We start from the raw sequence: 288358 nt of genomic DNA, 5'->3' as shown, positions 1-288358 counted from the left end.
TGGCTTGTTTCTTTAATTTAATAAGTGTTATTTAAAGTTACATTTTAAAAGGTACATCACTGTGATCAATTGCTCCATTACAAATTCCATAATATAATGCTGCTGCTAAAATGTGTCCTTTAATAACTAACCTATTAATAACAAGGTTCTCTCAAAAAAACTTATTTTGGCCATGTAATGACTATGTAATGCGAGCAGAGTCGCTAGAAAAATCTATAATGCTTGCACAGATCAGTGGCAAAAGAAGACCTGGCCGCCAAAGGACATGATGGCTGATACTGTCAGAGCTGATACTGGCATGAATATCACACAACTGAATGAATCAGTGCAAAACCGAAAAACATGGCAGGAGCTCACCTTTAGGGTCTCCGAGGGTCGTGAACAACTAAACGGCTGACAATAATAATAATTAATAAAAAATAGAAATTAATCACCTGCTGCTGCCATGCTGTCATTTTGAAGACTACAGGCTGCTTTATTACAGTCTGTATTCTCCATCTCATTTCCAGATAATAGAGTGCAGAAAATTGCATAAAGTTAGGTAATTGCTAATGAAAATTAAAATAAAAGTAAAGCAAAAATTCATAAAACCAGATTTTAGGTCATTTTACTATTACATTTAAAATTCCCTAAAAAGAATATTATCCTGTCGTGAAACACAATAATTTTGCAAGTTTGTAAAACTGATATTTTAATGTAACAACTCTTTCGTTAATCTTTGGATATTGTATTTGTTTTCTATTTTTTGACAAGATGGTCCATCCCAGATTAACACTGCCTGCCAACTTGATTTCACAGAGGAAATCCTTTCAGCCTTGCTCACAGCAGGTAGCTGATAAACCACGACCCGTATAACAATAAGAAGCTGAGAGTTTAAAAGTACAGTCTGTCCTGAGAGACCTGCCAGGGAAAGATGTTATAACGGCCATCTCATTCTTCTCTGTTGAAATATCTAGACATCATATGCAATTGAAAACCACAGGAAATGCTAGGACGCAGTTATTTATTTAACTTTTGTAGTTTGGTATTTTTGGGAGTCCATCAAAGCCAACAGGCCTGCTCCAGTCCAGTCTAGTTTGTAGATGTGCCTAGTTAATCACTGTGGCTCACACTGTATGAAAAATTTGGTGCATCTTGCTAGACATGCTTCAAATTTTTGTCTAAATCAACACCGCGTATTGGTTGGCTTTCTTGGTGTCCAAATTTTGGCCAAAACTTTAGAGCACGTGTCGTATTTTAGAGTATACCCTTTCCCATCAAGCTGCATTTTAGACCAAGCCATGCCCCTTATCGAGTAAGCAGCAAAAAGTGTCTAAAACACATAATGTGGTGCAAAGCACAAACAACAGTTTTTGGTGCAAATTGAGACAAAATGCTGGTAGATTTACTCTAGTAAATCTCCAACTATAAGTTGATAATTTCACTATGCTGTTTTATGAGAGCATTTTCATATTTGTACATAAAATGCATAATCATTTTTATGATCACTGTCAATTATGAATCATACATTTTTTATGTCATTATTTATATAAGACAATGCCAAATCAGATGGAAGTCCATAGACATATTATTTCATGACACAGCTATATATGATAAATACATGTATCCTTGTCCATTGTATTCTTTCAATAGTATACAGCAATTAAACAACAGGAGTCTTTCCTGACAACATGTTCTTATCAGCTGGAGTCTTCAAAGAACACAAAGCATTCTAGTACAGAGATGCAAAAATAGCTCATTGTGGTTTATGATTGTTATGGATAAAAAGCACCCTTTAAAAGCAAGAAAGATTAAGCTTAGTGAACTTAAGGCCCATTTAGACAACGATTGCTCAAAATTCGCTCGAAAAACATCTTTTGAGTAGGGATGAGCGAGTATACTCGCTAAAGCACTACTCGCTCGAGTAATGTGCTTTAGCCGAGTATCTCCCTGCTCGTCCCTGAAGATTCGGGAGCCGTCGCTGCTGACAGGTGAGTCGCAGCGGGGAGCGGGGGGGAGTGGGCGGGAGAGAGGGAGAGAGAGATCTCCCCTCCGTTCCTACCCGCTCTCCCCCGCAGCTCCCCGCCCCGCGGGGGCCCCCGGATCTTCAGGGACAAGCAGGGAGATACTCGGCTAAAGCACATTACTCGAGCGAGTAGTGCTTTAGCGAGTATACTCGCTCATCTCTACTTTTGAGCGATAATCATTGTGTCTAAATCTGCCCACCTTTCAGTTTTCTGCCAAACGATGGAATTCAGTTCTGCCTGAAATCAGTCATTCAGCAGAAGAGCTGATAAGACGGACCACAGGCTGTATTCTGCCCACAACCGGGGAAGAGCTGATAACAGCTGATTGCATTGTCTCAGCTGTTGTCAGCTATCAGCCCTGCTGGCAGAACAAAGCAAAAGTATGTATCAGTACCAATTAGTAGTTTATGCAAAATGATTGCTCAAAAGCCATCTTTTGAGTGATTATCTTTGTGTCTAATTGGGCTTTAACCTCTTGAGGACATGGCCTATTTTGGGCTTAAGGACCTAACGATTTTTGGCGGATTTTCATCTCCATTTTCCAAAAGTCATAACTTTTTTATTTTTCTGTCGACACGGCCGTATAAGGGCTTGTTTTTTGCGTGGAGATTTTTGGATATATAGACTTTATTGTAAAACTTTTATTATTTGTTTATGATAACAGCGAGAGAAAGCACATCAATTCTGTCATAGATTTTTGGGGTTTTCTTTACAGCATTAATCATGCAGCATAAATGACACAATACATTTTTTCTGCGGGTCGGTACGATTACAATGATACCAAAATTCTTATATTTTTTCAGGTTTTTCCTCTTTTCTGCAATAAAACCTCTTTTTGGAAATAGCTGCATTCAAAGTCCTATAACTTTTTTGTTTTTCCATGTACGGAGCCCTGTGAGGGCTTATTTTTGGAAGACGAGCTGTAGTTTTTATGGGTTCCATTTTTGGGTACATACGGCTATTTTGATCACTTTTATTGAGTTTTTTTGGGGAGGCAAAGGGCTTTTTAGCGGTTTTTCTTTTACGCTTTTTGCCATGCAGGATAAAAAGCACATGTAGCCTATTGTACTCGTCGTTACGGACACGATGATATGAAATATATGGGATGTTAATTTAAAAAAAAAATTATCCTAATATGAGAAAAAGCACAAAAAAGGTTTTATTTAACATTTTTTACATTTTTATTTTTTTGTACATTATTTTTGTCTTTTTTTTTTTACACTATTTGTGTCCCTCTGCGGGACTTACATCATAGCACCAATGATCGCTATGATAAGGCATTGAAGGACTTTTCTCCTGTAATGCCTTATCGCTTGTTATAGCAATCATAGGCAGTGGTACAGGTGGCATCCTGTTACCATGGCAACCAGCCAGGCTCTGTCTGCGATTACATCGCGATCTACATAGATTGCTGCAAGGAAGGGGTTAACAGCGGGGGTCGCTGCTCCGCTGGATATTATTGTATCTCGATGCCACCAGGACTGGTGGGTGTCCACAATGAAAAGGCTGTTTGACAGCCAGGTGACGCCCTCTGTTTCTCACTGGCTGCACGGCGCGCTCCCTTGCCTCGCCCTCACAGGTCCTGGCAGTCAGTAATCACTGCCTTATTACTTCTGGCTAACCTCCTGGGCTTCTCAGCTGCGGCCACAGAATGCTGGGGTCTCAGCTGATAACCTGCCTTTATGCAGCAGAAAGTGGCTGCACCGGGGACTGTGACAGAAGAGGCGGTAGGGGAAGGAGATGTGAGCAGCAGGGCCACCAGCAGGAGCTGTAAGGACGAGAACGGGGTGGCAGGGAGAGTAACCGCAGGGCTGCTGGGATGCCGGCTACAGTCACTGCAAGGTACCCAAGGACCAGAGGAGCGCTGATAGACATCGGCTATAGCAGGGGAGGGTTCGTGTTAGCAGCGGAGGACAGCACTTCCAGGACCGGAGGAGCGCAGCAATTGATGCTAGGGAAGATGGAGAGGGGGCGGATGAGAGTGTGAACAGCACTGCGGAGGGCAGTGCTCCTAGGACCAGAGGAGCGCAGGGGGGTGAGTGTCAAACATCAGTGAGCACGCTGCTAGGATCTGGGACCAGAGGAGCGCTGCAAACACATCCCTGATAGCAGGGGGGGGGGCACCGTATAAGCATTATACTGACCTGCCAGGACCTGCAGGGAAGGTATGTCTGCAGCCAATCAGAAACAGGGGGCGTCACCCCCCTGTCACTCTTGACTCCACCAGTAGTTCTTGGTGGCATCCAGATACAATAATAGCCCTCTGCTGTTGCAGCATGAGGCCTGCTATCAGTGACACATGGCTCCCACTGCTGGATAGCGCGAGATCTTTCTGATCTCATGCTATCCCCAGAACATAAGCTTACGCCCTGTTGCGGGAAGTACCCCGCTACCAGGACGTAAACGTACGCCCTGGAGTGGGAAGGGGTTAAGGCCATTTTCAGATGAGTGTAATTTTACTCTGTATTTGGTCTATGTTTTGCAACTGTAACACAGAGCTAATGTATCTATTTACATTGCTGCATTTTTCACACCCGTATTTTAAAAATGCAGCATGCATTACTTTTGTCCATTTGTGCCATCTGTATTTGTATTCGATAACTCAGCCATATGGTTGTATTATCAACTATATACAGGGTTTGTAGCACAGCTATGTGCCAGTCCCAAGCCTGTAAAAATAGGGAGGGGTGGAAAAAGATGTGGTGACCTACTCCACTATATACCACCAAAATAATTCATGGATGCGCTTGAAAACACAGTGCTGGAAGCTGCCCCTAGGCTGGAAAGTACCTAAAATGTTACCAGCGTGTTACAAGTTACTCTGGAATTTGTGACACGGACAGGAGAAACCCAAAAGAGTGCTGGACTGCTGATGTTGCCTGCTGCAAAAGATCACCCATGCTTTACTTAAATGCATAAAATTGGAACATGGAACGTGCGTAGAATGAAAATGGGTAAATTAGTTATTATAAAGAACAAAATGCAACGATTAAGCATCAACTTTGTGGAGATCAATGAACTTCACTGGACATGGAACAGACACTTTATCAGCGGCGACTTTACAGTTTACTACTCAGAGAGTGAAAACATCTGAAGGAATGGTGTTGCCTTCATCTCAAACGAAAAGATTAGTAAAGCTGTCCATGGTTTCCATGCCATAAGCAACAGAATCATGACCATCCACATCATTGGAAAACCTCACTCCATATCAGTAATACAAATATATACCCCTACCACTGACGTAACGGGGGAACAAATCAAAAGTTTTATGCTGACGTCCAAGAAACCTTGCTGCACATCCCCAAAAAGTACATTATTTACATCATCAGTGTTTTCAATTCAAAAATTGGTGCAGAAGAAGAAACACCAATAGTAGGAAATTTTGGCTTAGAACAAAATGATTCCAGTGACCAACTTTTCCAATTTTGCCAAGAAAACACATTGTTTGTACAACCAAAATGTCGCTTGTAGACCTGAAGTTCACAGCAATAAAATTGATTATATCTTGTGCCACCAAAAGTGAAAAAGTTCAGTTCTACAAACAAAAACGTTCCCAGGCGCAGATTGTAGTTCTGACCACAAACTGATTATTGTTAAAATCAAACTATGTTTCTGCAATTGCAGAAAAACAGCAGCAACATTGAACTCAGTGCCTCTCGCTTATGCAGTAGAAGTAAAGAATCATTTCGAATTGCTTAACCCTTTGCAATCCAATTTTGGATTCAGGGTTTCCTAGGGGGCTTTCTCTTTCTGCCATTATACAATGGCGCCATCTGCTGGCTAGAGCCAGTACCGTGGTATATGACATGCTGGAGAGGCCACCGACAACAGAGCAGCCAGTAATATACAGTAAGAATATCCTGCAAGAAATGTCTTCTGACATCAGAGCTGTACAGGCTTCAATCAGAATGTCTTTAGACGTCAGACAGTGGATTGGAAAGGGTTAATACCTTTGAAAAAGAGCCAGATCAACTATGGGAGGAAATTAAAAGCATTACAATTGAAACAGCAAACAAAAATATACCATGCAAAAAAGCAACAAGAAAAACAAACTCTTTGTAGTGTCCAGCGCTTGTAACTGCAGGCACGGCAGTGAAGGTTATTAAAATACTGTGGGTACTTGCGAGATATGTGATGATCTCGCGCATATGCAGAGCAGAAGTGTACCAACAGGCTGCCCTTTGCGCTTATATGGGCTTTTCATGTTATAGTGCAGCTAAGGGTAACCAATATGGCTGCCGCTAGTCCCGCGTTAGGGGTAAGTAAGATGGCTGCTAGTGTCGCGTTATAACTAACTGAGGTAATCAAGATGGCTGCCGCTGGTCTCGTGTCAGGGGTTAGCAAGATGGCCGCTTGTCTCGCGAGATATGGTGATTATGCGCAAAGCACAGTAATATCAGCCGGTGGATGAGGGCCCAGAGTTGCCGCTAATCTCGCGGGATACTCAGGTCCCATGCATGCGCAGTGCACAGGGACACCAAACAGTGAGTAATGGCGGATATACGTTCATTGTGGAATATTATAATGCACAGCACCACCCACGGAGTGTCATTCATGTGCCACCCTATGGCAAGTAAACAAAGGTAATTAACACATGTGAGAGGGAGGTTTTATTAAATTTGTTGATGTTGACGTGGTGACGCCGAGGGGCCTGAAACCCATGACTGAGATCTTAGATCAGTCTCCACCACAACCAGGGTCTTGGCTTCAGTATCTGCAGCTGAGAGGCTTTGTGAGCACGCTGACCCCGAAAGAGAACCTGACGGCGCCCCTGACTGAGTTTGAACAACTCTGCGTATCAAGCTCGAGCCAGAGGCACCTGATCTCCCCGTTATATAAAATTCTGCTGGATCGGGAGATGGGGGAGGAGACCCCGAACTATAAGGAGGCATGGGAACGGGAAATAGGGGAAAACATCACGGAGGAGGATAGGTGTAAAATATGGGATCTAACCCACAAGCTATCCACAGCTGGCAAAATACAAGACCTCAATTATAAAATAGTCTCAAGGTGGTATAGGACCCCTGACCAACTACAGAGGATCTTTCACCAGTCCTCCCCCGTGTGCTGGAGATGCAACGGGAGCCGAGGCACAATGACCCATATTTGGTGGGGATGTCGCCCAGTGGCCGACCTGTGGGACGAGGTAACTACCCTGTATAACCACATCAATCACTCAAGAGTGTTGATGACACCAAAACTTGCCTTGCTCTCATTGTTTCCAGGCAGCAAAAAAGCCGCAAAATCGAGTCTACTTAAGCATTTTGTCTTAGCAGTGAGAAGACTCGTCCCAAGGTTTTGGCGCACCGCGACCGCCCCAACCAGGGGTATGTGGGTAGAGGAGCTCCATACACTTATGAGATTTGATGAACTAGGAGCCAAGGACCCTAAATCCTGGGAAGCCTATTATAAGACATGGCAGCCATGGGTGGCATTCAGAGGGTCAGACGACCTTAAACGATGGTTAAACTAAGGCTCACTGGACTAAACCAACACAAGGGCTGGTGCCCAGAAGAAGCTCTACCCAGAGGCTTGCACCTATACATATCTCTCCCCCCCCCCCACTCTTCCCTATCTCCTCCCCCTGCCCTACCTGTCCGTGTGTGAGTTTTAGTTAAGACAAAGTTACACGAAGAGGAAGGTGGAACGTCTTATACACCCCTAACCGAGTTCGAGATAAGTTCCCCAGTCCCAAACAGTTAGGGAAAACAGAGGAGAGAAGATGAGGACACGCGTAAAAAATACCCCGTTGGACAGCCACTACCAGACCAAGATGGCTGCCTCAGGCATACTCCTCATCCAGAACCTTCCCCTCATTCACTACTCATCATTCAGTTTCCATCTTCCCTTTTTCCATATTCACTCTACCTTCCTTCCTTTGCTCTGTTGCAGTTTTTTGTAAAAGAATCTATAGTATTGATGCAAAGAATGAAGCAATATCTTTATTTGTTTGAGATGCAATTATTAATAATAATAAAATCTATTTGAACCTAAATTTGTTGATGTTGATTGGTGGTGGTTTTGTACTTAAACATGAGCAAGGTTGGTGTGTGTTAAATCAGCTTGGGAAAGACCCAGAGGGTAGGTCGAAACGTCGCTGTCTTGACCATGGAATAAAAAGAAAATTGCCATTTGATTTTGAAGTCATCCTGATTATATGGATTGCTATTAGAGATGAGTGAACCTACTTGGCCATGCGATTTTTTCACCCGAGCGCCGCGATTTTTGAGTACTTCCATACTCAGGTAAAAAGATTCTGGTGGCGCCGTGGGTGAGTGGGGGGTTGCAGCGGGGAGTGGGGGGGGAGAGGGAGAGAAAGAGGGCTCCCCCCTGTTCCCCGCTGCTACCCCCCGCTCCGCCACGCCTCCCCTCGCCCCCCGGCGCCCCCCGAATCTTTTTACCCGAGTACGGAAGTACTCGAAAATCGTGGTGCTCAATCGAGTAATTACTCGAAACGAGTATATTCGCTCATCTCTAATTGCTATGTTACATCTCTGATGCTGCTCCTACCATCGGACTAAGTGGATACTACTGGGATATGGGTCTAGTCCCATCTTGAAGCTTGCATCATTTCACTCTACCCACAGATTGGGGAATTGGTGAGTGCCGCTGGCTGCTTTTGCTTATTATATTGAAGGTTTGCAGGCACAGCTCCCATTGAAATCAATGAGAGCTGTGCCTCCAGTTATAAGTGCCGGTCACTACACAGAGGTCGGTGTGGAGGCTTCCACTTCGACCTCTGTATTTGCGGTGCTGACAGCATCAATAGTATTTCACTGGAAAACCCCTTCAAAAAGTCTTATGCTCCTTTTGCATCATGCAATGCATCCTTAATTTTTGATCAAAGTGACAAGGAATTATACAATCCTGAAAAAAATCAAGCATAGATGGTGGGAACATACAGAAGAAATGTATGCAAACTATCGTGGAAACCATCAACTGCATATAGAAAAACTAACAGAATTAGAGCCTGATATCCTAGAGGATGAAGTTGAGTGCGCACTGAATCAGCTACCAAATCAGAAAGCAGTAGATGCAACTGCATACCGGCTGAGCTGCTCAAGTCTCTGCCAGTCCAGACGCTAACAACACTCTGTTGCAAGATTTGTGAAACCAAATTATCGCCAAATGATTGAACAAAGTCAGTTTTCATGCCACTTCCCAAAAAAAGGTGACCCAAGAGAATGCTCAAACTACCACACGATAGCTCTGATATTGCATTCAAGCAAAATTGTACTAAATATTATACAAAAACACATGACAGCAATAGTGGAATGGGAAATTCCTGATGTACAAGACTGTTTTCTCAAAGGAAGAGGAGCAAGAGACCAAATTGCAAGTCTCTGATGGATCATGCAAATGAGGCGGAAATACCAGAAGGGTGTGTATATATGCTTTATCGATTATAGCAAAGTCTTCAGTTGCATTGAACATGACATACTATAGCCATGCCTAGGACAAACTAGAATCCCAAGACATCTGGGGCAACTCATACTGTCTCTATATGTGAACTAAGAGGCTACAGTCAGGATCTCCAACGGTAACATGGAATGGTTCAGAATTGGGGAAGGCATACACCAAGGCTTCACCTTATTTCTTGCATTGTTCAACCTATATGCAGAGGTGATCTTGGGACAATGCAAATTAAATTGCATTTAGATCAGTGTTTCTCAACTCCAGTCCTCGGGACGCCCCAACAGGTCAGGTTTTCAGGATTTCCTCAGTATTGCACAGGTGATGTAATTATTGTCAGCGCCTCAGACATTGCCACAGGTGTTCTTACTATAGGAGATCCTGAAAACATGACCTGTTGGGGGGTCCTGAGGACTGGAGTTGAGAAACACTGATTTAGATGGCTGCCGCACATTACAACACCACTCTCAAACATGTCCTAGATGAAGCAGTAACCCCCTGTGACTGAAGTCATCCATTGCAGACCGCGGCAACCATGTCTCACATCCCAGACACGCTTCATCAGGTGGTGCTCTAGGTGTGCTGAACGGCTGTGGAGAAAGTCGCAAAAGTCCACAGACTTTCTCCACTTCAAATTCATGCTCAGAACCTACAACCTAACCCTCCACCATGCTAAACAAGTCTATTTCAGCTCTCTCATCTCCTCACTATCTCACAACCCTAGACGACTCTTTGACACTTTTCACTCCCTTCTCAGCCCTACATTGGCTATCAGTACCATCTCTATGCTATTGACACCCAGTAATACACCTCTTCCCGTGACATCACAGCACCAGTCCTTCAGAATGCCATCGACTGTCTATCTGCTGTCTCTAATACTATGTCATCTCTCTAACTAAAACTGAAGCTCTCAAAAACTGACCTACTTGTGTTTTCACCCTCTGCTACCGACCTTATCCTAACATCTCCACCTCAGTGTGTGGCACCACCTTAACTCACAGACAGCCCGGGGGACCATCGCATATCACAGTTGATCACCCTTAGTAGTGGTACGAGGGACAATGATAGCTCAGTGATATGTTCAGGACATCCTGCAGCCACATGTGTTCCTCTCATGGCAGGGCTTCCAAGAGGCATTTTCTAGCAGGGTAATGCTCAGTGTCATAGGAATGCCTCCACATGTATGGAACCTTCTGGAATGCCAACCTTAACAGCCTACGAGTTTGCACGATCTAGAGACTGAGTTACAGCAAATGTGGACTGATATGCCTCAGGATACTATACAGAACCTGTGTGCCTCCATGCCCCCCGTATCACATCTTGTATCCAAGGTAGAGGTGGTACAACAGGGTACAAGAGTCTGCTGCATTCAAGCGTTCAGTTTCATTCCATTCCGACAATTCCTTCTAGGCGCGTGATTTTTTTGACAATGAGTGCATGAACTCAAAATTGTTGGTCTTTTTTACTGTAGTTTATGGTGACATAAATCATCATAATTGTCTGTTTACTATTTAAGTACAGTACAGCTGATGTGAGTGAAGTGAGGTGGTAAAATTATGTAAGAAATTCCTATAAAACACTCCCAATTGTATGATGTCTTTGCAGTAGTTTCATAATATTGTAAAACAAAGAGCTTCTGTTTACTAGCTATTACATAACCCACGTAGGACACTATACACATCATCAAAATCAAATACTGGCACTTTATTGCCAGAACACGACCTATTAATTAAATCAAGTTTTTATGTTAAAGGGCCACTACAGTGTTGTTGTTTTTTTAAATCATTCATTATGCAACTATTCCCATATATATATGTCAACTAGTGCTGCTTTGGTTAGTTATTCCTTTCTATCTGAAACTCCTGACCTCTTTTTCCATGGATGGTCATGTGATCTCAATTCTTTTCCAGCTCAGATCTGCTTGGGGTTATGGATTCATTTTCTAGTCAATTTCACGGTCTGCGTGATGCTATGACACAGGACCTGGCTACAGGGCAGCACAGTCATTTCTAGCAAGTTACTGATGATGATCACACAGCTCCTGTCACACAGCTATGATAGGGGCGATCATGGCTCATCCTTCTGATTGTATTTATGGGCTGTAGCTTATTTTTAAAAATTATATGAGCTATGAGCTAATGCTAATTAAATTGCCCCCTTTCCTGCAGAAATAAATTATATAGCTGTGTTGATGGTCAGGTGGAGCCAGAGATTGGTACACAGATATCTCAGGTTGCAGTACAGAGGAGCAAGCAGGTAGCGTAGTCTGGGGAAGCCAGAGGTTGGTACACAGGTTGCAGCTATTGTAGAAGGAGGAGCAGACAGGTAGAGGGGCTTAACTACAGGCTGGAAGCACAATAATAACGCAAGGAACTGGAGGAATGGCCAGGCTTTTATAGGAAGTCCAATTAAGGAAAAGGATGGAGCCTATTGGGATACAGGAACAGGAGCTAGGGACAAGAACAAGGTTATGCAGGGAGAGCTATCAACAAGCAGGGCCACTGTAGTGGCCAGAAGTCTATATATCTAGCCCCTCCATAATAGTCATACATGTCATGTCTTCAGTGTGGATGCAGCATGTAAAAGGTTAATGTCTGTGAATGTCTAGGATCTGTCTGGAAATTGTAACAAATTGTCATGGCACGTGGGTATGTAAGATATAAATATGAGTGCAAGCCAAAAGGTATGGTCTTTAGAGTTCCATTACTTTAATGGTAGACTGTGGAGGGGGAGTGCCGACCACATGGGTCACAAGAGAGGTTTCCTCTCTAGCTAGAGACCCAGGGTGCCAGGAGAATACAGGGCATGCCTGTGGGATACCCTCCACCGCAGCTGCGGTTTTATTGGGGAGATGAGCTGGAGCTCCTCAATTTGGCAACATCCTTATTGACCCCTCTTTCTCCAAAGTAGGATGCCGAGGAAGTCCACCGAAGAAATTTATACGGCCCAGAACCCTGAAACTGGCCAGGAACCCTGAAACCAGCCAGGCCCAGAAAAGAAACATGGCCTACCCGCACAAAAGAAGTCCCCGCACCGGCAGCAACTCATCGGATTTATGCTTATCAGAGAGGACCTCTGATCCTCCCATAGATCATTATCCACCAGGAGAACCGGGTGGCCCATGCAGAAATTCCCCCAGGGCTTTGTCCCTTTGGCAGGGACTTTGAGAACCCTGGGATCAAAATTTTGTTCCACTCCTGTGAGCACCTGCATCCATGGAGAGAGCTGCGGCAACCAATAGCAGGTCCCCCTCGACAAGGGACTAAAATGGAACAAGTCTCCCGGGAAGAGATCTTGCATCAGTTGGTAGGACTCTGTCCTCAGGACTTAGTGTCTTTTAGGAAAAAGTTAGAGAGACGAATTCGGCATCCAGATAGACCTTCATTTTTGGCCTCCCTGAGAATTTACAAGTGGTTAAGTTTGTCCACCACCACTGGCTGGCCTACCAACTCAGAATCGGATGAGTCAATCCCTGTCAGTAGTGTGCTCCCCTTCAGATGCACTTGCTGCTACTAATGCATAGACTCTTTACATAAGAGACATTCTCTTGTTTTGTTGTTAAGCCCCTTAAAATCCAAGGACTATAAAGTTTATATTTTTTTCTCATGCATAGCCCAATACTGCCAGTTGTTCATGCTATGTTTATACTGCTTTGTATTGACATGTTATTGCAACGTTAAAGTTAAAGATTATGTGCAGGAGGAGAAAACAGTAATGTGTTAAGTAAAGTAATTGTTAATATGCTAAAAGCTCCTGTTTGAATGTGACCGCACGAATGGTGTGACTGATAAATGTATGGAGGTTTTGTTCCCAACTGTGCTTCTTTTGTGCCAGTGTCTGCCCACCATCCTAGCTGTCCCAGTAGGTGGGGCATCCTTTTCACCTCATCCTCTAGTTCCGAATAGGAGGTATTGACTTAAGCTACCACCCATCACAGAGTCTTTACCTTTTCACAAAAAATGATGGCCATTCCACTTGTCTCTTGTTTTTCCTGCTAGTCGCCCTTCTCTATTCTCTAGTACCGCATCATTGTCGTATTTTCTTTTTCAGAGGAAGTGATATTCATTCCACTTATCTCATATCTTTTGTCTTTGGGGAGAAGAGTCGTGTATGTGACCCATAGCTATACTAGTGTATCCTGAATTCAGTTCAGCCTAGCAGAAATTTCTTCATGGTTTTGGTCAAAACCATTTCATACACACTGTCATAATGTAGAGCCTTACTAAGAAAGTGACATTCTTCAGGTGGTCTCAGAACACTAAAATGGGTTAACTTTCTGTATAAATAACCAGAGGGTACGAGCTGTCTTTATAGGTTTCGCCTTGCACACTCCAAGAATGTGCAGTGTTCCTAGAGGTGAACTAGATTAGTACACTGAGATACCCTTACTCCGAATATTACACTCTGTTTTGGAGGCGCCAGGGTCGGCTTATTTTAAGTAGGGGAGAATTGTCATACATGTCATGTCTTCAGTGTGGATGCACTATGCAAATTTTCTTGTCTCTAGTTATATGTATTGCACAGCTGCAACATGTAAGATGTTAATGTCTGTGAATGTCTGGGATATGTCTGCAAATTGTAACAAATTGTCATGTCCCGTGGGTATGGGAGATATAAATATGAGTGCAAGCCAAAAGGTGTGGTCTTTAGAGTTCCATTGCTTCAATGGTCCATTCAATAACAATAGAAAAGTTTCCCTGCGCTCTGGGATTGGAATAAATCATAGACCTAAGGTCTATATGTTGATTAAACAAGTTTTATTTATGCAACACGTTTCTGCATTAAGCAACGCCTTTTTCAAACATAAAATCATCTGATAACATTCATACATACATATATATATATAGACATATACAAATTAAAAGCACTTACGATGTTTCATGCTGACGTCAGTCTGGTGGAGGTGACGTCATACTGTGGGATGGGCAGTTGCTGCACGTGGACGTAAGTCACGTGATTCACATATTGGAATGCAATGTGCGTGCCACCTTCTGCTTTCATTCATAAAAAGAATTGAAGTGCAACCAGCACTTAAATACTAAAATTGCTGATGTCAACCTGCTCACCATACAGGGTTCGCACAGTGCATATACCGTTATTTAAAAACTTCTATGGTTTTTATCCATACACATAGAGAATCTCTTTTGTAATCATATAAAAAGATATTATAAAAAATAAATAAAACTCTTAACCGATCACAATTTAAATTACCGGATATTCACAATTGGAGGAAAAACTCTTAAAGTACACATACCAAAAAGGTGGATAAAATTTTATATAAACAGAACTTTCAAAATTACTAGATGTAACTAAAGTGGATCTGTGTATATTTGACCATCTCATATTTTGTATGGTCCTTTCTTTCAGTAATACTGTGTCTCGGGCATTATTATTGTATTATCAATTTAGAATTTTTTCAAGTACTTCATTCATACCCTGTGGGGTTAGTGTTTTGAGCCAATAGATTCAGAACATTTCTTTCTTTCGTAATTGGCTAATTCACACCCATCCACCATCTCCCATGCACAGAGGCTGTCCTGTATTAACCCCTTGTAGATGGCTTCTTATATATTGAGCACAATACATGCCCATAGCAGTACCGCCCGTCCAGTACAGAATACCAGTACAGAGACTCACAAGCCAGACTGCGTCCTTGACTACAATAGATACATGGGAGGGTTGATCTTTCCGGAGAAGTCTGAAAGCCATACAATGCCATGCAGAAAAAATAGGTATGGTATAAAAAAATGTCTGTTCACATCATACAGGTGGCACTGTATAATGCCTGCATGCTATATTCATGGGCAAGCAGCAGTGGTACCTTTCTTGAATTCCAGCAGGCGGTCATCAAAGCCTTAATATTTTGGGGCCAGGAAGCTTAGGAGCCCAGTACTTCTGGAAGTGAGGCCACACATGTAGTACCAGGGCAACACTTTCTTAGTGAAATTCCCTTCAATAGTAAGAAGGGGAGGACCCAAAAAAGGTGCCGAGTCTGTTACAAATGAAGGATAAGAAAGGTCACCATTCATCACTGTGAAACCTGTCCCACACAAACCATATGTCCCTGGAATTTTAATTCCATGACTGCGTTGGACCACCGTTATATGCTTTACCCTGATGTACTCCTCACAGCTTTTACATAAAGAAGCATGCTGCTCCTTCCCTTCTGAGCCCCCGATGTGACCAAACAGCAGTTTATGTTCACATATGAGGCATTTCCGTACTCTGGAAAAATTGGGTAACACATTACGGAGGTGTTTTATCTGCTATTACACCTCACAAAAATAAAATAATCGGGGGCTACACCAACATATTAATAGAAAAATTTTAAGCTTTCATTTTCAAATCAGAATTTTAACGAATCTTACTAAACACCTGTAGGCTCAAAATGCTCACTACACACATCGATGAATTCTCTGAGGAGTCTAGTTTCCAAAATGGGGTCGCCTCTTGGGGGTTACAAATGTACTTGAACCTCAGTATTTGGCTGCAAATACACCATGGTGATTTTTACTCTTTTGTCTCGCAGCGCAGAGAAAAAATCTTTGATATCGCTCAGTGTTTTCAATAGGGCCGGCGGCAACAGCTCCAGCCCCATTGAAAACATAGGGAGTATGTTGCGGACTTCTGCCACAGCTGTGACAGCTATGGCAGAGAATTCCTTCATCTCCGCGGGGACCACGGGGATAAAGGAATCCTCTGCCGCAGCTGTCACAGCTGTGGCAGAAGTCTGTGATGCTATCCCATTGCTTTCAATGGGGTCGGCACTGCTGCTGTGAAGTTAACCAATCACAGGCAGTGCTCAGCTGTTACTCAAAGTTGAGCTCATATGAAAGTTTTGGCTCAATAACTGTTAATAACCATGTGTTTGTTATCCAAATAATGTGAAAATACCACTGATTTACAGGACACAAAAAAAAATAGTTTTTTTGTTGCCTAATTAAATATGTCTCTAATAGGCTGATTATGTGGGGGCTGGATTGCCTAATACATTTAAAAAAAACTGCTATTCTATTTGCTCGGGTGGCTAGACCCCATACATTCCATGTAAGCCATTTCAAAGACATTGATATGTATGAAAAAATATATATCAGGAGGTAGCAAATATTTACCTCAAAAGATATAATGGAGACAATGCTATCAGTATATCAGTAAGAAAACATATGTGACAATGCAAATAAACTGTTAAACATCGATTAAATGGTCTTGATGTCTGGGCTTTATTCTACAGGGCCATAAAAACATGTCAGCCCTGTATAATAAAGCTGCAGGGTCAGGGATTGTGACAGCTCTCTGCTATCGGCTACTGGAGGCTGTGGTGTGATTTATGTTTGGCGTGTTGGTCACTGTATGACCCATTGGTAACTGCTTAGTCTGTAGCAGTTCTGGTTTATCATACGTGGTTATATGATACCCACAGTGTGATCAGTGTATTAGTTAGTAATTTAGACAGGGACCAGTATCCAGTATAGGGATAGTGACAGATTAGGCGATCGCTGGCCCATAGGGAGAGTAGTGGTCCGGTCATATTGGTAGACTAGATAGAGTTAAGGACCTAGTGTAGTGTAGCTAGGCTTGCCATCATCATTTGTCTGTCTGATGATTGATGCCAGAAGAAGCTTCTAATTATTATCATCCTCACTCATTCCCTGACCAGCAGCGGATCGTCCTGTTATTCCTGAGGAATCCTGCGTATTTCAAATAACTTTTATTGAAGAAGCATATCAAGATAAGTATATCTTTTCTTACCGGCAAACTATCCCCTCGCAGGGGGCCTAAGGTATAAAATTGTATACATTTTAATAACAGGAAGCTTATATACATGTAGCCTAAATATACTTATTCTCTTGTAATCACCTTCTTTATTCGTTTCTGTTTTGCTTATCTTATCTAGTGAATTAGGTGTTTATTGTTTTTAACTAAAACATTTGGAACAATAAAACTTAAACAATGGTCACATGTGGTTGTCTCTTTTTTTTTTCCCTCTCATGTATTACTCGGCTTACTCCACTTTGCATAATGCTACTATGAGTAGGATATTTGGTTACTTTTAGGTCGACTGGAGGACATGTCTGAATCCCAGGATATCTATCATCTCTATCCAGGGTCCCCAAACCTGCCCGAAATTTTCTAGTGAGTCTGACCTTATGGCATGCAATCTCTCATATAGCGCAATCTGTGAGACTCTATTCAACACCTCCTGGAATGAGAGGCTCTGCTGTTTCCATCTTGATGCAATATGAATTTTTGCTGCCATACAGATGACTTGTATCAGTTTATGTGTGCGGTAGCTGACTCCTGTTTGGCGGTCTCCCAGGAGGAACACTGTGGGAGATTTTTGGAGGTCGCCATCGCCAATAAACAGTCTATGTAGAAGTCTGTGTACCTGTTCCCATAGTCTAACTACTATCGGGCAAGTCCACCAGATGTGCACCTGTGAGCCTTCTTCCGCACAACCCCTGTAACATAGGGGCGAGGTGGATGGGTAGATTTTATGTAATCTTGCTGGCACCAAGTGAGTGCGATGTAGAATTTTTAGGGAGGTCTCCATCAGAGTTACTTGATGGCTACCATTTGATATTGTTTCACAGCAATGTCTCCATCTTTCTATAGACATATTGATATTCAGATCTCTCTCCCATTTTTCCATATAGGGTAGTTTGCTTTCTTCTGTCGGGTTGTTCAGGATACTATAGATTAGAGATAATGAGCCTTTTTTCATAGGGTCTTTTTGGCATAATCTCTCGAACATGGTTGTATCCGGGAGAACTCAAGGTAGTTGCAGTGAGCCTAGAAAATGGAACACCTGATTGACTCGGTAATTCTCAGATGGGGGTGGGTTAAACTTGGTTTGAAATTGGCTCATGGTCATCAGGCTTGATTTCTCTATCATATGGTGCAGGTTAGTGATTTCATTTATTTTCCACCACTGAAAATGAACCAGATCCATGCTAAGGGGAAATCTCTCATTTGGTATTAGGGGTAGTAATCTAGAGGGTTTTGTTGAAAGTTTATATTTATATTTGGTATTTCACCAGGTACTTAGTGAATAGTATGAGAAGGGACCCATGCCTTGAAGGTTCTTGATTATAGGGCCGTCAGACCAGATCAGTTCTGAAAATGTATGTGGGGCAATTCTTGAGGCTTCCAAACCTACCCATAGAGGTGCTCTCGTTCCCCCCAGAGTCTTGATCCATTGAGCTATTCTCGCTGCTGTATAGTACTTCCTCAGATTGGGGGACCAAGAGACCTCCCTGTTTTTTGTGGTAATGCATAACATTTTTTCTTATTCTAGCATGTTTATTAGCCCATATGAACTTAAAGATAAGTTTTTGTAGGTTGTTCAGTGCTTCATTTGGGATTGGGATGGGCAGGGTTCGGAAGAGATAGAGTATTTGTGGGAGAAGGTTCATTTTCACCGTGTGTACCCTGCCTACCCAGGACAGCAGTGGGTCATCCCACTTCTGCAGCTCAGCGGAGAGTTTTCTTATCAGGGGTGGATAGTTCCACTTATATAAGGTAGATAGTGAGGTGGTTAAATTAACCCCTAGGTATGGGATGTAGTGTGCCTGGTGTTGAAAGCCAAAGTTCAGGTCTACCAGTTTTGATATGGAGGGTGGGGTGTTTATGTAGGCTATGTCACTTTTATCCGCATTTACTTTTAATCCCGTTAGAATTGCCCATTTCTCCAATGTGTTCATTAAGTTTGGTAACGATGTCAGTGGCTGGGTGATAGTGAGTAAGAGGTCATCCGCGAAAAGACTTAATTTGTACTCCTCCTTCCCTAGGTGGACTCCTTTTATATTGGGATTATTTCTTATTGCTATCGCTAAAGGTTCCATAGCTAGCACGAAAAGCGCTGGTGAGAGGGGGCATCCTTGACGGGTGCCTCGTCTAATAGGAATTGGGGTTTCCTTAGTCGTTGGGAGTTTTAGAAGAGTGGATGGTGTGGAATATAGAGTTTTTAGAGCTTGTATAAACTCCCCGTTGAATCCCATGTGTTGTAATATAAAAAACAGATACTTCCAGGATAAGGAGTCAAACACCTTTTCAATGTCTAAGGCTAGGAGGGTTAGTGAGCTATTCTGTTTTTGCGTTTGGTCAATGATATTAAGCACTTTCCTAATATTATCCAGGGCTTGTCTTTGTGGAATAAAACCTACTTGGTCCTTATGGACTATTTTTGGGAGGAGTTGATTTACCCGGTATGCTAGAATACTGGTTAATAATTTGTAGTCTATATTCAAAAAGGATATAGGTCTGTAATTTTTTGGGGAGAGAGGATCCTTGTTTGCTTTGGGGATTACTGTTAGATTTGAATTTAAGAATTCCTGTGGTGGGATGTTTCCCTCCATCAGGGTCTGGAACATGTCGTTTAGGGGTTTAGTTAGTATATCCTTGTATTTCTTGTAGTAAATGGCTGTAAGGCCGTCCGGACCTGGGGCTTTCCCTGGTTTCAATTTGTCTATTGCCTCTGTTATTTCCTCTATTGTTATGGCCGCATTGATTGACTCTCTTTGTTCTTGGGAGATAGTGGGAATTGGTAGCGATTCTATGAATTCCTTCTTTAGGTTTTCTCCTCCCCCCTTGTGTTCTTGGTAAAGGGCAGTGTAGAAATTGGCGAATGTGTCGTAAATTTTATTTGGGTTAGTGGTTGTGGTGTTGTGGGGCGTGTATAGTTTAAATACCGAATTAAGCCTCTGTGTGTCCCTTAACTTAGTTGCCAGCAGCTTGTCCGGGTTTGTTGGCAAATTTGTAGTATTTATATTTGGTCCATTGTAGTGCTCGTTCTACTTTTTCTGATAGTAAAGTATTTAGTTGCATTTTGGTATCCCTGATCTCCTTAGCTGTTGCTCGTGAGGGGTTGCGCTGGTTAAGATTTTCTAGGAGAAATAACCTTCTTTCCAACGCTTGGCAAGCTTGTGATTTCTCCTTTTTTCTTTGGGAGGATAATCGAATTAGTTGGCCTCGGATATATGCCTTATGGGAAAGCCAAACCCATTGTGGTTTTGCTTCTGGGCCACTATTGAGTTCAAAGAATTCGGTAATTTGATTAGCGATTTTATTCGAGGTAGTGGGGTCCCGCACCAGGGCTTCATTTGGTCTCCATCTAAATATGTTCTTTGTGGATTTTTCTAATTCTATCTCACTCAACACTAGGTCGTGGTCTGACCAGGCACATGGGTAATGTCTGGCGGTCGTTAGTTGCGGTAAAAGTGATGTTGATATCAGGATGTAGTCAAGTCTTGAATACGTCTGACTTGTCGATGAGAAAAAGGTGTAACCTCTTTCTTTTCCGCGGATCTCCCTCCAGCTATCTGCTAGCCTGTGTTGAGATAGTTTTGCCTCCCAGTCTTTTCTTTGAGAAGCCAAGAATCTGTCTGGGGTGACACTTGATCTGTCTAGTGTCCCATTAAAGGGAAAGTTAAAGTCCCCCGCCCATATTATCTTGTGTTGAGGGAAACTTACGAGTTTTTTCACGACTAGTCGTATTGTGGGACATGGGTTTTCCGAAGGGGCATACATGTTAGCTATCACTATTGGTTGATCGTGTAGTGTTCCCCATAAGACAGAATCTCCCTTCCAGATCGCTTTAATCCTGTGTATTTCACCAGCTACATGACTTCCTGCATAAAGATCCATTTTACTTCTACTTCTGAGGTATTGTGCATGGGACTCCCTGCACATATATATATTCCCGGGTATATAGGTAAAGTTACTTGGGACTCCTAGCCTAAATATTGACTACAATTATATTGAATGTAATGTATATTTGTGCTGTCCCCAATTATGACTTTATAAAGTTGCTGTGATGATCTTTATTGTTATCTCAGTATACTTATTGATGTTGTATAATTTGAATAGAGAACAGTTGCTTGTTCATGGTAATGCATAGGTAATTCTCAGGAAGAGATCCTTGTTATGTCAAAGGCTCTGTCCTGAGTGGAGCAACTCATTTATACACCCATTTTCCCACTCAGTGGAGGTGCCAGGTCTCCGTATCCCATACGGGTTAGCGCCAGGTCCTGAGAATTATTATTCCTTTTCCCCCCAAGTAGGGTTACATCAGTTAAGGATGGGTTGCTGCTCAAGGTGCACAAAGTGCAAGTGCTGTGTACTTGCCCCCAGGCTAAAATTATGTGAGTCGGCACTTGCTTAGATTAAAGTTTTATACACCGTTTTTCTAGGCCCTTTTTGGCTCTTTTTTTCTTAATCTCACCCTTGGCCTGATACTACCATGACTGATTGGTGTGGCCTTCATTGATACAAATGGTTAAATATTAATACTCACACAAATATCTTCTGAGAAGAACTGTAATTCCTTATCATAGTGCATACAAGTAATAGTGCTAATCCAGGCAATAAACACTGCATCCAAATCTGCAGGGATTTTGTTGATTACAATACAACATAACTACTAAATGTGACTGAGGTGCTCAAGTTCCCAATACAGCAAAACATATTACAGATCTTGTGGAAAGAAATCCCTCTGTGTGATTTACAGTCATCAAAGACCAGCAGTAATGAACCGATACTGCTATTAATGTTTAAACGGTTTTGTAATTGTCCCAATCCCTAGTTAACAATTCTCTTCTGTTCCCTTGTATTTGCTGATATGACTCAATTTTCTACTGAGAATAATATATGCCTAAATATATAAATGCTCAAAAATAAAGCAAGCTCCAGTCTAGTTCTCAAAGCAAGTATTGAGGACATATAACCAACAAATTAGTTCTTAAAGTGATTAGTTTTGATCTCAGCTTCAGAGATAAGCTTCATCGCAGGTCCCACTACTGGCACTCCTAGCAAACTGTTGATTTTTCTTGTGGAAGCTGCAGCCTGACAGGCATTTCCCATATAGTGGCAAGTGCTAGGGAAATGCAATATTACAGGGTGGGCATCCGCATCAGGCCCAGAGGGGCAATCTGCCTAGCTGATGAGCAGATTCCCAGTGGGCTGTGCTGCAGTGGGCCTCTGAACCCCAGATATGCACTTTCAACTGTATTGACATCGACAGTATGCACATACAGTTGACAGGAAAGAGCCATACTACTCTACCCAGGAACGGGCTGTGCCAGAAAGGCACGTTACGCACTGGGCCTGGCCCCCTGCCAAGGTCTTTGGCCGCCATTCTCCTGCTCCTTAAAGTCTTGCTGCGGCACTGCTTGTAGAGCTTACAGCAGCTAGATGACACACAAGCATGCAGTACAGATGCCTGACGCTGCGCCCTATTGTACAGCCTCTGCCTCCATTCACTTGTACGACTATCACTCCTGTGTAAGCACAAGAGGGACAGTAAGGTGGTAGTCCGTGGAATAGCAGATCCTATTCACTTCTACTAGACAGTTTACACTAATCATAAAACATACTGCATTAGGATTGACCATATGAAGATTGCATCAGTATATGAATAATATTTCATACGGGTGATTTCTATAATATTATGAAACACTGTATAAAATGTAATCATGTTTAAAAGTGTGATGTATGAGTATAAGGTAAACTTTTGCTGTATTGCAACAACAGGCTGTATATCATGGAGGCAAATCTTTCCATTCTTAATGTTTATATTATGTGGTATACATTTTTGGGGAATACCAATGCATTAAAAAGTGCAATTTATTACTTTTTTTTAAGACAGCTAAGAAACCAAGTTATGCTAATGCATATCACCAAAATGTATGCCAAAGGGATACTCTTAGGCCTCCCTCACATGGGTGCTTTTTTCCACAGTTACCGCAGCGTTTTCAGCACCGCGGTAATTGCGTTATAACGCTCCCATTGTTTTCAATGGAGCCTCTCAGACACACACTCGATCACGGCGCTTTCCAGCGCCACAATTTTCGAATGGCGTGTGTCCTATTTTTGGGCGTTTAGCGCACCTCATCAATGAGGCAGAAAACGAAAGTAAATCACAGCAAAGTGGTGCTTTGCCGAAGGCCTGTTTGAGGGAGACCTTAGGGCTCACTCACACAGGTGTAAGTATTCCACGTATTACAGGGATTTTAGTTAACTGTAAGCTTAACTGGAGCAACCAGTGTCTGGCAGCTGCTGCCAAGGCAAATAGGATCATGGGGTGCATCAAAAGATGTATAGGGGCACATGACAAGAACATTGTTCTTCTTCTTTATAAGTCACTGGTTAGACCACACAAGGAATATTGTGGACAGTTTTGGGCACCAGTACTCCAGAAGGTCATACTAGAGCTTGAGCGGGTTTTCAATGGTGCTATTTAAAGTACCATATAATGTACTGAAAAACTTTTACAAAATTCCAAATGGAGTTATCAGGGTTAAAATTCTAAATACAACACCAATCGGGCCCACCCCACTTGCCCCGTTGCCGGCCGTAAGAAGAGACACCACACAGGGATCTGGTATCATTCCTCACACGGGACATGGCTCTCAGCTGTGCCCACGTCGTCGTCGTGCTTTATTACAGATTACATGAGATCTTATACCCTTTTTCCCATCCCCAAGGGGGTGATGGGCTCATAACCATATATGGGAAGTCCGGATTTGCGGACTGAGACAGTGAAAATCATATAACAGTCATTATCTTGATACTGGCGCCTCTGGCTTACGTACAGAAAATCACGTATTCAATTAACTCCAGTGCAAAGAATCACCCACTCAATTCTAAGAAGTCCGGATTTCCGGCCTGGGACAGTGAAAATTATGTACATGGTTGAACATCTTGATACGGCACTTCTGGGAAAACGGCCAAGTACATGCGTCCTTGTGTCTGGTTCCATGGTTTTCTCTGAATTTCTAGAACATCTCTCTCAGCCTTGGAATATCTGATGTAAGGCGACATATAAGTTTTTTCTCTCATTTGGAGTTGAATAAAACTTGCATACAGGTATAAAACATAAAAAAAAACATATGGCAATATATATATATACCCTCACAGAGTAAAATGAAAAAAAATGACATTCCGCCATCTTTCAGTGCGTTTTGTTTATACGATGCACAACCTGCAACATAAACGACATGATAACTTTATTCTATGGATGAGTACGATTACTACGATACCAAACTTGTATAGTTTTTTTATTGCTGTAGTACTTGTATTTTTTTTCAAAGACATTTAATTTTTTTAAATTACTTTCTGCTGCATCTTCTGCGTGCAATAACTTTTGTATTTTTCCATCGACGTACTTGAGAAAGGGCTCCTTTTTTGCGGGATATCCTGTAGTTTACGTTAGTACCAATCCAGAATACAGACGACTTTTTGATTGCGTTTTATTGCATTTTTTCTGGGAAACAGAGTGACCGAAAAAGTGCATTTGTGGCGTTCTTTTTTTTTTTTTCGGACTACGTTCACCGTGCGAGGTAAATCATGCACTACTTTGATAGATCGGACTTTTAAGGACACAGTGATACCAAATATGTATTTTTATTTTATGATTTAGATTTTTTTTTATTATAGATATGGCAAAAGGAGGGAGATTTAAACTTTTATTACTTTTTTTTAAGTGTGAAAAAGTTGTGAAAAAGAAAAAAAACTATTACAATTTGGTATGGGCATAATCGTACTGGCCTGTAGAATTACTTTAATATATTATTTATACTGCTCAGAGAATACAGTGAAAAATAAAAATAAAAAACATGCCAGAATTACAGATTTTGTTAAACTTGCCACTAGAAAAAAATGGAATAAAAAATTTTACATTTTCCAAAAAATTAGATAAATGAAGACTGGAGTTTATCCCGCAAAAAACAAGGCCTTCTAGAGCTCTGGCAATGGAAAAATACAATTAATACAGCTCTTAGAATGTGGCGACACAAAAGCAAACCTTTAAGAAAAAAAATGTTTTAAATGTACAAAAATAGCAAAACATAAAAAAACTGTATAAACTTGGTATCGCCAGAATCGTGTGACTAATAATGTTATCACACTATTTATTCTGCATGCTAAACGCCGTAAAAATGAAATCCAAAAAACAAAGGGCAGAATTTCTTTTTTTCCCCCAATCTCCCTATAAATTTTTTTACAAAAGTCATGCAATACATTATATATACCCAAAAATGATGCCATAAAAAAGTACAACTTGTCCCGCAAAAAACAAGCCCTCATATTGCTGTGTCACTGGAAAAATGAAAAAGTTATGGCTCTTGGAACTCGACTGGAAAATTAGTTGAAATTAAATGATTGGTCCATTTAAAAAACCTGCCCTGGTGGGTCTGACAGGGTGGTAAGAAACCGGCCACTCCAGGGGTTAAACACATATCAATTCTGAGGCAAAGAAGGAGAGTCTCCAACTCGCTTAAATAGAAGGGTAATTGCTATTTAAGCTGCAGCTGAACTGTGAACACTGAGAGGGGTTAACTCCTTCATCGCTGGTAGAAAATAGAACAAAGAGTACATTCAAACAGAAGAAGAAGAGCGATGTCCCCTTGAAAGGGGACAATTGGCTTCTATCACATTGTTTTTTTCTAACCTTCCTCTGGATCAACACTAGGGGGCAACAGGCTGAACTGGATGGACATATGTCTTTTTTCCACCTTACATATTATTTTACTATGTGTTTGTATGTGATGTTGTTTTAAAACAGTTTTCTGGGATTACAATAGTGATGGAGTATTCTTAGTGGATGGAAGATAGCTGCAATACCCAACAGAGCTGCTACGAAATACATGTCGTGCAAATGTACAGAACAATCTAAACAATGAATAGGTCCCAGTACTTGCCTAAACGCCACAGCCGCTTTCAAACAACTGATCTGCTGGGGCCAGCTGTTTGAAGAACTTGCTGTGTTACAAACTATAATGACTACAAGTGCAAAAATAGTCTTTTCTGCCCTCTAGTGGTACTAAAAGATAATATACTATTAGTTTTATATCAAGAAGCCAATGAATTAATTTACCGTATATACCGGCATATAAGACGACTTTTGAACCCCGAAAAATCTGCTTTGAAGTCGGGGGTCGTCTTATACGCCGGTAATACAAAAAAAAGAAAGTGTAAAAAAAATATATATTACTCACCTCCCCCGGCATTCTGCGGCGCTGCTGCAGGATGTCGCTCCCTCCTGGTCCCCGGCAGAGTATTGCTTTCTGGACGCAGGGCTTGAAATCCCCGCGTCCAGAAAGCTAATACTGTGATTGGCTAACACACGCTGTCAGCCAATCACAACCATTCAATGACATCATTGAATGACTGTGATTGGCTGAAGGCACGTGTGTTTTAGCCAATCACAGGCATTCAATGATGTCATTGAATGGCTGTGATTGGCTGACGGCCCTGCATCCAGAAAGCAATGCTCTGCCGGGGACCAGGAGGGAGTGAAAGCCTGCAGCAGCGCTGCAGAACGCCGGGGAAGGTGAGTAATGATTTCTTTTTTTTGCTCCGCTGTATTCCCGGCGTATAAGGTGACAGTTGGGGGGTCGTCTTATATGCCCTGTCGCCTTATACGCCGGAATATACGGTATATATTCTTAAGAATTGATTTTAACGGTGGGAAGATGGAAGAAAATCTCTGTCCAGAATGAAGCACCATTTATACCCAGTGTACTAGATACCAATCAAATAGATCCTTCTATCAAATGTCAACATTGTCCAATGATTACATAATGCATTATGAAGCCTGTCATGGTTACTGCAGAGTTGCCCATTAAGTAAGGAATAGAGATGAGCGAACGTACTCGTCCGAGCTTGATACTCGTTCGAGTATTAGCGTGTTCGAGATGCTCGTTACTCGAGACGAGTACCACGCGATGTTCGAGTTACTTTCACTTTCATCTCTGAGACGTTAGCGCGCTTTTCTGGCCAATAGAAAGACAGGGAAGGCATTACAACTTCCCCCTGCGACGTTCAAGCCCTATACCACCCCCCTGCTGTGAGTGGCTGGCGAGATCAGGTGTCACCCGAGTATATAAATCGGCCCCTCCCGCGGCTCGCCACAGATGCATTCTGACATAGTTCAGGGAAAGTGCTGTCTTGCTGAAGTTGCTATAGGGAGAGTGTTAGGAGTTATTTTAAGGTTCAAGAACCCCAACGGTCCTTCTTAGGGCCACACCTAACCGTGTGCAGTAGTGTGGAGGCTGCTTTTTGCAGTGTTGCACATTATTTTTTTTTGTATACCGGCCGTGCAGAGCATTGCGTCCTGCAGTAATTTTACATTGTCCAGGGCCAGTAGTGGTGAGGCAGGGACAGAAGACATATTTAGTGTATATGGGCAGTGGGCCTTTCCAAAAACATTTGGGAAAAAAAATCTATTTGGGCTGCCTGTGACTGTCCTCAGTGTACTGGGTCTCTGCTGGGGGTAGTTGTCCTAATTCATACGCAGCCAGCTAAGTGTTACAGCAGGCTTGCGCAAAATTCTTTTCTGCCTCTGTGTTGCCTCTTACATCACCGCTGTATTCCTGTCCACAAGTGTACTGGGTCTCTGCTGGGGGTAGTTGTCCTAATTCATACGCAGCCAGCTAAATGTTACAGCAGGCTTGCGCAAAATTCTTTTCTGCCTCTGTGTTGCCTCTTACATCACCGCTGTATTCCTGTCCACAAGTGTACTGGGTCTCTGCTGGGGGTAGTTGTCCTAATTCATACGCAGCCAGCTAAGTGTTACAGCAGGCTTGCGCAAAATTCCTTTCCTGCCTCTGCTGTGCGTTCCGTAAGCGAAGTCAGCCTTCAACCAAGGGCCAATAAGCGGCACATTTAATTACAGCGTACTGTTTCTGCACTACTAGTAATACAGCATGCTGAGGGGTAGGGGTAGGCCTAGAGGACGTGGACGCCGGCGAGGACGCGGAGGTCCAAGTCAGGGTGTGGGCACAGGCCGAGTCAGTGCGGTGGCCAGGGTTAGAGGCAGGGCCAGACCGAATAATCCACCAACTGTTTCCCAAAGCGCCCCCTCGCGCCATGCCACCCTGCAGAGGCCAAGGTGCTCTAAGGTGTGGCAGTTTTTCACAGAGACGCCTGACGACCGACGAACAGTGGTGTGCAACCTTTGTCGCGCCAAGATCAGCTGGGGAGCCACCACCACCAGCATGCGTAGGCATATGATGGCCAAGCACCCCACAAGGTGGGACGAAGGCCGTTCACCGCCTCCGGTTTGCACCACTGCCTCTCCCCCTGTGCCTCAACCTGCCACTGAGATCCAACCCCCCTCTGAGGACACAGGCACCCACACCCTCACCTCCGCTGTCCTCGGCCCCATCCAGCAATGTCTCTTAGCGCAGCGTCCAGACGTCGCTAGCGCAACTGTTTGAGCGCAAGCGCGCCGCCACGCACCCGCACGCTCAAGCGTTAAACGTGCACATAGCCAAATTGATCAGCCTGGAGATGCTGACGTATAGGCTTGTGGAAACGGAGGCTTTCAAAAGCATGATGGCGGCGGCGGCGGCCCCGCGCTACTCGGTTCCCAGTCGCCACTACTTTTCCCGATGTGCCGTCCCAGCCCTGCACGACCACGTCACACGCAACATTGTACGCGCCCTCACCAACGCGGTTACTGCCAAGGTCCACTTAACAACGGACACGTGGACAAGCACAGGCGGGCAGGGCCACTATATCTCCCTGACGGCACATTGGGTGAATTTAGTGGAGGCTGGGACAGAGTCAGAGCCTGGGACCGCTCACGTCCTACCCACCCCCAGAATTGCAAGCCCCAGCTCGGTGCTGGTATCTGCGGCAGTGTATGCTTCCTCCACTAAACCACCCTCCTCCTCCTCCTCCTCCAACGCAACCTCTGTCTCGCAATCAAGATGTGTCAGCAGCAGCAGCACGTCGCCAGCAGTCGGTGTCACGCGGCGTGGCAGCACAGCGGTGGGCAAGCGTCAGCAGGCCGGGCTGAAACTACTCAGCTTAGGAGAGAAGAGGCACATGGCCCACGAACTGCTGCAGGGTCTGACAGAGCAGACTGACCGCTGGCTTGCGCCGCTGAGCCTCCAACCGGGCATGGTCGTGTGTGACAACGGCCGTAACCTGGTGGCGGCTCTGCAGCTCGGCAGCCTCACACACGTGCCATGCCTGGCCCATGTATTTAATTTGGTGGTTCAGCGCTTTCTGAAAAGCTACCCACACTTGTCATACCTGCTCGGAAAGGTGCGCCGGGTCAGCGCACATTTCCGCAAGTCCAAGACGGACGCTGCCACCCTGCGGACCCTGCAACATCGGTTTAATCTGCCAGTGCACCGACTGCTGTGCGACGTGCCCACACGGTGGAACTCTACGCTCCACATGTTGGCCAGACTCTATGAGCAGCGTAGAGCTATAGTGGAATACCAACTCCAACATGGGCGGCGTAGTGGGAGTCAGCCTCCTCAATTCTTTACAGAAGAGTGGGCCTGGTTGGCAGCCATCTGCCAGGTCCTTGGAAACTTTGAGGAGTCTACCCAGATGGTGAGCAGGGATGCTGCAATCATTAGCGTCACCATTCCTCTGCTATGCCTCTTGAGAAGTTCCCTGCAAAGCATAAAGGCAGACGCTTTGCACTCGGAAACGGAGGCGGGGGAAGACAGTATGTCGCTGGATAGTCAGAGCACCCTCATGTCTATATCTCAGCGCGTTGAGGAGGAGGGGGAGGAGCATGAGGAGGAGGGGGAAGAGACAGCTTGGCCCACTGCTGAGGGTACCCATGCTGCTTGCCTGTCATCCTTTCAGCGTGTATGGCCGGAGGAGGAGGATCCTGAAAGTAATCTTCCTAGTGAGGACAGCCATGTGTTGCGTACAGGTACCCTGGCACACATGGCTGACTTCATGTTAGGATGCCTTTCTCGAGACCCTCGCATTACGCGCATTCTGGCCACTACGGATTACTGGGTGTACACACTGCTCGACCCACGGTATAAGGAGAACCTTTCCACTCTCATACCCGAAGAGGAAAGGGCTTCGAGAGTGATGCTATACCACAGGACCCTGGCGGACAAACTGATGGTAACATTCCCATCCGACTGCGCTAGTGGCAGAAGGTGCAGTTCCGAGGGCCAGGTAGCAGGGGAGGCGCAGAGATCAGGCAGCATGTACAGCGCAGGCAGGGGAACATTCTCCAAGGCCTTTGCCAGCTTTATGGCTCCCCAGCAAGACTGTGTCACTGCTCCCCAGTCAAGGCTGAGTTGGCGGGAGCACTGTAAAAGGATGGTGAGGGAGTACGTAGCCGATCGCACGACCGTCCTCGGTGACGCCTCTGCCCCCTACAACTACTGGGTGTCGAAGCTGGACACGTGGCCTGAATTCGCGCTGTATGCCCTGGAGGTGCTTGCTTGTCCTGCGGCTAGCGTCTTGTCAGAGAGGGTGTTTAGTGTGGCTGGGGGAATCATCACGGATAAGCGTACCCGCCTGTCAACCGACAGTGCCGACAGGCTTACACTCATCAAGATGAACAAAGCCTGGATTTCCCCAGACTTCTCTTCTCCACCAGCGGACAGCAGCGATACCTAAGCAATACGTAGGCTGCACCCGCGGATGGAAGCATCGTTCTTTATCACCATCAAAAAAGGGGACCTTTTTGCTTCATCAATCTGTGTATAATATTCATCCTCCTCCTCCTGCTCCTCCTCCTGAAACCTCACGTAATCACGCCGAATGGGCAATTTTTCTTAGGCCCACAAGGCTCAGTCATATAATTTTTCTAAACAATTTTCATACGTTTCAATGCTCATTAAAGCGTTGAAACTTTCACCTGAACCAATTTTTTATTTTAACTGGGCTGCCTCCAGGCCTAGTTACCAATTAAGCCACATTAACCAAAGCGATTAATGGGTTTCACCTGCCCTCTTGGTTGGGCATGGGCAATTTTTCTGAGGTACATTAGTACTGTTGGTACACCAATTTTTTGGGGCCCTCGCCTACAGTGTAATCCAATTAATTTTGTGCCCACCTGCATTAAAGCTGACGTTACATCAGCTGTGATGGGCAATGCAATGGGATATATTTATGTACCGCCGGTGGCTTCCTGGCACCCACCCATGCTGTGGGTCCACAGGGAGTTGTAACTGCATGTGTCCACTTCTAAAGAACCCCAGTCTGACTGGGGCATGCAGTGTGGGCCGAAGCCCACCTGCATTAAACATGACATTACCTCAGCTGTGATGGGCAATGCAATGGGATATATTTATGTACCGCCGGTGGCTTCCTGGCACCCACCCATGCTGTCGGTCCACACGGAGTTGTAACTCCATGTGTACACTTCTAAAAAACCCCAGTCTGACTGGGGCATGCAGTGTGGGCCGAAGCCCACCTGCATTTAATCGGACGTTACCTGAGCTGTGATGGGCACTGCAATGGGATACATTTATGTACAGCCGGTGGGTTCCAGGAAGCCACCCATGCTGTGGGTGCACACGGAATTCCCATTGCGGAGTTGTACCTGCCTGTGACTATTTATAAAAAACCGCGGTCTGACTGGGGCATGCAGACACCTTGACAGAATGAATAGTGTGTGGCACATAGGTTCCCCATTGCTATGCCCACGTGTGCAGCTCCTGATGGCGGTGGCACAGGATTATATTTCTCATTGCTTCTGTACAGCATTGTGGGCTATCGCCCCGCCCCTTTTAAAGAGGGTCGCTGCCTAGCCGTGCCAACCCTCTGCAGTGTGTGCCTGCGGTTCCTGCTCATGGCAGACGCACTTATAAATAGACATGAGGGTGGTGTGGCATGAGTGCAGCTGAAGGTTGCGCAGGGACACTTTGGTGTGCGCTGTGGACACTGCGTCATGCGGGGGGGGGGGGTTGGGCAGCATGTAACCCAGGAGAAGTGGCAGCGGAGTGTCATGCAGGCAGTGATTGTGCTTTGTTGGAGGTAGTGTGGTGCTTAGCTAAGGTATGCATTGCTAATGAGGGCTTTTCAGAAGTAAAAGTTGTTGGGGGGGGGGCCACTCTTGCCGCTATTGTGGCTTAATAGTGGGACCTGGGAACTTGAGATGCAGCCCAACATGTAGCCCCTTGCCTGCCCTATCCGTTGCTGTGTCGTTTCCATCACTTTCTTGAATTGCCCAGATTTTCACAAATGAAAACGTTAGCGAGCATCGGCAATATACAAAAATGCTCGGGTCGCCCATTGACTTCAATGGGGTTCGTTACTCGAAACGAACCCTCGAGCATCGCGATAATTTCGTCCCGAGTAACGAGCACCCGAGCATTTTGGTGCTCGCTCATCTCTAGTAAGGAACAATAGAAAAACATACAATCTAACCTCCATCAATATTGGAACTGAGATACACACACAGATGGAATTGCTTTAAGACTGGAGGACTGGAGTTCATCTTCCAGAGTAGCTGTGCAGACCCTGCCTCCCCTTATTGGGTCATATCTCATTTGTGCTGCTGGTGCAACTTCTATTTTGGAGAAACACACGCAGAAGACAACAATCAATGTAGCAGTTTAAAAGAAAATCTGTAATGTGCTTGTCCGGCGGCGAGCCACGCAGATCATCTGTATTACAAGGGAAAGAAAGACAGGTATGCGCGGATGCCACTGCTGCCAGGGCCTCATTCTGCTGCGGGAATCCGTCTCTGACGTATCTCAGTCTTCTTTCTGGCTTCAGGATACACTTGTTATATGCACAAACACAAATGGTCTGATGGAGGCTCTCTCCTTTAACCATGATCCTGATGAGTGAAGACTTTTCATAGATTCTTCAAAGAAGCAATCGAAAGCTGTTCTCCTGCACAAGGGCAACAAACTTCCTTCCATCCCCATTGTGCATGCTGCTCACATGAAAGAATCATATGACAACATGAAGGTTTTACTTAAAGGGGTTGTCCCGCGCCGAAACGTTTTTTGTTTTTTTTTCAATAGCACCCCCGTTCGGCGCGAGACAAACCCGATGCAGGGGTTTAAAAAAAAAAAACGCATAGTACTTACCCGAATCCCCGCGCTCCGGTGACTTCTTACTTACCTTGCGAAGATGGCCGCCGGGATCTTCACCCACGGTGGACCGCAGGTCTTCTCCCATGGTGCACCGTGGGCTCTGTGCGTTCCATTGCCGATTCCAGCCTCCTGATTGGCTGGAATCGGCACACGTGACGGGGCGGAGCTACGAGGAGCAGCTCTCCAGCACGAGCGGCCCCATTCAGAAGGGAGAAGACCGGACTGCGCAAGCGCGTCTAATCGGGAGATTAGACACTGAAATTAGACGGCACCATGGAGACGGGGACGCTAGCAACGGAGCAGGTAAGTGAATAGCTTCTGTATGGCTCATATGCCTTAAAAACGCACCTCTTCAGGGAAGCATACCAAATCTCCTGACATAGTCCCTCGCCACTCCCTATGGTGCCCCAACCTGTTTGCCTTCTGATAAATGATCTGTACATAAAATTTCCTATTGCCTGTGTTCCCCACCCCCTGCACCTCCTGTACCACCCTCAACCCATTTGTGTCTAACCCAATGTACCTTATATTGTAATTGTTGTATTGTTTTGCATTTATCTATGCCTGAAAGCGCTGCGGAATAAGTTGGCGCTATACAAATAAAGATTATTATTATATTATTATATTTAATGCACGATGTACATTACAAAGTGCATTAATATGGCCATACAGAAGTGTATACCCCACTTGCTTTCGCGGGACAACCCCTTTAATGCTATAAAATACAGAACTTCCGTGGCAAATTTATGGTGCCCTCAAAGTTATTGCTCTTCTTTTGGGATTGCAGTTGGGATACACCACATATTGTTGCTTAATTTGTGAATAGAACAGTAGGGTCAGTGAGATTTATTATATTAAAAAAGACTGGCCTGCAAGAGAAACACAGGATACCCCACAAAAATGTACAAAAAGAACTGTTGGTTGATTCTAAGAAGATTAGGGCTAATGAAAAATTTTGTAAGAAGCCTGCAACAAAAAAGTGAAGGTTTCAAGTTTTTGACATCAAAAGTTCCTCAATTAAGTCTTGCAAAGTTGAAAGAGGGTATCTTTGTTGACCCACAAATTAGGGAGCTTTTCAAGAAAAATCTGTTCCATGACCTTCTTCAGGCTGACAAGAAGGCAGTATGGAAAAGTTTTAAGAGTGTTTGTTTTTGAAGAATATCATTGAATTTTTCCAAGATGTATTTTATTTCTGTATTATTTTATTTTATTTATTTATTTTTTATTTTTTGAACTTTAATAAAAAATATTTGCAAAAGTTTAAAATAAAAAAAGATATTTGGAAAAAAAAAAAGAGTGTTTGTTCAGGATTTTTGGGAAACAAGCATCAATTACAAAGAGCTGGTGAATCAGATGCTCATATGCTACCACAAGATTGGGGTTTACATGTCTCTGAAGATTCACTTTCTCCATGTCCACCTCGACTTCTTCCAAGAAAATTGTGGAGATGTCAGTAATGTACATGGTGAGAGATTTCATCAGGACATTGCTGCCATTGAGAAAAGGTATGAAGAGTAATGGAGCCCGGCAACGACTACTCCATATCTCCAATTTTAAATACTAGAACTAATGATTTAGCAATATGGTAATATTCTATTCCCTTATGGTCAAAGGAACCTCATTTGAATGCATTTACGAAGACTTCATGAAAATTTGTTGAACATAATTTTCTAGAGTTATTGGAATTGGGATAGTAGAATATTTCTATAGTCCATTTAGCAGCAGAAATTATAAGGCTGACCAGTTTTCTAATATTGGCATTAAATAGGATAGACCAGAGGGTTAATTAAATATTAGTTCCAAGCCTGGAATTGATGAGTTTCTCAAGCCTCTTCCAATGAAAACATACAAGTGGGCAGAACCAATAAATGTAAGCTGTACTGCCCATATCTCCACAGCACCAGAAGTAGGACTTTTGAGTAGGACAGTTATTTCACTAGTCTCTCAGAAGTTAGATAACATCTTGTAAGGATGTTATAAGATGCTTCTTTTACGTTGTTAGAAAGGACTATGGTTCTGCTGGAGATTAGTTACTAAGAACGCACTCTGGCTCTAAACAGTCAGCCACAAGTGTAGATTAATAGTATCTCCTGTACCACAAGCAGTTTTATTTTGGGATATATTTGCCATTGGTAAAGTATGAGAAAAATCATAGGGGTCATCAGGAAAAAGTGATTCTGCCTACTGACAACAGATGTACTTGAGTTTGGATCTCATTGCCAAGGATGATGCCTGATCTGATGTGTTTGTGGGAACATTGGCCCACATTTATCACAAGTGATATAATTTTAGTCTATCTCTAAGTCAAAGTTAAATTACTTTATTAGCATATGTTGTGACAGATTTATGACTGCAAGTTCCCTTTTTGATAAATCTGTCAAAACAAACATCAGGGTAATTAATTAGCTAGAAGGAAACCAGTTTTTCTACGCCAAGCTCTTTGTGGATGAGGGTTGCGGCTTTTTTTCTCGATTCATGCAATTGTGGTTAATATTTAAAAACTTGCATTGAACCTTGGTAAAGATAGGTATGGGTCTCCGATTTCAAAACTGGATTATGGCCCTATACAAAAATCCAACAGCAAGGGTTTGAATTAACATATCGCTATCATCACCATTAGAAATTAGAAACGGCAACAGACAGGGATGCCCTCTGTCCCCCTTTTTATATATTCTCACAATGAAGGCAATGGCGAATCCACTTTAAAAAAAATCGTAATATGCAGAGAATCAAAATGGGATCGAATGAGCATAAGTTAGCTCTAGTCGCCGACAATCTCCTAATGTATGCAACAAATCCTAGAATTGCTCTCCCAACCATCCTAAAGGAATTAGAAAAAAATGGAAAAGTCAACAACTTCAAAGTCAATATAACCCTCCCAACCAAAGAAGCATCCGAATTAAAATCCATAATACTACTTCGCTGGAACAAAGACACCATTAAATATCTGGGGATATCCTTGTCAGCTGATCTGGCCAAGCTATTCAACGTAAACTATAAACCTATGCTTGTGACACTAGAAACAGATTTACAGAAATGGTAACCCCTTACGATTTCCTGGTTTGGTAGGATTAATATACTAAAAATGGAATCTCTTCCTAAATTTCTAGACATATGCCAAACTTTCCCCTTCAAATTACATAGCTAATACTTGTCCCATATCTGTAGAGTCACAATGAAATTCCTCTGGGGTAACACCAGGCCATGTCTCAGTTTCAGAACACTTACACAGAAAAAAAGAGAAGGGAACAGTGGGCCTGCCAAATTTAGCTGTATTCCATGGTGCTACATATGTAAGTATCTTGGATCTCACCCATAATCGCTCTTCCAAATTATGGGTAGAGATGGAACAAGACTCCCCACCATTCAAAGCACAAGGTATCTTTTGGCTATCTCACTAGGCATTCTAACAAATACCCACGTAACACCACTCATGAGCAATCTGTTAGATGCAGAGGATAGACTAGTGACGTGCTTAAATCTGGTATTCCAATCTGACTCACTCATACCCCTACTGGGCAACCCAAACTTTATGGCATTGTTTAGTGGTTCCACCTTACTCTCTAGATTGGAAACGCATTTGCCTCATATATGTGACTTGGTTTCAAAGTCAGGTAAGCGGTCGCTATGCGAGACAATGGCCCATTGGCCGGGGCATGGTTTCAGTACTTACAGATATGTACATACATGCAATATCTCAGTTCTAGTACACAACTCAAAGCTCCTTTATCTCAATTTGAAAAACTATACATGTCAAGCCCATTGACAAAGACATCTCTCAGGTGTACCATATTTTGCTGGCAGACCAGACAGGGAAATACCCATTGGTATTTAAGCAAGATTGGGAAAAATAAATAGGTAAAACTTTCACAGAGGAACAATGGGTCAAAATCTGTATCATGGAACAAAAGTAACATTAGGAAGAACTGGACGTCCCTCAAAAATTGATGAAAAGTATAAATGTACCATCTCCCGTGTTCTTCATATGTCTGGGCTGTGAGGCATGGTGGCAAGACGGGAGCCTTTTCTAACAAAAAACATCCAAGCCTGGCTATGTTTTGCCAAAATCTACATCAAGTCTGCAAAACATATGTCGGAGAACATGTTACGGTCTGATGAAACTAAGGTTGAACTTTTCGGCCATAATTCCAAAAGGCATGTTAAGCACAAAGCCAACACCAAAAGAACATCATACGGACAGTGAAGCATGGTGGAGGCAGTATTATGCTTTGCAGACTTTAGTCCAGCTGGAGGGAATTATGAATTAGAAATATCAGTCCATGTTGGTACAAAACCTTCAGGCCTCCCTCAACTAAAAGGCTGAAGATGAAGGAATTTCAGCTTTTAACACGACAATGACCAAAGCATACCTCCAAATCAGCAAAGCAATAGCTTTACCAGAAGATCAAAGTTTGAGAAAGGCCCAGCCAGACCAAATCTCATAAAAAATTTATGGGTTGACCTGAAGAGGGCGGTACCCACGAGATGCCCTCATAATCTGACAAATTTGAAGCGCTTTTGCAAAAAAGAGAGGGCAAAGATTGGCAAGTCAAGATGTATCATGCTGACAGATATCTACCCAAAAAGACTGAATGCAGTCATAAAGTCAAAGCAAACATGAACAAAGTATTAGTTTTAGGGTGTATATATATATATATATATATATATATATATACACACACACACACACACACACACACACACACAACCACAGTATTTGTGTTTTGAGGTTTTTTACACACTAAGGCCTTAGTCAGACGGGCGTTTTTTGGCGCGATTTGCGCATGCGCATGTGTCCGGCGATTTTATAAAACCATTGCACATGAGCGCTTTTTATGCGCTCGTCCGATTAATTATAGAACAGAAATCGCAGATCGCACATATCTGCGATCTGCGATTCCCGTTCTCTTCTCTATATGCGCTCAATGGGGCCGGCGGCAGCAGCGCCGACCCCATTGAGAACATATAGAAGACAAATCCTTCTTCTCTGCCACAGCTGTAACAGCTGTGGCAGAGAAGAACGATGTTTGCCCATTGAATTCAATGGAACCGGCAATACAGCCGACTCCATTGAAAGCAATGGGCTGCCGGCGTGCGCGGGATGAATTGTCAGGAAGGGCTTAAATATATAAGCCCTTCCCTGCAATTCATCCAGAAATGTGTTAAAATAAAATATATATATATACTCACCTGCTCCCGTCAGCCGGAGTTCCGTGCGGCCTACAGTGGGTGTGCTGAGCCAATCAGGGGGCAGGTCTGACTCACACCCCCTTCACACCCACTGCAGGCCGGCCGCGCGGAACTCCGGCTGCCGGTAGCAGGTAAGTATATATATATTTTTTATTTTAACACTTTTCTGGATGAATTGCAGGGAAGGGCTTATATATTTAAGCCCTTCCCGACAATTCATCCCACACTCGCCCGCAGCGCATTGCTTTCAATGGAGCGCGCTGTATTGCCGGCTCCATTGAATGCAATGCGCTGGACAGCTCCGGCCCGTTTCTAATGAAACGCGGCTAGGAGCAGATTTTCGGGCACCAGTCACGCGATTTGCGGATGCGCATCCGTCATGCGATCCGCAAATCGCGCGAAAAAACGCCCGTCTGACTAAGGCCTAAAACAGTTGACATTGAAGGTGCAAATAAATCTGAAATGATTCATCTTTGTTGGAATTTTTAACATGACAAAAATATGGCATTTTAACAGGGGTGTGTAGACTTTTTAAAGGGACTGTAAGTTTGGTGTTACCATAATCATGCCAACCCAGAGAATTAATTTATCACATTATTTAACTCACATGCTGAACACCATAAAAACAAATCACAAAATTACTGTTTTCTGTTCACCCTGGCTTCCAAAAAATAAAAAATGGTCAAAACGTCATATGTAAACCAAAATGGTATTGATGAAAACAACTCGCCTCACAAAAAATAAACCCTCCAATAGCTCTGTCGACTAAAAAATGTAAATGTTATAGGGCTTTGAATGTTTTTTTTAAAGTGTTTTTATTGTGCAAATGTAGTAAAAGATAAAAGCGTATATCCTTTTGGTCTCGCCGTAATTGTATCGACTAAGATAATAAACTTATATCAGAGGATAAACGCCATAAAAAAATAAAAACTGGCAAAACTACTTTTTTTTCCCACATACCGAATAAAAAAATTCATAGAATTTATAAATTATACAATGCATTACATGAACCTCAAATGGTGGGGTTAAAAAAGACAACTCAACTACATTATTATGCTCAACTAAAATGCTGGAAATGAACAGAAAGCGGCTAAAATGGAGAGAACAAAGCTTTTACCTTTGATCTTCATTTAACGAATACAAGCCTATGGTTCTAACAATGCTATTTTCGAAATTTTATATCTAACCCTGCAATGGAAACCATAGACAGGTTCACAAACACAACATTAACCTAGTCTAACTTGGACAATCCTTTTAATCCTATAAATTTTTAACTGTTCCATACCCATTTTCTAAAAACTGGATCACACTGCTGTTAACTCTCTGTTCTTCTGTTTCTTCATAAGAACACAAAAACAAAAATCAGGATCCAGACTATGATGGAACCAAATGGTGTTGGAATGACCCCATAGAATATAGTAGGGTCTGTCCAGCTGGTATTCTGTCCTCTGGCACTTTCCTGGACAAAAAAGTGCAGCATGCTGCGCTATTGTGTCTAGGATTTTAGGACTAATCTACACTGGAGGGGAGACCCCCAAACAAAACCTCTGATGTGAACAATCCCAACAGTTGAAACTTTATTTCGAGGGCCACTCCAGCAAAAATACATATTTCCATCCCTACACCCAGGGCCGGCCTTTGACGCGTGACACTGCACAGGGTATATCACTCTACCTAGGTGAAGACGAAACCAGCAGGTGCCCTGTTCTGATCCAGGACTGTTTAACCCTATTTCTAAAACTGTGGCTGCTAGAAAGAGTTAAATCCATCAACAGACCAGGACAGGGGACCTACCTCAACTTGGAAAATAATAATGCCAGCCATGGGTTCAGCCAGTGCTTAAAGGGCAGACAAACATATTGGATTTCATGAAATCACTGCAGTTAAAACAGCTCTGTCTGACGTGGGTCCAAATAGAAATAGCTGAAGATGTCTCTTCTTCGTATTCTTTATTAGATAATAAAACAGCACTATACATTACAAATTTGTACCAGATTCTTCCTCAAGTACACATGGGAATAAAAGAGTAGCATAGTATGTGTGGCTGAAAAAAGAGATTTGTCCATCTAGTTCAGCCTATTACTCCCCAATGTTGATCCAGAAGAAGACAAAAAGACCCTAATTAAGTAGTAGCCAATTGTACTCATTTAAGGAAAAAAGATCCTTCCTGATTCCAAGTTTGGCAATCAGAATAATCCCCGAAATAAACAACCCTTCTGAAGTAATCTGTGATTATAACATGCATTATTGTAACACTCAAGAAAGACGTCCCAGCCCCTCTTAAACTCTTTTGTTGAATTTGCCTGAAGCAGAGAACCTTCTAGACTTCCTCAAGCAGAGAATTCTCTAGACCTAGAGTATGCCCCTCACAGTCCTGGGTATAAACAGTTCATGAGAGAGATCTCTGTATTATTCCCTAATATATCTATACATATAGTTATTAGGTCGCCCCTCAGATGTCTTTTTTCTAGAGTGAATAACCCCAATTTTGATAACCTCTCTGGGTATTGTAGTCCAGCCATTCCATTTGTTATCTTAGTAGCCCACCTTTGTGCCCACTCAAGCTCCATGTCCTTCTTGAGTATCGGTGCCTAAAACTGTAGAAAATCTTTTTTAAAAGAATACTAGCTCCAAACCAACCCCTGCAGTTCCCCACCAGTAACGGTTAGCACTGTCACAATATATATTGAAGCCAGTTCAAATCACCCTGCAGTAGCGGGTTAAAAGTTAACTCAAGTATAAGCAATGAAAATGATATTATGATCATATTATTCTAAGATAATAAATAGAGATGAGCGAGCATACTCGGAAAAGCACTACTCGCTCGAGTAATTTGCTTTATCCGAGTATCGCTGTGCTCGTCCCTGAAAATTCGGGTGCCGCTGCGGCTGACAGGTGAGTCGCAGCGGGGAACAGGGGAGAGCGGGCGGGAGAGAGGGAGAGAAAGATCTCCCTTCCGTTCCTCCCCGCTCTCCCCTGCAGCTCCCCGCTCCGTGCCGGCACCCGAATCTTCAGGGACGAGCACAGCGATACTCGGATAAAGCAAATTACTCGAGCGAGTAGTGCTTTTCCGAGTACGCTCGCTCATCTCTAATAATAAATAATTAGAATAAAATAAGTGTACATTCACACATCAGTTAGGGCTGTCAGTTGTAATTCCATCTCTAGGCATTAAAACAGCAATAAACATTTTTTTCCCCCTTGATCTCAATAGGTTTAAAAAGAATTTAAAAAAACAAAGCAAACCGAAGGTTCTCAGTTTGCTTCTAATTCATTAATTTCATTTTTTAACTAAAAAAATAGCGTAGTCTGCAGTGTTATTTATTCAAAAACTAACAGAACAAAATCAAACTGAAAATTTGCTTTGCTTTCCGTTTTATTAAAAAAACATTGAAATCAATGAAGAAAATATGGGAACTTTTTTTTTAGCATTTTAATTCTGGATTCTCTGCTCCAAAAACAGAACAGAGAGATGGAATTATAACTAACAGTCCTAACTGAAGTGTGAATGCAGCTTGACAATATTTTATCAGAAAATAAAAAAATAATAGAAGATATGATCAGATAAAAAAAATTCATTCACAAATTTCAATAAAAAGCAATACATAAAACTTCCTTCTCTATAACATATAATAAAACTATATCAAACATGACTTTGATGTCTAAAAGTGTACTTCTATTAAACTAATTATAATCTGTTTCACCTTCCATTACTCAAATGCCATAGGGAAGATGGACGTTCCCGTTGGGCTACTGATGTGCTGACCTACAAAAGTCTGAATGGATCATTGCTTTTGCCCATATTTAGTTGTTTTATTGTTTTTTGGTCCCTAGATGTCACTCAAGTTCCAAAGAAAGAAGGTTGCTTGTATTCCTTGCTAAACCTGTGGATTGCCCGAGGCAAGATCTTTTTTTAAAGTATGAAATTTACTATTTTCAATGTAATTATATCTGTACAGGTTCAACTACCTTTGATAACTGCATGGAATAAACAAATGAATATGTGCAGCTGTTATAGTATATGAATTCCTAATATCAGTAGATAGTATAGTTTAAAAATGGTATGATCTCATTAATTAACCTTCTGTCTCTACTGTAGAGGTGGAGAATCCAAAAGATTTCCCTTCTTCATAAGGCCTAATGCTCACGGTCGGATTTCCACCACGCAAAATGCAGTGGAAATCCGCGGCGTTTCACTGCAGCTATTAGGTTCTATTGAACCTAATAGCTCAAAGTACATGCTGCGTAACTCCACCGCGGAATTCTGCAGCATAATATTACCCGCAGCATGTCCTATTACCGTAGGTATACACGCGAACGGCTTCCATTGTAGTCAATAGAAGCCGCCCGTCACACTATACTTCTGCTGTAGCATAGCGAAAGTATAGCGTGAATCCACACCCCGACCACCGCGTCATATGACACTGCCGGCTTGTCATGCACTGCACTGCACATGCGCGCCGGAGCGTCATGCAGGACTTCGGGCAGCAGATCTGCAAGTAAGTATGGGGTCTTTGGGTGGGCGCCATGATGGACTCCGCTGCGGTATTCCGCTTGTGGAGCCCGTCACGGCCATGTGCATAAGGCCTAAAGCATCAAAGCGGTTATTTACAAATACAGTACTGGGATGTGATCTACTGGAATAATAAAAAGGGTTGCTCAGTCTTGCTTCTCTCTCTGCTCCTCTAGGTATGTGGAGGAATCCCTGGTGTGCAGGGATCTATAGATACCAGGCAGCAGTTACTACAGTGAAGCAACACTGAACATGTGTGACCACCATAGAACATTTACAGAGATGGACACAGAATAGAAACAGCAGGTGGTGCAAATGAGACAAAAAAACAGAGCTCCAGGTGACTTACTAAAATCCACCGCCATCCTGCCTTTACTAAATATTCTGGCAGCTCCTAACAACCTCTACCATTCTCCCCATGTCGTGGGGATCCATCTGGGACGTGTCTCCAGCAGATCGGCTGCATGCAGCCCACCCACAGAGCGAACCAGCTCGGCTTTCTCCTAGATCGCGGCTTGGACACTGGGCAGTCCGCTGCAATAGAGGACTCTCTTTGACCAGCTCACCTGCACTCCCGCTTCAGGATCTGAAGCTCTTTACTGGCATTCCCTCTGTCTGACGGCGCAGTGTGAGAAGCTGGTGGTGTGACCTGGTCCTCCTATAGCCACCATTTTGCGGCGGTCACAATTGCTGACAAGTGGTCCCTGAGTGGCCCGACAGTTCTGCTTTTCTCCAGGTCCTTGGTGCTTCAGAAATCAACCAGACACTGTGGAAGAGTATGTTTCAGCCAGACTTTCAATTGTGTATATATTCTGGTCGCTGCAAGCCCTTGATGTTTAAAGAGGTTGTCCCGCGAAACAAAGTGGGGGTACATACTTCTGTATGGCCATATTAATGCACTTTGTAATGTACATTGTGCATTAATTATGAGCCATACAGAAGTTATTCACTTACCTGCTCCGTTGCTAGCGTCCTCGTCTCCATGGTGCCGTCTAATTTTCAGCGTCTAATCTCCCGATTAGACGCGCTTGCGCAGTCCGGTCTTCTCTGTGTTGAATGGGGCGCTCATGCTGGAGAGCTGCTCCTCGTAGCTCCGCCCCGTCACGTGTGCCGATTCCAGCCAATCAGGAGGCTGGAATCGGCAATGGAACGCACAGAAGACCTGCGGTCCACCGTGGGTGAAGATCCCGGCGGCCATCTTCGCAAGGTAAGTAAGAAGTCACCGGAGCGCGAGGATTCGGTAAGTACTACCCGTTTTGTTTTTTTTATCCCTGCATCGGGTTTGTCTCGCGCCGAACGGGGGGGCTATTGAAAAAAAAAAAAACCTGTTTCGGCGCGGGACAACCCCTTTAAGTTTCTACACATATTGATTGGCTCTTAGCTGAGATCAATACAGTTCCCCTTGTGATTCAATCCACAGCTAACAATAACTGAATATATATTGGGGACATACTGAAATTTGGACTTTGAGCTTATATTCTTATACATTCTTTGTAAAAAAAAAAAATCAAGCACCTAGGAGGAGTTGTGGTTTTGGTGTAATTAGATTAACAGAAGTGCCACCTATTTTAGAGGTTACTTATGTGTAGTGGAACTTTTTCTGCTTGTCTAGTGTTTGTTGACCACTAGTCAAGCCTCCACGATGCAATCAAAGAGATTTTGCCCCGGTTAACAGAGTTTGACAGGGGGCGCATTATTGGAATGCGAGAAGCTGGATGGTTGTACCAAGGAATCGGATGCCACCTGGACTGCTGTTTCCAGACTGTCAGGAGGTGTTGGGACCAGTGGATGTGTGAGTGCATGAATACAAGGCAACCGGGCTCAGGATTCCCTCAACAGACCACCAAATGTTTCGTTGTCCACCATCCAAAGTCAGGTGGCACAATCGTTACAGGCCCCTGTGACTGTTGGAACCATTTGCAGGCACTTGGCTGAAGGACATTTTCTCTCACAGCAGCCATTACATGTACTGTGTTTGACATTCATGTCTCCATTTGCAGTGGTGTCATAAATGATGAAACCAGATTTCTCGCTAATATAACATGTATGGGACCATCTGGAACACCAACTTTGATAGCCCATGAGTTTGCATCTAGAGGCTCAGTTACAGTAAATGTGGGTCAAGATGCATCAATTACACTATACAGGACCTGTATGCCTCCATGCCCACCCGTATCATATCTTGCATCCAAGTGAAAGGCGGCCCAACAGGATCCTAGAGCCTCCCTTCATATGTTCAGCTTTCTTGCAATAAATTATCCTTTTGCTCTGATATTGTAATCACTTAAGGTCCATTTACATGCAAAGATGATTGCTCACAATTCGTCAGAAACTGACAGTTTTGAGTGATCATTTTGCATTAGGCAATAATGGGCTAAACAGCCCATTAGTAGCTAAATAGCTTCATATGCATGTATTTAGAGAACAGCGGGTGGTCTGTTCTCTAAATACATCGCTTTTGTTCTGCTGTGGGCTGCTGGCTGCATACAATGCTATCTTCGCTCTCCGTGGAGAACACAGCATGCCATCCCTCTTATCAGGGATGACAGATTTTATGCTGAGCTGAACTCTGCGATGGTTGAAGAGTGCACGGTAAGTGCACGATGGGTACACATTTACAGGCAATGGCTATTGCTCAAAAGTTGTTGTTTGGACAAATTGTGAGCGATAAATCAGCAAGAGGGAGAAATTTATCCACTATACCTCACTAGCTGTACTAGAAGCAGGTATTATTGCACAATATTTTGGCCCATTGGCAACTCCTTCCAGTCCTAACAGTGTTTACCAGCCAATGAAAGATATGATTTCCAGGAGGGCGTTGCTTGAACATGGAGCTGTAAAGATGTTTGGACCCAGGCATCGCTACTTCAGTTGACCCTCGCCCGGTCACTTGCTGATTGCTCCCTAGAGGCACTGGTGAAAATGGGAAGTGCTCCAGGTGCAAGGGACTGCAAAATCCTGCATTTCTAGGTTTCTGCACTCCACGCAGCATAATCATCTCCCTCACTGCTTGCAGACAAGGCTCGACACCCGGCAGGTCCACTGCAAAAATGCTCGAGTCTCCCATTGACTTCAATGGGGTTCGTTACTAGAAAAGAGCTCTGGAATATTACAAAAAGCTTGGGTCGAATAACAAGAACCTGAGCATTTTGGTGCTAGGTCATCTCTAGTCTTTTTGCATCTCAGTTGTATAATTTCTCTCTCTGCTTTCTTTAAGTGATTACTTCTATTCCTGGATTCTTCAGGGGACCAGTATTTTTCAAAATCAATCTTTCTAATTGCAGTCACCTATGATCCAGTATCAAGCAAGGCGGGCAATGGCATACCGTCCACACATAGTGTTATCTCAGGACGTGGGCCTACATATTTAGATATCCCTTTCGGGGTGTGTGGACCTATTGTCTGTCCTCCTGGGGTAAGGTCCTTCTTCCCAGGGGTCAACCATTTAAACGAAAACACGTATTAATTTCATGTCCATATTGGCAACAATGCTCACAAAATGGCCACGAGGGGTGCGGATAACTTCCGGTTGGCCGAGGCGGTCACCTGTGCTCAGGTAGTGGTGGTCAGGATGTAGTTTGGGAACTCTCCAGCTCACTAATCTTTTTACATATGCCTGCAACACTACAAGTCAGCTCAGTCATCTGTCTGTGCATTTCTAACAACGGTTCAGGAGCAGCGTGCCTAGATTGCTCAGCCTGTCTGTATACGTCACGCTTGTGGAGGCGGGACACTTTATCGTCATTTAGGAGGTCCATCTCATGTTTAGACTCTTACCTCTCAGCTGTCTGGGGCTACATATCCAGAATAATTATGGCCAACTCTTTAAAATCAAGAAACGTGCTGTCTGGTTATTGCACCAATAACATTTTCAGTTGGCTCCGGAGAGTTTCATTTAATGAGCCCTCAATAAATTGTTCTCTCAGAGCATGGTCAGCACTGGCGGCCTATTTAGGGCCGGCACACACTACGGCCTTTATATCTTCCTGGAGGGATAATGCAAGCTCCCTCAATGTTTCCTTAAAGTTCAGTTTTTTATTAACCCCTTAACGACCAGGCCATAGTGTTTTTACGTCCTGCAGCTGCAGGACGTGTATGGAGGGAGGTAGCGCCGCTATCTCCCTCCATACAGCGCGGGCGTCAGCTGTTTATTACAGCTGACACCCGCGGGCAATAGCCGCGCTCGGCCGTTCGTGGCTATTAACCCTTTAAATGCCGCTGTCAATTCTGACAGCGGCATTTAAATCCCCCGAACACTGTTTGGGGGTCCCGCACGGCCCCCCTGCGGTGAGATCGGGGGATCCGTGCAGGTGTCGTGGCAGCCGGGGGTCTAATGAATGGCCCCCAGGGCTGCCTTAGCAGACTGCCTATCAAGCTATCCACACAGGGTGGCTTGATAGACTGCCTGTAATAAAGCAGTATGACGTAATTCTATAGCATTACATCATACTGCAGGAGCGATCAAAGCATCACATGTTAAAGTCCCCCAGGGGGACTTCAAAGTAAAGTAAAAAAAAAAGATCAATAAAGTTTTTTAAATTGTAAAAAAAAAAAAAGTTATAAAAGTTTAAATCACCCCCCTTTTGCCATATCTATTATTAAAAAATCTAAATCATAAAATAAAAATATGTATTTGATATCACCGCGTCCGTAAAAGTCCGCTCTATCAAAGTAGTGCATTACTTTTTCTGCACAGTGAATGTCGTCCGAAAAAAAAAATAAAGAACGCCAGAAATGCATTTTTTTAGTTACCCTGTCTCCCAGAAAAAACGCAATAAAAAGCGATCAAAAAGTCGTATGTATTCCAAATTGATACTATCAGAAACTACAGGACATCCCGCAAAAAATGAGCCCTTGCTCAACTACGTCAACGGAAAAATAAAAAAGTTATCGTGCGCACAAAATGACCGCAGAAAATAGTTGAAAAAAATGTAATATCTTAAAAAAATAAAAAATACAAGTACTACAGCAAAAAGAATACTATATAAGTTTGGTATCGTAGTAATCGTACTGACCCATAGAATAAAAATATCAGGTCGTTTTTGTTGCAGTTTGTGCGTTGTAGAAACAGGACGCACCGAAAGATGGTGGAATGTCGTTTTTTTTTCCATTTCTCTCCGCTAAGAATTTTTAAAAAGTTTTTCAGTACATTATATGGTACAATAAATAGTGCCATTGAAAAATACAACTCGTCCCGCAAAAAACAATCCCTCATACAGCGACGTCGATGGATAAATAAAGGAGCTACGATTTTTTAAAAGGGAGTAGGAAAAAACAAAAATGGAAAAAAGCAAAAAAGCCCGGTCACTAAGGGGTTAAAGAAGCGGTTTTTAATTTCAGACATGGTATGCATGTCAAAAATAGTTTGCAAGTGTTCAAAAATGTCCTCTACAGTCTTTTTGTGTTCGCACAGCCAAGTTTTGACTTCTCTGGCAGCGGCGCCTTCTAATTGTCCCATAAGGATTTCTATTTTCTGATCCGTTGCTAGTGGGTATAAGCAGAGCCCAGCTCTGATTTTCCCTCTAAACTCTGAGGGTATGTCGCTCATCACTATATTTAGGTAGCCATGGCGCTACTAAACAGTATGGCATGGTTAGAGGCGCGAAACTAGACGTGCTAGAAGCTATGGGGCAGCATCTGCAGGCGCTGAATACGGAAGAACTACCAGAGCATTTACTATGACTGGCTGGTTGCCAGCAGGGTTATCTCCATTATCTGACATTTTAGATGAGGATTTCTTGACTTTTGAAGGTGGTTGCTACTGAAATTTGAAAAATCCCTACATCCTGGAAGCACTGGCTGTGATTGACTGATGCTCAGCCAATCAGAGCCAGCACTCTATGCATGGCTGTGATTGGTTCATGGAGCGTTGGCTGTGATTGGCTAAGCGTTAGTCAATCACAGCCAGCAGGGATTTTTCAATCCCCGGGCAGAAGAGAAGATGATGATGATGATCAGTGCCGGGACCTGGGGAGACGACGCGGCTGGGCTGACAGCACTTCTCAGGTTATGTATGTGTATTTTTTCCTGCAGCTAGGGCTTAGATTATGTCTTTTTACAGTAGGATTTTCTACTGTCAAAGTTGCATCGGCAAATCCATAGCTCCATAGGGAAACATGGGCTACAAAACCTCATGAGTCGCGTGCATATCGCCGGACCCGCGAGGTTGTTACATGCTACAAAACATCACACATGTGAAGTAACCCACAGGAAAGCATCGGCTTCACATACATGCGATTTGTTGCATTGTAGCAATGCGACAAAATCATGGAACGTTGTCGTCCGTGTGAACGAGGCATAAAGAATACACCTACTATTCCCCGACGCATGACATTTACTCACAAATCAACTACTTCATCAGTTATCCGATGTTTCATTAATCCGCACCTCCACAACAGACCCCATTAGTTAGACTTCTGAACTAAATCTTTACTTTTTAGAGGGAGGCAACATTTTTTTCCAAGTATGGTAACAAGTATAGTCAAACCCTGGCGAGATCTTTGAGAGGCCAGAGGTCACATAATTTCGCCCCTCTAACTTCTATGAATACTGGTTCCACTTCCAATAACTCGGTAGGATTGTAAACACATTTGCTCATTATTATAGTAACCAAAATAATCTGCCCTCCCCACTCCCAGAGTCACCCAAAGAGAATAGCCTCATTGCCTGTATCTGCAGTTATTTTAAGGAGCTGAACCTCACCACCATATCTGTAGAATCTTGTAGGTCACTGGACCAACTATCTCTGGGGAGAAGGTATCTCATAATGTTAACAAATAAGGCACTGGGTGTGGATGGCTTTACTGCCAACTTCTTGTCTATGGTGCAAAGTGCAATGCTTGGATAATCCATGTTGTTGTAAATTCATGTGAATGTTCTCGCTATGTTTATTAATCCAACAATACATCTGCTGTGTGGTCAGTCCTATGTCTGATAGATGACATTCAGATTCCATAAGGTTTATGACAGGTGTTTGATTATCTAAAGTTCTGGTTTGGAGTAACTAGAATGGAATTTTGTTACACTGCGCTTGATCATTTTACAACACGAGCAACATTTGTGTCTGGATTTTGCACTGCTGTTGGTTTTCTTTATTTTTCCATCATTGGCTATATATGTTGGTGAAACTTACTTTGCACAGGTTTTATATTTTAGATTAGGAGCCCTATAGAAAGTTACTACTGGATTTCTAGATAGTATAGCGCTTTAGGTGTAACTTTTTAACACGACAATGTTCTTTACAAACTTTTTGGATTATTTTATATGAAATACTAGCGTACCCGTCGCGCGTTGCTGCGAAGACAGACATACATACATACATTCGTTTTTATATATCTAGATGACGGCAGCAGCGACCACTGAGGTTTTGTAGGCCGCTGCTTCCCCCTTGCAGGCTGAATAAAATAGCCGTTGTGTGGAACATCCAATTTATCCGGCTGCTGTGGCTTCTTGGGAAGATAGCCTAGTACATGTTTGCCCACTTCCAACTCCAATGGAGACTGACTGTAAATGGCTGGCGTGCTCTAGTATTTATGGTTTCAAGCTGTACGTGTCATTGCATACAGTCTATCTATCTATCAGGGTTATTGCATACAGTCTATCTATCTATCTATGACATCAGGAAATGAGAGCATTAGATTCCGTACGTAAAATTTGAACGCTAATTCTTTGGCGCTTTGAATTGAATAATCGAGTTGGGACCCATTAACTTTTCCTATTTATGACATAATCAATGCTCGTGCCAAATTTCAAGTTTCTATGACATTGGGAAGTGAGAGAATTAAGTTGGGATGAGACATAAGGCCTTGCCCATAAGCATTCCCCAACCTCCAAGAACTGAACCTACCTACCTGAATGAGATTTTGTAGGCCGCTGCTTCCCCCTTGCGGGCTGAATAAAATAGCCGTTGGGTGGTACATACAATTTATCCGGCTGCTGTGGCTTCTTAGGAAGATATCCTAGTACTTGTTTACCCACTTCCAACTCCAATGGTAATTGGCTGGCGTGCTCTAGTGGTTCCAAGCTGTACGTGTCATAATACAGCCTTAATGACATCACAATGCAGCTTTATAGAACATGTTGGGGCATGTTCAAGGGCGTCCGATGTTGATGACATCAGTGATGACATCACAATAGCAGGTGGCTTACTTATTCGATCTACGTGGGGGGGGGTGTAACTTTCGACGACGCGCGCGCCATTTATCGTAGGATATTTGTACTATGCCTATAATCTTCCCAGGAGTGTACTTAACAACTTCCCAAAGTTTCATGGCGATCGGATGAATGGTGTAGTAGCGCATAAAGGACAGACACGCAGACATTCAATTTTATATATATTGATTATAAGTATTAATGAAATTAAAACATGAATGTTCCTTTCAATGTTTTTTTTTTTAATGTAATGCATTTGAGCGCTTTTAGGCCACGCTCACACGAATGTGTTGTAAAACGCTGTGTATAATGCAATGTTTTACCGCTGTGTGAGCAGTTCAAAATGTGCACCAAATGGTGCAGATCAGCGGCAAAATCTGCCATGCACAATATTGTGCGGTTTTGCTGTGGATCGTCAACAAAATACACCACATATGAATGCACACCCTTGGGCAATTTTTACAGGGGCATCATATTTTACGCTCAGATAGTCTTGCTAAAAAACTCGTGACTATAGGAGCATAAAATCGCACTAAGAAAAGGAGCAACCAAGTCAAGGCTATTCTTTGCGTTTTTATCAGCCATTCACACATTGCAGCAAAATGCCAGACACCTGCGCAGCAGCCGGGGAGCCCAGGAAAGTTAAAATCTCCTTGCTCCTGGCTACCAAATGTTGCCGAGAGCCTCGAGCAGTGATCGGTGGCCTCGTGGAGCGGTCCTCAGTCACGTAATTTTAAAAGGTAGCGATCTACCTTAGGCCAGTCTCACACAACCGGATAGAAACTGCGGATTCTGCATGCGTTTGATTCACGGTAACACACGGATCAAATGCATTGGATTACACTCACATTAGCGGATCGGAATTACTATACGTAAACTGCTCGCAGAAAACAGAACGCAGCATGTTCTATTTTACCGCAGATATCTGCAACATGCAGCCCACTGTACTCTATAGTTGCGGATATACCCGCAAGCCCATATGCAACTACATTGTGTATGTGCTGCAGGTACCCGCGTCATCGCTAAGCGACGGTGCAGGAAATACAAACAACAAAAAAGGTGTACTGCACATGACCGCCTGTGTGAGTAGGCAGTTATGCGCAGTAAATTACGTGGCCGTACATAGGGCCACTGCCAGGCTCACAGCTGGGATCCAGTGCAGGACTCCGCAAGCGGATTCTACCTATGGCTGTGTGAGCCCGGCATTATTAAGATCGCTACCTGTAATATGTAATTTACAAGTAGTCCCCGGGAACGCTCACCTTTCTGCAGTTTCAGGAGCAGCTTGTTGAACGCCTGTGAGACACCGCTGCACCTCAGCAAACTCACGAAGTTTAACAGAGTGCCCCTTTTTACACCCCATACGCGGCACTGAGGTCAAAAAATACCCCCCAAAAAGTGTTGGGTTTGCAGCAAGCATGGGAGGAGGGGGGATACTCGGTTTTATTGCCCCATGTGCCCATCCTAACCAGCCCACGTAATTACCCGTTTTCAAACATACCACACAGATTACATTATTACTTATATCTAAGATTAAGGCCTTGTTCACACAGGCGATTTTGTTGCATTACTACAATGCTGCAAATCGCATGTATGTAAAGCCCATGCTTCACACGTGATGTTTTGTAGCATGCAACAAGCAGACACAAAAACCTTGCGGGTCTGGCGATATGCCCGCGTCTCGTGAGGTTTTGTAGCCCAGGTTTCCCTATAGAGCCTTCCTCTCTTTTGCATCGCATGAAAACATGATTTCCATGAACTGCGAGGCAACTTTGACAGTAGGACATCCTACTGTCGAAGCCATAACCAAAGCTCTAATTGCAGGAAAAAAATAAAAACATTATACATCACCTTAGAAGCACTCCCCGGCTCTGCTGTATCTTCTTCCCTGTCCCCGGCACGGTTTCTCTTCATCTCTTCTGGCCGGGCATCGAAAAACTCCCGCCTCCTGGTAGCACTGGCTGTGATTGGCTAACGCTTAGCCAATCACAGCCATTCATTGAGTGCTGGCTCTGATTGGCTAAGCGTCAGCCAATCACAGCCAGCGCTTCCAGGAGATGGGGATTTTTCAATCCCGGCCAGAAGAAAAGACTACCACCAGTGCCGAGGACCGGAAAGACGCTGCAGCGGAGCCCCAGACATATACTTACATTTTTATTTTTTTCTTCAGGTACGGCTTATTTTGGGGGTAGAGCTTATATTCCAAGCCACCCCCTTCCAATAAATCCTCACGTGGTGCTACAAAGTCATGGTATCACCACAAGAAACTGCAGTAATATCGCAGTAATTTTCTCACTGCCATGCGGTGTCGCCCTAAGGGAATACCAACAAGGGCTCGGAGGTGTGTGTGTGTGTGGGGGGGGGCTATATTTTTTCTGCACAAGTGAGCTTTTGGGCATGGAATTTATTCTGTTGTCCCCTGAAATCCAGTGGGTGTTCCCTCCATTACAGGCCTAGCCATGTGTCCAGTAAGTAGATTGGGGCGCAATGGGGCGCAATGGGTCTGTTTCTGAACATGGAACAAACGGGGATCCATTTTGGGGAGTAAGTCTTCATTCACATGTGTACAAAAAAAAACACATGTTTTTAAAATGCCACAATTGCCCAAAAATGAAAATTCTAATTTTTTTCCCTTCTGCTTTGCTTAGATTCATTTAAAAATGTGGTGTCAAAATACACAGTACACCTCTAGATGAATTCACTAAGGGGTCTAGTTTTAAAAATGGAGTCATTTGTGGAGGTTCTCCATAGTTTTGGCCGCTCAAAGGCTCTACAAGTGGTCAATGGGGCCTAAAACACCTTTAAGCAAAATTTGTGTTCTGAAAGCCACCGGCTGCTCCTTTCAGTTTAGGCCCAGTTGTGCATACAGACATAAGAATAGGGCCACATTGGGTGAGTTTCTGAACACCGGACCAACATGGGTATCCATTTTGGGGTGTAAATTCTAATTTTAATGTGCACTATAGAAAAAAAAAAAAAAAAACAGCTTTTAAAATGACGTTTGCAAAAATATGAAATTTTTTTTTTTCTTCTCTAAATTGCATAAACTCCTAAAAATAAACTATGGGGTCGAAATACTAATGACATCCCTCAGTAAAAATATTAAGGGGGATAGTTTTTAAAAGGTCATTTTGGGGGGTATCATTCTGACACCTATGAGCCTTTGCAATCTTGGCTTTGTGTAGGAAAACAAAATGTTCCTCAAAATGTTAATAATTAATGTTAAATTTGTACGGTTAAAAAAACACGACAGTTTTTCCAATGTGTGTCCAGAATAAGGTAAATAGATGGAAATATATATCTTATCAAAAATTGTACAGCATGTTTGCACACATTTAAGATATTGCAATTGAAAATGTGAAAAAAAAAAATGACAAGTTTTTCAAAATCTTCCTCATTTTGGAGATTTTAATAAAACAAATTTTATCAGGCGGAAAAACTATGTCAGAATCCCTTGGCTATGCAAAACCTTCACGGAGGTATTCTATGCCAAAATGACATGTCAGATTTCCAAAATTTGGCTTGGTCATTAAGGCACAAACAGGCTTGGTCACTAAGGGGTTAAAGGACTTTGACATGCCTGAGCTAGAAGAACCAGTCATTGTTTAGCAGCGCTCGCTGTTAAAAGGTAGGTCAAGACCTATCTTTTAACAGTTCGATTTTTTTTATGCACGTCAAAAAAATAGTTTGCCTGAAAGAATCCATAAGAAACCATTGGGTTTTATGAATGCGATTTTTGGATGTGCCTACATCGCGTCAAATTAACGCCAGTGTGAAAGAGGTTTTAAAAAGTGGTCTTATGGACATATACTTCTATCTCTGCTGTGCATCTAGGAGTTTTTTCAGAATTATCCTTGGTGTCTTTTTTGAATCTCTGATTAATGCTCTCCCTTGCTTGGTCTGCGAGTTCTGGTGGGGCAGCCTCCTCGTGGCATATTCTTTCCATTGTGTTATAATGGATTTAATGGTGCTCCCTAGGATGTCCATAGTTTTAAGATATTTTTATATAACCCAACCCTGATATATACTTCTTCACAACTTTGTTTCTGATCTGTTTGGAAAGCTACTTGGTCTTCATGTTGCTTGCTTAATGGTGTAGCAGATTCGGGACCATTTCAGAGCAGGTGTATTTATACAGATTATATGTGAAAGTGATTGCACACGGGTGAACTTATTTAACTAATTATGTGACTTCTGAACTTAATTGGTCAGACCAAACTGTATTTAGAGATTTCATAGTAAAGAGTGTGAATACATATGCACTCACAACATTTTAGTTTTTAAACAAGTTTTTTTGTAACAATTTCAACAATTTTGTCAGGTCTGTTACATAAAATCTAAATTAAAATCAATTTTAATTCCAGGTTGTAATGCAACAAAACAAAACCCCCACCAACGGTAGCACTGTATGAGTCCTTTGGGACCACAGTGATTCCTAAATCAAAGGGGCCGTATTGTGCCCTTATGGCTCATTTGCTACCTTTAGCTGCACTTTGGGGGCATCTCAGTATGGGACACAGCGAAAAAGTAAAATGCTAATATTCAATGGTTGGCTCTTCGCAAGTTTATCACATATACCACAGAAATGCTTGAACTCAAATGTAATTTTTTTTCTGTACAATGGCAAACAAATGTTGTAAACATTGAACTTGTGACTTAATGTAAGGCTGGTTTCACATCTGCGCCGGAACTTACGGCCGGAGGTTTCATCACAGATCCGGCTGCAAATACCGGAAGAAAAAGTGCTGCATGTAGCGCTTAGACTTCCAACCAAAAACCAGGCTGTTGGGCAGAAAGCAGACAGACACCATTATAGTCAATGGGGTCCGTCCAGCTCTGTCCGGTTCCATCCAGAGACTGAACCTTTTTGGCCATAGGGATTCCCCTTTCCTGCCCCTTGAACAGAGCAGGAAAGTGGAATCCCCAATGTAGATGTGAAACCACCCTAAGAAATGTATGAAAGTTTTTATTAGTAAGCAACTAAAGGGGTTAAACTGGCTAATGGAAGCCTCTGAATGGGTCCTATGTCTACAGTCTGTTGTCCATTCATCACCAGCCAGAACAAAAAACTTCAGTCTCCCAAAAATGACATCTGCATCCACAGCTTTTAATTTGTTGGAATAATAGTTACAGATAAACAGGGTCACTCCATGTACAATTACCAATACTTTTATACATGTCATATTTCAATAACATCAACACTATTTTATTTACAGAGTGCATATGTACATAAAAATCTTTCTAAAGTCAGTGCATTGTCAATATTTTTTATACAAGAATTTACAAATTGAACATAGTTAATGGTTAATTTAATAAATGTCCTGCTAATTTATAAGCTCATAGAATTTTATAATTTAAAAAATAATTACAACCAAGTATAACAAATAAGATTCAAAAACATAAATGTGCCAACATAAATAATGATTACCTAATAATCACCAGTATGTCCATTGTAGTTTGTTCATATCAGATTGATGCACTGTTATGTTCACATTTTGTAACCATGTAAGAAAATATAGAAGCATACATTGTAGTTTGTTAGACTGGCATATCCTATTAGAAATCATGGCTGGAGGCATGTTAATGTGGAAATGGGAATCTAGAACAGACTTGACCAACGCTGTTAACCTGTAATATCACTACCAATTAATTTAGTGGAACAGGTACTACATTTAGAATGCAGATTTTGACACATCTCAATATTTATAGTTTAGATGACACATAATTTGGTATATAGGCAAAATAAAACCTAGGGACTTTTATAAACGGATACAATCCATTTACTGGAGATGAAGGAGATATAAAGAGTTGAACTGTCGAGCACAATAAACAGACAACTTGTATGATATCTAGAAGTTCAGCAAAGTGTCCTGGATGAGATCACTGCTCCATATATTGTTGAAAGCGGTCAGCCAAACCACTTATCGGAGAACAAAATGACCAGGTGTTTGAAAGTCAAACTGTCCAATCTTTTTTTTTTTTACCCAATGTGTTGGAGGAGAATCGGTAGGCTCACATACACTTGAGAAAAGTCATCTGAATCTGTCAATTTCTATCTTATGTGTATAGGGGCCTTAAAGGGATTTTGTCATCAAGCTTTCAGGCACCATGAACCCCGGGACAGGAATGCCTGTTGCCCAGTGGGTGAGTGACAGCTCTCTCTTGTTGTGTATAGGGAGAGAGCTGTTGGTCTTCATGCAGCGGGTGAGGAGAGGCCGGCACAGCCCGCTCCCATGACTCGGAGCTCAGCTCGGAGTCGGACTTCAAAGTAGGTTTATTCTAAAATACTACAGTGTTTCAGAATAAAAAATCCATGTGGGCAACAGGCATTCCTGTCCCGTGTTTATACTGCCTGTGATTCAGGCAGCATGAAACCGATGGAAGAATCCCTTTAATGACACACTGCATATCTACACTTCCACAACACAGGCACAGACTTGCCACATTAGTGTGAAACACATTACCCAATTACCCAAATCTTGATCATTTGAGCTGGCGACCCAACAATACAATGGTTACATTTCAAGTAAGTGTAGGTTATTAAATTTCAGGAATGAAAGAACAGCTATTATATGTTTTTCCTTAAGATTCCTTTAGTAATTAAAAAAATTACACTATAAAAAGTGGATTCATAGCGCTGAAATGGATCTATACTGTCAAACATTCACAAAAAACACTATCTATATATATCTAACTTACTGATGTTATGTTTTCCAATCTTTGGGTTTTACCTCATTACTGTAATGCCTATACTATGGGAAAAAATACATGGAGAATGTAATCAATATGACAGATAGCAAAGATATAGGTTACAGTACCTGTGAAAAATGTTTTTAAAAACACAAGAGTTGGTAGGTTGGCTACACAGCCTAGTGCTGAGTAAATATTCAGCTATGCTTCACTTTAATTCTCATTGGTCAACCATTTTAATAAAAGGAAATGCATGGCACTATTGTTGGCATATTTACATAAAATAATTGTTTGGACAAACACAAAACAAGATAAGGTGCTAACCATATTTTCCAAACATTGTGCTTACTTGTGTGCTTACAAATGAATACTTTAAAATGAACGTAAGGTAAATTTTGATGGCAGGGTGGATGGACGTATGATATTGGTATACGAATGAAAGAGTCAAAACTAAAAGGAGCTTCTTTGTACCAGTTAAATTGAATGCAAAATATCAATGCAAACTTGAAAAAGACAGAGAAACCCGTCAACTGTAAGCCGAATCTCTGTAAGGTATCAAACTCCGGTAAGCAGAAGTACAATGCGTCTATTCAGGAATGTATAATGCAACCATTCAAGGCTAATGAGTAATGGTTGAAACCATGTCATATTCTGTAGTTTAAGTGCATAAATGACAGATAAGAGACATTCCTGAGAAACGGCCAATATATGCAAGGTGACACAGAAAGGTTTACTAACCAATGAGCAAAACTATGTATTACAGGTAGATATTTAACATTTTTTCCATAGGCTCCAACTTTTTGATTACAGTTTACCCAGAAAAGGGAAGTCCACCCTAATTCCAACCTTTACTCAACGAGTGGCATGTCAACCCTAATTTCCCTGGATGGCCTTATAACCTTAGAACACTGCAGCTAGCAGTACATTCAGATTACTCCCAGCCTGAATAAGTCTTCCTCCTGGGTAATAAAAACTCCATTCCCTGTCATTTCTACTGGAGGACAGTTGGCAATGTTTTATCATTAGCTTGTTGTGGACGATTAACCCAGTTGAGGGTGAATGGGGAACTATATAGACTATGACCACTTAGACCACAAAGAGGGAACACTACAATAAGTGATGGGAAATATCAGTCTCTTACAATGTAAAAGCAAATGCATGCCACTCAAAAAGTTATGCGTCCTGCACTTATCCGAGCATTCTGGAAAAAAAGAAAAAGAATTCCTACTAATTTACTTGTAAACTAAGAAAAACTCTTAATTGAATTTAATGATGTCAATAGGACACTTCACAACAATCCGAGCAGCTGTGTTTAGCCCTCTGGAATTTTTTTGATCAAAGGAGAGTTAGTTATCATTGTCACTGTATCTAAATGAATGGGACTTGAAGAAAAAGTGCCCTGGGAGAACTCTTAACATCCTTTACACTATAAACTTGTGGAAAGTCTCACTTGAATGTTACTTTTTCCTACTTCAATAATTTGTGCTTAGGCAGAGTATAGGGATAGGAGTGCAATCCTAATGAACCCTCTGTCTTTAATTATGTGCAACTTCTCATGTACCCTCCCCAGCGTCTCCCGCTCGTCATAAAATACAACTATCCTTATTATATTTAATTATGCTAAAATACAAGTTCTGATTTTTACACAATATTCGCATTAAAACACTGGGATTTCCTCATTCCATGTGTGATAAAACTATATATGTAACTGAAAAGCCATAGGGGTTGTATATTAGTAGTGTACTTTATATGACATGTTAGTTGATGCAGCTGAAAGCAGCAGTTTAAAAAGAAAACATCGTTTTAGTAGTTACTTACAACTTTTGTCTTAACTTGAATTTATTCATAGTGGAGCCTGTAACAGGCCTAGCCTGGGGCAAATGTTGCTGTCTTTTAGCACAAATTCTTGGTCTAACGAGATGCTCTATATACCTTAATACTGAAAATTAAAAAAAATATAAATAAAAATTGGCGCATTCACTGTAATGGTTTATACATTAATAAAAGGGCTCACATTTTGGAAGTAATATTTTCTCATCTATATCCACCTTTTTTCATTTATTGTTCAGTAGATAGGCCATAATGTATGTTATAAGGATCCCATTAAGAGATCCTCTGGATAGAGTGCATTCCAGCTTAACTATTATTTCATAGTATACAAATATTACAAGTAAAGGCTTAAAGATTGCAAAGAAATGAGTTCTCCATTTTGGCTGTCTGGAAAAAAACCTCCATAAATGGCAAAACCCCTTCTAGGACTCTGTACTTGTTCGTTATTGATCACAGAATCCAAATGCAAGAATACACATCTTTTTGTATGCAATGACATTACATTTTCTAATGTACAGCATGTATCCCTACACTGTATTATATGGACATTACTACTCATTTAGCTTTAGTCCCTGCGCGATATCACAGGGACCGAACTTCTAATGAATGTAAGTTACAAAGCTCCAGCCATTTATATCCGGAAACCAATGAAACATCTTAGTCCTGGCCAACCCTACAGCTTAATAAACATCACATGGCAGAAGAAAGTCAATACCAAATGTTTTACAGATGAGCCTTAAAACATTTAAGTAGTTTTGAAATTGCACAGAAAAAACAAACTCTTTAGTATCAGAAAAACGATGAGTAATTTTTGCTTGCCTTAGGCACATTGTTGGAGACAAAAGGAGAAATCAGGTTTAAATAAATAAAACAAACAACTTACAGAAAAATAGAAGGACATTTAAAAGAAACAATGTAATTGTATCTACTGTCTATTTTGTTGAATGGCCCTACATGCATTGGTGACCTCAACACCAAAATGTTTAGCTAGAATAATATCTCCATAGCATTATTCTCTCCTTCGATATACTTCTTTCCCCAAACCATCAGCTGAACATATTGGAAGCACAGCCAAGTTACTGCAGCACACAATACTTTTTATAATCGGATTCAAAGTCTTCATCCATGCTGCTTGTGTCTGCCATTTTTTTGCCGTCAATCTTTGGCAGAAATTGTGCATAGTCCACCCCTTGCTGCTCATAGAATAGGATGTAGGCAGAGTCTGTATCGATTTCGTCAGGATGTAGCTCCTGTGGAAGAGAGGAAAAAAATGATCACATATTGCCATGATGTTAAGAAAAACATCAGAAGAGACATGTTTTTAAACATAATCATCACGTATCCACCTCTGCATAGAATATTATAGTTTATATTAGCTTCGGTTCACACTTCCTTCACATCCGATGAGAGGAATAGTAGAAATTAGTGACATTCTTCCCGGCAAAATAATAGAGACCATGATGGAATCCAAATGGACCCTATAGTAAGTCAATAGGGTCCTGTCAGATGCCATTAGTATTCATCATACAGAGTGTCATTGCATCTAGATGTCACCTGTTCCAAAACACTAATTTTTGAATATTTAAAGTGCATTAATTTTCATTTTTACACCAGCATAGGAGCCGTGCTTTTGCAGTATTTTTGCTTTTTTAATTGCACCACTTTGAGTTACGTATAATGTGTTTTAAAACTTTTATTCACTGCTGCAGCATAATTTGCTTTTCTATAGTTTGTGTTCATGCCCTATATGCTCATCTTCAATGATCTACCGATGCCTGTGTGAGATACGTAGTTTCTGCTGCCATCTAGTGAGCACCCTTGCATCAGCAGGTCACCAAAATCTCCATATGTTAGTGAATATTTGCTGCTTCCTAGTGGCTACTCAAAACAGAACCCATTTTTTTACCTTAGAAGAATGTGTTATAATACCTAAGCCATCGGTGAACTGTACTATAATCTTCATTGCCTCATATAACCTGTTCAGCCCAGACACCAGATTCCAAGTGTGGTGATTATCCTCCACACGCTTCCTACCTACAGCACCACTTGAAAGATCTTAAGGTGAACAGGTACTCACCTATCGGGTTTCCTAAAAAATAGTCCCTACCCCAATAGTAAGACCTGTCGGGTTTCCGAGGGAGGTTTGAAATATAAGGCCTCCCCCGAAAATAGAACCTAGCTTTTTTTTTTTTTATAAACTCTTTCCCTTTTCCCTTCCACAGGTTAGGCTGTACAGCGATGCAGGGCAGGATGCAAGCGAGTATAATTTTTTTTAATTTTGCTGACAGAACCCCTTTAAGGCTCTGCCTATTAGGGCCGATTCAAAAACTCTTATTAATTGAATTAAGTCAGAGTTTTTTATCAGATTTCCAGACTAAGGGCTCATGTCCACGGGCAAAATAAGAATTAAAATCCGCAGCAGATTTTAACTCTTCTCCTGCCCGCGGATCCGCACCCCATAGGGATGCATTGACCACCCGCGGGGTAGATAAATACCCGCGGATGGTCAATAAAAGGGATTTTAAAAAAAAATGGAGCATGAAAAAATCTGGACCATGCTCCATTTTCATGCGGGTCTCCCGCGGGCTTCTATTGAAGCCTATGGAAGCCGTCCGGATCCGCGGGAGACAAAAATCAGGTTTTACTCACACGCTCCGTTTCTTCTCTTCGCCGCGGCGCCATCTTCTCTCAGTCGCGGCCGGATCTTTTTTCTTCGGGACGGCGCATGCGCGGGGCACGTCACCGACGTCATCCTGCGCATCCGCCGAGCCAAAGAAAGAAGACCCGGCCGCGACGCAGAGAAGATGACGCCGCGGCGAAGAGAAGAAACGGAGCGGGTGGGAGGTGAGTTTATTCTTATTTATTCTCATTTTCAGCCCTCATGTCCGCGGGGCAGGAGGGACCCGCTCCGGATTCTCCATGGAGAATCCGGAGCGGGCCTGATTTTCCCCGTGGACATGAGGCCTAAGGCATTCATCCTCATAAATTTTCTATCTATCGCCTCCTGTCAGTTACAGGAGAAAAATTCTAAGATTCTTTGCAGGTGGTATAGAACCCCAGCTTTGCTACATTCCTCTTACCCTGAATGCTCTGCATTATATGGGCGATGTGGGACAGAAAGGGGCATGTACATGCATATTTGGTAGAGTTGTGTAGACACGGTCTCCTTCTGTTCCGCCATTAACGCTCTGTATAATAAAGTATATTGTTTTATGCTGCTCCTTTCCCTGCAATGGCATTACATTTGATTCTTCCTGGGTCTATTTCCTCTTTGAAAAGAGGCCTGCTACACTTCTATTCACAAGCAGCTCAGCTGGTAATGCCGCAGTCTATCTGAATGGTATGAAACCTTTTCGGAGATATGTAGAATGAAGGAGCTGATTGCTTGGGACAGGAACAGATTTGACCGCTTTATGTGAACTGGGACCCTTTGGTTCTTGTTTAGTTATTCGCATGAGTCATCTGCTTGGCTAAGTAGTCTTTAACATACCATGTCCTGTGCCCCTTGTCACCCACTTTTTCTTTCTCCCCCTCTCCCCCCCCCCCCCCCTCCTTTGTATATTGTTACTCAATTATGTTCCCATGTTTGGGACAGGTCCTCATATTTAGCTTTCTTCCGTGCTGTGAAGGAGGCTTACCGTTGTATGTTTTCTTATCTCCTATGCATTTGTTCATGCTGTCTCTTTATTCGATAATTCTGACTGGGGTAGTTTATGTTTTTACAAGTGATTGAACCATAAAGAATAAAATACTTTCTCTGTCGCCACATTACAAGACCCAGAACATCTTTATTTTTTATCAAAAGAATTGTATAAAAGGACTTACTTTTGTGAGACCACCCATAGTTTCTATTGGTACCATTTCGGACTATAGATGACTTTTTGATTACTTTTTATTCTGCTTTTCAGAAGGTAGGAATAGTAAAAAACAAACAAAACCCCCCAGCAATTCTAGAATAGTTTTGTAGTTTTTTTTTCAGCATTCTGAAAAAAATAGATTATATCTACCCGATAATCGGGTTTCCAGTAGTCTCCACGACAGCACCAATTGAGATTGCCTCCTCCTGATAGGACAGGAACATACCGAGAGGTTAAAAGCTCCCCCCCCCTTCCCCACTTTCCTCAGTGGATTCTAATGAATTGCTGGGGTAGGAGCTTAAATTAAATTTTTTTCCCCCAACTGGGGTTTTGTTTTGTTTTTTTGAAAATTATATTCTATAATTTCTTTTCTATCAATTTAGGGGGGGGAAGGTACGGGTGCTGTCGTGGAGACTACTGGAAACCCGATTATCGGGTAGGTATAATCTATTTTTTCCCCAGTCGTCTCCACGACAGCACCAATTGAGACGTACCAACTAAAGTTTTTTCTAGGGTGGGATTGCTGCTGCACTTTTACCCTATAATGTTTAATGAACGTGTGGGGCTTCTTCCAGACTGCGGCTTTGCATATCTACTCGACCGAGGCTGAGCTATGTTCGGCCCATGAGGATGCTACTGCTCTTGTAGAATGGGCTTTAAGAGCTAAGAGGATTTCCTTCCCGAGGGCCTTATAGGACTCTATGATGGCCAGGCGGATCCACCTGGCTATGGAGCATTTTGATGCTCTGCTCCCTTAGTTTGGGCCACTGAACTGGACGAACAGGTTGTCGCCCCGTCTCCAGTGGCTTGTCGCATCTATGTAGCCTAGGACTGCTCTCCTAACGTCCAGGCAGTTTAGGGTTTTTTCTTCTTCGTTTTTAGGCTTACTGAAGGAGGGAATTATTATGTCTTGTGATCTATGAAAATGTGATACTACTTTCGCCATGAAGGCAGGGTCCATTTTAAATACTAATTTGGAGTCCGAGATTTTCAGGAACGAGTGGCGAATGGACAGGGCCTGCAACGCGCTAACTCGCCTTGCGGAGGTGATGGCTACTAGGAAAATAGTCTTGATCGTAAGCATTTTTATCGGTAATGCTTCGATCGGCTCGAATGGTTCCGTTGTCATGGCTTTTAGGGCCCAATTAAGGTTCCAGTCTGGGCAAACATTTATGGGCCTGGGTCGCAGTCTAGCTGCTGCTGTCAGGAACCTGCTGACCCATCTGTTTTCTGCGAACTTTGTGTCGCATATAGCGCTAAGGGCTGCGATCTGGACTCTCAGGGTACTTGGAGAGAGGTCCATTTCTAGACCCTCCTGCAAGAACTCTAACATCAGAGGGATATCCGGGATGGAATCCCGGGAATCCCTTCCCTGTCTCCGTGAGAAAAACCTTCTCCAAACCTTCTGGTAGATAAGGTGGGTCGTCTTTTTCCTGCTGGACATTAGTGTTTCGACCATTCTCTTGGAGAACCCCTTCCCTCTTAGTGAGGATTCCTCAAGAGCCATGCTGTTAAATGGAGCCTGTCTATGCCCGGGTGGTTCAGTGGCCCCTGTGATAGCAGGTCTGTCCAGGTAGGAAAGGTGACTGGGTCCTGGATGCTCAGTGTTGTCAGGAGAACGAACCAACTTCTCTTGGGCCAGAAGGGGGTCACCAGGATTAGTGTGCATACCTGGGTTCTGAAATGTTGTAAGACCCTGGGGATCAGCTATATCGGAGGATAGGCATACGCCAGCCCCTCTCCCCAGTCCTGGCCTAGGGCGTCTATTGCTGTAGGACAATCTCCTGGCCAGAGGGAGAAGAAGTTGCTTACTTTGGTGTTCTCCCTGGTTGCGAATAGGTCCAAATGGGGGGTCCCCCACCGGTTGGTCAGGATTCTGAATGCTTCCTGGGAGAGAGACCACTCTCTTGGGTCTAACTGCCTCCTGCTGAGAAAATCTGTTTTGATTTAGTGTCCCTTCAAATGTGTTGTCGTGATCGAAAGGATCCGGCCCTCTGCCCAGCGGAAATTTTTTTGCGCAATGTTTTGCAGGGCGGGAGACCTTGTGCCCCCCTGGTGCCAAATATGGGCGACCGCGGTGCTATTGTCCGACAATATCTTTATGTGCTGGTTCTGTAGCGAGTTTCCTAACTGCTGTAGGACCTGCCATACGGCCTGTAGTTCCCTGTAATTTGAGGATTGGTCTCTTATCCTCTGTGGCCATAAGCCCTGAAGGAACTGGTCCCCCACATGCGCTCTCCATCCCCAAGCGCTTGCGTCCGTTGTGATGTGCGTGGTCGGGTTCTGTATCCAGTGGACCCCTCTCCGCAGGTTCGCTGGGGATGTCCACCAACGCAGGGATGTTTTTACTGTGTTTGGGATGTACATTCTTGCCCCTAGAGAGGACTGTTTTTTGTCCCACGTGGATAGGACTGAGGCTTGCAGAGCTCTGGTGTGAGCCTGGGCCCATGCTACTCCTGGAATGCATGACGTCAGGCTTCCCAGGAGAGACATGGCTTCCCGAATTGTGCATGATTGTCTCCGTAGGGAGATTTTGACCAGCCGTCGGATTTTTTGTATTTTTTCCTCGGGCAGGCAGGAGCATTCAGATTCTATGCCCAGAAAGCTTTTTCCTTGCCGGGGTTTAAGCTGGATTTTTCCCAGTTTATGACCCATCCTAGGGACTGGAGAAGTTCTAGCACTATCTCCAGGTATTTTGTTAGGAGCTCCCTGGACTCTGCTATTATCAAAATATCGTCCAGGTAGGGTATTATTAGGATCGACTTCTTCCTCAGGTAGGCGGCTACCTCTGCCATAATTTTGGTGAAAATCCTGGGTGCTGAGGAAATCCCGAAAGGCAGGCATCTGAATTGATGGTGCTCTATTCCTTTGCCCATATCCACTGCGAACCTTAGGTATTTTTGGGACCCCTTGTGGATCGGCACGTGGAAATAAGCGTCTTTTAGATGGATGGATGCCATGTAGGCCCCTCTGGGAATCAACTTTATTGCTGAGGAGATGGACTCCATTTTGAATTTCCTGTATCTGACGCAGGCGTTCAGAGGCTTCAGATTCACTATCATCCGCTGTTTCCCGCAGGGTATTCTTACTAGGAAGAGCCTGGAATAATGGCCCTGGGTTTCCTCGTTTCGAGGGATATTGCGTTTAGTTGTTGTAGCTCCCGAACGCTTTGCCTTAGTAGGTGTAACTGTTGCCCTGAACCTCCTGTGGTAACGAATTTCCTTCTGAGGAGGGACACCAGTTCTATCTGGTATCCCTGCTGTAAGATCTTTGGGATCCATGTGCCTTCGCAAATCGCGGCCCATTGATCTGCAAAGCTCCCCAGCCTTGCCCCTACGGGGATGGCATCAGGGTCTCTGCTTTTTGGCTCCCCCTGGTGGGGGCTAAAGAATATATTCCTTCCTCTGCTCCCCTTAGGGTAACTCCAACGTCCCGTCTTGCCCTTGCCTCGGTAGGTCTCGGGCTGTTGCACTGGGGCACGGAAGAAGGTTTTCCCTCTCTGTGGCTTTTCTTCCGGGAACCCCCTCTTTCTGTCGGCCGCCTTCTCCAGGATCTTGTTTAAGTCCGATCCGAACAGAAACTGGCCGTAGAACGGGAAGGCGCATAGCTTATTTTTAGAGGCTAGGTCGCCTGACTACGACTTCAGCCATAACACCCGTCTGGCAGAGTTAGACCGGGCTGTAGCTTTCGCAGAGAGCTTGACTTTTTCGGCTGCTGCATCTGCTAGGAAATTTGTTGCCATCCGCAGGATAGGGAGCGAGTTTAGGATCTGTTCCCTTGGCGTTTTATTAGTTAAATGTAGCTCCAGCTGTTCTAGCCATACTCCCAGAGTCCGCGCTACGCAAGTGGCTGCGTTACCTGGCCTGAGTATGTTTGCCGCTGCCTTCCATGATTTTTTTGAATAATTCTAGTGATGTTTTTGTGGACAGGGAAGGTATGCTTATGCCTCTTCCCTAGTTCCCCGAATATTTCATCCTGCAGGGTGCGTTTTTCCCTGGGCTCTTCCATTTTTAGGGTAGCCTTGACTGACTTAATCAGTTCCGTTAAGTCGTCCTGATGAAATAGGTACTTTTTGTAGTCCTCCTCAGATGAGGACTCCTCGGCCGCCGGTTCCTCTTGCTCCGACCCGATTGAACTCTCGGAGTCGGAAGGCTCGTCGGCAACGTACGCCTTTTTCTTGCGCTTAGCTGGCGGCGCTGTGACATTAGGGCTGACCGAACCTCTTCTTTCACCAGCTTCCTAACGTTCTCCCGATTCCTCTTTGACTAGCCTAGCTACGCACGCCTTGCATGGAGGCCTCTGGTACGTAGCTGGCAGTCTTGTCCCGCACTCCACGCATTTTTTGAGTTTTGTTCGGGGGGGGGGGGGGGGGGGGGGGCATCTTTTTTATCCCCCTGACAAAAGAGCTTTTTTGAGGGTAAATATGCAATTTTCCATACACAATACACTGGATTTTTGCATTTGTATTTTTTGCTGCACTGGCTACTTACGGCCGCTGAGGCTGAGGTTTCAGCTGTCTCTGGGGCTGGAGCTCTCATTACTATACCGGTGCTGCAGACACCCTGCGACCTGTAGTGCTAGTCCACCTTCTCGCTTCTCTCAGGTTCCTTATTTTGAATTTTTTGCGCTCCTGCGCTAAGCCACGCCTCCTCCGTGCGTCTCCTGGTGCGAGCGTGATGACGTCACCACGCTGGACACGTGACGTCCAAGGGCTTCCTGGAGCGCCGCGCTGTGACTATACGAGGAGGAGGAGGGGGGCTGAGGCTCCCGCTTTGTACCCCCCATGGGCCGCCGCGGGAGGAACCTGGCCCGGGGGCTACCACCCCATGTGGCGTTCCGGGAGTCGTCTGGCTGGGAAGGGAGGACAGGCTGACCCACTGCCCTCCGATCTGCCCGTGAGTATGCTTTGGCTGGCTTCTCCACCAGCCCCTCTCAGAGATCTTGCCTCCTGGCAGGACAGGAATACACTGAGGAAAGTGGGGAAGGGGGGGGAGCTTTTAACCTCTCAGTATGTTCCTGTCCTATCAGGAGGCGGCGATCTCAATTGGTGCTGTCGTGGAGACGACTGGGGAAAAACACACTTTAAAGAAATAAAAATTGAATTTGCATTGCTGCATTCCAAGAACTATAACTTCCTACAGAGCCATGCCAGGACTTCTTTTTTGCAAGGCGAGTGTTCGTTTTCATTGATACCATTTTGGGGTGCATGCAAATTTTTCATCGCTTTTTTTGGGAGGCAAACAGACAGAAAACAGCAGTTCTGAATTTTTTAGATTTTTTTTTTATATCATGTAGCATAGATCACATTTTATTTGCTCATGTCATTACAAGTGCGATGATACCCATGCATATTTTTAAAAAAAAAGAAAAAAAATATTCAAAAATTGTTTTCTGGGGAAATGTAAAAAAATATTTTTTGCAGTGGATTTTGTTTTTACTAAACAGTATTTAGCTTTTTTGAATACCATTTTTAGCTACTCAAGGGGACTTAAAGATGTGATCATTCAATCACTAGCATAATACACTGCATTATTTCTGTAATGCAGTACACTATGCAAATGCTGTCAGCTTATCAGAATCTGCCAGAGGCTAAGATACCTGGCAGACTTTTAAAGCATATTCTGTGAATATGTCATAAAAGTCTCCAATGGGAACACTCCTTTAACTGTGCCTAGCTGAGGTGCTGTACTCCTGGTGCTATGTTTATAGCAGAGCAGAACTGGAGTCCTAGGTTCAAATTCAATCAAGAACATCTGCATGGAGTTTGTATGGGTACTGGTGCATCTTGTCCCCACCAGACAAATGGGTGGAGACTTAGTAATTGCCTGTATCCGTCCTATTAACGCTCCCAAGCTCCTGATTGGCTAGGGTGGCGGTCCGCAGTGGCAGGAGGGTTAGGGTTAGCCTAGAGTGGGGGTTTGCCATGCCTGGAGGGTTAGGGTTAGCCTTAGGGTTAGGCTTACAAGAGTGGGGGGACTGGGACGGAGGCTGCCTGAGGAGGTGGCTGAGAAGCACTGCTGCATCCGGGTATCGGACCGACGCCATGGAGGGTACCCATGCCAGCTGGGGAAGGGAGTGCAGGGTCTGAGCGCAGTTGTCAGTAAAGGGGCCGGGGGAAGGCTACACAAAGAGCGGAGCTGGCATCTGTGGCCCAGGGACGGCATTACATATTGCAGGCAGCCCAGTGGTAACATTCACAGCGGGGGACATTGCTCGGAGCCCGGCGGGGACAGTAGCAGTGGGGGATGGGAGCGCCCCTGCCACCTTCTGGAGCTGAGGCCAACGCGCCCATGACGCTAGCAACAACAGGGCTAGCAGCAACCAAAGGAGCCCCACGCATAGCTTCCATGGCAGAAGAACAACAGCGGAGAGAGACTGGGCCAATCAGCAACTGTGGGCATACCCTACCCTATACCTCCCCAAGGACAATCCCACATCTCCACCCATTCTTCTGGTGGAGACAAGATATACCAGTACCGTTTGTATGTTCCCCCTATGTTTGCATGGGTTTTGTCCCATACTCCAAAACCATACTAATAGGGGACTGCAGACTGTGAGCCCCCATGGAGACAGGGCCAAATGTAACTGATCCCTGTTCAGTACTACGGAATATGTATGTGGTATATAAAATGAATAAAAAAGAAAATATATACTGAGCTTGGTTCTCGTGCTGTAACTATGTTAGGCTACTTTCATGGAGACCTTTTTGGTCTCCAATTAACAGTTTCTATCATTGACAGTCTTTTTTAGTTGGATAGAAAGTGTCATTCTTGGTGTCTCACATATTAAACTCTATGGTTCCATCCAAAATCCATCCCTATGACGTGTTCTTCAAAGAAGATGTAAACCCAAATCAGAAATAGCATTGACAGTAAAATTATACTGTGAAAACTAGCTTTATTAGCTTGATTCTGGTGCTGTTTTTATGTCAAAAGCTTGGTTCAGGTACTGTATTTATGTTATGAGGTTGGTTCTGGTGCTGTATTTATTTACTAGGCTTCTCTTCAATGCTCATTGAATGGACTGTGCATCCTTGTGAGGCTGAATGTGAACACTATGTCTATAATGGATTAATTTAATATAATGATTGCTCGTAGGTATGTCATTTATCTCCATGTAAGTACTAGCAATATACTGTAGATTTTAAAATGCATATGATCAGGATTTTTACAAAACATATACACTTGTATTAAACAGACAGTCTAGGTGCACCCCAGGGTTTCTGAAAACTACAGTAATCTGGTAATTCGAAACCTCAGAACTTTAGCAATTTTGCTCTAACACAACGGGATTTGAATTGCGGATCCCACGACTGGTGTCCGTGCGGATGATCGAGCAGGCATTGAAAGACATGCATTTTTGAATTTTCCTTCACACTCCCGGGTACAAATTGCGTATTCCGCAGGCACAAAAAAATCAAAAATAGAAAATAAAATTGCGGCATACGCTACAAGTAACAGTCACATATTAGAGGTACATGGCTAGCAGTCACAAAACTAGCTTCATAAATGATAGGTTTTGTATTAATTTTACCAATCATTTCACCAGCCCCATAGATCTTAACTTAACAAAAAATAATAGACTATGAAACTATCATGTATGAAGAAGGGTAGAAAGATCCAAGCTTACCTTACAACTGCTGTCATTGTAGCAGTACCATTTATCATTTGGATTTTTGGCATAAGTAACGTAATGACCTCCACCCATTATTCCTGAATGGCACTAAAGGAAATAAACAGATAATATACAGAAATCACTGTCTTATTTCATTTCCCTCATTCCACATCAAATCTGCTTCCCATTGGGAATCCAAGCTAGCGCAGTTTTTTTCCGTTACCTTGAAGTCTGCAAGTCAGGAACAAAAAAGAGGGATGTATCACTTTTGACATTTTTTGCGCCATATACGCACAAGTGATCCTGTTTAAAAAGTCTAAATCCATGCACAGAAGTGCAAATTCATGGCTGAGCGAATATTATTTGTTCTGTACTAGTCACACTTATGTTGTGCCCAATGTTTATACAACACAGCTCAATGTGACAGGCACCTTCACCCTGGTTGTGTTATGCCACAGCCCTTTGCCAGGAAATACTGCTAATTGCACACAACACAGAGCTGTCAACTGAAACTTTCACAAACATTTGTATGAAGAACTGTCTGTGAGAAACCGCTGCAGGCTACATCCAGTTACCTCCAACCAGCAATACAAGAGTCAGAACATTGAAGAGGCTTATAACAAAAGCAGTCTGTTCGCTCTGTCCATGAGTATGTGTGCTTATTTCTCAGGGAGAGACTACTAGATAACATTTGTAATGAAGCCCCAGAGTTTAGAACATTCCTTTCTGAAGCGTTAAAGAGACAAACAGGAAGAATCACCTAATCACAGTTTGTCAAACACATTGCAAAATCTCAATGTAGAATATCTAGCTCTCTTTGCCTGCATTATAGACATCTATGCTATGTAACGAATAATGTAGCTAATGCAATTGCAGAGAGGATTTCTCTCCTGCATATTTTTTTCCTCTGCTGATTTCTATACATTTCCCTATTGAGTGGGTGTCTCTTCCTGGTGTGGGGCAGTAAAACTGTGCTGTATAGTCTGATCAATCAGGCATCTCTTCGTGCTGCTCCCTCTCCTCTCTCACAGCATGCAATCTCACAAGAGCGTATTGTTAAACATATGAAATAATATTCCACAATACGGACACATGATGAAACATGATGCATCAGTATTGCCTCCAGTGGCACTATTTTACAGATTTGTTTTTGCCCAATAGAAAATGATACAAATGAATGCAAATACAGATACAATACACATTTAAATTTTAAGCATTCTCTATTGTTTAATGGTCATTTTTCAGCTGCAAAACTGATGAAAATTAGTGCATACTACAATTTTGAAACACTCATTTTAAAACACCCATGTAAATAAATGTAGATTAATATTATCTATGTATTATAAGCAGAAACAAAAAGTTGACAACTTTCTGCTCTTACCTCTTTTTCTCTTCCTCCCATTTTCTTATTCAAACTCCCTTTACACATCCCATTCACCCTCCCATCCCTTGCTTTACCCCCCCCCCCCCCCCCCCCCATTCATTTTCCTGTATTATACTCTGGAATATTGTTCCTCTTTGCACTATGTTTTGATGGCTTGTTTTTGGTGTTCCTACCATTTTTTTCAAAACTATTTAGAAACTAGGAGTGCAAATACCACAGATTTTACTTACCGAAATTGCATAAAGGTTATAGATAGGCTGACAGCAGATGTCTTCTCTTTGGTCATCGGTGATCTCCTCTTCTTCCCCTATGTGGTTGTCAAGCTGACTGTTGTTGCAAGTGTTCTGCTCATGATTCAGTCCATTGGTTAAAACAACCTGAGTGTCCTGATTTGCAGCTAACTCAGTTTGATTTCCACCTAGCATGTGTCCTTTACTAGACTCTACCTGATCCAAAGTCTCTCTTGTTTCATTATCTGAGCCATTGTCTTTGCTTTGATCCAAGTTTTCTTTACTGCTTGAGAGTTTTTTGCCTCCAAGCTGAGGTAAACGTAGACGACCTTTGCCCCTTCCCAGGGTTTTAGGGCTACTGTTGGGACTGTTGTTTTTACTAGAAGAGTTTGTAGCAGCTTTCCTTCCTTGTAATGGAGATGCTGTAGGTAAAGAGCCATAAAGAATTATAGTACACCATAAAAAAAATTACATTTACAATTTAAAAACAATTCTTTTAGGATTAAATGGGTATTCCCAGCTCAGAAATCATTGTTTAATAGATACATAATGTACATTTAAAAATTTTTTGCAAATACCTGTATTTTTCCATTTTGCACTATTCTTGAGGTCTTCACGCATGTCCTTACGGATTGCACACTCCCTTTACTTTGGTACGGCCTCTGCCCCAGTGCAGTTCAATGTATGCATGTATCTTTGAGTATGGCCAGGATCTTGGTAGTATGTATGCTAGAACATGTGCAGTAGATCCCTTCTTAGCCACCTCTTTCTAGCACTACACAAGTAATTAGGACGCCTAGTGGTATGTGTAATGGCCTTGAAGCCATCCTGTACTGTTATACTCCTCCTAGGAGCAGCTGCGACTACACATATATATATATATTTATACTTGTACTCGTACGATTCCAGTTCATGGCAGAAAAAAAGAAATGTCTAAATTTCACCTCCACTTTGCTTCAATTCCTATGAAACACCTAAAGGGATGAACTTCTTAAATGTGGTTTTGAATACTTTGAGGGGTGGATTTTTTTAAAATGGGGTGATTTATGGGACTAATACACAGGAACATCAAACCCACTTTAAAACTAAACTGGTTACTGAAAAAATTGAGTTGGCAGAGTTCTTCCAAATCTGAAAAGTTGCTGCCATACTTATAATGTCCAGAGGAAAAGAAAAGTTAAAAAATGATGCCGATATATTTTGGACATATGGTAAATGTTATTTATTAACTATTTTGTGTGGTATGACAATCTGGATATAAAGTAAAAGGTGTTACGAAAAAATAAACTCATAACTTGAATAAGTAAGAGCATTCCAAAGTTATGACCACATGTCAGATTAGAAAAATTGGGTTTAAGTCACAGAGGCCAAAACTGGCTAGGAGGGCAAGTGAGTAAACAATTTTTCATACCTTTACTATTATTTGAAGTGGAAGAACTAATTAAAGGCTGAATTTTCCCAAGTACATCTCCATCTCCTGCAGGACTATAGTTCACAGGTTCTGCTTTCTTCAGGTCTCCCTGCGTTGAGCGTGTTTCTGCTTGATCTTCACAATGAAGTACTGGTTTTCTCTTTTGGTACTGCACTGGCCCTCGAGGTACCAAAAAGGCACTCGGGTCAAACTTCTCTCTGGGAAACTTGACAATTTTTTGAGATTTTATCCAGCGACCATTCACAAACTGGAACCGCTTCAAGTGGATAATCTATGACAAATTATATAGACCAAGAAAAAGTGAGAAAACAGCCAAAATCGTAAGTCAATCATTTATAATGCGAGAACATATACTACCCAATAAGAGAATACCAAATCCTATTACATAATCAGTCAGTGATGAAACTACAGAGAGGGGAAAGAAAAGCTACAGTAAGGGTGAATGCCCACAAACTGATTTCTACTGTGTTTCCCGCACGTGAATTACGCAGCCATTAGGTTCTATTGAACCCAAGAGCTTTCTGCCTGTCAATGCTCTCATGCGGAATTCTACCGCGGATTTCCGCAGGGGGAAATAAATAGCGGCATGTTCTATTTGTCGTGGATTTATGCCGCAGGAGGTTTCCATTAATATGACATTAATGGAGACCGGGGAATTCTGCCATCACTTGCAGGCACTTTTTTGGTTTTTAATCGTGGTACTCCTGCTGCGTAAATCCACTGACGTATTCCGCAATGATCAAAGGCATGAGCCCTAAAACATAACCAAAATATAATGATGCTGTTGACACACATGCTATTCAATTATTAATTAATATGCCAAGTTCGAAGAATGATTTATATACATAACCATAGATTAATTACACTGAATGCCTACTTTATTACAGACATTCAAACTAATAGTGTGTTGGACCTCCTTTTGCCTTCAGAACCCTGGCAATTGTTGTGGTGTCCATTCACAGTTATAAGAGGACTCGGTGTGCCTTAAAAAAAAAAAAAAAAAAAACATTCCCCACACCATTACTCCACCTCCACCAACCTGACCTGCTATAACCTGACAGAAAGGGGAGCAAGAGAGGGTGTGGTGGAAAGGGAGCAGCAAGAAAGGAGGAAGAGGGAGCAGCAAGAGATAGGGAGATGGGGAGCAAGGTGAGCGAAAGAGGGGTGGGGGGGGAGCTGGAGCAAGACAGAAGCATAAACTTGCTGAAACTCACTCAGATGTCAATACAGCTAATATAAATGGTTTACTGTGTTAGAGCTACGGGAATCGTCTCAACACATTACTCATTACTTCTCTAGTGTCCTCTCCTCCCTGATCAGGTTAGGTCTCTCTCTGTGTTGTATAAAGTTAGGGTACAGAATCTGTACTTTTCTGTATGCATGATGGATAAAATACAGCACAACAACCAGGTACGTCCCCACCAGCTCAGACAATTGAAAAACACAGATACACCCTGCAGTTGGGAACACTGCAAGATACAAGTCATAAAATGGCCAGAAATAATGTTATTCCCCAAGTATTCCCCAAAAATATCAGAAAGTGCAGGTACGCTTAATATTGTACATGAAAGATAAAAAAACTGTAGTACCAGAATTGGAGGGAGCCTCCAAAGGTCAAGTTTCTTTGTAGCTAAACAATGGGTTTTACATTTGGAACAATAATACATTTCATCTTCTCCAAGCTCCTCCTCAGTAGTAAAGGCGCGGAGACAACTATCGAGGTTGATGGGCTCTGCTTGTGCTCTACGGCTCTGCTCAACACTCTCATGCTCTTCCACAATCTGTAAAAAGAGAAAAACTTTAATGGATTTATACTAGGAAAACGAAGACTACATGATCGGAGCTCAGATTAAAAATAATGGTAATTTCCCAATTGAGGGAGGGAGGAAAGGAGGAAGAAACAGCTTCAGATAAACCACTTCAAACCTATCTATGAAATAATATAAATGCACTAAAATTCTCTCTTAATCAGAAGTCATTGATAGGCCGCACAAAGTTTTAGTTTTGACAGGAGAAGACAACAAAATTAATGGAAATCAATGATAACTTCTATTGTTACTCATATTTCTTACCCTTTCCTGTGAGGTCTGATAACGAAGATGTAGTGCTGTGGGATCCCAATCCACAGCAATGTAAGCATTACCAATGTAGGCACGATCTTCGGTACAGTCAATTTTACACCCTCTGCAAAACCTAGATTGGGAAGAACATTTAAAACAATAAAATATAGGACCCATTACAAGTACATTGTTTGCTAGTGTACAAATATCACATTCCTAGTGCACAATTCCTTCTTTTTCAGCTTATCTAAATATTTAAAGCCCATGCTCAATATACTTCTCCAAGTATATAGGCGTTTGTCATTATTTTTCCTTCCCTAAGGACATCTGGAGTACCCGAAAAAAGAAACATGTTGAAATGACAGGGCAAGGACTGCGAACAGGTTCCCAGCATAGGACCATGCTTTTTGGGGCAAAGCCCTTATTTGTCAAAAAAGTGGCAACTGAAAGGTATTACCAGGCATATTTTGACCGACCCCCAGTGGAAATAATAACTTGAAAAAGAAACTTGCGATTATGGTATGAGTGTAAATACCCCATCATTTGTGTGTGTTTGTTTTGGTATATTAAAAGTGTATAACTTCTACTTGCGGTTAGTTATTTAGTTTAATTATCTAGTTATAGGGACTGCCAAGTAGTGTGCACAAAAGTTAAAAATTGAATTTTCACAAATAGTATTTAGGAATCAAATGAATATATCTTCTACCTGATAGATGTTAGTCATATTTAGACACCTACCTTTTAAAGGGAATCTGTCAGCTTGAAAATGCCAGGCATGATGTTATAGAGCAGGAGGAGCTGAACAGATTTATATATAGTTTTATGGGAAGAGATTCAGCATAACTTGTATTTTTCTCATTGTATCTCTCCTCATTTTGAGCTGAACAGTCCAGTGGGCGGAGCTATTAGTAATTGACAGCTGTGTATTACTCTACATTCAGGGGTAGTTGCCAATCACTGATGGCTCCGCCCACTAACTGTTCAGTTCAGAATAAGCAGAGATTTAAATGAATACATTACAACTTATACTAACACTTTTCCCCAATAAACTATACATCGATCTGCTCGGCTCCTCCTGCTCTATAACATGCCTGCAGTTCGGATGGCATCTTCAAGCCGACAGCTTCCCCTTTAATTTTAACATAAAAAACCTCAGTATAGCATATACACACACACTGAATAAATTGCTAGATCTGTGAATTGAAACAGTCCTTGGTGCTCAAGGCAGATTTGTATTCTACATACCAAGAAAGTATCTTCCATACTATCCAAGCACAACATAAAAGGTAGGTGTTGACCATTTACCTGTACCAGGGGCACGATGCACAGGAATTACCATCTTTCTGCACCACTCTGAGTGTGAACGGATATTGATACCCCATACTGTCATCACTGCAAATGACAAGATTAGTTTAATTAGTGTGTAGCAAATATTTATATCCTTTTCCAAGTACAAAGAAAACAAAAGGTTTGTCCACAACACCAAAGCAGCTATTGGGGAGGAGAAAGAGAAGTTACACTTTACATAGTGTAGAAGAACAGACTACTTTATTCATGTAAGAGGTGTCACATAGGTTGATGGCATATCAATAGATCAATAAAGCAAGCAGGAAAGATAGAATCATCATGTCCATCAATTTAGTAATTTACTATCTTTTGACTAAATATAGTTCATTGGCAAGTTATGCGGATGTAGATATATGATCAAATGAGGTCATCGGTTTTATCCTTCTTATGTTCACCTTTGAGCTACAAGATAATTATAACCCATTTCACACCCACAGATACAGAATCCTCCTTTAGTGCAATGTATGTACAGAGCCCTTTCTGATGGTTTGTACTCTGTCCAGCATAGGTGTCACACAGGCAATGGAATCTGCCTTTTAAGGAAACTATATCTATATGTTCTGCAAAAGGTTTTCATTTTCAGTATTGTGACCTTTAATTAAAGGAATACATTTATTTATGCATAGTTTAACCCCTTAGTGACGGAGTTTTTGCTTTTTTCCATTTTTGTTTTTTCCTACTCCCTTTTAAAAAATCGTAGCTCCTTTATTTATCCATCGATGTCGCTGTATGAGGGCTTGTTTTTTGCGGGACGAGTTGTATTTTTCAATGGCACTATTTATTGTACCATATAATGTACTGAAAAACTTTTTAAAAATTCTTAGCGGAGAGAAATGGAAAAAAAAAAAACACATTCCACCATCTTTCGGTGCGTCCGGTTTCTACGGCGCACAAATTGCAACAAAAACGACCTGATATTTTTATTCTATGGGTCAGTATGATTACTACGATACCAAACTTATAGTTTTTTTTGCTGTAGTACTTGTATTTTTTTTTTAAAGATATTGAATTTTTTTCAATTATTTTCTGCAGTCATTTTGTGCACGCAATAACTTTTTTATTTTTCTGTTGACGTAGTTGTGCAAGGGCTCAATTTTTGCAGGATGTCCTGTAGTTTCCGATAGTATCAATTTGGAATACATACAACTTTTTGTTGCGGGACCCCCAAACAGCGTTCGGGGGATTTAAATGCTGCTGAGGCGCTACCTCCCTCCATACACGTCCTGCAACAGCAGGGCGTAGTTTTACGATAGCGCCGTCACTAAGGGGTTAAATGTAACAGACTGATATAGCTGCGGATTTCCTTGCAATTCTGCAACAAAATTCTCAAGTACTACATGCAGTTTTCTTCCTAAGCACTGCAAAAAAGGAAAAATGCACTATGAAATTCTAAGAGATCTGTAGCATGCCCCTAATTTCTGGTGGATTTTTTCTGCTACATGTGGATGGGGTTTTCAAAAAGTCACCATATATAGTACTGCAAGATACAATTTGGCAACATGTGAATTCATCAAGGAGCAGTCTCACCAAAAATATTATTTATAGGTAAATCCAGCCCATAATTAGAAACATTTTGGGGGATTATTCTGGATCTTCCAGGCCTAATGTTAGAATAGAAACAGCAGGTGTCACACTAACACCAAGTCAGTCACACTAACGGTCCCTTTAGGACTCATGTCCACGGTCAGGTTGGATTCTGCATGCAGGAGCCTGCAGCGGAACCCGACCCTGCCCACGGACGAGCAAGCTGCTTACCTGTCCGGGTCTTTTTGTACTGCGGATGTGTGCGGAAGCGCAGTGGAGTTTTATTTATTTATTCAAACTCTTTCCAGCTGAATCCGCGTCCAGTCCACAATATCACTTGCAGACAGGCTGCGGATGAAATGGAGCATGCTGCAATTCCAAATTGCACAAATCAAATCCGCATGCTTTAATTCAGTTGCAGACCCCAATATTTCTTTATGGGCGTCTAACTGTGGATCATCCGCACAGATTCCGCAATTCAAATCCGCCTGTGGCCATTAGGCCTTACACGGGTTGACAGTCAGGTAAACGACTACACAAGTGCCAGCATCACTGCTAAGGTCATTATCGCTAGTGCAAAGAGTTTAATCAGGCAGACTTCACCGCTGAATTGCGGGCTTCTTCAAAGCACCTCACCTTCTATGTGTAGTGCTGAGTGGGGAGCGTTCATACTGAAGAAGCCTGCAATACAGTGATGGTTTTTAAGCTGACTGAAAGTCAGTGATAAAAACCTTTAAATGAAAAGTGAGCAGTTTTTGTGCATTTACACTGCACGTTCGTTTGAACAAATTTTGAGCGATAATCTGTGTAAATGGCCCATTACTCAGCCTTGCTTCTGCACAGTAATGCTGCATCACTCTTATCACCTGCTCAGCATATCTTCTGACATCAAAGACAACACAGCAACTTCAAAAGCAGCCGCTCACACCAGGGACCCTCCACATACCCAGTGGAGCAGAGAGAGAAGCAAGACTGAGCAGGTGGAACAATTACTGAGGTAGGCACAGAACAGAGACAGCAGGTGGCGCCATTCTAACATTACTCCTAGAACATCTGGGGATTTATTTAAAAAAAAAAAAAAATCTAAGTGCAAATACAAAAATGATTCCCCTTAATAGGCTTAATTCATCTATAAAAAAGGTTTTTGTTTTTTAATGGAACAAGCCCTTTAACCCCTTGAGTGGCGGGTTTCCTACCACCCTGTCGTGCCCACCAGGGCAGGTTTTTTAAAATGGTCTAATCATTGAATTTCAACTAATTTTGCAGTTGCGTCTCAAGAGCCATAACGTTTTCATTTTTCCATTGACACAGCCATATAAGGGCTTGTTTTTTGCGGGACAAGTTGTGATTTTTTAAACAGGGGGAGGAAAAAAAGAAATGGGGAAAAAAGAAAAAAAGGGGCCATGTCATTAAGGGGTTAAATAATGTATTAACTTCCTTCTCTGGGTCATTACGACGCATGGATACCACATGTGTGATTATATTTTTGATTTTTTACAAAGTAAAGGGAGACAAGTGTTTTTATAATTTTTTTTTTCTTTTTCTTTTCTTTTGTCCCTTTAGGGGACTTCCACAGGGACCCATCAGGACCCCCTGATCACATTCTGGGGGTCCGATGGTGACAGCCCTTTACATGCTGCAGTGACAGCCCTTTACATGCTGCAGTCACATAGACTGCAGCATGTAAAGGGTTAACACAGCAGAGATCGGAGGTTTTCTCTGATCTCTGCTGTAAGAGCTAGTACCTAGCTGTCCTCTGACAGCTAACAACCAGCTCTCCCTGCCACAGAGACCATCGGCTTGCTTCTGACAAGCCGATGGTCTCTATGGCAACCTGTAAACAAACCAGTGCAGGAGTTTGCCGGCATATCGGCAATATCTTCTGCTGGTTTTTCAAAGCCCTTGCACTGCTCTGTGTGGGTCTGTGCAGGCAGAGCACACTGTCACAGCTTGTGGCATTGTGCTCTGCAGCTCCCATAGTAATACATAGCCCGGAAATCTTCCGGGCTATGTCACTATGAGCAGTGGAGCTCGTCCCGGAAAATTTCCGGGCGTGCCACTCAAGGGGTTAAAGCAGTCTGTAGCTTTGTTTACATCTTTTTCTGGAATGTAACACCAGTATCATTACTATCCAACCTCCTTTTAACACTACTCTATGTTAAACACCCATTCTATTAACATACCAGTCTTGTGCGTGGTTACTTGCTTCTTGTGGCGGAAGCGGACTTGCAAGTCTGGAAACCTGGATCCACACTGCATCATACAAATCTTTCTTCCGGGTATGGACAGTGCATGGAACAATTAGAGGCATCCCAAATAGGCTAGGACGATTTTTTTGCGATGACAGAAAATACAACTCTGTTCTCATCTAAAATCAGGGGACATCAAAAATAGGTAATAAGTCTCTGTTTTCATCATGTTTTTGGCCTTCATTTAACATAAAGCTCCCAATGTAAAATGTTTCCGGAATTTCCAGCAAGAACCAGCATATAAAATAGTTAGCTAATCATATTTTTAAATTAATTGCTAAACCAAATTCATTTTTTTTCAGATTTGTAAACAATTCAGCTTTATTTGATGTTAAAGCTATTACCATGTCAGGCCAAACTATATACAAATCTGCCGCACAAAAGAGAAAATTACAAGCTGAACGGCAATCAAAAGAGTTAACTGGCCGTCAGCTCATAACAAAATATTTCAAGAAAGAAAATGTCGCAGAGCAGGAATCTACTAGCGATTGAGACGCTACTGTGGATGCATCTACGTCTATCAAACTATTGACTAGTGATGAAGCCTGTCAGTCCTATGAACACGTATGTAATAGAATAACCTTGTTTTCTATTGTTTGCGTGTTTTACTCAAGGTGGGAAAAGGAATCAGAGTGCCGAAGCAGAATTTATTAGGGGGTATAGGGTGAATGGGCTAGGAGGCCTCTGAAAAAATGTGGGGTCATGCTGGAAGAATTGCGGTGCTGCAGCGCTGGATCGGCAGGGCTGAGGAGGATAAGTACCGCGGGTTTTGAAGCAGCGCTTTCCTGGTGAAAAGCTTGCGGTTTTTCGCTACGGTCAAACTGCGAGATTTCCGCCGGGATTCCGGCGTGTGTGTGAACCCAGCCTATATTGTTATCTATGGACAATTTTAGCAATTTCTTTGTCTACTCAAGACTTTCCTCTACAAGAACAGAAAGCCACTTTCCCATTCCAGCAGACTAGAGTCTTCTTGTAGTAGGGCTTGTTCACACTGGTATTTGACAATTCCACTACGTAATACTACATTTTGCCTGACTGGCCATGGCTTACCCAGCGAAACCAACTGTTTACTGGAGGTACTGAGTCTGAGCTGAAGCAATCAGCTAATCATGACAGCAGCAGTTACTCTGAAAGGGGTCATCAGTGTAAACTCAGCCAACGATTGAATGATGAACCATAATTCATTCGCCTACTGTTCATTTCATGCAAGCATGAAAATCATTGTTAGCTCGTTCGCTAATCATTCTGTTTAAATACCGATTATTCAGTTATCCTCATTTACTTATACAGTGAATGTGAACGACTGAATAAGCAAATGATTTATCTACCTGTATAAACAGGCTGAACCAGCAAATTCAGGCATCATTCGCTCATTTGAACAATAAATCGTTCTCTCTACAAGGGCCCTTATTTAGGAAGAAGTAGGATTTTTGTCTTGTATAACAAGTGTTATCTTACCATTTTTCTGTGAATAGCAATGATATAGCCTATAAAAGGGCCCTCAGGATGAACAGAGATATGCCCGTTAAGTACTCCATTCCCCATGGTCTTCTCTGTCCCACATGGCACTACTGTATTTGGCATCCCATTGGGGATTACTGGTGGTCGACTAAGTCCTCCATTTGGCATGAGATTCTGATGTCCATTTGATGATGGCACTGTACTGGGATCTGCAAATTGAAGAACAAGCTCAAAGTAATCTACTTAAAACTGCGTCGCTATTAATATGGATTATGGTTTAAACCTCTTTAACTGATCATTTCATAGACTCAGCAAAGCTAATTAAAAAGCAAACACCAGATGGTATAATGCTAACTATTTAACAATCAGCACACAATGTATTTCGCTCACCAATTGTGCTGAGATACACACACACAAATCACACAACTATAGGGGAAAATACATGCAGAGGTAACACTTCAAAAGTCTTAACCCAGCATTTCAAGGAAAAAGTGCCAACCATTGATCCACTTTGGAACCCTACAAAGGCTAGGGCAACACTACATTTGGCCAAGCAGCTGACAGTATGTATATGCCGTTAGTAAATATAACAGGTATAATATTTTAATTCAGATCGTAAAATGTTTGTAGTGTGTAGGCAAGTTTTTTCCTTTTGACATTTGTGGGGTCAATGTGTCCCTATGGATACATTGTGCGTATGCACCAGGAGCTTTCCCGAAGCATATGCCAAATGTGCACTGCAAAGACAGCGAGAACACAGCCTTACTCGAGAAATGCTGCCATAAAGGGAAGATTGGTGCCACAAAAGGTTCATTTATCTTGGTTACATTACTAATAAAAATGTGCAGTTTATTAGGGATATGCTGACTACAACTCACCTTGTGGAGTGGGGCTTGAGGCTGATGTAGGAGAACCAGGAATAGGAATCTCAAAAGCACAGAGAAAACCACTCACCGACAACCGTACTTTCTGGTTATCCTGGGGAAAGTTCTAGAAATAAAAGTTTTTAGAATCAGACTGTGCTATGCTGTTTAATGGTGACTACAAACTGCTATATGGAACAATATGGTCATGAGGTGCCCAGTGTTGGTATAAACTACCAGAGATTTCTTACCATGTTACTATGGACCCTCTATTTTTGGGAGTATAAGCATGCCCAAGCATTCCCACATTTAGGATAGGCATAGCACAATGTATGGCATAGCATATAAGCAGTAATCTGGTCATAATGGACAAGGAAGCAGCTTGTCGTCCTCCTTTTCCCGCTCTGAACATGACTTCTACATTGTATTCAGTGGAGGAAGGACATTTAACTAAAATGAGAAACTACCAGCTCAGTCTATATACAGAGTGCGATAATCCAATTCTAAATAATAGGATTAGGGGTCCTGCTTGTTCTGAATATGATTAGGTCAGAGGAAAATGAACTGTTTATTGGCTGAACCATCATTTGCAAAAGGGAATCTGTCATGAAAAATCAGCTTAACCCCTTCATTCCAAAGCCACTTTTTGTCGTCGTGTTTTCTGTCCCCACTTTCGAAGAGCTATAATGTTCTCCATTCTATATCGTCACAGGAAGGAATTAAGAAGATCGATCATGGCTCAAAAATGATCACTGACTCAAAGCACATTTCCTGAAAGTTATTAGGAGATATAGAACCCGATTTGCCCGATTTTAGGGAACAAGGGAGACTGTATTCAATTGCTCCAGGTGGAGAATGAACACCACTAATGCCTAAAGAGGAGCTAAAGATTTACAAAACGTTTACTTTTGTTCTGTTTTTAGCTAACACGTTAAAATTCCAACATTTTCATTATACAAATTCCACGTTACTGATTGATTCGTTGTTCGGTCCCTCGAATTCTCTTCTACTATGTTTACTTTTCCATCCCTGTATAATCTGTTACATGGGCATTTCTCCGGGTTGATCAACTCTTTTTGGTCAGTATACTATGACACAGAAAGCTTAGGCAATATGATGAAGAGAATAAGCTGAATAATAAAGTGCCAAAAAAGTTGACATTTGCAACTGATTAGCGACTTTCCTCATACATCATCCCTGTACATGAGCCCCGGCAGTGAGCGCATGTGCTTAAACTAAGCAATCCACACACCCTGCACTTACCTTAATGTTAGATCCATGCACTTCAGCAAGAAGAATCTGTTCAGGCTTCAAACCACATAGCTCACTTAACTGTTTCTTCAGGCCTGTATACTTCTCATCCATGTTCAGCCTTAGCCCATACCGTACAGGCGTTGTACCATCTAATTTAATGACTTAAAATACATATAGAGAAGGTCATTCTTTTCAATACTATACTTGTCATTCCAAAAAAATACGGTTGATCACCAATACATATTTTATAACTATATTCAAGCATCGAAGTGTTTTTTTCTGCCAACATATATGAAAAGTGTGTGTGAACGAATAATCCCCAGTCTACTACCATAAAACAATTAGCAAGCTCGTTTTTTAACTAAAACTGGTTTCCGAAATGACATCTAGGTAGATAGTTGGGCAATGCATGTCATGTCAGTGTCTGTGAAAGAGGTAACTCTATGACTTAGTTTTAAGGGCTTCGTGCCAGAAATATGCAAGATTTGTGCTTATATTAACAACTTTGAACGTAAATACGCAGCAACATTGCTTAGTTATTTCTGTCTTAATTCTCTGGCCTTTTCTTCAGATGGCATTGTGATCTCAGTTCTGGACAGCTCAGATCTGCTTGGTGTTATGAGGTCTGAAACTAGTCAGCTGCTCAGTCTGTTTGATACTACTACATGATTCCTACCACAAATACTGCCTAGAGAGGAACAGAGAATTGCCTGTTACAGATACTGATTATGATCACACGGCTCTTCACACAGTTGTAATAGAGGAGATCACAGCTCATCATCCTGACAGTATACTTATGGGCTGTAGCTTATTTAAGTGAATGTAGCAGGTAATGATATAATTAAACTATTCACCAGTAGGCAAAAATGGGATAGCCTCAGATAATGCAGTGCTGATGCATTGTGGGATTGATATGAAACAAAGCAAAAAAATGTCAGCCTCAATATGGTGTCCGATAAACAGCAGCCAGGGGGGCTGCACTGCAGAGAAGTGGCTGCAATACAGTGAGACCTCCAGAATGTGATAGGCAATCGGATGAGGGAGGAAGGAAGTGGGGGAGCAGGGATGGAAAAATGTGTTTTCAACAGAGTGACCCTTTAAAGAGTAATAGTGTATGTTACACAGTGTTATAGTATGTTGCATTACAATATATTACATGCAATGCTAACACTAATATTTATTGAGGCAGATTAATAATCAATATGGGCCAAAATTCTAGTTTGAAATGGAACAAGAAAACCGGCATTTGGGCCTCAGATTTATTTAGCATTTTAGGCACTTTTGCTTTTAACTAGACAGTTCTGAAAAGTGTCTAGACAAGGGGATGGGGATGACTAAAATGAGTTTGAAAATATGCAGGATTTTATAAGGGCAAGCACTTTTTATGTCCCATAATACTAGTTGAAACTAACCTAACCAATAGGTGGCATAAGTAAGAGTCTAATAATTCTAGTAGCATGTGCCAAGTGCAGTGTGCACCATCGTGATAAATTTGGCACATTTTCTGCCTGCCTGCTCCAGTTTTGAAGTGATCTTCCAGGCCTGGACAAAAATGTCCGAACAGCTTCTCTGACTACCTGATACACGTTAGCATGCATTGGCAGTCTATGACTCTACAGGCTGCTAAGACTGGCCAGCACTGCTCGTGAGGACACTACTGGGTAATCAAAGTAGGTGTAATGTCTTAGACGAATGATGCCTACTACTACCCAGTGTGCATCAGGCAGTCAGAGGAACTGGTGTGTCCATCTTTGTTTGTCCAGAACCATAGGGGTGCTTTGAGCTTACTTAAGGTACCATTATACAGGACGATTGCCAGACACACAAGCGCCCAACAACCATACCTCAGACTACCACCGGAATATCACTCCTGTGCTTACACAGGAGCAATAGTGGTTCAAGTGAATGGAAGCACAGCGCCGGGAATCACTCTAGCCTCCCGCCTTGATTACAGTAAACAGGAATCGCTTGAACATTGAGTGGCTCCCGTTTACACAGGCCAACATTCACTCGGTTTTCAGTTCTGCTAAAAACCAAGAGACTCCGACAGGAGAGTCTTGCTCAGTGCCCTGTCGGCAGCTATGTGTATAGGGGACGATTATCGCCTGAATTCACAGTTTCTAGTGAAAATTTGGGTGCCAATTGCCCAGTATAAAAGGTACCTTAAGGTCAAGACACTGATAAGATCCCCTCTGTGTTAAAATTCTGCCTTTGTAAACAGCTACAACACATATAAGGGACCAGGGAGCTGTCTAAGAGACTGCAGGTTTATCCTTTGCACTTTGTCAGCATATACGGTTACTAGAACGAGCTGCGACTTGTGGTCTGGCTAAGACTGCAACAGCCACGGAACATTGTCGTTTCACACTATAGAATCATTGGAACATTTGGCAGTGTAATTTAGTGACTAGCAAAATGTGGTAATCTCTTTCCATCAAACTATTCAATTATCCATATTAACAATATGAATTTCATCCCCGAGAAAAACTGAAAATGAAAACCTACAAACCTGTGATTTCCAAATGCATATAACTGTCCATGGGTAGAGGCAGGGAAAGAAAATTAAATGGATCGAATCGGACACTGACATGCCCACAGGTTTTACATTTCACTTGAGATCTCAACTGTCCATGAAACAAATCCACAACTATCGACCGATTCCTTCTCAAGTGATTGTCCCAGGCCTACAAACAGAAAATTATGGTAAATTACAACAGTACATAATGAATACAGATGTGGGTTTCTAAATTCCCAGTTTTTACAGGAAACTAACAATAATGAGGCACAGATATTAAAATGGATAGTAATTTCCAATGTCTATACTCCAGCACGGCACACTGTAGAATGGCTCTGCATATGGTGATTCACATTGAAGAAGTAGTTAACTGCTTCATCTTCTCTTAAATGAATGTGAAAGCTCTTCAACTATTTAGAGATATGCTTCCAGCTATGAAGACATTTGACAGTTTGGCAACTATGTGCGTTTCAGGGAATATCATTTTAAAAGTCATTTATTAACACATGGTAAACAGTTGGGACATATGGATGGCCGTATATCAGATTAAAGAGAATCTGTTAAGATGTAGCTTAGCAACTACATTTAAATTGCCAATTAAATATATTTCTACATGAGCCTTACAATTCGTTTTAGTACACTACACGAAACAGAGTTTTTCTTCTTCACAACATACATATAGACTTATGTCAAAGGGATAAATGCACTTATCAAAAAAAACATCAAGCACCTACAAGGAGCTGTTGGAATTGAATGAAACTTTGTGAATGATTGTAATGTTGATATAAGTGAATGATTACAATATTAGAGGAAAAGGATAATTTATTGCAGAAAACTGAACACTTGAAGGGAGGCTTTAGGACCCAATTGGGCTGCCTCTAGCTTGGCTACAAGATGTGATACGGGGGGCATGGAGGCTCTAGTACCCTGTTGTACCACCTCTAGCATGGATGTAAGATGTGATACGGGGGGGGGGGGCCTGGAGGCTCTAGCACCCTGTTGTACCACCTCTAGCATGGATGTAAGATGTGATATGGGCGGGCATGTAGGCTCTAGTACTCTGTTGTACCACCTCTAGCTTGGATGTAAGATGTGATACGGGTGGGCATGGAGGCTCTAGTACCCTGTTGTACTGCCTCTAGCTTGGATGCAAGGCATACAGGTTTCGAATGGTATCATGCAGCATATCAGTCCAGTTTTGCTGCAATTGAGCCTTTAGATTGTGTGTGCAAACTCATAGGCTGTTGAAGTTGGCACCTGGAGATGTTCTACTGGAGATACATCTGGTGACCGGGCAGACACGGAAGTATGGCAATGTTGTGGAAGCATTCCTCTGACACCCTTGCTGAATGCGGCTGAGCATTATCCTATTAGAAAATGCCTCTTGGAAGCCACCATGAGAGGAACACATGTGGCTGCAGGGTGTCCTGAACATATCGCTGAGCGGTCATTGTCACTCGTACCACTATACTAGGGGTGACCGACTGCTGCATGCGATGGCCCCCAGACCTTTACACAAGCAATGGGGGCAATGTGCCAAACCACAGCAAAGGCAGGATTGAGGCGCTCACCCCGAGGTCTCCAGACCCGAATATGTCTGTCGTCAGTACCCAAACTAAACCTCGGTTCGTCACCACTTTTAGGGCCTCAGGTGGCAAGACCGTTCATCTTATCACACCACAACTCTAATCATTTGCATATCTGCCTGAGATGTAACTGCATGCCAGAGTTTTGCAGCAAAATAACTCCTTCTAGGTGCTGTTTTTTTTTTCCTTTTTACAAAAAGTGTATATTTTAAGTCCTTTCGATCTGCCCCATATGAATTAACAGGCTAATGGACTGATCCCTGTGCAAGAAACATGTGTGCTCCTATACACAGTGCCACTGGCAAGGTTGAGCTGTCACACTGTCAGCCAGATCCTGTACTGAAACAGCGAATTGAAATAATCAGTTTCCTGTTACTAAAAACATCAAGCACAGCACAGAGCTGCATTCCTGAAAACAAAACACAGCTTCTAGATCATATGTTCCCCGCTAAAATATTAAAATGTAACACCCCCCCGCCCCCCATAAAAATTCAATGAGAACATTTTTAAAAACAATTGAAAAAAAATAACAAAAAGAATGTTTAAAATTGCCCCCAAAAGAGGAGTACACCATAACTTTTTGATAGGTGAATGTTCTATAAAATTAGCATGCTGCTCAATGCATTGACCAACTGCTTTCAGCACTCACACCGGGCGAACGACGAGGAAGGCAAGTATAACACGGATAGCCCCAGAACCAACAGGTTACCTACTTTTGGACGATAAGTTTAGCTTATAAGGTTAAAAGTAAGTTACAAAGTCTCTTTAACCCCTTCATGACATGGCCCATTTTGGGCTTAAGGACGCAACAATTTTTGGCGGATTTTCTTCTCCGTTTATCAAAAGCCGTAACTTTATTTTTCCGTCGACGTGGCCGTATAAAAGCTTGTTTTTTGCGCGGCGAACTGTAGTTTTTATCAGCGTCATTTTTGGGTACATTAACTATATTGTAAAACTTTTTTTTTTTTTTATGATAGCAGGGAGAGAAAACGCATCAATTCTGCCATAGATTTTTTTTTTTTTTTACAGTGTTAATCATGCAGCATAAATGAGACAGTCCATTTTTTCTGCAGACCAGTACGGTTACAACAATACCAAAATTCTTACTTTTTTTTAGGATTTTCCACTTTTCTACAATAAAAACCCCTTTTTTTTAGAAATCTTGTAACTTTTTTATTTTTCGATGTATGGAGCTTTGTGAGGGCTTATTTTTTGTGAGATGAGCTGTAGTTTTTACTGGTACCATTTCGGGGTACATTTGATCACTTTTATTGCGTTTTTAGTGAGGCAAAATGCGAAAAATTAGCATTTTGCCTCAGTTTAGCGTTTTTTTTGGCGTTTTTTTCCGTGCACAGTCAAAAGCATGTGCATCTTATTGTACGCGTTGTTACGGACGCGACAATACCAAATATGTGGGGTTTTATTGTTTTTTTACCTTTTTTATGCTAATCTGAGAAAAAGCATAAAAAAAAGGTTTTTTTACTCTTTCTATACATTTTTTTTTTTATTCATTTCTTTCTTTTTTTTTTTTTTTAATCTTTGTTACAACATGTGTGTCCCCCTGGGGGACTTTGACCACTGCCTTGATGATCGCTGTCATAAGGCATGGCAGAGCTACTGCTCTGCCATGCCTTATCGCTTATACAGCGATCTCAGGCACTGGTAACACAGGACACCAGTGTCTGGCGTCCTGTTACCATGGAGACAGGCCGGGCTCTCTGTGACTGACAGCCGGCTCCCGCTGCGGGATAGCGCGGGATCATATGTGATCCCGCGCTATCCCCAGGACGTAAGTTTACGCCCTGTTGCGGGAAGTACCCCGCTGCCAGGATGTAAACTTATGCCCTGCAGCGGGAATGGGTTAAATTAGAACTTTTACATTATAAAATAAAAATTCTACAAAAGTGGAGGAGCTTCTTTAAACAATTTATGACAGTGCCAAATTTCCTACAGAACATATACCTAAACTAGTCATATTAGAGATATGACAAGCAGGAATAAGGTTTCTAAAACCGTACACATTATGTAATCACTAACCTCTGCAGCAACCTCCCAATCTGGTCGTCCATCACTGTCCTTCAGCTCAACGTATGGCTTCTCATGGACTCTATTAAGATCTTCGTGGAGGCCATCTAGAAGAAATGCAAGCAGCTCTTGGGAGTCCTGCTGCTGAAAGCCGTTGAACCGAGGGGCATACTTTGCTATTGTCCACTGTAAACAGATTAACATTTGTACACACAATATTTATTTTATGATCCTATAAACTGGCGCAAGTTAAGACTACAAATATTCGTTTCAAATCCCTAGGCGATACCGCAATTGCCTGTGTGAAACTAGCCTAACTGGTTATATGCAGCAGTTGCTATAACCATTGCAGGTGGGTGACAGCTGAACACCACAGATGGCACGTGCCATGTATGGAGTGGGCTCAGCTCCCTACTCTGATCGATACATTCTCCTGTGACGTGTGATGTACATGGATGTCACATTCTGGAAGGGAGTAAAAAGGGCCGTCAGAGACTAGTCATAGATTATATAAAAGTAATCATAAAAATAAAACTGCACTCAATCTCTGACCTCAAGATCTTGCACCCATTAACAATGAACAGCCAGTAACCACTAAAATGATTTGTGAGCTGCACAGAGGTGGAGCTTTTGGGCAAATTGTGGTCACATCTCTCATACACGGTAGCCGCGCAAGAAAAAAAAAATGTTGGGGCCCTACGCTAATAAACAATCTAATGCAAAGTACAGTGTTCAGCATGCAGTATCAAACAATATTAATCTCAATTTGATGCCTGAAAAGGGGGGTAGTCTCCTTGAAACGTCACTGCTGTCGATGTGTATCCATGTCTGCTCTCCTGCATTGTTGCCTTGGCTTACAATCTCATAACTATATATGGTTTATACCTGCATAATGGTGACAGCTCTGTATGCATACACCATTTATATTTTGATAAAGAAATCAAGCCGTAGGTCTCTGCGATTTACTGCAGAGTAATCCAGAGAGATAGTAGTTGGCAGAACAAGATATTAAATCACATTTTATAGCTGAAGTTGATTTGTTGCAAATTTTGAATTAAAGCTGTATAACCTACAGTTTAACCTAATAATCTGTGTTAATGATATTCTCTATCAATATTGTAGGTAATAGATTGCCATGCACATAACTTACCCTTAGCTTAAGAGGAGCCACATTCTTTTGTGTACCACTCCACAACTCTTGAACCAAATCTCCATAACACTTTGCCATGTGTCCTTTCATTCCAATGGGGTTTGTTCTAAAATGGCAAAGAAGTCCATTCATTAGACAAAGTGAATGGATGACTTTTCTGCAACAGTGGCAAAATTTGTTTGGGGTATAGTTTACCTTTTCCCCCATGGAGTATAACCATTAAACCAACAGCAGAGCTGTTGGGCTATGGTTGCCAATTGTCCAAAATGATCATTCTACAGCTCACAGTAAATGCTGGTAAGAAGTTCATATCAATATCTGACCTAAAAACACGTTTCACTTAGAATATTTATAACGCAGTAGAATTTTACCAATGTGTCTGAAAAAATGTTGAGTGTCTTGTCATTTTTGGACTGTCCAGGAAAATCAAAAATTCAGATTGGCAACCCTGTGTTGGGTATACATAGAGGTGCAGTTGCACCTGGGCTCTAGTGCCCGAGAGGACCAATGCCTGCTCCACCACACAAGAAAACAGCAAAATTATAAAGGGGTAATACTGAGGTGTAATAGTAATTACAATATAATGTAGCATAGGCAAGTATAGCCGCCTGGGTATACAGCTGAATACTGACCTTTACAAAAAAAAAATATCAATCTTAGGCAGTGTTTAGTAATTACATAGAACTGCATGAAATGGTTAAGGGATGGCCCATGGTATATATACAACGAAGCCAAAAGCTTCAAGCCTGCCCCCTACATACAACATTAAGAGGTAATGAATATATGTATAAGTAATTACAATAAATGTACAATTTCACAGTGCCTCTTGTGATGGCACATGTATAGAAAAATGAATATGGAAGGATTAAAGAAATGAAGGCAAATAACTATATATGAAATCTAAGAAAGTCTAACCAGCGAGCATTTACAAATAGGCAGTACTTTTCCAAATCTGCATACGTTTTATTACCTGTTTAACTCATACAGATGTCTTCCTGAGATGAAATACTTTGTTAAAGGCTGCGTGTTGCTGACACACTGGATACTGGAGTTCATGAAGCAGGTATTGCCCAAGTTACTTAGTCCCGTTGCCCCCTTTTCAGTTGGAACTAGAAATAAATGGAAATATAAAAACACAATGAGATGTAGCTTAAAACACTACAAAAAAACGTGAGAAATCTATCTATAGTAGAGATGAGCGAGCGTACTCGGTAAGGATAGATACTCCAGCGATTATCGTCCTTACCGAGTACCTGCCTGTTCGTCCGCAAAGATTTGGGTGCCGGCGGGGGTGAGCGCTGTGTTGTGGGAGTGAGCAGGAGGGAGCGGGTGGGAGGGAGAGAGAGATCTCCCCTGCCACTCCCCGCAGGCACCCGAATCTTTGCGGGCGAGCAGGCAGGTACTCGGTAAGGACGATACTCGCTTGAGTATCTGTCCTTACCGAGTACGCTCACTCATCTCAACCATAATCAACAATGGTTGGAAGTCTAGAAATTACAAACATGATTTATGAATTGACAGTACAGAGTCAAGACCGGGTTCTCATAGGTGTCAATTCGGAATAATATATAAAACATTACAATTAAAATGACTGGGGAAAGTACTGTATATATAGAGCCCTTGAATTGTGGATCCATGTTTTTAGTACACCTGCTACAATGAGCCAATGGAGCCTTTGCTTCCAACTAGTTTAAATGAAATTTTGGAAAATTTAGGTCAATTCATTTTTCTCTCTATTTTTTTTTTTTTATTTCCACTTACCCAATGTGAAGTATAAAACACAACTTACTGTATAAACTCAAGTATAAGCCTAGTTTTTCAGCACATTTTTTGTGCTGCAAAAAGCCCCCTCCACTTATACTCGAGTCAGGCAAGGCTTAAAAAAAACCCCTCCATACTTCCCTCCCAGCCGGCGTCTGTGTCTCCGGCGGCGGTGCGGCAGGCTGCTTGAATTCTCTGGGCTGTCATCCCCTGCCGTCCTCTTTGCTCGGCTCTGTCATACCCCGCAGTCAGCAATGTGTAAGTAAGCGCTGTGATTGGATCGAGCGTCAACCAATCACAGCTGGTGTTTGATCATTCACAGCCACTTAAGCTGCTTTAGGCCTCCTTCCCACGAACGGATTTACGCCGCGTAAATCCGCGGCAAAAATCCGCTGCGTTGCACCCTGCTATTAGGTTCTATTGAACCTAATAGCACAATGCACACGATGCGTAATTCCACCGCGGAATTACGCACCGTGAAATCTCCCGTTCTCACCCGCAGCATGTTCTATTTGCTGCGGGTGTACGCGCTGACGGCTTCCATTGCAGTCAATGGAAGCCGTCCGTTCACGCTATCTCCCGCTGCAACCAGCGGAAGATAGCGTGAAAAAATGCTTCCCCGCCTACCGCCGCGCGTCATATGACGCGGCCGGCCGCGTCACGTGACGCGGTGGGCGTGTCACATGACGCGACGGCGGTGGGCGGGGAAGCGTCTTCACGCTATCTTCCGCTGGTAAGTATGGGGTCTCTGGGGGGTGCCGTGACGGGCTTCGCAGCGGATTACGCGGCGGAGCCCGTCACGCTCGTGGGAAGGAGGCCTTAGAATTCTCCCTGCTGTCATCTCCCTTCTCGGCTTTCAAATCCACTGCCGTCAGTGCTGTGTAAGTAAGCACTGTGATTGGATTGAGCGCCAGCTGTGATTGGCGGGCGCTCAATCCAATCACAGTGCTTACTTACACAGCACTGAGAGCCAAGCAGCGAGGACAGCCAGGGGATGACAGTGGGGAGAATTAAAGTAGCTCGTCGCACAGACACAGACGCCAGCTGGGAGGTGAATATGGTTTTTGTGGGGTTTTTTTCCTATGATATACTCGAGTATAGCTCGGCTTATACTTGAGTCAATAAGCTTTACCAATTTTTTGTGGTAAAACTTATTGTCTCGGCTTATACTCGGGTCAGCTAATACGCCAGTATATACGGTATCTACTTTACCTTTTAAGTGAACTCATTCAACTACTCTAACATAATATACATTACAATCAGTCATTAAAAAGAAAAGAAAAACATAATCACTTTAGATTAGAATTATGACAACTATAATTAACCTGAATTGCTAATCTCTAAAATTACCCAGTAGAAAAACACAAAAGAGTCCTTATTAGGTAATTGCTTCATTTTGTTCCATAAATGTGAGTACTAAAAGAAATTAATTTTATTCACTGAGATATCATTTTGTCTATAAATTTGTTTATTTGGCATTGATTATAATGTTTTACATACATATTATCTATAGATTGTTTTTTGTTTTTTTTTAAAAGGCCTACCTGGGGCATTAGGATTTTTTTTTTCAATTGATGGCCTATATCCATGATAGGCCATCAGCAGATGAACAGCAGCGATCCTCTACAGGAGATTCCCCCTAATCAGCTGATTTCCGACACTGCCGTCAGTACAGACAGTGCAGGAAGTGGATCACACAGTCTGTACTACAGCGACCTGGTATAATGGTGTAGACAAAGCTCCTATTGAATTCAATGTGAGCTTCACATGCACTACTGAACCGGGAAGCAACAGTGTGATCTGTGCTCTAGGCTGTACATACAGAGAGGGGCGCCAGGGTTGGTAGGAATCCCGATCGGAGAACTCCCAATAGAAAAAATTCCTCAAGCACAAGACAATTCCATTAATTCTTTATGCATAGGGTCACCAATTTTATTTTTCATTCTTCTACTTTAATTTAAAAAAAAGTTAAATATGTTCATTGTGATGCTTCTCCATTTTATGGGTGAGTAGGATTTTAAGACCCTCTGGCTATCTTGTTGTTCATTGCTAGAGGGTGTTTAATCCCCATCCTATTACTGAACTGTTATGCTTTAAGCCCTTGAGTGGCACGCCCGGAAAATTTCCGGGACGAGCTCCACTGCTCATAGCAACATAGCCCGGAAGATTTCCGGGCTATGTATCACTATGGGAGCTGCAGAGCACAATGCCACAAGCTGTGACATTGTGCTCTGCCTGCACAGACCCACACAGAGCAGTGCAAGGGCTTTGAAAAACCAGCAGAAGGTATTGCCGACATGTCGGCAATGTCCTGCTTTGTTTACAAGTTGCCATAGAGACCATCGGCTTGTCAGAAGCAAGCCGATGGTCTCTGTGGCAGGGAGTGCTGGTTGTTAGCTGTCAGAGGACAGCTAGGTACCTGCTCTTACAGCAGAGATCAGAGAAAACCTCCGATCTCTGCTGTGTTAACCCTTTACATGCTGCAGTCTATGTGACTGCAGCATGTAAAAGGCTGTCACTGCAGCATGTAAAGGGCTGTCACCATCGGACCCCCGGAATGTGATCAGGGGTCCTGATGGGTCCCTGTGGAAGTCCCCTAAAGGGACAAAAAAAAAAAAAATTTAAAAAAAATGAAGAAAAAAAAAGTAAAAAAATTATTCAAAAAATAAAAAAAACACTTGTCTCCCTTTACTTTGTAAAAAATCAAAAATACAATCACACATGTGGTATCTGTGTGCGTCGTAATGACCCAGAGAAGGAAGTTAATACATTAACCCCTTAATGACATGGCCCCTTTTTTTCTTTTTTCCCCATTTCTTTTTTTCCTCCCCCCCGTTTAAAAAATCACAACTTGTCCCGCAAAAAACAAGCCCTCATATGGCCATGTCAATGGAAAAATGAAAAAGTTATGGCTCTTGAGACGCAACTGCAAAACTAGTTGAAATTCAATGATTAGACCATTTTAAAAAACCTGCCCTGGTGGGCACGACAGGGTGGTAGGAAACCTGCCACTCAAGGGGTTAAAGAAAAGTCAGATGCACTGCACTGTTTGCGCTCGACTCTGGGACGCATGGGTCTCAGTAGGAGTTCCGCGGGTGGAATGCGAATAAAGTTCGGGCAAGTGTTCCTGCAGGATCATATATTCAAGTTTAGAAGGTTTAGAAAGTGCAAGTTTTTACCTTGGGCCACTTATTTAAAAGTATGCTTTTGACTGTTGCCTTTATTACTGTTCAACTCCTGAAGAAAAGTTGGATGCGCCAAAACGCATTGAGATCCTATGTGTATAGGCTGAAATAGATGTATCGTTAACCTATGTTCTGGTTTTCCTCTGTCCATTGAGGTTATCTCAGACATCTTACATTATTTGGGGTGAGTGACTGGACTGCTCCCCTCCCCCTCCAGTGAGTTATGCTTATTTGTCTTCACCCATCACATTGGAATTATTGCATGACCTGAATACTGAAAACTTGGTCTGTTTTTTCCACAATTCCAATCTGATATTGATGGCCTATTATAGGCTTGAGCCATCAATACTGTAGACACGGATTACTAAAATTTATTTGCCTTAAAAAAAAACCTTCAAAATATGATTTTGGATAACATACTCTCTTACCTTTATGTCTATCAATTTTACTGCTGTTTGCAATAAATGACATTTCTTCTGGCCAACTCATATCTTTGTTCCGAACTAAAAGTAAAAATGATGGGGAAAAATTGTAAAACACACCTGCATCAAGAGAACACACATCAATCAGCAGGTTAATACATATTTACAGCAATGTGTTTAATGATTCTTGGTGGGCTCTCTCTCAGCAATCACTAGTCAAAGCATTATGCATATTTGTTTTCCTTTTAATATGCCTTAGCGGTCCAATTCAATTAATGTTATTTCACTACAGATTCTGCATCCAAATAGGTGTCAAAATTTGTGGTACTTTAACATTCTAGTAAATGCTAGGGAAATCTGCATCCCGGAAAAAAAGAATTGACCTGTCGATTTTTGATGCAGAAATAGTGTCAGGCAGCCGCACACGTATTTGTCCCATTGACTGGGGCCAAGTCCGTGTGCAGATCTGCTAAGCCTCAGAGTTCTGCCACAGATTCAAGTGTCAGATCAATATTGGAAGAATCTGATATCCATCGGATATTTCAAAAGCTGTGTGAACGAGGACTTAGTATATAATTCTGTGCGTTTTCAGCTTCACTATTTCATCTCATGCTGTGAATACTTAGTATGAATTTACAACCTGCAACGCCATTTAGGGCTTATTCACACAGGTGTGATTCACATCCAGTGCCGTCTGTGTGTCCAAAGGACTTCACATGGACCCCTAATAGTTCGTGCGGCCACTTATACGTGTTTTATCATAAAAGACCAATGGTCCATATAAAAAAATAAACTGCAATGCGTTCTGCTTGAACGAGAATTGCCAATTTACTTAAAAGATCTGTGAAATTAGGACAGCACACAGATGGCATCTATTTGCTGTCCAGATTTTTTTGCATCTGATCGTTGCAGATGCAACATGGGTACTCAGATGTGAATAAGCCCTGTATATATATTTTTTTAATCATCTTATTAGGTTCAAAATTCTGTGCTCATTAATCTCTTAATATAACATTAAGGAGGTTGGAACAACAATTTGGTACAGATCTCCAAAACAGCTGAAAAGAAACATTTAAAATGCAAGAAGGACCTAGGGGCCAAAAACAGTTATTCATTTAACCCAAGGGGAAGGAAGGGATTTGTTATTTGTATAGCGCCATCTTATTTTGCAGCGCTTTCAGGTAATTTATTTATTACGCTCCAGCAGGCTGGGAACTCATTTTTACCAACCTTGGAAGCTTGAGTCAAGCTTGAGCGGGCTACCTGAACCATGTGGGAGATTTAACTTGCAACCTTCAGGTTCTGAGCAAGAACTTGCAAGATTCAGGTTCTGAGCTTAGGACTACATTCTGCTGCCTTAACACTCTGTGCCACAAGAGGCCCCTAACTCAATATTAAAACAGTATGGAGCAAGCAACCATGCTTCCTCTAGGTAGCTGCTGGTAGCTAGCAGGTAAGCTTTTCAATCTAGGTCTATGCAGGAAATTTGTAGCTCTGTAAGAGAACACAGCAACCACTTCAATAAAGTAATGTTAAGGAACTAATTGGCACCGATATTTGGACTTCAAAGTGATATAATCAAAAAAGGTGGAGAGGCACTACGTAAAAGCATACGATTCTAGTTTCATGGTCATGTGTGCGCCGTCATGTGGATGTCCCTGCCTCAGTGTAGGAATCATCTTGTGACACTATATAAGATGGCACTGGAATATGGCAGTGGAGTGAGAAAATCACAAGCATATGTTAATACTTGTCTGTAGAAGAGCAACTTGGTGACCCAAGACAGGAAATAACATTCAAAATGGAGATCAAAGCAAATTCGTATCTCAGGTCAAGCTCAAAATTAAGTAAACAAAAAAGTTAAAATATACTAAAAAATAAAAGTATGAGGCAATTTGCTGTGGAAGCCCTACATGTCGAAATTGGTAGTGGAAAATGGGAAACAAACTTCCTATAATAATGATCCATAACAAACAGCTTTTGCAGGAGGACATAAGTAGTGTCTACATACTGTACATCACTCCTTTTTTGTATAAATGGTCAGATGCTCATAAGAATGAAATGTTTATATATCACACAAACAATTTTATAGAGAAATCTATGAAAACTTCCCACTGACGTAGTATGGATATATTTTACAGGAAAAACAGTATTTCTGGTTTACACTTGCTATGGATATTTTACAGGGTTTTCGTACCTTCTATTACCAAGTGCTGCTCATCCTGAATTTTGAGATATTCCAGTTTATGGTCTTCATCATCTAAAAGGGTTAGATAGTTCTAGAGAAAAAGCAGAGAACATTTACTCTTCAGACTGAATAAAACATGCGTCACAGTGCATATTGCAAAAACATTTATTATGAGAAATCTAAAACAAAATACAGTCTACACTAGCGATACCGTGCAATTTGGAATTACTCCACTGCGTGGAATCGCATTGGATGGGTCTTATTTGGATTTATGAGGACTTCAGAAGAGGGTCCTTTTGCATGGACAAATCATTCAACTGTCCAAACCAGCTCCGATTGCCAATGAGCATAGTGGTCAGTGCTCGTTTATACTAATGAATGATCGTTAAAGGGGTTGTCAGGTTACCGGATAACACCCCTTCAATAGGGCTGGATGTAATATAACAAACTGAAAATTAGTTACCCCTCTGCCGCCGCAGGGATCCAGTGCTGCAGTCCCGCCATGGTCATGGCATTTGTTGTGACAGAGGAGGTCATCACTGCTCATTCTTCTGCCATCGATGCTCACATCCTAAGCACCATGATGCCAGAAGTTTAGAAACATAAGATGCTGCAGCCTCTGATTGGCTACAATGGTCATCTGACAACTAACGCCAGGATAGTGATATTTAGTTTGTCATTTTACTACAGTCAGGGCTATTAAAGGGATGATGTCAGGTAACTGAACAACCCCTTTGAGGTGATCATTCATCCCCATAAAGTCATCACTGATTGACTGCTCACTTATATAGGGAGATGTGCAGCCAGCCAGTGACCAGTTTCCACTCGCTGAAAGATACAATTAGCCAATGAACTAGCGTTTGCACATTCATTGGCTAATTGTTTGTCCTTTTATATGGCTCAATAATCGGGCAAATAAACGTACAAGTGTATGCACTTGCCCGATCAGGCCAGGCAACAGGTCCTTAAAGTGAGTTTTGACCCACAAGAAATAAAGTCCGTACAGACATTACAGAGTATATAGAAGAACAGGTTCGCCTTGGAGTTCGCACCTAGGTGAAGACACTCCACAAACTGAACTAGCCGGGAGGTTATATTAGCACTAAAATCTGGCAGTTACAAAAATATATGATACCACTGAACCTAGACATATATCCTTCCAGGTCCATATTTTACCAATATACAGAAACCCCTACCCGTTAAGGCGGCATTCTTGAATTCAGATGGGACCTAAGTGACCCCGATAAGATCATCAAAGGTGAGTTATGAATTTTTCTGTGGGTACTTCCTCATATTAATAAATTCTGATTTAAAGCAGGGATCCCCTATTCAGGATCCTCATCATGTACCTATGAGGGCTATATTTTCTGAATGGCACATTTATATTTTATATATCTACCTACAATATAACTTTTTTTTCTTCGTCGCTTTGCAGTGCTCATCTTTTCTACTTCAAAGTGGAAGACTAAATAAAGAACTTTAAACCAAAAGTTGCAGGTCTAGATATTAGGGTTAACCAAAGGCAAAGTATTCCTTCTGCACTATCTATTCATCATCAATTTGCAAGATTTCAGACTACAGATCATAACTATACGCCGTTTAACAATCCGCACAGAAATTGAATATGTGGTGCACAGCATGTCAATTTACGCTGCAGAATTTCACAACAGACTTCACTTTTTGCAATGTAAAAGGGTGAAATATATGGCAAATCCTTTCAATTTCAACAAGTAAATCCGTGACTAAAGCTGCACCATTAAGTGTGGTTTTGGCCGTTTTGGATCTCCAGCAGCTTTGCTGCAGACCTGTCGTGTGTGTTAGTACTCTAAAGTGTACTATAAAGACAACTTCCTGGATAAGTAGTTGAGTGGCTTCTGTAGAGTTGTTGATGTAATAAGAATAAGATAGAGCCTTCACAGCATTACGTTGTGTATGAGAATAGTCTAAGGAGTCTTTACTACTTCTGCAGTTTGTATGATCTCCTCGAAACATTCCATTAGTGCATTAATAATTCCAGGCTAAGTCTTTTACCATATAAACAACCTTAAGAATAAATCATTCCATGAAGCACTTTCCCTTCTCAGTCACTTGGGACCTCTCTACAGACCAAATCTATAAAAGAGGGCATAAGGGTTTATAGGCTCAGGAAGGAATGGCAGTTCTTCTCAGTAACTGAAAGAAATCCTTTCACACTAGTATCAGAATGGAACTGCTCCAAACACAAAATTCTTTAAAAGGAGTTGAGTGGTTTTGATAACGTCTCATTTCGCAAGTTCCTTTTTTGAAAAGCTAATAACTGAGGATTTCACCAATTCATTTTTTTACTATATTAACATAAAAAAACAGATCTGCACACTTGTTCAGGAAAATAGCATAATGAAATTAAATTGAAATGCTGCATTAAATCTTGAAGTGATCGATCACTGAGCTGTCATTGCTTGCAGCGCCTGTGATGTCCATAAACAGGCTAGGGCAGTCTGTAAAAGAGACGTCCCAGGTAAGACTGTTTAGTCGCATGAGATACAGCAGAAGCGGGGAGAAGAGGAGTATATTCCTGTTCGTTATTTTACTGTATGGGAAAGGAGTTTTAATTACAACCCCCAAATTGGACAACCCCTTTAAACGTTTATAGCATATCTGCAGGTTATGTCAAATGCCTGATAAATGCAGATCCTACCTTTGGAACTTTATTATTAATGGGGGGAGGCGTGGGGGGGGGGGGCGTTAGTCTTATGATCTTCATTCACAGATTGCCAGTGGCCACTCCCCTGAAGTTACTGAAATCATGAAGAGTTGAATGCTGCATGTAGTGGGTATGCCATTAAAGGGGTTTTCCATGGAAATACTATTGATGACCTATCCTCAGGATAGGTCATCATTAGTTGATCGTCGGGGTCTGCCGCTCGGGACCCCAACGATCAGCTATGCGAGCGTATGCTATCAGCGCCGCAATTACAGAGGTCGGAGCAGAAGCCTCAGAAAGTGCAGAAAGGCCCTCACTGAAATCAATAGGAGCCATGCCTGCAGTTACAAGCGTCAGCCACTGCATTGAAGGTCGGCGTGGAGGCTTCCGCTCCAACCTCTGTTATTGCAGCGCTGACAGCATGTCCCCGCACAGCTGACCGGTCAGGGTCCCGAGCAACGGACTCCAAACGATCAACTATTGATGACCCATCCTGAGGATGGGTCATCAATAGTATTTCTACGGAAAACCCCTTTAATGTTTAAGATAATACCTCTTTAAAAAAGGGGTTTTCCCACTAAACACATTTATCACCAACTGTATCCAAAGGATAGGTGATAAATGTATGATCACAGGGAATCCAACCGCTGGGACCCCCAGGAATACTGAGAATAGTGGTCCCCGGGTTCCCCTAGTGAATGCATGCATGATCACCTCTGCATTCACTGTCTATGGGATTGACGACAATAGCAAAGTGTAGCTATCGGATGTTTCCATAAATAGTGAATGGAGTGGTGGTCACACGTGTGCAACACAGTTCCATTCACTAAGGAGACTTTGGGAATAATGTTTGAGAGATCTGTGGGTTCCAGCACTCATAAGCACAGTGATAATACATATATCACCATGTCCTGTGGCCCTGCTGATCTCCTCAACACTGTATAAAACCATGAATTTGCTAGACTTGCTTGTTCTTTAATAACAGCAGCAGTTGGGAGACAAATTAAATGATGCCAGCTAAGAAATATATTGCTCACCGCTGTTCCTGAGTTATTGCTTTACGTAGAGTCAAGGCTTAGAAAGTACAAAATAATAAGTATATGGATATTATGAGAAACCTTGACACTCTTTAATATCATAAGTTTTAAATTGAGCTGACTATGCATTTAAAAACTGTAAAAGGGTAACTGGACTATACTGTAAATAAAGTGAAGTAATCAGCTCTCTGCGCATTTCTTATAACATTAATAATTAAAAAAGACAACATTTCATACATTACCTCACTATTATACAACCACAAACGCATATCTTCTTCTTTTATGCGTAAGCGCTGAGAAAGATACTCGTGGATTTCTTTAATGGTCTGCATTCGGCTGAAGCACCCAGTATATGCTAAAACTCTTTTCAAAGGTGCATTTGGAGATGGAACATTGCCTATTTTTTGAAAAACAAAAATGTATAAATCCCTACAAAATTCAGGTGCATAATACATTTTTTCAGTCAATAGTGTTTGTATTGTAACTTAATACATTCTCCACAACTCCTGACAAAACCAATTTCAATAAATTAGTTTTCTTCTTTTCACAGAATAAATGTTCACCATCTATTAAAGGAGATGAAATCCATGCCCATGGGATAAAAACACCTTAGAAAAGATGGTAATATGTATATGTAATAAATGTGGATTTAAAGAAATAGAAAGATACACCAGCGCAAATCATTTCTTCCCAGTGCTTCTAAAATAGAAGATAAAGCAACTCTTCAAATACTCAGTTATAAACCTCCAATTATTTTGTATGTTTCCATGGTAACAGACTACAAAGAAAGCCTGTGCAGTCTGATCTTGAAGTCATACTCCCTTCCATATGTCCCCTACTCCTGTTTATTTAGCAAAAACTGAGGTACAGATAGATGGTAATATGATGGCAGGATTGAAGAACACAGGGTTTGTATGTAGTCTGTAACCATGGGCACACATTGGTTTCCATGGGAGCTGTAGACACAAAACTATACTGGATTTTCAATTAGAGAGATTTTCCAGAAGTAAAAAAAATATATATATGGGCAGGGAAAAGTTAAGTATAGGAAAATATTCCTATATTTAAAGAGATTCATATATCATTTGTGGCTACAAAATCCAGCACAGGAATCCTGATCTCTGCTGCTCCAATCCTGAAAGATGAGGTTGCCACATGCCATTCATTGTAGGCATGACTGCCCAACCAAACACAGGCTTCAACATTCAGATGCTGTGCATGGCAGATTCACAGCTGAAGCCAGTGATTGGCTTAATGATCATGTGCATAATGAACAGCACATGACTACATATACAGTACTTCTTCTGGGATTGGAACAGCGAGGCTCATGCATTGGATCAGGGGACTACACAAATAAACAAATGAAACGTGTCCTTTCCCTGCTATATGATTTGTTTCACTTCTGTAAATAACCTTTTGAGACAATTTTAAAGTTGCTTAGTTTTTAATTTTAGATGCATTGGAACAATTAAATGGTAGTGAAAGGGAGAGAGCAATATTGCTCAATATCATTTGTTTCAATGGAGCTAGCGTAAGGAAAAAAGTGAACTGGGTAATTGCCCAAGACCTCTATGCCTAAGGGTCTCCCCAAGCGTTCCATGGCATAGAAGAACATAAAATGAAAAAAGGAAAACCCCCCCAAAACTGCTTACTCACTTCCAGTCTCGCTTTCCTAGTTGCCACAAGTCTAATTTTTGCGGCTTCATTCTCAGCTTGCTGCCCAGTAACCAGCCACATGGCTGATACCTGGAGTCAGCGATAGTATGGCTGAGGCCAAGGATTAGCAGCAGAGATTACATGATTGCGCTACCCGGAAGTGAGGGGAGACAACATTGACCAGACGAGCAAGGTAAGCAAGAGGTGAGTAAACAGTTTTTGTAATGTTATATTATGATTGAAGCTAATATTTCTGAGTAGGGACATTGAGACTGTTGCACAATAAGCACATTATTAACCCTTTCCAATCCAATTATTTTTTTCTCATTCATTCTCCCCAGCTCCAAATAAATCGGAGCTGGTGAGAATGGGTGAGAAAAAATACATTTCCCTGCACCCTCCTGAACTGACAGAGTTAAGGAGGGTGCAGGTGCTCACTGCACCGTGGGGGGGCCTGCTTACCTGTCCGGCATCTTCCGCGTTCTCCCTCTGCCTCCCCGCTCGGCGATCATGTGACCGCTAGGGTCAGGTGGCACCCAGCGGTCACATCATCACCAAGCCGGGAGACAGAAGGGAGAATGCGGAAGACGCCGGACAGGTAAGCAGCCCTTTCTGCCTTTTCCTCGGAGGTCCTCGATGAGGACCAGTGCAGAAGTGTATCTGCACCCGATGTGTCTGATGATCGGGTGCTGATGCACTCCTGCACTGCAGTGTCGGGCCTGCCCCGACATCAGAGCTGGGGAGGGAAATTATGATGTCGGGGCAGGCCCGACATTGGATTGGAAAGGGTTAAAGTGCTGGGAGCATAACGGGGACATAAATAATAATTGACGACATAAGGGCCAATGCTGAAGAGTGGGGGTATTGACACTGCGGCACTAATAGAGACTGAAGGTATAATATAGGGGTATTATCCAAGATGTGGGGCATAAAACGAGGCATTATTAAGGACTGGGAGCATAAAGGGAGCATGGTTACTGAGTGGGGGGAGCATAAAAGGTTGCATTATTACTGAATTAAGGAAGAAGAGCACATAAAAGGGTGTACATTTACTGTGTGAGGCACAAGTAAAAGCAACACTTACTCTATGTGACCAACAGGGGGAACAAAAGGGGTATGACTTAGCGGGACATGCAGGTAGCACTACTACTATCTGGGGCACTATGGATGAGGAGATCATGTAGCAGTTTGATAATGTAGGGAAGATACAGTAAAGGTGAGGAGCCAAAGATATCTGTCAAATTCTGCAGAGACAAGTCATGGCTGGAAAAAATCATCATGGCAGTCTGCCTGGGTGGGGAAGAAAAGGGTACATGAACAGCTCAAACAACCAATCAGGTTGCTGGAATTGTGAATCAGAACCAATGAGGTTGCTGGAATTGCTCCATAGTACTGAGCTTGAGAGTAAGAGGCTAATATGTGAACAGCTCCAGTCAGATAGGATGTCACCTGGGATCGTTGTGCCTGTGTAGAGCTGGTATTTACCACTATATGATCACTGTATGGGGGGCAATATTGGTCTCTTTATAGTGTTTTTTCAGTAACAATGAAAAGCTTCTGGATGCTGCAGTGATTATAAAGAAAAATTAAACGCCAACACGTATCACCAGGAGATGGGAATGGCTATAAAAAGTACCTTAAAAGGGATTTTTCAAGTTATTGATTTTATAAAATCAATATACTCACCGCAGCATCTGAGAGGTGATGTCACCCGGCCAGCAGGCCAGCGACGTTCCGTAAACCTGTCACATGGACTTATACTATAGAAGCGCTGAAGCAGGTTTACTAAACATAACGATGACTTCCCTGTCCAGCCTCCTATTGGCTACTGTGGTCATACAGGTAAACAACCCACGTGACTGCTGCAGCTTTCGTAAACAGATGACCGCAGAGGTGCCCCGCATTCAGGTTCTACTTTAACCTCCCTGACATGTCTATTTTAGTAGTAATTATATCCCCCACAATATAACAATTCTGGAGCATCTTTTAATAGAACTTTGCTGTGTGTCATTCCTCTGTTCTACCTACTCAAACTTTGAGAATAAATTGACAACTGTCTTCTACCATTTGGAGGGATGCCCCTACTGCCAATCAGTGCTGACAGTACAAGACTGTAGGGACATACCCTGTGACAAGATGAATGGTAACAACCACTCTCTAAGACGAAAAACAGAGGAACGGCACAGCGCAGAATTGAGAAAGGTTGCTTTAGAATTGTTATATTAGGAGGAATACAGTTGCATAGTTGAAGAGGACCTGTCAGCTTCCCTGACATGTCTGTTTAACATGTTATTTTACCTGCTGCTGGTAAAGCCTGAAAAGCTTTCTTAAACCAGCTGTGTGGACTAAGAAAGGGTAATGGATTTCTTCATCATTTACAACCTAAAACTAAGCTTATTAAGAACTAAAAGCAGATTTTTTTGCTGAACTGTATTAAAAGGGTTGTCAAAGTTAATATTTTTTAATAATTCTACTCCCCATGCCTAAAAACAATAAGAGATCCTACATTTCTCTCCCAGTCCCCTACAGTTCGAACACCACAGCTCCATTTTCTGTGCTGTGTCTACGTGCTGCAGTAGCCTGGTCACAGGACATCACAGATCTCAGCGCTGGAAAGCTGAGGTCAATGATTGGCTGCAGCAGCCTATGACTTCTCATACACTGCAGCCTGTAAATACAGTATCCTAGGAGAGACTTGATGGTACAATACTGAAGGAACCCAGGATATTTTATTATTTTACAGCATGGGGAGCAGGAATTAGAAAGAAATTACCCTGACAACCCCTTTTACTGAAATAACAGGCAATTAAGGAAGGGGAAAGGCCGATGCCTGTAAACCTAATAGTATAACAAAAACATAACTTTCTGAAATGTCACAGGTACAATGAGATACATCAAACAAATATTTCTCTATGTAAATGGTAAAATGGTGCTCAAAAGGTAAACAAACAGACATAGCATCACTATATATTGTGATATGAATGTACCAGAAGGGGAATATATCAAAACTATTTTAAATCAAGTATCCTAGATAAAAATGATTGCAGTCTAAACACAAATGTAAAATATTTGCTGAAAGTACAGTATACATGAACCCTGAAATAAGGCCATCAGGAACAGGACTATTCTCTGGTCCAATGAGAGGCTAGAAGCTAACAAAACTCAATCCCACCCCTGATATTATTCGTATTATTAGTTTTAACTAAATCGGCTTGGCCCAATAGACAAATTTTCATGAGGCAGCATGCAATACCCCAAAAATTATTTTACCTATTGTTACATGGTTACACAAAACAGCATTCTGAGTAGCAAAGCAACAATGTTACCTTAACTGTATCACACACTGTACCACAATATCCCTTAAAAAAGAAACAGCAAATTTTCAGCAATTACAGGTAAGAGGATTAGTTGTAAGATTACAGCAAGAAAGCTTATTTCGAAAAAAAAACAAAAAAACACAAGATTAAGGATTCATTTGACATCAATTAGTGCACAGCAAAAAGAAAGACACCAACCTTTTATTACCATTAATACAGCCATTAATTGTTTTGGATAGAATTTATATGGTAAAATTTGGAGTAAAGGCTGGAATATATTTAGAAGCCAAGTTTTTCCAGCCTAATGGATCTCAGACTCTACAACCAAAGAATTGTACAATACGATTTTTCAATGTTTTGAAGCAGCAAGGCCTAAGGTCTGCACAAGAACAACTTCATCAATACAAAACATACAGCTGATTGTGGATGTAACATCTGTGTACGGTTTCTTGGACAGGTCACATTACTTTAAAAAAGCATCATTATACTTTTTTTGCACTCTATATACAAAGACCTCAATTTTTGGAAGACATTATCAGTCCTAGTTTGGTTGAATGAATACTCTTGAAATTGATTTCTTTCAATCTGTGTCCCTATAAATTTCTTTGCCTCTCTTCAATCTATTACAGGAAGATTGCTATAGGAAACTTCCTCTTCCAGATTAAGACATAAGATTTTGACTAGACATAAAAACGTCTAGGGAGTGTGCCTCCTGGATGCTGTACTTTATTATAAGGCTGCTCCCTTGTTCACAGTACTGGGAGTTTCCCACCAGTCTAGACCTACCCGTTAGGCATACATAGTCCTTAATATATTAAATTTCCCTTTTCTTCAGTGATGTGTATTCTACGTTCCAAGCGTTCAAACCATATTGCCCTTTCCGCACTGTACACCACATTACTAGCTTTTTGGGATAGTTTAAACAAGTCTTGAACCCTAGCTTTCTACCATAGCCGTTTTATGCCACTATTCCATAATCCCATTTTCCCCACTTTTATCTCTAGGACATGGAAGGAAACAATAGCTTCTCTAGCATCCCTGTGCGCAAGCCCAGTCCCACTGGGGAATGTATGGTACGCCTACAAGTCAGCTGAGGAGTTTCAGCTCTTCTTTTCTTTATCAGCTCAATCTCCAATTCGATCCTCATTACCGTGGTTTGAATCCCTCTGGGCTTCTGATAATCTGCCATCACACCTCATTTTGCATGTTTATAATTTGCTGCAGGGGCCTGGGCACAATTTGTAAATTCCCTCAGTTTATTTAGGAATGAGAGATAAAATTGGGCAGCTCCTTCTCCCCCACAGAGTGGGATTAAGCTTTCTTCCTTACTCACAATATATCCATTTTCTGCAGGTTCCAGGAGACATATTTTAAAATCCTGACCCGCTGGTATAGAACTCCTAGCCTCGTCCACTGCATCTATCTGTCAGTCTTTGACTTATGTTGGCAGTTTAACAGTAAAAAGGGTCACTCTGACCCACATTTGGTGGAGGTAAAGACTAGGCCTGAAGAGATAATTTTCTGATAAAACTTATGTCTAACCTCTATTCACAATAGTCTGGCTTTACTCTCAATCATACAGTTATCAATTAATTAAAAAGGGCCTCCTCCGCATTCTTACTGGGTATGAGACTACTTATCCCATGGTTTGGGGTATCTAACTACCAGGCTGCAATGGGTGCTCTCCCTCGATATCACTATGGAGGACCTCACTGCTTAAGAACACGATACTCTTGAAGCTTTCACCACGGTATGGTCTCCTCAGATCTGGCTTAGAGACTCCTGATTTTACTCAATGGGTGATCATAGGCAATCTTGATTAGATGCTCTTGGCCATAATGTTCCATATTTGGCCCCAGGTTTTGTAATGCGTGTAATCAGCACTATCATCTCCTATTATGTCCTTTTTTCATTACCTTGGCCTTTGTAACTCCCCTCTATTCCTCACTCCTTCCTTTTCTTTCCCTTTCATTTGTCTGTCTCTTTGGGTCTCCATGTCTGCTTTCAGTATTCGGTTATTGTTATTATGTTCTGTCCAACGTTTATACTATAAAATAGGAGTTGTGGCCGATCCGCAAGATATGGAGTGAAGTTCAATACGGTTTATACTTTTCTGCTGCCCTAAACTACAAAGTTACCCCAAAACACAAAAGATAGTGCCAAGTGGAACTTATAGATCATGCTGGTTAGTAATCACTGGGGTTCTGTAGACTCCATGGAGAAAAAAAAAAAGTTTGTGCGTCCATCATGATATCTATATACATCAAGATGCTTTTTAAGTTGTAATGTGGTCAAAGAAACCAAATGTAGTCTGTTTTCGAGTCTAAGGGACAAATACAAGGGATGCTGTTTGCTTGAATCAAATTAATATTTTGTGTTAGAAAAATAACTTTAGGAAGAGTGAAAAATTATTGAGATTCGAGTTATGGTAATATTGTGAATTGCGCAATTCTATCAATTGTTTTGTAAATCGTTCTTCTTTTAAAGGAACTAGTCAAAAAGTCCCTTCCTCCATTTGTTTTGTATACAGGGTATTATAGAGTCAGAGGAAAAATAAATATTAATCCTGGAGCCCAGTTTTATACTGGCGAGGGCGTTATGTATTAAGCATACAGGGTTTTTTCATAGCGGGCAAATACATTTATTGTACAAAATGAAGGAGCAGGGTGGATTTCACCTTCAACAGGTTTTATCTCGAAATATTAGTAACATCTGCATTGCTTATCTCCCTCTTCCAATAAACTGCATGCACATTTGGACGGCTGATGGTGCATGTTGGGAGGTATGAAAGTGGGGTTCAGGTCTATGGACAGCTTTACTTTTAATAATGCGCAGCAGTTTCTCTGCGTGCCTCTGTAAGTAAGCTGTTGTAGCAAAATAAAACATAGCAAGGGCTTCCTGATAGGTGATAAATTAAAGTTCTCCTAATGGTTATTGTGTACTTTTGTTAATTAGTTTTCTTGTGCATGACCATAGGTTAAAGCCCCATTGTTTGGAAATGCAGGTTGCAGAACTAGCAGGCATAACACTTGCATAAAAGCTGTGCCATCCTATTCTTGCTGCATTCTTACGTTACCTCTGGGTAAATGCTGAGGAAACATTCTCAGGCTCATCATACCCATATTCACCCAGATGTTAGACTGCTGTTGGCGAGTCACAGGCTGCTGTCTCAGGAAAAGCAGATACCGTGGAAAAAGTTCCAGTTCTGGAAGGTTTGTTTTGCTATTTCTTATGACCTAAAGAAAAAGCATTACAGTGAAATAAACCTCAACATGCACCTTGGTACAGGTTAGTATGCCTAAATAACAGAAAAACACACATTAGAACCACACAGAGTTTACCTTGCACAATTATTGCTAAGCCTAATTATTTCAGAGTAATCACACTGACCAGCATAAGTCAAATCGCAGATCTACAATAAAATACATTACTTATCTTTAACTTTCAACTGTACAAAATCTTGTTATTTGAAGCAGAATTGGTAACGGTAAACACTGTACATGACAATATCTATATTTAGGATAGCTTTTGCAAGTACTGAGGCTTGGCACACAGTGTTTGAAAAGGCCATAGTATACCCCAAAAGGTAACAATAATGGTAGTTTCATATTGGGGTCTTCCCCACCGGTGGAGAGGATAACTGTGAAGGAAATAGCCATAACGACTGTTCGGTGACTGTTTGAAAAACTGTGCTCTGTATTGGGGCCTCTAAGGGGTATTACAGACATTTAGCTTACCTCAGGATAGGTCATCAATAGTAGATCGGCAGGGGTCCACCGCTCAGGACCCCTACTGATCAGCTCTCAGCCCCAGCACTCTCTGCAGCAGGGCCGGAGATCCATAATAGGATGGGAGCGAAGTCTTCTATTACACTTAGTCTCCAACCCCTGGGGTCGAAGTCAGAAGTGTACTAGAAGGCTTTGTTCAGAATTAAATCAATGGGAGCTATAACTTTTAGTGGACCCAGAAATACAATAAAATGCGGCTGTTGCTGTCAATCAGCCCGCTGTAGTGAGGGAGCCGAGCCCAATTGCTGGGGCTCCTAAAAGGCCAGATCTCCATCGATCAATACTGCAAGGAGTTAAATACCCATGATACCCCTTTAATTGTGAACATTTGAGATGTCTAATGTAGCATGGACAAAGCATATAATTATACCAATAAGTTAGCTGATAATACTGTACTGAAGATGTAATACAATGTTCGAGTATGATCATAAGTAACATACATAGTAACATAGTATGTAAGGCCGAATGAAGACATTGTCCATCTAGTCCAGCCTGTCTATCCTACTGTGTTGATCCAGAGGAAGGCAAAAAACCCAAGGCCAGAAGCCAATTAGCCCTTTTGGGGAAAAAATTCCTTCCCGACTCCCTAATGGCAATCAGACTGTTCCCTGGATCAACCCCTAATAGTTCCTACCTGCCTATATACCAGGATTGACACTTAAACTAAAATTTATATCCTGTAATATCCTTCTCCAGAAAGACATCAAGTCCCCTTTTAAACTTCTCTATGGATTTTGCCATCACCACTTCCTCCGGTAGAGAGTTCCACAGTCTAACTGCTCTTACAGTAAAGAACCCCTTTCTGTGTTGGTGATGAAACCTACTTTCCTCTAATCGTAGCGGATGTCCTCTTGTTACCGTCGTGGTCCTGGGTGTAAACAGATCGCGGGAGAGATCCATGTGTTGTCCCCTCATGTACTTATACATGGTTATTTGGTCGCCTCTTAACCTTCTTTTTTCTAGAGTAAATAGTCCCAATTTGGACAGCCTCTCTGGGTATTCCAGTCCCGTCATTCCATGTATTAGTTTAGTCGCTCTTCTTTGAACCCCCTCAAGCACTGTGACATCTTTCCTGAGCACCGGTGTCCAGAACTGCACACAGTATTCCATGTGAGGTCTGACAAGTGCCTTATATAATGGAAGGATAATGTTCTCGTCCTTCGCCCCTATACCTCTTTTGATGCACCCCAAGACTTTATTTGCCTTTGCAGCAGCTGACTTGCATTGGTTACTCCAGTTTAGTCTATTATCCACTAATACCCCCAGATCCTTTTCCATATCACTTTTCCCTAGTGGTACCCCATTAAGTGAATATTTGTGACATCCGTTCCTCTTGCCCATGTGCATAGTCTTACATTTTTCAACATTGAACTTCATTTGCCATTTTTCTGCCCAAGCCCCCAGCTTATCCAGGTCCGTTTGTAGCCGCACATTGTCCTCCGTTGCATTAATTATATTGTATAATTTTGTGTCATCTGCAAATATTGATATTTTGCTGTGCAGCCCCTCTATCAGGTCATTGATAAATATGTTGAACAGAGTGGGGCCTAATACTGAACCCTGTGGCACCCCGCTAGCGACTGTGGTCCAATCAGAGTACGAACCATTTATTACCACCCTCTGCTTTCTATCGTTGAGCCAATTTTTTACCCACTTACACACGTTTTCGCCCAGTCCGAGCTGCCTCATTTTGTATATTAGCCTATTATGTGGCACGGTGTCAAAGGCAGTGTTGACTAGGATTCTAGACAATCAGTGTGCATGCATTGAGTCTCACGCTTTTTGTAACATGCGTCTGAACCCCTGCTCACACCAAAGTTGTGCGGTCACACAAGTTAGAAATATCTTTTGGAAATTAAATCTTTAAACAAAAAAGCCAGTTTACATGGACAACTTTAACGCAAATCGGAAATCATAGATTAACTGTCACTGTTTAGCCCTAGATTTACAATAATCGGCGTTCTAAAAATTCCTAGCTTAAACTATTTTTTGCAAAATGCATTTTCACAGATTTAAAGATTTGTTTCTGTGATTTTCAATGGAGACCAAGAAATATATAAGAATAATAAAATAAATGTTTACTTTCAGGAAAGGTTAGGATTCCAAGCCTATTCCTAATGAAAACTACACAGTACAGGATGAAAGAGTAAATCCATTATGAGGATTAAAGCTTACATAAAGCTTTGCTAATATCCCAGTATTCACTCCAATCTATTGTTACAAAAATAACAATGTCAAAGGGGTTGGTCAGTTTTTAATAAAAATTGTAGCACTTGCAGGTAATGTAAATTTATGTTACCTAACAATATAAATGACAGTTTAATGTTGCCAGCAGTATGCAGTTCACAATACTGATGGCTATAATCAGATGCTATATAGCCTCAGACTGTACAACATTGGCTGATATGGTGACATGATTATATTGTGTGACCATTTCATCTGGCATTAGATGCACATCTTTTAACTGCGGCCTTACAGTTTAGATCTATCTGTTGGTATTATGAAGTCTAAACTGCAAGCAAAACACTATCCTTTAAAATGGACAACCGCTAACCCCTTTAACCCTTTCCAATCCACTGTCTGACGTCTGAAGACATTCTGATTGAAGGCTGTACAGCTCCGATGTCAGAAGACGTCTGGCAGGGTAGTCTTACTGTAGATTACTGGCCACTCTGTTGTCGGGGGGCCTCTCCAGCATATCACATACCGCAGTACTGGCTCTAGACAGCAGATGACGCTATTGTATAATGGCAGAAAGAGAAAACCCCTAGGAAACCCTGAATTCAAAATTGGATTGCAAAGGGTTAAGCAAGAATTACATGACAACCGAATGATGACTACTACTTACTGGTCGAGGTAAGGACAAGTTTGCTCCATACCAGTGATACAGCGCTCTCCACACTGGCTCTGGGACAATTTCATAATCCTTTCCACGAAGCAGAGATGGGCTTTGTTTTAGGCGTCCTCCTTCCAATGTTAAGGAGGGTACCTAGAAGGAACATTAGAGAGTAATAGGATACTAAAGTAGGGTTAGTGAATTAAATACTGGTACTGCTTGCAATACAATAACGGGTTTGCTGGTTTCTAAATAAAATTTAAAGGAATCTGTCAGCTAGAACATACTGTCCAAACTGCAGGCACCATGTTATAGAGCAGCAGGAGCTGAGCAGACTGATATATAGTTTTATGCGGAAAGATTCAGTTGAACTTGAAGTATAGAAGCTAGTTGACCTGGAGAAAAACCTGTAAAGTACACTTATTAATGAGAAGTGCACAGGTGGTTAGACTGTAGAATTCATTTTAGACCATTAGTAAATCGTGTATGTCTCACAAGCATCAAGTAATAAAAAACTAATAAATAGGTATAAGCCAGATAAAGAAGGTGAGCAAAAACAGGAGCTCTAAAATAAACATCTACTTAGTAACTCTGATGTTTCCTAAAAGCATTGAAACCCAATAATGGCGCAACAATTTGGGGGGGGATTTTCATTTCCATTCTCAAAAGCTATATTTATTTTTTATTTTTTCATCGACATAGCCATTTTAGGGCTTGTTTGTGGTGGTGAGTTGTAGTTTTTATTGGTAACATTTGAGGTAGATACAATGTATTGTATAAGTTTTATTAAATTGGGTTAAAAAAGCACAAATTCTGCCTCTTTTCTTCTTTTACGACATTCGCTATGCGTATAAGTGACATAACTTTTTCTGTGGGTTGGTATGATTAGGATACCAAAATCATGTATTTTTTTAGTTTTTCCTTTCTTACAATAACATCTCAGTTTTTTCATTTTCCATGGATGGAGCTCTGTGAGGGCCTGTTTTCGTGTGACAAACTGTAGTTCTTATTGGTACCATTTTGGGGTACATATGTATTCAACAACTCATTACCTTAGGGGCTAGGGGCAGGCGAAAAACACCCATCAGTTCTGTCATTTTTTATCATCATTATGCCCATCATCATACTACATAAATGACACTTTCCTGCAGGTTAGTGTAATTAGGACTATACCAAAAATGACAGTTTTCCCAGGTTTACTTTTTTTTCTTTTTACAATAAAACCTTTGTTTATGGAACCAGTTAATGATTGCTTATATTGACAGTCAGTGGGAAAAATATCTTTTCTGAATGGTCTGTTCTGTCAGAAAAGATATTAGAAATTCCTCTCTAGTGATATTTGTTATAGCTAGGACTTTAGCGTGTAATGGGTATTGCAGTCAATATTTAACGCTAATGATTAGGTGTGGACAGATTAGGGGCAGGGTAAAAGGTCTCAATTTTATTGGGGTTCGTGTATATGTGCATTGAGAGTGTTTGCACTGTGACCCAGATGCTAGGTCGTGGAAATAACAGCCTAAATAACTTGTTCATGACAAAGCATGTTTTGGCCCTTCATGCTCAGAGCAAAATTACACAAATTTTAACATTTTAGTCTGACCCAAAATATTTTGTTTTGATTCTTTTCTTTCAGAATACATAAAATTTCCCAATCTGTTTTCAAATGGACAGAATAGGAGAATAGTTTTCTTAAATTTTCCCATGCAATATTTTAAAAGGTAGTTCAATTAGCATTTACCCAGAAAATTAATTCTAATAGTCCCATGAATAAAAATATTAAATGTTTGGGTTTTCCGTAATGTATGATGTCACTATAGCGCCAAAAACAAAAATCCTATTTTAGCTTTAAATATATCTCCTTCCCTTAGCTTTAGCAACGCTTTTCATCCAATAATCATCTAAATGCAAAATTAAATTTTAGTAAAGATATAAAAGCAGAACGTGTTGGGATAGAAGAGTTTACAACTGGTGGCTGGGGCTAATTGAAGAGGTGTTCATGGTTCTTTGTGACAGGGAACTGATTATTTCAGTTACCTGTCTTGCTACAAGATTAGGCTATGAGTGTGATGGCCTGATCCTGCTGATGGTGCGGCCTGCAGGAGCACTCTGTGCCGTAAAACTCATTAGTTAAATTAATGGGCTGCAGGCACAAGCACCAGCCTGCTAGCCCAATAATTTATGTGGATTGGTCGGGAGGGGGTTAAGAAGAGAGGGATTATTAAATGGGCAAAGGCTCATCTTATCACTCCTTTTCTGAAGGAAGGATATAAAGTCCATGTTACCCCACCCCCTGGAGTGAGCTATAGTTGTTTAGGGAGACAGGAGAATCTGATCATCTGTTTCCTCTTACGGCAGCTGCCCCCTCCTTCTTGCTGAAGGTAAAAGTGGTTGTGCAAAGTTAAAATGTATTCGCTATGCATAGGATAGGAAATAACTTTACAATAATCAGTGGGGGTCCGACCACTGGAACTACCACCAATTCCGAGAACAGGGTGCTTTGAAGATCCCCGCATGAATGGAGAGGAGGTTGTGCATGCAACTGACATTTATTTCAATGAAAGAATCATAAATTGCAAGTATGTGTATTAATAAATATTTATTTTTCTTGATATAACATGATGTGCCATGTGATTTACACACAAACCTTTTTCTCTTCTGCCGACTGCATTTCGGTGTATTATCCATTGAGCACCTACTATTTGTAGATTCTATTGCTTGGTGGTGGTGCCCATTTTTTTTGTTCATGTAATTGCCCAATACAAGAGCTTAACCATCTCTGGCGCTCCTATTGGAATGCAAGGAGTAGCAGCGTGCATAAACAACCTCAACTCTAATCATACAGGGACCTTAGGGGATCCCCATTCTTGTGATTGTTAGGGGTCTCTGCAGTCAGATCCCTACAGATCATAAAGTTATCTTCTATCCTGTGGATAGAGAATAACTTGGCACATTCCCTTTAAAGCTGGTTGAAGGATGGGGGTGCTTCTTCAACTTGCTGTATCTAAGGCTAAATTGTACCTAGAGCAGAAATTTTGGTCTTGTTTTAAAGCCAAGGTTTTTGGACCAAAAATAAACTTTTATGTACCATACAGCCTAACACGCTACTGAAGTGCCTCTTTGAAAGGACATATAAGATACATTTTTGGCAGTAAAAGGCTTAAAGAATACACACACTTTCAGGTGGCTTTTCAGAAAAATCTGCTGTTTGTAAATATTAGGAAAAAATGTATTTCTGATCATTATATGCCTTCTATCCTGCATTTTTTAGCAGTTTTCTCCTGTGCAACCCCCATCTCTAAGACTTTCCTGAGCTGACAGATGTACACAGAGGAGAGTAGAACATGTTCCTCTCCACGTAGCACATTTTAAAGAGAAAATTATACAGCAATACTGAGCAATGTATATATGATTTCAGTAGCTGTGAGACAATAAATCACTTACTAGAAGCTGCAGCCACGTTTGATAGTCTCTCTCCTATCTCCCTCTCTCCCCCTAGTGGTCAGCACTTGAGGTTGACTTTTTAGCACAAAAACTTAAATTTTAGGAAATAAAGCGATTTGCACTTTTGATAGCATATGTAATAACTATCGCAAACAAAAGTTTGTTCAAATTTATGCACCTATTTAATATATTTTGAAACTACAAAACATGAAAATGTGATGACTACATAGTTTTTATGGCACATGTGAAATGAATGTGGCAAAGCTTCAGTAAAAATGCACAACTCTCTGACCCATGTAGCAGTTTTTGGAAGAAAGCAGCCATATTTGAATTATTATATATACCCCTTTACTTTCCAGTAAAATACTAAAAAGTAGTCAAAGCAGCATATTGATTTCTGTGTATCTCCATTACTAAAATTATCTGTACATCTATAAATTTCCATTCATTTTAGTACTCTATTTAAGGCTTCAGACTCTTTTTCCTTTCAGCACCATTATTTCGAATTCTGGACAGCAGAATTACTTTATAGATTCAGATTTTCAAAGTAATTGGGCTCCTGTTGTGTTTTCATAAATGTGCTACTATTCTGAAACATCTCAGTATCATTATCTTCCAAGACTGGAATTTCTCACTTTGAATTTTGAAAATATTCTAGAGAACATTAAGGTTACAGAGCCTTGACTGTAGATAAGTATTAACAACACAGATCAACAAACATGGAGTTTATTTTGACTGAACACAGGTTTATGATAAGTATAACCTAACACAATTTTATGGGGTTAATTCAAAAGTGGATAATGTAAAATGTAATACATACTTGATAAGTATTAACTTAAAACAGAAAAAGGTTTTTGACAAAGAAATAATAAAAATGGCCATGTATACACTTTAGATTATTCTATTTTATGGATCTTGGGAATGCTACCAACAGGGTCTAATAAATAGTTTCATACATAATACCAGTTAATTTGTGATCACCTTGCTAGCTCTATAGCAGGGAGAAAAATCTCAAGCTTTGACTAAAAGCATATATAGTTTGGTATATTCACGCATGCAAGTTAAATATACCAGTTTTCCCCGGAAATAAGCCCTCCCTCAAAAATAGTCCCTAGAAAATTGAAAAATAAATAAAAAACATCAATACTCAGCTAGCCGGCAGTGTCTGAGTCTCTCATGCTGGTCCCTGGGGCTGCGGCAGGCTGCCGTGTCCTCTGCACTGACACAGAACTCTCCTTCTGGTGACGGGGCATTGAATACTCCACCTCCAGCAAGCGAGTGCTGTGATTGGATCGAGCGCCAGCCAATCAGACCACGGCGCTCGATCATTCACAGCCAGTGAATGAGATCACTGAATGGCTGTGATTGGCTAAATCGAGCACCAGCTGTGATTAGCTGAGCCATAGCGCTCGTGAGCAAATCACAGCACTCGCTTGCTGGAGGCGGGGTATTCAAAGCCCCGTCACGAGAGGGAGAGTTCTGTGCGAACGCCGAGGACACTGCAGCCTGCCGCATTGCCGCCAATCAGCAGCGCCAGGGACCCAGATACCGCGGACGAGGTGAGTATAAGCCCCCACACCGAAAATAAGACACTGTGCCTCTTTGGGGGCAAAAATTAATATAAGACAGTATTACACTATATAACTTTGATTTAAATTCTAGTAAAATTACCTTTTACTATGCTATAAATGTTTAAACTGCTTCAAATGCCAAATTTGCCTTTTTGATTTTTACTAATAAATAACAGCGCAGATTGTGTCTGGCAGCCGGGAGGGTGGCAATTCCACGACACTGGCGCACTGCTCACATACAGTCCATGAGTGAATGGCAGCAGGAAATGGCACAACTGTGCCGCAGGCAAGAAATCTGTGCTGAACGTAATAGAGAGACAGAAAAATTTCTCACACAATGGCAGCCATGGTTGGACTTTCTGTTCTCTGCGGAGTTCGAGACCCCGTTTTCATAAACCTTGATATCGTGGGAAGAGGAAAGCTACTGGTGATACTATCTGTAGTTCAGTAGACATGTCGGACTGACCATGAGTTGGTTGCATCTGTTTTTCTCCCTTCCCACCCCTAGTTCTCCCACTATATCCTTCCTTCTGCCCTTACCCAAATGTCACTATCCCCCTCTTGTTATTCCATTTGATTCATATTTTAGTTCACAAATTTCAAATCTTGTTTTTTCTTCTAAGCAATCCTTCCCCTCTCTCTTTTCCGCTCATTTGTAATGGAGCTTAGACCAATATATTATTTCAATGGAGACTAGCCTGAGCTGGCATTGTCAACTCTTATGGTACGGTTTAAGGTTCTAGAAACCAACCATGTGACAAGACCGGCTAAAAAGTTTTATTTGTGTACAAAGGTTATGCTCTGCTCTTTAGGTTTGTGTAACCTACTTTATCCTATACTTTTTATTTCGGGTTATTGATTCTATATGGTCCTGCAAGACCCGATTTGTCTGTTAAACAAATAATTTTCCAATAAAAAAGATTGAACAACAAACTTATCAGTTTTACTGAACACACAACTCACCTTTACATTGTCTTGCGTTACCAGCGGTTGGTTGTCAATAGCTCCTGGTTTCTGTGGATTAAGCTGTATTAATATGCTACCATTGGAGCCACTCATACACTGGTTATTGTTATCTGAAGTGTTATGCTGGCGTGCAAAGCACATGTCTGCACCGGATGTGCTGGAGTACAGGAAAGCTGAAATGTAAACAAAATTGCTACATGTTACCTTTAATTAAAGCACATTCTAATCATCAAAACATAAGCCACATAAGACAACTATGGTACAGTTCAACCTCACGCATGTTGCTGTAATTTTATTAGAAACAGCTAAAAGATTGTACTAACTAATGGCAACTCGGGTTATTGATTAATATCTGCAGCTTCATCTTTATAGAAAAAGGAAATTAATGATCTAATTTTTTTTCACCAATAAAAAGCAGATACAGTCATGGGCAAAAATAACTTAGCCCCAAGTCCTCTGCAGTTCAATCCCTGTACAGAATGGTCTCTGATTTAGTCCCCTTCAGACTGTTGAAGAAAAAGATGAGCGCTACCATCGAGTCCTGTGTCATGCCAACAGTAAGGGCTAATGCCCACGAACTGATTTTTACTGCGGTTCCCGCATAGGGATTCCGCCGCAATTATGTTCTATTGAACCTAGCCTGCCAATGCCGACACGTGGAATTTTACCGCGGATTTCCGCCGCAAGAAGTAAATCATGGCATGTTCTATTTCCCATGGATTTACGCCGTGGGAGGTCTCCATTAATATAATATTAATGGAGACCACGGAAAAACACGCATTTTTCCACGTTCGCTAGTGGGAGCATTTTGTTTACCACCGCTGACTTGTTTTTCATCCAAGGGAGTGGACTTGCTCACAATTTTGCCTAAGAACACTGCTATTCCAATGTCACAAGGCAAAAGTGATAACATTTTGGGTCTATGGCCAGGAAACTTCAGATTTCAATCCCATTGAGAACCTGTGGTCAATCCTCTTAAACCAGGTGGACTAACAAAAAGACAGAAATTGTGATCCACTCCAAACACTGATTAGGCAAGAATGGGTATACATCAGTCAGGATTTGGCCCAAAAGCTGATATCAAGCATGCCAGGGCTAATTGCAGAAAGAAAGAGAAAAAAAAAAGGATCAACACTGTCCATATTAAATCTTTGCCTAAACTTGATGTATTTGTCAATAAAAGTTTAGATTATTCTATTTTATGGATCTTGGGAATGCTACCAACAGGGTCAAATAAATAGTTTCATACATATTACCAGTTAAATTTGTGACCATCTTGCTAGCTCTACAGGGAGAAAAATCTCAAGCTTTGACTATAAGCATATATATTTTGGTACATTCAGGTTTGCAAGTGAAATATATTACAATATATTGGTCAATAAAAGTTTAAAGACATATGAAATGCTCAGCAATTGTGCTTCAGTATATCATAGAAACATTTGACTAAATACCTAAACACTGAAGCAGCATACTTTGTGAAAAACAAAATTTGGATCATTTTCAAAACTTGGCTACGGCTATAGGGATACACTTTCCATTTTTTTATGTTTTTATTTTTGGATTGTCGAGTTTTTATTCTTTTGTCTATACACGATTATGGGGGCGGCCATCTTTCCTCAGCTGCATTTAATAGCATTTAGAGATATACTTTACATGGGCCATTAACACGATGGAGAAGCGCTGACCCATATAATTCATTGTAATCCTGCCTGTGATGATAATGACTGGACTGCTGCTAAGTTTTCTTCAAAGTCTCCTCCCCACTTGCACCTAGTGTTACTATTCCCATCAGAGCTTCAATGACTTCTGAGGGAGCATGGCTTAAGGTGTTACTTTTAACAGGAATAAATCCAGGAGCTTAGCTATCCGCAATTAATTGGCTTCAGATGCATGAAATAACCAATTAACGTGGCAGTTGGGATCTTTATTATGAACATGTTTAGACTGATTAAAATAAATTTTATTATAGAATGCTAAAAAACATATACCACTCTAGGGCACACCTGACATAGAACAAAAACAAAACCAACAACGGGTAGCATGCTTGATGGGTTGGTGGCCAAATTAGATTGTAATATTGGCGACCAACTCACATATACTCCAAACAAGGTTACTGTGGGGCCGTGCACTAATGCCCCCAGTGGCTAAAGCGTTCTATAGCTACTATTTGAGCCATTGCTATAAGACCCCCCATACCCTCTTTTGCCCAGCTCAAGATGAAAATAACAAATAGCTATAGAACGCTTTACCTCTAGAGTGGGTGCTAGCAATCTTGCAAGCAGCATATCTACGCTGTATGCAATTAGGCTCCTTATGACTACACCCCCTGAGTCTCTCTGTGGGTTATTGCTCCAACCGTTTGTGGGATATTAAGACGTCACTTTCCCGCCTTGTTTGCAAGCATATCTAGGGGCTACTGCCCTGTCAAAAAGATCTACGACGAGCGACATAGCTCCAATTTTGTGTGTCGCTTAAGAACCCCAGAGACATATATTTTTTCTGATTGAGCAGGAGATACAAAACCCTGGTGAATCCACCCAATAGCCCTCCATAATACTATGCACAGCCTGACACTTATGCACCCATGTGCTTGTGTTATACAATACTGGGCTGACATAGTATACTCCCTCTATGGTATATATTAACCCTCTACCCTATATGCTCCCCTATTGTATGGTCAGTTTATCCTCGCTAAGCTGCATGCTTATATCACTGACCACAGGATCTGCCTCTCGTGGGTAGCATTTTATGCTTCTTTTGGTGCATTCCTGAAATACTCACTTCCTGATGATCCATGGCATTCACGGGGAAACGCGTCAAAGAATTTATTCTATAAAAGGGAATGAAACCCTAATTCACATCTAAAGTAAATAGGAGAATCAATCCTATAAAGGGAACCAAACCCAAACTTACATTTAGTGTAATAACAAATAGGACCCTTGTACATCTTTATTTACTAGGTCTTACACGTTCCCGCTAATTCCAGTACCACACTATTACGAGGTGGCTTTGCGAATTCCCCACTGTCACCTTGACAAATTTTCCTGGTACATAATAGGCTACTAACATCCATATTGAGCCTATTAATTTAGGGAGAGCTATTTACTTTTCTTGGCCACTGGGGGCATTAGTGCACGGCCCCACAGTAACCTTGTTTGGAGTATATGTGAGTTGGTCGCCAACATTACAACCTAATTTGGCCACCAACCCATCTAGCACGCTACCCGTTGTTGATTTTGTTTTTGTTCTATGTCAGGTGTGCCCTAGAGTGGTATATGTTTTTTAGCATTCTATAATAAAATTATTTATTTTAATTAGTCTAAACTGTGAAGGGCTTTAATATTACTGGACTACTGCCCCTGTGAATTAGTTTTTATTATGAACATGTGTTCACATTCGCTCATCAACACTCTCTTGCCCCCGAGAGGCAGAATAGAGAAGCATGCTGCCCTATTCTGCCAAGTAACGGGCAGGAGAAACCTAATCTATTATAAATATGGGTAATCTGTCAAGATCTGTTGCAAACGATACATTACATATATCATGGATACTTTAATATCAAAGTCCATGATGCCAGTATAAATAGACCTCTATGGGCACAAACACACACACAGCTAAGGAATTACTGTATATTACAAAGCTGGTTTAGCTAATAAGGTGAAACTGCTTTTAATTAGGCAACAGACTTTTGGGTGGATAAATGCAAGTTCAAATTATGGTCACATAAGAAAATAGTGAAAATTTATATTAAATGCGTTAGCAGAATTTCCTCAATATAGTTAAAAAAGCAATAAAGAATAACTAATTATAACATTATGAAGAATATTAAATTGTGAAAAGCACCAATTTAACAAATAACATCTGTCTGCTCAAGCTGCAAAAAGTACAAACTGTAAGATACTAATGCAATTTTAAAGCAACAGTGTTAGACCAGATTCACACGCTGTATGTGTGTTGTGCCCAAGATATTGAGACACAACTCGCATTGTGCTGTTGATTTCCAAAGACCCAGCACACTGCATGTCCTTAACTGATGAGAATAGGAGGCGGTGCAATCTTTTTTCACACAGACTACTGAAAAAATAAATGAAAAAACAAGTATAACCTCACAGGCCATCATGGGGTAGTGTGCGGTCCATACTATAGGAACGCTATTTTTTCTCCTTAGGAAGAGCATCTAGAAGGGGAGTGAGGAGACTTGTAAGGCCATTCATGCTCCTTTGGGTAATATGTAAATAAGGGAGATGGAACAATACCTCTGCAGCGCCACCAATTGGAAGCCAACATTTCTACAAGTTAATGTTATAATCTTTATACAGCAAGCAGCAGTTTAATTGTTAACGGCTGGACAGTAAAATGCCGTTTAACACAACGCTGCTACCATTACCAATGAAACGGGTTTTATCCGCAATCCTTTTGAATACCAAGGCGATCTCCCCAATGGCATGATTTTGCTTACATTGCAGATGTACCTCAGCCACATTGTGGCCATGTTATGTTAATCCAGCCTAAATAATCAGCCTAACATCACTGATAAAATATATCAACATTTTGATTAAACTGCTTAGTTAATGCAAAAAAAAAAATTTATGTATAAAAATGCTGCATGTAATCCTAAAAACGAAATGCTTGGCTCCAGAGGCGTAACGTGAAGCTGCTGGGCCCCAATGCAAAATCTGTAATAGGGCCCCCAATTATAACGCTTTATTCATAGTACTGGGCTCCCTAAATGAAGAGAGGCCTTATGAGCCCCTAAGGCTCCTGGGCTCAGGTGCCTATAGTTACACTCTTGCTTGGTTCTTTAGATATGTGTTAGTCATATCTTTATACTACATGATTCTTATATTTGTTCATGAGATTACGACCAATGGGTCTATACAAAAACATTTGCTCTCCACTATACAAAGATCAGGGTAAAACCTGATCTGATGTTATATATGTGATCTTAATGTGATTGTTCCCAGCAAGAGAAACCGCGTAATCTTGTAGATATGATACGTTTTAATGGCTAACAAAAATACATGATGTAATAATAGCGAGCTTGCGAACCAACGCAGGGTTCTTCTTCAGGCTTAATGGATTGGATCTGAAGAAGCCTGGATATTTATACACACTTATAACATACATACTTATGGCAAGGCACAGATATGGATGTGATTGGTTCGCACTTAAAAGGAATTCTGCAACAGCAAACAAACTTTTTTTGTCTAGGCACTGACAGCGGAGTGAAAGTTTTATGGTCCCTAAATTACTGTTGGGGGGGGGGGGGGTGTTCCTCGTCCAATGTTGTGTACCTGATCATGTGCAGTAAATGTCCTGTTGGGGGTCTTTATGTTGGAGAAACAGGACAGAAACTGAAAGCCAGGATGAGCTCTCATCGCCGCACGATTAAACACAGAAAAAGAGAATAACCTGTGGCCAAGCACTTCTCTAACCGTGGACATGGCATAGGAGATATGAGAGTTTTGATTTTGAAGGGTGGTTTCAAGTCACAAAACCACAGAAGAATTTGGGAATATAGATTGATAACAACCTTTGACACGCTGAATACTGGGTTAAATTATTCCCCAGGATTTATGCGTGAATGGGAGGTGTGAGACATTTATTGCACAGATAAGACCCCCATCAACAGTAATTCAGGGACCATAAACTTTCACTCCCTTATCAGTGCCTAGACAAAAACAGTTTGTTTGCTGTTGCAGAATTCCTTTTAAGTGCGAACCAATCACATCCATATCTGTGCCTTGTCATAAGTATGTATGTTATAAGTGTGTATAAATATCCATGCCTCTTTAGATCCGATCCATTTAAGCCTGAATAAGAACCCTGTGTTGGTTCGCAAGCTCGTTATAACATCATGTATTTTTGTTAGCCATTAAAAGGTATCATATCTACAAGATTATGTGGTTTCTCTTGCTGGGAACAATCACATTTTGCTCTACTGGCTAACACGGTACCAGATCTTTGTTTTCATTATATGTGATCTTACACATGGCTGCCATGCTACTTGTTCTGGTATGTAACAGGCAGTGCCTTCATAATTTTTTGTTTTGTTTTGAAGTTACCCCCAGTTGCTAACTGCATTGCAGGTCTCTGTCACTGAATGGAAATTATTTGATAGCTCATTACTGCTCACTCTCCAAGCAACAAAAATCTATAGACACTTTATTTGATTTTCGACCATCTTTTCTACTGTCTTGTGTAATGGAAAACATTTTCATTTCCCTGTGGGCTTCACCTCAGATAGAACCAGATATAAAAGTACTGCTTGGAAACAGTCTTTATCCTTACTGTTGGTTGTTGATTCTGAAACCTCCGAAGCAGAAGATATGTTATCGAAAGATTTTTCTTCTGTAGTGCTATATACATTAGTGCCTGTCCGGTCATCTTCCCTTTGATCCAATGAGGATGCCCCAAGTGAATATCGACTGCCATTTAAAGCTGGAGAAGGCTCAATAACAACAGGTTTAGATTCCTAAAAAAAATAGCAACAAATGGGAATAAAATTAAGAAAAAAAGCAAATAAAAAAAAACATATACAGCTTATATATGTGTTAGAAGTTCTGGATGCAATATTTCAACTTAAAGAGGATCTTTCAGCTCCTGTGAGCCCTGTAAAAAAGGTTAAAGGTTCCATATGGGCTAAAATGCTATTATACTTACCCTCCTTAGTGTTTCCCGGCTGTCTGTTCTGCTCTGAAAGCTGTGGGTGCAAGTAGACTGCAGACCACATAGGAGAACACAAAGAATGAGATGCCTAGCCATGTCATTCTATGCACATTCCTGCGTAGTCTTCTATCTGCATGCAGCCGCAGCTTTGAGAGGGGATAGCGGGAAAACAATGATGAGGTTAAGTATAATAGTGACATCCCTTGGTTCATTTCAGTGCAATAGAACCCATAACTTTGATTATGGGACTCATAGGAGCTGATAGATTTTCTTTATCTCCTTCATGCCCCAGGACGTATATATACATCTATTCTATCTGCATGCAGCCGCAGCTTTGAGAGGGGATAGCGGGAAAACAATGATGAGGTTAAGTATAATAGTGACATCCCTTGGTTCATTTCAGTGCAATAGAACCCATAACTTTGATTATGGGACTCATAGGAGCTGATAGATTTTCTTTATCTCCTTCATGCCCCAGGACGTATATATACATCCTGGGTGCACAGGGTGAATATGTTCGGTGTTTTTGACAGCCGACACCAGGCTACAACAGTCACGATTAGAGTTTACGCTGATTGCGGTTGTTGAACCTTTAAAACTTGCTGTCAATTCTAACAGCGGCATTTAAATGGCCCCATTAACAATCAAAGGTCCTGAATCGCCCCCTCGCAATGAGATTGCAATGTGCCTCCCCCCAGTGTCATCGCCTAAGCTGCCATGTATTTCTGCCTTTTAAGATAAGACTGTAGCACGTTAATACAATGTAGACAAAACTACCATATAGTGCAACACTAAAAGTACTGCAGTATATACTGTAGTATAAGTGAACAAGCAAGTTCAAGTTCCCTGTGGGAACTGAAGAGAATAAGCCAAACAGTAAAGAACATGAACCATCCTGGTAACATATAGTATAATAGAAGAGTTATTTAACATTACTTGCAGGGCAGCTGTCCTGGACCCTGGGACACACATGCACAGTTTCTCAAGCCGTAGCTTGACACCTTAGTGACCAAGCTTTTTTCTATTTTCGTTTTTTCCTCCCCCCTTTTTTGCTGTACTATCTGTTTTTTTTAAAAGATATTTAATTTTTTAAAATTATGTTCTGTCTCCATCTCCTGCGCACAATAACTTTATTTTTCCCATCAACATAGTTGTGTGAGGGCTTATTTTGTGTGGTACGTCCTGTAGTTTTCGCTGGTACCATTTTTAAATGCATACATTTTGATTGCTTTTTATTACATTTTTTCTTGGACACAGGGTGACTAAAAAAAGTTTTTTTCTGGCGTCCTTAATCTTTTTTCTGACGACGTTCTCTGTGCGGGGTAAATAATGCATTACTTTGATAGATCGGACTTTCAGACGCAGCGATACCGCTGCAGACTGAAAGTGCAGATACTCTTCAAACTAGAACACTACTATAGAGGCCAAAGGGAGTGCCACCCCATAAAAGGCAGCAAAATGGTACACAGAATTGGGGAGAGGGTCAGTGCCTACCCAATATCTAATAAATCGCAATTGCACGACTAAATATAGGAATAAGTCCAGCAGGAAAAAGTCTTGGGACACTGCAAGGTAGACAAGTGAAGAGGATCCCCAAATAAAAGGAGCGAAACGCAAGTTCACCCGGTGTAAGACAGATTGAGGTATCGGGGTAGATGCATGTTCTAGTATATAAAAGAATTTCGGCATAAACATTTTATTAAATTGGTTCACCCAGCTACAATGAAGGGGGCGGGTATTTCCGCATCAATGCACACTTTTGAAAGAACACTTTTTTGGCATGGTGAATGTCATCAGAAAAACAAATACGCAATATCAGAATTGCACTTTTCGGTCACCAATTATAAACATTTTTATTTTTTTAGAAGTCTAAATACAAGAAGTGTTTCTATTCCCATATATTCCAGGACTGTTAGAATAAATAGTGTCACTTTCTGGGTCCAAATCGATCTCAGTAGATGTTCCGCGGTGGACACGAGTGTTTTACACATACAGCCGTGGGCATGAGCCCTTGTATACTCTGCAGCAACGAAGAGAAACGGGGATATGATCAAAACATTTAAATATGTTCAAGGTTTATATGAGTTTCAGGAGGGAAGTGTTGAAAGACTAAAACACTTGAATAAGGGATCACAATTAGAGATTAGTTGGGGGGGGGGGGGTCAGAAGCAACATCAGAATACTATTTTACTGAAATAGTAGTAGATGCTTGGAACAAACTTCCAACAGATGTCGAAAAAAAGCACAGTAAATGAATGATCACATGCCTTGAGATAAGCACTTTATATTATACCTATTCTAGGAGAAAAATAAAAATAAAATAGAATGCATTGTGTCAACTTCCTATATTTCTACAAAATAGAATCAAAGGAGAGGAGAAGATAAAGGGAGGAAGTTCTGGGATCATTTTCTTTCCTTTTGTTTAATTTCTGCGTTTAGAGTTTCTTTACAATAAAATATGTAAATGGCAGTGGCTTACAGCAAGGACTTTATTACTTGTGTGCAGTTAATGCTCATGTAATAGCACTAACTGCTGGGCTGCACCTGCACTTGAAGCCCGGCAACTATTGGGAAACCGTGAATGCTAGAGTCGTAGGACAGCTTCATAATACATGTTTAGGGGCATTTTTAAAATAATTTGGGAATTGTATAACTCTTAACACAAAAAGAGTCCCCTTCACGAACAGGAGCAATTCTACAAAAACCTGGAGAGATGCTAATGTCTCTGAATTCCCTGCCATTGCAAAACAAGATGCATGCTGCTGTTTACAGCTCCTGCAGAGCAACAGTAGGGGATTGTAAATCAAGTTGGCAGTACTCAAGCAGAAATTTTCTTCTGCCTCTCACTGCCATTTTTGTAAAAGCAAACATAAGACAACTCCTTAAATAAATTGAATTGTCACATTGACCATGTGCTGCCGGGAATACTGGGCCAGCACAGAAACTTCATAATGTATTCTACAAGTAGCATTGAAGTTACTCAAAATATTTTTAGAATTGATAAATTATTTTTAATTAGAAGCTTTTCTAGGGAAAATCATCAGGCAGTAGTAGCTAATTCCAATGTGTTTACATTAATGATGCTAATGCTCAGAGATTAACACATCTTACAGTTCCTATTGAAACAGCTGTTATTTTAAACCATTTCTTCTAACCCTGCGGTGCCTACGATCCTGCCTACACTTTAGAATGTCTTTTTAAATGCACTTCTGGCAGCTTTCAAGATTCTGTTTGCAGCCTGTGCACATTTTATGTCAGTAGATAAAGATTATGATAGGCATATTGTACATTAATGACAATAAATGTATACCGCATAATCATTTCAGAGTACTAATAAAATACCCTTTTCATGAACAGTGTCTCGATTTTCAAATTAAAAATTAATGTTTCAGGTATTTTACAAACAATTTGCGTAGTTCACTTTATAAAAACCATCATGACTGGCGGCTTTATGATAGTTTTCTCGGAGTGCTTCACAGGTGATTGTGCTCAGGGTCCTAGGCCGACAAGTCACTAAGAATAAGGTTAAAACCTTAAAAAGCAGAAACAGCAGTTAAGAAAACTGACATTTGTATAACTAAGGGTGGTTTAAAGGAACACTAAACATGGAAACGAATGACTAAAGTAATCAGGAGATACATTGTCCACAGAGCCAGTTGGGACAATTTTTTGTAGTGTCCTGGAACAATCAGTCTTTTAGAATGTGGTATATTTTTCCTAATCTCTTATTTTTTGCAGGCAAATGGTTGGGGGGAGAGACTTAACCAAAAAAGGTGGGACTTAATCTCACACATATAAGGATCGGATACCTTGTCTCTATGGTGCAAGCACTAGTGTCCGTCCTTTAGTGGTTGTCAAGTACGGTTACGTCACCGTTGACGCGGCCGCAATGGATAGGCAACGGTCAGTCAGTTAGGTATGTTGAATCGTTGGCTCACTCTAGAGGCTGCTAATAATGACAGCAAACTGGCTTATCATTCACACAACTATTGAAATGGAGGCTTTATAAGCCCAACCATCTCTATTCCAACATGCAGCAGTGCCATATCTGTAATGATGCCAGACAGCTGACAAAACATGTCTGTGTGGGCTACAAAGGTTTTACTATTCAGGGCACACTCTGTACAATAATCAGCATCAAGTTTGGCTCATTGACTGCAGCATGAGGTATTACCTCTCTGTTGGGTCTCTTGCCTATACAGAGGAATCTGAATGATAATTGTTATATATAAATGTCTGCAGCGACTGAACTGCGAATGATAATTTGTTCATCGTTCAGTTCATGCAGGCATACACATCAAAGGACGGTAAAGCTGTTGGTCATCCATGAACGACAATCCACCTCCACTGTGGGATCCTATGTAAAAGCACTGTCGTGAAAGAGAACCCTTAACCCTACAGCATTTTTAACTTACATTTCAATGAAGTATAAACATTTTATTAGTTAGCGATGTGATAAAGGGCCTTTTCTTTTGCCTGTTTGTGCAAAATTTTACTTGCACAGTCTGGTCAAAACGGCCCAGGTGGCAAGTGATTCATCAATATGACCATCCAGCTTCTCAAATACCAGTAATGCGACCCCTCGAAAACTACTAACTGGGAGAAATCTCTTTGATTGTGTTGTAGAGGTGTCTACAAGCTCTACACAAGCAGAAAAAGAGGTCCACTACACACAAGTAGCCTTTGACGCTTTTTATAGGCCAAGGGTAGAACCACTCTCAAAGCCTCAGGTGGCAAGACTGTTCATCTAATTACACCACAACTCTAATCATTGGTATATCTGCCTGAGATGTAACTGCATGCAGAGTTTTGCATCAAAACGACAACAACTTCTAGGTGCTTAATTTTTTGTGTGTACAATGAGTGCATTTCATAGTTTCTGATACAATATGATTGAAAAAAAAATCAACACAAAAAAGGGTATTTAAGGGGTGATCAAGATCCATTTTGCAAAGCTATGCAAGACGTGCCTGGTCACATATTTCAGATAAGTACTCTGTCCTTACTCATATAGCAGAACTCAAACAAGTGAGATACAAATTTATAATTATAGGAACCAATCACATACTTCAGTATTGCAGTATATTGTATATCTGCAGGCATTCTATTAAGTTCGGTCACAGGTACAATCATTTTCATTATAACTGTGTGCGAAGCGCCTCTAATCATGAGCTTTAAGTGTGATAACAGTTTATGTACCGCCTGTGTTGTACAGGCCTTGTAATTTTATCATACAGGAAGTCTTACTGACAGATTGTACTCTGCAGGAGTCAAATAGAGTCAAGTAGAAGAGAAGGATTCCAGGTACCTCCAGATAAAAAAAATAACTGAGCAAGGCAATACTAGCTTACATATATACTAGCAGGCTAGGTACATAATGAATTTTAAAAATTCACCTGAGTGGCCCTTTAATACAAAAAAAAATAAAATAAATTATAATATATTCATTCTCAATGTTTGAACACTAACTCTTTCAAATCCACTGTCTGACGTCTGAAGACATTATGATTTAAGGCTGTACAGCTCTGATGTTGGAAGACGCCCGTCGGGGTGTTCTTACTGTATATGGCCAGCCTCTCTGCTGTCAGAGCCTATCCAACGTGTCACCTCATGCAGTACTGGCTTTAGCCAGCATATAGCGCCATTGTATAACAGCAGAAAAAGAGTAAGGCCTCATGTCCACGGGGAAAATCAGATCCGCTGCAGATTCTCCATGGAGAATCTGCAGCGGGTCCCTCCTGCCCCGCGGACATGAGCGCTGAAAATAGCAATTTAAAAGCATTTACCTATCCGTAGCGGGCGGGGACGCTCTGCTCTTCCTCACGGCCGGATCTTCATTTTCGGACGGCGGATGAATTCCTCACGCCGGCGGCACGTCGCCGGCACGTCGTCGACGTGCCGCGCGCATGCGCCGGGCACATCCGCCGAGCCGAAGCAAGGGAGATGCGGCCGTGAGGAAGAGAAGACCTTCAGCGCCCGCTCCGGGTGAGTAATTCTTTTAAATTCCTATTTTTGGTCTCCCGCGGATCCGGACGGCTTCCATAGGCTTCAATAGAAGCCCGCGGGAGCCGTCCCCACGGGAGACCCGCATGAAAATGGAGCATGGTCCAGATTTTTTCATGCTCCATTTTTTTTTAAATCTCTTTTATTGACGATCCGCGGGTATTTATCTACCCGCGGGTGGTCAATGCATCCCTATGGGGTGCGGATCCGCGCGCAGGTAATCCGCTGTGGATCCTAAATCATATTTTCCCCGTGGACATGAGCCCTAAGCCCTCTAGGAAAACCGGGATCCAAATTGGATTGGAAAGGGTTAATGGTATTTCCTGTCCGAAATATATCTGATAAGCAGCACTTTCTATCCTCGAACTGTAGGCAGGTTCAGTAAAGCATTTTCAAACTTTTGCCACAAAGGGAATTGGAAAACCCCAGGGAGGGGTATGTACTGGACATTTCACCTCTATAAACAGGTTCCAGATTATGGGAATCTTATGGAAAATAAATCTTCATTACTAATAAATATTTTAAACTATTTCATATATTTAACACGAATATGTTTTTACTGTATTTTTTTAAACTTCGTCCCATTGAGGCATTTGACTTTAACATTTTGAAGTATAAAAGTTTTATATAGCATATATACATTCAGTAGCCCTGGGAAAAAGGTGTATGAGCTTCTATCAATGTAGGCTTTACCAATGCAGGTGGCCACATGTTAATAGACATTAGTTAGACATGTCGATTGACTGTACAAGTACATGAACATAGCTTAATAATGATCAATCTTATGTATGGAGATCAATGTTATGAAATCTTATGTATCGCCTCTACAGGCTGGTTCCCATGATTTTAAATTTAAATCTCACCTGATTTATGCAATGATTAAGGGTGGAGTATCTATACGAAACAGGCAAGCTGCTAGGTTTTGCACAGCTTTGTAAAATGGACTTCACACACCCATAAAAGTTTAGATCATTCTCTTTGATCCTTCTCAGGTGGACTATTACCTATCACAGTATACAGAGGCTTATCTACATATAATGAAGAGTCTTAATATCCAGCACTACAATACAGATGCCATTAGAGAAGCCTCTAAATACAGAAAAGCTGAGAAGTGAGCGACACAGAGCAAGGAATATCAGCTTATTGCAACTGACCAAAGTGAAAACCGGAATATTACACTTTTTTTGTTGAAAGGTGACATAAAAATAATGTTCTAAAAATACATTTATTTAAAACCAAAGCTGGTGCTGCCATAAAGAATAGATTTTTATGTTGATAGCAGGGATAGGATGTGGTATAACAACCAATGTTTTCTGCACTATAGGCATTGAAGGCAAAGCAGAAGAGTCCCTGCTACCGATGCTGACATATTAGCATAAATGTACAATGAATGGTCACTTTATTAGACCCACATCTAGTAGTTCATTGATCCTTCTTTTGGCCTAGAAAACTAAAGCAATTTGCCATGGCATAGATTCCACTAGGTGTTGAAGTCGTTTTACAGGACTACTGGCCCATGCAGACAGGATAGAATCTTGCAATTGCTGCAAATAAAATGGAGGTACATGCTATGCTATGAACAGCTAACAGGATGGGTTCATCAATTCATGCTGCCTGGTTTAAATTCTGCTCCTCCCAACAGCATGGTACACCAGAAATCTGGATTCATCTGAATAGATGTTTGTTCACTGCTCAGTGGTACAATACACGTGTTTTATTCCTGTGTGGAGCCTTGCCTTTTTGCTTCTCTTAGGCCGCATCCAAATGGCAACACAACAGCAACGCGAGAAAGAAAAAATAAATAAATAAATTTAAAAAACACAGCGATATCACACCGGTGGGCCCTGCGATATTGCTGTGTTTTTTCTTTATACAATTCTTTTAGATCTTAGTGCTACTTTAAGATATACATTAAGGAATCTTAGACTTTTTCTGGTAGTTAACTTGCATGCATTATTATTGTTTCTTTGATATAATTTGCCTACAATTACAGCACTTTTGGTTGAGGAGATTTCTACATTTCCTATAGGTTTCATGCTTCTCAGAACTACGTAAATATTCTAATGCTTGGGGGCTGGTGATGCAGCACATGTCAAAGCAATGACAGCGGAAAGAAAAACTGTTACACTAATCTGTCAAAACACATTTTCACTTGTCCATTAGATGAGCCACACGACTCCTCTAATTAGGTCATCATTTAACATTTTAATTTAAGACTACAAGATGTTCATTTAACTTGCAATAAAAAAAAAAAAACATCTTGTGTAGATTTATAGAATAATATAATCAGGTAGGAGTTAAAATAAATAAATGGTAGGAGATGTGCAATAGTGTTATGACCAAGAACGCGGGCCGATTATTGTGATACTTATTAGTGAAGAATCCAAGTCATGACCAACTCACATCCTGGAGAGTTGCAGAGATCTATCTGATATGGCCAGCCCACCATCATGGCCAACTATTTTATACATGTACTGCATATATTGATATTTTTATAACTGCTTATGAATCCATCCTATAAAGTATGAGACGCTTTAACATTTCCATTTTCTATTGTGGTACTCAATAATTCATATAGATTTTCAAATTATCAAAACAAAATTCATGTTTACTGCTGTTCTACAAATATACAGGTTGAGGCTGGATTCAGACGAACGTATATCGGCTGCGTTTTCACGCCCAGCCGATATACGTCGTCTCTCTCTGCAGGGGGGAGCCTGGAAGAGCCAGGAGCAGTGCTCTGAGCTCCCGCCCCCTTTCTACCCCTCTGCACTATTTGCAATGGGGAGAGGCAGGACGGGGGCAGGGCTAATTCTCAGAACTTAGCCCCGCCCCTGTCCCACCTCCTTTCATTGCAAATAGTGCAGAGGAGCAGAGAGGAGGTGGAGAAGAGGCAGAGAGGGGGCGGAAGCTCAGTTCCTGCTCCTGGCTCTTCCATCCTCCTTCCCCCCCGCAGATGAGGACACCGTATATCGGCTCGGCGTGAAAACCGAGCCAATATACAGTCATCTGAATCCACCCTTAACCTGAGTGCTATAAGAACATGTAATAAAAACTTACATATTTGACATATTCCTTCCACTGCTGCCACCACTGCATAGAAATAAGAAACCAATTGTGCACAACTTGAAGGCCATGCCGGCTCTCTCTTTCCAACCATCCCCTGTAGACAAAATGTAAAGAAAAAAAAATGATTATTAACGTTACAATAGTAAGCTGTAAAACACTGTAGAGTGAATTAACAGCTGTACCTGATGATCTGCCCTTCTTCTTCTGGAGTGGCTGGTCTTAAACCCAAAACTATGTGGCAAACCTTAAATATAAATTTTAAAAAACAATGCATTACAATGTGGATCCTCATAAGTAGGATTTATTTTAATAAGCTACTATTAGTAGAGCAAATCTGCTATAGAAAATACATTTAATTTTCAATGCAATAGCCCCATTGCTGACCCACTTCGTCACCATGGATCTAAAGAGCAAGTACAACTTACAGTATTTCCCTTACAGATTTCCAGGTGGTATATAACTGCTGCTCACTAAAGGTTTAGTAAAGGCAGATTATTCTTGATACTGGTAATGGCCATGAAGCTAAGTATTAAGTTTTTGCAATTCATTTTTACCTTAAGATTATTATTCACTATGAGCAACAAAATAAGTAGTAAACTACAATAGAAACTTGTTTCACAGCAAAATGATGGCATAATATATTTCTTGAATTAACACAAATCAAACATTTGGAAACTCGTATGAAGCCATCTATGAACACTATTTCTTATATGACCAGTTTTTAGAGATAAGCGAGTATACTCACTAAGGCATATTACTCGAGCGAGTAGTGCCTTAGCCGAGTATCTCCCCGCTCGTCTCTAAAGATTCGGGGGCTGGCGGGGGCGGCGGGGGAGAGCAGGGAGGAACGGAGGGGAGATCTCTCTCTCCCTCTCCCCCCCCCCCTTCCTAACTCACCTGTCACCCGCGCCGGCCCCCGAATCTTTAGAGACTAGCGGGGAGATCCTCAGCTAAGGCCCTACTCACTCGAGTAATGTGCCTTAGCGAGTATACTCGCTCGCCTCTACCAGTTTTACATAATAAAAATTTGAAGAAAACACTTCATTATCCCAAGTGTGTGCAACAGCTTTTTTTGTTCTAGAAATTATACACAAATAATAAAACTACATTCTTGCAAAATATTAGTCCAGATTCACATCAGGAAATATAAGCATGGTTAAAGGGACTAGATTACCAATTTTTTTCCCTTAATTAAAACCCGATAGATAAAGAAACATTTCCCATTTTTCTAATCTTTTTTTTCTGATTCTAGAATTTTTTATTCTGTTGTCTATACACAATTATGTAACCATCTTCCCTAAGCCACATGTTACAGTATTTCAAGAAATGCTTTACAGCAGCTTCATGGGCCAGTCACACAATGAATAGGAGGGGACCCATTGACTTGTATGGCAGACTGTTATAGGCCTGTTCTGTGACAAGTTCAAAGGTTATTGTTTAGGGAGGGGGGAGTAGAAAGTCACAGCTTATCACCTATTATGAAAGGTGAATCCTGTGTTACCTACATAGAGTTTACCCTTCCAGTGTAACCCTGCCTGTGAGGTTGGTGAGAGGACTGCTGCAAAGCTTTCAGGAAGTATCTGCCAATTATTAGTGTGAAAAATGCTGGATTTTTATTTAAATATACCGTATATACTCGAGTATTAGCCGACCCGAGTATAAGCCAAATCAATAAGTTTTTACCACAAAAAACTGGTAAAACTTATTGACTCGAGTATAAGCCGAGCTGTACTCGAGTATATACCAGGTAAAGAAAACATGCAATACTCACCTCCCAGGCGGCATCTGTGTCCCCGGCGCGATGGTCTCCCTGGCGGTGCGGCAAACTGCTTGAGAATTCTCCCCACTGTCATCTCCCTGCTGGTCTTTGAATTTCCCCGCCGTCAGCACTGTAAGTAAGTGCTGTGATTGGATCGAGCGCCAGCCAATCAAAGCCGGCGCTCGATAAACCAATCACAGCCATTCAGTGATTTAATCCATTGAATGGCTGTGAATGATCAAGTGCTGGCTGTGATTGGCTGGCGCTTGATCCAATTACAGAGCTTACTTACAGTGTTGACGGCGGGGGAATTCAAAGACCAGCAGGGACATGACAGTGGGGAGAATTCTCAAGCAGCTTGCCGCACCGCCGGGGAGACCATCGCGCTGGGGACACAGACGCCGGCTGGGAGGTAAGTATTGCGGGTTTTTTGTTGTTGTTTTTTCCCTGACTTGAGTATAAGCCGAGGGGGGCTTTTTCAGCATAAAAAATGTGCTGAAAAACTAGGCTTATACTCGAGTATATATGTATGGTACATTGTGACCAAAAAAATATTTATATGTTTATCACACAAAATGTGATTAATAAAATAGGCTTTTTATGATTTACTTTTTTTTTTTTCTTAATATTTCTTTATTGAAATTATTTTGAAATAATTAACATAGTTAAAACAAACTTGAGAGGCAACAGCCAGGTTTAAAACAAAGAATCATTACAAATATTATCGAAAGGAAAAATAGAAAAACAAAGAAGCAGGAGTGGAACAGATCAAAACAAAACAGACCATATTGTCCCCAATGGCATACTGGCCCTGCACAAGCAATGCATCTCTGAAAAAAGAACAATGTAGGCAATGTGTACATTATGGGGGATGTTTAGCCCAAAATTCAGTGCCCAGTAAGAAAATGAGGAGGTTTTAGTAACACATCTATCAGAATATAGTTCCTCCAAATGATATGCATTCAAAGAAGGTGCATCTGAAGATTTCCAATTTTTGGTAATTGCCGGGTGAGATGCAAAAGAGAAATGAAAAATAACTGAATAAAAGGATGGGAGTTCATCTGTAGATATAGAGCAAAGAGCCACTGTCAGGTCCAGGGCCACAAAATGACATGATACAGTATAAACAAAATCAAATTACGTATTCCAAAAAGAACAAATGACTGGGCAGGACCAGCACATATGGAAGTAGATACCCTGAAGGCCACATCTTGCCCTACATGTTTCAGAGATAGAATTGTTGATTTTGGAAAGTCTAACAGGAGTCAGATACCAACACAAATTTTTTTTGCAAGAACTCCCAATGCCTCATTCCACGTGAAACTTTTTTTGTTCAAGACAAAGCCATCCTCCATTCCTGCAGTTGGAATTAATGTTTAAAGTCTTATTTTTATAGTTGCAGAAGAGGAGATTTGCCTTGAGAAGCTAGAGAAAACAAAAACTGTCATATAGATGGAAATGCCCTTGATTGCCGGAGTAGGCAAAGAAAAAATACAAGTGAACTTGGGGAAAGTAGGCTTATGAACATCTAGAGATCGAAAAGTGTGTTGCAATCTTAGAAAAGCAAAAAACTATTCTATAGGCATTGGAAACGACTTACATAGTGTTTTCATATAAAATCGCCCATTTTCCTTATGCCCAAAGTTTCCCAAGCTCCAAAGTCTGTGAACATGGAGGACAAAAAACGTAAAGGAAGGACCAAGTTTGGAACCAGAGATACTGATGAGGAAACAACGCTGCAAGACATCGGCAGAGATTAGCAAGCTCGGTAAGAGGTGAGACGATAAAGGGGGAGATTTAACCCACCCAAAGAGAAATCAGAGGGGGCGCCAAGACTGTGAACCTTTAAATAACTTAATGTCAGGGGCTTTCATACTACCCATTCCGTAGGGCTTGGTTAAAATAGAAAATTTAATGCTAGCATGAGTGCCGCCCCATAAAAAAATAAATAATAGTCTGTAGTTTAGGCCTCCTTCCCACAAACAGATTTACGCCGCGTAAATTTGCGGCAAAAATCCGCTGCGTTGCCCCCTGCTATTAGGTTCTATTGAACCTAATAGCTCAATGCTCACGGTGCGGAATTCCACTGCGGAATTTCGCATCGTGAAATCTCCCCTCCTCACCCGCAGCATGCTCTATTTGCCGCGGGTGTACGCGCTGATGGCTTCCATTGCAGTCAATGGAAACCGTCCGTTCACGCTATCTCCCGCTGTAACACAGCGGAAGATAGCGTGAAAACGCTTTCCCGCCTACCGCCGCCGCATCACGTGACACGGCCGGCCGCGTCACGTGACGCGGTGGGCGTGTCACATGACGCGACGGCGGTGGGCGGGGAAGCGTCTTCACGCTATCTTCCGCTGGTAAGTATGGGGTCTCTGGGGGGCGCCGTGACGGGCTTCACTGCGGAATATTCCGCGGCGGAGCCCGTCACGCTCGTGTGAAGCCGGCCTTAGTGAAGGAGTTTGAGATAGAACGCACTCCAGTTCTAAAAGGAGCTAGGGTTTGTTAAATGAATATCTAGATAAGGTATGGAATTTTCCAAAGAAAAATGGGGCTGATGCGTATTTGTATCTATAATGACACATTCGCTTTAAAGAGAAAAAAAAGTCATCTACAACAATAAAAAGAGCTTATGTTATTGATAGGCAAAACCCACCAGAGAAAGAGCATGCTGCATTTAACAAAAAATAATAAAAAGACACATTGCACTACCACCTTTGTACGAGTACGAACGCATGAATTCATCTGATTGCTTTATAAAACCATCAAATGCCACGAGTCTGGACAATGGGCTTACATGCAGCACAAAACAGAGTATATAAAAAGTGTCTAGAAGTCAATGACTACTCTCTCCATCAACAAAGCGATGCCTTTTCTTTCCTCACAATGACTTTCTTGCAGCATTTCTATGGAATCCGACTTTTAAAAGCAGTAAACTGGCACGAGCACAGAGCACGTCGCATTATAGAGAGCTGACTTATCTTTTTTTCTAGCACAATGGATGCTTGTATTACCCAGATGCTTGATTCTTGGATCATTTGACACTGACAAAGGCATATATATCAGGCCATCATTTCACAGGATAAGCAGCTTTCTTGTAAACAGTCGGGCTTAAGGGTGTTAGTTTATATAGCCTTTCTGAAGTGCCAGAATAACGGGAATCTTACAGCTCTTTTTACACACACTGTATCACAATACAGAAGAATCTTGTAGGATAACAAAGTGATACCAGAAGATATATCATCATTGATCCTAATAATATATGAACATGGTAATATCCACAGGTTATGCCTTGGAACAAATAACTTGTCTGTGTGGACTTAATGTAAGATTAGAATTCCCGAGGGCTGCCTGAATAGAACTTACTATATCATATTGCAATCTTATCATAGTTGGCAGCAGTAAATAACATTGTGGCCAAATATAATGTATAGCTAGCCTAGTGGAAAGTAGCAGCGGTTGCCTTAAAGGGGTTGTCCCGCGGCAGCAAGTGGGTCTATACACTTCTGTATGGCCATATTAATGCACTTTGTAATGTACATCGTGCATTAATTATGAGCCATACAGAAGTTATAAGAAGTTTTTCACTTACCTGCTCCGTTGCTATTGTCCTCGTCTCCATGGAGCCGACTAATTTTCGGCGGCTAATGGCCAAATTAGCCGCGCTTGCGCAGTCCGGGTCCTCTTCTTTTCTGAATGGGGCTGCTCGTGCAGGATGCCGGCTCCGTGTAGCTCCGCCCCGTCACGTGCCGATTCCAGCCAATCAGGAGGCTGGAATCGGCAATGGACCGCACAGAAGCCCTGCGGTTCACCGAGGGAGAAGATCCCGGCGGCCATCTTCCGCAGGTAAGTAAGAAGTCACCGGAGCGCGGGGATTCAGGTAAGCGCTCTCCGGTGTTCTTTTTTAACCCCTGCATCGGGGTTGTCTCGCGCCGAACGAGGGGGGGGTTGAAGAAAAAAAAAAAAAACAGTTTCCCTTTAAAGGTTTCTTCCAGGATATAAATGTAAACATTTCTATATAGTCAATGAATTAAGAGTAATGCCTCCGTTACCCAGCGACTAAGATGGCAACAGAAAAGAGTACTTTATTTATGATTAGAACAAAAAAAATATATATATCCCCCCACAAAAAAACAAAACTGAAAATGGTAATTTAAGATATAATATAAGAATGATGCTCTGTGCAAAAGGGATTGTGCCAAGATCATAATCCCAGTTCATATGCCTAATTAGGATATATAAACGTAACAGAGCATGGTCTTCCTGCTCATGACCTCCCTTCTGTAGCCAGAAAAGGGAGGTGGACTCCGCTTAGTATTATACTTCCCCTGTAGCAATCGCTGCAGGGTAAATGTCTGCTGGCCACGGATTTCCACAGCCACATAAGTTATTTGCTTGGCTGGAATCGGCACACGTGATGGGGCGGAGCTACGCGATGACGCGTAGAAGGGGGCAGAGCCAGAACGCCGCTCGTGCCCGGACCGACCAGAAGGGAGAAGACCCTTCTGCGCAAGCGCGTCTAATCGGGCGATTAGACGCTGCAATTAGACGGCACCATGGAGACGGGGACGGCAGCGCAGGGAAGGTAAGTATATAACTTCTGTATGGCTCATATTTAATGCACGATGTATATTACAAAGTGCATTAATATGGCCATACAGAAGTGTATAATCCCACTTGCTTTCGCGGGACAACCCCTTTAATAAATGAGAAATAACCTTTTTTTTTTTTTTTTTTTAAATCGGATTTAGGGACTCCTACTCCTCAGTCGAATATTATGGATCGCAACCACCATTGTTACTTCCAAGGTATAAACATAAGTAATTTACAGGTCCATGAATTACTGTGGGCATCTGTTCACTACAATTCGGCTCAGGATTACACACACAAATTTTTTTTTTCCTATATTCTGTTTCTCCTCCCTTACATACACACCTTAACAGCCTGCAGCTCAGCTCCATTTAAAGGGAATGTATCATGAGAAAATGACATTTTATAAAATCTAGTTTACGTTAAATATACAGGGAAGGGAGGGTTTTAACGTCATGGTCTATATTCAGAAAAATTCCTGCAGTTTTCTGACTACAAAATCATAATATTCTGACACATCCAGGTCTTGTAGAGAAAGCCTTTCAGCAGTCATCTCATTACCATTACAAGCAGAATTATAACAAACACAGGATACACTATTCACATTAAATAATGGTTGTGGGAGATTTCCAATAGGTTCACCATTTTGTATGTATTTTCTGTTGTCAACTGTGAATATACTGTATTTTGTCTATGGTCTAATCCTCTGGGGGAAGGGAACATTGCCCCCCCCCCCCCAAGAATTTAAGGAGCAGTGCTTATTGTCCATAAACTGGTTAAACCGATTTAGGAATGTCTTGGACAAGCAGAGAGGAGAAAACAGGATGTTCTTCTTATGAGACCAAATTCAAGAATTAACTGAGCGTGCTCACCGAAGTTCCTCCCAGATGGATGACATCACAAGCTACCTCACAAATACCTCCCTCTGAGAATGACCTATCAGCTCACTAAATAATGTAACTGTATCCTAAATTACTTCACTTCCTGTGTTGAGATTTTATTTAAACTTTACGCGCGTGAATAAAGAGGCAGACTCTTTTGGGACACATGATGTCAGACATATGGTCTTTGAAAGGCTCTCCAGGCCTGTACATTATATTTATCTAATTTGAAACACACAGTATATTTGAAATAGTGAATTTTGCGCTAACATGGTCACAGTTCACCTATAAAGGTCCATTTACACGCAAAGATGATTGCTCAAAATAAGTCAGAAACTGACAGTTTTGAGCAGTCATTTTGCATTAGCTACTGATGGGATAATCAGACAATTAGTAGCTAACTAGCTTCATTTGCATGTATTTAGAGAACAGCAGGTGGTCTGTTCTCTAAATACATCACTTTTGTTCTGCTACATGCAGCAGAATGCATACAATGCCATCAGCGCTGTCCACAGAGAACACATCATGCCTCCCTCTTATCAGGGATGACTGATTTCATGCGGATCTGAAGTCAGCAATGGATAAAGATGGGCACACATTTACCCGCAACGGCTATCGCTCAAAAGCAGTCGTTAGGACAAATTTTGAGCAATAATCATTGCGTCTAAATCAGCCTTAACAGTCTCTCATTGACCTTTACAGGTCCCCTGACTGTCCTCTGTGTCTATGGCTCTCAAGGCCAATGTAAAGCATCTCCTAAATGTTAACTGCAGCTCAGACAAGAGGGCAGTGTCTATAGTTCTGTACAGAAAATACAATTTTAAAAACAACCAACAAAAACAGATCAAAAAAACTGAATGTTTAATATCTGGTTTTAATTTGATAACCTTCCATTTAAGTGAGCACCAAATCTACATGCTTATCAGAGGGTATTTGAGAGCTAGCATAATGTGAGGCTGCTAAGAAGAAAAAACAAATGCTGTTTGAAGACCTTTCAAAGTGACTTTTTACAGTCAAGTGTGTGTTCCGTGAAACCCTGGAGGAGAATGTCATTTTGCATTTAATCAAACAAGATATTTAGAGTTTCAGGAAAGCATAAGTGAAAGATTCATCGGGCTGCACAGTTTACATCCCATGCCCTTAGCAACTCCAAATTTTTAACCTCAAAAAGTCATTATTTGCAAATTACAATAGTTACATGACAATTAGATTTCATTGATTTCAAATGGGTTGCTTTGTCTGAACAGATGTGTTGCCTACTGAAATATTCACGTTTATATCTGGAACATGCTGAAGCGCAGCAAATGCTGTAAATATCACAATTAAAGCTTTTTGTTTCCAATCTTCACAAGAAATTTGAAATTATCTTGCCAATGTTTTTTGATAAAATTCCAAGAATTTCATTGAATTTTTCAACATGAAGGTTACAAAGTGTATTGTAAAATAGTCTGCAGATGTAAAATAAAATTTTGTACTTACTGTAAGGCTGGGTTCACACAGGGCGGATTTATTGCGGTTTTGCTGAGTTTTTTCCGTGACAGTTTTGCCGTAGAACAGTGGTCCCCAACCTTTTTGGCACCAGGGACCGGCTTCAAGCAAGACCATTTTTACAAGGCCTGGCAGGGTTGGGCGGGACATGGGTGGGGCTTTGGTGATATGGGGCGGGGTTATGAAGGGAGTTGGAGTTTAGTGCATTCTTATTTAATTATGACATTTAGAATGTCCTGGCAGTACACACATAGGGCGGTATATAATCTACCCCCCCTCCCCAGCACACACATAGGGCAGCATATAATTTATCTCCCCCAGTAATAGGCAGCCCCCACCTCTCAGTAGTTAGCAGCCCCTCCCCCTGTAATAAGCAGGTCCCCCCCCCAGTAATAGGCAGCCCCCCACCCCAGTAATAGGCAGCCCCTTCCCCTATAATAAGTAGCCCCCCCCAGTAAGCAATCCCCCCAGTAATAGGCAGCCCCCCAGTAATAAGCAGCCCCTTCCCCTGTAATAAGCAGCCCCCTCAGTAAGCAATCCCCCCAGTAATAGGCAGCCCTCCCCCAGTAAGCAATCCCCCCAGTAATAGGCAGCCCCCCCAGTAATAGGCAGCCCCCTCAGTAAGCAATCCCCCCAGTAATAAGCAGCCCCTTCCCCTGTAATAAGTAGCCCCCCCAGTAATGGGCAGCCCCCCCAGTAATCCCGGCAATCATGTGATCAACGGCGATCCCTCAGCATGACAGAGCTTTTGTGTCTTCACAGTCGAGGCACAGACAGTGACTGCCAAACTACTGGAATGTATTCCCTGTAAAATGGGGGTCCTACGGACGTCCCAGTTACAGTAGAAATTTGTGAAATAAAAAAAACAACATTGTGAATGTCCATAAAAGATTTTACTACTACGGATCGCTCCATCAGCCTATTTGTCGCTCAATCTATCTATCTATAATTTATTTATTGGGCGAAAGAGCATGACTGCTGTGGCTAAAGGCCACAGTGTCAACTCCCCAAACTCCTAGCATCATGGTGCATAAGATATGCAAAGGTTTAATCAACAGCAGAGGAATAAGTAGCCTCTTGGTGTTGTAACACCCTAGGGCGAGGAGGAAAAATACTACACAGTAAAAGGATGAAGCCCGGGATAGGGTTCCGTTAAACGTGGTACATCTGTGATTATGGATTACCTGTTAATCTGAGTTCTAGAGGGGTAGGTACAGTTAGGCCGCCTGCAAATGGGCGGAAATCCCGCGGCGGGATTTCCCACGGGATTTCCGCCACTAAAAGCCTGCATAGGAGTGCATTACAATACGCACTCCTATGCAGATGGCCGCGGTTTGGCCGTGCGAAATATCGCACGGCAAACAAACCGCGGCATGTCCTATTTCTATGCGGGGCTCGCAGAGCCTCGCACAGAAACGTCACTCACCCGGCCGCCGGCTCCAGTCTGCGCATGCGCCGGGGCCGCTGGGCGCGGGTGAGTACGCGCTCCTCCCTGTAGGCGCTCGGGTCGGGTCCCGCGGCGAGAATTCTCACCGCCGGATCCGACCCATCCGTCTGCAGGTGGCCTTAGTCTAATTTCTCTGTGAATGATTAGAACAATGTTGGAACTATATTGGGAATCATTTATGATTATATCTATACAGGATTTTATCCAATTTGATTTATACCCAATATATATATATAAATATTATTTTTTACTTCTGAAGAGGCATGTGTGTTTGGAATTTAGGAATACAATTAAGATTTGACCCTACTGCCGCATGTATAGTATGACAAATGAATACACCATAGTTTTATTAAAATGATGCCGACAGCGCCATAAACATCGTGTGATGGTGGCGCTCTCATGCAAGTGCAGTCCTGGTAGGTTGCCAATACACAGACGCTGCGTTGACATGGATTTCCACCACATGCGCAGTAGCAACACTGGATGCCACTACGCGTTTAACTTGTTGAGTCCATACAGCAGAGATGGTGGCTATCCGGTGAGACTTCATTGTTGTGTGTAATAGGCATTTGTACGGTTAATAGGCTAAGTAGATATTGTTCACAGCTTGGGTGTTGATGAAGGAGCAGTGTGAGCACACAGCTGCAGATAGTCGTTGTAATATAGGTTTTCACTATTTATGTATGTCATGTCTATGTTATATTAAGCTTGATTAAAAAAAAAAAAAACCTGTTTTTTTGGTCGAAACGTGGCCAGCTTTATTATATGGAGGAATAAAATGTATACTTTTATATACATTGTATGCTGCCATGGACTTTATATACTACTCCTGGCGCATAAGCTGTGAACGCTGATGCCAGGAGCGTCACCGTCACATGCTTCTGCCTGCCCATCCATCTGGAAGCTGGCACCCGGGGAGTGAGAGCCGCTCAGTTTCACCTCAGGGGTCCAAGGAGAGGGAAATACGATCTTTTTTTTTTTTTTTTTATTGTATAACGGGCACAACTGCTGGAAAAAGTATTTATGGTCATAAAAACATTTTAAAAAAAAACTAGTTATAGAGAACTGGTTATATATGGTACTTCAGCTCATTCCAATGCACTTCAAAAGAGCTGAGCTGCAATACCACTCATAGCCTGTGGATAAGTGTGGTGCTGTGTTTAAAAGAAAGAAGTCAGGTTTTTCTCATCCTTTATAACTAGAGATGAGCGAGCATACTCGCTAAGGGCAATTGCTCGAGCGAGCATTGCCCTTAGCGAGTACCTGCCTGCTCAAGACGGAAGGTTCGGGTGCCGGCGCGGGGGAGTGGTGAGTAGCGGCAATCAGCAGGGGGGAGTGGGGGGGAGAGAGGGAGAGAGAGATCTCCCCTCCATTCCTCCACACTCTCCCCCGCAGCTCCCTGCCCGCCGCCGGCACCCGAACCTTTTCTCTCGAGCGGCAAGTACTCGCTAAGGGCAATGCTCGATCGAGCAATTGCCCTTAGCGAGTATGCTCACTCATCACTATTTATAACCCATCAATCATTTCACTATTTAAATCTATTTCAACAACCTAAAATCCCACACATAATAGTGCTTTGTCACTTCCTACAAGCATATAAATTGCACTTCACCATAAATGCATTCATACTGCAGGATGGAAATGTCAACATTTATAAACAAAACCAATCTGGGCTAAACTGTAGCCCGATGATTTGAGGAATGCGGATTTTCAGATAGTTATTTTTATTTTATTTTTTTAATTTTCTTCCATCATAACTTGAGTTGAAACAATATTAACATCAGATAATGACTGTTGCAGAATATAGGCCGGGGTTCTCACTCATCAGCAAGAAAATAATCTCATATAATTTATTTAAACTCTGCCAATGGAATATGTATAGCCAAAAAAATTCATCACTCTCTTAATGACATCACTTTTACTGTCATTTGTTTAATCGAATAGACTAAGGGTAATAGTGTGTGACGGATTGATTTAGGCTACTGTTTCAGACTCTCTCAGGCTTCACAATATTTTCAGTGGAATATAATGAGATGAACGATTAACCAATGACTAAAGCGCAGCTGCTATTTCATGTGCCTTTTCTAGATAAAGCAGTACTTGCCTTTCCCCAGAAAAGTCAGGGATGCTAGACATTAATGCCTGGCACAAGTTCTCTAGTCAGGATGTTTAATCATCTACATGCATTACCTGAAATTAACCTAAACCTTTATACATCACTAGCTGATATACCCGGCTTCACCCAAGTTAATCTGGTATAGGCGTTTAACAGCTGTTTGCACGGAAAATTTTATAAAGCCGTGGTTACGTCAGAGGGACCGAGGAAAAAAACATGTTCACCATTTTACATGGTTCTTCGCAATATCCAGGAAACACCATGTGGAGGTGACCATGCGTTGTCGCTCTCATGTTTAATACATTTTTTTGTGTTTTAGGAGACGTTTCCACATCAAGTGTGTGTGCTTTGACAGCTTGAGGTAGGGCTAAAACTTGGTCATGAACGACAAAGTGACCCTTCCTCAAATCATCACTGCTAAATCAAAGTCTTTTAACAGGCCTCCCTTGTTGACCAAAGGCATGATACAGTGAAGGAAATAAGTATTTGATTCCTTGCTGATTTTGTAAGTTTGCCCAATGTCAAAGACATGAATGGTCTATAATTTTTAGGGGAGGTTAATTTTAACAGTAAGGCCCCCTGCACATGGGCGGAAATTCTGTGGCAGGATTTCCCACAAAATTTCCGCCCATGGAAGCTGCCATAGCATTGCGTTAGAAAACGCAATCCTAGGCAGACGTCCGCGATTTGTCCGTGCGAAATCTCGCGCTGAAAACAAATCGCGGCATGCTCTATTTCTGTGCGGGGCTCTGCGAGGTCACAAAAGCATTCATGAAGTCATTGAATGGCTGTAATTGGCTAACACCAGACTAAGTTAGCCAATCAGAGCATTAGCTTTCTGGAGGCGTGGCATTCAAGCCCCGCTTGCAGAAAGCAATGCTCTGCCAGTGTGCACGAGAGAGCGACATCCTGCAGCAGCGTCGCCGGAGGGGAGTATTGATTTTTTATTTTTTTTAAATACTGTATTCCCAGCATATAAGACAAAAAGTGGGGGGTCGTCTTATACGCCGGAAAATACGGTATATATAAATTTAGAAAATGATTTTCTGGATTTTTTGGGGATATTCTCTCTCTCACTGTTAAATTAACCTACCCTAAAAATTATAGACTGTTCATGTCTTTGACAGTGGGCAAACTTACAATCTGCAGTGAAGGAAATAAGTATTTGATCCGTTGCTGATTTTGTTATTATGGTGATAAATGTCAAATTAAAAAAGGGAATATTTCTCCTGATGCCACCAATTCCATTTGGTTTAGAAATAAGTTTAGATAAGATGAGATTTAATAGTGGCTTTGGAAGTAAATTTCATTTTACATACCGAATTTTCAAAATTTGCGTTTTGATTGTGAATGATCGCAGATGAACAATCAATTACTCAAAAAAGTCTGCTCATTACGCCTCCAAAATTTGAGGGTAGTGTGCTGGCAAAAAATAATTTCCCTAAGCTTTAAAGTTTCTGAGTAAAGAACACTCATGTATCACCCTTTTTTTTAAACATATTTTTGCTCATCAAATTTAATAATCAAGCTGTGTCCATTTACTTTTTCCATTTAGAACGTAAAGAACCACTGTGCCAAATTTCATGTACGGACGACACCAGGAAGTTAGAGAATTAGTGAGGAGTGAATCGTGAAGTGCTTTCGCATTTATATATACAAATGCGAGGTAGGTTCTCCTCAGTATATGCAAATAGAGATGGGGCAGATTCTCCCCAGTATATACAGAAGGTGAGTTAGATTATCTTCAGTATGTACACAATAGGAAAGTTACATTCTCTTCAGCATACACACACAGAGGTCAGTTAGATTCTCCTCAGTATATACACATAAAGGTGAGGTAGATTCTCCTTAGTATACAGAGTTGTAAGACAGATTTTCCTAAGTATATAAACAGACATAAGATGGATTCCCCTCACTATGTACATATGGTGGTGAGGTAGACAATCAAGTTGCAACCCCTTTACTTTCTCCATTTACATACTGAATTTCTAAGATTTGCGTTTTGATCGCGAATTATCGCGTTTAGACAAACGATTTTCCCAAAAAGGTCTGCTTAGCACACCATCACAACCTGAAGGTGTGTGCAAAAAATCATTTCTCTAGGCTTTATGATAAAAAGAACTGTCATCTATCGCAGTTTTTTGTGCTTAGAATTGAATAATCAAGTTATGACCCCTTTACCTTTCCTATTTAGGACCTAAAGTATTGTCATGCCAAATTTCAAGTTTGTTCGACACCGGGAAGATATCCATGTACCAATCCATCCACCCAACCATCTGTATTAAGGGGTAGATGTAATTTAATAACTTCAGTGCATTCTGGACTATCTTGAAGTCAGAAAATAAAATTTAAGCAGAGGTAAATTTGCACCACTTTATGCCTTTTTCTGGCTTAAAACATAACGCATACTTATGTTGACCATGCACCTCTTCCAGTTAACCTCATCCAGCAAGTGGCGAGAGAAAACAAGTTACAAAATTATAGCACAAATATGCCATCCGCCACAATTTTCAACTTTTCTTAACTTGCACCATAAAACTGGAACAAATACCCACCTTCTGCCCTCTAAAAAGTGTAATGTCATCTTGAGGACCTATACTTATTAATTGGCAGCACGACTTCACAATCTGCCGACAGCGGCGCATGCAGCGGAGGAAGCCATTGAGGAGAAGCTATAGGCAAAAACTCCATTTGATGCACCTCCTACACACCTTAATAGCACCTCTCAGTGCCCACTAGTCCTGAGCACATCAGCAGGCTGAACCTACTACCTCTGATTTCTTGCGCACTATGAATCACTGCAACTAAACAATTGCTGCTTTGATTCAACAATTCCGGGCATAAAGGAGAACATATCTAAAATCTCACATAATGTAAAGGTGGCTTAACATACTACTGCAATGGAGGACGTTATACAACTGATGCAGTGAGAAAAATCAGCATAATACCTAGGGGTATTATTTTGATCCACTGAAGTGGATGATTTGGAAAAATCGACTGTCGCAATAATCTTCACTTGATTGGAGTTCCTAAAAAATTTGAGGGGTCAGACCCTAACATTCTTTGCTGCAGACTTTTGGCAAAGACTCGCCTTTCTTCAATATTTGTGGTAGAAAGGGCACACTGGGTCCCCACTAGCCCTGGTCCATGAGGCTGGCTGCCATGGTCCACTGCTTATTACAATCTTACACTACATGGAAAATGTTTCGTTCCTGCGCAAAGATTGGGACAATCCTGACCTTGCCATTAATGGAGCTAAGATTGCTTTCTTTGCAGACTACTCCTCAGAAGTTCAGAGCAAAAGGCTGCAGTTTCTGGATATAAAACAGTCGTCTACAGCAGCTAAACTTCCATATTCTATGATGTATCCAGCTAAACTGCATATGGTAACACTAGAAGAGTGTTTTTGAAACTCCTCGGGATGCCCTAAGCTGGCTGAATGCGAATGAACCTTAACTTCGGCATGAAACTTCACCTGCTACATGATGTGCCATAAGCCGCCTTTTTTCTCGATGATGGGTGCTGTATGTCCTTTAAGATGTACTATCCTGTTCTTGGTTTATGCCTAATTGTTAATTCTCATAAGGTGATCACATTTTCCTGTTACATGTTTTCTCTTGCTGTCTATGCTCTTGGGGAGATGACAGAAAAGTTCTTTTAAAATTAGGTTTGCATTTCAGTCTAAATCTGCTTATATCAGCAAGCATCTCCCATATACAATGAGAGAGGGATTTATTGTTTACATAAACAGGTAAAAACTGATTCCTATCAGCACATGAAACCAGCAAAGAGTCTTCAAATAAGAACACAAAGACTGGCATTAGAATAATTGAGTTAGCAGACTGGTCCAGAGAAGAGTCAACAGAAACTTATTTTTTGCACTTGAAAAGAAAACCGGTTTGAACCCAATGTTAAATTTGTCATGTGGCAAGACCCTACTGAGCATGTCTGCTAATATCCTTCCCTTTTTCTGTCTAAAATTACCTCATGAACACTCCCCATGAGAATGATCTATCAGCACATATGTTGTAATGTATCTGAATGTCACACCTTTTTTGTTTGAGTTACAATAGAAGCTTTTTTTCCACCATAATTAAAGCAGATGTCCTTTGGTTCATACACTATAGCACATGTCAGTCATTGGCTTCTCCAACCTAATAGCAACCATATCTAATATGGCACCCACAGTATATCTAAGAGCGTATTTGTGTTAACACTCTGCAGTACTTTTTTGCAGATGTTGCCTACTGCCTACCCTCTACTTGGCAGCAGAGAAGAGGGCTATGGGAAATCCCTGGTCTTCTGAACTCCTGTTTGCTATTTACTATGCACAAAAATGGGTGTTTCTGGGGATACTGCAATAGCACTATCAATACTGCTATTTGGTTTTAGCTGGGCACTTGTACATTGCCCCACCTGATTCATAAATATCTGCTGTTTAAGTGTATTCCGTCCAAAGTCGACTGTGATGTCAGCTATGTAGTGGTCCACTGTGTTATATAGAATATGGAGTGTATGCTATTGAGATTATTTTATATATATATATATAAATAATATATATATATATATATATATATATATATATATATATATAATATATATATATATATATAATATATAAATAAACTGCATCTTTATTCCAGTATAATTTTATTAGAAGCTCGGAAGTTTGTTTCTTATGCACCTAATGTTTCTTTCATGATGGGCAGTTTCAATAATTATGTTAATTCTGCATTAGATACGGTTCTGGTCCATTCTCACATGTCTCCAGATGGAAAATAAAAGAATATTCCTTAGGCAATAATATTATGAAAAAAGTGGAAAAAAATAGGCATCTGTTGGCCACTATGGCCAATGCTCAACAAGGGTCTATATATATTCATAAGCTTAGGACATGTTATGAGACTGCTGATGGATATGCCTGCTATTTTACACACTTATCAGTTTAACTCTAGTTTATATCAGACAAAAGTGACATATGACCAATTTTCACTAGAGTCCTATTTGAGTAATAGATCTTTTCCAACAGTATTAACCGCTTAAGGACATGGCCTATTTTGGCATTGAGGACCAAGCAAGTTTTGGTTTTTTTCCATCTCCATTTTTCAAAAGCCATAACTTTATTTTTCCGTCGACACGGCTGTATAAGGGCTTGTTTTTTGCGTGGCGAACTGTAGTTTTTATCGGTGCAACTTTTGGGTACATAGACTATATCGTAAAACTTTTATTAATTTTTTTTATGATAACGGAGAGAAACCGCATCAATTCTGCCATAGATTTTATTTATTAATTTTTTTACAATGTTAATCATGCAGCATAAATGACACACTAAATTATTTCTGCGGGTCGGTACGGTTACAACAATACCAAAATTGTTATATATTTTTAGGTTTTTACACTTTTTTGCATTAAAACCCCTTTTTTTTGGAAATCTTTTTTTTACTCTATAGCTGCATTCAAAGTAGTGTAACTAAAAAATTTTTATGTACGGAGCTCTCGGAGGGATTATTTTGTGTGAGTTGAGCTGTAGTTTTTATTGGGAAATTCATTTGGGGGAATGTACGGCTTTTTGATATCTTTTATTGCATTTTTGGGAGGCAAAATGCAAAAAATTTGCATTTTGCCTGTTTTTTAGCGGTTTTTTTTACGCTTTTTGCCGTACAAAATAAAAAGTGGGTTCAACTTGTTGTAAACATTGCTACGGACGCGTCAATACCAAATATGTGGGGTTTTAATTTCTTTTTACCTTTTTTATGCTATTAAAAAAGCACCCAAAAAGTGTTTTTCCCTCTTTTTTTTTTTTTTTTTTTTTTTTACACAATGCGAGTCCCTCTGAGGGACTTGCAGCACTGTACCTATGATCGCTGTGATAAGGCATGGCAGACCTACTGCCCTGCCATGCCTTATCGCTTATACAGAGATCATAGGCATTGGCACTACAGGACGCCAGTGTCTGGCGTCCTGTTGCCATGGCGACAGGCCCGGCTCTCGTGATAAAATCGCGAGAGCCGGCCGGAGACACAGAGGGAGCGCGCTCCCTCTGTGTACTCTTTCCCTGCCGGGGGAAGGGGTTAACAGCGGGTGGGTGCATCTCTGATGCCCCCCTGCTGTTGCAGCGGGATGCCGGCTGTGACTGACAGCCGGCTCCCGCTGCGGGATAGCGCGAGGTCAGTCATGATCTCGCGCTATCCCGATGACGTACCGGTATGTCATGTTGTGGGAAGTACCAGGCTCCTATGACGTACCGATACGTCATATAGCGGGAAGGTGTTAAATAGCCATAAGATAACATTGGATGAGCCCATAACTTTGTATGACCTACAGGAGGCAGTGGGAGATATGGCTAATGAAAAAGCACTGGGGATGAATGCGTAGCTTACCATTTGAAGTGTATAAAGTTTAAGAATTGCTTCCTTAGTTACATGCTATGCATTTGCATACATCTGATAGGAGGTCACTTGCAGCATGCTTATATGAAGCTATAGTACTAGAAGTAGAATTACCCCAACCAGATAAAGATCTAGAACTTCCTGACTCCTATAGATCAAGATCCCTTCTTACTGCCGAAATTAAGATCTTGGTGAAGGTTCTGGTAAACAGTTTGAACAGGGTGATTACTTCGGTAATCCATTTGGATCAAACCAGGATTATGTCCTTTAAATCTACAGCTATTAATATCCCTAGACTTCTTCCCAATCTGCAGGTAGCCTTGAGAAGCCCAGACAACAAAGCTATACTTTCAGTGGATGCTACTAAGGCTTTTAATAGAGTTAAATGGGTCTACCTGTGTGACTCCCCAGTGAAAATGAGGTTTTATGGGCATTATAAACAAATTTGGGAAATATTCGGGTCTACTCATCAAAAGAACTAAGTCTGCATTACAAACCTCCATTAAAGCGCAGTTGGCACAGACTGAAATGGTTGTAGTACCCCAAGTAGAGAAATTCAAGTATTTAGGCATTTGTGTGAGCAGAAATGTTCAGGATTATATAGTATTGAATGTACTGCTTTAACTTGAAAAGGTGAAGCATAAAGTAATCTTTGTATGTGGGGTTGGTTATGTTGTAATCTGCCTCATTAAAAAACTCACACCGATTAAAAAAATTAAAGTACAATTACTAAAAAACACCTGGCACCACTCATGAGTGACATCAACAAAACAGTTTAAGTCAGCTAGTTAGTTTCTTCAATTGATTTTATTTAAAGTGCAGCAGTGGTTATAACTGAAAAATTGGGACTCAATAACAAAGACTCCGAGCAAAATCTAACACAAAACCAAAGAGGGAAAAACCTCAACTGGAGTTGCAAATTCTGAAGTTGCAGACAGACACAAGCAATTTGAAGAATATGAAAGAGCAAGAGTTAAAGAACATTAAAGGGGTTGTCCCGCGAAAGCAAGTGGGTCTATACACTTCTGTATGGCCATATTAATGCACTTTGTAATGTACATTGTGCATTAATTATGAGCCATACAGAAGTTATAAGAAGTTATTCACTTACCTGTTCCGTTGCTAGCGTCCTCGTCTCCATGGTGCCGTCTAATTTTCAGCGTCTAATCTCCAGATTAGACGCGCAGTCCGGTCTTCTTCTTTTCTCAATGGGGCCGCTCGTGCCGGAGAGCGGCTCCTTGTAGCTCCGCCCCGTCACGTGCCGATTCCAGCCAATCAGGAGGCTGGAATCGGCAATGGACTGCACAGAAGCCCTGCGGTCCACCGAGGGAAAAGATCCCGGCGGCCATCTTCAGCAGGTAAGTAAGAAGTCACCGGAGCGTGGGGATTCAGGTAAGCACTGTGCGGTTTTCTTGTTTAACCCCTGCATCGGGTTTGTCACACGCCGAATGGGGGGCTATTGAAAAAAAAAAAAAACGTTTCGGCGCGGGACAACCCCTTTAAGATCAAAAGGCAATTGATTAAGAAACACTGGCTGAGCACAAGAGTCGATGAAACACTGTAAATCATGACACAACAAATCATAGCTACAGCCAAGAAAATCGAAAGATATGATGCTCGAGTTATCCAGTACAAACAAAACCAATTGTTTCTATCAGATCAAAGACGATTCTATCAAAGTCTGAATCAGTAACAGACAAAAAAATTTAAAATATAAGATTAGAACAACCCAATTCTGGAAGAAACTGTGGGAAAATGAAAAAAAAAAATATATTAACAAAAAATGATCGGTGGATTAATTGAGAAATTGGTACTAGTAACATCAGAAATGCTGCAAAAACGAGCGAAGAAAGTCAAGAACTGGACACCATGCAGCCATGACCAACTGCATGACTTTTGGCTCAAACATCTGACCAACCTTCATCCTGTAATGGCTGAGGAATTCTATTAAACTACAAACTGGCAGGACCAGTTGACAACTGACAGAACATATCAAATCCAAAAAGGTCCAAAAGGAACACACGAACAAAAGGAAATTACATGCAAATAACTTCTCTCCCAACATGTTTAAACTACCGTATGGAGCACTTGTAAATAAAATCTAATGCTATATAAAGGCAAATAGCATGCTGCCAGTGGAGGAAAATAGACATCAACGGCACAGAGACTCAAAAGACCGGGTTCTGACAGAGGATTCTGAAGAAGGGCAAAAAGAGAACAATTAATCTATACAGTGTGGATCAACTACAAGGCAGTCTGTCCACTTCCACACAGCTGGATTATTAAATGTCTGGAAATTGTAGGCATCATTCAAAGCATCCGCTTATTCCTGAATAACATGATGGAACACTGGAAAACACAGAATTGTTAGTTTGAAACGAAAGTTAAAAAACAGTGGAATCTTCCAGGGTATCTCTGTCATCACCGTTTATCATCACCGTGATCCCACTGTCTACCATTCTTTAAAAGAACTTCTAAGCACTCAAAATAAAAATTTCACACCTGCTGCACAAGAATGACCTGAAATTGTACAGGAAAAAAAAAAGTAGAAATCCAGTCGTTGATGAACACGTGATATATGCAATACAGAGATCCCCGTGGAATTTGGCCTGGATGAGAGCGGAACTGTTTAATTGAAAAAAAGGGAAAAATTGTGGAAAATTAGGTCCAATCAATGATAGCAGCAGTGTATCTAATGATGTGTATAGCCCATATGTTAATGGCTTGGATGATATTCCTCAGTATTTTCCTCACTCTTTGGGTTTATTTACACAAGCATATAGCGGCTGGCGTTTTCACGGCTGGCAAATATACACTTCCGTTAAAGCAGTTTCCTCCTTCCCTCCCCCTCACTGGCTCATTGCCTCTCTCCTCCACTCCAGCATTTGCAATGAGAGGGGGCAAAGCTAAGCTCCAATCTGTCCTGCCCACTCCCATTGCTGGCTATAAACAAGGGGTGGGAGCTTAGCCCCGCCCCATCCACTACCATTGCAAACCGTTCAGAGGGGAGGAGAGAAAGAGAGACACTAAGGGGGAGGGCAAGGGGCGACTTCACAGATGGAAGCGTATATCAGCCGGCTGTGAAAACCTGACCATTATACGCTTGTGTAAATAAGCCCAAAGCGTGAGGAAAATACTGAGGAATATCATCAAAGCCATTACCATCTGGGCTATACACATCATTAGATACACTGCTGCTATTATTGATTGGACTCAAGCCAAACTGGATGCTTTAAAATCGTTAAAAAAAAAAAAAAGAAAGAAAACTGATGACCATTCACTATAGTTCACATCCACATAGTGATGTCAGCAGACTTTATTTGCCCAAGAAGATCAGGGGCAGGCGACTGTTCCAAGTGAAGTAAACGGCATAAGATGAGTAACAAGCTCTGGCAGATTACATCAGAGAAAGTAAAGAATGGGAACCAATTGAAGCCAATTGATACCCAAATAAAAAATAAAAAAAAAGTGTAAGGCTTTATTCACACAAGCGTATGCGTTTTCACGCTGGTCGCATCGCGGACGAAAATCGCGTGAAGAGAAGCTACGATAAAGGTCCGAGCTTAATTAATGTTTTCTTGTCCTTTTACACGGCCGAGTGTGATGTATTAAAGTGAAAAAATACGCTGCAGCCGGAAATCCCTCAGTTGGCAGAAATCCTCGGAATGACTTTTAATGCCTAAATAGAGGCACCTGTAAGCTTTTTCCTGTGTTGGACGCAGCTAAACTCACTTCCCCTTCCCTTTTTTTTTTGCAGCTCCAATAGGAGACTACGGGAGCCACCAGAGCGTATCAGTCGAAAGATAGTGCAAGACCTATCTTTTCCGGTAGCGTATATATTCGATCACGTATGTCCCATTTCAACTGGTGTGACATTTTTGCACAGCTAAAAATTGGGTCATCTGACGGAGAATAACCCAGGTATTCCATTTTTGAACACACTACAGGTGTTATGCAAATACTGCCCAATTTACCCAGGCACTTTATCACATCTCTACAACACTCTAAATAAAACAAAACAAATTAAACTACCCTATATGACCCAGTGGGAATCATACTTGAATTCCTCCTTAACTATAGAAAGATGGTGCCACTGCAGTGAGAGCTAAAGTAAAAATAGTTGGCAAGTTAGTTTAACGAAAACATCTCTCAAGGTTCTACATAGAGCTTATTTAGTGCTATCTCAAATACATGCCATCTATCCCGAAATCTCCAACCTGTATTTTAGAGAATGCAACGACATTGGCTCCCCATCTACACATCTGATGGTCCTGCCCTATAGCGCATGCCTTTTGGAAAAAGGTCACCCCCATTATCTCCTCTGAACAGGTCTAATCCAAAAAGGTGGTTCCCATGATAGACTGCTACTAGGTAATAAACACCCAAATTTTTGCAAGGCTCCTTTATAGAGATGAGCGAGCATACTCGCTAAGGACAATTACTCGAGCGAGCATTGTCCTTAGCAAGTATCTCCCCGCTCGGCAGAGAAGGTTCAGGTGCCAGCACGGGTGACAGGTGAGTTGCGGCAGTGAGCAGGAGGGAGCGGGGGGAGAGATCTCCCCTCCGTTCCTCCCCACTCTCCTCCGCCGCTCCCAGCCCGCCGCTGGCAGCCGAACCTTTTCTCTCGAGCGGGCAGGTACTCGCTAAGGGCAATGCTCACTCGAGCAATTGCCCTTAGCGAGTATGCTCACTCATCACTACTCCTTTAAGCTTTCACAATTCATCACTATGGCTGCTTGTACGTATATTGGCCAACAATGGTTAAAATCACAATTACGCTTTGACCCACTTATTACCCGGATTAGTAGGATACTTACAAATGACAAACCCGTACTCTGGTTTGAATCAGTCTGGAAACCATGCATTACCTTTGTTAATATCCCTAATTTTTTATATCACCTCCAATCCTAAATCCCTCAAAATGATAACATCGGATGCAGACCCCCAAGATACTAAAAGACAACCCTTCCCTCTACACAAAAACCTCACTGGTCAATTAAATCCAAATCTAGTCATCGAAAAAAACCACCGCCCTGACGTTCTTTAACATGCCAACAAAGTACTTGTATTTTCTCAGCTTGTTCACCCCCCACCCACCTGTCCCATGTTAATTTTGTATCTGTATATGTTCTTAATTTCTCTTTGGATGTTATTGATGCTAAAGGCTGGGTTCACAAGGGGCGTAAAAAAATTCCATGTGATGTCATAGTTGGCAAACTACATAGTTTTATTAAGGCTTGCATACTTTTTTTTAAAAAGACTGTTTATTGGACAAATTGACAAATAAAAGAGCAAAGATAAATATTCAAAATGAAGAAGTACCAAACGAATACAAAAATCAGTAAACAAGAACAACCTAATATTATGTTGTCATAAATGCAATGCAACGCAACATAGTAAAGATTTTCTTATATTTCACCAAAGTACAATAGCCTTTTTAGTATGAAAATAAAAAAAATATTTATTGAGTCACAACTGGGGAACCAAAAAAAGAGGGAAAAAATAAAGAAAAAAAAAACCAAGATAACTCACACAGCACGACTGCTGAATAAAATAAGGAGCAGAAGATCCATAAGGTGGGAGCACCAGCATATCTGAACAGAATTAATCAGATGTAGCTAGTGTAGTATCCGGACAATCTCTCCAATGGCCCCATTCAATTTGGCAGGACAACCACAGCCTGTATACGTTAACTTACACATAATCACTACATTGCTAACTTCATGTATCCAAGAATTTCTGTTCGGTTTCTTAGGAGGTTTGCAGCTAATCAAGATTACTTTTTAAAAAAAAAAAAACAGAGTAATAGCTTATACAGAGGATGGGTCACAACATCCGCCTGAACGCCATTCACAAGTCCAAAGAAACACAGCTTAAGATACAAAATTCTCATTGCTTCCCAGATGGGACTCCAAGAACTTGAGAGCGTCACACTAGTATTCCCGCAGAACATTGCACTCCCAAATACATATGCAGTATTTAGGCTTATTTTACCAGATTTCTCATGACATTACACCAACGCTACTAAATAAAAAAAATTTAAAAAGTTGAGGGAAAGCATCTCACAATTGCATTTTACATGGTAAAACTATGAAAACAAAACTGAATTGGTACACCTCTCTAGCTCTAATTCTGTGCACTTTCACTAAAACACTACTTTTTATTTGGTCAATAATATATAATGGTAGCTTTTCACAAAGGGAAAAAACACTCACATAGAATAAGTCTTCCCATTATAAATTAAGAATGATAACAATGCTTACCTGGAAAAGAAGGTTTAAAAACTCGTTGGCAAGAGCACTTTTAACACTCCATATCTGGTAATCTTCCAGTGTGAGGTGCCCACTCTGTAGAAAGGAGCAAATAGTAGGAGGTATCTTATTAACCAAATAGAGGGTATAGAGGGGGGGAAAACATTTACAGCAAGAAAACGGTTGGCTGCTGTAAGAGATGCCAATCTCATATTAAATGTTAACAACTTTTAGGTTATAGGCAACTCCTTGCACTCTTATGTTTTAGAGAACTACAGTGGATTTCGTTAAGGATTTGGGGCAACAAACAATACTTCTGCAAATAAAGTTAAACACATTCATTACAATAGTTAGAAACAATTGGATGCGTTAGTTCCCTTCAAGCCGGTATGTCGAAGAGACTCCTTTGGACTCAATTACAACTTTGAGTGTTTGTGGATGAGTCTTTACAAGTTTTAGCAAATACAAGCACTGTAATTTTTCCACATTCTTCTTGCAAAGCTGTTTTACGTTCTTTCATGCAACTTAGACAGCAGAGAGAAAAGTTATTTACAAGTGTAGCCATATATTATAGACTGGTGTCTGGACAAACTCCAGTCTATCACGTAAACCCTGCTGCTATTAAGTCATTCATGTAAATTTGTTTGTTGATGGAGTCTCACTTAATGTAGCTACGCACCTAACGTTACCCACACACAAGACAAAAGTCAGCAGAAATGGCTACAATGACCAGTATTTGAAAATTATACATGAAAGAGGATTACAATGGCTAACAACAGACTATGGGTTGGACGGTACAATACCAGTTGGATTCTTTTGACCGTGATTGGCTAATAATACAGGTGTAGAGAATATAAAGGTCAAATTTGGACATTTTGGACTTACTCTGACTTGCTGCTCACCCATTCTTTGGCGTACATACAACAACTTTTTGTTCGCTTTTTATTACATTTTTTTCTGGGTGTCTGAAAAAAAGGGCTATTCTGGCGTTTCTTTTTTTCCCTGATGATGTTCACCGTGCAGGGTAAATGATGCGTTACTTTGATAGATTGCACTTTCATGGACACAGCGCTACCAAATATGTTTGGGGGGGGGGGGGATTTTCAGATTTTTTTATTATAAGTATGGCAAATGGTTTTATATTTAAAAAAAAAAAAAAGACAAAAAAAACTATTACCTTCTATTTTTTTAATAAATAAAAGTTTAAAACTGATTTTTACTTTTTTTTTTTCTTTAGGAGACAACAACCTGCGATGGTTTCATCGCTCCTGCAGTATGATGAAATGCCAGAGTATTACATTATACTTCGATCTGACAAGCAATCAAGCCACACCACAGGCATGAGAGCTTTAAGAAGGCCCCCAGCTACCATGGCAACCGCACGGCACCCCACAATTGCGGGAAGGAGGGGTGTGGAAAATCAATCAGGGCATTTAAATGCCGCTGTAAGAATTGACTGCGGCATTTAAAGGGTTAACAGCTGCGATCAGAGGCACTGCTAATTGGAGCTGTTGTGGGTGGGTGTCAGATGTAACAAACAGCTGGCATCCACATTGTATAGAGTTGAATTGACCCCCGATTCCCCTCCATACATACCCCGAACCTCCAGTACATAAATGTATGCCCTGAAGTGTTATGGGGTTGAATGTATCAGTCAGGGGATTGCTTTAAAATGTTATTGACAATTATTTAGTGCATGGTGTAGTTTCTGACAGTAAACTTAGTCAAAGGACCTTCCAAATTAGTTTTTTTAAACACGTACAATCAGGCAATTTCCATTTGACCAATTATGGTCTTACTGTGGATTCTAATTGGGGGTGCTGCCCCCTTAAATAAAATATGGAAGCACACTGGTGAGGTTTCGAATGTTTTATAGTCAACTTGTTCTGCAAATTCTGACACATAGATGCATATATGAAAAGAACAAACCAGCTTACCTTAGTTGTGTCATGACTTTTTAATATATTGTCTATGATGTCAGAAAGATTCAAGTGTAATTCCTGTAAAAAGTAGAGAATACTGGTAAGAAAATATATAAGCTGTAACTGCAACAAGCACTCAATAAAAACATGTTAAAAATTGCAGAAACTCATTAGTCTGGATGCATGAACAAAGCTCTTTGTGTCCACTATCGCCTGGCAAAAGCCTCTACAATAGACAATATGCTAGAAAGGGAGCTTACCGAAATGGTAAGCTCACCTGTATGCTAGAGACAGCGACAGAGCAGTTACATAGAAGTGAAGACAGGATGAACTGAGCATGCTCGACCAGAGTGAAAAACTACTAGAGGTTGTGTCCAAGAGCAAAGGGGTGGGATGCTTGAAGGGGTGTCGAGGTGTAGGGGGTGTCGGGGGGAGAAGTCAGGACTGCTGCAGTTTAAAAACAAAAATGGGGCATATTTGCAAATATTAATGATTTTGGCCTAGAACATACTGAGCTAGCAATGTGATGTTGGGAATACACTTTTAACATACAAGACGCAAGTTCCAAAATCTGAACATTTCTGAGAAGCAGGAATCAAATACAATGGGGCATAGCTATAGAAAGTAGTAGAAGAGAATTAAGCGCCTTCACTAGAAAACATGGACACCTATGAACTGATTGAATGCTATGGGCAGTGGATAGGCACAGACTAAATGCCACCATTATTCCTAAATAGAATTATCTGTAATACAATACCAAATTTACTGTATTGTCTTATATATACAGCATAGGTGAAGAGGGATCTTACAGGTATGGCATCAGTGCGGTTATCTTTCCAGACCTCTAGTAATGCAAGAACCATCTCTTCCAGTTCAGTACGAGACAAAACACCATCACGGTCTATATCAAATACCTTGAAGCAAACTGGTTAAAAAAAAGAAAAAACATTTTAAGAGGAAAATAAGCATGACTTTCTTCAAATATAAAATATGTAAGTGGGCCTTGTCCAAGGCTCATTTTTTTATATATATACTATAAGCCCAATTCTCATCTTTGCTAGTCCTGCCAGTTTATGAAATCTTTTCTGAAAAAGTTCATGTCAAAATATCTGTACTTACTACATATGTGAGAGTTTGTAGGTCAGCGGTCGGAAAACTTGTGTCTCAAATTAACTTATTCTTTAATACTGATGTAACTTAAAGGTGCTATTGCACAAGCACTGTTAATGTTAGCGTTATAGCACTAATTGCTGGCCTGCACCTTCAGTCTAGCAATTGTCAGGAAATTTCCCCCCTTCCCTCCCCCTCACCCGCTCTCCGCCTCTCTCCTCCACTCCGGCGTTTGCAATGGGAGGGGACGAGACGGACGCAGAGCCAATCTCCGCTCTGTCCCGCCCACTCCCATTGCTGGCTATGGGCAAGGGGCGGCGAGGTGCAGGAGCTTAGCTACACCCCATCCCACCCACTCCCATTGCAAACCGTTTAGAGGGGAGGAGAGACACAGAAAGCCGGTGAGTGGGAGGGAAAGGGGGAACTGCTTAGATGGAAGCGTATATCGTCCGGCCGTGGAATCGCCGGCCGATATACCCTTGTGTAAATAAGCCCTAGGTTATATGGTTGTGAAGCATGTATGGCAAGGGCTTGAGAGAAGAGTATCTCCCATACCTAGCACCCATTTTAGACAGCTGACTACCTCTGGCAACTGCCCGCGATCACAGCTAGCTTTGAGCAAGTCCGTTAACTATTCATATTCTGCAGTCAAAGCTGACCGCATATCTTTACAGTCATCTGGAAGTCATCGCGCCACAGGGGAGGGCCTAGGAGGCACATATGGAAGTCCCACACAAGCTAGCTGCTTAGATGCCAAGGTCAGCATTGACTGCTGCTTCAGAGCAGTTAAACACCTGCAATCGGCACTAGCTTTCATCGTGGCCATTGCCGACGGCTGTAAGCTGTATGCAACATCTGACAATCTCCACGTTTGGAGAGGTACAGTTACTGCTGCTAGAACTTCTGAACGTACCGGGGTGAAATCTTGGGATAGGCGTGGATCTCAGTGGCCCGATCCCCACTCATCAGCAATTATCCTACTTGCCAAGATAGAAATGCCCTTTTTTCATCACACAAAATTTACCCAGTTGATTCTTTATTAGGCTGGGTTCACACAGGGCGGATTTGCCGCGGTTTTGCCGCGGCAAATAGGCCCACGGCCGCTAATCTCGGGATTAGCCAGCTATGTAGACGAGATTTCTCAGAAATCTTGTCCACACGGGACGGCCAATCCGCTGCGCTAAGTCCGGCTGGAACCGCGGCTGCGGCGGTCGCAGCCGCGGTTTCAGAATATGCAGCATGTCCATTCTATTTTTCATTCCGCTGCGGCCGCGCTCTTATCTATGGGAGTGCCGGCCGCAGCGAAAGAGCGAGCGTCCGGGCCGCTTCAAAGCCGCCGCGGCTTTTTCGGCGGCGGTTCTCCCGGCGGAAATCTCGCGGTTTTTGTTGCGGCCAAACCGCGAGATTTCCGGCGGGAATCCGCCCCGTGTGAACCCAAGCTTAAAGAATGAAGAAAAAGTTCAAAAGAAAACAGTGTTCCTATGCCATCAATAACTTGTAAGAATATTGCTGCAGATGATTATATACTAGGTCAAAACAGGAAGCATTTAAGACAAGTCAATGTGTAGACAATTGTTCAAAAACTGTATTACACGCTTAAAATTGTCAATTCAAAACTATAAAACAGGCAATAGTGGCCATCAGTTTTCCCAGTAACAAGGACCTTTTCTTTATAAAAGCAAAATGATAGTTACATTTTTGTCTCTCAGCTAGTGGTCCCCTACAGCAAGCAGATAAACCACATGATATTTCCTTGAAGTCTATGTGGTTATCACGGTTTTCATCAAATGCATTAAACAAACCTAAAATAAGAAAAGAACACTTGTTAATCTAGTTTTCAACTTTCTCTTTTAAAATACACTATAAAAACTATATCAAAACTGAAATCAGCCCCAAAACAAATTCAATTTGACTTCTAGCAGTAATTTAGTTAAAAAGTGATAAGGCAGGAAAACTAAAATTTGAAGAAAATTGACTAAACAAAATCACACTCGTATCTCAAAGGTTAAAATTTATATTTTATGAAATATAAAAAAAACAAACAAAAAAAAAACAAGAAAATGGGCTTTTGGGAATTCATTTCACAGACTGCATTTACCAATTGCATCCTTCATTTCAGTGACATCAACCAAAAATGTCACTTTGGGGAAAGGGAGGATTATCAATAGCATGGCCCGTGAATTAATGAGACAATGGCACCAAAATTATAATAAAAGGTACATGTATATTTGGTGCAACTCTCTAAGCAAGATAAATACTTTTGCTCCTTTTTCCTTAAACAGTTTTAAAACCTGCTGCAGTAGGCACCAGACTGCCAAAAACACATACAATTTTACACATCATAAACTTCATTCAAGAATTTACAATAGAAGGCTAACATTTTGTTTAGCAAATCTCTTTTAACCCCTTAAGGCCCAAGTGCTGTAAATTTACGGTGCTTGGCCCTGGGCTTTAATCCTGATTAATTGCAGAAATACGGCAGGGGATTAAAGCCCCTGCTTCTGCAATCAGAACCTAAAGGAGAAGTGGTCGTTAACCACTTCTGCCTTCTCTTTTACCTAGTACAAAGCGCTCAACGAGCGCTATGTACTAAGAAGTGAAAGTGGAACTTCCACTACGCGAGCCGGTGATCACATCACTGCCGGGAGCCCGTGGCCCAGCAGAGCTGCAGGGTCCTAGCAGATCCTGATCAGCTCTGCCAGTGACTATTGTCACAGGGGATATTTTCCTCTGTAACTGGGGCTCCTATGGATGCTGCTCCTATAGATGCCCCAGCTACAGTGGAAAAGTAGCTAGGGCATCCATAAGAGCAGCATTTATACGAGCCCCAGTTACAGAGAAAATAATCACTGGCAGTGACAATAGTAACTGGCAGAGCTGATATTATAATAAAAAAAACAAAAACATGTGAATGTCACCCAGAGTTCTTGTATGATGTCATGGGGGGTATAGATGATAAGAAAGAATTCTATAAATAAGTTTAAAAAAATTACAGAATAAAATAAAAATATACACAAAGAAAATAATCCAAAGCCAACGCCAAACAAAACAGTCGCTGTATGCGTTCTGTAATCTGAAAGAATACATATTATATGAAAATGTCCAAAACAAAATGAGGAGCCCATTCCCATACTTTATTTTATATATACTAATTTTAAAAAAACTATAAATGTAAAAAAACAAAACAAAGAAAACAACTTTTTAAAAGTTTTTTTCCCCCAATAAAACCAAAAATCGGGGGGGGAGTGAGTGAAAAAGATATTTTTAAAAATATCCCTATAAGTCATGGAAAAAAAAACGCAGCAAAAATAATTTTGGTAGCTGAAGGAAAAAAAAAATTGGGCAGTTAAACCACCACATGGGTAAAATCCCAAAAACGTGTCTGATCCTTAGGGTGCCTGCACACGAGCAGAATTTCAAGCGCGTGATTTTAGGCACATAATCTGCCCCAGACCGCAGCCAATATACTCCTATGAGGATCCGCAGTTGTCCCCAGACGGACGGATGTGTATCGCGTTTTTTCACGCGCGTGAAAAAATCTGCGACCTGTTCTAATTTTGGTCGGATCATGCGCGTGAAGCCTCCAATACAAGTGAATGGGTGCGTTTTTTCACGCAGTACATCCGCAGTGCAGCTGCGGATGGAGTCACTGGTTGCTATGACTACAGGAAGTAGGCATGGTAGGAGGCGTCCCAACACACAGCAGAGCTTCACAGGCACATTTCAACTGCAGATCTGTCCTTTCAGTCCCCTCATCTACCAGAGAGCAGCCAGCAGACACCAGCCTGCCACAAGCCATAATGATCGACATGGGGAAACTTGTGGCAATCATGCAGGACTTCCCCAGCCTATGGGACAGTAACTCCCCAGAATACCTCGACAAGAACAGAAAGGAACAATCCTGGCGTCTACTGTCCGCGCAGGTTTATGGGGATGCGTGGACGAACGCAGTAGAAGCAGAACAGAAGAACTTGCGTGAGTATTATTCGCTATTGCGTCAAATGTACTTTTTTTTTCATTTTAACCCCTTAGTGGCCAAGCAGTTTTACTTTTGTTTTTATTGTGCTTTTTTTCCATCCCCACTTTTAACCCCTTAGTGACGGAGCTTTTTTGCTTTTTTCCTTTTTTTCCCCCTACTCCCTAAAAAATCGTAGTTCCTTTATTTATCCATCGACGTCGCTGTATAAGGGCTTGTTATTTTTTTGCAATGGCACTATTTATTGTACCATATAATTTACTGAAAAACCTTTAAAAATTGTTATCGGAGAGAAAAAAAAAACACTTTCCACCATCTTTCGGTGCGTCCTGTTTCTGCAGCGCGCAAAGTGCAACAAAAACGACCCGATATTTTTATTCTATGGGTCAGTACGATTACTACGTTACCACACTTATATAGTATTTTTATAGTACGTCCGAAAAAAGTGACATGGATCAACCATGCCCACAAAGACATCTGCTCACCGGGTGAAAGCATGTTGCCAGAATAATTTAACGGTGCTCGCACAAGCAAGAGGGACAAAACTGAGTCTGGGTGTTGGTTTTTAAGCTGTTTTCCAGGGAATGGGCAGTTCTCTAGGGGTTGGGTTTACAATAAGGGTGTCTTCCGGATTTTTCTGCGCGTTTTTTTCCGCAACACATCCGCGTATATCCGCGCGTGATTTTTCACGCATCCGCACCTATCCGCAAGCACATTTAGGTACCATACGCGCGTGAAAATCCGCTAGTGGAATCCGGAACGCTCGTGTGCAGGCGGCCTTAAGGTACAAAACAGCCTGGTCTTTAAGGGTTCAAGTCTGAAGCATATCAATGTATTATCAAAAAAGCATACGGTTCTATGAACGCAAACCCACAAACAAGTTCTAAATCAAAGTTGCTAGGATAATCTGGGAACCATAAATGGCTTTCAATGTAATCAGAGGTTTCCACGATTGTTCCAACGATAAGTTATATCTACATTCTACCATAAAGTACCTTCACTCAAGGACTGATGAATTGGTGGAGAAATCAAAGGAACAAATGTTTCCAGGTCAAAGCGTCCAGTCCTTGATTGAGCCTTTAATAGCCAATATCTTTTTTCCAGGTCAATGATGTCAGATTCTTCCACTGTGAATGTAATCCATAAAATTGAGCATTAGTATACTTACAAGTCAATTAGTAACATAAATATTCCTAGATATGAAAAAACAGACCAAAGTAATCAAACCTTTATTGGTAAGCATGTATTTCCCATTTTGCCTACTTCGTAAAAAAGCTCCTATTACATAATCTATAAACACTAAAAACTGCTTAATGTAAAATTAAATTGACATATAAATCAGCACAGAAAAAAACCCATAGCATCCAAATACAAGCCAATTACAATTTACACAAGAAAGGCACAGATACGTCCTTCCTTACCTACCCCTACACATATACAAAGATGGGTGGCACAAGATGACCAGCTTTGAAAAATGGTACAATAACGTATGTCACAAGAAATTTGGGATCCGAAAAAATCTGCACAAAGCAATGGGTGGACACATCTGCACATCGAGGAAAAACATACGAAAAAGACATTTAAACATCCTACAGGGCTCTCAGCAAGATCTGTAAACCGTTTGGAATACATATCACAAGTAGGGGTCTTTCACAGTTTTGTTTCTTCATGTGCTCCTCTGAAGTATTTTTGGATCAAAGGGACGAGTCAGTTTTGCTGGAGGTCTATTAGAGCCAGAGCAATAGCGGATGGAACCTACTACTTCCTACGTAAGAAATAAAAATATAAGCCTGCCCCTTTTTACTATACCTATTGTTGTAGTCAAGACTCCAGGAAAATGTAAAGAAGGTTATTTTATTATTTGGACTGTAATGTTAAGGTGTACAGGATCAAAGTACTAAGTTAAGTATGGTAGTAAATGTTAAATGATCTTATCTATTGTCGGAAAACCTAGTCAAGCAAACAATATCGCCAATCAATGGTGCCATTATCTTTGAAAGACAAATACAAGCCCACTGGTCTTTGCAAACTTCAAAAGAATACTCCAGGATTAATTATTTGTATAAGCAAGAAAGAATGATGGCAACGGTCATGGAAGTGCAGTTTTGCAATATACCAGCTTTATCCGATTTATCTGTTACCATGTGACAGTCTATATACATTTGTTGAGTGAACATTGGTATCACATGGAGTAAGTTTCCCTCTTTGCTGCCTGCTCTCTGTCCATCAGGATTCAGCATACAGATGACAAATAAGGGAATTGCATATAACGCTGTCCACAAACTAATTCAATATAAGGCTGCCCTTACACAGATGAATATTGGTAGAACCAGTCGATTTAGGTGGGAACGGATCATCATCTATGCATGGTGGTGCCCAGATTTTCCCCACCGACAGCAGCTGTCAAAGTAAATAAGGGTTGGGCGTGTTGGATATCCACATGCCCAATCCTTATGTCATCACTAGAGTTGCTAGACACAGATGAGCTTTTCCATAGATTTATAGTTGTATAACAGACTGTTAAAGCTGTAGTAAAACAAACATTTATGTAGGAACGTTTGTATTCTTGGGTCAACCAGAGATACACATTTGTGACTCTTAGGCTATGTCCACCGGCGGATTTTAATTATAAAATCTGCGGGAGATCTGCAGCTCTACGAGCCCATAGGGATGCATTAGCATCCATAAAACAATTTAGAGCATGTGGATGTGATTTTTTTCCGGCATGCGGGAAGAAATTGCAGCATGCTCCACTTTTCTGCGGATCGGCTTCCATTGAAGTCAATGGAAGCCACCTGATCCACGGCACAGCCACAGCAGTCACTGTGGACGTACCGCGGATCCACGGGAAAGCAGGAGATTTTATTTTAGTTTTTAAATTGCACTGTGCATGTGTCCGGCACGTCAGGACGAATCCGCTGTGCTGAAGAAAGAAGATCCGTCCGGCATGGAGGAGACCCGCTCTGGATCTGGACATGTAAGAAAATATATTTTCCTGTCAATGTATGGGGGAACAGCTGGATTCCGCTTCGGGATTCAGCAGTGGAATCCGTGTGTGCACTTATTGTCAAATATACATTATTCTTTATTGCAAATAGCCTCCTGGTGTATCTGTACAATAAGACTACGATAAAATGATATTAAATGGCAACATGACATAGGAAAATAGTTACGGGGTTATCAAATGTCGAGACATTGGATGCAGAAGTGGTGTCATAGAAGAACTATATTTTACATTAAAAAGTGTACCTCCTGTCCGTAATCTCAGCTGAAGGACACTGCAGTCAAACATTTGCTCACAAAAAGGCTGACAACAGTGACATAGCTGCCAACAAAATATCCAAGGGCACAACTTTGCTGGGCAAGTGTACTAGAGCTGCTCACAGAAAGTGCAATCTAGGCACAGATCTAATGTACTACAAACGCCATCGGGGGCACAAAATAATGTTTATTTAATACATGGTAAATAGCCAGTTTTTCCAATTATATGCCAGAAAATAAATTACACACTTGTATATTTATATGTAAATATTAAACAAAAACTTTAATAAAAAAATAAACAAGGAGAAATACTTTTAAAATATATGTGATGTTTACAGTGAGATTATCAATCAGAAAATAACCAAGTGATAAATATTTTTGAAATATGCACATTTAAGACAAAAGCTGATTGATGACTTTTCAACAGTTGCTATACAGATTCATTGTGGAGGTAGGCAGGTTTAGTATTTATAAATATATATTATATATATGGCTTCATGCCCATGGCTGGTTCGGATTCCGACTGTGAAATCAGACCCTGCACCCCCCCAGAGACCCTATACTCACCTGTCCGGATCCGCCGCAAGTGTCTTGCCTGGCGAACCAGCACACATGCGCAGTGCAGTACATGACGCGCAGGCGCTGGGTTGTGATGCGGATTCCTGCGATACTCCACAGTGCCCAACAGCGTGGAATATCACAGGATGGACAGCTTCCATTGACTGCAATGGAAGCGGTCTGTATGATTTTCTGCACAAAATAGAACATGCTGCGATTCTCCCACGCGAGTAGAATATTGCAGGTGATTTCCACTCGTGGGCAGGGGAGAATCTTTTAACACAGCATGTCAATGGACGGACATAGCTGCGAAATTCGCGGCGGGCGTCTGGCCATGAATTCTGCAGCGATAATCCATCTGTGGGCATTAGCCCTTAGGGCTCCTGCAGACTTGCGTTTTTCTTGCGCTTTTTTTCACGCAATATTGCTTTGTAATTTTCACGCGATTGTCAATGAGACTTTCTAATGTTAAAAACGCATCGCACAAAAATTGCAAAACACCAACTTGCGATGCGTTTTTAACATTAGAAAGTCCCATTGACCGTCGCGGTAAAAAAAACAAAAAAAAAACAGCAACATTGCAGCGTTAAAAAAAAGCAAGTGGTTCTGAGTCTTAAAGGTGAAAGCCCTCACTGACTGACTAGCCAGTAATTCTTCAAGTTCCCGATGTCGTACAAACATGAAATTGGCATTCTTTTGTTCCTAAATAGGAAAAGTAACGGTGGTGTGTGTGTGTGTGTGTGTGTGTGTGTGGCGGGGGGAATGGGGGTGGATCTCACAACTCAATTATTCAATGCTAATTGTAAAAGTAAGTGCACCCCTATGTAATGTAACTTCCCGGTGTCGTACAAGCATGGAATTTGGAAAGAGCATTCTGTAGGTCCTAAGTGAGTTGAGTGCGAGGGGTGAAGCATTCTGCAGAGGGGCATCGGTACATGCAGCCTGAGGAGAATCTAACACTCCTGTATGTGTATACATATTTTAGTCTTTGATTCCTCTAAAGTAACCACTTCATTACATTTTCCATGCGAACACGTAAACAACTGTATCAAATTAACTCGAGTGAAGCCGGGTAGATCAGCTAGTCTATCATAAAGCAGAGGGCAGATAACACAGGAACACTTCACTGATAAATAGGTCACTGTGTAGGGAAAGGGAAGAGATGAACTCTGACAGTGACCTCTGCTTATGTCACAGAGCATGCGGAGCAGAAGACTAGAATTACAGTACTGCGGCTATTTACTTCCTGCTGCCGTCAGCCGAAAGAGCAGATCAATAGAGAGAAAGTGATATTGCTAAAGACATGAATATCTTAAGGTGCTCATATACAGACTAAAGTGGATGATTTTAACCAAAATGATCACTTGTCTGGTAAAGTTTAACAATGGAAGGTTGTTTTATTCAACAGATAATAGACCATCATTGTCTCAAAAGATATCAGTGGTCTTTGAAATTTTTGTCCAGTAGTTGGATGAAAGATCTTCTCTTCAAACAATCTTTCGTTGAAAATATTCCAAGAACATATAGTACCAATCTGTGACAGCTAACGTGGGCTAAAACGTTTATGGCTGTGGCATGAATGTTCACTAGATGATCTTTTGTTCAATGGTTATTCAATTAGCAACCCCCTTGACCTAATTTGTATGGCCAGCTTTACTCAAACTGGGCATTAAGGTTGTTTATGTGTCTTATTAAAGGGAACCTGTCATCTGCCTAAAAGCACCATCAACTAATTTATGGTGCCATAATGGCAGGTGACAGGGAGCTGGGTGCTGTATTTTTCATACTCACCCGCTTCCTCGTTCCTGTGGCGCACAGAAATCTGACTCTTTTCAGAGTCAGTGCAAACGCTCACCATACAAGTCTATGAAAAAGCACGCACATGGTACTCTGAAAAGCATCAGATTTTTTTTTGTGCCATGCGGACTTCAGTTGGACACCACAGAAACCAGGAGGAGGGCGAGTGTAAATATACATCACCCAGCCTCCCTTTCACCTGCCATAACAGCATCATAAGTTAGTTACTTTATGGTGCTTTAGTCAGGTGACAGATTCCCTTAGGGGCTAATGCCCATGGCCAGATTCTATTGAACCTAATAGCTCAATGTTCAAACTACGGAGTTCTGGAGCGTGAAATAAACAGCCAATGGAAGACGGCCGTCACGCTACACTTTCACTGTAGTAAAGCGGAAGAATCGCGTGAATACGCAGCCCCACCCACTGCATCATCTGATATTGCCAGCACGTCATCGCAAGGGGGCCGTACAGGACTCCGGAACATCAGTTGGAACATTTAAATGCCACTGTCAACATAGCCAGTAGCATTTCAAGGGATAATAGCTCCGATGAGCCGTGCGGCTTATCGGAGCTGTTGCCAGTGGGTGTCAGTTTTAAGAAACAGCCGGCGCCCACGTTGTATGGAGGGAGATCTCCACACGATCTTCCTTCATACATACCCCAATGCGGCAGGACATAAATGTATGCCCCGAAGCGTTAAAGGGGCGACTTACCAAACCAGATTAGCCCATATAGAAAAGCGGTGCCCCTCTGAAAAAAGGATTTTAAAAAGCCAGGGAAAGAACCATTCTTCTGCAACTATAACTAAGCAGGAGTCCATTCACATGTCACGAAAAGTTGGTCGACCACACTTGAGGAAGCTATAGTGGTCATTATTTGCCACCAAACTTTCCAATATACCTGACTATTTATACATTGCTATAACTAGAGAAATGTGACAAACCTTTGAAGAGAACTATAAAGCCATGTCCTGTCATTCCATTCCCCCACCTACATTTATAAAAAGGATTACCTTGCAGATAAGCTCTTCCCTTTACAGCAGCAGTAACCTGACAATAGCTTTCACTCAGGACATGTATTCATTTTTGCTAACTGCTACAGAAGAGCTAATAAAAATACTGAAATAAAAAACAAAACAGCCAAAAATCCTATAAACTATTGTTTTTCATAAATATTGACTTTATATAAAAAAAACAACTTTCTGATGGAAGTGTCCCTTTAACATTACTTTATGATTGTTGGTCCTTCTAAAACATACTGTCTGTAGAAAAAAAAATCCATCAAAACATCTTGTGGTTAAAAATAGTAATATATCTGCTTTTATATACGGAGTATTCATCACTGCACTCCGAACATGCTTGGAGCATAGAAAACAGAAACCAGGACAGTAGTACTAGGCAGTGACTGCTGTCAGTCCTCTCCCTCCCTCTCCTGGCTGGCTGCACTTAGTCGTACTCCTGACTTCACAACCATTAACCCTTTCCAATCAATTTGTATCCTGGTTTTCCTAGGGGGCTTACTCTTTTCCTGCCATTATACAACAGCGCTATATGCTGGCTAAAGCCAGTACTGCATGAGGTGACATGTTGGATAAGCTCCAACAGCAGAGAGGCTGGCAATATACAGTAAGGAACTCCAACGGGCGTCTTCCAACATCGGAACTGTACAGCCTTAAATCATAATGTCTTTAGACGTCAGACAATGGAGAGAGGCGATGTACAGACAGACAGGAGTTGGAGGGAGAGAGCTGAGAGCGTTCACTGCCTGTTTTGATTCACCAAGTAAATTACTTTAATCCTGTGTAAAAGTAACTCATTCCTAATAATTACACACAAACACATCAGAAACAGGAAAGAGAAAAATCAGTCTGCTGGTTTAAAAAAAAACAGGAGAGCAGAGATACGCTGGATGTCCAGAGGCGTTTTTTCATAGCATGATCCGCGGCGATAGATCGCATGGGGAGCATGCATGACATGCTTTTCTTAGGATAACTATGGAAAGCGCAGCCCAATGTACAATGATTTTCCGCTCGCGTCTAAAAATCGCAGTATTCCGCGATTCTCCACGATGAACCTGTCCTTAAGATAGCTTCAACGCGGAAAATTGTGGTGACATTAGTGCTCCCTCGTGGCAGAATATCGCTCGTGATATTCCGTCCCGCTAGTGGACACTCAGCCAGACGTGTCTACAATTAAGCCACCAGCTCATAGGAGTCATTAGACCCTTGAGAAAACCGACATTTTCCATTTAGTTTCTTTCACACTTTCAGGAAAACAAAATTTAGACATAAAAAAAGAAACTGTCACACTTTTTGGGTGGGTTCTTTTTAAAGCATAACGGCGTGGCAAAAATAACGTTAACTCTAGTCAGTATATAGATCAGTATCACAGCGATGAATTTGTATAGCAATAATGCTGTATAGCTTTTTAAAAGTTTTTCCCTTTTTTTTTTTTTTAATAGTCCTCATATGGGCCTTGAACTTGCGATCATTTATACAATATGCTGCAATACATTACATATGAGCATGTATTCTATTAACTCACTAAAGCCCAGAGATGTTTTATTTTTTTCGAATATATACACACCAAGACACTCTGGGCTGCCATGCTAGCCCAATGGCATCCTGCAATTGCATCACGGGAGAGGGGTGTTCGATGGGGCACAGAACGAGCCCCCCCCCCCCTCCTCCAGATGACTGAAGATCTGCAGTCAAAGCTGACCGCATAACATGAATAGTTAACAGACTTTATCAAAGCTAGTTCTGACCGCAGCAGATGCCAGCTGTCTAAAACAGCTGCCAGGTATGGGAGATACTCTGCTCCCAAGCCCTTGCCATACATGCTTCACAACCATAAAACCTAGGGCTTATTTACAAGAGCGTATATCAGCCGGAGTTTCCAAGGCCAGACGATATACGCTTCCAACTAAGCAGTCTTTCCCCCTCCCCCCCCGCTCTCTGCCTCTCTCCTCCCCTCTGAGTGGTTTGCAATGGGAGTGGGTGGGACAGGGGCAGAGCTAAGCTCCCACCCCTTGTCCATAACCAGCAATGGGAGTGGGCGGGAAAGATCAGAGCTTAGCTACGCCCCGTCCCCTCCCATTGCACACGCTAGAGTGGAGGAAAGGCGCAGAGAGAAGGGGAGGGGGAGGGAAGGGGGGGGGGGCTACTTAGATGGAAGCGTATATCGGCCGGGCGTGAAAACACCGGCCGAGATACGCTCATGTAAATAAGCCTTTACATCAATGTTATGTGGTCAGGAAGGGGTTAATCCTTTCCACAGGCAGGACTTAATGAGCAAATACTCTGAGAACCAAATAGGTGATCACCTGAAAACAGTCTCCTGCTAATTAAAAACCCCCCTCACCCAAAGTGGAACCTGTTTTAAAAGATTGCTCAGAAGCACTAGATGAATTTATCAATGTGGATTCGCAGTCCATGTCTTTTTCCTACAATGTTGGTGTATTTGCATTATAAAATATCGCTGTGTCACTCAAGTGTGTCAGACATAAATGACAAAACAAAAAAACTGAAGGAGCTTTCCGGCCTTTAAACATTATGCGAAATGGTTAAACACACAAGATGCTCATACACTTGTTTGGCCAACAGGTATTTCTTACAATTTCTCCTAATACATGCAAATTCTGCAAAATGTGCATGTCTTTTCAATGGGGAGAGAGGGGAAAGCCGCTGCCGGACAGCTCTGGCGGTGGTTTATCTCCATGGAGAACAAAAAGGTTTGGCATAAAAATTTAACATGCTAGATTCTTCTTTTAGCGAGAGTCCCATCATATGGTGAAGAAAGCAGATGGGGACAACTTTTCTCGAAAATGGATGGAGTTCTTTACTAATGTACTGTGTGCAGCTGATATATCGCTGCCAGTGTCACTTGCCATCACATGACCATGCTCCTGGTTCTATTCTTCTGCTTGGGTGAAGACACCTTCCCTCTCCTTGATGTATGAGACTTCATATAACACAGCCTCTTATCTCCACTGCTCCCTGACTCTCACCCTCCCTCCTGGCTCAGGAGCAATTTGTTTTACCTGCTAGACAGCAAATAATGCAGATTCAGTGAGCAAAAGAATAAGTACTCTGAGTAATTCCAGCCCTACATCGCTAGGTTGTAATAGAGGGGCATGCAGGCAATGGCTGTGAGAGGAGAGAGATTATGGGAACTGTAGTCCTTCACATTGGTAAATTCAACATAAAAAGCCCTTGTAGCATAAAGCAAAAGGTACATTACAGAGTTGGGTGGAATAATGAAAAATCTGAGTTATGGTGGATTATCTAGTGATCAGGCACATAAGTACTTTAGTGTATACTTTTAAAACCAGAAAACCCCTCTAAAGGCATTATATCATATTAGAAAACGGTTAATCCTTTTTTCTTTGCTTTACCTGACACACGTACGACCATTTACGTCCTAATTGTACATGCCCCGTGTAGTTAGGACAGTGGGCTCAGGAGCGAACCCGCTCCATACACAGCAGGTATCGAATGTCTTACAGTCGACACACACCCGCAACAGCTGTGATCAGAGAGAACATTTATCACAGCTGTTAACAGCAGTTCTGTCAGTTGTGTCATTTAGGGCCTCATGTCCACAGGGAAAATCAGGCCCGCCGCGGATTCTGCATTCTCCTCCTTTCCCGAGGACATGAGGCTAAAAAAATGATTAAACTCACCTGTCCGGACGCTGCGGATCTTCCCTCCGTCGCGGCCAAATCTTTTTTCGACCCGGCGGATGTGCTCGGCACGCAGTCAGAGTGCCGTGCACATGCGCCGGGCACTCCATTCTTTTTTTTTTTTTTTTAACTCCTGCTCTCCCGCGCTACCGGGAGCAGAAATTCAGGTAGGGTGTTCCGCGGATCCGGACGGCTTCCATAGGCTTCAATAGAAGTCTGCGGGAAACCCGCACTAAAATGGAGCATATCCGGATTTTTTCCCGCACGCGGATCCGCACTTGACAGGAAAAAATGACATCCGCAGGTATTTAACTACATGCGGGTGTCCAATGCATCCCTATGGGGCGCGGGTCACGCTGCGGGAAAAACGCTGCAGATTTTAAATAACAATTTACCAGTGGACATGAGGCCTAAATGTTCCAATCAGGATTTAAATGTCCAGAAAAGCTTTCCCTGAGATAACATTGCGGTGTTGCCATCTCTGTATCATGGCGGCCTGGGACTTCTGAAGACCCACAAGACTGCCATTATCATTTGCCTATTAAAGATATGCTTGTGGCAAGTCTTTAATAGGAAGCCTGTTAGAATACAGTATAATACAATGCCATAGTATTGCATTATATTGTATAAAGCAATCAATCGCAAGTTCAAGTCCCCTGTGAAAAAAAAAGCTTTCCTTTATTTTATGTCATTGCATCTATTAAAAAAAATGTGCTAAATCGCTACATCTGTAAAGGTCCAGTTCCAATTTATTAAAATATCACATTGTTAATCCTTCATGAATAACAATGACAGGGGGGAAAAAATTATGCAAAGGTAGACTTGCACTCTTTTGGTCACTCAGTGTCCAAGAAAAAGAAATGGGAGTAAAAAGCGAAAAAAGTTGTATGCTCCCAAAAATGGTACCAATACAACCTACAGACTGCCCTGCATAAAACAAGCCTCCACACACACCCATCGACGAAAAGAAAAAAAAAAGTGTTATGGGGGTCAAAATGGTAATCGACAAATTTTCTAAAAAAATCTTTAGTATTACTGTATAATTTTGGTATTGCTGTACTCCTACTGTCTTCCAAAATGGTCTAACTGTGTTTTTTCCCCACATTGCCCCCCTTAGAAATTTTTAAAAGCCTTCCAATACATTATATGGTGTGTTAAATTCTGCCACTGAAACCTAGAACTCTACCTGCAAAAATAGGCTTCCTGTAGAAATGTGACCCAAAAAATAAAGTTATGATTTTTTTTGAAAGTGAGAATACCAGAACTACAGAATGTGACCTGGACACAGGAACATCAATGACCCTTGGTCATGAAAGAGTTAAAGACAAAAACCACCACTTACGCAATCATTGGCTCTGTTATTACAGCTTGGTCCTTTTTAGCTGAAAGGCTCAGCTGCAATATCATGTCTACAGACAGCAATGTCACCTTAGGCCTCTGGCACACTAGCCAGGAGTGAGAGTAGTGCCCGAGAAGCTTAAGCACAACTCGCTACAGACATCACACTGTGTACTGTCCTATTTACATACTAACATTACCTAGTTCTTGTCTGTGAAACAGACTGAAATAGGACACGCCATGAGTTTGTTCCCATGGATCATCCGTCCATGTAGAAAAATGTCAGTGTGCATTTCCTCAAAGATTTATAATAGGGCGAGCTCAGGAGGAAACAAACCTCCTGTGAAGCAGAAGGTCCAGAATATGGAATAGCACATGGTTCAAAATGCAGTAGTGTGCACCTAGTCTTACTAGAGAAAATAATCCATAAATTTCTATAAGCCCCTTTAGACCAAGGTCAGATGAGCATTTTTTTTGCGCGTGGAAAAAAAATGCGTTGATTGCATAAGCAGAAAACGTGTGAACGGACAAAGTTTCATATGCGCAGCTGTGTTTGGAAAAGCGGAGCTGCTGCACGAAGGTCCACTTATCACTGAACACTGACAGCACTGTCAGTGTTCAGCAATGATGGGACTCCCCGCGGGGATGAAAGAATCCCCTGTCACAGCTGTGGCAGAGGAGGGCAATGCTATCCCATTGCTCTCAATGGGGCCAGCGCTGCTGCCGCCCCATTGAAAGAAAATCGGATACAGGCAACCCCCATCGGGATTTTCAGTGATTGTATGGCTGTGATTGGTCCCTGCACTCAGCCAATCAGAGGCAGAGCTTCCAGGAGGCAGGGATTTTTCAATTCCGGGCCAGAAGAAAAGAATAGTTAGGGAGAGAGAACAAGCTCGGAGCCGCCAGACATCGCTTTTAGGTGATGTATTTTTTCACGCAGCTAGGGGTTATTTTTGGAGTAGGGCTTATAGTTCAAGCCCTTCACTGAAAATCCCTGCGGAGTTTGCCTTCATCCCATTGCAGCAGCGCCGGCCTCATTAAAAGCAATGGGATAGCATCGCGCTCCTCTGCCACGGTCCAGGGGATTCTTTCATCCCCGCAGGGAGTCCCCTCATCACTAATGAGGACCCCCCGTGGGGATTAATGGAACCCTCAGGAGTCCCCTCATACCCGTGGGGACTAAGATGTTAACAGTTGTTACATTTAAAAAATGCTTCTGGCCAGAAGCACCTTTTAAAATGCCCTGCTGTAAGCAGCAGGGAAGTGATTCGCAGCGCTGGAGTTTCCATTAATTACTGGTCTCATAGGAGACCATGGAAACTCCTGCAAAACGCACACCAAAGATAGAACATGCACATCTTTTTTAGGTGCGCACTGCTTTACGCTTCAAATTCTGAGCATATGAACGCTTCAATAGGAACCAATTGGTTCTTTTAGAAGTGTGCACTTTGCGTGCGCAAAAAACACACGCTCGTCTGAACGAGCCCTTAAAAGGGAGCCAGTCACCTGCCTTTAGCCTTACAAACTAAGATTATGGGCTAAAAGTAGGTGACCCGTGGAGTACAGGGATGTAAGTGGTATGTATACTCCATAGCAAAGACAAAGATCTCTGCGCCATCAATGTGTTCAAATACTACATATAAAGAGTTGCAGCTGTCTTTTTATATTTAAAGGTTGTGACTTCCCTTCATCTTTTTCTGCCCTTTAATCATTTAGATGAAACAAACAACAATGCGTAACTCTATAAAAATACCAAAAAACAGAAGAGAACACTGGTTAAACGGCTAACCTTTATCAACAGGCTAAAACAGCCCACTGCAACAATAGATTCAATTGGCCTGGTTATAAATTGCTGTATTAGGTGTTCAGTGGGCCATGAAATTAAAGAGTGCAGAATAAAGATTTAGCATTACTGGCTGAAGATTACATTCTCTATTAACAAAATGCAGATCAAGATGTGCACTGTCCTCCACAATGATTTCCAATGTTAATTTGCTGGAAGAAACAGCCTGTAAAAGTCATTGGGGTTTCTCGGTGCACCATACCATCAGTCGATGCTTTAATGTGCAATGATATACAGAGTTTGGAAATCCAGATACATCGACAAAATGTAAAACCATTCTTGCTCTCCTCTCTAAATGCCAAGCAGTAACTTATTATAAAACAACCTTTTCTTCAACATTTTGGGTTTCTTTAGGTGGCGAAAGATGAATGTATTCAGAAAGAATGTATGAATATATTCAGGAAGAACAGCTGAATCATGAAAACTGCAAGCAACGTTCACACGGTGGCTTCTACATTTGAAAAATCTGATGTGAAATCCACCTCAAAATCCTTGGCACATTAACAGGTTTAAAATAACGTATTATTTGTGTCCAAGGACTTATTGAAGACCACTATATAATTAGCTATACACTCAGTGCCACTGTATATCATAATATAGTTGTGTTACTCCATAAAACATCTTTTTTTTTCACGTATTATCTTAATGAGTGCCAAATATGAAGGTTGTTCAAGGCATATAAATACATAATTGGGTATTGAGCAATGGACAATGAAGTCATACTGACATCCTTTCACCTTTTCAGTCTACAATTCTGTATTGCTTACGAGTTCTGTGGATTGCCTCCAACTGTATGGACTGGAAATAAAAGCACATACACTGGTTTAAAAAGTTTAAAAAAAAAAAATCTAAAAAAAAACAAAACACGAATTATTAATAAAAAGTGTTTTTTTCCCCCAATGAGTCATTGTGAAATGATGGGTTCATTATTTAGTTCATCTAGATCTCTTCCTAACAAGTGGTTTAGAGACGGCTACTCAACCTCCAGGAAAAATCTTTTGATGATTGGAGCTTTTAATTTCTTATTCTGCACATTTCATATCTGTAATAAAATTGATGTTCTTCAGCAAACCGTATTTTATGTATTGGTCTGACTGATCGTGCTTCGGATGCATAGCCCCAGTAGAAGCTTTCACTCTAGCAAGGTGTTGATACCTCGAAATCCCCCATTTGGTTAAAATAACCTGTCTATACATCAGATATGGAAATTTGTTTATCATAGAGTGGGGGTCCTCCAGTCATGACCCTTCTCTATAAAAGGTAGAGGAAATTGGAGCCAGGAGGGAGTTTCTCCTGTCTTGGTGGCATGGCAGGAAATCTCATAAACCAGGCAGGCAATGCAACTAAGAAGCTAAGAGCATGCGATTGCCCCCTACCTCTAAAAATTAGTATATATATTAATGTATTTAAAATTTCCTGTAGGTATGAGACATTTCCAATTACAGAACTGAATGCCTTAACAGACAGTGGTTGTTTTCTGTAAGGCTCTTTCCACTATTAAAAATAATGAAAAACATCAAGATAGGTTTTCATTTCTATTTCCAAGCGTGTACATGAAGTCTGCTACATCCATGTAGGAGTGTCTCTTGTCTTTCTTGTACACAGATCCAAAAGAGCAAAAAAAAAAAACTTACAAGGATGGGTAAAGTAATGTACCAGTAAGAAACGCAGCACAAAGCACAGACTACTGCTCTGACAAGTGACATACTGGGTAGACTAAGAACAGAAGTGTTCATGAACATAGGTAAGGTTTTATTATATGCCTAGAGAAAGACAGTCATTTGCAATTGGTGCTGTGATTTCAAACCTATCAACTATCTTGCAGAAATATTAAAAACAAAGATAGAAGTTGCCAATCCATTTAGTAAAACAGAAAAATGTGTAGAAGGTTTTTTTTTTCTTCTGAAAGGGGACCAACATCAAAAGATGGAGGGTATAGCTAAAGATACAATAAATTGCCAAGGATACATTTACACAAGCGAAAAAAAATGAAAATAAGACATAGGCAAAAGCAGTTGGGTTGTCTGCATGAGGTATAATATAGTGCATTATCTGCACCCCTTTTTGTTACACAATAGTGAGTCTATAGCCATTTTTTGTGGTTTTTGTTTGCCTATGTCCTATTTTCTGTATCTCTAACTGATGTTAGTGTAGGGACTCACAAGTGAACGAGAAGCCTTGACAGGGCTTGCGAGCTTGTGTATTTTGGTCAGAATATTAACTAATACCTCGCAATATTGAGAATTGTTCATATGTGTGTATGCATTATATTTATTTTTTTACATGCAGTACGGCTTTTAACGCTGGGGGGGGGGGCAGTGCCAGTGTGGTTCATCCAGTGGTATGCAGCGTAGCCGCTGTTTTGAAATATGGCGTCAGCAGCCACCATTGTGGCTAAATGCCCCCAAAACACTCTTGCTTAGGCCAGACAAGGAAAAAGCCTTAGATAAGATATCCAGGCCCTTTCTGCATTCCACCCTACATGCTTTGGCCTGAGCTCTTATAACCTCATTCACCATACCCAATCTAACATATCCACCACCTTTACAATAAATTGGCCAGGTAGGGATGCTTCCTTTCACCCTTATTATTTAACCTCTTGCTAGATCCCCTACTACACCATTTCCAACTGCTAACCTTGCAACAAACAACCCACCCATATCACACAGTGACAGCTTTTGTGGATTACGTCCTTTTGATTGTCAAAAATCCAACATCCACCCTCCCGCTGGTGCCCCAGAACCTTCAAAAATTAGGACCCTTATCGGAATACACCCTCAACTTGGAGAAAACAGGGGCCCTTTTGATAAATAGCCCATCACAACCAAAATGGACCCTTCAATATCCCTTGGCAGACAAATTACATCACGTACCTAGGTGGACACATACCTAAAATCATACCGCAAACTATACATGGTTAACATCAAACCCTATATTACATTGTTGGAGCAAACCCTGTTAAAGTGGCGCCAACTCCCACTGTCCTATATAGGCAGGTGCCACCTGATCAAAATGGTGGAATTCCCTCGTCTCCTATATATACACACTCTGTGCTCTTCCAATATCATTCACCCTTAAAGGTGAAAACAATAAATAGTTTGATATGTAAATTTATCTGGAAGGGGGGTAGAAATCTGATACCCTTTAACACTTTAAGGCACTGAAACCCAACAGAGAGATAAACCTTCCCAATGTACAGATATACAACATAGCAGCACTTAAAAGAATTATAACCGATTGGACTCCACAAACATCTGTATTTGTAGATACGCATATTGAACAAAAACTAATTCTATGGATCAGTCTCCCCAATTACCAACATCTTCCATGCCCAACGATCCCGGACAACCCCTTACTAATACCAACGTGGAAGCCATGGCAAAAACTGCTAAAAACAAGCTCTTTGTACCGCAGTTTCTCAATATACTCAACGTAGCTGAAAAACCCAAAATTTCAATGCAATGCATCCCACAGAGAATTCCATCAATGGCAGACAGGAGGAATAATATTAACCCTTTGAATCCAAAATTGGATTGCAGGGTTTCCTAGGGGGCTTTTTCTTTCTGCCATTTTACAATGGCACCATCTGATGGCTAAAGCTAGTACTGCGGTATGGGGCATGCTGGAGAGCCCCCCCCCCCCCCCCGACAACAGAGCAGCCGGTAATATGCAGTAAAAATACCCTGCCGGATGTCTTCAGACATCGGAGCTCTACATCCTTTAATCAGAATGTCTTCAGACGTCAGATAGTGGATTGGAAAGGGTTATATGTCTGTTAAATGAAAACACCCGTGAGATGCTATCTCTCCCAGATCTGCAATACAAATACCCCCCAAGCCCTTATAACCTGTTTCCCCTATGTACAAGCAAAAGTTACATAGACAGAATCCTGGCCAACACTTCCCCACGTGAATAGTCAAAACTAAACCAAGACACCCCCTCAAATATGCAAGGTCATACAACCAGAGCCTACCAACATCTACGCACTCCAATAGACTGCGCCCTGTTCCAAACAGCACTCGTGAAATGGACCACTGATTTCCCTGAGTTAACCATCCCACGCCTATTGAAGGCCCTAAAGTATAGTTGGTGCTGCCTTGAGTCGCTACACAGAAATTACTTTACAACTATCAAAATTGGAATATACCCCAGATGATAGCGGTCCCCAATGTCAGGAGCTGGGGGCCGGTTATCTCCACTGTCTGTGGGACTGCCCCGTGATTCAGAATTTCTGGAACAAGATACACGGGTTCACGACCACGCATCGGACCTTGGCTGGTCCCCTCAATCTCGTCTGGGTGATCTTTGGTTACATAGACCAAGATGAACAAAGATGTACACCAGGGAGTCGAAAACTTCTACATATAGTATCCATGGCAGGCGTCAAAACAATCCTGCAGACATGTATTGACACAAACCCAGCTCCCTTTAAACTCCTATTTCTCATGCAGATGGACTGGGTAGAGGCCTCATCAGAAAAGGAAACCTGGGTAGAGAGGTTTTTCGAGAACTGGGAAAGCTTTATTAACACATTGCCCAGATGAGTGAGGAAGGCTATTAACGAATCCTTTAATCTAACATCTTGGCATATGTTTATTTATCTCTCCCCCCCCCCCCCCACTCCGCATATCCTTCCTCCAGCTTTTCCCAAAAACCTTTCCTTTATTAAGATGCAATGGGATAGGTTATAAATGTTTGTTATGAACTAAAATGGAATCCTCAGAACCAGACATATGTACCACAATGCTTGAAAAGGCTTGCTAAAGATCTAGTATCCTATTGTATCCATCACTGTATAACATGCATTTATGTCTTTACGTACTTATGAAAAAAAAGTTAATAAAAACATATGGAATTAAAATATGGCGTCATTAATAGGCTGTGAAGTCTGCATGGTGCACTACATGTACTGTGTGGCCTGACATCCTGTCTATATTTTACATTTATGTGCAAGCATAGTGCTGGGCAGCCGTTCCCTCCATATAAGGAGGATGTGTGAGTGGTTGTTTATCAGTAACTTGCACCTGTGCTCCTCCTTATAGCAGTCGGGCTGTCTACACACTGAGGGATATGGTGCATCATCTGCACCCCTTTGTGTTACACAAGAGTGAGCATATGGCCATTTTTCATGTTTTTTTATATTCACACGTGCGAGCGGGATATTGAACCGAGAAACCCGACATAATATCACGCTTCTCAACATGGGTTGTACCCACAGATGGGAGAAGTTTTTCATGCAAAATTGCTTTGCATCACTTCTGTGAAATTGCGATCCTCCAGAGTTTGTTTCACGCTTGTCAGAGGATAAGCAAGTATTTCCCATTGATTTCAATAGGAAACATCCCATCGCACGGCATGCAGTGTGTTTGAATGCCCCATTGAAAACAATGGGTAAAGTGTTCCAAGGGAAAGTGAAAAAAAAATTAGGACATGCAGCGATTTTTTTACATAGAGTATTTTTGACTCTGTTTTGGATGCATAATTTGCTGCAGGAATTCCACAGCATTTCAGCCCTGTGTGAAGGTAGGCTTAGGAGGTGTAGACAGGTAGCCAATATGCTGCAGATTCTCCATAGCTGAAAAAATCTGCAGCAAACCCAAAACATTTGGTGGGGATTTTGCTGTGGATTTTGTTGCAGATTTGCTGCCAATATTACCCATTAAATTAGATTTAAATTGAAGGAGTCAAATCTGCTGTAGACCTGCACCAAAGATTTTGATGCGGCTCTGGTGCAGATTTTTCAGCTGTGAAAAATCCATAGCAAATCATCTATGTCTGAACCCATCTTAAAATTCAAACAAACAATCTGGTGGGCTATTTACCAATCATATGCTAAAATCACCAGATCATTAAAGAACACCTGTGACCTGTTCCTCACACCATCTTTGTTCGGTGGTCACTGTTTAACACTGCTTTTTGATGCTGAGAAAAATGCTCATTGATGCTGTAGCCTGAAAATTTCGGACCTTCATCTAGCTCAGTTGTGGTTTAACAGTAGACGGGATCTACCAGTATATCTCAAAACCGTGGCAAATAAACCTCAATTGTAAGTTACTAAGTAAATTTCCCATTTCTTGTAGAAGCCACATGACATGCAAGTGTGTCCCATAAACCCAAAGAAGTGTCCTTTCAGCTTCATCAGATCAGTAGAACTTGTGGGAAAAAAAGAAAATAACTTGGGTATTATCATAATCAAATTGGGAAAAAGATATCTCATGTATACCCCATAGCGACCGCCATGGTAAACCCCAGTCATGATGAGGCTCTAAACCTGGGTTTTTATCAACTCTGGGAAATTGCCTACCTTCTGGGGGGAATAGTTACCTACATACTAGGTCACCTACCTAATAGGAGGGATATACCTACTGGGGGCATCAACCTAATTGGGGGCTACTTACACAAATGCACCCTATCCACCTAGACCTTCCCCCAAATCGATTTACTATGGAGGGTACCAGGAGAGACATTATTTCGGACACAGCTTGGTGCTAAAGAGGTGGAAGGGGCTGGCTATTCTCTAAGCTGGTCCTAAAAGACATCTTGGTCTTTTACTTAGGTGGTGTACTAGAACATCTCTGGTGGAACAATTTGAATCCCAAAATGTCCAACAAGAGAAAAATTGATGCAGAAGGAAGGCAATGAAAGTTTGTGCTTCAAGTAGGAAAACAAGCAGGTCTTTAGAGTTATGAGGCAGTGTCGGTGGTAAAGGAGTACAATATGTGTCAGCATTTAAAGCCCAAACATGGAACCAAGTATGCTAAATATAGTTTCGAAGTAAGACAACAAATTGTCCAAGAATTAAAAGGCAGGCTGCAATTGCAGCAGAATATGTTCACAAAAGCAACCGCCAAAAACGATGAAGGTGTGAAAGCTAGCTTTATTGTAGCTGAAGAAATCACTCAAGCTATGAAGTGGTGCATGCCAAAGGTGTGTGAGCAGGTACGACCCGATCCAATACACAGCTTTAGGCCCCCTGTCCACGGTTGCGATTTTGCCGGCAGTAAATCACCGGCGAACCACGCCGTCTGAAGCGTTGCTATGGAAAGCGTCGGCCCCGTGTCCACGAGCAGAGAATCACTGCGGCGGCAGAGATACGCTGCGGGATACCGCAACGCCCGTGGACAGGGGACCTCAAAGATGACTGTTTGTCAAGAAACACCATTCCAAACAGAGTTAATGAACTAATAGGAAATCTGACAACACAGCTGGCTCAAGAGTAATGCAGTTATCAGACTTTCACTAGCTGTTGATGAAAGGACAGACAACACAGCGCAACTATTAATTGGTGTGACGATAGACTTCTCTGTCACTGAGGAGCACTTACATGTAATTGCAATGCATGGGGCAACAAACAATTTTTGATGCGGTGGAAAAGTCTATAAGTAAACATAATGGAAAAGTTGGTGGGACTAACTAACGATGGCCCTCCTTCAATATGTCAAGAAAAAACAGGCTTGGTTAGACTAATGAAGGAGAAAATACAAAAATGGTTACTGCCACACACCTCTGATAAGGTATCATTGAATTATCTATCAAGAAGCTCTGTGCCGAAAGGTTCTGGAACTAGATATTATGGCCATGGTCATAAAACCAGTGAACTTCATTTGGGCCCGTAGCTTGAATCATCGCCAGTTCCAGGTGTTTTTACAGGGGATGGACTCAGAGCCTGGAGACGTGCCATACCACACAGAAGTAAGGTCGGATGAGTAGCACAGTCCTTAAAATGATTTTTTTAAGTTTACGGAATAAACTGCACTTTCCATACAAAAAGGAAAGGAAAACCTGTCAGAGCTGACAAATCCCAATTGGCTGTGTGATTTTTACTATGTTGTGTGACATAACTGAACATCTCGCCCAACTGAATCAGAGACTGCAAGGACGCAAATAAGTCATCACTTGTCAGAATTGATCACAGCTTTCTAGCGTAAACTTCCCCTTTGGAAGTCCCAACTCTACCAGAACAACCTTACCCACTTTCCTGTTTGTCAGAGCATCTCAGGCTCAGTTCTCTTTTTCATGCATTCGGTTTACTACCAAATTGAACCGGTTAATTGAGGAGATTGAATAGCGCTTCTCTGACTTTAAAAAACAGCACTCAAGCTTTGCCATCTTTGCCAACCCTTTCACCGCTGATGTCAACAGTGCACCCCATCACCTTGAGTTAATTGATATTCAAAGTGATAGTGGCCTAACAGCAAAGTTTGAGGATGCTAAAAATCGAGAACTTATACCATCTACTGCCCCGTTTGATACCATAGCTCTAACGTCATGCCACCCATGTTCTCTCAATGTTTGGGAGCACCTATCTCTGCAACTGCATGTTTTCAATAAATCTAACTAATCACAGATCATGCTATTTTACGGATTGCTATAGCACAAGACTTAAAACCAGACAGACACACTGACCATGGGGAAATGGTGTCAGACATACGAGCAGAAAACAAAATGGGTAAGCATTTTTAAAAACCTGAATTTAAAAACATTTGAATGGTTGTGCTTGTATTTTGTTTTGTGCTTGTTATTTTCAGAACATAATCAATTGATGAAGACAGTGTGTGATATGGTGCCTCAGGTTAACTATAGGTTTAGATTTATGGTTGCCTTCAAAGGGCTGATTGTAATTGTAAGACTATAAATGTAACTACTCCTTAAACCATCGGAGTAGTTATTTATACAGTCTTATGATTACAATTAGCCCTTTGAAGGCAATCATAAGGCTGATGTGGCCCTCGGTGGCCCTCGATGAAAAGGAGTTTGCCACCCCTGCCGTAACAGATTACCCAACTCAAGCTCTACAGATGCTATACTGAAAAAGTTTGGACAGGATTGACCTAACTATAGATTAAAATACGTTTTGACTGTTTAAAGGGGTTGGCCCACGATCATTTATATATATATGTATGATTGTTGTGGTCTGACAGATGGAACCCCCACAAGCCACAAGAATGGGAAAACGGAGTCCCACATTTAAATAAATCTGTGGCCACGCATGCGCAGTAAAGCTCCATTCACCGTCTATGGGACTAATGGAGATAACCAAGTGTTATACCATTATTGGTCGGCGTCTCAGAGATCAAATCTCCAGTTATCATAAATGAATCAGTTATCCCGTGGATATGTGTTCATGGGCTAACCCCTTTCAGAATTCATACCTAAAGTGAGTTTGCTGTATTTTTTATTACACAAAGACTAACTAAATACACGCACAGGAAAACGATTAGCGAAAATATTACTAATGTGTATATAGACTGTCAAACCAATATGTGCGGCATACACATAGAAGAAATAAAATGGTAAACAGTTAAACTCATCTTAGAAAACAATAATATGGACAATATACTCGCCTACATATTAAAACATTGTTGTAATTATAAAGTATCAATAAAAAGAATTGTACTTAAATCAAATCAACTTGATATAAATGCTGATTATTCAGGGCATACCATCAATTTTTTGAAAAAAATGTTACCAATAGTAATAAGATAGGACTCTTTTGTTTTAACCTTGCTCTGTAATATTAAAAGTTTTTCCAAAACCTTACTTGAAATGCCAAACAAATTTAAAAGGATTCACCTACCTATAGGGGTGATTCTTTTTGGTTCACAACAGTAGAAATATACCATGCTCCATACATTTTAATATGGAGAAAATCCTTAGACCCACACTAAATTTACATCTTCAAGCTAAATACACTAGGTTGTTATACATATAAAAAAATAAAAGTTTGCGCACTCTAAGAGCGATTTCTTCATCGTCTAGTCACTTTCACGCCACAAAAACAGTAAACTGACATGTACGTAATCTCAAAGAATACTAAGAATCTACTTAGTGTGACGTAGAATGACAGAGGAGATAAGAAGATAATATGGGAGATAGATTCAGACTAAATCCACACTAGAAGGTTAGCTGATTAGCCCAGCGATTAGGAAAAGACTGCAGCCCCCACCTTTTCATTAACCAAATCCTAGAGCTACTATAGGGCACACATTGTTGGGTATTCTAGACTTCGCAAAAACACATGCAAAATATTAGTTTCCATAAAGCCTCAGGGTGCAAATACATTACAACTGGCCGCACGCTGCCAAAACGTAAACGCTCACGGCAGCCAATAGCTGCATGATTTTGCTGGCAAGTTTAAATACAAAAAACTAAACTAAAATACAAGAAAATTTTAATAAAAAGATAGTGCCCCATAGCATAGTAAATCCAATGCTAGGCAATGGTAAATCGTGTTAACCTTACTGAGTTACGTGACTTCAGGCACAACTCTGACAAGTACAGGTAAGACATTGGGCTTGCAACACCGCTTCCATTAGCAAAAGAACAAAAGAAAAAAAAAAAAAGGATATGGGCCCCGCTGTCAAAAAACATCCAGGAGTCCCGGAGTACCAACTGAGCCATTGTGCTGGGATAGTGAGTAACGATTCACTTATTAAAATACATTGAGATGAACGGTACTAACAAGTATCCTTGTGTGTCAAATAGCCGAAAATATTTATATATTTTTTTTTTTATGGAAATAGGATGTGTACTGTCAAAAACCCCAAACGGTCACTTTTGAGATCATCCACAGGATTGTGACGCACTGCCATAAAGTGACCTATATGCCACTTCTGGTCCTCAAGTTATACTGTGAAGAGCACTCACATACAGCTTTTCTTTTTTCATTGCGTGTCCATTTGAAACATTAGGATACTCACTTGTACCCTTTATCTTAATGAATTTTAATGAAAGGAGGTGTCCATATCTTAAATATTGGTGAAAAGTACTCAGGATAAGTGATCAACAGCTGATCGGTGGGGTCCACTGCTGGGGTCCCCATCGATCTTCAAGCCACTGTGTGTGTATATGGAGAAGGCAGGGACAGCTTGGTACACCTGGCCGCAGCCCAGGTTCTTATTGCAGGCATTGTTTTCACTGAATTCAATGGGAACTGTGCCTACAATGCCAATCTGAACCACTGCCATGTGTACGAGCTGTCCACTTACGGCATCATACAAATTAACAGTGGTCTGGCGAACAGCTGATCAGTGGAGGTCCTGACTGATGGACCCATTGCCGATCAGCTGTTTATGACCAATTTTGAGTATAGGTCATTAACAGTTCAGATGTGGAAATTTCTTTAACCCCTTGGCAAATGCGATGTACGTGTATGTTTCATCTGTCAAGGAGTTCATGCAAACCACTGTACATGTACGCCCCTTGTGTTAGGTGGAATCATCCTTGAGGGGTGTCGTTTCCAAAATGGCATCTTTTGAAGGGGGATCTCTCATCTCTTGGCACCACCTCAAGGCCTCTGCAAACCAGAAATGGAGCAAAGAAATTGTACCCAAATTCAACAAAGTCCTCCTTCATTTCTGAGGCCTATGTTTGAGTCATGTTGCGGGATGACGTGAGATGTTTCTAAAAATTGCAGACCCAGAGTAATAAATATTGATTTGTTTATCTGCTAACTCCTATAAACCCTTTCCAATCCACTGTCTGACATCTTCCTACATTCTGATTGAAGCTTGTACAGCTTCAATGTCAGAAGATGTCCGACAGGGTATTCTTACCATCTATTGCCAGTCACTCCGTTGTCGGAGCCTCTCTGAGGCAAACGCACTGGATTTAGCCAGCAGATGGCACCATTGTATAACAGCAAAGAGAGAAAGCCTTTTAGGAAACCCTGAATCCAAAATTTGATTGGAAAGAGTTAAATCAAATTTGCTCAACGCTAACTTTAATCATTTGATGTGGAGCTGTTTGATGGTATACACCTTCTAGAGAGGTTACAGACTTCTTGGGACAACTATTGGGGGTGCCACTTCCACCAAACCCAGCTGTATGTCTGCTAGGCATGCTGGATGAAAAGCAGTAGTAATTCCATATCCGTATTTTTGTTGGTAAGCTGCCGTTTCTGGCCCATAAGAGTGTAGCATTGCGCTGGACGGACAGGAGACCCCCGACGCTCCCCCAATGGTGTAATCTAGTCAAGTCTCTTCTCCAGTATGAAAAAATATATAAAAATAGTTAGTGCCCAGATAAATTCTACAAAATCTGGGGAATTTGGTGTGGCCATCAACCACAAACCACACATAAAATACATTTCAGCAATTGGTGGACAAAATGAGGTCTTCGACCCTTTTAGGTACCACTTTGTATGCCACAGGTATGGTGATTATATCCTGAATTTAACTAAATACCTTTCCAAATACACTATGTTATACAGTGTATATTATTTTAAGTAATTGTAACTGATTTGTAGACTTGAACCATGTTACACTCAGGTTTGTCACGAAGTAATATAAATTTGATGTGTTTTTATTTTTTAATAAAATAGTTTTTTAAAAATGCCTCAAAAATTAAAATATATTTTTCAAAATTTCTCCTCCACTTTGCTTTAATTTCTGTGAACCACCAAAAGAAAATGGGATAATTTATGGGGGTTTCTAATATATAAGCCTCTCAAAGTCACTTCCCAACTAAAAATTGTTCCCTTAAAATTAGGTTTAGAATATTTTCTACAAAGTTAGAAAAATTTTCCCTACACTTACAAGCTTTTTAATATCCCCCCAAAAACTGAAGGAGGTTTACGAAATAATGCCAACATAGAAAGGACATACAGTAAATGTTATTTACCTATTTTGTTTGGTGAGTGGATCTGTCTTACAAGAAGGAAAATGTAGCATGAAAATTGCAACTTTTTCAAAAATTTTCATAAATATAAGATTTTTAAAATAAACAAAAACATCAACTAAATATAAAAGTAGACCGTTTCACCTTAAAAAAAAAATTTAAAAAAAATCTCACAATCACTTGGATTAGAAAAGCATTCCAAAAGTGCATGTCAGAATAAAAAATATGGGCTGCGTCCACAGGGTCATAACTTGCTCCGAATCCAAGGGGTTACTGAATGGTTATTCTGTATCCCAGCAGAGTTGCTGGATCGTTAGCCTTATTGCCTTACACAACTGGAATTCGGGGTGTGAAGGTAACCAAGGGTGTCTCTTGGTAATTGTTATATGTCCTCTTTTGACCTTCACCCACCTTAGGTTTCCCCGTTTGGTTTAATCATGTATATAAATGGTTCAGTGCTGAAAAACACTGCAAAACAAGAATAACTCCACTGTATATCTGGACGTTTCACGTCCGCGGCACCCACATCCAACTTATGCTATTGGGAATAAAGTTTCAGAGGCAGATGAAATTATAAATACCTCATCTCCAGAATTTGCCTTTTAACCAGTTGTATGCAAGATTACATTAGTACGAATATACCCTTGATGTTGTAAGGGCTGCCATAGCACTACAGCAGGGGAGGGGGGTGTTTGTTGGGGGGGGGGGGCAAATTCAAAGTACCGTACCAAAGTGGACTTCTATGCGATACACTTACACCTGAATATTTATATATTAAATGTTTTTTTGTTAAATGCTGCACACATTCAGGGTATTTCGTAACACACATCCAGATAGTACAGCACTTATCTCCCTTTACTTGCCGAAAATGCAGGCTTCAATTACATCTGTTAATAATTAATGCATTTTTGGATGCAGTTCTGTTCTCTTTAAATATTATAATCTTACAATGTTAAATGGAAAATAAAAGTTTTCATGTGTTTCATAGATTGGTAAGATAACAAGGCTGGCACAGAGGGCAGTATCTAGTGTCAATTTTGCCACTAGCAAAAATATGTTGTGTCTGGGCCTGCTGACAAGTCTTTTGCAGAACCGTTTCCAGCTTTAAATGGATTCTCTGACAACACTTGTTCTAGGATATCTAAATGTATCAGCATTCCTTAACGTGTAATACTCTTGCTTGGGAACAAGTTAAAAGCAACCAAGAGAAAAAATAAAACATACCTTTGTACGCTAAAACTGCCCACACAATGCCCGCAATGACATTTTATTTCACATTCGACAGTGGGAGATTACTTTCAGCTTAGTTTTCTCTACAAGGGTTATTCCAGGACAAAATTTTTCCTTTGAAGCCATTTTTCCACACCTGCCGAAACCTTTTACACAGCACTGTACATTTAGCATTATGAATACAAACCAGCGTGACACCTTCAGTTGGGGACTCCCTTGTACGTCATTCCAGGACAAAATCACCCAAGGAGTAATACCCGACCATCTTCAATTGTCACTAAACTTTTCACATTTGTGTGTTTCTAGACGATATATAAAAATCTCATTGGGTCAAGAAATACACTGGGGTCAATTTTCCAGAGGTCACCAAGAACCAATTTTTGATCATTTATATCTTGAAAGTATTGGGCGTAGGAAGATGTGCAAGGTGTTATTCTATTCATATCATCAAAATATATAGATTTATAACATGTTTTTTCCTAACACTGTAATTCTAATACAAGTTAAAGTAAAATTGGAACAAAAATGTACGAAATTTTAGTTCGAACTATGCCACTCCAGAGAGAATTCTCAAAAAAAAAAAATCTATGTGCCCCAACGATTGAAGTTTCTTACCACAAGGTTTTGTTGATTTTGAGAAAAAAAAAATACTTGACCTCTAAGGCCTCATGTCAGGGCACGCACAGATATTTCATGCAGATAGCCACAGCCGATGCACTGCGAGTCAATAAAATGATTTATTTTTGCTTGTGGAAGATCGCAGATTGCACTTTCTTCACGCGCGGATGCACAGCCGATCATCTTCACGGGAAAAAACTGCAATCCTACCTTCCTGCTGAATTTAACCTTCAATCCGCAGTGCATCCACAAATGTACTTAAATGTATTTGCGGATGTACTGCGGATAAACCACACGCAAAGAAATGAATGGGGACCTCCTGCGTGTCATTCGCGGTAAAATGTAACCCGCGTGTGCGATTCACAAATTTGGAAAAATTATGCCCAATGATTCCCTATGGGCATATTTAACCGCAGATCACACATGCAGGTGAGACGCGTCGATTCCACAAAATAATTATGCAAGTGGACATGAGGCCTTACAGACAATAAAATAATGTATAATTGAGGACATTGGCAGATGATAGATACATATGGTACTGTGGGAAATGTTTGAAATGTGTGTAATATTTGTATATACCTTGTTTTTCATTAGGATATGTACACATGTAGCAAAAATTCAGCGATAAAATCCAAGTTTCTGCAAAAGAAACAGGCAAAATCCGCATCATGCGGAAGTGGCATCACCTGACCCATCGCACTGCACTGCACAGGCCGCTGAGTAACGGATGAAGGGGTGCACTGACAGGGAGAAGAGGTGAGGAGAAGCACTGATTGCTGAAATCAGCTATGGAACCACACTAGATTTCAAGTCAAAATCGCATTAGATTTTGAGTCAAAATCCACACCAATGGTGCGGATTTTGACCGTTTCTTTTGTGGAAATGCTGTGGATTTTGACAGGGAATTTTCGGCTGTGGAGAATCTTCAGCATTCCCACTACATGTGAACATACCCTTAGACACTTTTTAAAAAGAATACATTTTGCTAAAGTGTATAGTCTGAATAGTCCCCCCACTTCCTTGTCTGTTCTGTGTCCATCCAAGCGCAGAGCAGGGATAATATCACTTCTCGCTCCTCCTAGGAGGAAGCCACGCTGTTCGATAATGTGCTGTTATTGGAGCTGAAGCATTACAGAGGAGGGGGTTAAGCACTGAGAAATGATGTGCAAGTGAATGCAGAGCAAGTGGTCAGAGAACATCACTGCTATATTATGTCAGGATCGCAGGTGTCCAGTTTCACAGTGAACTCTCAGTGCACAGAGATGGCACAAGTAAACGTACAAATGTGCAGAAAGATATATAAGAGTATGTGGCCCTCCAGCACCACTATAGTCTAAGAACAAGCATTTATTGGAACATCTGGCTAAAACATATGATTGCCAAAGAGAAAATCCATGTGGACACTTCCTCAGTGCTGGAGAACTACATGGGGATCAGACAGGTGTTCAGTTGTGCCCCTCACATCCCCTTTATGAAGGCAGATTATAATACTAATAAAATATTAATCCTCTTTGTAGTCGCAAAGAGAAGAAAAATCTAGCAACTTGACTATAAAGAAGTTCAGAATTTTATTCCACAGAGTATCAAAAAACTAAAAAAAAGTGCTGACATGTTCACACGGTACATCTGAGCTTACTTATGGCTAGCAGGATACACAACTGATGGTGATTAAAAACGGATGATGAACCAGTGACTGCACATAGAAAATTTAACTCTTCACATACAGGATATACAGGTTCCAAGTAAACTGTGTCACATATTACTCTAATAAACAAGCATTACCTTTTTCCAATCCAGTGTCGGACCTTGTCAGACACAGAGACTTCCCTGCCTAGCTCCCATGTCCGCTGAGGTTCCACACGTTTCTAACACTATGCAGAAGAAAGCTCCGATGTCGGAGATCTTTTCTGCATAGTGTTAGAAACATATGCTATGCACATTCTAAGTAGTTACAGGATGCCTCTGTGTGGCACTGTGTTACAGAGACAGACAGTATCATTAGAGAAATGAGAAACAAATGGGCTTATAATATAAATGTATGTAAATATCAATATACGTATATTTACAGAATTACTACAAATGATCTTCCCAATGTAAAACACTCAATTCACATTTAGGCTGGGTTCACACGGGGCGGATTTTCATCGGCCGCAGCAAAAACCGCGAGATTTCCGCCGGGAGAACCGCCACAGTTTAAGCCGCGGCGGCTGTGAAGCGGCCCGGCCGCGCTGCGGCCGGCGCTCCCATAGAGGAGAGCGCGGACGCAGCGGAATGAAGAAAAGAATGGACATGCTGCTTCTTTTGAAACCGCGGCTGCGGCCGCCGCAGCCGCGGTTTCAACCGGATTTACCACAGCGGATTAGCTGTCCCGTGTGGACGAGATTTCTGAGAAATGTCATCCACATGGTTGGCTAATCCCAGGATTAGCGGCCGCGGGCGGTTTTGCCGCGGGCGGATCTGCTGCGGCAAAACCGCGGCAAATCCGCCCTGTGTGACCCTAGCCTTAATATTCAAAAAAACTGCTCCTAAAATCATCATAACAGGTCATTTTTATGTGTTTCTGCTGAGAAATTCCAAAAAATCCAAAATGGGTTTCCCACCCAAAATAACTAAGAGCTGTGGAGTGTGGCGGTGGCAGGGAAATTGTATTAGAAAGGGTTAAGTCATTCCAATAATTCATTCCTACAGGAAACCTGGTGTCCAATTTAAAAAATCCTAGGTGCTTCATTTCTAACAAAAGCTTTACAATCTCCGCTACTAACAGGTTTTAATACTTGATCTATGCCATAAAACCAGAACCTGCTAATATTACAAAGGTGAATTACAACAAAAGTCTTTGACACCTGACATACTAGCTTGCTTTTCCTCAATATAAGATAAAATGTTCACCAAGCCTCAGTTTTTCTAGAGTGCATCCTACATCTCACATTAGAAGATGTGTACTCTACAATGTAAACCACAATTTTAAAACGGTCTTATAGGCCAGTTTCCAATGAGCTTATGGCAACATGTCCGTCTGTTTCAGATGACATTACAACCGTATGTCATCAGTAGAGATGAGTGAGTATACTCGCTAAGGCACATTACTCGAGCGAGTAGTGCCTTAGCCGAGTATCTCCCCGCTCGTGTCTAAAGATTCAGGGGGCGGGGAGGAACGGAGGGGAGATCTCTCTCCCCCCCCCCCCCCCCCCCCCGCTCCCCGCCACAACTCATCTGTCACCCGCGCCGGCCCCCGAATCTTTAGAGACGAGCGGGGAGATACTCGGCTAAGGCACTACTCACTCGAGTAATGTGCCTTAGCGAGTATACTCGCTCATCTCTAATCATCAGTATTTGCCTCTGTATATTTCACTTTGTACTGGGCAAATAATGATCTGTATTTAAATAATAGCAATATGGTGGTAAATACAGGAAAAATAGGTTTTAAAAATGGTTGTGAAAAATATGGCCATGAGAGCAGATACATAGATTTATGTTATATAAATATACATTTTCAGCTTTCTCTCTCGTGAGGCTCAGTTCCAAAAAAATTATAGAGAATTTGACATTTTTGTGTTGGAATTACAGGACCAATCTATGTCATAGATGTACATATTAGAAAGAGAATGACACCTTACACATGTTCCTATGCTTAATAGTTTAAGATATGAATTATCAAAAACGATGGTTAATGGTGACCTTCAGAAAATTTACCCTTTGTATTTCTTGACCTTGAAAAATGTGCAAAGTTTCTTAAAAAAAACTCAAAAATGGTAAGGGGTTACTCCTTGGATGATTTGTCCTGGAATGACCAAGAACGGTATGTGCAACTGACAGTGCCATACATCCACAGAAGATCTGTGGTTAGTTTTCCAAGATATTTGGGGGAAAAAACCTCCCTGCCAAGTTCCTTCATAAACTGTGTGCAAGTGTATCCAGAAAAATTGATGCTGTTAAAAAGGCAAAGAACAGTCACACCAAATAGCGCTTTGATTTACTTTTGCTCTTGCATTTTTCATTATGTTAATTGACAAAAAAAACCAAAAACAATTCAACACTTCTATTCTTGAAAGCACTCTTACTTTGCAGCATTTTTTCCACAGTACTGTAGGTCAGCAAAATTCCCAAGTATTCACTAATTTTCCCCCAGAATAGAATACTATGTAGACATGATATATCCTGAATACCAAACGTGGCTTCACAGCCCTTATGTATGTCCAATCATTCTTAAAAGGTGTTATCCAGGGGAACAAAAGTTGAAAATCTGCTCAAAATACTGCACAAACATAAAAGGCGGCATATTCACCTCACTCAGTTCCCCACCACCCCTGTTCCAGCGGTCCCGAATCCCCCAAATGTTCTGCACTTCAAAGACATTCCGTTACAGGGACACATGACTGCCGCTGTTAATCACTTGGCAAAGTGAGCCAGCGATCGGCTGCAGAGGCCATATACCTGGTGCCAATTGGGTAAGGAGAGTATGCCTTCTTTTATGTTTTTGCAGCATTGTGAGCAGGTTTCCAAAAATTGTTTATAACCCCTTAGCCCCACTGATCAAGAGCAAAGGTACCAAAAGACTTACAGTGTGTGACTCCAGCCAAAGTCTGATAGAAAGTAGGAGTGTCGCTGTCATCAGTGAGTGTTACAAAGACTCCTCCGGACAACAACCAGCGAGAGAATGTAAATGCATCTTTATTCTGAAGCAGCCAATTTCGAAATTTTTCATAGTTCACCTTTTCACCCTGAAAAAAAAATATCCAAATTAAGTAATTCTTAATAAACTGCTGACCTATCAAAAAGCTCTAGTTTTTTACATTAACTAATAATCAAATCCTAGCAGATGGCAGAATTAAAAAAAAAACAAAAAAAAAAACTTGATATGGAATATGATTATATATAGGAGTTAAGACATTATAAAGCTTCAATGCCATTTCTTCTAAAAAAAACAAAAAACATTTAACAAGTATGAAGTGAGTTTCCCTGTCAAAAATCAACTTCATGAATCAGACTATGAAAGGAGAAAGCATTTTGCTAGCAAAAACATACCTCAGCGAAGCATTTTTTCAATGACAATGGGACTTCTCCATCTACAACAGAAAGCATACTCTCCATGTCCTCTCGAACAACACAGCTACCAGACTCATTGGAAAAGAGGCTAAAAATATCTGCAAGAACCAAAAACAATGATTAAAGATTAAAATAGTATATATATATATATATATATATATATATATATATATATATATATATATACACATATATATATACACATATATATATATACACATATACACATACATACATACATACATATATACATACGATCAACACAATGGCCAATATCTGGAGGTAAGTCCATATGTACCAACTTCGTTTCATCAGAATCATTTAATAGCATGTCCAAATACATCAAGAAAAAAAAACTTTACCTGTCACTATATATGTGGTCATTTCTAAAAAGGAAGAAAGACTATAGATCGTATATAACATGGACAAGATTAAAAGTACCTTGCCCGAATACTCGGGCCAATCTTTGACAACAATGACAGTCTCTACTGTAGCCATCTGTGAGCTTCTTGCACCTATCTGCTGGCAGTCTCTTCCACTACAACTCTCTCAAAGTCTTTAATTCATCTCTCTCCAAATTAGATTAAGACAAGACTCACTGCTGGTCAGTTTAAAACGTCCATTTTTATCTTCTTATGGCCGGATCGGATTCCTGTACGCATCTGTGCTGCAGATGTGCCAGCCGGCATGCCGGGCACATGCGCAGTACAGATTGTGCCGTACCGTCGCTAGGTGATCACGCAGATTTCTGCTTGTGGACATGGAAAAGCATTCAATAACATGCAATGGGCAGTATTTGCTGCGGAATCTGGAGGCGGACAACTGCTCCGGATTCTGCAATGCAAATACGTCTGTGTGCAATAGGCCTAAAGGAGTTTATAATGTATGTGTACGTATGTAACGTGTGTATAGGATGAATGTAATGTACATATTTGTTGTACATGTATATAACGTATGTAAAAAGTCTGCATGTCTATGTTTTAAGAACCCAATGTTGCATGCAACATTCTAAAACTACTTAAGGCACTGCTCACAGGACTACAGACTGCAGGATCCATCCCATGACAGAAATGAACAGAGTCCAACAGACCCCATTATAGCCGGTGACTAAAATGGGGTCCGATAGTCCATCCTGCTTTCAGCATTTCCCCAGACACAATAGCATAACATGCTGTACTATCTTGTCCAGAATTTTGTGCCAGATCTGCGTTTGGAGACTCTGAACGCAAATGTGAATCCAAAGGGTCCAGTATATGTAGACAATATGGTCCAGAAGCACATAACTGCTGTCCGGACAAGATGCAACTGCATGTCAAACCACAAATCAGATTTTTTAAATGATTGCTAATGTTTAAGTGGCTTTGCAAATAAAACTGCTGTTCTAAAGACAAACAATCGTTAGAAAACTGCGCCAATTTGGGGCCAACGTAAGGGCTTTTTTTTTTCTTTATAGGGCAGCTATAAAGAAAAAAGGCCCAGGTTGGTACTATTTATATGAATAGGACTGCACAAGGTACAGAGCTGTATGCTTCCTACAATAAAAGAGCTAAAAGTAGGGTAATCCCTTCAAGGGTTTGCTCAGACAGTGCAATAAAGCAATAAAAAAATGCAGTTAAATAAAATCAAACTGCAGTTTTGCAGCAATTTCACAGAAAACATAATATTTTGGCGTTTTCAGCAATAATTGCAGTAAAGAAAAAAAAGAAACAACCATATAATCTGAATGAAAAGTTACTAAGGAGGAGTAAAATCACTCGTTAGGGAGAGCATCTAGAAGTTGAGTGAGGAAGACTTATGATGCCAATATGCATATTACCCAGAGGAGCATGGATGGCCTTATAAGTCTCTTCACTCACCTTTTTGCTGCTCTCCCTAAGGAGTGATGTTATTCTCTCAAGCCACGTCACAGGCCTCTCACTAACCAAGCCAGGATCCTACTGCACACTGATGAGGGGCAAAATGTCGGTGTATGGATTCTGGCTTGGCTTTCAATTCCCAAGAATTGCTCTACAGACCTGTATAAAGGGTCGGGTATATAGATTTGCTGCCATCCAATGGAGGTGTTAGATATAGAGGTGTTGTTCCATCTTCCTTATTTGCAATGAAACGTTATTAACAGATCACTCATCTTGGATGGAACAGTACCCAGCTCCATAACTGCTCCGCTCAACAGCCACAAAGCCTTAGAAGAAACATTGCTTGTATCCTCTAGGCCGGGTTCATTCACACAGGGCGGATTCTCGACGGAAATCTCGCGGTTTGGCCGTAGCAAAAAAACACGAGATTTCCGCTGGCAGAACCACTGCTTCAAAACCCGCGGCGGTTTTGAAGCGGCCCGTCCGCTCGCTCTTCCGCTGTGGCTGGTGCTCCGATAGAGGAGAGCGCGGGCGCAGCGGGGGGTAAAAAAAAATGAACATGCTGCGATGGGCAAATCTGCGCTGCAGCGGCGGCTTCTGCCGGCTTAGCCACAGCGGATTTGCCGTCCCGTGTGGATGAGATTTCTGAGAAATCTCGTCCACTTGGCTGGCTAATCCCGGGATTAGCGGCCGCATGCGGATTTGACGCGGCGAAATTCCGCACGGAATTTCCGCTGCAAATCTGCCCCGTGTGAACCCAGCCTTAGACTGCTTGTGCTTAGCGATTACAGCATTTCTGATTTGCTCAGATAGTGCTCATATTTGCAATTATAAACAAGGAACAGGATATAAAACTGGCCTTTTTTAATTATCAAAGCCCCATTTATAGGTAACAGGGGACAGAGGAGTAATTTCTCATTAAATGGCAGGTATGGGCATTTTTACACAAGACAACTGTCGTGAACTTGAACACCTCACAGCCGTTTCAACGACTTTCACTCTGGTGCATGGTGGAGCGCACCAGAGATCTCTTCCGGCTGCCCGCTTCCATTCAGAGTAAACAGGCAGTTACTCAGAGGAACGACTGCCTGTTTGCATGTCAATAGTCACTTGGTTTTTAGGTGAGCTAAAAACCAATCAATACTCGCTCGCCTGCCCTATCGAGCCCCGTGTTTACACGGAAGGGCAGACCCGTAAATCACTCTTTTGAGAATACACAGAAACAATGTAAGTTCTCCTGATAAGCTGCATAGATAAAAAGGACTAGAAAGCAGAGCATTTTTATGGTCTTTTCTATTTACAGCCAAAGCTTCATTTTTAGCAACTTGTAAGTGAACGTTAATGTCATGACAATTTGCACATTTGTCCCAGGTGTGGTTTGTTTTCTGTGGAAAGCCAGTAATGAAGTGAGGTGAAAGTGATACTTACACTTAGCCTTCTCTTCATCTCGACCTCTTGTAAGAAGAACAAGTCCCACTATCAAGTTATTGAAGTGTAAGCCTTTTGAGGTCCCACCAAAAGAGCAGTAAATGACCTAACAAAAACACAATAAAACGAACGTTAACCACTGATATACACATAGTAGACATACACACGGCACAGTATTGGCTCGGTCTAATTTTCACATATTTTCTTTCCAATTATTACTATTGGTATTTTCAATAACATAACATACAGGTGTAATTATGGCTGCGGATATCAGTATTAATTACAAATGAGACATTCCTATACCGCATATGATCCCAGTATGCAGATTTTTTAAAATAAGTTTAAGGCTGGGTTCTCACTCACCGTAATCCCGGTGGAAATCTCAAGGTTTGCCCGCAGCGAAAAACCACGAGATTTCCACCAGGAGAAGCGCTGCTTCAAAACCCGCGGCAAATCCGCCCAGTGTAAACCCAGCCTAACTGTATCGTGCAACATTCGGATGTTTTTTATTAACATTGTTAAGATTTGAAACAAGAAATTACAACCAGCAGAACAACTAGCAGAAAACAGTATTCAAAAAGAACCCTGAACGGAAACCTTAGCTTTAATTAGACAAACAGAGATCAAAAGGTGTCCGTCTGACATGGTTTCAATTCACTGCCGTAATATTTGAAGGACATAATAACGTAGTTGAATACATGACCATGTTCTACAAAAATGACAAACTGATCCGTATCCGTCTGAGGATAGATTCAGCATATAGCTCTATTATAAAACGCCACAACACTAATGTGAACAGAGCATAATGAATTGATCTAGATAATACATAGGTTGCCATCTTGAGTAGATCGTGGATATCAAATAACCACGCTGCTACATACTGTACATTTTTGCAAGGAGCTGAGAAGACTGGCTGAAACAGAAAACTCTGGTGCTGCACATCTCCGTAAAAAAGGAGGGGAAAAAATAGCATTGGAGAAAAATCTATACTTTCTAACCCATTTTTCTCATGAGGGCATACCCCCCACCCCACCCACTCTCCAAAATTACCAACAGAAATTTTATCCCTACAGTCAGCTAGAGAAGGCAAAGTTCCATAAATCTGGGGGTGGGGTTAGTACAGTTAGAATTGATAGATCAGCCATAAGTACGAATAGAAACAAAACAAATTTAAAAAACAAAAAAAATGATATAAATTGTATGACCACGAATGCAAGAAGTCTGATTGGTAAAGTGGGTGAGCTTGAAGCGAGAATGACTGATGAAAACTATGATATAGTCGGAGTAACGGAAACATGGCTTGACGATAAGTGCGATTGGGCGGTGAATTTGCAGGGGTACAATCTCTTCAGAAGAGACCGAAGGAACCAGAAAGGGGGAGGGGTATGTCTGTACGTCAAATCGAACTTGAAGCCGAGGCTACGGGAGGATATAGGGGTAGGAGACGAACAGGTGGAATCTCTGTGGGTTGAAATACAGGGAGGAAAAAATAACAAAATCCTGATAGGGGTCTTCTATAGACCACCAAAAGCAACAGAAGAAACTGAAAACTTACTACTAAGGCAGATAGAGGAGGTGTCAAAGCGCAATGAAGTAATTATCATGGGGGACTTTAATTATCCAGATATAACATGGGAGAAGGAAACCTGCAAATCTCACAGGGGTGACAAATTCTTGAGAGTAATTAAAGACAATTACCTGAACCAACTTGTGCAGGAACCAACAAGAGGGAGGGCCATTCTGGACCTAGTACTAACTAACAAACCAGACCGAATAAAGGGGGTACAGGTTGAGGGGCACTTGGGGAACAGTGACCACAATATAATCAACTTCCAGCTGTCAATCTATAGGAAGCCTTATCAGGGAGTGACAAAGAAACTAAACTTTAGTAAAGCAAAATTTGATGAGCTTAGAACTACTATCGGTAACATTAATTGGGACAACATCCTGAAAAAAATTTGAGCGGAGGAAAAATGGGAAAAGTTCAAAAGGATCCTAATCGCCTCATGTGAGCAGTTCATTCCCTTTAAAAATAAAAGGAACTCAACTAAAAGGAAACCAATGTGGCTCGACAAGACGGTAAGAGGGGCAATAAACGAAAAAAAGAAAGCGTTCAAACTACTAAAGCAAGAAGGCAGCGAAGAAGCGCTAAAATCGTACAGGGAAAAAAACAAAATATGCAAAGATACGATCAAAACTGCCAAGGAGGAAGCAGAAAGACGGATCGCCAAAGAGAGCAAAAACAACCCGAAGCTATTTTTCAACTACATTAACAGCAAAAGGATTTGCAGGCAGAGCGATGGCCCGTTAAAAAACAATGCAGGAGAAATCATTGATGATGACGAAGGGAAAGCAAATCTACTAAACAGTTTCTTCTCAAGTGTATTCACAAAAGAAAAGGAAATGCCACACGAGATACAGGGGAATAAAACGAACCCCTCACAAAACATCTCATACCTAACACAGGAGGAGGTGCGGCAGTGTCTAAAGAAAACTAAAATTGATAAATCGCCGGGCCCAGATGGATTACACCCAAGGATACTAAGGGAACTAAGTGACGAGATAGCTAGGCCGCTATACCTAATATTTCTAGACACTATCAAGACCGGTGTAGTACCATTGGATTGGCGCATTGCCAACGTGGTTCCAATTTACAAAAAAGGGAGCAAAAGTGAGCCTGGAAACTACAGGCCAGTAAGTCTCACTTCAGTAACGGGAAGAATTTTCGAGGGGATTCTGAGAGACGCCATCGATGAGTACCTCAAGGAAAACAAGGGAATAACTCCTCACCAGCATGGATTCATGAAGGGTCGCTCATGTCAGACAAATCTGATCAGTTTCTACGATGAAGTAAGCTCTAAGCTGGACCAGGGAGAATCTATTGATCTTGTATATCTGGACTTCTCTAAAGCCTTTGACACCGTGCCACATAATAGGCTAATATACAAAATGAGGCAGCTCGGACTGGGCGAAAACGTGTGTAAGTGGGTAAAAAAATTGGCTCAATGATAGAAAGCAGAGGGTGGTAATAAATGGTGCGTACTCTGATTGAACCATAGTCGCTAGTGGGGTGCCACAGGGTTCAGTTTTGGGCCCCACTCTGTTCAACATATTTATCAATGACCTGGTAGAGGGGCTGCACAGCAAAATATCAATATTTGCAGATGACACAAAATTATACAATATAATTAATGGAACGGAGGACAATGTGCGGCTACAAACGGACCTGGATAAGCTGGGGGCTTGGGCAGAAAAATGGCAAATGAAGTTCAATGTTGAAAAATGTAAGACTATGCACATGGGCAGGAGAAACGGATGTCACCAATATTCACTTATTGGGGTACCACTAGGGAAAAGTGATATGGAAAAGGATCTGGGGGTATTAGTGGATAATAGACTAAACTGGAGTAACCAATGCCAGTCAGCTGCTGCAAAGGCAAATAAAGTCTTGGGGTGCATTAAAAGAGGTATAGGGGCGAAGGACGAGAACATCATCCTTCCATTATATAAGGCACTTGTCAGGCCTCACATGGAATATTGCGTACAATTCTGGACACCGGTGCTCAGGAGGGATGTTGCGGTATTGGAGGGGGTTCAAAGAAGGGCAACTAAACTAATACATGGAATGACGGGACTGGAATACCCAGAGAGGCTATCCAAATTGAGATTATTTACTCTAGAAAAAAGAAGCTTAAGAGGCGACCAAATAACCATGTATAAGTACATGAGGGGACAACACATGGATCTCTCCCGCGATCTGTTTATACCCAGGACTGCAATGGTAACAAGAGGACATCCGCTACGATTAGAGGAAAGTAGGTTTCATCACCAACATAGAAAGGGATTCTTTACTGTAAGAGCAGTGAGACTATGGAACTCTCTACCGGAGGAAGTGGTGATGGCAAAATCCATAGAGGCGTTTAAAAGGGGACTTGATGTCTTTCTGGAGAAGAAGGATATTACAGGATATAAATATTAGGTGAAGTGTCAATCCGGGTATATAGGCAGGTAGGAACTATTAGGGGTTGATCCAGGGAACAGTCTGATTGCCATTAGGGAGTCGGGAAGGAATTTTTTCCCCAAAAGGGCTAATTGGTTTCTGGCCTTGGGGTTTTTTGCCTTCCTCTGGATCAACAAAGTAGGATAGACAGGCTGGACTAGATGGACAATGTCTTCATTCAGCCTTACATACTATGTTACTATGATGTAAAGCAGTAGATACACAACAGAGAAAACAAGTTCTATTTAATCTTTTCTTATCCACTATCTGACGTCTTCCTACGTTCTGATTGAAGCTTTACAGCTCCAATGTCAGAAGACGTCTGACAGGGTATTCTTACCGTCTATTGCCAGTGACTACGCTGTCGGAGCCTCTCTGGCGCACACACACTGGCTTTAGCCAGCAGATGGCACTGCTGTATAACAGCAAAAAGAGAAAACCTTTTAGGAAACCCTAAATCCAAAATTAGATTGAAAAAGGTTAATGTATTACTCAAATCCTACTCTGACAGCTCTACTTGAAGACTACTTTATGAATTTACTGAGAACACAATGCAAGAATTAATAGGAAAGAGTTAAAAAGGGGTATACCAGTTGTAAAGCAATTTTTCATAAATTTGTGATATGTTTTTCAGCCATGTTTATGCACAGTTGATTATGGGTATAAATCACACAGCCATTGCCTTCCTATCCGGCTGTCAATTTCTGGTGTTTCCCTGCATCTGTATTTTCCAGGATGGCCACAGAATCCCTGCTGATATGCAGCTTGAAACTACATTTCACACAATTTCCCACTCCGTACTTCTTTCCTGTATATGTCCCCACAAAGTGCTGGCCTGCTATTGGTCAGCAATCTGTTCCCAAAGCTGAAGAGAAGAAAAGCCATTCCTGGTCGTTCTTACTGAGCAACCCCGACCTGTAACGCTGGGATGCCTACAGGACGTATCCAGGGCAACCTGGGAATAAACACTTGAAGTGCCAGGAGATGGTGATGGGTTCTAGAGTCACAGACACAAAATCCAAGGCAGAACCACACTGCAAACTTATAATAACCTGATTATCATTCATTGACAGCACATTTGTGTAACCTGAATACCCCTTTAACCCTTTGCAATCCAATTTTGGATTCAGGGTTTTCCTAGGGGGCTTCCTCTTTCTGCCATTATACAATGGCGCCATCTGCTGGTTAGAGCCAGTACTGTGGTATGGGACATGCTGGAGAGGCCCCCAACAACAGAGCAGCCAGTAATCTACAGTAAGAATACCCTGCCAGACGTCTTCTGACATCAGAGATGTACAGCCTTTAATCAGAATGTCTTTAGACATCAGACAGTGGATTGGAAAGGGTTAATATTTGTAAGGATATAGCCTGTTTAATTCTTCCTAATTATTCCTGCAGTGGTGGTTCTGATTAAAGTTTTTGGACAGGTAATAAGGTTACGGAGCCATTGCAAATCAATAGGCTGAAAATAGATCAACTAAAAAAAATGTCTGCCTTCAATGTGATGGAGTGACAGATTCTATTACTGAACCAGTGTATAGTTTTGGAGAAAAGGAAAGCATCCGCAGTGGAATATAGTACTGAATGGTGATGTGAGTTCTTACAGTTTCCACATAGAGGGTCATAAACAGCCTGTTCATTACTGTACATGGTACATTGATGCAAGAGAAAATACTTGGTGGGCCATGGGAAATTAGCCCGACACCACACTCTTACGAAAGGGGTCTAAAAGAAAATCTGTTGCCCATAGCAACCAATCACAGCGCAGCTTTTATTTTACCTCAGCAGTACAAAAAATAAGAGCTGCGCTGTGATTGGTTGCTATGAGCAACAGAGATTTTCTTTTAGACCACTTTCATGAGAGGGTGGTGTCAAGTTCATTCTTTGCAGGCCAAATTTCCTGGTGAAGAGCTCCATAATAAAACAATACCCAAAAGGGTTAACGTTGATGCGTTAACAAAAAAAGCCTAGACAAGTTAGTCATTCCCCTGCAACCAACTAGACAGTTAAAACAGGTTAGCCGGTCGTCTGGTACCTTCAACCAGGCGGCTATAACATGGCCAAGCTACGTAGGAAGAGCTCACCATCACAACTACAGGAGTTAGAATGGGTCCTGACATTTAGAATTATCCTTAAAAGGGCAACGGATCTCTCTGCTGCTAGCAGTGTGCTACTGTGCCTTTGACGTTTGCGACTGGTAAGGGAATTATAAGTATTGGATGCCATTCTATATCATCACAGGAATGGTTGCACTGTAAATTACAGTCCCGGTCCAGCGCTCTTACTGTCACATTCTCTGCTTCCGCTTGGTATTATCACGGAGACAGGGATCAGTCATGAGCCAGGGTTTTATCTAGGCTCATGGCAATGTATGTGCAGGACTGTGAGGGAGCCAGCTAAATGAGAAAACACAATATTGCTGGCTATTAATAGGTGAAGGTCTCTTTCCTTTACTATTCTATGCTTCCATTTGGCATAGCTGACTCCTATTCAGTGTCTTGAGATCCACACGTGGGAAAATATGGTTACAATTGATCTTCCCCAAAGAACCTTTGACTGCAAAGTCAGGTCTCTACAATACAAAAGGGTTGTTTTTGTATTACCAGTGTTTAGGCTCAGACCAGTTTATTTGGTGCAAGATTTCAAATATGTGCTGTGCCATACACCCCTCTGAAAAATCTCAGAGGAGAACAACAGGCGTAAGGATAGGAGAAATATTGGTGGACAACTATAAACCAGTCCTCTGTCCCAAAAGCATGTTCCCTTGTATTTGTGTGTATAGTTTATCCATTATTTTAATTATATTAATAAACGTTAGATTTTAGATTATATTTAGATTCTTTTCCAGTGAATTTCCAAAAGGTACGTGGGGGTTATCGGTCACGATTTTTTGGAATCGATCCATTCAACGCGATCTGCCAGGCTATTGCCGCATTTCTACCACCTGAATAATGATATAAATATTATTATTAGGGAATTATTGAACCAGTGTTTCTGGTGGCGCAAACAGCTTATTACACACACAGCTCTGCTACATGGTACATCTATTATGATCCCCACACATCTCACACATACAGCTCTACTACATCCATCTTGAATCCCACACAAGACAAACAGTTTGCTCTACCCACAGCAGTGACATGACCGCAGGTCCTTCAGGCCACAAGATCTGACAGTAGGTCAGTGTCTTTTGTCAGGAACGCTGAGTTGTGTCTGAGATAATAACGGCTTAGCTGTATTCTCATTGTGTTCTTTTTGTCCTGCCCTTTCAACTCTGTTGTTCTTCTGTCAGTTAGGCTCTGTGTTTTATATATCCTGTAGATGATGTCAACAGGGGGCAGAGCATGAGAAGAACCCACATACAGTACTTTCTACAAAACTGCAGAATGGCTCCTCCCACAGCAGTGACATCACCGCAGGTTTTTCAGCCCACCGGATCTCTGTGGTGGCGGTAGGTCGGTGTCTTCTGCCAGGAGTTGTGTCTGAGATAATGGCTTAGTTGTATTCTCATTTTGTTATTTTTGTCCTCTTCTTCTCAATAGCCCTGTGTTTTATATATGTTGTGGGACCAGGGCGGAGGATAAGAAGCACTTGCATTCATACTCATTGACAAGTGGTCGTTAGTAGTTTGATTTAGGTTTTGGAGAAACAAATACAGTGTAAGAAATAGTGTTTCATTTTACACACATGTACTGGTGAACAATTGTGAAATTAAATTTAAAAAGTGGTGATAGATAACTAACAAGTACTCAAAAAAATGTTACAAAAAATGAAACAAATAATGAACACATGTAAAACATCACAGCTTTGGATAATATGCTCTGTCAAGTTGGTCTGAAAAGAAAATAAAGTTCAACAACATGAACTGAATTTTCTGACAAAGGGATACATGCGACTGACACAGCTTAGTTCTTTATCCTGCACAGACTATAAAGTCTAGAACTGCAGCAACTGAGCAAAGTTAAAAAAAAACAAAAAACTATAACTTATCCTATCAATTTAAAGCTCTCAATGTGTTTTTTAGCTATAAACTGTGGAAATTTTCTTTCTATTGGAAATTGTATGCTGCATAAAATATATTTACTATATACAGTATATTATATACACTTTTTGAAAACTTTCCAATAATGGAGAAAGATACAGTATAAGTAAATAAATATTGCACTGCTTTGATTAGATTTATATATCATACGCACACTATATAGATATAGATTTAACTGATCATATCACAATAAAAAGCCATTTGGTGTGTATTTACTAGGCAGTCATTGTACAGACCAGTGGTGGCAGCGGGGTGGTCACCCCTCGGGCTCTGGCCCCTTTAAAGTACAGTGTAAGGTATACAGTACAGAACTGCGTGTACAATCATCCTACATGGCTCCATTTACATGGTCACCCTCCACTATATTGAATCTCCAGACACAGGCAATTGCCTCCACTGTAGCAGAAAGGAGATGTGGAAACACAGTTGTATCAGTATCTCGCCCTCTCTAAAATTGGCGCAAAGCAAAGACACAAGGAGACCACTCCTCAGCAGCAAAAAAGGAGACCACTCCTCAGCAGCAAAAAAGGAGACCACTCCTCAGCAGCAAAAAAGGAGACCACTCCTCAGCAGCAAAAAAGGAGACCACTCCTCAGCAGCAAAAAAGGAGACCACTCCTCAGCAGCAAAAAAGGAGACCACTCCTCAGCAGCAAAAAAGGAGACCACTCCTCAGCAGCAAAAAAGGAGACCACTCCTCAGCAGCAAAAAAGGAGACCACTCCTCAGCAGCAAAAAAGGAGACCACTCCTCAGCAGCAAAAAAGGAGACCACTCCTCAGCAGCAAAAAGGAGACCACAGTTAACTGCCAGTGAAAAAAACATGCGCACCAATATCCTGGCAGGTTTCCCAACTTTGTTATTACCCTTACGGCCCTCACGATCCAACTAGGTCTGTCACACTAGATTAGAAAATATGCCCTAAAACCACCTTTCTTCTCCATAACTTGCTTCTCTCCACTTGAGGATTCACATCCAACATATCTAAATAACTGGGATAGTTACGGACATCCCAATTTTCACCCGATCATAATTATATATGATAACACATATGTCCTCAATATTCAATATGTCAGCCCAATACCGTGCTGTGTACTGCATTATATCATAATATTATATGGTAATAAACACACACCTTCCAGCTAGATTAATTCTACAGTGTTCCATTTGCTGTTGGCTCTAGTTACCATTTCTCCGTATCTGCCAGGCAACACAAGGAAAGCAGTCTTAATCACCACAGCTTCTTGGAAACGTTCTGTCCTTAAATATCCACTTACTAATAAGATACTTTCATTATCAATAGAACAATGTAAGAAAAGTAAAAAATAGGATGGTGGCAGTCACCCGCTTTCACTGCAGGCAATTTGCACAAGGTCATGATGAAGGTGATCGTTGTAGGATCCAGTTATATTTAGCTGCAAGAATTTTGTCAGCTAAGCAAATGCAAAAAAAAAGGGAATAAATTCATAAGATGCTGACAAAAAATATGCCAATGTCTGATGCAAGGCACTGCATATGTTACCATCAATAACATTTTTCATTTTCTACTCCCCAAATTTTAGGAACATAAATTGAAATTTAGTTTTAATTCTAAAAATTATGTAGAATCACAAAATTGGGAAATTGGGAGTAAGTTTATGTGCAACAGTAAAAATTATATGACCAGGTTCATAATTTAGCTTTTGCCAAAGACTTGTATAGAAGAAAGCACTAAAATAAATCTCAACCACAAAGAGTAATTAAGTAAAACAATATCTGCACCTACATGACAAATATGGCCCTGAGAAGAGTCCACGGAGCTCTATTGCCTTTTCATGAAAGGTATTTTAACATCATAACGAATGACAAAGTCGTCACTTTTATATTTTGTATGTCCCTTTTTCTTATGCTGCATGAGGTTGACGAAGTAGCATACACAAGAGAGGGAGACTGCATATTATACTGCAAGGATTCTTTTCATCCTGCTCGATCTTAGCCATTTGATAAGCGGCTATTAACATTCATTTAACCCCTTGAGTGGCACGCCCGGAAATTTTCCGGGACGAGCTCCACTGCTCATAGTGACATAGCCCGGAAGATTTCCGGCTATGTATCACTATGGGAGCTGCAGAGCACAATGCCACAAGCTGTGACAGTGTGCTCTGCCTGCACAGTCCCACAGAGAACAAAGCAAGGGCTTTGAGAAACCAGCAGAAGATATTGCCGATACGCCGGCAACCTCCTGCACTGGTTTGTTTACAGGTTGCCATAGAGACCATCGGCTTGCTTCCGATGGTCTCTGTGGCAGGGAGAGCTTGCTGCTTGGCTGTTAGAGGACAGCTAGGTACCTGCTCTTACAGCAGAGATCAGAGAAAACCTCCGATCTTTGCTGTGTTAACCCTTTACATGCTGCAGTCTATGTGACTGCAGCATGTAAAGGGCTGTCACTGCAGCATGTAAAGGGCTGTCACCATCGGACCCCCGGAATGTGATCAGGGGTCCTGATGGGTCCCTGTGAAAATTATAAAAACACTTGTCTCCCTTTACTTTGTAAAAAATCAAAAATACAATCAGACATGTGGTATCCCTGCGTCGTAATGACCCAGAGAAGGAAGTTAATACATTATTTAACCCCTTAATGACATGGCCCCTTTTTTTCTTTTTTCCCCCATTTCTTTTTTTCCTCCCCCGTTTAAAAAAATCACAACTTGTCCTGCAAAAAACAAGCCCTTATATGGCCATGTCAATGGAAAAATGAAAAAGTTATGGCTCTTGAGACGCAACTGCAAAATTAGTTGAAATTCAATGATTAGACCATTTTAAAAAACCTGCCCTGGTGGGCACGACAGGGTGGTAGGAAACCCGCCACTCAAGGGGTTAAAGGGGCACTGACTTTAGACTTCTGTTCTTCTACTAGCTTGTATTAGTCTCATTAATTTCTATAATACAGGGTTATTACAAGTGATTTTCCAGATTTGAAACACTCAACTCTCGTTTAATGACACTTCTACAAAAAAAATTTGGAAATCAATGGATGCGCTTCTTGCAGTCCCCGGCCACCCACAGAAGATCGCTTCCTGGTTACAGGATTCACAAATCCCACTTTCAGAAAGCGATGGCTCCGATTGGCTGAGCAGCGTTAAAGAACCAAATCAATGGAGCGCTCCATGAACCAATACGATGGCTGTGATTTGGTTCATTGAGCACTGCATTGATTGGTTCTTTGACCGCTACTTAGCCAATCACAGCCATCACATTGTCGAGGCAGGATTTATGAATTGGCTAAGCCGTGGCATTACCGAGCCTGCTAGGTAATGTATTTCTTGTTTTTTTTTAATGTAATGCAGCTAGGGCTTATATTTTAAGCCTCCATGAAAATCCTAAAAAATCATGGTAGGGATTATTTTCGAGGCAGGTCTTATTTTCGGGGAAACGGGGTAAGAGTTCTTCATTCAGGTTTTAGAACTGCCCATTAGTTCATTACGTAAATCACTGGTTAAGGATGGACAGTGAGATAATAAGTCAATCGAACACCATGAATATCCAACAGTCCCTTTTGCTATATTATCCTCACTAAGGGGATGGGGAATGTGCAGTTTGGATAGACAGATGGTCATCTGCCTGTTCTTTGAAACTTGTCTGGTTTAGCTTTCAAATATGACACTCTTCTCTAAGGGAGGATAATCCCTTCCCCTTTTTTTCCATCAGTAAAAGTTCTTGGACAGTTCAAAGCATTTAAATAATAAAAACAAAACTTACCCAGAGTACACCACATATACACAAAAAGACAGTCATGCTTAAACACACGGGGATGCACTTGATAATGTCCAGCGATTCCATATAGATGGAGAATGGCAGCATGCATGCTAGACTACAACCACATTAATTTGAGGGAAAATAGTACTTCTGTTCTCGTGACCACTGGGGTCCCTGTAGTCAGATCTCTAGCAATTAGCCACTTAACCCCCAATCCTGCGGATAAGGGATGAGTTTAAAACTATGGTAGGTAATTCCCCCTTTTGTTTAAGGTGCCGCCCCTGTTCTGTTAGCACTGATTGGACAATAGGGACACACTCTTAACTCATAACACCCAATTTATGCAGAAATTTCTAAGATGAATGTTAGGGATAGTACAACATTACAGTATGTTATGTGGAATACATTTACTTAGGACAGACATGTCAGGAGTTGTGACAGGTCCACTTTAAACACACAAGGGCTTGTTATGGCTTGGACAGCAGAATTCTGCTATCTAAAAGTTATGCTGGGTTCGTCCAATTTTACAGAAGTGAGAGGTAAAGTGGTCTAAGGACCATGGCCACATGCAGGCCCACCGTTATGTGCTAAACCAGCAAGTGATGACATCATCTCTGATTTCGGTTGTTCACTTTGCCTTTTCTTTTCCATCTGGCCCAGCTAAGATTACTTCTTCTGATCTTAACTTGTCTTTGCAGTATTTGATATAGACATCTTTAGCTATTTTAGGTTTTCAGCATCCTTTTCATACCAACACAGTCTCCCCATCCATAGAGCTCCAATAATTATATTCCCACCCTATTGTGTCCCCTGTAGGCCCCAAACAGTAAATGATGCTTTTTGTGCTTCCACTCAGTAATATTGCCCCTCCTATGCCTTCACTCATTAACAATGTCTGATTTTGTGCCCCCATTCATTAATATTGCCTTTTAAGTGCCCACTCAATGCTGTCTTTATGCTCCCACTGATTAATAATGCCTCTGCTCATTAATGTACTCACCTTTCTCTAGCCTTGCCACTCCAGTTTTTTTCCATACCGCTGGAGCCTGCCACTCTCTGCTCACCTCCTAACAGTCAAGTCACATGCAGTCTATGCATGTAACCATTGTAGCTAATCAGTGATCTCAGCCATATGCCGAGCCCAGGCATTAGTTGCAGCAGACAGCACATGACCTCATACTGCGCCGAGACTGGGAGGCTCCAGAGAGATGTAGAATGACCAGAGCAGCAAGAGGGGCAAGAAAGAAGAAGAGTATAGTCTGTTTCTTTGCATTTCCGGAGGTTAGTATCAGCAGTCCGGCCTCCCCACCCCCCCACCCTTTCCTTCCCTTGACACTTGGCCACTGTGTCAACCACTTTAGCGGCTATGGTTATAGTTATGTCCCTGGACATTTGTTTTGTTAACTTTGAAAATAATAAAATACAGATGTGTTAAATAAATGAACAGCCTCAGCCCTAAATAGTCAGTGCACATTTTCACATGTTGGATTTTGTTTAAAATGTGCACTTAACCCTTTTCAATCCAATTCTGGATTCATGGTTTCCTAAAAGGCTTTCTCTTTTTGCCGTTATACAACAGTGCCATCTGCTGGCTAAAGCCAGTGTGTGTCCACCAGAGAGGTTCCCACAGCAGAGTGGCTGGCAATAGACGGTAAGAATACCCTGTCGGACGTCTTCTGACATCGGAGCTGTACCAGCTTCAAATCAGAATGTAGGAGGACGTCAGACAGTGGATTGAAAAGAGTTAAGCAACTGCAAATTTAAAATGCTTCCATGTGTTTAAGTTGCCGTTTAAATATAGTCTTTTAGCTGGAAATAGTCATTGCTCTATTTTGTGATAGATGTTATCGTGGATTACTATAGGGATTTTTTCCTACACGAGCACCTCTTTCAGACACTGTAAGCTGCATTTAAAAATCACTTACTTCCTTGCTGCCTTGAAGTACATTTGCATTGATAACAACATAGGTCCCCTCTATTGGAGAATTGTAACCTTTTAATTAATTCTAAAATCTGCAGCATTTTGTTAAATCTCCAGTGGAATAATCTGCAACATGTGTATAAGGTATTTCAAACCCATTCATATGTATTAGGCTTATTTTGCAGGCACAGCACAGAAAATATGCAATGGCTTAGAGTGAATCTCAAAAGGCTAAGAAGCCTTGTGCTTGGAAATGTATTGCTGACACTTCTGTATTTAAATATATTTGGGTAATCATTTTGTCTACCTTTTTAGAATGACAAAAACCTCTTAGGGCTCATGTCCACGGGCAAAATGTGATTTAAAATCCGCAGCGGATCCGCACCCCATAGGGATGCATTGACCACCCGCGGGTAGATAAATACCCACGGATCGTCAATAAAAGGGATTTTAAAAAAAATGGAGCATGAAAAAATCTGGACCATGCTCCATTTTCGTGCGGGTCTCCCGCGGGGACGGCTCCCGCGGGCTTCTATTGAAGCCTATGGAAGCCGTCCAGATCCGCGGGAGACCTAAAATAGGAATTTAAAGAATTTACTCACCCGCAGCGGACCGGGAAGCTCTTCTCTTCCTCACGGCCGCATCTCCCTTGCTTCGGCTCGGCGGATGTGCCCGGCGCATGCGCGCGGCACGTCGACGACGTGCCGCCGGCGTAAGGAATTCATCCGCCGGCCGAAAGAGAAGATCCGGCCGTGAGGAAGAGCAGAGCTTCGCCGCCCGCTACGGATAGGTAAATTCTTTTAAATTCTTATTTTCAGCGCTCATGTCCGCGGGGCAGGAGGGACCCGCTGCAGATTCTCCATGTAGAATCCGTAGCGGGCCCTATTTTCCCCGTGGACATGAGGCCTTAGTGTAGTCTAATTGGTGCTTAACATTTGTAAACCCCTGGTTTAAACGCCGTTTTCTGGACTATAACTTTGATGGCATGTCTTTTTTATATAGGCAATCAATAAAAGATTTGTGGTGATATATGATTCCTGAAATCCCCTACAATCAGCGAAGGGAGTCAAGGATTTCCAGGGTCTCCTCTTCATGGTTACCAATTATTACCAGAAACCGTGCCCTACATTTGATAGTGGCTGTAAGTTTATGTAGCAAACTCTAAACACGCAGGAAGTTCATGTTTTTAGGGGACCTGGAATCCTATAATAAATCTTAAATAAACTTAAGCCTGAGGGCTTTTACCTGCTTTTAGTTTCTTTGTTCTCCAATGGGAAACAATGCTATCAGCACTACCCGCGGAGAACTGCTGATAAGACCGCACAACGATTTTTAGGTTGTCCTGAATTTAACGATCAGCTAGCAGTGCACGAAAAGTGCACGATGGCCGCGCGTTTAGACGCAACGATTATTGCTCAAATGATCACTTTTTAGCGATTTTTGAGCGATCATCGCTCCGTGTAAATAGGCCAAGTAGAAAACCTACTCCTGTTAGAAGCTGGAGTAGGTTTTTGCTGTAAACTACACCTGATATAAGTGTACTATAATAACTTAGACTGTCTGCAGAGCACCAGTGTACAGCTGCTATATACTACTATGGTCACTGCATTGGGGAAATATTGATCTTGGCATGGTTGTATTATTCCATCACTATGTGGTGGACTCAGTGTTGAAATCAATGGGAGTTTTACTGGATCTGCTTTTTACCATTTTTCTGCTCGTAGGACGAAACTGAAAGACAGAATATGAAATACTGATATGAACCCAGCCTAAGATTAATATAAAAAAATCCTACAAAATGGGGGGAAAACAAAAGACACGAATACGTGGACACAGCGAACACTTTTTCTTAAAAGACACTGAAGTACAAATACACCACAACTGTAATGTGTGAAGAAAATGTTACCTCTTTCACTGATGCAACATAAATATGCAAAAGTCTTAAAGCTGGCTATGTGCGAGGTCAGACATTGAGACAATGGTAACAGCAATTTTCCCAAGTATTGAAATTAAGGCTCATTCACACTTGGATGGGGCTTTCCTGCACAATTCCATCTCTGTTCCGTTTTTGGAGCAAATAAATGGAATGAGGGCCGGTTTCACACGATCGACAAAAGATTTCTTTGCGATACGACAGCACTACAAGTCGTATATTGATCTAAAATTTCTAGTCCCAGCAGGGATTTTCTTTATTGGCATCACGAAGTTATAGAAGCTGCTGCTTTTGTAACTTTGCAAAGCCAATAAAGAAAATCACTAATTGGACTGGAAATTTACACCAACGTATGCTGCCAGGATACCTTCTTTATTGAGATTCAGCACTACAAGTCACATATATGTGAAGCCCATGCTTTCCCATGGGTTCCTTCACATTAGCGATGTTTTATACCCTGCTACATTGTGAGAAAAGAAAAATTGCGGGTTACTTAATACGGTCTCAACATTCGAGGTTTTGTAGCCCATATTTCCCTATCGAGCCGTCCTATGTATTGCATCAAACTCCTGACCCAGGAGAGCTGAGGGAAAACTACAAGCAAGTCTGTCGGGGACCTGAAAACTGGCAACTAAGAGCCACTTAAATGATGTATGCTTTTAGGGATTTCTTTAGGCAGCCAGGGCTTATTTTCTTGGTAGGGCTTGTATTTCAAGCCCCCCTCCCCTTAAAAACCCAGCAACAGTGCGCTTCAAAGTCACATGACTTTGCAGCGACACAAAATCGTAATATCACAAGAAAACGCAGCAATAATCACACAGAATAGCAATGCGATATAGCTGCAATTTTCTTGTAGCAATATCGCTGTCGCCCATGTGAAAAAGGCATAAAGGTGTCTGTTTTTTCCTCCACTGCTTTCAATGCTTGGTTTGCAGGAGTTTAGAAAAAGGATTGTCGTTTGCTTCCTCTCCGTCAGTTTTCTGCTATTTTACAGGAAGACTGCTACAGACTGTGCCATTTCTATTGGTTCTGCAAAACCTAAAAGGAAAGAAAGCAAATAGACAGCAAACCCCTTTTTTCTTTCTTTGAAAACCCATTGAAAGCAATGGAGAAATAATTGACACATTTAATTCAATTTTGCTGCTCCCAAAGGGAACAGTCAGAATTTGTCAGTGAAGCTCCAAGGCAGGTGTGAATGCACCCCTAGAGGCACCTGCAGCAATACTGGCAACCTCTTTGAATATCAAAAAATACACCCGTCTGATGTGTGAGCTGAAAAGGATGGTCACTGCTATGAAAAATTAAAATAGAAGAAAGTCAGAAAAAGTAATATAAAAACTTTAACATAACATAAGAATAGTAATTCTATTAGAAATACTACCAGCAATACTTTTATTGTTCTAGAACATAACCTGTCTGTGATTTAGCTTGCTCTTCTGACAAGTAGAATGCCTCAGCTTAACTTTTAACAGACTCTAGGGAAAGGCAAGAAATGTGCCAATTCTAAGTATAGACAGGATGCTAGGTAAGATTTAAAGATATCAGCAAAGTAGGATACATTTACTGAAAGGTGATTGGGTAGCCTAAAACCAACTATATTGTATGCCGGTATTGCATCCCACCCCTTCGCAAGATATAAGCTATAGAAATTACTGTTGTACTAAATGAACGGTTCCTGCTCTATACCGGCTCAGAACTCTGTAGCCACATTAGAGTTTTCTTTATAAGCAGGTTGTTTGTCTGAAATTGTTGCCAAGAGATTGAAAAAGCTGGTTAAAAGGAATAATTCCATATCAAAAAACGGTATTATTGTATCTTGTCACCACCAGCAGAATGGGTGGAGAGCTAGTGATGGGCTGTATCTGCCCACTGTAAACCCACACGCTGCTGATTGGCTGTGTGCAGCAAGGTCCTCAAAAGTCATAGCAGCTTGAGGATTTACTTAATGCTGGGATGGAGGCTTAGGGTTAGGGTCTGTTTCTGTGTTAGGCTTAGAAATTTAGTTTTCAATACTTCCATGTCAGAGCTGGTTGGCATTAACATGGAAGCATTTACAGCTAATAATGTAACCCCAACACTGAAACGAACCCTCACCCCAACCCTCCATTCCAGCCATAAGTCATTCATGGAGGGCAGTTGGCGCTGCTAATCTCATCCCCCCACCCCCACCCCGCATCCTTGCCCTAAGTCACGGTCACCCAGAGCTGTCCCCGGAGTGTTCTTGCACCCTCCCCGCTCCCCTCCAGCCTCCCCCCAACCCACCGCACCCTCACCCTCCCAGTCACCCACTACGGTCTCCTAACCCTCCAACCTTCTTTTGCAGCCTTTCCTCCAGCGTTTCCCCTCCCTCACTTTCACCCAGCACGGTCCTGTGCAGTCTTACTGCAGCGTCCCAGCTCCCATCCAGCCTTCACCACAGCCTCCCCTTCCCCCTCCACACTCTCACCAGCGCTGTGCTGTCCAGTTCCCGATGCTGCATCCTCAGTGTCTGCAGCTGCTCTCTGATCCCACATGCTGCCAATGCAGGAAGGTCGCCAGGGAAGCCGCTGTCGCCGCCAGAGAAGTCGTTCTTAGTGAGTGCCAGGACCTGAGAGCCCGAGCAGGGGGAAGCAGTCCTGCAGCTAATTAAAAACTGGGGGTGTGCCCAGATTGTCAAGCAGCCTGTATCCTGTCACCACCCACACTTCCAGTGGTGACAAGATACTATACCACCTCAAAAAACCTGGTAGCAAAGGACAATTACGCAGGCGCATGTGATCTGTCAACTGTCTTGACACTCACATTAAGGTATATAAGTCATTGCACTTTTGGATTACTCCCACGGTAATCCGTGATATCAGAGTGAATCATGTTACATGCTAGAGTGTTTGCTCCAACAAATTCATTGACGAACAAACCGAGCACCAGCAGGCAGATCACAAATCACGTGAACAGAAGTGTAAAGCAGATGTAACCTAGTTATTGTGAATTATTGGTCCATAAATAGCAGCAAGCTGAACATTAATGCTCATTTGTTAAGTAAAAAAAAAAAAAAACAGCAGTGAACCAGCAAAATATTTTAACTTCTCCATACTTCCATCATCAGTCTGTCATGCTAAGTAATCAGGCAGAGAAATGGCTTCTGGAATATCTGCGCTGCTTCTGCCTCCATTTCAATGTTGCACAACTGTCTGTGCAGGATTATTGGGTTCACAGATGGGGGAGCCATTTTCATGCTCAGCTTTCAATACTACTTTTCGAATGGCGCAAAGCTAGCAAACTCGAAGTAAGCTCTGTGGAGTGGGCTCCAGAACTGATGAACAGCCATAGGCCTCCTGTCCACGAGCGATATGTCACTGCGTTATCCACAGCGATAATCCAGCCACGGGTAACGCAGTGAACGTTTCCCATAGACTTAACTAGCGATTCTCTGCTCGCAGAATTCAAATCGCAACAAGCTCATCGCGGAGACCTGTCAGTTCTCCCCACTGCTCCCCCATGGCAGAATATCGCTAGCAATATTTCGTCACGGCCGTGGACAGGCAGCCATAGCATTTGCTCGAGAGATGTCCCTGGCAATAACAGGTAGAGAATGTTTTCTGCGCTCAGAGTGCAATGTTGAATACATGTTTAGTTCAGTACATATTATGTGGGCAATGTGACCAGAATATAATAAATTTCCACTTGTTTTATGCAAGCTCCGAAAATACTAAACTTTAGGCCGCCTGCACACGGGCGGAAATCCCGCGGCGGTATTTCCGCCACTGAAAGTCTGCATAGGAGTGCATTACAATACGCACTCCTATGCAGACGGCCGCGGTTTGGCCGCGCGGCATGTCCTATTTTTGTGCGGGGCTCGCACTCACCCAGCCGCCGGCTCCGGTCTGCGCATGCGCCGGCTGCGCGGCAGCCGGCACATGAAAGAGCCGGGGCCGCCAGGCGCGGGTGAGTATGCGCTCGTCCCTGCAGGCTCTCGGGTCGGGTCCCGCGGCGAGAATTCTCGCCGCCGGATCCGACCCGCTCGTCTGCAGGCGGCCTTAGGAAGGCAAAATTCACTCAGCTCATAGATGCCCTTAATATTGACTGGGACAAATGTCCTCAAAAATAAGTACAGACAATAAATGGGAAAGGTTTACAAAACATCGTAAATACCTTCAGGAATAAAAGACTTTACTAAGTAATAGGAGGAAACAAATGTGGCTCCATAAAGATGTAAAGTGGGCAATAAACAGCAAAAAGAAAGCGTTAAAACTACTAAAACAAGTAGGAAGCGAAGAAGCACTAAAAACCTGTAAAAGGAAAAAAATTATTTATGTAAAAAGCAGATTAAAGCAGCAAAGATGAAGACAGAGAGTCTTATTGCTGAGGAGAGTAAAACTAACCCTAAACTTCAACTATATAAATAGTAAAAAGATTAATACTGAAAGTGTCGGCCCTTTAATAAATAAATGTAGGAAGAATTCTAAAAGGGTGATGAAGAGAAAGCAAATCTGTTAAATATTTTTTTCTGCAGTGTATTCACAGAGGTAAATGAAATGTCAAATGAGATGCAGAGGGATAAAGTTAACTCTCCCCTAAATGTCACGATTTTAACCCGGGAAGAAGTGCAGAGCCGCGTAAAAAGATTAAAACAGACAGATCACCAGGTCCCAACTGCATACATCCTTGGTTTTTAAGGGAATTAAGTAATATAATAAACAGACCTTTATTTCATATATTTAAGGCCTCTGTAGTGACTGGGTCTGTTACACTGAATTGTTGCATAGTCAATGTGGTGCCAATATTTTTTTTAAAAGGGGTCAAAAAGTGAACCTGTAAGCTACAGGCTGGTAAGTCTTACTTCTATTGTGGGTAAAATGTTTGAAGGGTTTCTAAGGGATGCTATCCTGGATTACCTCAAGGAAAAGAGCTGTCCCCCATATCAGCATGGGTTTATGAGAGATCACTTCTATCAAACCAATCTGATCAGCATCTATGAGGAGGTAAGACTGGACCAGGGAGAGTCATTGGATCTTGTGCATCTGGATTTTTCCAAAGCGCTTGGATATGGTGCCACATAAAATATTGGTATATAAAATAAGAATGTTTGGTCTGGGTGAGAATGTGTGTAATTGGGTAAGTAACTGGTCAGTGATAGAAAGGATAGAAAGCAGAGGGTGGTTACAAATGGTACACACTCTGATTGGGTTACTGTTACTAGTGGGCCACCACAGGGGTCGGTACTAAGCCCTATTCTTTTTAATATATTTCTTAATAACCTGGTAGAAGGTTTGGACACCACAGTTTTTTTTTTTGTTTTTTTTTTAAACCTCTTCAAATATTTTAAAGTAATTAAACACAAGAGAGAATAGAATGCGGCAGAAATCTTGCAAATGAGATTTAACACGGATAACTGTAAGGTTATGCACATGGGCAGGGAAAACACATGTCACCATTACAAAACTAACTGGGAAAAAAAACTGACCTGGAAAAGGACTTGGGGATTTTAGTTACCGGTAAGCTTAACTGGAGCAACCAGTGTCAGGCAGCTGCTGCCAAGGCAAACAGGATCATGGGGTGCATCAAAAGATGTATAGGGGCACATGACAAGAACAATGTTCTTCCTCTTTACAAGTCACTAGTCACACATGGAATATTGTGTACAGTTTGGGGCACTGGTCCTCAAAAAAGACATATCAGAGCTTAAGCGGGTACAACAAGGCAGGCAACTAAAGTCATAAATGGAATGGGTGGACTAGAATAGCCAGAGAGGTTATCAAAATTGGGGTTAGTTTAGAAAATAGATGGCTGAGGTGTGACCTAATAACTATATATAAACATATCAGGGGACAATACAGAGATCTCTCCCATCATCTATTTATACCCAGGACTGTGACTTTAACAAGGGGCACCCACTACAGCTAGAGGAAAGAAGGTTTCTACATCTACATAGTCTCATTACTCTTACAGTAAAGAATCCCCTTCTATGGAACTCTGCCTGAGGACGTGGTGATGGGCAACTTAATAGAAGAGTTTAAGAGGGGCCTGGACGCATTTCTTGAGTATAATATAGGATATACACAATTCTAATTGCCAAAAGGCAAAAAATACTCATAGGTATTATATCCCCTAAAATATAATATAAATACTTTATCATTCAATATGAATAATTATTCAAATGTTGTCTTTTTTGAATAATAAAGTATTTATACGATATTTTAGGGGATATTACCTATGGGTATTTTTTGCCTTTGGGTTATAAACACAATTCTAATTGCCAGAGTATTCCTAGGGCAATTTTATAATATATCCATAATATATGATATACTCGCCAATTACTTCAGAATGGTTGTTGAGTCGGGTATTATTCTGATTGCAGACTTGGGAATCAGAATAATCAGAGTTGGGAAGGAATTTTTGCCCTTAAATGGGGAAAATTGGTTTCTTCCACATTGGGGTTTTTTGGGGTTTTTGGTCTTCCTCTGGATCAACACTGGAGGGGGTAAAAGGCTGAACTGGATGGACATGTGCCTTTTTTTACCATAACATATTGTGCAACTACATTTAGAATACATTACTAATGTTGCATACGTCCGCAGTCCAAAATGTGTATGTCAAATGTGATGTAAATAGAGACGTAGTCAAACAGGTTACAGTTTAAATTTGGTATTTTTGTGGCATTTAATTAGTCATCTACATGGATTTTATGGCTTATTGTTGCACTGGACCCCATTCCTGGGAATGTTTGTACAACAAAACAATAGCTAAGAAAAATACGTTTCACAAAGACTTAAAAAGGAATAAAACATAAGAAAAAACCCACAGGAAATCATGAGAAATTACTTTGTAATAACTAGATAATAGTGGTGACAATATTTACAATACTAAGAATTAATAAATTAATTTGTAGCATAATCAATTCTATTGCAGTTTCCTTTTAGCCAACTGCATGTGGTAAATGTGTGACAAACCTACATTTAATGTGCTTGGGAGATAAATGTATTCAATTAAAGCATCTATAGGAACATTAATAGTGTCTGCGGATCTCCATGGGGGATGTGCTGCATGCTTTTTTATTTCAGCAATATCTTGGAGAAGTTCTAACGAACAAAGAAATAAAATAATCAAACAATAGTAGCTCTTACTCTGTACCAGACGCTTAGAAGAGCAGATAAAGCCCGACTAGCCTTGGAAGCTGGGATATAGGCTGCTGCCTTGAGAACTAGACAATGAGAAGTTGTCCAAAAGGTACAATTTCTCACAACAATCAGAACTTTTAAGTTGAGAATAAGTCAAATGTGCTGGAAGAAAAAAAAATGCTAAAGAATATGGCTCTACTGATAAAAACATTTAAATATAAAGCAGCAATAAAATGATGGTCATCAGAGAATAATCCATATAAGAATCAGATCCGGTAATATGGGCGCTACATTAATGATATCAAGAGATGAGCGAGCATACTCGCTAAGGGCAATTACTCGAGCGAGCATTGACCTTAGCGAGTACCTGCCCGCTCGGAAGAAAAGCTTTGGCTGCCGGCGCGGTGAGTTGTGGGAGCGGAGGGGAGAGAGGGAGATCTCCCCTCCGTTCCTCCCCGCTCTCCCCCGCCACCACCAGAATCTTTTCTTCCGAGCGGGCAGGTACTCGCTAAGGGCAATGCTGGCTCGAGTAATTGCCCTTAGCGAGTATGTTCACTCATCTCTAATAAACTCCTATTTGTTTGGGTGGCCGAAATCTTGTATTGGCCACACAGGATTTTATCTATAAAGTTTACTAATGCCCACAAAATTTTAATTAATGTTTCTTAATGTTATATTATGAGTTGATGTGAAGAATCAAAGAGTGGTTACATCGCTATACTGGAAACCTCTAGCTGGAATACAACCCTAGGGCCGATAGTGGCCATCTACCACATATAAAGGCTATACTTGTGTGAGAACCTAAAAGCCAAAAGATCAGATAGGGCTTCATTAAACTAAATAGGTGATATGCACATGCATGTAACAGCCAATCTTTGTAGTATCCATCTTTCAGACAGGGCCTCCAAACAAGTGGACAGTCTCCAGGGATTTTTTATTTAATTTTTTTGTAACACCATTAGAAAAAGGAAACTGAGAAAGAAAAAAAAAAAAACAAGTATAGTCTTACAACAGCATAAAGTATAGTAATAACTTTAATGCCATTCGAGATCTATTGTATAAATAGTTGCCTATCCTCATGCAAGATGATGTTTTAAGGCAATTGCTGTAGGAAAGGATACATTGAGGTAGATTCATTAATACATCTAACCAACAGTGCAATCAGTTTGAAAATATATCATATTTATCACAGTTAGGCCGGGCTGTAAGCCTGGCTGACAACCCTGCGCAAATTATTCTCATATAATGCTGAGGACTGTGGCAGCACGCAGTTGATGTAGGTACCAGCAGCCCATACGCAGTGTTAGTTGCATATGGGCTGCAGGTCGGACGGTTTCTATTGGCTTTAATGGCGGTCGTCCGTAGCTAAATACGCCATGCTGCGATTTTTTTTTCCTCTGCTCACAGAAATACACAATTCGTATCCACGAGGGTGAGCAAAAAGGGAAAGTACATGATTTCCAATGCCTGCGCTTTGCCATGGGTCCTCCGCGCGGACGCCAATCGTGGATTCCGCAATTGGAATCCGCCTGTGTGAGCCTGGCCTTAATCTGTTAAGTGATAAATCTGTTGAATTTTAGGAGAAGTTACATGTAGCGGAAATGCCACGGAAAATTCCACTGCAAACTCAGCAGCATTTACGCAAAGGACAGTCAAAATTTGCACCATCAGGGGGATTTTGACTCAAAATCAGTTGTGTATCTGCAGCTGATGATTTCAGCAGCCACAATGCTAGCCCCCTCACCTTGCAATTCAGATTGTGAAGTCTGACACTGTATTCATAGTTAGCCTATATATTGAGCTTATTCTCAAAAGAATTGCTTGCCCTTCTTTGGATCCCATTGGCCCCTTGCTGATACTGGCTACTAAGCACATTATCCATCTTCAATAGATATGGTTCCTACGCTGATGCGAATCTTTATGGGATTTATGGGTTGGGCTGCTTTATAGTGGCAGATAGGTTTATATTCTCATGAATTTGTTGGGATATCCCTTGTTAATATACATCTATTTTCAGTGTATCCTGGATTATTCAGCTTTGGCTCTTCCTACAATGTTTCACCTTGGACAATATATTCTACAAAATGATTTTACTGTGTGAGGTTTTGACGCGATACACAACATTCTTTAAATGTTGTCTCGTGGTATTTGAAGACTATGCTTCAACCGGTGCGGCATTAAAGGAGATGTCTCGAGGAAGCAGTTAATTTTTTTTTTTGCCCAGTCCCCCCCATTAAACACACATTACTAAGCCCCCCTGTAAATGACATTTCTAGCTGGTTCGTACTTACCGTTCCAGCGTTTCAGCAAGTTATAAAAGTTTCCTCAAGATGGCCGCCGGCTCTTTCCCAGTCGCTCGCTGCAGCCCGACGTGCGCGCTCCCGAGACGCCGCCAGCTGTGTCTCCATGGCAACCGGACGCATCGCAGCCGCCGACCAGACAGCAGGTAACCGGCGCTAGCCCCCGGCTCCCCAGCGCTAGTTCCCCCGGCGCAGCGACAGCCCCCCCGGCCTAGCGCTAGCTCCCCCGGCCTAGCGCTAGCTCCCCCGGCCTAGCGACAGCCCCCCCGGCCTAGCGACAGCCCCCCCCATCGCAGCGACAGCCCCCCCGGCCTAGCGCTAGCTCCCCCGGCCTAGCGACAGCCCCCCCGGCCTAGCGACAGCCCCCCCCATCGCAGCGACAGCCCCCCCGGCCTAGCGCTAGCTCCCCCGGCCTAGCGACAGCCCCCCCGGCCTAGCGACAGCCCCCCCCATCGCAGCGACAGCCCCCCCGGCCTAGCGCTAGCTCCCCCGGCCTAGCGACAGCCCCCCCGGCCTAGCGACAGCCCCCCCCATCGCAGCGACAGCCCCCCCGGCCTAGCGCTAGCTCCCCCGGCCTAGCGACAGCCCCCCCGGCCTAGCGACAGCCCCCCCGGCCTAGCGACAGCCCCCCCGGCCTAGCGCTAGCTCCCCCGGCCTAGCGCTAGCTCCCCCCGGCCTAGCGACAGCCCCCCCGGCCTAGCGCTAGCTCCCCCGGCCTAGCGACAGCCCCCCCGGCCTAGCGACAGCCCCCCCGGCCTAGCGACAGCCCCCCCCATCGCAGCGACAGCCCCCCCGGCCTAGCGCTAGCTCCCCCGGCGCAGCGGCAGCCCCCCCGGCCTAGCGACAGCCCCCCCGGCCTAGCGCTAGCTCCCCCGGCCTAGCGACAGCCCCCCCGGCCTAGCGACAGCCCCCCCCATCGCAGCGACAGCCCCCCCGGCCTAGCGCTAGCTCCCCCGGCCTAGCGACAGCCCCCCCGGCCTAGCGCTAGCTCCCCCGGCCTAGCGACAGCCCCCCCGGCCTAGCGACAGCCCCCCCCATCGCAGCGACAGCCCCCCCGGCCTAGCGCTAGCTCCCCCGGCCTAGCGACAGCCCCCCCGGCCTAGCGCTAGCTCCCCCGGCCTAGCGACAGCCCCCCCCGGCGCAGCCCGGCGCAGCGGCAGCCCCCCCCCCGGCGCAGCCCGGCGCAGCGGCAGCCCCCCCCGACCCATCACTTACCTGGGAGGCTTCTCGGGGCTGCTGGGCTGGGCTGGTCTTCTCCGCTGGGCAGCTCCAGTTTCTGCACCTTCCTCTAACAGAGGATGGTACAGAATGGCCGCTTCAGCGCGCTCCCGAGCAGTGACAGCTCGTCTGCGCATGCGCAGAAGAGCTGTAGCGGGGAGCACACTGAAGCGGCTCGTGCTGAATGGAGAAGACCGGACTGCGCAAGCGCGTCTAAAAAAGCAAGCTGCCAGCGAATTTAGACGGAACCATGGAGACGAGGACGCTAGCAACGGAGCAGGTAAGTGGAATAACTTCTGTATGGCTCATATTTAATGCACAATGTACATTACAAAGTGCATTAATATGGCCATACGGAAGTGTATAACCCCACTTGGTTTCGCGAGACCACCCCTTTAACCCTTTGCAATTCATTTTTGGATTCAGGGTTTCCTAGGGGGCTTACTCTTTCTGTCATTATACAATGGCACCATCTGCGGGCTAAAGTCAGTACTGCAGTATGGGACATGCTAAAGAGGCCCCCAAACAAAGCTGCCAGTAATCTACAGTAATAATTCCCTGCCAGATACCTTCTAACATCACAGCTGTACAGCCTTTAATCAGAATGTCTTTAGACGTCAGAGAGTGGATTGGAAAGTGTTAAATTGCCTTGATGGTAAATTATTTTAATGACGCCATGATGGATTTGCACGCTGTGATGAAGGCTGATCAAATTTTCCCTCTCCTTCATTTTACACTTAGGGGTGCATAGGTAATATGGAGAGGTTTCCGTTAACCCTGCGTCACCACTCTATAATATGAGCAGCTCCTACCCTCACCCATTGTTTTCTGCCCTTGTAGATTGTAAGCCCTCACAGACAAGGTCTTCTCTCCCTCTATAGCAGTCTGTCACTCATTTAGTTTATGTGTATTGTAGCCTATTTATAATTTTCCAACATGTACAGTATAGTGCCCTGAAGTTAATGGCACTTTAAAATAATCATTAAAAGAAACAGAAAGCGCAATGACCTAGACCATGGTTCATTTTAGCCACAGGCACTGTACTTAATAAAACTATATAATTAAATGTTCCCTTAAGGCTGACCAAAGTCAATGTGTGAAAAATTTAAAATTTATAGTTCCCCTTCTGCTACGTCATGCCAGCAAAGACACGCACAAACAATTAAGTAACCCAGCCTCTAAAGGCCCATTTACACTGGACGAATGTCGGGCAAGCGATGCCAGAAACTCATCCCAGCATACACCCGCTCCCATGCTGTTACACAGGAGCAAGTATTGCTGGCTCGCTCACAGAGCGGCCAGAATGGGGCTGGGGTGGCTGGAGGAGATTTCTCTCCTCCCTCTCCCCTGCCCCTCTCCATTCACTTTAAGCAGCGGCCGCTCAATACTGAACAGCTGCTGTTTACACTGAACGATCATCGTTCAAGCAGCTTAAATTCCTGAACGATGTTCGTTCAGTGCAAACAGCAGCCGTTCAATACTGAGCATCCGCTGCTTAAAGTGAATGGATAGCAGCAGGTAAGATAGAGGAGTGAAATCTCCTTCAGCCGCCCCGGCCCCCTTCTGGCCACTCTATGAGCAGCTCAGCGATACTCGCTCCTGCGTAACAGCACGAGAGTGAGTACATGTGGGGACGAGTGTTGAGCATCGTTTGTCTGACATTTGTCCGGTGTAAATGGGCCTTAAGCTCTGAGGAAAAAATTTCAGATCAGAACAATATAATGTTAAAATAATATCTTACCTCTGCAACTTTTGGAGGAACTCCATCTCCTAACACTTCCCTGATGAAGCACTGTTGACTCATATAATAAGAAGGACCACCACACGTGCGCTTGAAAGCATCTCTTAGCCTCTTTAGTTCTACATCAGTCACTGTAGAAAAAAAAAGTAAATGAATTAAAATATACTGTTAGGAACGATAGAACAAATACTTAGTGGATAACTGACATTTGTTTCCTGATAAAATACAGTTCAGGGTTTAGAAACATTGACACACAATTTTGCAAGAAACTAACATTAAACTAAAGCATTTTTGCATTTTAAAATAAATGTAAAAAAAAACAAAAAAAAACTAAGTTTTAGTTTTGTTTACGTTCAGGAAAAAAAAAAAAAAACTACAAAAAAAAAAATATATCAAAGATTGAGCCAAGAAGAATCAGACACAAAGGCTGCCTGCACACGAAGGAGACAGATTCCGCATGCGGAAGCCCGTACCAGAATCAGACCCTGTGCCCAGCCGGCATCAGTGTGTACCTGTCTTTTTCTCTTTTCATCCATACAGCAGATGGGTCATGGCGAGCCGCCGGCGCACATGCGCCGTACAGATTTTCTTTTTCAAGGTTTATTTTTTCCGCACTGTCAATTGCGGACAGGCCGCAGGTCGAATCAATGACTTCAATGGACGCTATGTATGCGGACACCGCACAAAAATAGAGCTTGCTGCAATTTTTCCTACACTCATGGAAACCGCAATTGGTTTCCACAAGTGTGCAGGTAGAGCCGATTTCCTATAGGCTGCTATGGACGGCATTTGCTGCAGACCTACAACGCGGACACCGACCCAGGATTACACAATGCAAATCTGTTCATGTGCAGCTGGCCAAAGAATAATGGGGTATATAATATCCAGGAAAGGAAACTAAGGTACATAGAACACATTCATGTAGATGAGCAGAAAAAAATGCAACTCTAGCCCAGTCCAACAGCAATCAGCCCGCAAAGAGCAGTAGAATATGTAATGTAACTGATAAGCATGGAACTCCACATGTAGATGTATAGACTGAAGCTTTTCATGTGATGCACACATAGGGGCAGATTTATTAATACTGTACTAAAGGTTAGACAGGATAAAATTAGGCCATGCAGACACTGTACCAAACGCAGCAAAACATGTTATACACGTCCTCCACACCACCTTATGGCAGCAGTAAGATGTCTCAAAAATATCCCACACCTACCTTTACCCCGTGAATATACAGTCAATTTTCAGGTTTTTGAAAATTTTTATTTGCTATTTTTCCATTGTTTTAGGGATATGAGGGTTTCTTTGGTGCCCCAACTGTATTTTTTAAATAACCCCATTGACGAAACTTACAAAAATAATATTTGTGGAGTGGAATGGGAAGCGCAATTCCACCTTTTGTATGACAGTCACTGTGCAGCATAATTACATTTCTTTATTTTGCAGTCTAAATAATCAGTGATACCAATTTAATAATTTATGGGGGTTTTTTTTTGGTTTTTTTTTAAAGACCTGATCATTACTAAAATATACTGAAATAATCATAGTTTTAACCTTAACTCATGTGAGTATAAATGCTCAAAGAGAACCTGTCACATGCCAACAGCACTATGAACTAAGTTATCATGGCGTTAGGGAAGGTGACAGGGAGCCGCGTGAGGAATTTTTTTTTATTACTCACCCGCTCTCCTGATCCCACACTGTCACCCACTGAAGTCCGTGCATCACATGACAATCTGACTCTTTTCAGATTGCTGTGCGTGCATTCTCCCATTGACAGTGACTTCATAGGCAATCTATTACTATGGCCAACTTCAGTGTACTTAAAATCCATATTTAATCCAGGTTTTGCAGACCGTAATAAATATACTTGTCTGAATCAGGCTTTGCAGAAAAGCAGAACATAATAATTAGAGGAATTATTTTACATAGACTATTTTAGAATATGAGCATTTTATGAAAGCGCTGTATGTGCTATAATAATATACAAAAAGTTAAGCATAAAAAAATTGGTCTCGCCCTGGACAAAAGCTGGAGCTTACAGAGCGATCAAAGGTGACGATGAGAGAATCAGCTTTAATTACTTAAACTCATGTCTGTCTGAGATCTACAATTACATGGACATATTTTGCTGGGATGAAGAAAGCAAAAGATATCCCATTTCAGAAAAAAAAAAGCCTTGTGATACCTTATAATAGGATTTCCCTATTAATCATTGTTAACATGCTCCTACAGTAGAGCTGAGAGGGAGCAGATAAGAGAATTGTTATGCAGGTCACAAAGAATGAATCCAATGGATCTAATTATAACAGTTTGCACACAGATTATTTTAACTACAACCCAACATGGATCATAGCAAAACCTGCTGTGTAGAGAAAATGTAGACGCCAAAACAAAACAGGTTAACAGCAGCAAAAAACATGTTGACAGAAACAGTATAAGGCAACAAAGCCCACAGAAGCATATATGGACGGAGTCAATGAAGCAACAGAATGCTAATAAAGCAACACCGGTTTATTTTTGGGAGCTCTCAAAAGCAATGCAACATGAGGCCTATAAATAACCCAGCCGTAAGCGGCTTACGGCATTATGACAAATTACTTGCACAGAAGAAAATGGCTCACATTTAGTTCTAGGGGACGCACGGTCTACACTCCGGCTTTACAAAAAGCCTGTCAACCAAAAGTGTACAAAACTGCAACATTGTAGAGCTTGCAGATAACACATAAAAAGAGAACCAAAGGCTCAGGAATTGCTTCGTATGAGATAAGGGAATGCTGCAGAAGGTTAGCAAGTAGGTACTTTTTCCCTTTTTTTCCCTTCATCTTTAACTTTTCATTATGAAGAAAAATCTGAACTCATCATTGATTGATCAGCCGGGATTGGAACGCAAGACAAAAAAACAAACATATATGGTCACATCTTTCCTGTTCTGACCGGTTATGGCTCCTTTACGGTGAAGTTCCACCAACGATTTGGGCACAAATTCTGCTGCAAAACTAACACCATTAAGAATTCTATTACAGGATTTAAAAAAAATAAAAAATAAAAAATAAAAAAAAACACACGTTCTGCTTTTTTAATATGATGCTGATTTTTCCATACTACAGAAATTTAAAAACATTATATTGACAGGTTTATTCTATGGGCAAAAGTGCACGCCAAAACATTTGGCAGCCGCAAGCAGATTTGTCCCATTGACTTACAAGGAGAAATCCGAAGCTCGGTGTTTAAGTTCTACTGCGGGTCTGTCCCATTAACTGGGGCTAAATCCACGGCAGAGCTCCAAGATCAACCTCAGAGTTCCACCATGGATTAACATAGTCAGATCAACATTGTAAAAATATAACATGGATATGAGAGATATAAAGCCTGTATGAAGGAGGCCTTATAAACGAAATATGTTTAATATGAGCCTAGACCTTTCTGTGATGATAAAATGTATTTTCATGATGAAAGCTGTAATTTTAGCAAACCATAGCCTTTACAGTTACAACTAGGAAGGATCTTCAAATAGCAGCAACTATCAGTTTGGCCACAGATTGCATAGAGTCCCAGCAAAAAGCAACTTTTTGCACCCCATGTGGCTTTTATCTAAAAGTGGGCCGGACCTAGCAAAACTGGGCAGGACCTCGGCAGATGACCCGATTTATAACATTTGATTGTAACTTGCAGTTGGACTAGATTTCAGATTGTGGCACTTGGACAGCCTGAAGATGCAAATTTATTCAGAGTGTACCCCAAAGTACATTTTTTTGCATTCCACTCTAGTGCACTCTTTACTTAGACCGGTATATAAAACACTGGTCTAGGCAAATCCCCCCTCTTGTCGATTTTCCAATATACTGGTCATTTTTTTTACCTGGGTTATTCTGTACCTTTAACTGCACAACATGCATTTTAATGCTTAAAGGTTTTATTCATATGAACATTGGATGAATATGCAAGCCATTTAACCAGAAGTGACACTTCAGCAGCTCATTCCCCTTCTCTTTTGACATACTTTGGTTAAGAGAGACCCTACGGATGTACATATGCTCGGTATTATTGTATCTTGACATCACCAGAAGCTAGGGGAACGCCCCTGTCACACCTCTAGCTTCCGATTGGCTAGATTCAAGAAGGTCCTAGAAGCAGCGTGTGGAAAGCTTGTTGCCTGACCTGGAGGGTAATAATGCTAGCCTGACACAAATACAAATCCCCAACCCTAATCCTCCAGGGCAGGCCAAAAGCTATGCACAGTTTAGTCATGGAACGTAGACCCCCATCTCCACTGCTGCACAACTGCTCCGCCCTTGACAAGGCGCCACTCAGCAGCGGTCTCATGTCACCGCTGCAGTGCGACATGTGCCGAGCGCAGGCAGCCACCTAGATCCACGGCCACTGAGCACATCTGGGGACCGCCACCTCTCACTTTCCTCCACGCTGTACCACGGAATGTGAAAGGAGGTATTATCAGAGAGGTGGCAGGGAGACTCATCGATGGGCCAGTAAAAGGGAGAGGAAAACGTGCACTTCACTGCTGCTGTGCGGCCGCCGGCACCTACAGCACCTGTGAGCCCAAGCAAGGGCAGACAGGGCAGCTGCAGGGAGACACACCGCGGGACATCTAAAACAAAGCCGGACACATGTAATTCAGCGCTGCTACTACGCCACTGGCTGAAGGACCTGTGAGGCAGAGCAAGGGGAGAGCGTGCAGCCAATCACAAATAGGGGCGTCAACCCGCTGTCAAAAACCCTGTAACTTGACTCCACGTCTACTTCCCGTGGCATCAAGATACAAGAATACCCATATGCTCAACATAGCCTCTGGATCAACAATGGGGGAGAATAGGCAGAACTGGATGTTCATCTGTCTTTTTTCAGCCTTCCATATCATGTTATTATGTGTTACTATGTTACATGAAGTTGTTTTCTACAAGCAGTAGACAGCTTTGTTCCCACTGCAGTGATCAGTATGGTACTGCAGTTTACATTCCATTGCAATGAATAAGAACATAAACTGCAGTACCATGCAGGGCCACTTCAGTGGGGACAGAGCTGTCTGCTACAGAGCGTATTTCTGCTGGAAGTAGAGTGCAGCAGTCTACGTAACAGCTGATCGTTGGGATTGCTCACTAGCAGGCCCCTAGAAATATGCGACTGCTGTCCCCTCCTGAGGATAGGCCATTAATAGCTTATGACTGAAAAAAACCCTTCAAGCTGGCCACACAATTAGGATTCTGATCACCCGCAATGCGGCCAATCGAAAGTCATGGGGATCATTCATATGAGTAGTCCCTCCAGTTACAGTCAAGCGGTTTTCTGGGATGGTGTAAGAGAAATAAGATACACTCCCTTGTTAATTGTTCCCTGTCTAGTCACTTCCACTCAGAACTTGTAAGTGCAACGTGAATGGTATGTGACCGCTGCTAGCTTCTTACAGGTTTGGAGTGGTGGTGACAAGTGTCTCTCTGTTCAATGCAGGAGCCATAAAGACCACAATGGCACTATCAACTGGATCTGGCCAATCATGTCATACACTAGTCATTTTGGTTGTGTTTGGCTGAAATTTTCCAACAAATCGGATGGTGTCTATGGCAGGCTATAATGTGCCACAGGCAATCGTGAACAATCATTCATGTCAATTTTACCACCCATGTTCACTCAAAATATACTTCCTTGCATGTCCCCCACCAAGCGCTGCCCTGCTATTAGTCAATGTAGTCCTGACAGTTGAATAGAGAAAAAAGCCTTCCCTGGTCATTCTTAACACCTGTAACACTGGGATGCCTACAGGACGTATCCAGGGCAACCTGGGTATAAACGGAGATGGTGATGGTTTCTAGAGCTACAGACACAAAATCTAAAGCAGAACCACACTGCAAACTTATAATAACTTTTGGTTATCGTTCAAAAGAAAATTTACGTAACCTAAGTTAACTCACCTCAGCTTGTACACAGGACTATTACTCTATAAAATCCTAGACAGTATCCAAAAACAGAATCCCATCATTTAACACACAAAAGCTGATTGATTTAAAAAAAATTAAAGGTTAAGAGAAAAAAAAAAAAATAAAAATGCTCAGCCACAAGACAAACAGCATGTAAAAATATGGATACGAATGTTCTAAATGGTCTTTATGTGACGCCGGAGTTCCCTGCTACAGCAGAGCTGGAGGGTCATACTAGACCCTGGGCAGCTCGCCAGTGACTAATGTCACCACAGGGGTTGTTTTCCCCTGTAACTGGGGCTCCTATGGATGTCCAGCTACAGTGGAAAAGTGTCAAATAAAGTTAAAAAAAAAATAAAAAAAATATATGTCCCCCAGAGGTCTTACATGACGTCATTGGGGGACATTGATAGTAAAAACATAATACATTAGTAAGACAGAATTTTAGAATAAAACAATACATACATAAAAAAAAGAAAATAACCCAAAACTGACGCCAATCTAAAACGTCGCCGTATGCGCCCTGTAATCCAAAACCATACAAATCAAAAGGTGCGAAACAAATAGAGAAACCTGTTCCCGTACTTTATTTTAGCATAAATATACTAATTTAAAAGTATAATTTTAAATGTTAAAAAAAATAAAATCATTTTTTAGCTTTTTACCCCCAATAAAACACACACACAAAAAAAAAAAAGAAAACACGAAAAGAAAAGGGAGTGGAAAAAATATTTTAAATTGCCCTATATGTCACGGGGAAAAAAACGCAGCAAAAGTAATTTTGGTAGGTAAAGGAAACAAAATAGGGCAGTAAAACCGCCACATCAGTAAAATCCTTAAAAAGGGTCTGGTCCTTAAGGTACAAAACAGCCTAGTCCTTAAGGGGTTAAGTATAGACTGTCCTAAATGGCAACTATGGAATTTTCTGTCTTACTATGGACGTTTTCACTTGGCCGAGAAAATTGAGGAGATTTGTGCGTTGCGAGACACACAAGTGTTGCACGAATATAAACCCCAATCTTTTGAATGGGGTCATACACATGAGCGATGTTTTCACGCATCGTGATGTGGGAAACAAATCACAGCATGCCATATCTTTGGGCAGCTCTTGCATCACATCTCCCAGCATTCTCCATGGGGCCGGCCTCAGCGTCACACTGCGTGCTAGGTGCACACGGTGTGCTGTGATGCAAGGTTTCCCCATAGAAAACAGGAGGATCACTAATTTCCTGAAGTCTCCATGAAGTGATGCGAGGCGGTTTTGAGGTAACCCCCGCCCGCATCCGTAGGTGGAAAAAAAAAACAATAAAAGCCCGATATCGCACTCTCCGTTAGCCTAACAGAAAAAAAGAAAGAACCATTTTCCGTATAATATAATATGTGGTGCATGGAGTCAATGATAGTAGACTGATTTTCACTGATTCATTCCCACTTGCTTTATATTCATTGGGTATAATAAGCGGATAAAAAAAAAAAAAAAATACAACGTTTTATTTTACTGCGTATTAAGAGCAATAGAACGCTATTGCTCTCTATGGGTGCAGAATAAACGCTGTACATGCGTTCTTTTATATGCAACATCACTAAGCGATAGAGCAGTAAATTAACCCCTTAGTGACCAAGCCTGTTTACGCCTTAATGACCAGGCCAAATTTTGCAAATCTGACACATGTCACTTTAGCATGGAAAAAGACCAGAAAGGTTTTGCATATCCAAGCGATTCTGACATTGTTTTATCGCCACATGTTGTACTTCATTTAGGTGGAAAAAAAAGACCGATAGAATTTGTGTTTATTTATTAAAAGCGCCAAAATTGGGAAAATTTTGAAAAAATCGTCATTTTTTCACATTTCCAACTGCAATATCTCAAATATGTGCAAACATAATATAGAAATTTTTGCTAAGATTTATATTTCCATCCGTTTACTTTATTTTGGGCGCACATTGGAAAAACTTTCGTTTTTTTTTAACCATTTAGGAGACGTACAAATGTAACATTACTTTTCAGCATTTTGAGGAACACTTTGTTTTCCTACACCAATCCAAGATTGGAAAGGCTCATAGGAGTCAAAATGATAGATACCCCCACAAGTGACCCCATTTTAAAAACTACACCCTTTAACGTATTCACTGAGGGGTGTCATGAGTATTTTAACCCCACAGTTTTTTTTCAGGAGTCAATGCAATTTAGAAGAGAAAAACAAAAATTTCATATTTTTGCAAATATGTCATTTTAAAGACAGGACTTTTTTCTATAGTACACATGAAAATCAGGATTTGCACCCCAGAATGGATACCCCTGTTTGTCCCGTGCTCAGAAACATACCCATTGTGGCCCTAATCTTACGTTTGGATGCACAATGGGGCCCAAAATGAAAGGAGCAATCGGTGGCTTTCGGAACAGAAATTTTGCTTGAAGGAGATTTAGGCCCCATTGCCCACTTGTAGAGCCATTGAGTGACCAAAACTATGGAGAACCCCCACAAGTGACCCCATTTTGAAAAGTAGACCCCTTAACGAATTTATCTAGGGGTATAATGACTTTTTTGACTTCACAGTTTTTGAATGAATCTAAGCCAAGCCGAAGGAAAAAAATTACAATTTTCATTTTTTTGGTAATTCTGTCATTTTAAAAGCAGTTTTTTTGTACAGCACATATATGAATGAAGACTTGCACCCCAAAATGGATACCCCTGTTTCTCCCGTGCTCAGAAACATACCCATTGTGGCCCTAATCATATGTCTGGATGCACAATGGGGCCCAAAATGAAAGGAGCAACCGGTGGCTTTCGGAACAGAAATTTTGCTTGAAGGAGATTTAGTCCCCATTGCCCACTTGTAGAGCCCTTGAGTGACCAAAACGATGGAGAACGCCCACAAGTGACCCCATTTTGAAAAGTAGACCCCTTAACGAATTTATCTAGGGGTAGGATGACTTTTTTGACTTCACAGTTTTTGAATGAATCTAAGCCAAGCCGAAGGAAAAAAAATATGATTTTCATTTTTTGGTAATTCTGTCATTTCAAAAGCAGTTTTTTTTGTACCACACATATATGAATGAAGACTTGCACCCCAAAATGGATACCCCTGTTTGTCCTGTGCACAGAAACATACCCATTGTGGCCCTAGTATTACGTCTATATGCACAATGGGGCCCAAAATGAAAGGAGCAACCGGTGGCTTTCGGAACAGAAATTTTGCTTGAAGGAGATTTAGGCCCTATTGCCCACTTGTAGAGCCATTGAGTGACCAAAACGATGGAGAACCCCCACAAGTGACCCCATTTTGAAAAGTAGACCCCCTAACGAATTTATCTAGGGGTATAATGACTTTTTTTACTTCACAGTTTTTGAATGAATCTAAGCCAAGCAGAAGGAAAAAATTACGATTTTCATTTTTTTGGCAATTGTGTCAATTTAAAAACTGTTTTTTTTGGAAAGTGTACATAGGAATGAAGACTTTCGCCCCAAAATGGATACCCCCATTTGTCCCGTGTTCAGAAACATACCCATTGTGGCCCTAATCTACTTAAAGGAAACATAGCTAGGTCTATAATGGAAGGAGCACCCGTTGGATTTCAGGGTACAACGGAATAAATTCCAGTCCCCATTGCCCACAGTTAGAGCCATTGAGCGTCCAAAACGATAGAGAACCCCCACAAATGACCCATTTTAAAAACTAGACCCCTTAACAAATTCATCTAGGGGTGTACTGCATATTTTGACCCCAAAGTATTTGAATGAATCTAAGCAAAGCAAAAGGAAAAAATTACGATTTTCATTTGTTTGTCAATTTTGTCAATTTAAAAACTGTTTTTTTTGTACAGTGTACATAGGAATGAAGACTTTCACCCCAAAATGGATACCCCTGTTTGTCCCCTGTTCAGAAACATACCCATTGTGGCCCTAATCTACTTACAGGACACATGGCTAGGCCCATAATGGAGGGAATGCCCGCTGGATTTCAGGGCAGAACTGAATAAATTCCAGGCCCCATTGCCCACTTATACGGAAATTGACTTCCTAAAAATAATCCCCCCCCCCCCCCCCCCGCCATCCCCATTTTTTGGCATTCCCTAAATATTAGATAAAGGTAATAATATAAATGCGTTTTATGTCCGAAGACAGGGGTAATTACGGAGGCTGGTTGGGCTGGGCACATGGGGCAGGAAAACCGGGTATCCCCCCTCCTCCTCTCATGTATTTTGGGGGGTATTTCGTAACCTCAGCGGCGGGGATGGGGTGTAGAAAGTGGCGCTGTGAGGCTTTGTAATCTTGCCGCGGTGCGGCGGTCTCACAGAGAAGGCGCTCAACAAGCTGCTCCTGGAACTGCATGAAGGCGAGCGTTCCCGGGGCTTCTTGTAAATTACGGATTACAGGTAGCGGTCTGAATAACGCCGGGCTCACGTAGCCGTAGGCGGAATCTGCTTGCGGAGGCCCGCAGCGGATTCCAGCTGTGAGCCCGGCTGTGACCCTGCGTACGGTTGCGTAATGTACTGCACATAACTGCCTACTCACACAGGCGGTTTTTTGTTTGCATTTCCCGCACCGTCGCTTAGAGATGACCCGGGTACCCGCAGCCCGTACACAATGTGTTTGCATATGGGGTGCGAGTATATCCGCGGTCATAGAGCACAATGGGCTCTAGGTCGCAGATATTCGTGGTAAAATATAGCATGCTGTGTTCTGTTTCTGCGAGTGGATTACGTAATTCCGACCCGCTAATTGGGGGGAATTGTGTAATCCAATGCATGCGATTGATCCGTGGATTACCGCTGATCAAGCGCATGCAGAACCTGTAATTCCTCTCTGGTCACGCGTGACCGGCCTAATGTTAGTTCGCTACTTTATCATGTGACTGGGGACCGCTCAGCGAGGCCGCCGGTCACTGCTCCAAGCACTCAGCGACCATTGGTCGCTGGGAGCAAGGAGATTTAACATTTCCTGGGCTTCCCGGCTCCTGCGAATGTGTCCGGCATTTTGCCGGCGGGCGCATGCTCAGCAGCCGGAAGGGTCCATGGAGGATAATCGCATCTGGATTCAAATGCGGAAGCCTCCGAGAAGATGTTTCATCTCCCCCCACCGATCGCATCGGTGAGGGGAAATGAAACTGCCACTTTTTAAAGAACTTTTACGTGATCGCCATTATGCATTGGATAACGGCGATCACGTGACCAGTAACCGCTCACCGCGGCTCCCCGTGACATCTCCAGGCTCTTGGCTACCTTTTGTAGCCAGTAGCAGGGAGATTTTATATTTCTTGGGCAATCTTTCACTTTTGCGCATGCGTCCGCCATCATGCTGACGGGCGCATGCGCCGAAGCTGGGGTAAGATCCGCGGATCAACATCCCACCAGGGAACGAATCCGGGACCTTGGGTACGTAATTTCATCCCCCCTTACGGATACGATCCATAAGGGGAGATGAAACTTTAACTTTTTAAACTTTTTTTTACTTTTTACTTTTTTTTTTTTTTTTTACTTTTTAACTTTATATGATCACCGTTATCTGATGGATAACGGTGATCATATGACTGGAAACCGCATACAGCGGTCCCCAGTCATATCTCCCTGCACTCGGCTATCTGTGACAGCCGGGTGCAAGGAGATTTTGAATTTGCCGGGCTCGCCGGCTTCTGCGCATGCGCGCCGCATCGGCACATCGCAGAAGCCAGCGGGGGGTCCAGACACCGGCCGGAGGACATCGGCGGACCTGAGGTGAGTATTTTCACCTCCCCTCATGGATCCGATCCATGAGGGGAGGTGAAACTTTTCTTTTTTTACACTTTTTTTTAACTTTTTTGCGATCGCCGCTATCCATTGGATAACGGCGATCGCGGTACCGGGGACCGCTCACCGCAGTCCCCGCTGACATCTCCTGCCTCCCGGCTACCTACAGGAGCCGGGAGCCAGGAGATTTTAAGTCTCCCGCGCCGCCGGGCCTTCTGCGCATGCGGCTGACGTAATGCCGCCAGGCGCGCATGCGCAGAAGGACGGCTACGGCGCCCGGAGCATCGGGACAGCTGGGAGTCGTGCGACGGACATCGGTGAGTAATTTCAGCTGCTCCGATGGATCCGATCCATCGGAGCAGCTGAATCTTTAACTTTTTGGGCACTTTTATTTACTTTTTTGCGATCGGCGCTATCCATTGCATAGCGCCGATCGCAATGCCGGGGGGGGATCCGAACAGCCCGGGATGACAGCTCCATGCTGTCAGCTACCTGCGGACACCGACAGCATGGAGCTGTCACGTCCACAGCCCGAGGGGCATTATTCTCTGCAGGAAGCATGTTTTTACGTCCTCAGAGAATAAGGCCCACTTCGGGAGGACGTAAAAACACTATGGGCTGGTCGTTAAGGGGTTAAAAAAAAAAAAAAAAAAAGGCTGACTGCACATGCCAGCGAGATACGCAGAGTTTTACCACACACTCGCGTGAACACAGCCTGTGACTTATAATACTGAACATTGGGAAATGTTCATTTAATTAAATGTTCATACTTCTCTCAGAAAAAAAAGTTTGTAAAAAAATATATAAATAAAAAAAATTCAAACTTAAAAACTTCAATGTTGTTCTTAGATGTAGAGGAAGGAACTTTTTTCAAGAGTAGAACTGTCATACTCGCACTTTCCCAGAACATAATAAGGGTAGGACTGCAAGTTAATCTGTGTCACTTACAATCTTGTACTCTCCCCTTCCACTCAGGTTAAACAAAACAGTGGTATGTGAACAGCGCTCCAGAGGCTAGGTGTATTGGAGATATATGTAGGTGAGAAGAAATCTATAAAAAATAATAACTCACCCGACGTTACCGGGACGTACTAGGGGGCACCGGTACGTCACAATCCAGGATAGCGTGCAAGTCCAGATAAGTATCTGGATAATAGGAGGTAATCCAAACCTCAGATGTCGTTGAGATTAGGCAGGGATTGCATCGGTTAATTAGAACATCCCACAGGAAACACATGGTATGCTTCCAGAAGTGGAAAAAATTCCAACCACGGAATCCACAAGACCAAAGGGTAAAGAGAAAAAAGTACCAGCGCTTCGATGCACCCAATAGAAGAGAATGTAACAAGGTGTAACACTTACTTCTGCAGGGGTGCCGTATCACCTGGCACCCCTGAATCCCGAGTGGCAGATAGTATAACAAGCCTGGCCAAAAAGAATGTTTATTCATCCATAGACAGAACACATGCGACGCGTTTCGGCTAACACAAAAAGCCTTTTTCAAGCATGTCAAGATAGATCAGCAGCCTCAAATTTATACTAAAAAGGTATAGGTCTCATTACTTAATGTTCGCCTGTCTTCCTCCTCTCCACCCCCCTGCACTATTTTCAATGAGGAGAGGCGGGACAGGGCGGAGCTAATTACCAACACTTAGCCCCGCCTCCTCATTGCAAATAGTGCAGAGGGGCGGAGAGGGGGTGGAGAAGAGGCAGAGAGGGGGCGGGAGCTCAGCACTGCTCCCGGCTCTTCCAGCCTCCTCCCCCTGCAGAGAGAGACGCCGTATATCGGCCGGCGTGAATACCCGGCCGATATACGGTCATCGGAATGCACCCCAAGTCCCATTTAGACAACGATTATCGCTCAAAAGATGGCTTTGTGTGTAACGGCATGGACATTGTGCAGTTCTCGTTAAACCATCGCTCATTGTTGTCTTTCTGTGTGCTGAAAGACAATGATGAGCCTTATCAGGGATTCACAGCAGGATACAGCTGATACTATTGTTTCAGCTGTATCCCGCTCCCTGATGACAGGCTGGGTATGAAGAACAGAGCAGTCCAGCTCAGGGTGCTTGGCTGCATAACAGCCGGGAACTCCGAGCAATTCTGCAGCATTTCCACATCCAAAAAGCTGTCAATCTGCACGCTATTTTGAAACAGCCCTGCCCGTTTCCGCCACATGTAAACATACCCCAGCGGTAATAGTGACCCTCCCCAGCAGCCCCAGCGATAATAGTGACTCCCCCCTCAAGCGGCCCTAGCGATAAGTGACCCCCCCATAGCAGCCCGAGCGGTAATAGTGACCCCCCCCCCCCCCCAGCGATAATAGTGACACCACCTCAGTATAATAGTGACACCCCCCGCCCCCCCCAGTATAATAGTGACACCCTACAGCGGCCCCCAGTGCAGAAGTGAACACCCCACCCCCCCACCCCCGAGACCCATATACTTTCCTCCTCCTCCTCGAAGCTCCGCTCGGCAATGATCCCGACACACACTGACATCAGTGTGCTGCCGGACGCCTCCTCCCCTGCTCTCACGGAACCTAAGAGGAGACGTCGGGGGAGGGGGGAGGAGGATCCCGGCTGCACACTGACATCACAGTGTGCGCCAGGATCAGCACGGCTAGCAGCGCTGTGAGTGAATACCGGCAGGATAGCCGCAGCCCCTGCCGGTATTCACTAGTGGAGAGCGGCCGATGGCAATGCGTGCCAGCAGGGAGGGCTCTGCGTGCCGCAGGTTCGACACCACTGCCATAGGACATACATTGAAAAATAAATTTCCATGTCCAAGAGCGGGGCGATGCATGTCCTATTTCAGTGCGAGCCTTGCGCTGACACATCCACAGCACAGAGTGAAGACGCCAAACAGGTAAGCTGGAGGTCATTATAGGGGCACAGGGTTACATCCCGCTGCGATAATCTCACAGTTGGAATCAGACCCGGCCGTCTGTATTCCGCCCAACTCTGTGGGGACCAAATATAAACAGCCATGTTACTTTTCCAAACCAAGGAAATTTATACAAGCGTCATAAGTTTTCAAAGACTGGGTTCCCACGGGGCGTAATTGTCTGTGCAAACTTTCTGCATGGAAATTCCGCCCACGGCTTTTTATCCCGGGATAAAGCGGCAAAATGGCCGAGCTTTGCAAAATTTCAGAAGGCGTCCGGCTGCTACAGTACCCCGTGATTTTATCACGGTTGGCTATTCAGACATCGATTGGGGCCTTTAAATGCCTTGTCAAAATTGATAGCTGCATTTAAAGGGTTAACAGCTGGGATCAGCGGTGCAGGCAGGTGTTTGCTGTAAGAAACAGTCGGGACCAGCATTGTATGGAGCAGGACCGCCCCCCTCCATACGAAATATAAAATTACGTCCTGGAGCGTTAAGGCATTAAAAGCTTAATTCACTGGGGTCATTCCAGGTCAAATCACCCAAGGGTAGCACCCAAAGTCTTCTATTTTTACTAAACTTTTACAGATTTTTTAGTTACTAGAATGCATATAAAAATTCCAATTTTCTGACCCATTATGTCGGGAGGTCAAGAAATACAGTTGAGGGGTGTTGGAGGGGAATCAATTTTCCAAAGGTCACCAAGAAACAATTTTTGATCATTGTAATTCCCATCTCAAACTATTGGGTGTAGTTAGATGTGTAAGGTGTCATTTCTTTGCAATATGTAGATTTATAACATTTTCCTAAATTCTAAGGCTGGGTTCCCACAGGGCGGAATTTCCATGCAGACTTTCCAAGCCGCGATGAAACGGACATGCCGTGCGGAATTCAAAAACGCGACATGTCAATTTTATCGCCGTCTCCGCTGCGGCAATCTCTCCTTTCTATGGGGAGAAATGGCCGCACCGGAATGCTACCAGCAAACCTGCTTCAAAACCCGTGCAAGTTTTGCAACTGCATTTCTGGCACAGAAATTTTGCGATATTTCTGTGCGGTCATTCCGTGAGATTTCCGTGGGATTTACACCCTGTGTGACCACAGCCTAATACAAGTAAAGTAAAATTGCAAAAAAATTTCAACATTTTTTGGGGGAACTGAGCCACTCCAGAGAGAAATCTGAAAGTATTTGAGATGTGCATACAGAGATCACTGATAGGACTGATCATCGCAGAATGAGCAGCGATATAAATGAATATAATACAAGTTATACTGAATCTTTCCCCATAAAACTACATATCAATCTGCTCGGCTCCTCCTGCTCTATAACATCATGCCTGCAGTTTGGACAGAATGTTCAAGAAGATAGACTCCCTTTACATTGACAAGTGAGCTACAGGAAACAGGAAGCATCAGTCTAATATTACTGCTGTAAAGACCAGTGTGCAAGCTGGAACATGTCACCATATCAGTTTTCCACTAAATAAACCGATAATAAAAAGCATGTAGCATAATCAAATTGAATAAAAGCAACCCACCGGTTTCAGGAGAAAACTCTGTACAGGGACAGGAGAGGTAGGGGGTTATGCTACCTGCAGTTTTGCTTCTCTACATCTCTCCAATCCACTAGAATTGGGCTCTGTTTCACCCATCCAAGGCGACTAACAACTTTCTAACAACTTAAGGGGGGGGCTTAAAAAAAAAAGAACAATAGTTACCTATTCCTCCCCTGTCCGTCTCCTTACCAGATCACCGCCCCCCCCACCTTCTCCTGAGTACTGGTGTATCTTGTCGACACCGGGGGTGGTGGGTGTCGACAAGGCCAAGGCTGTTTGACAGCCAGGTGATGCCTCCTATTCTTGTTTGGCTGGACGACTCGCTTCCCGGTTTCGGCCTCTCAGGTCCTGCCAGTCCAGCACTCCAGTCTCCTTTCTCGCTCCTGCCGGTCCTTGGGCTCTCCGGCAATGCAGTCACCCTTCTCGCTCCTCCCGTCCTCGGGCGGCAGGGGAAGGGGGGGGGGGGGAACTTGATGTTGCTGATAGCTGCTTCTTCTCACCTTGAAGTATGCCCCTGAAACGCGCTGTCTGCAAGACCCCGGTAGCAGCTTGGCAGTGGTGGCCAAAAGGGGGGGGGGGGGGATAATGTTATATGGGCGGCAATCTCCTGGCAGCGTGTGGACTCATGTTTGCCTGGGATGGAGGGTTAGGGTTACTTTCAGTGTTGGGCCCAAATTATTTGCTGAAAATAGTTCCATGTTACTGCGGCCTAACACTGAAAGTAACCCTAACCCTCCATCCCAGGCAAACACGAGTCTACCCCCTGCTAAGACCTTGCTGCCGGCAACCAATGAGCAGCTTGTGGGCATACACTGGGCAGATACAGCCTTCACTAAGTCTTTACCCATACTTGTGGTGGAGACAAGATACACCAGTACCCTCCTCCTGTCTCCTACAGTCCGGAAGGGAAGGGGGGGGGGGGGGGGAGATGGGTTACCTCACCTCCAGCTGACAGATTCCTCTTCTTCCTGTGAGGTTACGTACATTGTCTGCAGTCTTCTTCCTGCCAGCCAATGTACGTTACGTCACAGCTCACAGGCCAGCAGGGGTGTGTTGATCTACTGAAGAGGCTGCTCATGTGAGCTGTCTCGGCAACAGATCAGAATTCCTTCCTAAGCAGTGACCTGGTCAGAAGGAATTCTTTTTTTTTTTTAAATGACAAAACCCCTTTAATTCACATTGTGTACTGTTCTGATTGGCCAATGCTGATCACATGAGCAGCTCTGGCCAATTAGAAAACGGGTAATAGCGCATTAGTTGTTTAACACTACCAAAACACTGTGGGGATTAGGTAGTCTGAAGATTGCATCAAGCCATTTTTCATGCCTGAAAACAAGACCTGAAAACAGTAGATTGGAGGGATGGCAGAGAAGAAGTAATATGCCCTCCCTCCTCCACCAGAATTTTGTCCCAAAAGAAGAGGATCACTTTATATTGTTTTTTTAAGCATTTGCTTTACAAAATGTATAAAGTTAAGTAAATGAATACAAATGCAGAGGAATGTTACTTTTCAAAAAAGTGAGGTTCCTATTCAGCTAACCAAATTCATATCATCATGATAAACAACTAGTTGGATGTCACACGAGAAAGGAGTACATAGAGATTTCACAATATTTTATCAGCCATTATAGAACCTGTCTCACTGGATCAATTCGTCCCAACATGTTCTGACCTACCTTTACGCTCATGCATCTACTGTACCAGAATATTATGGAGTGGCACTTCAGAGCTATAAAACGAGCGAGTAATGAAACAAACAAAAAAAAGGGTGCATCATGCATAAAAGAAAAATACAAAATGTCAAAAGGCTCTATAATAATACAACCATGAATGGCCAACTAAGGCTATATAGCTACACTCTATATCAGATATATTTTCAGATTATTAATGACTTGTTGGCACATGCACTCCACGTAAGCATTAGGAAACCTAGGGCTCAGCAGTATTGCACAATGCTAGTGACTCGGGTGTAACAGGATCATTACAGATATAATTAGAATAAGTGGATTAAGATGCAAGATTGAATCTTGGAAACGTGTTAGTAATTCTTGGCCACAAGCAGCTTCCAATGCATCTGATGGTCAGAGGAGAAACGTTCCCTTTTTTTCGACTAGCATTTTTAAAAAACGGGCTCTTTTTTTTAAAAAAAGGATGTTCCCATCACAGACATTCTTGGCGTATCCACAGGCTGTCCCATAAGTCCTACAGAAATGAATGGAGAATGCTGTGCACACATGGCCCTAACATGCATAGGGTAGCAGAAGGTTCTTAGTGAGATAAAAGAACAAAAGAAAGAAAAACACAAAACGCAGAAAGATAGGACATGCTGCGATTTTTTTTCTCACATCGCATGAGTGAAGACATCGCAAATGGGAATGAAAGCATTGAAAAATCACTGGTTTCATAATACTGCGTTTTTACATCACTTTCGCGTCACACGAAAATTGTGCGATTTTCTCGCCAGTGTGAAGGACCCTAAGTCAGTCTGCACACAGACAGGTCAGATTCCGCATTGGGAGATACTGCAGCGGATTCCGACCATGTGCCCAGCCGGTGACCCCCCCCCCCTGCATACCTATCCACAGCAGCTATAACTGACCCCTTTGATGTAACCACATGGTGACCTGTTTTTTTTTGTTTTGTTTTTTAAAACCACATGATTTTTTTTGTTTAACCCCATTTACAGGGGTTTCAAAAAACAGAAAGTTAAATGAAAGGACTCGGTTTGTGTTCCATTGGGTTTTTGCTTTTTACACAGGGAAATAGCCTGCAGCATTATTTTTCCACCCCCCCCCCCACCCCCCACCCCCTTCCAGAGGAAAAAAAAAAAAAAGGGGAAACTTGATGGAATGAACATCGACTACATTATTCTATACTCCAAATATAATGGAAATAAACAGAACTCTTGTAGAATGAACACCAAAATGACAGGCAACTGTTCGGTAGCAGAGATTATCACAGTGCTATTTTAAGCGCCCTGACAATCACACAGTGTAGCAAATAATGCTGTGTGAACGCGTCTGAAGTCTCATTAATATGATCTATTTAAATTATATGCAGATTTTTTTTTTTATGTGGCGACTAAAAATTTTAATTTGGTGTCTAAATCTTGAAGCTTAGGAAGCAGTGGCTCTTAGATAATCTCTCTTGTCTGGAGCCCTATACAAGATGTATGTATGTAACTATGCGGACATTTGTATTACTCACTGGTGCTGCAAGCCAAAGAACTAATGCTCAATCCTGGAAAATGGGCAGCGAAAGAAATATTCTCTTAAGAAGGGCAGTGAAGGGTACGATGAGTGAGAAACAACGCAAATGTGTAACAAGCTCTAAAACAAATGAGCTCAATACGGAGATCCAAGCAAACTAAACTACAAATACACCAAGTATGTGGTATTAATATTCATATATAGTCAGGATGAGACGCTTCTGTTTGATTTACAGGCAAATACACGGATTTTCATTTTCAAAGTGACGGCTGCAGCATCTTTATTTGTGCATGATTTTATACATAGTACAAAAAATTGAAACTTCAAAAATTGGAGACCTGAAGGCCGGGACCCACAAGTGCTAAATATCTTTACATTCAAATAAGCCATAAGAGGATCAAAGATCGTTGTATTCCAGGACTTCTCAGGGATGCTGGCCGCCAGAAGAAAATTATTTGCCCCCATCTGTAGAATGGCCAAGCGATAGCCTAACCCAACTGCATTCCTGCAGAAGACCCCTAGGAAACAGAGTGAACAATACCCTATGTGCCCCTTGGGTCGAACAAAGTGTAACAGCCACATATTTCGCCAACTCTAGAGGAGTGGTAATTTTACTGGTGCCTTCATCCTCTAAGGTCGGGAGCAGATTACTGGGTTTCAGCCGCCATTTTGCATCCATAATAAGGAAGACCAGGACGCACTTCCAGATTACATATGTAAAACGGTGACTGAAATACAGTAGTGTGCTCCTGGCCCAATAATACCACATGTTCCTCTGGAAAGTCACGGGTCCAAATGTTTTTTAAAACCCAATTACTTATAAATATTGCACCATTTCATATCAAGCAAGGTGTGCTTTCAGGCAACCCCCTGTTTTCTAGAGCAAACTGACAGACAATGCGGCTTTATAATCCCAGATAAATGGCCGTTCCCTCCCCTCCTCATCAGCCTGTTCTAAAGTTTAGATTCCATCTGAGGAAGGTTATGCATAAAATGTTCAATAAAAGAATTGGTTTAAAAAAAATAAAAATTTATAAAAAAAAAACAAACAAAAAACTCTTCTTACAAAATATTGTTAATAGAGATGAGCGAACATACTCTGTTCGGGTGTTTTTGCACTCGAGCACCGCTTTTTCCGAGTAACTGACTACTCGGACGAAAAGATTCGGGGGGGCGCCGGGGGTGAGCGGGGGGTTGCAGAGGGGAGTGGGGGGGGCGGGGCGGGGAAGAGTTCCCCACTGCTACCCCCTGCTCCACCCGCCCCCCGAATCTTTTCGTCCGAGTAGTCAGTTACTCAGAAAAAGCGGTTCTCGAGTACAAAAACACCCGAACCGAGTACGCTCGCTCATCTAATTGTTAACCGATCCCTATAGGAGAAGACTCTTGTTTTGGCTTCAAGAACTGCATAAATAAGGCAGTCATACAAAGACCGTCAAAGAAGTTGCCCACTTCCCCAAATGAGCCGGCTGCAGAGATTCCACCTCCTTAGCAGCTACCATCAGTAGCAGCAGCCGCTCAGAGGATGTGTTAAATTTACTAGAGGAAAAAAGGTTGTCTGTTCTAGATCAGAGGGGCTTCCTTAGCATGGATTAATAATGCGTGTTGGACAGCCCCATTGTAAAGGAACCGGTCACCATGCTGCTGAAATCATGGGCAATAGGGACCCAGGACAGACTTGCAACTGTTCTTCAGAAACGCTGTGGCATTACAGAATTAGCACACTTTGAAGTTTGCTTGTCTAACTCTGGAACGGGACACTGAGTTAAAGAGGCGATGCACGCGGTCCCCTCCGCAGCATGTTGACTGACAACTCTCTATACATAAGCAGAGAGAGGAGCAGTCAGCCAACATACTGAGGTCGAGGAGAGCCTCTTTAACTCAGAGCCCCTTTCCCAAGCCACACTTCAAAATGTGCTTATTCTGAAATGCTGCTGCGTTTCAGAAAAGACTTGCATGCTTACCGTGGTTCGGGCAACGTAAGGTTCCCTTTAAGCTTTCACATATAGGTCGAAAAAAAAAATATTCCAGCTTTTCAAACAGGCACTAGCGCATTTCATCAATCATCAGTAATGTATTAAAATATTCAATCGATTGATGTCAGTTTTTAGCATTTTGGCTGCTACTGAGCACAAATTAGTTCTTTCTGGATGGCAATCCTCTTGGGATAGGCCGCCTGTCTACAACTAGTCCACAGGTCACCTGTTCTTGTAGCACACTAATGCAGCACATACAGCCCTGATATCTTCCCTTAGGTTAGCGATGCACAATTATTTTCAGGCCATGTGCTGTCCATATAGATCCATGTACGGCACATGGTCCCACTATAGACTGAGGCTGTACATATGGATACACATACAAACCCCATGGGCCATGTTAAAATAAAAAACAAAAGGTACAAGCCTTCTTTGAAACCTGGGGGAGTTTCATTCAATTATTACCACAAAGGGTAAAAGATAGACTGAAAAGCTCCTTCTACTATACATGCTGGTTCCAGGAGCAGGTGGCAATAGGAGACATACCTGTTTAGGGTGAAACACAGACCGTGCCGTAGCCGTGCAGGGCCTCCACAAATTTTTGCAGATCCTCAACAAACAGGTCAGTAGACCAAGGGGAAAATAATAAAAACCCGTGGTCAAAATGGGTCAAAGTTTTGATTTAATATATATAATTTGTTTGATTTAATGTTTTATTTTATGTTTTATAAAAACATAAAAAATGCAGATTGATACAAGACACAAAGAAAAAACCTGCAAAACTATGATAACACTGAATGTTTGTTTTAATCTGTTTAATAAAGACAAATTTAAAAAAATAAATAAAAAACAAAAAAACACCTCATAGATAACCAATGTCTGAATGTGCACTGTCCATGTACATGAGAAAGCTCATTAAGATGCAATTCACAAATAACAACTGTTTGCCAACTACTTCTGCTGTGAGAAAAGAGAAAGTCTATTTTAAGAGGGACACAGGTAGTAGCGTGCTAATATGGGGTCGCAATTGCAATTGGGCCCTCTAAGCTAGGGGGGCCAAAGACCCCTCCTACCATTAAGATGTAGAACTGGTATCTGACTATTATATGGTGACAGCATTACATAGAGGTTACTAGAGCTGAGCTGCGGCATCTGTTGTGTTATAAATGTTCTGTTAAGAGATAAAAATAATATATATTCATTGAATGGCTGTAATTGGCTCATCGAGCGCTAGCTCTAATTGGTTCTTGAGTGCCGTGGCTCAGCCAATCACAGCCAGCACTTCCTGGGAGGCGGGGAATTTGAACCTCCAAACCAAGAAGCGCTGACTGAAAACCACAAGAAAGTGACAGGGATCCGCAAAGACGACATGGCAGAGTGAACAGAGGGTATTAGGTTATGCGTTTGTTTTTTGGGTTTTTTTTTTATGCAGCTAGGGCAATGGTAGGGCTTATATTTCAACCCCCCTACCCACCGCCCCTGAAAATCCCAGCAAAAAAGCGCTACAAATTGCAGCAACACAGAATTGCAAAATTGCCGTGAGAAAACGCAGCGATATTGCACAGACCACCGATGCAATATCGCATCGCCTGTGTGAAAGATGCCCTATCGATGTATATATATTTCTTGGTTATTTAGTAAAGTGCAATGCTACTTTTACATACAATTTTCACAAATTTCTCCCTCCCACACTGAATTGGAAAACGGTTCGGAAGCAGCAAGAATCTGGCATATTGTACTCTGAAGAGAATGCATAGCTCTGTGCCACAATATGTAAACTCATTACATCTCCTGATGAAGGTTACAAAATACTTTATTCTCAGACAAACTAGTTTTGTGCACTTAGGGATCCGGATGTGCAAGGTTAGTATGCATATCTCATCATTGTGAGCTTATGCAGGAGTCTATAGAACATGTAAAGTACAAAACCAAAAACCGAAAAACATCCTGAAAAAGACTGCAGAACTTTCTGCCCTTCACTGCCGCATCCTAGTGCCAAAATACAACATGGAAAAGTGGTGGAAAGTTCAGATGGAATTTGAGGAAGAGAATAAAAGCATAACAAGCACTATAAAATCATTATGAAATAGTATTTGGAGATGATCCTCTGAATTAGGCGTGTTCTGCTGACTAATATATAAATCTCCATTTAATCAAGAACACTATAAAAACTAACCCCGCAAAAGTGGATATCACCATTGATTAGAACTCAAAGGAGGAACAATTGGCTAGACTAAATGCTACTTCACCATTAGCACGGCATTTAATAGAATTCAGTAATGTCAAACACTGAGCAGCCTCATCAATAAGCTCAGACAACTGCAAACTACCACAAGAGTAACAAACACAGGGCCAAACAAGACTAAAGACCCATTTACACGCAAATAATTTTTTCAACCGATTGAAAGTTTTAGCGATCATTTTGCATAAAGTGTTAATGGACACAAAGGTCCATTAAGACTTTATCACCGTTATTTGCAAGTAAAAGGGCCTCCAGGAGCTGTTTGCAGAGCCCAGCATCTATATATCTATAGCTAGCTATTTCTATATATAAAATTAGCACAAGAGAATAATTACATTCAGGACACTAAGAAAGCCGAGTGACAATCCATATTGGCAATGTATTGTCAGCCATTATGATTTCCACACAGCTTTACCAAAAACAAACATAGCTTTGTAATAAAGCAATACAGAAGGAGGCACTGAATCATTAAACAACTAATCTGATTTAAAAGTTCAGAAGTATAGAAAGCTGGGTCTCAACTTCTATGGGAGATTAATTGCAACCACATTGATAGCCACGGTGCTTTCCTAAAAAACAGATTCAGACAACACTATAAGAGCGGGGTGTCAATCATATAATACCTGGTCAAATCTTCCATTGAGGAAGCTAGGAAACCCGAGTCACCACCCCATATAAGCAAAGCTCAATTTCCACACAGATTTACTAAAACCGATATGATTAGATTACAACAAAATCATAATGTAAAACTTGGCTCGATCTTGCATTCGCTAATGTGTGATGTCACTGCGGATGACAGGCATGTGTTAAAACTGACTCATCACTTAAGGAAAGTAGCAATCCTCAACCGCGGAACGTTTCTCATGATTTCCTATGGGTACACATCGCACTCACATGCCGAACGATGCTGTGCCAGCCCCATTAGGGAAAAAAAAAAACGGGCAATGCGAAGCATTCCAAGGGAATGCCTAAAGATAGGACATGCCACAATTTTTTTCCTGCATCACGATATAGGGGAAAAAGTTAAATAAAAAAAAATTGCTCATGTGTATGACCGCATTTAAAACAATGAGGTTAATATTTTTGAGTCTTGCAACACATAAATCTCATGTGATTTTCTCGGCCATGTGAAAGTGGCCTTAGGCTTTATTCACAGAAGCACATATACGGCGTATCGATATACGTGACTATCCGAGGCATTGGTTTCCAATCCATTGTTCACACGGGTAAATATACGGCAAGTAAAAATGTCGCACTCTAAAAAGATGGAACATACGAGACCGAAATACAGGCCTGGCGCTTATACAGTGGGTAAAAAGATAGTTCTGGGACTATCTTTTGACCAATCTATGGCGGCAGCTTCCATAGACTCCTGCGATCTATGACCACGCAACCCGTGTCGTGACCAGAGATGCCATGCAGCGCTAGCCTTATTACCACCATTATGAGGCTTAGTATGCAGACAGTATTGTATTTACTGTACACTAGGAGAGTACAGATGTGCGAATTAACCCCATTAGGCTGGGGTCACATGGGACGTATTCCCGGTGGAAATCTTGCAGTTTTGCAGCAGCGAAAAATTGCAAGATTCTTGCCGGGTAAGTGCAGCTTCAAAAGCCGCGGTACTTGACCGCATGCTTTTCTGTTGCGACCGGCTCCTCCATAGAAAGGAGCACGGCCGCACTGGAATAAAAAATAAAAAATTAGGCATGCTGTAGCCAGGGAATGCGGACCGCAGCGCCGGCTTTGCCGCCCCGTGTGGACGAAGAGATTTTTGACAAATCTCGTCCACATGGCTGGCTAATCCTGGGATTAGTGGCCTCAGGCGGATTTGCCACAGCAAAATTCCGCGGCAAATCTGCCCTGTGTGAACCCAGCCTTATGATCTCTAGCTTACTCTAAACAAAGCAAAACAATATAAATAAATACCTCTATGGGTTCCCAAACACACGCATTCAGTTAATGTAGGTCATTGACATTACAGGAAACTAAAGCTGCCATCCAACTAAGACTGTGCCGATACATCCTGTCAAGTGGTTTTGTATCCAGAGCTACACATTTTTAATATGGGTTCATGTGTGCTAAAACTTCATGCAGTTACAATTATTATAAAGGTGTAATGTATATTATACTATCTGCTACTCACCAAATTTTAGTTTGTTTTATGGTTTGGAATATATGTCCAGAGGTAGTGTTGAGAACAGTCACCATTTGGGGGTTTTACACTTTATGCATTACTAGTACCCGTTTTTGCGTCTTAGGGCTCTGGCACACCTGCGTATTTCAGGAAATTATCTTCTCAATGTTAAGCCTCATTTACATGACCGTATTAGGAGTGCATTCTAGTATCTGTACTAGACAAGATGTCGCGGCCCGACACTCGTCCATCATATTAGGACCATTAATAATTAATGATAATGAAATCTACCCGTAATAAGGTTAAGTGAATGAGACTTTAGTATTATTTGTATTTGGATGCTGCTGTATTAAATGGGATGTAAAATATTTCTATATACATACAAACTTCTCTATATTAGATACACATGCCCTTTCATGATTGGAGCTTCCCTGTATGGATATTACACAAATGACCCGAAATGCAGCATAAAAGGGGGAGGTGTGTACTACCGTGTTTTCCAAAAATAAACCCGTCCTATATTCATTTTTGCCCCCCCAAAAAGGCAATAGGTCTTATTTTACTTACCTAGCAAGCTCAGTCCACATCCCTCCCACTGCGCTCCGAATCTTCGCCACACTTCTTGCAGTCCTCGGCCGCCGACAGAAGATCACTTCCTGGTTACAGGATTCATAAAGAAGCAATGGCTGCGATTGGCTGAGTAGTGCTTGAGAACTAATCGATGCAACAGCTTTGATTGAGCAGTGGTCGAAAAACCAGCTAATTACAGCCACTGTGTCGTGAAGGCGGCATTTATGAATTGGCTGAGCCACGGCATAGATTGGCCAATTCATAAATGGCGCCTCCACAGCGCGATGGCTGCCATTGGTTCTTCAACCGCTGCTTAGTCAATCAATGCCAATCAAAACCAAGACTGCTAGGTAATGTATTCCTTTTTTTTTTAATGCAACGCAGCTAGGGCTTAGATTGCAGGCCTCCCTGAAAATCCCCCCAAAAATCAGGGTAGGGATTACTTTTGAAATAGGTCACATTTTCGGCAAAACACGGTATCTGATTTATGCAACATGCTAAACTCTTAGAAGGTATAAAATATAATTATCTATAAGAGTTTTTGTCTTATGTATTCACCCCCTTAAAGTCAGTACCTTTTAGTACTACATTTGTTGCAATTACAGATGACAGTATCTTGGGCTATGTCTCTAGTAGCACCTCTAGGCACTGGAAATGTAATGTATTCCTCCAGGCTAAACAGCTCCAACTCCAAGTTAGATGGGTTGTGTTGGTATGCAGCAAACTTCAAATGATACCACAGATTTTCGGGCTTTAGCGCCCAACAGTGGGCCCAGCGATAATTGCTTATGTGTATTCACATTTGAGCAAGAATCAGTGAATGGAGGCAGAGTGGGCCAGAGATTGTTCTGGCCACCCACCTCCATTCACAGTTAACCCCTTAAGGACATGGCCTATTTTGGGCTTAAAGACGCAACGATTTTTGGCAGATTTTTATCTCCATTTTTCAAAAGCCATAACTTTTTTACTTTTCCATCGACACAGTCGTATAAAGGCTTGTTTTTTGCATGGCGAACTGTAGTTTTTGATGGTGCCATTTTTGGGCACATAGACTATATTGTAAAACTTATTATTTTTTTATGATAACAGGGAGAGAAAACGCATCAATTCTGCCATAGATTTTTTTATTTTTTTTTTACAGCGTTAATCATGCAGCATAAATGACAATACATTTTTTCTGCGGGTCGGTACGGTTACAACGATACCAAAATTTGTTATTTTTTTTTTTTATTAGGTTTTTCCAATAAAAACCCTTTTTGGAAATTTTTTTTTCTAAAATCACTGCATTCAAAGTCCTGTAACTTTTTTATTTTTCTATGTACGGAGCTCTGATGGATTTTTTGCGAGACGAGCTGTCGTTTTTATTGGTGCCATTTTGGGGAATATGCGGCTTTTTTGATCACTTTTATTGCATTTATTGGGAGGCAAAATGCTAAAAATTAGCATTTCGCCTCTGTTTTTTTGCGGGTTTTTTTGTCTTGCAGAATAAAAAGCGTATTCAAACTTATTGTACACATAGTTACGGATGCGTCGATACTAAATATGTGCCATTTTAATTTTATTTATATTTTTTTTTAGGCTAATTTGAGAAAAAGCATAAAAAAGGGTTTTTTTACATTTTTTCTTATTTGTTAATTTTTTGCACCATCTATGTCCCTCTGGGGGACTTAAAGCACAGCACTGATAATCGCTGTGATAGGCATGGCAGGAGTTCTGTCCTGCCATGCCTTATCGCTTATACAGCGATCCCAGGCTCTGGCAACACAAGACGCCGGTATCTGGCGTCCTGTTGCCATGGCAACAGGCTGGGCTCTCTGCGATTATATGTGCTCCCTCTGTGAACCCTTCCCATGCCGCGATCTACATAGATCATGGCATGGAAGGGGTTAACAGCGGAGGGCCGGCTATGACTGACAGCCGGCTCCCGCTGAGGGATAGAGCGAGATCTGTCATGATCTCTCGCTATCCCTATGACGTAAGGGTATGTCATTTTGTGGGAAGTGCCCCACTCCCATGACATACCCTTACGTCATGGGGAGGGAAGGGGTTAAACGGTAGTCATTCATAGATGATGGGCATAGTTCATGGTTTGATTCTTCTAGCTGCACTAAGTGAATGAGGACACGATTTCCATAACAGGAGCAGGAAGTGCAGCAGCACAACTCTCCCATTGACTTCAACCTGAGTGAATCCGCCAACCACACTTTCTCCCCTGTTGCTCTGGACAGCGGGCCAAACAATCAGCTAATGGACAGGAGTTCCAAGAGGCGGACGCTTGTCTATCTACTAAAGAGCGAAGAAAAGCCCTTAAGATGTGTATTTTTTGCAAAATTATCTGTGCATGCAAACAGATTTATGTTGGAAATTATATGAATGCCATTATGTGTTCAAAAACTGCATAGAGCAAAATAAATATAAACAAAACTGATCGCCATCATCAGTACTTCCCCTGGTAATAACATCCACATTGTACTCTAACTGTTGAGGATTAACCCGATGCATTGTGGAAGTTACCGGCCAATTTCCCCTTTTAAATGTGGACACTAAAATCTTTGCTAAAATTATTGCTTCCCGATTACTGCCCCTCGTGTCAGGGCTAATTCACGGAGATCAGATGGGATTTGTCTCGGGCCGTGAGGCGTGCGACAACACCATTCGGACCCTCTCTCTGATTGGATGGGCCCAACAGGAAGGAACCGCCCTATGCCTTCTTTTGGTGGATACCGAAAAGGCGTTTGACCGGGTGGATTGGGGCTTTTTAGAAGCCACCCTTCAAAACGTGGTGTTGGGGCCGAGAGTGCTGAGTTGGATCATGGCGCTATATAATGGTCGCACTGCACGGATACGAGTCAACAGTAGACTTTCATCCCCGATAGATATTGGCAACGGCATGAGACAGGGTTGCCCCGTCACCCACCCTCTACGTATTAGTAATGGAGTCCCTTGCAAACGCTATAAGGCGGAACGCAGACATAAAAGGCATCCAGACTCCACACTCAGAGCACAAGCTGGCATCATTCGCGGATGACCTCCTCGTTTACCAGACCAGCCCTCCGACAAGTTTCCCAGCTATATAGCAGGAATTCAAAAGCTATAGCCAATTTAGCAATTTTAAAATAAAACTGTTGAGGATTAATAAACAAAAAAATAAGTGCAATATATTTGCTGAGTCTATTACAATGGTTAGCACTGTTGAATTGCAACATCAGCGTCCGGGGTTCAAATTCGACCAAGGACAACATCTGAATGGAGTGTGCATGGGTTTCCTTCCAAAATCCAGAAACATGCAAATAGGTGAATTTAGATTGTGACCCCTCATGAGGACAGTGTCCAATGTTAGTGCATACATGTGTCGAATGAAGGAACTTCAGATAAAGTCTCTTATCTCTACATTTCCATGAATTTTTAAATGAAAAAAGTTACAAAAGAATGTTAGGTATACCAGAAGTTCAGACAGGAACTCTTTGGGGCAACTCATTACATCATAAAACATGGTTACATCTTCCTTCCTGCAATGGAGCAACTCTCTAACAGTAAGGAATCACGTAACCCTTAACATATAGAGAACCTGTACAGATAGTAATAGAACAATAGATGGTCATCTACACAGGATATAATTGCTGAAAAGTCCAAACGGATGTTAATGACACTCATAGTTGTCTAACATAATGCCAGACACGGGATGATTCCACATATACTGAAAAGACAATGGCTTATTCTCAGTGGGCATCCTTTACTAGAGGACAGAAACGCTGAAATGCCAAAGATTACTTATAGGGGATCCTTGACACTAATATGTTGGCCCCCAGCCATTTGCGTCGGTCAATACAGTTTGGTATCTCTCCTACAGATATTGTCGGAGTAGGTGTTTAAGTTGTCAAATTATTTCCCACAGAGCTAGGAGTTTCATATCGCTGGTTACCTGGGATGAATTCTCCATTCAGTTCTTTTTAAACTGCAGCTCCAATTATGTTGTCCATCTAACTCATTCTCGATATGGATTACAATATGTTGGACGCACAATACAATCCTTGCACAATCGGATGAATAAACCTAGCTCAAACATTGTTCGATGGGGTCACACACACAAAACGTTAAGGTCACAATTATGAGCTATTCTATAGAGCCAAGTTATTTACAGAGAGCCGTACATGGATGCATCGCTGAAGACAACCTGGTTCCAGTTTCATCATTCATGACAACTGCAAATGGAAGGGATGCCGAGTGGGTGCCAAAGTCAGTATATCTAATGGGCACCGTGAGACCAAATGTCCTTTAGCCAAGCACCTGGAAATAGTACTGACAGATACATGGTCCCGTAACGATGGTGCCACCTGTCTCTGGATGGAAGAAAATAAAACAGTTTGAACTGCTTGTGCTTGTTGGACGATCAGACGATCCTCTCTACTGCTGCTCTTTTGGGGACGTTCTGAGCCTGATGTGTGTGCCCTCATGCATCCACTGGTCCCAATACCTCCTAACAGCCTGGTCTTAATCGCCCAAGGGGCAGATAATTTGTCGATACAACCATCCAGGTTCTCACATCCCAATAATTCCCCCCCTCAAACTCTAACTGGCCAAATCTCTTTGATTGCATCGTAGAGGCGACTAGTAGTCAACAAGCTCTACACAAGCGGAAAAAGAGGTCACTACACACAAGGAGCCTCTAGGAGCCTTTTTATGGGCCAGGGGGGCAACCACTTTTAGGGCCTCAGGTGGCAAGACCGTTCATCTAATCAAGCCACAACTAAAATAATTTGTATATCTGCCTGAGATGTAACTGTATGCTGAGTTTTACAGCAAAATGGCAACAACTTCTAAGGGCTTGATTTTTTTTTCTTTATCACAGTTTATTTTTTTCTCTTACCCTGTGCCCTTTATATGCATTAACTTACATTATATTTAATTTATATAACTTTATCATTACTTTTTTTGGTGATTTTTCATTATTTGGTATCTGTTTATTGGTCTTTTTATTACTACTCAAAAGATTACACTAATCTAGCGATTTTACCCATTGCCATTATTTAATTGTTACAGCTAGTGCATTTTTCCTTATGAGTTGAACGTTTTTAAACATGGCTTTGTGTCTATGATATACATTTGATTTAATTCATATAGTTAAATTTTAATTTGCTTTATATTGTTTTATGCATTTGGCCACTTGATGTTTTTATATTGGCATTCCCACTTCTTCATTGCAATTGTCCCTCCAACACCGACACCCAGTGATTGGTGGAGGTCCCTGTGACGTCAGACAGGTATTTCCAGCTCATCCTGGACATTTAAACCTGCAATAATAGTACAATTATTGGCCTGATGAAGGAGGCGGTCAGCACATGTCTGAGAAGCAGTATTGAAAAATCAATTGTAGCGTTTGTCTGCGTTTAGCGCTGCACTGAAAACGCAGCATTAAACGCTGGGAAAAAAAGCCTGTGTGAGAGCGGCCTTAGTCAGTCATTAGCTGCCTGACAAATACAGATTTCCCAGGCTATTAGGAAAGAACTGACAAGACGCTTACAGCTCCACTTACTCACCGACCATTTCCGGTAATTTAGGAAATAACTGGTGTAATTTTGTGATGAAAAGCAGAACTTTCTGCTCTATCTGGGAAGACATTAAGAAGATTCTCGCTTCTCATCACGACTTCGGAGTAAGGCTACCTTTACACACGCAGGATCTGCTGTGAAATATCCGTTTCAGAATAGTTATGAAAATTCTGCAGCGTTGTTAGTACAAGCCGAGTGAGATTTTACAAATCTCCTTTAGGCCTCCAGCGCATGCGCGGTTCGGGATTCCGTCAGCGGAGTTCGACCCCATGCCTGGCTGGTGACCCCCTGCTTACCTGTCTGGCGTCTTCTGTCAGCGCTGCGGATGTGCCTGCTGGTACTCTGTCATGCAGGCACAGTAGCTGCTGATGCTGGGGGAACTGCAGCGGGACGGACAGCTTCCATTGACTTCAATAGACACCGACTGTGCGCAACCTGCACAAAATTGCAGCATGCTGTGACTTTTTTTTCCCTCCACAAGCAAAAATAAAAAATAAAAATCGCGAACGATTTCGCTTGTGGAGATGAAATGGCGTTTTGCCATTGAATGCTATGGGCTGCATTTGCTGCTGAGTCCGGGGGCGGACGCCCACTGCGGACTCCACAATGTAAATCCGCCCGTGTGCAGGAGGCCTTACACATTGAAGATATTTTCTGCTGAAAAAACACCAGAGATGTGAAAAACACTGGGGATTACAAATCTGCAGCATGTTTTTTATGTTGTGGAAATTGCATGACAATGCAACGGATTTTTGATTAATGGAGAACATAAAAACTGCACCAAAATCTGCAAATAGACTTGTTGCGGATTTTGAAGCATTTCTGCTACGGAAACGCACCGAATCTGCATGGAAATCTGCGTATGTTGAGGTCTGAAAATAAAGTTTGCCAGTGTGAAGTAAAGGAACTACCAGTACCGTACTACATACAGCAACGCATTCTGCGGCAGGAAGGTCATAGATAAAAACACACGAACATATACAAAATCCGCAACACTGACCATCTGCGGAAAAGTAACAAGTTCTACAGCAGAATTCGGCAGCTCAGACATCGTGTGTGAAGGCAACTTTAGGCTTATTTCCCACGGGCGAGTACCATATCAGGCCGTGAAACTTGGCCCCATATCGCCCTTGTCAAAGTGTGATTTCCCAGCGGATAAGCGGCATTTTTGTGTGAAACCCACCTTGCATCACTTCAGGGAAGTAGCGATCGGGAAGTGTTTACCATGGAAACCTTGCATGCACCTCAATGGGCGAGGTGTTCTGAGGGAACACCCAAAGATAGGGCGATGTGATGCGGGGGACACTCATGTATGTGACCCCATTCAAAAGAGTTGGGTTCATATTCGTGCGAGACGCCTTGCGTTATTTTCTCTGCCGTGTGAAGGCGGCCGCAGGGTGCCATTACATTAGTGCTTCTTCTTCCTAAACAAATGCTGGGCTGACCCAACAATTGGAGCTATGACTCGAGCATTAACGCACTTATGTAATAGCACCCTTATGCATTCAATCAGTATTTCAGAGGTAATTTAGTAGACAGTCACCTGCACCCATCAGCTGTTGCTAGGCCGTCTCCCGAAGAGAAAATATAAACAATGGCGCAATGTATCGGACCAGAAAACAGGAACAATCTTGTCCTAGCAGCAGGTCAACATTTATTCTACAGCAGGTAGATTAGTAATATATGCTTTGAGAATATAAATTATACGGGGTAATTTATAACCAAAATATAACATTTCTTAGCAAAACAGTAATCTAAGCTTGATTTATTACATATACCAAAGTTCTGCACAACTCATGAGCAACGTTAATAATAGGCTGGATAGTTTATTGCAACCTGACTATTCTTCTCCAAGTCTCACTATGTCCACAATTCTTATGGGTTCATGTCCACGACCGTGTTTTCTCCACGTATTACGTGTGCGTTGCACGGCTGCATGATACCCAGTAAGCTGAGTCAATGGACTTCCATTGATCCATACACACCGGCGTGTGGACTCTGTATCGATATGCAAGAGAAATAGATCGCAGCATGCTCTATCTCTCTGGGTACCATGTAGCGTGAGCCCTACACTCATATGAAACGCTTCAATACGTAATACATTGCATATGGGCAGAGTCTTCATACGCATCCCTGCTCTAAAACAGAGCAGAGAGTTTAAGGGCTCATGTCCACGGGCAAAATGAGATTTAAAATCCGCAGCGGATCTCCCGCGCGCGGATCCGCACACCATAGGGATGCATTGACCACCCGCGGGTAGATAAATACCGTCAATAAAAGGCATTTAAAAAAAAAATGGAGCATGAAAAAATCTGGACCATGCTCCATTTTCGTGCGGGAGACCTAAAATAGGAATTTAAAGAATTTACTCACCCGCAGCGGACCGGGAAGCTCTTCTCTTCCTCACGGCCGCATCTCCCTTGCTTCGGCTCGGCGGATGTGCCCAGCGCATGCGCGCGGCACGTCGACGACGTGCCGGCGACGTGCCGCCGGCGTAAGGAATTCATCCGCCGGCCGAAAGAGAAGATCCGGCCGTGAGGAAGAGCAGAGCTTCGCCGCCCGCTACGGATAGGTAAATTCTTATTTATTCCTATTTTCAGCGCTCACGTCCGCGGGGCAGGAGGGACCCGCTGCAGATTCTACATGTAGAATCCGTAGCGGGCCCGATTTTCCCCGTGGACATGAGGCCTTAGAAAAAGCATCCCACTGCGCATGTGATACGAGGCCATGCGCAGTACACCTGCAGACACATGCGCTCTCTACCTGTTCCCTTCTGATCCCTACTGTGTGTCCAAACTGTTTACGTCCACATATGGGGGATTTCTGAACTAGGAAGGAATAGGACAAAAAGCAACATACAATTTCTGGCTATTGGGACTGAACCCATATATTACTGGAAAATAATTTTTCACTTTTGTGGCTCGTTTCCACCCCCACCCCCCCTTTAAAAAATACTTTAATTTTGAAGGATACTAATTTTTCCAAGTTTTTTGTAAATTTCAGTTTTTTTTCCTTTACACGAACAAAGCATACTGACCTGAATTTTCCGCTAAAAGTACAATGGGGCACATTAACAAATGTTGCACAACTTAGTCTTACAATGTACCAGATTCATCACAGCAACTTTGCTCAAAGATAAATCTGGCGTATCTTTAGATAGGTGCGTTTACACCGATTATCAGTCAAAAACAATAAAAAAATATATAAAATGTAAAATGCTGCATTGTTCGAAGTTGAACGATTATTGTTCAGTGTAAAACAGGACCGACAATGGAACGATAATTTGTTTGCTTACTGTTCATTTCATGCAAGCATGAAACTCATCATTGGCTCGTTCGCTGATCGTTTGGATGAGAATGACTGATTGAATGAACAGTAGTTAAACCACTTATAAAGTGAATGACCGAACGATTTAGCAAGTGAATGATTTATCTGCCTGTATAAGAACAAGATGCCAAAAAGGGGGATTCTGATAAGTTGCACACGTGAACGATAAAGCGTTCCATCTAAAAGCACCCATAGTTGGTCATTCTCTGCAAAGACATATCATCTGTAGACGGGAGGAGTTGCTGCCGAGATCCCAGGACACTTGCCTGCCGAAGGAATGCCGAGCGCATTCTTGCATATTAATTTGCATGTGGCGCACAAGTTGGTTCAAAGGGCTTTTTGTAAAGTATGCTATATTACTGACGTCACACTGCAATTAGCGGAGGCAGTCCTTGAGGGTACACTCCAAGAGTCAAACTTCTCCTGCCAGCCACATTCATGTGCCATTGTTAGCAGGCTGCTTATCTTGCTCAGGCGGCTCCACCTGCTAATAAGAAGGTGATAAAATCCACTGGCACTAAAGTCTGGAAAACAAGATTTGTGGTTTGCTTTCTTCCTACCAGTTTGCAGCACAGTTGGGTGTGCTCACATCTAGCAACTCTGTGATCCTCAATTTTTTTAATGAATTTAAGGCCGCTCTCACACGGGGGAAAAATTGTGCTATTTTACCGCGATACAATAGCACGAGAAAACACATGTATGTGAAGCCCATGCTTTCCAATGGGTTCTTTCACATGTTTTCTCTGCTGCTATCTCGCAAGAAAAAGAAAAAAAATAAAATCACAGCACGCTCTTTGCAATTTTTTTTTTTTATCTCCCATGTTTCCCTATGGAGCCTCCTTGTTTATTGCATTCACGAACTTGCGATTTTTCATGCAAAACGATTTTAACATTAGAAACTCCTATTGAGTTTTGCGAGAAAAAAAAAACCCAAAAACTATTTTGTCGCAGGCGGCAGAGATGCGATGCAAGTTTATTGTCTAGAAAAAGCATTGCTGGCGCTACAAAATCGTGCGAACAAAGCTGCGATAAAGCGACAGGATTTTGTAGCAGGGATATCGCTTTCGCTTATGTGACCGTATTTACTGTTTTTCAACAGAGCTATGACCATGAAGGTGGATGGGGCAGGAGATACAATATTGGCAAAGTAGTTGCATTAATCACTTCCACTATTGAGTTCTGAATATGGAGATTTGAGTCACCACTGTAGAACATGCACCTTTTAAGGTACCCATCTAAAAATGGTTAATCGACAGGTTAAGAAAACTTGCACAGGACTCCTCAATCGAGGCATTATGGGCAGAGAGCTGATGGAGGAGCAGCCTCTCTCAAGGAATGGGAAAGGCTACAGGAGACAGCTATGGTCATCCAGATCTAAGTTCAGGGATCACAATTTAAATGCGCTGATCACATTTTGCAGTGTAAAGTTAGAGAATCTGTCAGCTCCTATTAGCAACTTAGACTAAACATATGGGCTCACAGGAGCTGAAACACTGAATCCCTACATGCATCCTGCAAACAAAACGCATACAATGAGAGAACTAGTCATAGATTCCTATGTCGCTCCGATTTGGATGAGGATACCCGAGGACAGGCTGAGACACCAGAGCGTATTATAGATGCATAGATGTGCCCATAATATGCTTCTGTGAAACCAGCCTAAAGGGTTATTCGATTTATAAAACTCATCTCCATTACAGAATCCTTAGTCAACACAATGAGAGTATGCTGTATTGTGCCAGAGCACAGGGGCGTAACTATAGGGGATGCAGGGAATGTAGTTGCACCCAGGCTCAGGAGCCTCAGGGGGACCATAAGGCCTCTCTTCTCCATATAGGGAGCCCAGTACTATGAATAAAGCATAAATGTTTTGCACTGGGGCCCAGGAGCCTTAAGTTACACCTCTGACAGGGTGGTTTGCAGGAAAAGAGTTGGTGCCTGGATCCCATACAGATAACAGGCCCTCAATGGGGAGGGGATGGAGAGGGTCACCCTGAAACTAGCAAATGGTCTGGGATCATTCTAACAAAAAATGATGGTCCAATGCATGCAGTGTGTATTCAGATGACCACTATTCTTTAGATATGTGTCATGTGGAAAGGCTAGTGATCTTCACAAAAAAATGTAATATTGGTGAAAGGAAACAAAGTAAGTACAAATTGCAATATTGGTCTAGGACAGAATTCAAAAAGCAAATTAAAGACTTAACACACTAAATTGCTTTTCTAAAAATCTAATAAAATGCAAAGCTTTTCTGCTGTGATTTTTCTTTAAAACTACGGACTGTTCTTTTCCCGAATACAGTTTAACCCCTTAGTGACCAGCCTATTTAGTGCCTCATGGACCATTGCAAGAGCCATAACTTGTTGACATTGGCATATGAGGCTTGTTTTTTGGGGGCGAGTTTTATATTTTCATAGCGCCACTCTGGGGCACATATAATGTCTAACTTTTACTATGCAAGGGCTTGTTCTTTATGAGAAGAGTTGTAGTTTTTATTGGTACCATTTTGAGGTACATAAGACTTTCGGACTGCTTTTTATTAATTTTTTTTGGAGGTAAACAAATGAAAAAAATTGCAACTCATTAGTTTTTTGTTTACGGTGTTCACCAAGCGAGATAAATAAAAAAATTTCATTGTCTGTTTTTTTGTGTGGAAAGTGTATTTTAATAAACCGGATTAAACTTTAAAACTTCAATTTATTGTACTTCTCCACCCCCCCCCCCCCCCCCAAACACACACACACACACTATTTTTTGTTCCCTAAAGGAATCACTAGGATAGTACACTGCATTACTTCTGTAGTGCATTCTACTAAGCCTGTGACAATAGCCTATTAGACACTGCAGGCCTAATAGACAAAGTTACATGGCAGACACGGAGGCCTTTTGTCAGGCTTCCATCTGCCATGAGAACCCATTGATACCTTGCAAAAGTACTGTGGAGTGCAAATGGGTGACAGAAAGAGCCACCTCTCCCGTTGTCATCTGCTTTCCTGCTATTGACTGTGGCATGCAAGGAGTTAAGCTTTCTGGATCTGGAGGTCTCTGTTCCTGGCAGTTAGAGCAAGATCCTGGCCGTTAAGTCAGCTAACCCACTACCTTTAAAAAAAAAAAAAGTATGTGCAGGTTTAAAGCACTTTAGTGACCACTGTAAAAAGTTGTATTGGTGGTCAACAAGGGGTTAAAATTATGACAGTAGACAACTAAGGGATTTTTTTTCTTGATGCAAATCTAGTTCTGGTGTTCTCCAGCATAGAATGATATCTTGGTCAACCTGTGATTTTAAGGACCATTTTCCTGAATCCATTTAGTGACGGATTACAAATGGGCCGCTGCTGGGGAAGAACATCTAATTCGGCGCACCTAAATATTTTAGTTGTTAGATCTTGAAGAGCTTTTGATATCTCAGGTAAGTCACTGTAGTGTAGTCCAGACCACTCTTAAAAACCCGCAATAATTTGATGATTTTAGAGCACTCTGTCCGAGATCCTTGATAATGTTTCAACCTGATTAGTGATCCCCAACTCGCATCTGTTTGGATCGTGCTCCACAGTTTTGCTTGCCAGGGTACTCCTTTTTGAAAATTTCTTTCATTTGTCCATCATTCTTAAAGACTTTTACCGGAAAATAGAATCTGAAGTTTTTTTCCCTTGGGGTTTCCATCATTGCGAAGTAAGCGCGACTCCCCAAATTGACTGTAAGACTCCCAGAAGGTTCTTAGTAGTCCTGATAGGACAGAGGGTTTTCCTTTGAAAATCCTGAACCTTTTTGATTAGGTCTGTCATCCTTTAAACAGGAAGGAAAGAGGTCTGAATTCTGGCATCCAGGATAACCCCTAAAAATTTTGTCTGATCTGAGAGAATTGTGTCTTTTGTTTGTTCACAATCCAACCGGTTTCTTGATAACATTAAGATATTCTAAAGGGTAATGCTACGGAATCACATGTAGGATTTGTCCTAAGCTTCTATAGCAAACACTGGAAACTGTTGTGACGATTTGTGATTTGGGAGCACCTCTGAGCAGTTCTGGGAGTTAGGGGAGTTGTAGCGCTCTCAGTTTCCATTTTGAATTTGCTGTAAACGATCTACTTGCTTAGATATCTCAAGTTTATAATGGTCCAATAAGAACACTTTGTTGGGTTTTTTTTTGGTTTGGTTTTTTTTTTACCAGAAAGGCTCACACAATGACCTAAATTCACCAGATTTTGTGGAACAGTAACTATTACACTCACTCCCTAAAGACTTTTCTTTTAAAAGGGGTTCTGTCGTTAGAAAAATAAAAATAAAACTTCTATACTAACCTATTCCTCCCCAGGCAGCCTTCTTACCACATATTTTCCTGACTCCTCCAGTCTCCTGGACCACATCACCGCAAACTGGCCGAACCTTCTATTTCCTGTAATGTAACGTCCATTCGCTAAATTCTGCTTCCTACAGGGCTGTAAACACTACATCACTACGACGTATCGGTCACTACCTAGCAGTTAATGCCAAATCCTTGGCAGTCTGTTTTAGCGCACAGGCGCGGACTATTGCTGCGACTGTGCACGCGTGGTATCCATATAGCATAGAATAGGCAAGTATAGAACAGTCCGCACGCGAATGAATTCGGCATTTCACGCTAGTCAGTGAGACAAGCCCTTTAAGTACAGTGCTCCCTAAATATAATTGGTTCCAGGAAAGTCATTATACATTGAAAATATTGTAGGCTGGAACCATAACTATGAAAAACTGGTAATTAATTCAGGGGCCCCTAAAAGGTCATCCAAAATTAATGCAAAATGAAGGTTTAAGAAAATTAAGCTAATTACTAATACAGAGAAAGTAAGTCCTTAAATATAAAAGTCAGAGAGCAACTGGAAGTTGAAAATCACTTTCTATGGTGAAGACAGGAGATTTGTCGGTATCTTGTACAGCAGGGGTCCCCAACTCCAGTCCTCAGGGACCCCCAACAGGTCATGTTTTCAGGATATCCTATGGTAAGAACACCAGTGGCAATGTCTGAGGCACTGACAATAATTACATCACCTGTGCAACACTGAGGAAATCCTGAAAACATGACCTGTTGGTGGTCCCTGAGGACTGGAGTTGGGGAACACTGCTGTACAAAACATACCGTGTATCACAAAATAAAATGGGTCAGCCTTCACCTGGGGTCCAAAGGATCAGCTCATCCTGACCCAGGTAGAGAGCAGTACAGAACAATTAGTAGCGTTCTGTAGAGAGGAAAATAGAAGCCAATCAGTGCACGCACTTCAGTAATACAGGTGTTTACCAAGGAAAAGTCCATGCCGATTGGCTGGATTTTCCAGGAAAGTGCACATCCTACGAATTATGAGGTCTGGGACTTTGTATGCTGAATCTGGTAAGTTAAGCCTTATTTACAACACAGAGATGATCGCTCCAAATTCATTAGAAACTGACAGTTTTGAGCAATAATTTTGCATTAGCTACTAATGGGCTAATCAGCCTATTAGTAGCTAACTAGCTTCATTTGAATGTATTTAGAGAATCGCAGGTGGTCTGTTCTCTAAACACATTGCTATTGTTCTCCAGGAGGACAGCAGCTGAAAGAATGTTATCAGCGCTGCCTGCAGAGAACTCAGCGTGTGGCCCATCTTATCAGGGATGATAGATTTTAAGCCGAGCTGAACTCAGCAATGGACAAAAGGTGCCCGGTAAGTGCACGATGGGTACACATTTACAAGCAACGATTATTGCTAAAAAGATGGCTTTTGAGCAATCATCGTTGTGTGTAAATGTACCTTTATAGTGGCCCAGGAAAGCCCATGCATGCTGAAACTATTGTATCCTGAGGACACAACTTGAGAGATCACTGCATAAGGTCAACCAAACCCACTGATTACAGTAGGATTGGCAGTCAGAGCTTCTCGCTACTCCAGACTGCAAATGTCAGTGACAAGTACATTTCAGCAAGCTGGATTAGAACATACTCGATCCCTTGTTCCCACAGGAGGTAAGCTGCCGACAGGAGGATCTGGCCTTGATCCACTTCCCTGCTGAAATAAACCAAGTCGAGAATGCATGTTTACGGTGATGGCAAGGAATGAGTGGAGGTTCATATGAATAAATAACCATTTCTACTAAATCTGTTCCTACACAATATTTCAATATGCTCAGTACAAGATGCCTGCAGACGTGAAGGATCCCCCTAAATCCCTGAAGGACACAGCCTATTTTGGCTATAGACAACCATTTTTAATTTTTTCCTTGGGGAGATTTTAATCCCCACTCTTCAAAAGCCATAACGTTTTTATTTAAATCGACATGGCCATATAAGAGCTTGTGTTTGCGTGATGAACTGTGGTTTTCATTTATACCATTTTTTGGGTACATATATTTTATAAAACTTGTGACATGATAATGTGTCTTCTGCGTGTTTATATGATTACAACAAAGCCAAAATTATTTTTTTCCCACGATAAAAATACTTTTTTTGGGGGGGGGGGGGGGGGTAGAATGGGATTTATTTTGAACTTTTTTATTTTGAATTTTTTTTTTATTCTAACTCATCAACAGAGCTCTGTGAGGGCTTGTTTTTTGCGTAACAAGCTGTATTTTTTATGTTTAACATATTGAGGTACATACGTTTTTTATCACTTTTATTGCATTTTTTATGGGAGGCAAGTTTTAAAAAATATAAGCATTTTGCCTCTGTCTTTTCAAAGTTTGTGTAATGCGGGATAAATAAGGTGTTCAATTTATTGTAAAGGTCATTATGGATACAATACCAAATGTGTGTTGGGTTTTGTTTTTTTATACAAAGTAGGCAAAGTGTTGCAGTGTATTCCTAACGAAATGCAAGTCCCCTAATGTGGCCCCCCCCCCCCCCAAAAAGCATAATAAAAAACGGTAAAAATAAAAGAAAAACGTCAAAACTCCTGCATGAACTTGGTACGGCTATAATCATACTGACCCAGCGAATAACGGTGTCACATTTATTCCGCATGCTCGACGTCATAAAAATGAAGTCCAAAAAACAATGGTGGGGAAAAAAAAAAAAAAAACACAACACAATAGTCAAACGAAATCTAAGCCCTCATACAACTATGTTAACATTATGGCTCTAGAAATGCAACGCTAAAAAAGTAAAATAAAAAAGGGGACAAATGGTTGGTCACAACAGCCTAAAATGGGCCAGTCAACTAAAGGGTTAAGGTGACCAAACTCCTTCTTTGATAACTGTTGGCCAAATGACAACTATTCCTCCGAACACCCCAATTCCCATGGGCGCTGGGTATGGCCAAGTATGCATGAGCTCTTAATAGGGCGAGAAGGCAAGTTGTTGCCAGATCATTCCGGTGGCAGCTTAATTCCCAGGAGAACAAGAGGTGGCAATAACATTAGATGAACGTCAGCCAATGGGAATAAGGGGAAAAATAAAATATTTTTAATTTTGGCTTCAATTTGTGACACTGCGCTTCTATAAGAAGCTTGTAAAAGCCTGCATTAGAGAAGCGCTGCTAGAGAACATATAGCATGTGTTAATGTTATGGCGGCTGCTTCCTGACTACTGAATTATTTATTAGGGAGCAGCTACTGTTGCTTTAAAGCCAATCTAGTGATTTGCAGAGATGCAGATGAGGATTTTACAGCTCTGCATTATCTAATGAAAAGACCAGCGCTAAAATAGAAGGTCATAAATAGTAAAAAGCTGCCAAAATGATGTGTGAAATGAGCCAACTTTGCTCCATGGTGTTTAAAGGACATCATTCTATAAACAGGTCACTAAAGGTTACCACAATTCTTTAAAATAGAGAGTTTTAGATTTTATTGTTCTGGGGTGAATGTGCAAATTTGACAAACACCGATCTGTAAACATTGAGGAATAGTGATGAGCGAGCATACTCACTAAGGGCAATTGCTCGAGCGAGCATTGCCCTTAGCGAGTACCTGCCTGCTCGAGAGAAAAGGTTCGGGTGCCGGAGGCAGGCAGGGAGCTGTGGGGGAGAGCGGGGAGAAACGGAGGGGAGATCTCTCTCTCCCTCTCTCCCCCCCGCTCACTGCCGCTACTCACCTCTCACCCGCGCCACCACCCGAACCTTTTCTCTCGAGCGGGCAGGTACTCGCTAAGGGCAGTGCTCGCTCTACCAACTGCCCTTAGCGAGTATGCTCGCTCATCTCTATTGAGGAATCTTAGAACTGACCATGCAGAATATTGGTTCAGGTAATCAAGTTCACGAGACGATAAACCCATGAGTAGGGCAATTCAGTAAAATCAACAGAGAGAGGCAATTTTACTCTTTATTGTGCCCCTATTTTACTAGGTATGTGGGCATTCTCGTACATGTTCCCGTATGAGATGGTATGCAAGGAGAGCTGTCCATGTGGTGGGAAGAATGGGGCCGGGCTCACACCAATGATCCGGAATAGGCATGGAGAATCCAGCTGTTACCCCACATGCCTTCTTTTCCTGTAATGCAGATGACTGAGAACGCTCAAAACTGGTCATGCGCAGCACAGATTTTTTTAAGAAAATCCGCAATGTCAAGGATTTTTACCACCTTTCAATCTTTCCTATTTGCTGTGGATCCTCCGTGCGGACACCGACCGCGGATTCTGCTATTCACATCCACCCATGTGAGGCCGGCCTAAGACATTTGACCTGCTTATTTAATCAAATGTAATATCATTTTTCTAACAATACTGGGAAATGAGGCCGTAAGTTTTTTCCCAAATCAATACATCTAAAGCTAGCATAAACTAGAGGCAGAGATGCTGCTTACAATGAGGGTTCACTTACATTGATAGGTATTGTACTTTTCATAAAATCCATGTTATTAACGCTTCCTTGATAGCCAGGATCTGTGGCTGCCCCTGCCAACCCACGGATCATTGGCAGCTCTGCTCCCATATAGTGGACAGGGAGAAAGCTGCCAATCAGCACTGGGGCCGCTCATGAATAGCACGGACTACATGGCGCAGCATAGAGCGAATGGCATACTCTGCCAGCGCTGCAGCATAGAAACACAGATTTTATACAAAGTTATAGTAAGTGACCTGACACTGCCATCGGGGCTCTGGCACTAGCTGACAGCAGATTTAAGCTGCCCTGACAGATTCTCTTTACCCAACTGAAGAGGTGATAGGTAAGCTATGGACAAACCATTTCCTGCAGCTCCTCGGTTTTATTATCTAATAGCCCACTATTATAAATGAAGCAATAGTAAAAATGTCCAGAAATAGCCATCTATGCAGTTCCCTAAGAGATAAACTTTTGCTTCAAAAGGAAAAGTCTAGCTTAGCGTGTTTCACACGGGCAAGAAAATCGTGCTATTTTCATGCAATTTTTAACGTGGCGCGAGTCAGTAAAAAAAGCAGATGATGGAACCAATGATTTACAATGGTTTCCTTTCCATCTGCGATTTTTCACTGATGCGATGTTGCGAGAACAAACAATCGTGGCACACTATCTTTCTGCAATGTGTGATTTTTTTCTTCTTCTCCCATGTTTCCCTATGGAGCCTTCTTTTTTTCGCATTAAGCTTGTGTTGCGTTACATTTTTTACATTAGAAAGTCCTATTGACTTTCACGCGATTTTTAACATGGGCGGCAGCGACGCGAGATTATTCAAAATAAATTGCAGAAACAAAGATGTGATTTTGCCACGATTTTCTCGCGGCAACATGGCGATCACGCCTTTGGCCTTAGGCAACCTCTCCACATTTGTCCTCTGTGTATATAACAGCTAATCATTTGGAGTAGTAGTGACTAAGCATTGGCGCAGAAGGAAGAATGCCTTTAAGTTCCCTTAAAAGAAATGTTTTTAAAGCGTATTCTTATCTGAAAGTTGTGCAAATACAACAAAGGAATGCTAATGTTTAAGCAACCTCTGATAGTACGAACCCTTTGTCCTTTGAGTATCCTGGAGGCAAGGTATCATTGAGGAAAGGTTTATGGAGAATGGATAAAGTTAGGTCTGTACCTACAGATACCTTTACATGGGGCAATTATGGCCAGAATTGTTGGAAACAGAATTTGGGCGATAGCCGTCCCCCGTACATGTGGCCACCGACAGGGCACTGAGCGAGAAATCACTTACTTGTCGGAGTTGCTTGGTTTTAGCTCCCCATTTGTAGTTTATGGAGGCAGGCGGCCGGAAGAGATCTTCAGTGCGCTCCACCGCCATTCTCTGAATGACTATTGCTCCTGTATGAAAGCAGTGGAGCGATGGTCAGGGGGACGGCTGTCAGGCAACTATGAGCCTGACAGTTGTCCAGTAGAAAGGTGCCTTTACCCTCCCCTCTCCTGTCATATAGGGGGCTTAAGGGAGTTAAGGCCCATTTACACACAAAGATAATCCTTCAAACTGAAAGATTTTGCAATCTATTTGCATAAAGTGTTAATGGCCATTAACACCATCATCTTCATTTGCATGTGAAAAGGCCAGCAGGAGCTGTTTTCAGAGCCCAGCGTGAGATTAATCACATGCCCAGCTGTGCACACAGCTGCATTGTTCTGCCTGCAGCTGCTGGCAGATTACAATGTTATCTGCCAGCTCCTGTGGAAAGAACAGGCTGTGGTCTACTGACAGATATAGGCGTTTGCTTTACTTGTTAGTAGCTGAACGATGGATTTTATGCTCACCTTAAAACGAGAAGTGCCCGATGCCCGCGTTTACATGTAACAATTATCACTTATTTTAGGCCATTTGAACAAATTTTGACCGATAATCGTTGCGTGTAAATGGACCTTAAGAAATGCTAAAAAATGTTTGTTTGAAATAGAATATCTGTACACTTACAATTGAAGTCAGAAGTGCATGTGCGTACAGTACCTGGAATACCCCTTTAAAGGGCAAGCAACATATCAATACATAACCAAGCAAGACTGGAGAAAGTATATGACCAACTCCTATAGGAGTTAAATTGGCTGCCATTTCCTACGTAATCACTTTGGGAAACCCTGTTTCATGCAGTGGGCTGAAATTTACATGCAACATGATGAGATTTCTAATTGCAGAATCCACAATCACCATCCGTGGCAAAACACAGGCATTGAAAGGCAGGCAGCAGGCTCTCTTTTGTCACGGACTCCACGTGGACAAACTCCATTGAAATAAATGGAGACCATCCAACCCATACACAATTAACATGGCTTATGGGCTGTGGGTACCCGCGTCATCTCTTATCCACGGCATAGGAAATAGAAATAATGAAAAAAAAAAGGACTGCACATGATCGCCTCTGAGGTCATCCGCAAAACAGAAAAGTCAGGTATGCAGGGTGACTGGCTGGGCTCACGGCTGGGACCCACTGTGGGCTTCACATGCGGAATGTGACCCGTTCGCGTAAGCCGGCCTTGAGCGGAATTTACTGCTGATTTTCCATCCAGATTATCTGCACAGAAAATCCACGGTATTTACAGTACCAGCAGAAAAATTTGCTGTGGAAATAGATCTGCGATGCGGAATTTAGTGACTTCTATGGGTTTTAAAAAAAAAAATTAAAAAAAAAAAGGGGGAAGAAAGAAAACTTTCAGTTTGCTTACTTCCATTCTGTTAGGTTTCAGCTTTTTCTTTGCTTGCTTTTATAAACTGATCAGCTGAGGCGCTCAGCCAGTCACAGGCAGCTTTCGCCTGTCATTCATTCGGCTAGAGCTTGCTGTGTTTGGCTGAGCTCTTCATATATATTTAAAGCCCTTCTCTGAAATCCAATGACAGGGAGCCGGTAGCGGGATCCTCTACCGCAGCGGTCATGTGTGATAGCTGCGATAGGGAATTGAAGAATTCCTCTGTTGCATTTGTCACAGATGTGGCAGGTGTAGCAGCAGGGAGTTTTTACTAGCAGGGATGAAGGAAACATGGCAGCGGCAGAGAGGTAAATTTGTTTCGTTTTTTCCACAAAAAGTATTGTTTTTCAGGGAAGGGCTTCTATGAAAAAAAATTCAGGGGTGCCGGCAGACCATTGTCTTCAAAGGAGCCGCCGGCAGCAGCCGCGGCTCCATTGAAAACAATTTAGTGTGTGTCCTTTCCATCCACACTATATGTACTCATTTTACACTGTCTATTTTTTGCTAAAGTGTATGCAAAATAGTATTTTGCATACACTTTACCAAAAAAAAAACGTGGGGAGGAGATTGTGAAATTTTTGCTCGCTCGAGTAACAAGTACTTTCGAGTATGCTAATGCTCGAATGAGTATCAAGCTCGGACGACCATGCTCACTCTACTAAAGGCCCATTTAGACACAACGATTATCGCTCAAAAGATGTCTTTTGAGCGATAATCGTTGTGTCATTTACAGCGCAAGATGATCGCTCAAACGTTGAGCGATCACATTGCACTCCAAGCAGAGGATGCAGAAGACAAGCGGGGTCGCTTGTTCTCCCCATCCAGCTGTTCCCCGCTCTGAGCGCCCGGCTGTTATATAGCCGAGCACTCCGAGCGGGGTATGGAGAACACAGCTGGACCGCTCTGTTCTTCATATCCAGCCTGTCATCAGGGAGCGGGATACAGCTGAAACAATAGTATCAGCTGTATCCCGCTGTGAATCCCTGATAGGGCTCATCGTTCTATTTCAGCATACTGTAAGACAACAATGAGCGACGGCTTAACGAAAACTGCATGATGTCAGTGCAGTTACACACAACGATTATCGCTCAAAAGACGGATTTTGAGCGAATTATCGTTGTGTCTACATGGGCCTTAACTGAATGGAAGTAAACCAAAAGCTTTCCTTTTTTTTGAAAGCCCAAAGTCAATGGAGAAATACGCGGAAAGATTTCAGCTTTAGTTCTATTCCTCTACTCAAAAGGCAGAACAAAGACAGAAAGCCCTAACAGAGGTGAAGGAGCCCCAATATACTTTGGGATGGATTAAACCAGTCTAAGTTAGATCGCAGTCACACTTGCATTGGGGGTTGCTGCATATTGCTCTTCAGCTCCGTCCTCAGAGCCAAACAGCAAAAATGCCCAAACCGCCAGATCTGGCACATGCCGGAGCCAAACAGACCCACATTGACTAGAATGAGGTCCAACCAGCATTTTACTGGATGACACTGCTGCACTATGTTGGCTGGTATTTTCTAGTGGATCTGTGCTGGAGGCTCCACACAGAACATCCAATACAGATAAGGAGGTCTAAAGATGGCAGTGGTGTAAAGTGCATGACAATGTACTAAGAGGTACAAGCCTCTCAAATCATATTCAAACTGTCCATGAAAGCTACACCAGTTACAAGCTGATGTGGATGTCAGCTAGAATTTACACCAATGTCTGGCTTAAAGGGTCACTCTGGCAAAAAACACATTTTTCCATCCCTGTCCCCCTCACTTGCCTGCCTGTCACACTCAAAGTCTACACCGGGTTTGTTGAAGTCACTTCCATGCAGTGCAGGCTCCTGTCTGATACTTATCAAGCACCATCTTGAATGTAAGATTTTTGTCCGGCAGATAAGCTTCGAGCTCCTCTATTATAACTGTGTGACAGGAGCTGTGTGATCATCATCAGCAATTATGATAGGAGTGCCTGAGTCCCCTTCTAAGCGGTTTCTGTGGTAGGTGCATGTAACAGCAAAACACAAACCTAAAGCTGAGTTCACATTAAAAAATTTTCGGCGGAGAAAAGGGGAAAAAAAATGGACGAAAACAGATTGCTTTCAATATTGTTCAGTCTCCCATTGACTGTTTTTTTTTTTTGTTTTTTTTACAAAAAAATTGTATGTTTTTAGTACTGGAAACAAGAATGCCACAATACACACTTTTTTTTCCAGTGTTGAAAATTGAATGGGGATGGAAAATTGAGAAACAAATTAGAACTGATGGTTTTCAGTTTCAATGCATTTCTATGGGCAGAAAAACTGAAATGCTTTATTTCTATTCTGCTGCCCGCACGATGGAACAACTAGATGCAAAGCAAAAAGGATAGTGTGAAATGGCCCTAAATCTGAGCCAGACAGAACTGAGATCACATGGCCAGTGGATTAGAAAGAGTCCAGGAGTTTCAGATGGAAAAGAATAAACTAGCCAAGTTAACACTAGCCGGCTTATATACTGATGGGGGGCTAGCTACATAATCAAGAAAAATAAATAAAAAATAAAAATAAAAAAAATAAATCACTGGCCCTCTGAATTATAGTAAATGTGACGAGCCATGAGTGCCCACACTCCCCAATACCAAATCTTGCCCACTTTTTTAAGTGGCAGGGCCAGGATAAAATCCCAAAACGCTGCACATTTTTGGCACACACAACGCCGTGCACCAATATGTGCCACTTTTACATGCCAAAAAACTAGTAACGAGTTCAGTAAATCAGCCCCTTTGTGTTTCAATCTCTCACCATTAGAGATGTGTTTGCTGTCAGGGAATGAGAACACTTGTTACATTCACAAGCTACAAACTGGGAGATGCCCATTCCAGCTAAGAAGAGCACACTATACTGGCTAGTCAATGTTCTATGTAATTAGTCCACTACTGGCTTAAAGGGGGATGTCCAGAGTTAGAAAAACATGGCTGCTTTCTTCCAAACACTGCCACCCTTGTCCATAGGGTTGTGTGCGGTAATGCAGCTCAGCTCCCTTGAAGTGGATGGAAGCTGAGCTGCAATACTAGACAAAAAACACTGATAAGAGATGGCACTGTGTTTGGAAGAAATCGGCCATGTCTTTCTAATTCTGGACAATCCCTTTAATGGTTCTTAGAAATGGAAAGAAAACAAGACACATCCAATGCCATTTATAGAATTCAATCTCAAGTTCTTCTTTATCTGGCACCCTCCAGAACATGTTCTCAGGAATGATGAAAAACCAAAAGCTTGCATGAGCAGTACCCACAACACATCAGTAGTCATAGCAGCGCAGAGGCCATGCAGCTCCACCAGAAGTGTTAGGCGTTGTAGGACTTCTGCAGAGACAGTAAAAAAAGCCCAATTTTGGCAAGCAGGGGGTTCCATCCAACGCCTTGCTGGGAAGGAGCCAGACACAACCAGTTGGAGATGTTAGTAGTTGGCAATGACTAGAGGGTGTCCAAGTAATCACTAAGTCACATTAAGTTATGAAGGATAACCAAAATAAACATAGTACACACAAAAACGATACATAGATGGAAATAAGACATCAGGGAGCAAAGAATAGCGTCAGAGTGCGATGTACAAGCTGTAGACATGCTATACCCAGGAGGGATATGTTCACGCAGGTTGGAAATGCTGTGGATTTTCAGCTGTGAAGTTTGCTGGAGAAGATCAGAAGTATTCAGAGCAAGCATTGTGGATGGGGTAAGAATCGTGTTCACACGCGGCAAACAAAAGCCGCAGCACAAACTGACCTGCGGCAGCAGATAGTAAATCCTCAACATGTCAGTTCATTCTGCGGATTTCACTCCTTCAAATAAAAGGGTAAAACCAGCAACGAATCTGCAGCAAATCCTCCCATTCTCCGTCCGCAGCAAATCTGTAATGTATGAAAATACCCCGAAGACCATGAACACACGGGCAAACCTGCTGAGGATCTTCTGTGCGGACCCCCCACATGGAAAATCCACAGCATTTACAGTGACAGCAAAGTGGATGAGACTTTAGAAACCTTGTCCACACGCTGCAGATAAAAAATATATATCAGCTGTGGAAATGGAGCTGCGGGGCAGAATTAAAGGGGGATCTAACTCAGTGGGTAGGATTACATATTATAACCCATCCACTGGATTGGAAAAAACTGATAGAGCAGTAGTGGTCCAACCGCTGGGGCCGCACTAATCCTAAGAATGGCGGACATCTGTGTAATGCCCCCCACAACTCCTTAGCCCACTTCTGCAGAGTCGTGGTGAATGGGTTGCAGCTATAGCTCCATTCATTTCCATGAGGCAGGCAGACAAGTACAGCGCTACACTATGTTGATCAGTCCAATTGAAATGAATTAAGCAACACCACTCCGATCATGTCAATGGGGCTGACGAAGATAAAACAGCAGCCCTGAGAAGGATGAATGAAGCAGCTGCCACACATGTACAACCTGCGGCCCGCTCACCAATACACTAAGGGATCGGTAACTGTGAACTAGTGGGGATTAGTGGGGATACCAGCAGTTGGCCCCCACCAACCTATCAGGATGAAGACTTGTAATGTTACTCACTGACCCGAATATCCCCTAAATCTTCAGCATATTAATTACAGCATCTTTTTTGGGGTGGATTCCACCATAAGGGAAGAATTCTGCCACAAATTCTGCATCACCATCCACATCAAACGGTGCAGCTTCTGATACGGATTTTGCGCTACGGAATGTCTACTTCGGACGCGCCACCGCTAATCCGCCCCATCTGGACCTACCCCAAGCCCCACGCACACACGGAGGATCTGCCATGGATCTTCTGTGCAGCTCTCTCTCAGCATCGCAGTACGCTGCACCTCGGAAGGAGCGCTACTTTAAATCTGTCACCTTCTAAAGGCAGACTGGTACATATAGTTTTCTGGGGTGATTATTAGCGATTTGCACAGATTTCTTATTGAGCGTTTATACTGCAATCTTTGGCGCAGAAGTCTTGTGACTGCAGGTGACACTCTTGAAGAGATCAACCAAGCAACATAATGGATCCTGACTACCAAAAGTAGTCGTCAGCGAGGCCCAGCACCCACATCGCACAGTTCTCCCCAATTATGCACCAACGCGTTTCTGTCATGCAGGTTTTGGATTGGCTGGGTGACAACCTTTATAGGCCCCATTACAGTCCACAGAGGTGGTCAGGCAAGGCTATAATGTGACAACTCTACTAAGTTCTGCAGAAACATAACTTGTCCCCAGCAGCTGACAACACGCAGGCTGGTTAACCCTTCAAGAGGCGGGCTATCCTCTGCAGGCCCCGTGCATCTCCCACCCGGCTGCAGGCACCAAGAGGTGGGCGAGAGCCCGCACACCCGGCGCACTGCACCAGCGGACAGGTGGGTGGCGCTGCACGCCCGGGCACCCGCTGTCACCAGCAGCCCTTATATGTGACATGACCTTTCCATCCCGCGTCATCCCTTGTCCCCCCACACTTCCTGATCGCTGCCCGGACTCCAGCCCCCCAGCCTCCTTCTCACCTCTTTTGACAGCTTCATCATATGTAAGGAACCCGATCCGGGACTCCTTGGCCCCCATGATGACTCCGATGACAAGAACCCCGTGCACCGCTTCTCACTCCATGGCCGGCATCCTGGCGGTCCTCCCCGGGCTCCAGTCCCAGCTACTCCAGTGCAGTAACGGTGAACGCAGCTCCAGGAACCATCACCTGCTTTCACACAGCAACCTCACCAGCCCCGCCCTCCACGGCTTCAGCCGTCGCTTCCTCTAACGGAAGCCACGCCCACTCGCGGAGACAATCACGTGAGGCCAGCTCCGCCCATGTGTCAGCGCCTCTGCGCCTTATCTTATTTTGGTGCCTACGCTTCCCCGTAGTGGCTCGTAGGACAAGATTAAAGTGCGCCTGGCTTATTAATGCCAGGGGTGTTCTCCTTCCAGAGCCAGCAAAGTAATGATGTAGGGGAGGGGGGGAAAAGGAGGCGGTCACGTGACCAGCAGTCCTGAATCCAGGAGCGGACATGTTTGTTGAGGGCACACTGGTTTCGTCCGTGTTGATGGAATGCAGGTTGTCTGCGAGTGTTTACGGCGTCCTAGCTGTGTCAATCTCAGTGTGCATTCATAAGAACGAGTTTCTTGCATGAGTTCCTTCTGACAGCGAGATGGACAGAACTGGCACCTGAAAGTAACATACTGATTTCACAGTGTTTATTCACTGCAGCGATTTATCTCTCGCAGCAATTTTGCAAGATTGGAAAAACCCCGCATGTCCTTTTTTTGGGCAATTTCAATTTTCATACAAGTGCAATACGATTTTTACCATTGAAACTATTGGAAGCAATTTTTTCACGTGCGCGAATATCGCAAGTAGATACGTGTAATGCGTTGTATAAGCAACAGTGCATCGTGCTCAGACGCAGAATCACATGATTATGAGCGAGATGTCAGTTTGAGTTCCTCGGAGCAATATTGCGCTCGCCCGTGTGAATGCTTCCTTAACCCTTTCCAATCCACTGTCTGACCTCTGAAGACATTATGATTTAAGGCTGTACAGCTCCGATGTTGGAAGACATCAGTCGGGGTTCTCTTACTGTATATTGCCAGTCTCTCTGCTGTTGGAGTCTATCCAACGTGTCACCCCATGCAGTACTGGCTTTAGCCAGCATATAGCGCCGTTGTATAACAGCAGAAAAAGAGTAAGCCCCCTAGGAAAACCAGGATACAAATTGGATTGGAAAGGGTTAAGCGATGGCCGAGAGCTTTCTATAAACCACTGCGAGTAGTAGGGGCAGACCTAATACACGGCAGCCTTCGGGTTGCGGCGTGTTACTCCACAGCTCGAAATTCATTGTCAATAGAAAAAGAGCACAGGTTATATAAATCCCCACAGGAAATCCCCCAACATGGGAAATCCCCCTTAAAACCTCGAGGTTTTTCCCCTTCAGGTTGGAAATTCAATTTTTTTTCTACTTGCATCTTCATCAATTCCCTAGATGCCGCACAAGTCGGGGGCACGTTCCACTAAATATGTTATCAGAAACCACAAACACACTTCTTTTAGGTCTCCTGTCCATGGGCGATATGTCACAGTGTTATCCGCGGCGATAATCCGGCCGCGGGTAACGCAGTGAACGCTTCCCATAGACTTAACTATGGAAAGTGTAGCCCGACGTCCACGAGCAGGAATCAAATCGTGGCATGCTGCGATTTGCCGCGATTCTCTGCGGTCTCACCACGGAGACCTGTCCTTTCTCCCCCCTGCACCACCATGGCGGAATACCGCTAGCGATATTCTATCACGGCTGTAGATAGGGGGCCTAAGGCTGCCTGTCCACGGGCGTTTTTGCATTTCGTTCTCCGCGGCAATAATCTGGCCGCGGGGAACGCAGTGCACGCTTTCCATAGCGTTGCTATGGAAAGCGCAGCCCCCTGCCCACGAGCGGAAAATCATAGTGATTCTCTGATCGCGGCCGGCAAATCACAGCATGCTGCGAATTGCCGCAATTCTCAGCTGTGAGCCTATCTGTCAGATAAGCTCACAGCGGAGATCTGGCTTCTGCGGCGGAGATCCGCTGCAGCATACCGCAATGCCCGTGGCCAGGCAGCCTTACTGTAATTTAAAATGAAATACTGGCTGACGGAACGCAGCATAGGATGTATTTATCACTGTGGATCTTGCTGTGATGCAAAAATCTACAAGGAATCCACAGCAAACACCTTGTAATGTTATACATGTTATGTTATACATGGATTGCACCCTATGAAATCTGCAGCGACAATCCATAGCACAGTGATATACTGCAGATTTAAAATCTGTAGTAAAATGTCAGTAGCTGTGCCGCTACTGTAAATACCACATTTTCCACTGTCCGTTATACAGAAAGTCTAGTATTTATATCCCTTTCTTTCTGGTGACGGCTCTGATTGGCTGGTGCTCGATCCAATCACAGCGCTGGCTTTTCTGGAGGCGGGGTATTCAAAGCCTCGTCACCAGAAAGAAAGGGATATCTCAGAGCAGAGGACACGGCAGTTTAACGCAGCGCCGGGGACCATCGCGAGGGACTCAGATGCCACGGGCCAGGTGAGTATTGATGGTTGTTTTTTCATGTACTTTAGCTAGGGCTTATTTTCGGTGGAGGGCTTATAGTTTAAGCCTCCCCTGCAAACCGGGGTAAGCTTACTTTTGGGGAAACACTGTAAACCTTATAACAATGACTGAGAATTAAAAACCAAGCCAGAATCTATACACAGACAGTTGTTTTGGAGTTTTTGCCCATCATTAGTGTGCAGTAGGATTCTGGCTTGGCTACTGAGAGGCTCATAGATGTGGGTCAGGAAGGATATCGTTTCTCCTTAAGGAGAGCACCTAGAAGGTGTGTGATGAGACTTATAACTTATAAGGCCATCAATTCCCAATCATTGTTATAAGGCTTTGTATGAAGGGTCTAACATTGGCTAGCAGGAATCAGTCCATTTCCTTATTTCCCAGAGGAGCATGGATAGTCTTATAAATCTCCTCACTCACTTTCTGGGTGCTCTCCTTAAGAAGAAATGATACCCTTCCCGACCTTCAGTGTCACATGTGTACTGGAAATTCATCAGCAAAGGCATTACCACCCGCAGTGGACAGTGTGTTATAGTATCTTTATTACCTGTATTCCATTATTCTTGTATGTAATTGTAGTTTATCACATCTATCTGATTACATATGTAAATGGGACAAATTGTACCGAGCATCCTCAGACAGCCCAGTGCAGGACACAGAAGACCGCTCTAGAGAGAAGGGGTGGAGCTC

General features: G+C 42.1%; 1 protein-coding gene across 2 annotated transcripts; it reads right to left on the bottom strand.

The window, feature by feature from the left end:
• Window positions 1-56175: 56175 nt before the first annotated feature.
• Window positions 56176-285303, bottom strand: USP32 (ubiquitin specific peptidase 32). 2 transcript variants are annotated; one of them, XM_066575111.1, is made up of 34 exons: window positions 285087-285303; window positions 232941-233071; window positions 204958-205063; window positions 201653-201771; window positions 201189-201348; window positions 169677-169808; window positions 166400-166507; window positions 164405-164520; window positions 163611-163673; window positions 161686-161769; window positions 136935-136996; window positions 136744-136846; window positions 127303-127486; window positions 121009-121184; window positions 115046-115186; window positions 111486-111645; window positions 103679-103833; window positions 99726-99807; window positions 97535-97609; window positions 93131-93269; window positions 92161-92266; window positions 91023-91196; window positions 87394-87568; window positions 84894-85045; window positions 83646-83757; window positions 82765-82976; window positions 81241-81425; window positions 77492-77578; window positions 76199-76319; window positions 75716-75907; window positions 74106-74397; window positions 72695-73116; window positions 71096-71188; window positions 56176-60859 (listed from the first exon to the last, which is right to left on the bottom strand). In XM_066575111.1, the coding sequence occupies exons 1-34, from the start codon at window positions 285142-285144 to the stop codon at window positions 60686-60688; spliced, it is 4851 nt and encodes a 1616-aa protein (XP_066431208.1). In that variant the 5' UTR covers window positions 285145-285303; the 3' UTR covers window positions 56176-60685. The 2 variants fall into 2 exon arrangements, with proteins under 2 accessions (XP_066431208.1, XP_066431209.1); XM_066575112.1 differs by having other exon boundaries at window positions 111528-111645.
• Between the last annotated feature and the right edge of the window lie 3055 nt (window positions 285304-288358).

This window comes from Eleutherodactylus coqui, chromosome 1 (genome assembly GCF_035609145.1).
Source record: "Eleutherodactylus coqui strain aEleCoq1 chromosome 1, aEleCoq1.hap1, whole genome shotgun sequence".
Taxonomy (NCBI): Eukaryota; Metazoa; Chordata; class Amphibia; order Anura; family Eleutherodactylidae; genus Eleutherodactylus; species Eleutherodactylus coqui.
This window is presented reverse-complemented; position numbering and strand designations above follow the sequence as displayed.

Excerpts from the sequence above, each read along its gene's own strand:
- USP32 (XM_066575111.1), bottom strand. The coding sequence starts at position 285,144 with ATGGGGGCCAAGGAGTCCCGGATCGGGTTCCTTACATATGATGAAGCT. Across the intron at positions 93,270-97,534 it reads TAAAATTGATAGACATAAAG|TTCCAACTGAAAAGGGGGCA; the intron begins GTAAGAGAGTAT and ends ATTTATTTCTAG. Across the intron at positions 75,908-76,198 it reads ATCAGACCTCACAGGAAAGG|ATTGTGGAAGAGCATGAGAG; the intron begins GTAAGAAATATG and ends CTCTTTTTACAG.